Source organism: Bubalus bubalis, chromosome 6, assembly GCF_019923935.1.
Source record: "Bubalus bubalis isolate 160015118507 breed Murrah chromosome 6, NDDB_SH_1, whole genome shotgun sequence".
Taxonomy (NCBI): Eukaryota; Metazoa; Chordata; class Mammalia; order Artiodactyla; family Bovidae; genus Bubalus; species Bubalus bubalis.
Window position 1 is genome coordinate 73,781,933 of NC_059162.1, and position 288,358 is coordinate 74,070,290.

The 288,358-nt window shown below is 38.2% G+C and overlaps 2 protein-coding genes across 10 annotated transcripts; both read left to right on the forward strand.

Moving 5' to 3' along the window:
* The first annotated feature begins 80,836 nt into the window (after positions 1-80,836).
* Positions 80,837-98,932, forward strand: ZRANB2 (zinc finger RANBP2-type containing 2). Of its 3 annotated transcripts, none has more exons than XM_006049421.3 (11): positions 80,837-81,033; positions 83,532-83,584; positions 83,673-83,781; positions 84,858-84,940; positions 89,945-90,021; positions 90,299-90,433; positions 91,614-91,783; positions 93,311-93,397; positions 95,285-95,443; positions 96,504-96,577; positions 97,106-98,932. In XM_006049421.3, the coding sequence occupies exons 1-10, from the start codon at positions 80,978-80,980 to the stop codon at positions 96,535-96,537; spliced, it is 963 nt and encodes a 320-aa protein (XP_006049483.1). In that variant the 5' UTR covers positions 80,837-80,977; the 3' UTR covers positions 96,538-96,577; positions 97,106-98,932. The 3 variants fall into 3 exon arrangements, 2 of the variants coding, with proteins under 2 accessions (XP_006049483.1, XP_006049482.1); XR_326745.3 differs by having other exon boundaries at positions 96,508-96,577; positions 97,106-97,222; XM_006049420.3 differs by lacking the exon at positions 96,504-96,577.
* Positions 98,933-116,549: 17,617 nt separating this feature from the next.
* On the forward strand, positions 116,550-230,884 carry PTGER3 (prostaglandin E receptor 3). 7 transcript variants are annotated; one of them, XM_006049415.3, is made up of 4 exons: positions 116,573-117,773; positions 152,942-153,121; positions 207,379-207,470; positions 210,084-210,225. In XM_006049415.3, exons 1-4 carry the CDS (start codon positions 116,880-116,882, stop codon positions 210,085-210,087), a joined length of 1,170 nt encoding a protein of 389 aa, XP_006049477.1. In that variant the 5' UTR covers positions 116,573-116,879; the 3' UTR covers positions 210,088-210,225. The 7 variants fall into 7 exon arrangements, with proteins under 7 accessions (XP_025144243.1, XP_044800789.1, XP_045022062.1 ...); XM_025288458.2 differs by lacking the exon at positions 152,942-153,121 and having other exon boundaries at positions 116,550-117,773; XM_044944854.1 differs by lacking the exons at positions 207,379-207,470; positions 210,084-210,225 and adding an exon at positions 230,706-230,884 and having other exon boundaries at positions 116,559-117,773.
* Positions 230,885-288,358: the final 57,474 nt, after the last annotated feature.

The window sequence follows — 288,358 nt, forward strand, 5'->3', positions numbered from 1 at the left end:
TTTATTAACTGGGAAACATTAGTAAGTTATTTCATCTCTTGGGTTTTAGATTTTCTTTTCTGTAAAATAGGGTTAATAACATCTGCCTAGTAGAATAATTGTGAAGGCTAACTAGGATAATGTATGTGAAAGTGAAAGTGAAGTAGCTCAGTAGTGTCCGACTCTTTGCAAACCCGTGGACTGTAGCCTACCAGGCTCCTCCCTCCATGGGATTCTCCAGGCAAGAATACTGGAGTGGGTTGCCATTTCCTTCTATGTGAGGTCCTTGCCAAATAACAGGCAGCAGTATTCATTAGTAAACTGCCCTCCTACTTTCCTCATTCAGCGGCTTCTGGGCCTCTGATCCTAGCACAGGGTGCTTCTGATTAATGTGGTGTCCTGGCTCCAGAAAAGTCCATGCTCACATTTCCAAATTCATAGTCTTCCTTTCCCAAGGAATTTAAAGCTTTACAATTCCAAAAGAATTCTCTGTTAATGGCAATGGCAGGAATAAAAGGTTAATTCAGAGAATAACCAGATTCTAACCTAGACTAGGAGCAAGGTCTGGCTTCACCACTAACAGGTAGACAGGCAGGCATAGAAAAAAGGCACCACATTCTACAATCACCATATCCTGCTTTTACACAGCTTTCTCTACTGTCTTCGCATCATAGTCTTACGCATAAGTGAAAGTGAAAAGTGAAAGTATTAGTTGCTCAGTCGTGTTTGACTCTTTCGGACCCCATGGACTGTAGCCCACCAGGCTCCTCTGTCCATGGAATTCTCCAGGCAAGAATATGGATAGTATTGTCATTTCCTTCTCCAGGGGATCTTTCTGACCCAGGGATCAAACCAAGGTCTCCTGCATTGCAGGTAGATTCTTTACCATCTGAGCTACCTCAAAAATAGTGTCAAGCTTTTTCTGAAAGTTTACAGAGTAAACATTCCTATTCAATGGGAAATTGTTGCTATACTTTAAAAATATAGACTCTGACCTGCCAATATTGGCTAAATCTTACTGCAGATTGACACTGTGTGTATATAATCAAATATTTTAACCAGAACTAAGACTTTGTGCATATAGCTTAGTTCACTTAGAGAATTTCAAGATAAATGAACATCTCAGTGGTTAAAAAAAAAGTCAAAAAGATAATAAATACAGTGTTTGCATATAGAAATAACTTCAAAAAGAAAGCTAAGGTTTTGAAATGTAATTCTTTCCTCTAAACTGGGTAAATATTTAATATCTTAATTTGCTTGTCATTGGCTAAACACCTGTGTGATTGTGTGTCTGTATATGTGTGTAACCTCTAGTTAAAAACAGGCCTTTAGTCTGTATAAGAGTTCTAAACAAAATTAATCATCATGGAAGATGGTGAAACAAATACTTTTAGGTTTATTTCCAAATATATCAGTTCTCCTTATAATCTTGCATTTCTCATTTCCACAGCATGTATTCATTCATTAATTCAATAAATATTGTACACTTACTATCTCAGAAACTTAAACAGTTCTCATGATGTTTACACCTTATGAGGAGGGAGAGATTTTTTTTTAAAAGATGTCTAATATGATGTCAAGTAGTAAAATGTGTTAGAAAAAAAAATAAACTATATAAGGTAAGGGTATAAAGAGATCATGGAAGGTCTATTTTAGATAGGGTAACAAGGGGAGATCTTCCTGAGGATGGGGCATCTAACCAGACTTGAGACAAGTGAGAGAGTTCAGTTGGTTATTTGGAGGAAGCCATTACAGTATGCAGGCCAAGAAGCAACAGTTTGAACCAGACATGAAACAACAGACTGGTTCAAAATTGGGAAAGGGGTACGTCAAAGCTGTACATTGTCACCCAGCTTATTTAACTTATTTACAGAGTATATCATGTGAAATGCCAGGCTGGATGAATCATAAACTGGAATCAAGATTGCCAGGAGAAATATCAACAACCTCAGATATGCAGATGGTACCACTCTAATGGCAGAATGGGAAGAGGAACTAAAGAGCCTTTGAGGAGGGTGAAAGAAGAGAGTGAAAAAGCTGGCTTAAAACTCAACGTTCAAAAAACTAAGTCCATGGCTTCCAGTCCCATCACTTAATGGCAAATAGATGGGGAAAAAGTAGAAGCAGGAACAGATTTTATTTTCTTGGGCTCCAAAAACACTGTGGATGGTGACTGCAGCCATGAAATGAAAAGATGCTTACTCCTTGAAAGGAAAGCTATGATAAACCTAGACAGCATATTAAAAAGCAGAGACATCACTTTGCTGACGAAGGTCCATCTACCCAAAGGTATAGTTTTTCCAGTAGTCACATATGGATGTGAGAGTTGGACCACAAAGAAGGCTGAGCACCAAAAAATTTGATGCTTTCTAATTGTGGTAAAGGAGATGATTCTTGAGAGTACCTTGAACTGCAAGGAAATCAAATCAGTCAATCCTAGAGGAAATCAGTCCTGAATATTCACTGGAAGGACTGAAGCTAAAGCTGAAAACTCCAATACTTTGGCCACCTCATGCGAAGAGCTGACTCATTTGAAAAGACCCTGACACTGGTAAAGACTGAGGTCAGAAGGAGAACAGGACCACAGAGGATGAGACGGTTATATGGCATCACTGACTAAATGGACATGAGTTTGAGCAAACTCAAGAATATAGTGAAGGACAGGGAAGCCTGGAGTACTGCCATCCAAAGGGTCGCAAAGAGTCGGATACTACTTAGCAACTGAATGGCAACAAATCATCCTCAGAGGTAACTGAAGTCCTGAAGCTGGAGCATGGTGCTGAGGATCATTCAGGAGCTGTCACTGTTAAGGACGAAACAAGGATATCCTAGCTATCAGCCCCTCCTAGACTCTAGTGGTAAGGAGTCCTCAGCTCTTTCAGAAGGAGTCACCATGGCTTTTGATGCAGAAGAGACCCATACTCCTGGAGGCACAGAGGTATATGTAAAGGAAGGAAGGTAAAAGGTCATCCTGTGGACAGTGGATACTAGAAGGAGGGGACATACACATTAGGAAGTTTTTTAGCTGAGGTCAAATTTTATTAAACTTAAAAATTTTACTGGAAGGCAGTCCTGAACATACAAATTATTATTTAGCTTTTTAATATATTTCCTAATATAGACATCTTTTCATTCCCAATATATCTCTAGGAATTAAAAAAGCCCCTAAATTACTATTCAAGGTTTTAAGTGAAAAAGATGAAAATACCATAAATGTATAAGCTGGAGAGAGTACTATGCCAATTTTTGCATGAAATTTATTTGCAAAAAGCAAATGTCAACTTTAAGATCTCAAAATGGAATATAAGATGATACTACTGTATTTAATTCATAATGGCATTTAAGAATGCTACAATGAGACACATTACAAAATTGCAAATAATTTCAGGTTCTGTACATATGGATGGATCTTCCTAAGGTGTGTAAGTGCTGAGAGTCAATAGGTTAAAACAAATACACTCTACATGACATTAATTCAAGTTAAAAGTTTTAAAACGGAAAGTGCTCTTCCACTAAATGTAATGTTGTTCCCTAACAAACTGCCAAATCATGCCCTTGTCAGGAAAAATAAGCAGAATAACAAAAGATGTGCCCCCAAGTGCCTGAGAGCAAAGTGTAGCATATTAACTAAATCACATCTTTCAAACTGCACTGTTCCTCCCTCCTGCTAGGCAGAATATGTGAGCAGCATCGCTCCACGCCGTTTCTGTAGTCACACAACTCAGCAAAGGTACGATGCTACAACAGGAGGGCTCAGAAGCCTGCACACATGCATAACAAGAGGTCATGCCATCTCTGCTCCTCTGAAGGTACCAGAGATGCCTTCTAAATCTTACAAGATACAACCTGATCTAAGGCCCTGAACTCCTGAGAGTGAGAATTGATGGGATTAAGAAAGAATACAGTGCTAAGACTTCTTGTTCACTCTAATATCAATCATTCAAAAGCATTGTCCTTACATCAAAAGCTCCTGGAGTACATTTCTTCCATTGTCATCATAGGATAGTTCCCTTACTATTTGGTCTTCTTTTTGATTCAAGCTACAAACACACACCTTCCCTAAAGACCCACTACTTCCCCTCCAGTGTGGCAAGACCTCTTCCCCTCCCCCCATAGAAGGCAGATAAAAATGATATCAAAACTGATGTCTGATCTTATTACAGGCATGTTTCCAAAGGAAGTTTCAAACTGCAGAGAGTTTCTCTAAGGAAGAAAGAAAGGAGTTGATTAATATTCATATTTAAGAAGGAAGCCCAGGAAGGAACATTCTGGGTTTTATTTCCAGTAGTGACAAAGCCTTTAGAATGACTCTAGTCCCCTCTAACAGGTCTACAGGAAGATTCATTTTTCTAGTGGCTGAGATCAGCATAAGCATGACCTTCCCTTGAGCCCCAAGCATAGAGAAACAGCTATGAGACCTGGTGAGGAGGGAGGCAGGCATGGGTAATGTGGAAGAATTTATACTAAGTCAGAACACCTATACTCTGGTTCTGTGCTGTGCTTAGTCACTCAGTCATGTCTGACTCTTTGAGACCCCATAGATTGTAGCCTGCCAGGCTCCTCTGTCCATAGGGATTCTCCAGGCAAGAATACTAGAGTGGGTCACCATGCCCTCCTCTAAGTGATCTTCCCAACCCAGGGATTGAACCCAGCTCTCCCATATTGCAGGCGGATTCTTTACCAACTGAGCCACCAGGGAAGCCCAAGAATACTGGAGTGGGTAGCCTATCCCTTCTTCAGGGGATCTGCCCAACCCAGGGACTGAACCAGGGTCTCCTGCATTACAGGTGGATTCTTTACCAGCTGAGCTACGAGGGAAACCCCACTCTGGTTCTACTATTAATCAACTATCTTCATTTGCTTTAATTATTTAATATCTGTTAGTCTCATTTACATTACCGGTAAGGTTAGGATGATAATGCCCAGTTTACAAAGGTGTTATATTGTTATTATTTCCACTCAACAGTTAGTGTCTCTGTTTTAAGTATAAGAACTAAAAAAAATAAAATAAAAAAGACAGGGACCTAGCACTGTAAAGCTTGTACTGTAGCCATAGCAAACATGGAAACAGATAATGGAGTAGCAAGATAATATATCACTTTGATAGATTCTGACAACTGAGTCCAGCTGGACACCATCCTTTATTATCCTATTTAAAAAAAAATCACCACCAGCATGACTACTCAACCAGAACTCATGAAGAAAAGAGATCTGATAAAAATTCTGAGTTTGTTGAGATGAAATCTGAAGTGATGAAGTTTATTCATAATTCATTTAGATAATTTTTTCTGTAATCAAACAAAATGGATTTAAAAGGGAGATTAAGTGGAGTCTTAAGTCAATTGTGAGGCAGGGAGTCCTGTGCGAGTGAATTACTGGGGAAATATTCCGTAGAGAAACCAATGAGGGAAAAGGGGAAGCAGAGTATAGAGGAGAAAGAAGTCAAGTAACAGTTTAGACAAAGTCCCACAGAAAGGGCTACAGCCTACACCTCAGGGTAGAGAGTCCTCTTGTCCCTTGACTGGGACTCCCTCACCATCCAATCACTGGCTAATAGTCTCCCTGGAGGGAGGTAATTCCTAGGCACCTCCAGCTCTCTGAGCTTTTCTGGGAGAAGCAGTCCCAGCAGTCTGAAGGTAGTCCTCTGCAGAATTAGAAGTGCAGGCTGAGGAAACTGAAGGCACACTTATGTGTGGGAAAGGCCAAACAGAAGTGATAAAGGGATATGAGGGTCTCTGGGAGCAACACTGACAGGGTCCAATAGAAGGTTCAACAGAAGTGGATTACTTTTCACACCTGAGAATATGGTCTGAAGTATTACAGTAGTTGTAACTGCAAAGGGACTTCCCAAGTAGTGCTAGTGGTAAAGAATCCACCTGCCAATGTAGGAGACAAAAGGGACTCAGGTTCAATCCCTGGGTTGGGAAGATCCCCTGGAGGAGGACATGGCAACCCACTCCAGTATTCTTGCCTGGAGAATCCCATGGATAGAGGAGCCTGGGGCTACAGTCCATGGGGTTGTAAAGAATCGAACACAACTGAAGTGACTTTACATGAATACACGTATAACTGCAACACATAAATATTATAATAGAGGTATGATTAGAGGATGACCCTGGAAGTTCCAAGTGATTAATTCTGTCTGAGAAGAACGGAAAGATTTTTAACAGACTGCATGATATCTGTGAGAGGTCATCGGATTTATAGGAGTTTCCTGAAAGCTGAATGAGTCTGAGGGTCAAGGTTTCATCTTGTGGGATAGTTGCTTCAGGTGGGGAAAAAAGTCAGAAGTAAAATCATATCTAAAAATTAATGAGAATCAAGTCATAGAATCTAAATGAAATTTTATAAACAAAAGATGGGATCTAAGACAACTATAAGAAGTGTTGGTAGCCAGGAGCCAGATGAAAATCAGACACAAGAGTCCTAGCCTAGCCTGGCTGTTGTGGGTAACATGATGGGTAAGTGGTTAGAGAAGCTTGGTAAGAGCATCCAGAGGTCATGTCAGGGTCAGCTCTTGATGGATATGAAAAGAGCAAATGGCATTAGAGAAAGGGGAAAAGCTTGTGCAAAGTCATAAAGGCCAGAAGTTGCTGTGACTTGAATTTACAGGACGTGGCTGGAAAGAGAGATGAGGCTGGAGAGGTCATATCCAACTAACTTGTCAAAGATCCAAAAGCCATTCTGAAAAAATTTTCACTTTATTCAGGGACCAATTGATTTTTTTTTTCCATTTTAGAAAGATTATTATATATAGGATGAGATGGTTAGATGGCATCACTGACATGATGGACATGAGTTTGAGTAGGCTCCGGGAGTTGGTGACAGACAGGGAAGCCTGACATGCTGCAGTCCATGGGGTCACAAAGAGTTGGACACGACTGAGTGACTGAACTAGTTATATAGAGAATAAATTAGAGTGAACACAGAGATAAACAAATTTGAAAGTTGTTGCAAAAGTCTAGGTGAGAGATAATATCTTGTAATTAATATCATCCCCAAAGATATTTTGTAAATCAGGGAAAGAGCCCAAATAAAAGCATGCCAGGTGTTTCTTAAAATATTTTTATCTCTTTGCGTTTTATTTGTGAATTGGTAACTGCTAAGGGAGAAAGCAGAAAAGCTCATCTTTTTTTTCAAGACTCTGAAAAAGGCTTGATCCTAAAAGTATCTTTTTCCTGAAGGAGAACATTACTAAGACAAACTAGGAACTGGGTTCTTTCTTAGCAAATACAAGGCAGAAATCGAGCTCAAGAACAGGCTCAGGCTGGGGATATTAGAGGAATAACAGTACTGAAATAATTAAAACATCTCAAGCTGCAGAGAATGCTAGCATGAGCTAATTGTACAATATTCAATAAATAACTTTTAGCAACTGCAAATTATTAGTGAGTTTAAAGAGAGTAGAAAATTAACAGCTATCTACAGTTGCTAAACTAATGCAATAATAGTGAGATTAGACATTGGGGCAAGAGTAGAGCACTCTGTAAGGCTAAAATCAAGAGAACTTGGTGCCAGATTGCACATGTGAAATGAGGGAGGTTGTAGAGTCCACCAATAGGTGTAGATATTGGAACTGAAGAACAATTTGAGGAAATTGAGGCAAATGCAAAGTTCAAGGTTGTTCAAAGTTCAAGTTCAAATGCAAAGTTCAGCTTGAAAGTTGGAGGTGACTTGTTGGTGGTTGAAATATGCATACAACTTGGGAGAAAGGTGTCTCTGGAGGTACAGATGTAACATCCACCTCTATTTTTAGATTTATGCAAAGGTCCGTCTAGTCAAGGCTATGGTTTTTCCAGTAGTCATGTATGGATGTAAGAGTTGGACTGTGAAGAAAGCTGAGTGCCAAAGAATTGATGCTTTTGAACTGTGGTGTTGGAGAAGACACTTGGGAGTCCCTTGGACTGCAAGGAGGTCCAATCAGTCCAACCTAAAGGAGATCAGTCCTGGGTGTGCATTGGAAGGACTGATGCTGAAGCTGAAACTCCAATACTTTGGCCACCTCATGCGAAGAGTTGACTCATTGGAAAATACCCTGATGCTGGGAGGGATTGGGGGCATGAGGAGAAGGGGATGACAGAGGATGAGATGGCTGGATGGCATCACCGACTCGATGGACATGAGTTTGAGTGAACTCGGGAGTTGGTGATGGACAGGGAGGCCTGGCGTGCTGGGATTCATGGTGTCACAAACAGTCGGACACGACTGAGCGACTGAACTGAACTGAACTGAATAGATGAGCTCTGGGAATGAGTAAAAGAGAGTTCCAAGGGATAACACCAACATTATAAGAATAGAATGCTGGGAAACTTCAGGGTACCATCCCAATGAAAGAGGAAGATCTAATAAAGGAAATTAAAAAGTGTCCAGAAAGATAGGAAATGAGTAGTATGCTTTAAGCCAAAAGAGGAAAGAATGCCCAGAATGAAAATCCAACCATGACTACCTAGGCCTGATGATGGCCCCACTGCTTACTCACTATGTCATGGGCGAGTAATTTAATCTCTTTGTACCTCAGTTTCCTCGTCCTTCAAGGGCATAAGAGCATCTACTTTATAAAGCTGAGGGGAGGACTAAATGATTTAATATAAGAAAAGTGCTTAGAGCAGGGCCAAGGACAAAACAAATGCTATATAAATGTTAATAAAAAGAACAAAGTGCTACAGAGAAACTACTTTGGATAGTTGATGAATGCCAGAAGAGAGTTAACTGGATTCAACTATTGGAAAGTCAGTTATTGGTAGAAAGTGCTGTTTAAGAAAACACAGTATGTGGTGACCATGATTTTAACAATATTTTCCTACTTGCTCAGAGTTTGTGAACACAAAAGAGAAAATGATGGTAATGACTTTATAAAGAAAAAATAAAAATACCAAAAACTAGATGAAGGGTGAATTTAGCACAGTAAACTAAAGTATGGAATTAACACCCTCATAAATGAAAAAGACACATGGAGCTTTTATTATTAACAATATTAGGTGCCTGAAATCTCACTGGAGTTATTTTAGAAACTCAGATGATCAGATAAATTTATGCTTTGTGTGAATAGTAAGTGACAGAAATTGAAGTGGCGATAAGTCATCTTGAACTTACACATATTTCTTTCTGATTATACATGATGAAGAATACAGCACCAAAGAATACAAATATTTATTTATGACACTAATATGTATAAGTATCATATTGTACAATTTTATGCCCAGGAATTATTCTGTTCATTTCAGTTGCTCAGTCATGTCCAACTCTTTGTAACCTCATGGACTGTAGCACTCCAGGCCTCCCTGTCCATCACCAAATCCCGGAGCTTACTCAAACTCAAGTCCATTGAGTCAGTGATGCCATCCAACCATTTCATCCACTGTCATCCCCTTCTCCTCCCACATTCAATCTTTTCTAGCAACAGGGTCTTTTCAAATGAGTCAGTTTTTGGCATCAAGTGGCAAATCTATTGGAGTTCAGCTTAAGCATCAGTCCTTCCAATGAATATTCAGGACTAATTTCCTTTAGGATGGACTGGTTGGATCTCCTTGCAGTCCAAGGGACTCTCGAGAGTCTTCTCCAACACCACAGTTCAAAAGCATCAATTCTTCGGCACTCAGCTTTCTTTATAGTCCAATTCTCACATCCATACATGACTATTGGAAAAACCATAGCTTTGACTACAAGGACTTTTGTAGGCAAAGTAATGCCTCTGCTTTTTAATATACTGTCTAGGTTGGTCATAAATTTTCTTCCAAGGAGCAAGCATCTTTTAATTTCATGGCTGCAGTTACCATCTGCAGTGGTTTTGGAGCCCCAAAAATTGTCTGTCACTGTTTCCATTGCTTCCCCTTCTATTTGCCATGAACTGATGGGACCAAATGCCATGATAGTAGTTTTCTGAATGTTGAGTTTTAAGCCAACTTTTTCACTCTCATCTTTCACTTTCATCAAAAGGCTGTTTAGTTTCACTTTCTGCCATAAGCATGGTGTCATCTGCATATCTGAGGTTATTGATATTTCTCCTGGCAATCTTGGTTCCAGCTTGTGCTTCATACAGCCTGGCATTTCTCATAATGTACTCTGCATTTAAGTTAAATAAACAGGGTGACAATATACAACCTTGACCTATTCCTTTCCCGATTTAGAACCAGTCTATTGTTCCATGTCCAGTTCTACCGTTGCTTCCTGACCTGCATGAAGATTTCTCAGGAAGGAGGTCAGGTGGTCCAGTATTCCCATCTCTTTAAGAATTTTCCACTCTTTGTTGTGATACACACAGTCAAAGGCTTTGACATAATCAATAAAGCAGAAGCAGATATTTTTCTGGAACTCTCTTGCTTTTTCCATGATCCAACAGATGTTGGCAATTTGATCTCTGGTTCCTCTGCCTTTCCTAAATTCAGCTTGAACATCTGGAAGTTCACAGTTCACATACTGTTGAAGCCTTGCTTGGAGAATTTTGAGCATTTCTTTACTAGCAAGTGAGATGACTGCAATTGTGTGGTAGTTTGAACATTCTTTGGCATTGCCTTTCTTTGGGATTGGAATTAAAACTGACATTTTCCAGTCTGGTGGCTACAGCTGAGTTTTCCAAATTTGCTGGCATATTGAGTGCAGCACTTTCACAGCATCATCTTTTAGGATTTGAAATAGCTCAACTGGAATTCCATCACCTCCACTAGCTTTGTTCATAGTGATGCTTTCTAAGGCCCACTTGACTTCACATTCCAGGATGTCTGGCTCTAGGTCAGTGATCACACCATCGTGATTATCTTGGTCATGAAGATCTTTTTTGTACAGTTCTTCTGTGTATTCTTGCCACCTCTTCTTAATATCTTCTGCTTCTGTTAGGTCCATACCATTTCTGTCCTTTATTGTGCCCATCTTTGCATGAAATGTTCCCTTGGTATCTCTAATTTTCTTGAAGAGATCTATAGTTTTTCCCATTCTATTGTTTTCCTCTATTTCTTTGCATTCATCTCTGAGGAAGGCTTTCTTATCTCTCCTTGCTGGGAATTATTGCTGTCTTTTATATGGGCTTCGCAGATGGCTCAGTGGTCAATATTTTATAATTATTGAGTGTTTATTACATGCCAGACACTACTAAATACAATACATGTATTCATCCATTTAAACTTCACAGAAATCCAATGAGGTTATTATTAAAACCTCCATTTCACATGCAAGAGAGCATGATACAGAGAAATCAAGCAACTTACTTCCAGTTACACATCCAGTAAGTGGCACAACAAAGACTGAATTTAAGCAGGCTGGCTACAGAGCTCATGCTTTTAATCACTTCTCAAATAAGAAGAAGTAAATAAATAATATGGAAAGGAAAAGCCTATACTGCCTTTTAGAAAACTGTAACATTTTACTCTAGATTGAGTTGTATTCCCTGCAATCACATGTTGTTGTTCAGTCGCTAAGTCGTATCTGATCCTTTGTGACTCCATGAACTGCAGCACCCTAGGCTTCACTGTCTTTCACTACCTCCCTGAGTTTGCTCAAACCCATGTCAGAAATGCTATCTAAACATCTCATCCTCTGTCGCCCCTTCTCCTCTTGTCTTCAATCTTTCCCAGCATCAGGGTCTCTTCTAATGAGTCAGTCCTTTGCATCAGGTAGCCAAAGTATTGGAGTTTCAGCTTCAGCATCAGTCCTTCCAATGGATATTCAGGGTTGATTTCCTTTGGGATTGCCTGGTTTGATCTCCTTGCTGTCCAAGGGACTCTCAAGAGTCTTCTCCAGCACCACAGTTTGAAAGCACCTAATTCTTAGATGCTCAGTCTTGGTCCCTCTCTCACATCCATGCATGGCTACTGGAAAAACCATAGTTTTTACTATATGGACCTTTGTCAGCAAAGTGATGTCTCTGCTTTTTAAAAAAATACGCTGTCTAGGTTTGTAACAGTTTTTCTTCCAAGGAGCAAGTGTTTTTAATTTCATGGTTGCAGTCATTATCTGCAATGATTTTGGAATGCAATAAAATAAAATATGTCACTGATTCCACTTTTCCCCCATCTATTTGCCATGAACTGATGGGGCCAGATGCTACTATCTTAGATTTTTGAATGTTGAGTTTCAAGCCAGTTTTTCACTCTCCTCTTTCACCTTCATGAAAGGGTCTTTAGTTCCTCTTGACTTTCCGCCATTAAAGTGGTATCATCTGCATATTTGAGGTTGATATTTCTCCTGGCAATCTTGATTCCAGCCTGTGATTCATCCAGCCCAGCATTTCACATGATGTACTCTCCATGGAGTTGCAAGAGTTGAATACAACTGAGCGACTAAGCACAGCACAGCACACTGTATATAAGTTAAATAAGCAGGGTGACAATACAAAGCCTAAACGTACTTCTTTCTCAACTTTGAAACAGTCCATTGTTTCATGTCTAGTTCTAACTGTTGCTTCTTGTCCTGCATACAGGTTTCTCAAGAGGCAGGTAAGGTGGTCTGGCATTCCCATCTCTTTAAGAATTTTCCATAGCTTGTTGTGATCCACACAGTCGAAGGCTTTAGCGTAGTCAATGAAGCAGAAGTTGTTTGTTTGTTTGTTTAATTCTCTTGCTTTTTCTATAATCCAGTGGATGTCGGCAATTTGATCTCTGGTTCCTTTGCATTTTCTAAATCTAGCTTGTACATCTTGATAGCTTAAACCCAGTACCTCAGAATCTGACTATATTTTGAGATAGGGACTTCAAAGAGGTAACTAAATTAAATGAGGTCCTATGCTGTTGCTGCTAAATCACTTCAGTCGTGTCCGACTCTGTGCAACCCCATAGATGGCAGCCTACCAGGCTCCGCCATCCCTGGGATTCTCCAGGCAAGAACACTGGAATGGGTTGCCATTCCCTTCTCCAATGCAGGAAAGTGAAAAGTGAAAGTGAAGTCGCTCATTCATGTCCAACACTTCATGACGCCATGGACTGCAGCCTACCAGGCTCCTCTGTCCATGGGATTTTCCAGGCAGGAGTACTGGAATGGGTTGCCATTGCCTTCTCCGTGAGGTCCTATGAGTGGACCCTAATTCAATCTGAGTAGTATCTTTGTAAGAAGAGGAAATCTAAAGACCATGTGAGGATTCAGTAGGTAGGCAGCCATCTGCAAGTCAAGGAAAGAGGCCTCAGAAGAAAACCAACCCTACTGACACTCTTGATCTTGGACCTCTAGTCTCCAGAACTGTGCAAAAATTAGTTTACATTATTTAAGCCACCCACTCTGTGGTATTTTGTTATGGCAGCCCTAGCAAACTAAATCACATTCTAAGGTGCATTTTAGTTATCAGAGGTATGTTATTAAAATACATGTTCAGACATTATTTCCTCTAAGAAGTTCCCCTTGGCTTAGCTGAATCTTGTTACACACTTAGCTGTTTTTATAGTGTCCTGTTTACATAAATGTATTCCCCACTGAGCTGGATCCAGGCCTGAACTCTTTATTCATTATCTTTATATCCCTACAAGGCACACAGGTGCCTAGCTTTGTTTATTTTTTTCTTATTTGTGTCTAATATTGCTATCCTTCCTGTAGATTTATTTTTAAGACCAATTCTTTCCTGTTCTCTATTCCTACAGCTGCCATCCAAATCCCTTCATCCAGAGATTATCTCTGACTCACATATATACAGTCCAAGAATTTTATCTTCCCTAAATAAGTGGTAAAAACCTTGCAAAACACAAGTTTTTTAGACAATGCTCAACAAAGATACTACGAAAAAATTGGTGTTCCCTCCCCTTTTTTCAAAAATTTTACTTGACTTTATTTATCTACTTTATTTTTGGCTGCACTGGGTCTTTATTGCTGAGCATGGATTTTCTATAATTGCAGAGATCAGAGACTACTCTTCACTGGGGTGCATGGGCTTCTCATTGCAGCGGCTTCTTCTATTGCACAGCACAGACTCTAGGCACACAGGCTTCCGTAGTTGTGGCTCATGGGCTAAGGTGCTCTGCAGCGTATGGAATCTTCCTAGAGCAGGGATGGAACCCATGTCCCCTGCATTGGCATGTGGATTCTCATCCATTGTACTAACAGGGAAGTTCCCTGGTATTCCACTTTAAAAATACCATGGGTCAGGTTTCTGAGACTCCAGGAATTCTGCAAAAAAGCTATAGGATCACGTCCTAATTAAGTTCTAGGTAAAGAGGACACCATGTGCTTGTTTTTTGCTGGAAGCAGTTACTCAGGATTCTTAGAAACTTCTCTGTTTAGATACATAAACCCAGCTCTGGCTCCCTGAAAGCTCATTCTACTCCCTAACAAAGCTTCTGAAACTTCTTTAAAATTAAATTCATTACCTCTTCGTGCTTTTTGAGGTGAGTGGGAATGATCAAGGCCTCAGTAAATCTTTTTTTTTTTTTTTTCAAAAATAAAATTTTTATTTTTTTGCTAGTTTTATTCTTTTTATTTTTTCCTTACAATAACTTTATAAATCTTGATTTTTACTTTACAATATTGTTTTGATTTTTCCATACATCAACATGCATCCGCCATGGGTGTACACATGTTCCCCATCCTGAACCCCACCTTCCACCTCCCTCCGCATACCATCCCTCTGTCATCCAGTGCACCAGCCCCAAGCTTCCTATATCTTGCATTGAACCTAAAGGAGAAGGAAGGGAGCTTTAGGTTAAAGTAGAACAATTACATCAACGAATTATTGGCCTATTTTAATCATAATTAGAAGTGAGAAGAATGAGGCAGAAGAATTTGAAACCTGTATATTTAGTCACACTAAAGAAATATAATTTTTAAATGTGATGATAGTACTGTTGGAATTTTCATTAATAATTAATAATAGTCTATTTGATCAGACTTGGCTTACAAAGAAACACATCATGAAAACAGCTTCATAGTAAATATGATCCTAATTAATGAAGAAAGGAGGCATTAAAAAAAAAGTGAAATTCATTGAAAGACAAGCCATTTCAATTCATGACATTTTTAAAGATACACTGCCATGATGGAGATGGCAGAAACTTATAATTGGCCTATATCAAGGGAGTTTACATAATAAACACTGTATTTACAGTACAATGTGGCTAAATGGTAAAGAATCTGCCTGCAAAGTAAGAGACTCAGGAGATGCAGGTTCAATTCCTGGGTCAGGAAGATCCCCTGGAGAAGGAAATGGCAACCCACTCCAGTAGTCTTGCCTGGAGAATCCCATGGACAGAGGAGCCTGGTGGACTAAAGTTCATAAGGTCACAAAGAGTTGGACACGACTAAGCATGAGCATGAGCATTGTGATTTATTTGCTATCTAGGTGCTACAAAGCAACATTAGTTTGCCTGTTTTCCTTTTGAAGATTTCAGTGTATGGATAGCTTTGTATATTTTAATTATAAGAAAATAGCAGTTTTGAAACCTATGTGAATTTTGTTCAATTACTGCAAAGCTATACATTGTAAAACTCAGCATGTTTTAAGAATACTCCTACTTCCATATCTTATGAAATTAAATATATATATGCATATTATTTTACAGTGTGTTTGTCATACTCTGAAAATGCTGCAGGTATGAACTACAGATATGATATTAGCACATAGGGTAGACTTCCACCAACTAAGAAGGAAATGATGTCAGTACCTTATTGATGGCAGAGCATATCCGTGCACAGAGCATGGGCTTGCTTGAGAATCAAGACTTGCACTGTATCTCAGCCAGGCTATTGATTCACAGTGACCTTGAGCAAGTCAGTTAGCCTCAGTCCCAGGTTCCTCACCTGTAGCACTGAGATAAGGATATTCTCAAATCATAGGAATGTGTCAGAATTAATGGTTTGTTATGATGGGAATTAGTAGAATAAGGAATTGGCCAGAAAGAAGCTGACAATGAACCGCCCCCAAAGTTTGCCTGTCTTCTGATTTAATCTTTCAGGAGAACCCAGTTTTAAGTATTACAGTGGAATCTAATCAATATATTTGCCATAGAAACTCTAATACTACAAGAAACCTAAGGCCATTAGAATTACTTAGAGATTGAGCAAAGTTAAGTTGAATAAAACTACTATTGTAAGAGACAAAATAACTTTACGAGTCTTAATAGCTTTCAGAAGGGAAGGTCAGAAGAGAAGATAGAGAAAGAGATATATAGATGCATAATTTGGGGGTCTAGGTTCTAACAGAGAAGACTTTCAAAGTGAGAGACTGATTATGATTGGGCAACTCAATTAATAAGAAAACATGATTGATAGACACAGAAAGACAAGAGTTCTGAAGCAAGTCTTCCTAAGTAGGCTCTTGCATAAGCAAGCCCTTTGCCCAGGTGAGACAACAATGTTTCTGATGAAGTTAGAAATTTCCTGAACCAAACAGAAAAGTTACTTACTAGTTTATGAGCCATATAATCCTATTTAAGAACTTTGGCCACCTGATGCAAAGAACTGGCTCCTTGGAAAAGACCCTAATGCTGGGAAATATTGAAGGCAGGAGGAGAAGGGGACAACAGAGTATGAGATGGTTGGATGGCATCACTGACTCAATGGACATGAGTTTGAGCAAGCTCCGGGAGTTGGTGATGAACAGGGAAGCCTGGCATGCTACAGTTCATGATGTCGCAAAGAGTCAGACATGACTGAGTGACTGAATTGAATTGAGCACAAATAGATAAGTAAAGACAGGCATTCTCAAGTCTTGGTCTTGATGGTTAAGCTGTGTGGTTACAGAGGGCAGTAATTGCCACAGAAATTGGCACTAAAAAGTGGGAGTTCTACTGTAGCCAATACCTAAAAATGTGGAGGTGGCTTTGGAACTGCATAAAGGGCAGAGGCTGGATGAGTTTTGAGGTATATACCACAAAAACCCTACATTACATGAATGGATCATTAATAGCGATTATTGTGCTGTTATGAATGGAGTTAGTCTCCTTATAAAAGAGACCACAGAGAGCTCCCTTGGCCCTTCCATCAAACTGAGAACACAGTGAGAAATAGTCATCTATGACTTAGAAAGTGGGCCCTCACCAGACACTGAATCTGTCGGAACTTGATCTTGGATAGACTTCCCAGCCTACAGAAATGTGAAGAATAAGTTTCTGTTGTTTACAAACCACCCAGACTATGGGATTCTGTTATAGCAGCCCCAACATACTAAGACAATCATGTTAAGATGGGCATTCTCAAATCGTGAAACACAGTTAAGCTATGTGGCCACATAGGATCTTAATTGTCACAGTAGAACATATTCTGTTACCTCAATAGGAGTCTCTATGGGGGAAAAAAATGAACACAACTGCTGAAAAAAGAGAGCCACTAAGGAAAGAAAGAAAGGGAAAAGTAGTACTCTGTTTTCCAGTAACAAACCTGGATGGGTCAGGAGCCAAATACAACTGGCCTTTGTCAAAGAAGTATATAATTATTCCCAAGATTGTTATAACATAGATTACAATATGATTTGCAATCATACTAAGAAACACTTAAAACTGAAAGGGAACTAAAATAAGTTACAGGCTTTAACTTATTTATAACTAATATAGGTTGAAAGTCATTCCCATCCATGCAAGAAAAAAAGGTGAACAAATTGAAAATCAACAACTTTTCTTGGATGTTTTATAAAAGAACTGAGGTCTCAGGGCAAGCCACCACTGTGAAACTGAGGGAAGTTGAAAACCCACAGTTTCGTGGATTTTTTCCCACACTGTCCAGAACACAAATTACTAATATCAGAAATGAAATGAGGCATGTAGTGGGATTAAAAAGATAATAATAGAATACCATGAACAACTCTATGCCCACAAATATGATAACTTAGATGAACTGGACTAATTCCTCGATTGACACAAACTATCAAAACTCAGATGAGAAGAATTAGATAATCTGAATAGATTGATCTATATCCATTTAAGGAAACTGAGTGAGTAATTAATCCTTCCAAAAATGAAATTACTAGGACTAGATGAATCTACCAAACATTAAATGAAAGAATAATATCAATTATTTTCAATCCCTTCCAAAAAAAACAGAATCAAATGGAATATCTCTTAACTCATTCTACAAATCCACCACTAAACACTAAAATCAAATAAGGACATTATAAGAGAGGAAAATTATAGATCAGCATCTTTCAGAGATGCAAAAACTCTTGAAAAAATACTAGGAAATCCAATCTAACAATAAATTTTAAAAATTATAAATCATAATCAAGTAAAATTTTTCCAAGTATGCAAAGCTTGGGTCAACATATGAAAACCAGTTTATGTAACCCATTACATCAATAAGCTACAGAAGAAAGAAAAATATGATCATGTCAATTAATGCAGAATAAGTATTTGACATAATCCAACACAAATTTATTTTAAAAATTCTCAGCATAGTAGGAGTAAGGGAGAATTTCCTGAACTTGATGAAGAATACCTGTAAAAAAGCGATAGCTAATACAGCATTTAATGTGGAGAAACTAGACGTTTCCCTCCCTAAGACTGGAACAAAGATAAGTCTGCCTCTTCTTACCATTCATATCAACAATGTTCTTGAAGACCCAGACAGTACAATAGGACGAGAAGAAGGAATAAAAGATGTACAGACTGGGAAAGAAGAAATAAAATTGTCATTGTTCACAAATGACATGGTTGTCTATATTTAAAAAATTACAAAGGATTAACAACAACAAGAAAAGCCTCCTGGAACTAATTCAAGATGGTCATAGCAAGGTTGCAGGATATAAGCTTAATAGACAAAAAGCAATTGCTCTCCTACAGACCAGTAACAATTGGAATTTGAAATTAAAACACAATACATTTACAACACCTCCAAAAATGATAAACTTAAGTAAAAATCCAACTATAAAACTAGATGAAAGAAAGATCTACCTATTATATTTGAATTATTCTCCTCCACTAGGAAAGATGAATACAGTAATGGAAGGGGGAAAGAACTATTTAGTTGAACATCTGTTATATGCCAGATATATAAAGCACTCTTTAGATTATTACTTTTCACAATTATAAAAATCCTATGACATGGATATGACAATTACTGTCATATAGAACAACAATATTCTCTGAGGCTCAGAGAATAGCTTCAAGGGATGAAAAAACCTTATGATAAAGCATCAAGCAGCTTTAACAATCATGTTTCTGAAAAATATTTAATGATATAGTCATGTTATAATGCTAAGTAAAAATAAATTCAAAGATTAGTACTCAAGCCTCTGTATATAATATGAGACGAATTTATTAAAATCACAAATTCTTAAAATAAACGGGAGATTTTGCTCTGTAAAACTGTGAAAAATACATCAAAACAATATGTGGATTAACTGGTGTTCATACACTGATGGTGAGAGTTTAGTCAATTGGTAAACTATTTTTAAAGATCTACTAAATTTATCCATATGCATATTCTAAAGCACCAGCAATCCCATTCTATTTTTTTTTCAACTTTACAATATTGTATTAGTTTTGCCATATATCAACATGAATCCGCCACAGGTATACATATGTTCCCCATCCTGAACCCCCCTCCCTCCTCCCTCCCCGTACCATCCCTCTGGGTCATCCCAGTGCACCAACCCCAAGCATCCAGTATCGTGCATCAAACCTGGACTGGCAACTCATTTCATACATGATATTTTACATGTTTCAATGCCATTCTCCCAAATCATCCCATCCTCTCCCTCTCCCACAGAGTCCAAAAGACTGTTCTATACATCATTGTCTCTTTTGCTGTCTCGTATACAGGGTTATTGTTACCATCTTTCTAAATTCCATATATATGTGTTAGTATACTGTATTGGTGTTTTTCTTTCTGGCTTACTTCACTCTGTATAATAGGTTCCAGGTTCATCCACCTCATTAGAACTGATTAAATGTATTCTTTTTAATTGCTGAGTAATACTCCATTGTATATATGTACCACAGCTTTCTTATCCATTCGTCTGCTGATGGACATCTAGGTTGCTTCCATGTCCTGGCTATTATAAACAGTGCTGTGGTGAACACTGGGGTACACATGTCTCTTCCAATTCTGGTTTCCTCAGTGTGTATGCCCAGCAGTGGGATTGCTGGGTCATAAGGCAGTTCTATTTCCAGTTTTTTAAGGAATCTCCACAGTGTTCTCCATAATGGCTGTACTAGTTTGCATTCCCACCAACAGTGTAAGAGGGTTCCCTTTTCTCCACACCCTCTCCAGCATTTATTGCTTGTAGACTTTTGTTTCACAGCCATTCTGACTGGCGTGAAATGGTATCTCATTGTGGTTTTGATTTGCATTTCTCTGATAATGAGTGATGTTGAGCATCTTTTCATGTGTTTGTTAGCCATCTGTATGTCTTCTTTGGAGAAGTGTCTATTTAGTTCTTTGGTCCATTTTTTGATTGGGTCATTTATTTTTCTGGAATTGAGCTGTAGGAGTTGCTTGTATATTTTTGAGATGAGTTGTTTGTCAGTTGCTTCATTTGCTATTATTTTCTCCCATTCTGAAGGCTGTCTTTTCACCTTGCTTATAGTTTCCTTTGTTGTGCAGAAGCTTTTAAGTTTAATTAGGTCCCATTTGTTTATTTTTGCTTTTATTTCCAATATTCTGGGAGGTGGGTCATAGAGGATCCTGCTGTGATGTATGTCAGAGAGTGTTTTACCTGTGTTCTCCTCTAGGAGTTTTATAGTTTCTGGTCTTACGTTTAGATCTTTAATCCATTTTGAGTTTATTTTTGTGTATGGTGTTAGAAAGTGTTCTAGTTTCATTCTTTTACAAGTGGTTGACCAGTTTTCCCAGCATCACTTGTTAAAGAGATTATCTTTAATCCATTGTATATTCTTGCCTCTTTTGTCAAAGATAAGGTGTCCATAGGTGCGTAGATTTATCTCTGGGCTTTCTGTTTTGTTCCATTGATCTATATTTCTGTCTTTGTGCCAGTACCATACTGTCTTGATGACTGTGGCTTTGCAGTAGAGCCTGAAGTCAGGCAGGTTGATTCCTCCAGTTCCATTCTTCTTTCTCAACAATCCCATTCTTAGGTATTCAGTGTATACCCTACAGATGTACATTCTGTTCATCAAATAATACATATAAGAATTTTAATAGCAACCTTATCCTTAACAACTCAATTCCGGAAATAATTCAACAATAATACACAGTATAATGGATAAATAAATTATGGCATTTCATACAATTTAAAACTATAAAATAATAGCAATGAGTGAACAACAGCTATGTGAAACATGGATGAATTTTGCAAAGATATTTTTGAGCTAAAGGAACTAGATATAATGTAAATAACCCCATACACATAAATTTCAAAAACGGACAATTTAAGCTGTGGTGTTACTGAGTAGAGGGGTTACTACTGAGGGGAGAGCAAAAGACATACTTCTGGAGTGCTAACTAATGTTCTATTTCATTATCTCAGTCATAGTTACATGGGTATATTTACTTTGTGGAAATTCACTGAGTTGTACAACCATGATTCTGCATTTTCTGCAATATTCAATTATTCAAGTAAAAGTTTACTAAAATATTAATTGCAGCTATATTACATAATGAGAAATACATTTTTCATTTGTTTTTATGGCTTTCTGTATTTTCCAAATTATTTATGATAAATATTTTCTGAACAGCTTTATTGAAGCATAACTTACATGGATAGAATCAACTTAGTACAGTTCAATGAAGTTTGGCAAACGTATAAATATGTATAACCACCACCAAACTGAAGATATAGAACACCTTCATCTCCCCAAAATGTCTGTAATATCTTTTTGAAATAAATCCCCTTACCATCCTAGCCTGGTCTGCTTTCTTTTGCTATTGTTTTGCCTTTTCTAAAAATTGCATATAAATGAGATCATATAGTATGAAATTTTTTGTGTCTGGCTTTTTCACTTCATGTGATATTTTCAAGATGGTTCCATGTTATGGTATATATCGGCAGTTCTTTCTTCTACTGAGTAGGATTCCATTGTATGGACATAGCACAATTTATTTATCTATCCAGCAGCTAAAGGACACTTGGGTCATTTTCTTTTTTGCTATTATGGAATCAAGGGACTAAAAGCATTCGAATATATTTCTCTTTCTCTTGGATACCTAACTAGGAACAGAATTTCTCAGCTTGATAAGTATATGTTTAATTTTATAAGAAATTGCCAAACTGTTTTCCAAAACAGCTGTACCACTTTGTATTTCTACCAGCAATGTAAGAGAGCTCAAGCTGTTCCACCTCCTCACTAACACTTAGTATTACTGCCTATTGTCATTTTATGCGGTAGCATCTCATCATGACTTTAATTTGCATTATCCTTATGACTAGCGATGCCGTTTGTATCTATTTCAGTGAAGGTATCTGATTGAATATTTTGCTCATTTTTAATTATATTGTTTGTCTTATTGTTGAGATGTAACACCTCTTTATGTATTCTGGATATGAGTCTTTTGTCAGATACATGTCATTTGTGTTTTCATCTTCCTAATGATGTCTTTCAATGAGCAAAAGGTTTTCATTTTTATAAAGTTCAATTTATCAATTTTTTAATGGTCTGTGCTGTTTGGGCAATGTTTGCATTATAGAGAAAAACATGTCTTTTTAAAAGGAGCTGACAATGACTAAAAGGTTAAAGAGACAGAATTGATCAATCTAACTTGAGGTGATTCAAATCCAAACATTAAAACTATTTGCTTGAACAAAATGGACAGTTTGGAGAAAGAATGGTGTGAATACAAAAAAGGTTGAACAACACTGCTCATAATGTTGTTAATTATAATGCTCACAATCAAATACTAAAAAGGTATTTGATTTAAGGTACAGGGAAAAGATTATGGCATCTGGTCCCATCACTTCATAGCAAACAGATGGAGAAAAGGTGGAAACAGTGACAAATTTTATTTTCTTGGGCTTCAAAATCACTACAGACAGTGACTGGAGCCATGAAATTACATCCATACACCTATGGCTGATTCATGTTGATGTCTGACAGAAAACAACAAAATTCTGTAAAGCAATTATCCTTCAATTAAAAAATACATAAATTTTTAAAAAGTGCTTGCTCCTCAGAAGAAAAGCTATGATGAACCTAGACAGCATATTAAAAAAAAGCAGAGACATCACTGTGGCAACAAAGGTCTGTCTAGTCAAAGCTATTACGGTTTTTCCAGTAGTCATGTATGGATGTGAGAGTTGGACTATAAAGAAGCCTGAGCACTGAAGAATTGGTGCTTTCGAACTGTGGTGCTAGAGAAGACTCTTGAGAGTCCCTTGGACAGAAAGGAGATCAAACCAGTCAATCCTAAAGGAAATCAACCCTGAATATTCATTGGAAGGGAAGGACTGACACTGAAGCTGAAACTCCAATATTTTGGCCACCTGATGCGAAGAGCTGACTCATTGGAAAAGATCCTGAGGCTGGGAAAGATTGAGGGCAGGAGCAGTAGCAGGTAACAGAGGATGAAATACTTGGATGGCATCACCAACTCAATGGACATGAGTCTGAGCAGTCCAGGAGATAGTGAAGGACAGGGAAGCCTGGCATGCTGCAATCCACGGGGTCACAAAGAGTTGGACACGACTTGGCAACTGAGCAACTAGGGGAAAAAATGGATCAATTTTGTAGTAGAAGTTACTATTTTAAGAGAGCTTAGTCTCAGTTTACAGAAATGAAAACAAATATGGTTATCTCTTTTCAAATACTCCTTCAAAACAGAGTGAAATTAAAGAGAGAACCAGCTGTTAATGAATTAAGAATAGTAAAGGGAGAAAAACTCTTTTTCTTAAAGAAAACAGTAGGAAAAATAATACAAAAGACAATCTGGGGAATGGTGTAGCTGAATCATTAAGCCATATTCTGGATAGGAAAGATAGAAAAAGACATGCTTTTAAAATGAAAACACATATTTAATTCTATTATATAATTAGTTTGGACTATATGTGCTAAGTCGCTTCAGTCGTGTCCGACTCTGTGTGACCCCATAGACGGCAGCCCACCAGGCTCCCCCGTCCCTGGGATTCTCCAGGCAAGAACACTGGAGTGGGTTGCCCTTTCCTTCTCCAATGCAGGAAAGTGAAAAAGTGAAAGTGAAGTCGCTCAGTCGTGTCCGACTCTTCGCGACCCCATGGACTGCAGCCTACCAGGCTCCTCCGTCCATGTGAGTTTCCAGGCAAGAGTACTGGAGTGGGGTGCCATTGCCTTCTCCGTTAGACTATATGTGAAATAAGCAAAAATAACTAATTACTATTAGAGGAACATCTTTTTTGAGACGAATATGAATCCTGCCCCATAGAGATTTTATTTTTTATTTTTTTATCAAATTTTTATTGAAGTATAGTTGATATGCTGTTGTGTTAATTTCTGCTGTACAGCAAAGTGATTCCATTATACATATATACGTATTCTTTTTTTAATATATATTTTCTCCATTATGGTGTGTCATAGGATATTGAATATAGTTCTTTGTGTAATATAGTAGGACCTTGTTGTTTATCCATTCTATATATAAAAGCTTATATCTGCTAACCTCAACCTCCCATTTCATCCTTCCCCCCACCTCCTACCCCCTTGGCAACCACCAATCTGTTCTCTGTCTGTGATTCTGCTTCTGTTTCATAGATAGTTCCTTTGTGTCATATTTTAGATTCCATAGATAAGTGATATCATATGGTTTTGGTTTTTCTCCTTCTGAGTTACTTCATTTAGTATGATGATCTCTAGTCGCATCCATGTTGCTGCAAATGGTATTATTTCATTATTTTTATAGCTGAGTAGTATTGCATAGTACATATATACCACATCTCATTTATCCATTCATCCGTTGATGGATATTTAAGTTGTTTCCATGTCTTGGCTATTGTGAATAGTGCTGCAATGAACACAGGGGTGCATGTATCTTTTTGAATCATAGTTATGCCTAGGAGTAGGATTTCTAGATCATATGGTAATTCTATTTTTTTGTTTTCTGAGGAATCTTCATATTGTTTTCCACAGAGGCTGCACCAATTTATTAATACATTCTTATCAACACTGTAGGAGGATTCCCTTTGCTCCACAATCTCTCCAGCATTTGTTATTTGTAGACTTTTTAATGATGGTCATTCTGACCATCATTATGAAGTGGTAATTCATTGTAGTTTTGATTTGCATTTCTCTAATAACTAGCAATGTCAAGCATCTTTTCATTTGAAGAATGAAGTTTAGTTCTTTTGCCTATTTTTTGATTGGGTTATTTTTTGTTGTTGTTGTTGAGTCAGTCACATCAGCTGTATGTATATTTTGGAAATTAAGTCCTTGTTGGTTTGCAAATATTTCCTTCCAGTCTATAAGTTGCTTATTTTTTTTTTTCAATCTATTTTCTTTATGGTTTCCTTTGCTGTGCAAAAGTAAATTTGATTAGGTCTATTTGTTTATTTTTGTTTTTATTTCTATTTCCTTGAAGACTGATCTAAGAAAACATTGGTACAATTTATGTCAGAGAATGTTTTTCCTATGATCTCTTCTAGGAGTTTTATGGTGTTTAAGTCTTTAAGCCATTTTGAGTTTTTTTGTGTGTATGGTGAGAGAGTGTGTTCTGACTTAATTGATTTACATGCAGCTGCAGAACACACCTGTTGTTAATGGGTTTCTCTAATTATACATTGTATTTTTAACACTTATCAGTCAATAAGTTAACATTCCATGTCCTCCAAGACATGTGTAGACAAAGTCACTGGGCCCATCATCACTTTTAATTCCTGTTATAAAATCCAAGAAAATATATTTTTTAAAACCTCTGAAGATTGATAGGCTTTACAGCTAAATTAAAAACAAAATAAGAGGTTGATCTCTTTCCCTAGTATTTCTAGTGTTTTCAGAAGCACTATATTTAATCACAAGCACTAAACTAATTCTCAAAGTTAAAAGATAGACAAGATTTAAAATGAGCTCTCCATTGAAATTGTAACTTCAATATAAAATTAAGGGTTTCCCGCTCCTCAACCAGGCTACTTCATAGGGATAATTTATTCATCTCTAGGAGAAAAATAAATTAATAAGCTTAATGCATATTGTAATGTTACTACTATAGAATGAGTAAATGATAAAAGAAAATGTGTACAAGCTCAATATTTGGTATTTTCAATATAACTGTGATTCAGATAGGGAATGCATTTTTAATGTTGCCTTTTCAATGTATTGAGGTTTTGTTTTTTTTTTTTTTTAAGATAGAAAAGCTTTCCTAAATTAGATTTTCTTTTAATTCTCCAGAATACTAAGGAAACAAGAGAACAACTTGCTTTTGATAAGATCTGTCTTTTAAATGTGACAGAGACCCAATTTGCCCAGCTAACTGGATTAGAGTAATCCTAAATAATTTAGCCTCCATTTACAGTTTGGGCAAGTTCATTATACGTGAACTCGCAGAAACTCCTCTCCTTAAACTCCTTTTGATCAATTAAAGTGCACTTTTAAGTAGGAAATGTACAAAAATCTCCATAGACTGTGGGTCCAAGTATTTTTCCTCATATTTTTATTCATGTCTTCATGCTAAGAAAGGGAACTAAAATGTGCTGAGGTCTAAAATATACACTCTTCAGAAGTAAGTCAGTTTCTTACTAGAAATAAGCATCTCACTAAGATAGAACTTTCTTAAAGGTAGGAATTTTGTGAATTTTGTCTTATTCACCACTATAACCCCAGTTCCTAGAACAGAACCTAGGACACAGGCTAGTTCAATAAAAATGTATCTCTATCTGCCTAGTATATATCAGAAAATTATTAAATACTAATATCCATAAAATATAAAAAAAAGCTCTAGACAAGGTAAATGAAATATATATATGTATATATATACATATATATGTATGTAAAGAAGCTGATACTGCACCTGATGCCAGGTTTTCACCACTTTCAAAATAACAACTTGGTTTACTACATTTAAAAAAAAAATTGGTTTTTTACAATAAGCCAATCACAAGTCATTCTTTTATATAAGTAAATTATTCTCTTCAGCAGGAAATTACTATCATCATTTCAATCAGATGAAAAACTGCTTCTCAAAGAAAGAATAGGTAACTTTCCCAAAATCTCTTCAACTGTTAAGCAATGTTAACTTATTCAAACCAAGGCCTTATAAGCTCCCCAGAACAGAACTGACAGCTGGGTCATATAAACCAAATGTGAATTCAACTGGATCTCAAAGACACATTTCACTGATCCTTCTCTTCATGCCCATTTTTGGCTCCCTACTCTTTGATTGCCTCTTCATGAGACAATAAATCTCTAATACCATTTTATAAAGGGAGAACAGAATGGTAATTCAGCACAGTAGAGTTAATTTTTTAATTATTAATAGTTTAGTCATTTATTTTAGTTACAGCTTAGTATTGTTCTATAAATGTACAAATTTTTTGTCAAACTGGGAAATGCTATATGGTGGAGCACAAAAAAGTGACCACTAATTCTTTGCACCAATACCCACAATGAGATGGTGTCTATTTTCCCACTCCTTGAACCTAGGCTGGACTGTGACTTTTTTTTATTAAGCTCAACAACTTCACATGGTAATGTTAACTGTATCACTCTCTAAAAATGTATTGGTACATCTCCAATCAATAACGTTTGGGTAATAAAAATCATACATCTCTAGTCAATAATTTTCTGAGTTATGAGCCCAGTCCTCAAGAGACCTTGCTTATGCTCACTCTGTAAATGTGAACATATCTTGGTGCTTTATAGAGGATGCAATGTCTTGTAGGGAGAAGAAAAAGCATTGGACACAGGTGAGATCTTGGACTTATGTTCACTCCCAGAAAACACCATAAATAGTAAGATGAGCCATCTTAGAAAGGCCCAGGCTAAGGTGCCAACCACAGAACAAATATCTTTGTTTTAAGGCAAAAAGTTCTGGAAGGTTTGTTATACAATATTAAATAATTTATTCACTCTCTTATAAAGTTTCTTTTGTCTATGGTTACTGCAGATATAATCAGTATTTGTACAACCATTACAGATTTGCCCTACAGAAGTTCTCTTTCACACAATTTCCAACAGAAGAAAAGCAAAATACATCTGATTAATTTATATACAGTATTGTTAACTATATTTCTGACAGTTGAGAATACTGATAGAAACCAAATCCCCCAATTACAGTTTTACAGATCTGATGATTAGAAAAATGTTCTATAGACTGGCTTCTGGCTGCCTATATCCTAAACCTTGTTTTGTTCCACTGCACACATACTTTAGATGCTGGGCACCTTAAGCATATTCATATCAATTTGGCCACACACCTATGAATCATAGCATCAATCAAGTTGGCAGAGTGGGCAACAGGAGTATTTCTAGAAGCTATTCTTATGCCAGAGTGAGGAAACAGTAACTTAAATATATGGGAAGTAATGATGTGGATCACATAAATATATTTCATTACATGAAAACAAAACATATTCTCCACTCAAATTTCCTTAGGCCTCAAACAATGTCTAGGGTCATTCCAAAACCACTCAAAAGAAGGAGAAATGTAATGGAAGAGAAGTCAGAGTGGAAAAAGACAGCAGACTTAATTGATTCCTGTTACATGTCTTGCACAAATTTTACAAAAGTATACAGCTGTTGGGATGAATTGCATTCACTGGAATGATCTTCATCATGGAAGTGACGCTAAAGATTAAGTTTCCTTAGCTTTCTGCTCGATCCACCTCTGATCTTCTCCCTCTTCCTAGCTTCCTTCCTCTGCTCAGTCTCAGAAGCAGCAGTAAATCTTCCTCCCTATGTTTAAGCCCCTTTGGAATATCGCTTTTCTAACCTAAGCACTTCCAATTTATGGTCACATTCATATTTTTTCCTTCTATTTGCTTCACACCCCAGAACTTGCATTTCATGGCAGTGTAAGCCACCAGAAAAGATAATTGCTTGAGTGTGATAATGGTGACTGACAATTTCATCTCCAAACTATTTATCAGTTCACACTCCATGTATCAGGATTCAAGGGAACATGACACCTCTTGTCAAGAAAACAAAAGGATCTTGTGACAGCATTTCAATTGAATTTCTCACCTGGCACTCACCACATTAGCACTCAGTTAAAATAACTCTATTTATTATTCCAAAAAACAGACAAAAATGGATGCTCCAGACAAGGTAAATGAAATTATATACATATACAAAAAAGGTAATACTGCACCTGATTCCAGGTTTTCACCACCTTCAAAATAAACTGTCATGTTTATTATAACTTTTTTTATTTGTTTCTGACAATAAGCCAATCACAGGTCATTCTTTTATACAAGTAAATCATTCTTTTCAGCAGAAAATGACTATCGTGCAGAACGGTAAGCAAAACATGTCAATCTCAAAATTCAAACTAAAGTGTCTCTTAGTTACTTGTAAACCTCAGTGAAAGTGTCGGTGCAAAATTCTAAGTAAACCTTCAATTATCTTGACTCAGTCTTCAGGAGACAGTGGAGCATAGTTGTCAAGGTCATGGGCCAGACTAGGGTATGTTTTCCTCAAAATTCTGCTATGACTAGTGGTAAGATTTAACCAAATTGCTCAAAGTTTCTAAGCCTCAGTTTTCCAGTTTATTAATTGCAGACAATGACACTGCTTTCTTTATAGAGTAGTTCGTGTGGATTAAACGAGCTGATATACATAACTTAGCACATTACATAACTTAGCTCACAAGAAAGAATGATCACTTCTCATTATTTTTCCCATTTATATTTTCTCATTAGAATCATCCTTTTGATCTGAGAAAGAGCACTGAGGAAGGGAACAACAAAAATGAAAAAACAACTCAACCTGTCCTTCTAGGACTGATTCCAGCTTCCTATTTTAACAACCTGCCTAAGTCACTCCAAAGCAAGGGTTTTCTATTGTTCTTCCCTTGGGTGCCACTTTAGTTCTAAAGACATGGCTTCTGTCTCTGCAGTTCCTCACATATATCTTCTGCCAAATATATTTTCTTCATATATATGTTCTTCTAAAAGAATAAGTGCAAAGGCAAAAAATAAATTTAGTCTATCAAGCTGTATTGAAAATGCTACATCAATTTTTGGGAAAGGGAAATACTGAGAAAAAGTACCAAAATAGAGATTTGAAAATAGCTTTCATTTTTTAAAAAGTGCTGGTAAAGCCCTAGTGAAACCTGAATAACGTCCTCCAAACACTAGGCAACTTCATCATCACCAAACATTTACTTTGTGCCTACACAATTCCAAACACTTTGTTGGAACTTCCCTGGTGGTCCAGTGATTAAGACTCCATGCTTCTGCTGTGGAGAGCACAGGTTTGATCCCTGGTTGAGTAACAAAGATCCTGTATGCCATGTGGAGTGGCAAAAAAAATTTAAAAGAAAAGAAAAGAAAACCCTGGTGTGTTGGATACAAAGAGATAAATGACAAGGCACCTGCCCAAATAAGCACATTATCCAGTTGAGAACATGGGGCCAAATCTGAAAAGACACACTATAAAGACTAGAATGAACTTTATATTTTCAACAAAAAAGAATGAATAAGACAGACAGAAAGTGTTTCAACTGATGAGAAGATAAAGCAATTCCAGGGCCATCAGTAAAATTTTCACCCAGCAGGTTTGATAAAGGCTTGCTCTTCACTAAAGCATGAGGACCTGAGACCTTGAACTTCTGAATCATCCACAGTGGCCATTTCAAAGGCTGGCATCAGCAAAATGGTCTTGTTGGGCTCTCTGAGGAATTCTAGGCCTTGTTCACTTCTCCTGTACCCAAAAGCCCACTAAACCCATTGTTGATCAGGATGATCAGGCTCTGGTCTCTAAACTGGATCACAGAGGATTGTTCCTCTGTGATCTGGACTGACCTCAACACTTGACCTTAAAGGTCAAGGTTCCACACTGTGTGAAGTCTTACCCTGCCAGTTCTCTTCCTCCTAAGATGTTATGATGGTAATAAAGGAAGAAAACGATGGCTAACTCTTCCTTCCATTTTCATCTTTCTGCACTCTCTTACTTGATGAAGTAAGGCTAAGCTTAGGACCTGTTCTCTTCAAGGAAAAGCCTGCTCCTCTCTTTCTCCTTTCTCCTTGCTCTTTCTTTTTCTCCTCATCTGCTCTTTCTGTTCCACAAAGCAACTGAATCAGTAGGCTTATTGACAACCCAAGAGGGCCCAGGGAGGGCATATTAAGACACTGGGACAGACTCTGTCTTCAGCTGTCCTTATGTCTTGCACCTTGGCACACTTGGATCTTACTATCTTACCACGTGAGAAAGTACGATCCAAAGGTTAATTGGACATTGTTATAGAAATGGTCAGAACGAGACTTTCAACCTTCTTTACTTCCATGCTACTGAAGCCATTTCAGTATATATAGATGAAGGAACTTTTATGGAGTTCTGGTCAGTTCCCACTTGCTCAGCTTTGAGTTTAGGAGTGAAGTTACAAAGTTGTTGCAAACTGATGTCACTGTGCTCTGCTGGTCAATATATCCTGTACACACACTTTATCTGAGGATTTTTCAGGGAAGAATGACCAAGACTGAGAAGGATTTAGACACTCATGACTCCTCTTGCCAAATGCCATCCAAGTATTATATTGACATCAACTGTTAATAGCATTCATTCCTTTATTCTGAATAGCTCTGCCTAGAAGGCATAAGAACAAGCAAATATTGTATTATATTATGATTATGTCCTCCACTTGACTTTTCAAAACATGAGTGAATATTTGGAGAGCAGAATTGAACTCCTCATATCTCTGACAAGAGGACCACAGGAACCTGAGATACAGACATCCTTCTATTTTCCACAATTACATATTGACAAGTTGAATGGAAATTTCTTCATCTTCTATTTTAGCAACAAAAATAGCCAGATCCACCTGAAAGATCATATTCACTTTACTAGACAAGCTAAAGCCAGGGTTGGGAAGCAGGGAATAGCTAGCTGTTTTTTCTAGTCAGGTGCATCCAAAGTAGAAGAAAAGTGAGAGGAAAGGCATAGCCTGGTGGAAATAGTCCTGCTCTGTCTTAGCTGGCCCTGGGAATCATTTCTGAACTTAATTTTGGCTGTTTTCACAGCAATCTTAAGACTATGAGGAATTTAACATCTCTTGTTCTCAGTTTTTGGCCTTAACTGAAAATCTGAGACAACAGGAAAAATCTCACTTAACAACCTATTAAATTTGTATATGAGCTCCAAATTCTTTAAAATGTCAGCAAAAATAGCAATATACAAGATAAACCCTGAAAATGCCAAAATAATCAATGAAATATCATAATCATTAAAGTTTTCCTCACAGTTGGAAAATTATCAAATCTCTTTGCTACAAGCAGTTCTGATTTTATTCTCAAAGGCCCCTATTAAAAATATGTATATACAATATATTTATAGATGTATATCACACTGAGAGGATGTGCCAGATAGATATGCCTACCCAGAGAAATGATAATATTCACAAGTCAGTTACTGAGTTTCCCTTTAAGCCCTTTGGGCTGGCTATTCATCATTTGGCTCTCAGCATTATTTCCAGGCTTCTAGAATCTCCTCTATCACAGGATGGCTGGGAGCCTTTATGCTATATCTCACAGACTTCCTTGCCAGATGCTTTCCAGTGAGATTCTGCCAATGAAAGTCACTGTTGGGGGACTGAAAGGCAAAAGGGAGAGAAAAATCTGTTTTTTTTTTTTTTTTCCTGCATTAGCAAGTAGGGCAGGGCATGTGCAGGCTCTGGGGTCCTGCTTAGGCAGTACATTTCTACAGCAGTGGCAGAGGTGGTGCCCCATCAGCCTCAGCAGTATGATGCTTCTGGCTCCAGTTCCAGCAACTGCAGCCTCTGAAGCAAGAGGCTGTGGCTCCCAGTGGGGATATGGGCTCCTTGTTGAGTTCAGTCATTAAGTCATATCTGACTCTGTGACCCCATGGACACTATGCATGCCAGGCTTCTGTATCCTTCACTCAGTTCAGTTCGGTTCAGTCACTCAGTCGTGTCTGATTCTTTGCAACCCCATGGACTGCAGCATTCCAGGACTCCCTGTCCATCACCAACTCCTGGAGTTTACTTAAACTCATGTCCATTGAGTCGGTGATGCCATCCAGCCATCTCATCCTCTGTCATCCCCTTCTCCTTCCGCCTTCAATCTTTCCCAGCATCACGGTCTTCACATCAGATGGTTAAAATATTGGAGCTTCAGCTTCAGTCGTTCCAATGAATATTCAGGGTTGATTTCCTTTAGGATTGATTGATTTGATTTACTTGCTGCGCAAGGGACTCTCAAGAGTCTTCTCCAGCATCACAAATTTGAAAGCATCAATTCTTTGGCACTCAGTCTTCTTTATAGACTCCTACTACTGCTACTGCTAAGTCACTTCAGTCATGTCCAACTCTGTGTGACCCCATAGATGGCAGCCCACCAGGCTCCCTTGTCCCTGGGATTCTCCGGGCAAGAACACTGGAGTGGGTTGCCATTTCCTTCTCCAATCCATGAAAGTGAAAAGTGAAAGTCTAGCTGCCTGCAAAGGTTAGTGATAGTTATGGTTGCAGCAAAGCAACAGTAGAACCTCAACAGTCTCCTCAGCATGGAAATCTTGGGCTCTGGGTAACCCCATTTCGTCTGCTGCCCCTCCAGCAGGTAAGTGATAGGTTGGTAACCTCACTTTCCCCTCTTTACTCCTTCAGTCTTTCCAATTTCATTGCCAGTTCCTTACATATTTCCCTAGTTTTCCCAGATAAAAACTTAATAATATACCTTCTTATCTCTTTTAGCACTAATGACTCAAGGGAAAACAGCAAAGATATGTACACAGACACACACACACACAAACACACACATGCACACATATATGCATGCATGCTAAGTCACTTCAGTTGTCCACCTCTTTGAGGCCAAACAGACTACAGACCACCAGACTTCTCTGTTCGTGGGATTCTCTGGCAAGAATACTGGAGTGGATTGCCATGCCCTCCTCAAGGGGATCTTTCCAAACCAGGGATCGAACCCACATCTCTTTCACCTCCCACATTGGCAGGCAGGTTCTTTTACCACTAGCACCTGGAATTCCCATATATACATATGCATACAGTTAATTTTCATATATAGGTATATGCATATTTGATAAATGATGTAAAATTGTACAATTTAAAAATAACTTACAGAGGGCAAAATTAGTAAATCTCTGAAGTGAAAATGTTAATAAGTTACAGAATTAAGGTTAAACTTGATGGATTAAATATATACATTCAATCCCAAAATACCACTAGAATAAGAGTAAATTAAAAAACCAATGTATAAAATCACAAGAACAAATAATATTGAAGAGGGAATGAGACAGGAGGGACAGTAGACAAGATAACTTTGTCTACTAAATTTTGTCTACAATTTTGTCTACAAAAATACAATTTTGTAAGATGGAAAGGCTAGAGAAATCTGATTAGTAGAGCTCAAAAAGGTGAAGCAAAGGATTTAAACAGCAAATCATCAAAAAGGGTCAGGAATGTATTTTTAAAAATCAGAAATCCAAGTAGCTTCAGACTTAAAAATTATAATAAATCAATAGAAATCAACAAAGCAATGTTTTCTAAATTTTTTAGGGAAAGTTATCTGTAACCTAAACCTCTATCCTCAGCTATACTTCAATCAAATGCAAAGATAGCATTAAAATATTCTTGGCATGCAATATCTTTAAAACTTTATCTTATATGCAGTCTTAGTTTAAAAAAAATCCAAAAAATGTGCTTCATCAAGAGTAAGAAATAGAGAACAAGATGGCAGAGGAGTAGGTGGATGTGGAGTACATCTCTTTCCACGGATACATCAGGAATACACCTTCAGACACAGAAGTGCATGCAGAACATCAACTGAGAGCAGACAGAAGTACCTGACCAGTGGAAAAGAATATATAGAACCATGAAAAACTCAGGAGGATGAAGGAACTAGGGGAAAAAAAAACAGGAGTGTTAATAGGACTGGATCTTCTCTTGGCGGGTTTGGGAACTGAAGCATGGCTCCGATGCCCACATTGCAGCAAGTATCTGAGTCAGAGAAGAAACATTTAAGGCTTAGAGTGAAACAGTTGATCTGTGGCAGCCTAAATAAAATGAGAATCAGACAATCTTTGGCACAGCCATACATACCCCAGACAGGAATGCTGGTCCCCTGGAAGGTGCAGCAGCTGGAAGCTGGAGTTTAGGGATTGTGAAATAATCCCAGGGTGAGGGCTGCTGTTGACATTGGAGGGACGGATTGAGGGGATGTGAGGGTGGGGATCATGGTGGGAAATGCTGGTAGAGGAAAGCCAGGCAGCCATGGAAGCAAGGCAATACTGCTGACTGAAGGAAAAATCTACAATCATGATTACTGTACCTAGCAAAGATCTCATTCAAAATTGTTGGAGAAGTTAAAAGCTTTTTAGACAAGCAAAAGTTAAGAGAATTCAGTACCACCAAACTAGCTTTACAACAAATTTTAATGGGACTTATAGAGTCAAGAAATAAAAGAGAAGAAAAAAGATCTACAAAATCAACCCCAAACAATTAAGAAAATGGCAATAGGAACATACATGTCAATAATTACTTTAAATGTAAATAGATTAAATGCTCCAACCAAAAGACACAGACTGGCTGAATGGATACAAAAACAAGACCCATATATATGCTGTCTACAAGAAACCACTTCAGACCTAAAGACACATATAGACCGAAAGTGAGAGGATGGAAAAAATATATTCCATGCAAATGAGAATCAAAATAAAACCTGAGTAGCCATCCTCATATCAGACAAAATAGACCTTAAAATAAAGAAAATTACAAGAGATAAGGAAGGACACCACATAATGATCAAGGGATCAATCCAAGACGAAGACATAACAATTGTAAATATCTATACACCCAACACAGGAGCACCTCAATATATAAGACAAATACTGACAGACAAAAAAGGAGAAATTGACAATAACACAATAATAGGAGACTTTAACACCCCACTCACACCAATGGACAGATCATCAAAATAGAAAATTAATAAGGAAACACAAGTCTTAAATGATACATTAACTGAGATGGATCTCATTGATATCTTCAGGAGATTCCATCCAAATGCAGAAGAATACACCTTTTTTTCAGGTGTACATGGAACATTCTCCAGGATAGACCACGTCTTGGGTCACAAATCAAACCACAGTAAATTTAATAAAATTGAAAGCATATCAAACATCTTCTCTGACCACAATGCTATGAGACTAGATATCAGTTACAAGAAAAAAAAACTATAAGAAAAACAAAGGCATGGAGATTAAAGAACACGTTTCTAAATAACCAACAGGTTACTGAAGAAATAAAAAGGGAAATCAAAAAATTTCTAAAAACAAATGACAATGAAAACATGACAACTCGAAACTTATGGGATGCTGCAAAAGCAGTTCTAAGAGGAAAGTTTATAGCAATACAATCCTGCCTCATAAAATAAGAAAAACATTGAACAGACAACATAACTTTACACCTAAAACAACTGGAAAAAGAAGAACAAAAAAACCCCAAAATTACTGGAAGGAAAGATATCATAAAGATCCAAGCAGAAATAAATGAAAAAAGATGTGAAAGAAACAATAGTAAAGATTAATAAAACTAAAGGCTGGTTCTTTGAGAGATAAAATTGACAAACCTTTAGCCAGACTCATCAATCAATAAAATTAGAAATGAAAAAGGAGAAGTTACGATAGACAATGCTGAAATACAAAGGATTATAAGAGACTATTATGAAAGACTAGGTGGCAAAAATACACAGAACTGTACAAAAAAGATCTTAAGACCAAGATAATCACGATACTGTGATCACTCACCTAGAGCCAGACATCCTGGAATCTGAAGTCAAGTGGGCCTTAGGAAGCATCACTACGAACAAAGCTAGTGGAGGTGATGGAATTCCAGTTGAGCTATTTCAAATCCTGAAAGATGATGCTGTGAAAGCGCTGCTCTCAATATGCCAGCAAATTTGGAAAACTCAGCAGTGGCCACAGGACTGGAAAAGGTCACTTCTGATTCTGATCCCAAAGAAAGGCAATGCCAAAGAATGCTCAAACTACCGCACAATTGCACTCATCTCACACGCTAGTAAAGTAATGCTCAAAATTCTGCAAGCCAGGCTTCAGCAGCACATGAACCTTGAACTTCTAGATGCTCAAACTGGATTTAGAAAAGGCAGAGGAACCAGAGATCAAATTGCCAACATCTTTTGGATCATGGAAAAAGCAAGAGAGTTCCAGAAAAACATCTATGTCTGCTTTATTGACTATGCCAAAGCCTTTGACTGTGTGGCTCACAATAAACTGGAAAATTCTGAAAGAGATGGGAATACCAGACCACCTGATCTGCCTCTTGAGAAACCTACATGCAGGTCAGGAAGCAACAGTTAGAACTGGACATGGAACAACAGACTGGTTCCAAATAGGAAAAGGAGCACACCAAGGCTGTATATTTTCACCCTGCTTATTTAACTTATATGCAGAGCACATCATGAGAAACGCTGGACTGGAAGAAACACAAGCTGGAATCAAGATTGCTGGGAGAAACATCAGTAACCTCATATATGCAGATGACACCACCCTTATGGCAGGAAGTGAAGAGGAACTAAAGAGCCTCTTAATGAAAATGAAAGAGGAAAGTGAAAAAGTTGGCTTAAAGCTCAACATTCAGAAAACTAAAATCATGGCATCTGGTCCCATCACTTCATGACAAATAGATGGGGAAAGAGTGGAAATGGTGTCAGACTTTATTTTTTGGGGCTCCAAAATCACTGCAGATGGTAATTGCAGCCATGAAATTAAGACGCTTACTCCTTGGAAAGAAAGTTATGACCAACCTAAACAGCATATTAAAAAGCAGAGACATTACTTTGCCAACAAAGGTCTGTCTAGTCAAGGCTATGGTTTTTCCAGTGGTCATGTATGAATGTGAGAGTTGGACTATTAAGAAAGCTGAGCATTGAAGAATTGATGCTTTTGAACTGTGGTGTTGGAGAAGACTCTTGAGAGTCCCTGGACTGCAAGGAGATCCAACCAGTCCATCCTAAAGGAGATCAGTCCTGGGTGTTCATTGGAAGGACTGATGCTGAAGCTGAAACTCCAATACTTTGGCCACCTCATGCTAAGAGTTGACTCATTGGAAGGGACCCTGATGCTGGGAGGGATTGGGGGCAGGAGGAGAAGGGGATGACAGAGGATGAGATGGCTGGATGGCATCACTGACTTGATGGACATGAGTTTGGGTAGACTCCGGGAGTTGGTGATGGACAGGGAGGCCTGGCGTGCTGCAATTCATGGGGTCGCAAAGAGTTGGACATGATTGAGCGACTGAACTGAACTGACTGATATGACAATAAAATAGATAACCTGGAAGAAATGGACAGATTCTTAGAAAAGTTCAATCTTCCAAGACTGAACCAGGAAGAAATAGAAATTATGAGCAACCCAATTACAAGCACTGAAATTGAAGTTGTGATCAAAAATCTCCCCAAAAATAAAAGCCCAGGCCAGATGACTTCACAGGAGAAGTCTATCAAACATTTAGAGAAGAGCTAATGCCTATCCTTCTAAAACTCTTACAAAAAGTTTCAGAGGAAAGAACACTTCCAAACTCATTCTATCAGGCCACCATCACCCTGATACCAAAATCAGACAAAGACAACACAAGAAAAGATAACTACACACCAATATCACTGATGAACATAGATGCAAAAATCCTCAGCAAAATTCTAGTGAACAGAATTCAGCAACACATCAAAAGCTTATACACCATGATCAAGTTGGGCTTATCCCAGGGGTGCAAGGATTCTTCAATATATGCAAAGTGATCAATGTGGTACACATTATTAACAAATTGAAAGATAAAACCATAGGATCATCTCAATAGATGCAGAAAAAGCCTTTGACAAAATTCAGCACCCATTTATGATTAAAACTCTTCAAAAATGGGCATAGAAGGAACCTACCTCAACAGAGTAAGGGCCATATATGATAAGCCTACAGCAAACATTATTCTCAATGGTGTAAAACTGAAAGCATTCCCTCTAAGATCAGAAACAAGACAAGGGTGTCCACATTTGCCACTGTTATTCAACATAGTTCTGCAAGTCCTAGCTACAGCAATCAGAAAAGAAAAAGAAATAAAAGGAATCCATATGGGAAAGAAGAAGTAAAGCTCTCACTGTTTGCAGATGACATGACACTGTACATAGAAAACCCTAAAGATAGTATCAGAAAATTACTAGGGCTAATCAGTGAATTTAGCAAAGTTTCAGGAAACAAAATCAATATACAGAAATCACTTGTGTTTCTATATACTAACAATGAAAATCAGAAAGAGAAATTAGAGGATCAATCCCATTCACCACTGTAACAAAAAAGAATAAAATATCTAGGAATAAACTTACCTAAGGAGACAAGAGAACTGTACACAGAAAATTATAAGGCACTGATGAAAGAAATCAAAGACAACATAAACAGATGGAGAGATAGTCTATGTTCCTGGGTAGGAAGAATCAATATTGTGAAAATGACTATACTACCAAACATAATCTACGGATTCAATGTAATCCCTATCAAATTACCAAAGGCATTTTTCACAGAACTAGAATAAAAAATTTCACAATTCATATGGAAACATGAAAGACCCCAAATAGCCAAAGAAGTCTTGAGAAAGAAGAATTGAGCTGGAGGAATCAACCTTCCTGACTTCAGATTATACTACAAAGCTACAGTCATCAAGACAATATGGTACTGGCACAAAACCAGAAATACAGACCAACGCAACAAGATAGAAAGCCCATAATAAACCCATGCACCTAGGGTACCTTATTTTTTTACAAAGAAGGCAAAAATATATAATGGGGCAAAGACAACCTCTTCAATAAATGGTGCTGGGGAAACTGGATAGCTACATGTAAAAGAATGAAATTAGAACACTTCCTAACACCATACACAAAGATAAACTCAAAGTGGATTAAAGACCTAACTGTAAGACCAGAAACTATAAAACCCTTAAGAGGAAAACATAGGCAGAATACTCAACAACATAAATCAAAGCAAGATCCTCTATGATCCACCTCCAGGAGTAATGGAAATAAAAACAAGTGAAAAAGTGGGACCTGATTAAACTTAAAAGCTTTTGCACAGCAAAGGAATCTATAAGCAAGGTGAAAAGACAAACCTCAGAATGGTAGAAAATAATAGCTAATGAAACAACTGACAAAGGATTAATTTCCAAAATATACAAGCAGCTCATACAACTCAATACCAGGAAAACAAACAACCCAATCAAAAAGTGGGGAAAAGACCTAAACAGACATTTCTCCAAAGACATACAGATTGCTAACAAATGCAGGAAAAGATGTTCAGCATCGCTTACTATTAGAGAAATGCAAATCAAAAACACAATGAAATATCACCTCACACCAGTCAGAATAGCCATAATCAAAAAGTCTACAAACAATAAGTGCTGGAAAGGGTGTAGAGAAAAGGGAACGCTCTTGCACTGTTGGTGGGAATGTAAACTGATAAAGCAACTATGGAAGATGATATTGAGATTCCTTAAAAAACTAGGAATAAAACCATCATATGACCCAGCAATCCCACTCCTTGGCATATAACCTGAGGAAACCAAAATTGAAAGAGACACATGTATCTCATTGTTCATTGCAGTACTATTTACAATAGCTAAAACATGGAAGCACCCTAGATGCCCATCACCAGATGAATGGATAAAGAAGTTGTGGTACATATTCACAATGGAATATTACTCGGCCATAAAAAGGAACGCATTTGAGTCAGTTCTGATGAGGTGGGTGAATCTAGAACCTATTATACAGAGTGAAGTGAGTCAGAAATAGAAAGATAAATGTTGCATTCTAACACACATATATGGAATCTAGAAAAATGTTTCTGAAGAATTTATTTACAGGGCAGCAATGGAGAAACAGACATGGAGAATAGACTTACAGACATGGGGAGAGGGGAGGAGAGGCTAAGATGTATGGAAAGAGTAACATGGAAACTTACATTACCATATGTAAAATGGGAATTTGCTGTATGGCTCAGGAAACTCAAACAGAGGCTCTATATCAACCTAGAGGGGTGGGATGGGGAGGGAGATGGGAGGGAAGTTCAAAAGGGAGGGGTATATGTATCAGTTCAGTTCAGTTCAGTTGCTCAGTTGTGTCTGACTCTTTGCAACCCATAAACTGCAGCACGCCAGGCCTCCCTGTCCATCACCAACTCCTGGAGTTTACCCAAACTCATGCCCATTGAGTTGGTGATGCCATCCAACCATCTTATCCCCTGTCGTCCCCTTCTCCTCCTGCCCTCAATCTTTCCCGGCATCAGGGTCTTTTCCAATGAGTCAGCTCTTTGCATCAGGTGGCCAAAGTATTGGAGTTTCTGCTTCAACATCAGTCCTTCCAATGAACACCCAGGACTGATCTTTAGAATGGACTGGTTGGATCTCCTTGCAGTCCAATGGACTCTCAAGAGTCTTCTTCAACACCACAGTTCAAAAGCATCAATTCTTCGGCACTCAGCTTTCTTTATAGTCCAAATCTCACATCCATACATGACCACGGGAAAAACCATAGCCTTGACTAGACGGACCTTTGATGGCAAAGTAATGTCTCTGCTTTTTAATATGCTGTCTAGTTGGTCATAACTTTCCTTCCAAGGAGTAAATGTCTTTTAATTTCATGGCTGCAAGCACCAACTGCAGTGATTTTAGAGCCCAAAGAAAATAAAGTCAGCCACTGTTTCCACTGGTTCCCCATCTATTTCCCATGAAGCAATGGGAGTGGATGCCATGATCTTAGTTTTCTGAATGTTGAGCTTTAAGCCAAATTTTTCATTCTCCTCTTTCACTTTGATCAAGAGGCTCATTAGTTCTTCTTCACTTTCTGCCATAAGGGTGGTGTCATCTGCATATCTGAGGTTATTGATATATGTATACCTATGGCTGATCCATGTTGAGGTTTGACAGAAAACAACAAAATTCTGTAAAGCAATTATCCTTCAATAATAAATAAATTAATTAAAAGATAAAAAAGACAGAAATATACCAAGTAACCAGAAGATACAAAACTCAAGAAACAAGGAATTCAATTTAGGGGAAAGAAGAATGAAAGAAAAGAAAGAAAATTCCCAGCAGTGATAGCCTAGAATGTCAGTTAGGATGCCTGGCCTAGAGAGCAATGAATCCAGATTTGTACAGGAGGGTAGTGGGCTCCAGGAAGAGGGGGCGAGGCATGAGCTTCACTAAAAGCTGTTTCATAGTTCTGTGAGAAAGTTTGGGTCTAACGTAGTCATAGTGATCTAGGTAACAGACCAAATGACATTAAAAAAAAACTTGTGAAAAGGCAAGAAGAAATGTAATCATAATATAACACAAATTTAAACTGTAAGTATGAATGTATCAGAAAACCATGAAATAACTATAGTGGGAGAACAGGAGGAAAATAGGTACATGCATCGAAATTAGCATTGAAGAAGCAGTGTAAAAGATATAATGCTAAACTTTTATAGAAGGAAGCTAACAGATACTGTCAAAAATTTAAAACAAAAATACACAGAACTAGCAATAAAGTACAGAATAAGAAATTGAGAGGTAAATACCAGATCAAACAACCAAAAGAAATGGAAAGTGTCTGCTTGAAGAAAATGAGAAGGGGTTTGCTTATATTTATTTGTTTGCTTTTAGACTTGTAGTACTATTTGGCTTTTAAATTTAAGGGTAAGTATTACTTTGAGAATAATAATTAAATGTCTAAAGAGTAAATAAAATAAACTATAAAGATTTTGGGTAATTTCATATATCTGCAGTACTCTAATCAATAATAAATTGGAACACATGAAAATCAAGCTATATTTCCTTTAATGAAATTAAACATTACCCATTTAATATATTCCTTGTGATCTTTATGCACTACTAATGTACTTTATGATTTTCATAACATGCAAAGATATTAGCCCAAATCAAGTAAAAGTAAACATTCTGATTTGAGTGGATGTCAATTTATTTTGGTTACTAAGGTATTCTGTTAGGTCCTGTTCTGATTTTTATTACTACATAATTAATTTTCTTAACACACAGTGACTTAAAGCAATAATTTTAAGATTCTCTCTCTGAGTTCTGAGGTTCCTGCTCAGTGTCTCTCCTGCAGTCACATGCAGGTGACTAGGGTGGCTGAAGCTAGAATAATTTCAAAGGCTTCCTCACAAAACACATGTGGCAGCTGATTCTGGCCATTGTCTGGGACCTCAAATGAGGCTGTCAGCTGAAACACCTATTCACAGTCGTTCCATGTGTTCTGGCCTCCCCACAACATAAAAGTAGGGTATTAAGAGTTAGCACCCTGAGTGGACAGGCAGAAGCATTATCACCCTTTATGACCCAGCCTCAGAAATCACATGGCATTATTCCCCCATAGTCACAATTCTCCTAAAATCCAGAAGAAGGGAAAATAGATTGCCACTTTTCAAAGGCAGGGGTGTCAATGTCACAACGTAAGAAGAACATGAGGGACGGGGATCTTTTTGCAGCTATTCTGGAATATACAATCCAGCCAAGGTCTCTTTGATCCAGCATAGACAAATCTACATTCACATCATGTTAAATAACCAGCAACTATCTTTAAAAGGAGACATGCTTAGACCAGCAGATTTCAAATTGGGATATGTGTGCTTTGGGGAAAATAATTTTAAGGAAATAATTTCTAGATCCTATGCTTCACATGTACTCTTTCCAAAATTTGATTGCCTGAGAATATTCATGCCAGTTGTTTCAAAAAAGAGAGGTTGAAGCTATCATTTATTTTACCATCTTACAATACTTTGATCCTGAGTGCAAAAATCTCCAGATTTCAAAACAATAGGACAATTCAAAATATTAGTGTTAGTGTTCAAAAAATAAATGACTAATAACTGAATCATAAAATTTGAAACTGGTTTTAAATCTTTGCCTTTAAAAAAACTGAAGGGAGATCTAATTAAAATGACAGCTGGTAGATCATTAAAGATAATTTTTGATGATAGATAACTATATGATTTTGGCATATAACTTGGAGTTCAAACATTTGAGTGACATTGCTAAAACAAAACTCCACTCTTCCCTACTTATTCATGGGTATACAATTTCTCAGATCTTATACCCTTAAAAAAAAACAAAAATAAAGGAGATAGATACTGAGCTTTGTCTCATGCTAACATAATTTGAATTCACTCACATATTTTTATTTAGAACAAAAAATAACCCTTCCATCTGAATAATGGACACACTTCTAATAAACTTCATTTTTATGTTTATTACCTAAAGGAACATTTATTTATGCTGTTTAGGTTAATTTTATATTAAAAAGTGTGATGAAAATCCAATTCAGAAGAAATTTTAACATGGTCACATGGTTACAAATTTTTAATTACTTTTCAAGAAAAAAATGATCACTAAAAGACATTCATATGGAAAGAACTTATGAAAATAGGATTGTGATATGGAAATAGAATTTCAAAGAAAAATAAATGAAGAATTTCTAACTGTTAAAATTAGTTTGTTCAAGTATCTTTATATGGATTGTGGTGGGAATCAAAATCAAAATGGATACATTTCAAAGAATGATGAAATTTTTACATCAGTGTTCACACTTTTTTGTAAGCTATATATTTTACAACTATTTATACTTATGATGAGAAATTTTAGAGGTCAGGAGAAGTTTCTGAGAAGGGATATAAGTTTTCAAAATTTACTTAAGACTGCGAATTTAGAATCATCCAAAATAATATGAAATCTGGTCCTAATTTAAAAGCAAGTATTTTACATAAGAGTTATTTTTGTTTTTAGCTAAAAGAAGGAGCTTCTGAACATTTTCATATCCTGTTTAACTACAGTTGTTTTTAATTGTACATTGTGTACGTAACTGTGAGGTACTTCAGTAGGACAGTAAAAAAAGAAAATCTTATTTCATAAAACCTGGCAAAAAGTGGATAAGATTTAATTTTATTTTTATGTCTAAGACTAATTATTTAGAGTTGAGATTTATGGTTTTACTTAGATTTTTGTACCTACATGAAGGAACATATCTAGAATTAAAAATCTGCAGTTACATGGTCAAGGAATATGAATCAGGTAGAAATATAGAAAAGAATGCTGTCCATTTCTTTTGAAGATTATTGGTGATACATACTGCACATAGGATTTAGAAATTCAGATATTCTCCTGGCTCCCTTTACAGTGCCTCAGTGCCCACAAACAGTAAGTTTCATGTAATCTTAATGATATTATATCTCCCAATGCTCATCATAATACCTGATACAGTACATTGCTCAGTGTCTGTTTGTTGAATTATTGAATGAATTAAAAAAAACTGGGATTCATACACTTAGTGAGTTGGTCAGGAAACCTTTTGCACTTTCAGAAATTTCCTATTAAAATGAAATATATGCTAACTGACATGTCAGACATTGAAATAGAAATATCCTATGATATCACTTATATGTGGAATCTAAAAAAAAATACAAATGAGCATATTTTAAAAAAAGAAACAGACTCACAGATTTAGAAAACAAACTTATGGTTACACTGGGGAAGGGGGAGGAACAGTTAGGGAGCATAGGATTGACGTGTTAGTTCAGTTAGTTCAGTCGCTCAGTCGTGTCCAACTCTTGGCGACACAATGAATTGCTGCACGCAGCCTGTCCATCACCAACTCCAGGAGTTCACTCAAACCCATGTCCACCAAGGCGGTGATGCCATCCAGCCATCTCATACTCTGTCATCTCCTTCTCCTCCTGCCCCCAATCCCTCCCAGCATCAGGGTCTTTTCCAATGAGTCAACTCTGCATGGGGTGGCCAAACTATTGGAGTTTCAGCTTCAGCATCAGTCCTTCCAATGAACACCCAGGACTGATCTCCTTCAGAATGGACTGATTGGATCTCCTTGCAGTCCAAGGGACTCTCAAGAGTCTTCTGGAACACCACAGTTCAAAAGCATCTATTCTTCAGTGCTCAGCTTTCTTCACAGTCCAACTCTCACATTCATACATAACCACTGGAAAAACAATAGCCTTGACTAGACGGACCTTTGTTGGCAAAGTAATATCTCTGCTTTTCAATATGTTATCTAGGTTGGTGATAACTTTCATTCCAAGGAGTAAGCATCTTTTAATTTCATGGCTGCAATCATCATCTGCAGTGATTCTGGAGCCCCAAAAAACAAAGTCTGACACTGTTTCCACTGTTTCCCCATCTATCTGCCATGAAGTAATGGGACCAGATGCCATGATCTTAGTTTCCTGAATGTTGAGCTTTAAGCCAACATTTTCACTCTCCTCTTTCACTTTCATCAACACACTTTTTACTTTCTCTTCTGCCATAAGGGTGGTGTCATCTGCATATCTGAGATGATTGATATTTCTCCCAGCAATCTTGATTCCAGCTTGTGCTTCTTCCAGCCCAGCGTTTCTCATGATGTACTCTGCATATAAGTTAAATAAGCAGGGTGACAATATACAGCCTTGACGTACTCCTTTTCCTATTTGGAACCAGTCTGTTGTTGCATGTCCAGTTCTAACTGTTGCTTCCTGAACTGCATATAGGTTTCTCAAGGGGCAGGTCAGGTGATCTGGTCTGGTATTCCCACCTCATGAAAAATTTCCCACAGTTTATTGTGGTCCACACAGTCAAAGGCTTTGGCATAGTCAATAAAGCAGACATAGATGTTTTTCTGGAACTCTCTTGCTTTTTCAATGATCCAGCGGATGTTGGCAATTTGATCTCTTGTTCCTCTGCCTTTTCTAAAACCAGCTCGAACATCTGGAAGTTCACAGTTCATGTACTGCTGAAGCCTTGTTTGCAGAATTTTGAGCATTACTTTACTAGCGTGTGAGATGAGTGCAATTGTGCGGTAGTTTGAGCATTCTTTGGCATCGCCTTTCATTGGTATTGGAATGAAAACTGACCTTTTCCATTCCTGTGGCCATTGCTGAGTTTTCCAAATTTGCTGGCATATTTTCTGGGATTGACGTGTACACACTGCTATATTTAAAATGGACAAGCAACAAAGAGAGCAACAGTGAGAGATTTTATTTTGTGGGGGAGCTCCAAAATCACTGCAGATGGTGACTGCAGCCATGAAATTAAGACGCTTGCTCCTTGGAAGAAAAGCTATGACCAACCTAGACAGAATATTCAAAAGCAGAGACATTACTTTGCCAACAAAGGTCCATCTAGTCAAGGCTATGGTTTTTCCAGTGGTCATGTATGGATGTGAGAGTTGGACTATAAATAAAGCTTAGCACTGAAGAATTGATGCTTTTGAACTATGCTGTTGGAGAAGACTCTTGAGAGTTCCTTGGACTGCAAAGAGATCAAACCAGTCCATCATAAAGGAAATTGGTCCTGAATACTCATTGGAAGGACTGATGCTGAAGCTGAAACTCTAATACTTTGGCCACCTGATGCAAAGAACTGACTCATTGGAAAAGACCCTGATGCTGGGAAAGATTGAAGGCAGGAGTAGAAGGGGATGACAGAAGATGAGATGGTTGGATGACATCACCGATTCAGTGGACATGAGTTTGACCTAGCTCGGGGAGTTGGTGATGGACAGGGAAGCCTGGCGTGCTACAGTCTGTGGGGTCACAAAGAGTTGGACACGACTGAGTGACTGAACTGACTGAAGCAACAAAGACCTATATCACAGGCAACTCTGATAATTAAGTAAGAACTTAAATGGGAAAAGAATTTTAAAAAGAATAGATACATGTATATGTATAACTGACTCACTTTGCTGTATACCTAAAACTAATACATTGTTAATCAACTATACTATAATATAAAATAAAATGTAAAAAAAAATGGAGTGAAAATTTGAGTTATACCATCTAAACAGTGTTTCCCAAAAGTCACCCCATAGTCTGACCACATCGATGTCACCTGGAGTGTGTTACAAATTTAACTTCCTGTACTCTCACCACATATTACTAAATTATATACTTGAGGGGATGGGGCCTGGGAATCTTCATTTTTAATGGTCTCCCCAGTTGATTGACAGGAAACTGGTGAACCAGTTTTGGAAATGAAAAAAGAAAACAGAGCAGGTTCATTTGGAAAATGAGAAAGCCAGAAATTCAGATAGTCTCGGGACAAAGTAGTCTGGTCAGGGTACCACTGCTGGAAATGAAACAGTGCCAGACATTTGTCACTTTTCTCAATTAAAGGAAGAGAATGACTGTGGGTCTACCATGGGTCCTGTTGGTATCCCATTTAGGGTGGGGTCAGGGCCATGATTAGTAGTTCTGCTAGAATGCATCTGAAGAGAGTATTTCACAAACATAAATCAAATTGCTGCTAAAAATCAGGAAGTTTGTCTAGGCAGCTAAAAAATAAAATGTTAGAAGGCTATACAAAATAGAATGAGGTGCCTTATAAAATAACATGCACCCTGCACTAGACAGCATATTAAAAAGCAGAGACATTACTTTGCCAACAAAGGTCCATCTAGTCAAGGCTACGGTTTTTCCAGTAGTTATGTATGGATGTAAAGAAAGCTGAGCACTGAAAAATTGATGCTTTTTAACTGTGGTGTTGGAGAAGACTCTTGAGAGTCCCTTGGACTGCAAGGAGATCCAACCAGTCCATCTTAAAGGAGATCAGTCCTGGGTGTTCATTGGAGGGACTGATGTTGAAGCTGAAACTCCAATACTTTGGCCACCTGATGCAAAGAGCTGACTCATTGGAAAAGACCCTGATGCTGGGAGGGATTGGGGGCAGGAGGAGAAGGGGACGACAGAGGATGAGATGGTTGGATGGCATCACCGACTCAATGGACATGGATTTGGGTGGACTCCGGTAGTTGGTGATGGACAGGGAGGCCTGGTGTGCTGCGGTTCATGGGGTCGCAAAGAGTTGGACACCACTGAGTGACTGAACTGAACTGAACTGTCAACAGAGAATCAAAGAGTAGAGTGTCATTCAACCTGCACACTACAGAAAGGATCTCTGTATGAAGAGCAGTGAAATAACCTTGATATTTTTTCCTCTCATTCTGAGTCTGTAACTCTGTATTACTAACTGAATTTCAAAATTCTCTAGTTATGTTTTTTGTTTGTTTGTTATTGGGGTATTGTTTCACAATATTGTGCTAGCTTCTGAGGTACAATGAAGTTCAGTTTTTGAAAATTAGACAAACATTGTTTAGAATCCTTTGGAAAATCTAGACAATTGACTACATTTGTAACGTTTTTGCTGTTACCTATTTTAAATCATGGCTAAAACAGAATACTTGGTAAAGTCCATTGTAAGGAGAAATAATCTATAATAATCTGTTTAGCTCTGTGTCCTTTTAGCTAGCTTGACCCTTTTCACTCATCAGGTATCCACTGTTCCATAAAGAAAAGCCTCCGTCATCTTATCCCCTAGCAAGGCCAAATGAGGAAATTGTCAAGGAACCACCTGTTCATTCTGAGAGAGTCAACTTAGGCAGGTTGATAAGGAGTCCAAGCCTAAGGCCCCTTTAAGGAGGATGTGAACATTCTCTTTTTAACATTCTTTTGCCTTAGACACATAGGCCTCGTAGGCAGCAGTATCTCCTGTTCAAGGACATGCTTCTTTTGAGCTCAGAATGTATGTTATGATAGAAGGTCTGGGTAAAACTTCCACAGCCTTGAGCTCTGGGTTAACCTGTTCCTTCTGGATAATCTTGTGCTGATGTCATCCCAGGATGTATGTTATGGAAAGGGTCTGGGAAAAATCTTCACAGCTTTGAATAATTTTTTCTATTCTCAACAGCTAGCAGAAAAGTATATAATGCCCTACTTAAAACTAGCAAGGTAGGTAATCATTCTATCCCTTTCTGATGTCTATGTCAGAAGTTTTTTCTGTCACTATCACTTTAATAAAATCTCTATTACACAAAGCTCTGAGTGACCGAGACTATCTTTGGTCCCGGAGTTAAATCTTCTCCTTCAGAGACCACAGATCTGGTGGAACACTATAAGTTTTCATCTATCAATCCTCAAATGGCTTTTGTTCTTATCCTATATGATTTTTTTGGCTAAAAATTTTTTGGCTCTGCAAATCAAAAGTCCTTTCTTTCCTCTGACTTCTATAGAATTAAAGTTCATATTTGCCAATCCCTTTGGCTCAGAGCATTCTCATAGTCCTGAGTAAGTATTGACCACTCTTTGTAATCCTGGAATCTGGTTAATAAATCCCTTTCCTGAACTTTGTTCATGTTTTCTGGGTCATTCTCTAATCCCCATAGGGGCTGGAAAGTTTAGCTATGTTCATAAATCTGCTTGGATATGGAGATACTCACTGATTAGCATCCAAATAATTAAATAACTGTATACCCCCATCATTTTTCAGGAATTTAAATGTATATGTGTTGAGCTTTCCTAACTCATGTCATTATTCTCTCAGTGATAGAATGGACATGGTACACTGCTCTGTGAAGAATACCTCATTGCCTTTCACAGTTCTCTGAGTTTCATAGTGTTGACTAAAAATACCTTTTCACTAGAAGAGCCTAGAAGAACAGCACTCAAGAGAGTTGTGTTTTCCGTCACATTGATTTCAGTCAGTAGACTCCACTGCATGGTCGAGTTGCATGCTGCTAATAAATCAACAAACATTACATCTGTTTTCACCTGCATTCAGTCTTTTATCTCTGCCCAGTGATGTTTTATGTTAAATTTTAGAAGAGTTACCTTTTCTTTCTTTGCTTTGTTTTGGATTATTTTATTTAATACATTTACCAATGACCAATCTCTTGAAAATCTACACATACTGATGATCTATGTAACATATCTAGGAAAATAATTTTATTTCTTGCAAGAAAAGTATTACATTTGCATTGACTCCGTTCTTAGACTGTGAAAACCAACTTTTTAACAATATGATCAGGCTGAAGTTCATAGCTTTCACTAGTGCCACAAAGAAGTCAAATGTAAAACACTCCTATTATAAAAGTTCACTGGCTGGTCACTGAATTCTGTTCACCCAGGCTGGTGATATTGCTTAAGCCAAACAAACAAAATAAGTAAATAAAAGTAAATCTTATGCCATAACATTAACTCCTGAATATAGGTTGGCTCCAGGTATTAAATTAACCTGATAATTATGAGAATTGCTGATGGTGTCTAATGCTAAAGCACATGTTACAGGTAGTTCTCACTTGGCAAGAATATAGTTCCTGATTAACTGTTGAGGAATAATAGGAAATTTTATAGCTAGATGCAAAAAGTGATAAGGGCAGAGGCAATGCATAAAGGATATTGTACTAGTCAGGGCTTTCCAACCAAACCAATAGTCTACTGAAAAAAAAAAAATAGTCGACAAAAAAAGTACACAGTGTGAGAGTTGTGAGTTGAGTTTTATTTGGGGCAAAACGAGGAATAAAGTCTAAGAGAGAGTGTTTCAGATAGCTCGGAGGAACTAATCCAAAGAAGTAGAGGGGGAAGGTCAGTATGTACATGATTTTGGTGAAGGGGAATATATGCAATTAAGCACACATTTTTGCAGAAAGTTGTTGCTAGTCTTGGGAAGGTTGCTGCTAGTCATGAAGAGCAGATATCTCCACTGATAATTTTAGTGCTTTTCTAGATGTGAAGAGATACAAGAATTTGGGCTCATAAAATCTTCTGCTGAAAATATCTAACTATCTGTCAGCACCCAGAGAACAGAATGCCTCATTCCTTATTTCCACCCTGAACTCCTTTCAGGATGTGTTGAAAGTCAGCAGCTGCTGCAGCTAATGATTTAATTCTTCTAGAGGAAGATGGCAGGTGCCAATTTTTAGTTGGCACAGTAAAACAGTGAGATAAGGAATAGGCTCATGTGATTAGAGAGGTTGAAAAGTCATACCATTTGCAGTTTACACACTGGGGACCCAAGAAGTTTAGTGGTATAAATTCCAACCTGAGTATAAAGGCCTACGAACCAGGAGTGATGATGATCTAAGTTTCAGAGGGCAGGAGAAGATTGATGGCTCAGCTTTAACAGTCAGGCAGAGAGACAGAATTTGCCAGTGCTCCATTTTGTTCTACTCAGACCCTCGATGGGTTGCATGATGTCCAGCCACATTAAGGGAGGGCACTCTTTTTATTCAGTCCATCAGTTTAAATGCTAATCTCTTCCAGAAACACTCTCACAGACACAGCCAAAAGCAATGTTTAACCAGATATCTGGCCATCCTATGGTTCAGTCAAGTTGACACATAAAATTAACCATCACATGCACTGAATCTAGCTTTAGAAGATCTGATTTGAAGTCCTGACTATATCACTACTTATGTCCTTAAGCTTACATTGCTTCATCTGAAAAATGAAAGTAATAACTAGTCACTCACAGGGTGATAAAGTAAGTGGATAGAAATACATGCAAACGTGCCTTGTAAATTTTCGAACACTCTAGAAATATAAGGTACTATTACTTCTGTTTCTTATTAGTGCTACCCAGGAAGCTATCAAGGCCAGGAAAGTATAAATTTAAGACAAAGTTTAAATTTGTCTTAAATTTATATTTTGTCAGGAATTTCCTGGCAGTTCAGTGGTAAGAACTCCTTGCTTTCACTGCTGAGGGCCTGGGTTCAGTGCCTGGTTACAGAACTAAGATCCTAGAAACCAAATGGTGTGGCCAAAACAAAACAAAACAAAAGGCAAAACCTTTATCAAAGTGATTTTACTGCAGGAAACAACATAAACAAGCTTAAAGAGCTATCTATGCTTTTGGATATATTTCTAGATAAAATATTACAAAAAAAATGTTAAAAGAAAGCCTGTACTAAAAGGTTATGCAAAACGAGATCCATTCAATAAGGATTCATACAGATAGGCAAACCCAGCAATGCCTGAACTGTTATCCAAGCAAACTGTCTCAAAAATTAAAATAAGCAATTGGAGTTACTACCTCAATACCAGGACAAGTAAATGTCGTAGGAGTACATATCCTGGAGCACCTATATGTTCTTTGCTATATCCCTGTGAATACTCAATTAAACAAATAATTTATTGTGAAAATGGAATAAGCCATTGCTTATGTCAGTGACAGAAAAGACAGCCACAGAAAAAGAAAGAATAGTGATGGAGATGAGCACACAGAATAGTTCCTCCTTTAAAAGCTGTGTGGACTTAGGCTTCCCAAGTCCCAGACCTGTCATTCTCCTAGCTACTATCATTCCTTACACCAAAGTTGTCAGGTTTCTGAAGAATAGAAAATCTTCCATTGCTTTCTCTAGATACTGAGTGCACTGAGAGAGACACAACTTAACTCTTCTACCTGAGTCTTGATTCTTTCTTCCCTGACAGAGCTAGCTTCTACTGGGAATGCTCTTACACAGCAATGATGAGAAAGGAGAGTTGGAGAAAAAGATTATCACAAATTTGAACTAAGGGTAAAATAGTGAAAATAAATAACAAAATCTATGTTAGAAACAATTTCCCTGGATGAGAATTTTTTCTCCCAAATCTTAAGTTGGTTAAGACTCTACCAGTTTGTCAGTCATTTAAGGCTCAATAATATGATCATCTTTGATCATCTTTGCTTCCTTTATCCCCAAAAGTTATTAACTGCCAAACCTTATTATTTATAAGCACCTCTTTTCTCTTTATTTTTAGCCCCTCTTTTAACATTCTAGTTTGTTTCCAAATTATTTTTATGAAATCATTACAATAGCATCCCAGCTGGGCTAGGCCCCCATATCAAAGCTTTCTCATACTCTAACTTGTGCAGCACTAGATCCAACCAGTCCATCTTAAAGGAGATCAGTCCTGGGTGTTCATTGGAAGGACTAATGTTGAAGCTGAAACTCCAATACTTTGGCCACCTGATGCAAAGAGTTGACTCATTTGAAAAGCCCCTGATTCTGGGAAAGATTGAGGGCAGGAGGAGAAGGGGACGACAGAGGATGAGATGGTTGGATGGCATCACTGACTTAATGGACATGGGTTTGGGTGGACTCTGGGAGTTGGTGATGGACAGGGAGCCCTGGTGTGCTGTGGTTCATGGGGTTGCAAAGAGTTGGACACGACTGAGCGACTGAAGTGAGTGAGTGACCCAATGTATCTCCCCTGTTCACACCACTTTCCAAAGCAAAATCCTTCAGTGGCTCAACAACACATACAAAACCAAGTCCAAACTTCCTAGGTTAAAAATTAAAAGTCTGAAAATGCAATAGGAATACACAGATACTGCTGGTGGAAGTAAATAGGTAGGCTATTTTAGAAAGCTGATTCTCAGAATCTAGTAAAATAGTATGTGCACATGCTGTAACCCCCAAATTCTACACAAACAACAGTCATTATGATAAATAAATTGTGGTGTGAATATCCATATACTGGAATACTTATTTTAAAAAACACAAACTACAAATACATTCAACTGTGTGTATAATCTCATCAATAATACTAAATGAAAGGACTTAGACACAAAATAATAGGTACTATCAAATGACATTTCTATAGAATTCAAAAACATGTAGCATTAGCCTGTGGTGTTAGAAGTCAGTAATGTCTCCTTTAGGGAGAAAGAAGCACAGCATTTGAGAAGGGGCATAAATGGGTCTTTTCGTGTGTTGATAATGTTCTATTTTTGAGATCTGGTTTCTCTGGTGTGTTAACTTTGTAATAATCCACTAAGATGTATATTTATGTTTTATTCATTCCTCTGTACTTTTTAAAAAATATATACATTCCTAGCTTTGCTCTCAAGGTTGGCCACAATCTTCTCCCCATCTGTTTCTCTAATCTTACTGTGTCTCAAAAGCCTCGCTAAATGGTATGCTTCAAATATATCTTAGTCATTTCAGGCCACTATATAAATTGTCATAGACTGAATGGCTTAAATAATATTTATTTCTCACAGGATGGAGGCTGGAAAGTACCTGCAGTTTTGATGTCTGGTGAGGGCTGGCTTCCCGATTTGCAGATAGCCGTCTTTTTACTGTGTTTTCACATGATGGAAAGCAAAGAAAGGAGGAAACCACTTTCATATCTCTTTTTTAAAAGAACACTAATCCCTTAAAAAGACTTCACCCAAGGAGGGGACATATGTACACCTATGGCTGATTCACGTTGATGTTTGAGAGAAAACAACAAAATTCTGTAAAGCAATTATCCTTCAATTAAAAAATAAATAAATTTTCTAAAAAAGACTTTACCCACATGATATAACTACATCCCAAAGGTCCCATCTCTTGATGCGCTCTCATTAAGGATCAGGGTTTCAACATATAATTTTAAGATAAGGCCAGTAAAAAAAAAATCTAGTCCATAACAAACTACACAAATGTATTCACTCATCCCAGAAGAGGTTCTATTTTTATTCTTTTTTTTCTCTCTTTTTTTTAATTTAAATTTATTTATTTTAATTGGAGGCTAATTACTTTACAATACTGTATTGGTTTTGCCATACATCAACATGAATCCGCCACGGGTGTACACGTGATCCCCATCCTGATCCCCCCTCCCCCCTCCCTCCCTGTACCATCCCTCTGAGGTCGTCCCAGTGCACCAGTCCCAAGCATCCTGTATCCTGCTTCGAACCTGGACTGGTGATTCATTTCTTATATGATATTATACATGTTTCAATGCCATTCTCCCAAATCATCCCACCCTCTCCCTCTCCCACAGAGTCCAAAAGACTGTTCTATACATCTGTGTCTCTTTTGATGTCTCCCATACAGGGTTATCGTTACCATCTTTCTAAATTCCTTGTTATTTTGCCCATGTTGTTTCTCACCAGGAATTATCTTTTATATCTCTTCATATCAAAATCCTATCTGCATTGGCATAAGAACAGATGTGCACGCATGCTCAGTCATGTCCAATTCTTTGCTACCCCTTGGACCGTAGCCCTCCAGTCTCTGCTGTCCATGGAATTTTCCAGGCAAGAATTCTGGAATGGATTGCCATTTCCTACTCCAGGGTAAAAACAGACACACAGACCAGATGGAAAAGAATAGAAACCCAGAAATAAACCCACACTTATACAGTCAATTTATAACAAAGGAGCCAAGAATATACAATGGGAAAAGGACAGTCTTGAAGGAAAAGGACACTATTGAAGAATAAATAGTGTTGGGGAAACTTCATAGCCATATTCAAAAAAATGAGACTATACCACTATTTTACACCATACATAAAAATCAATTTAAAATATATTAACAACTTGAGACCATAAAATTTTACTTACGTACTTTAAAACTTCAGCTTCTTTCAATAGGACTTCAAACCATAAAACACCTAGAACATAAGGGATATGATTTTTGCACTGGTCTTGGCAAAGATTTTTTTTTTAATTTAGTTATCAAAAGAAAAGGCAACAAAAGCAAAAATAAGTGGGACTACATTAAGCTAAAAGGCTTCTGCACAGCAAAGGAAACCATAAACAAAATTTAAAGACTATATATAAAGTGGGAAAAAAATAACTGCAAATCATTATGTTTGATAAGAGGTTAACATTCTAAATATATGAAGAATAAATATACCTCAACAGCAATAAAACCAAACAATCTGATTAGAAGAACTAAACAGACATTTTTCCAAAGATGATATACAACTGGCCAACGGGTATATGAAAAGGTACTCAACATTACTACTCATCAGGGAAACACAAATCAAAGCCACAGTGAGGTATCACCTTATACCTGTTAGAATGGCTACTTTCAAAACAACAAGGGATGACAAATCACAGACGTGGAGAAAAGGAAATCCTTGTATACTGTTGGTGAAAATGTAAAGTGGTGCAGCCCCTATAGAAAAAAGTATAGAGATACCTTGAAAATCAAAAATAGAACTATCTTATAAACCAGCAACTCCACTTATATGTCTGAAGGAAAAAAAAAATCACTATCTTAAAAATCACAAAACAATGGAATATTATTCAGCCATGAAAAGAAGGAAATTCTTCCATTTGCAACATGGATGGACATTCAGGGCATTATGCTAAGTGAAATAAGTCAGAGAAAGACTGAATGATCTAACTTATATGTGGAAACTAATATATGGGGGTTTTGCTCAGACTCCAAGCAATTCTCAGACACAAGTTAGGTGTTTTATAATTTAACTTAATTCTGACACTTTCTACCCAAATATAATTTTAGATTCCACGAGTTAAGGGATCAATCCCAGAAGACTGTCCTCCACTCCAGGAGCCAATCACAAACTCAGGTTTGTACCTATGCTTCTGATTAACTGGCTATAAATCAGAGGTTTCCATAGTCCCCTCTTAGGGTTCCATTAATTTGCTAAAACAGACCACAGAACTCAGGGAACTAGTTTACTTGCTAGATTGTAGTTTATTACAAAAGATATTAAAGGATACAAATCATAGCCTCACAAAGGGACATGTAGGGTGAAGCCCTTAAAATTTCTATTGGGGTTTGAAGCCTGAAATGATGGTATGTAGAAGCATTTTGGTTCACTAACCTGGAAGTTCTCCAAACGTCCTCCTTTGGGGTTTAAAAGAGGCTTCATTATATAGGCATGATTAATTGAATCATTGGCCACTGGTGATTGATTCAACCTCCAGCCCTTCCTCAGAAATCAGGGGATGGGATTGAAAGTTCCAATCCTTCATTTAGGTTGGTACCCCTAGTAACTATCCCCACCCACATTTTTAGGGGACTTCCAAAAGTCACCTCATTAACATAAACTCAGCTATGGTTGAAAAAGACTTGTTATGGATAATAAGACACTCATTTCACCTTTATGGCTCTTAAGTGTTTTCAGGAACTGAGGACAAGACACCAGATATTATAACGAGATGTTCCCATTGCTCTTACCACTGAAGAAATTCCAAGGGTTTTGAGAACTGTTAGCCAGAATCATAGACAAAAGCCAAGTATGTATGAGAAATACGTCTGAATGACCAGTTTTATATTTCCTACAAATCACCTCCAACTCCAAAAGAGGACCTAAAATAATCTACATAGTCTATCCATTTGACCACAGTGCTTGGTACAGAGAAAGACAAGAATTAATAGAGCTGATGGAATAATAACAATTATTAAAATAACAAATATTACCCCATTTAACCCCCAAAACACCCCCACTGGGATATCCGCTCTCAAAAAAAAGCAGCAGCTTTGAGAGAAAAGAGAAGCTTTGATTGGATTTAGTATGTAAAAATCCGATAACTGTAACTGCCCTATCCATTAGGCTCACAAAGTCAGCCTGAGAATCGAAGCAACCCAAAGGGGGCTCTTGATAATGTAACATGAACTCTGAATCAAGTTACACATGAAGCCAGGCTTACTTGTGAACTTTTCAGTTGCATGAAAACTCACCTGTGGACTTTTCCCTGTTTTGACTTAAGCCAGTTTGAGTTTTTGTCACTTGGAACAACAAAATTTATAACTGATATAGAAATTGATACCAAAAGAAGGGTGTTGTCAGAGACAAACACTAGAATGTGGAAGAGAATGAATCCAAGTTAAGTACTTGGTAGGAAACAGATCCTTAGTGGACTACATAAATAGGATCGGAGAAGTACATGCAATGCAAGTCTAGCTTTTGACATGTTAGGAAATATTAGCTGGGGCTTCTGGGAAAAAAGAGCATTGATGTTTCACATATATTTGATGGTATTGAAATATGTAAGCCACACTATTACCTATAATACAGTCAGAATTTTTCAGTATTTCAAATCTGTCTAGTCCTTCTAGAATTCTTTAGTGGCAAAAAAACATGACCAACAAGGAATGATTTAGGTTCAGTATGAAAAAAGGAAATCTAAGTAAGTAACCATATGGTTATAGATTATTTAGGTAAAACAACAACTGGTTTTGGTGCTTTCATTAAAAAAAAAAAAAAGTAAACAGACATTCCAGGGAGAAGAATTAAGGAAGCAAAAATTTTACTCAATACTCTTAGTGATTAAAATAATTATTTTAAGGAGTAGACTCCAGGGAATTTATAAAAGTCCTTAATTAAACAACACTTCCCCTTTGAAAAGTTGGATTTCAAAATTTAGGCATGGACTTCCCTGGTGGTATGGTGGATAAGAATCTGCCTGCCAATGTAGGATACACCAGTTTGATCCCTGGTCCAGGAAGATTTCACATGGCACGGAGCAACTAAACCTATGCACCACAACTACTGAGCTGTCACACCTTGAGCCTGAGCTCTGCAATAAGACAAACCACTCCAGTGAAAAGCCTGCACACTGCAACCAAGTGTACACCCACTTGCTGCAGCTAGAGAAAGCCAGTGTACAGTAATGAAGACCCAGAACAGCTAAAAAAATAAAATAAAATTAATTTTAAAAATAAAATAAAATTTAGGCACACACACACACACACACACACATATATATATATGTGTGTGTATGTATATACATACACATGTATGTGTGTATGGGTGTTCACCCATACATATGTATGTGTATATATATGTATATGTATATGTGTGTGTGTATATATGTGTATATATGTATGTGTGTATATATATATATAGCAAGCAACAGTGATTTTTCCCAAACTCCTCAGTAGTCCTGTATGTATAGTGATAAAGCTGGTCATTTTTATTTGGTGATAAGTGTTTCTTAGTCCTAGGGCATTATAATCACATACATGCATGCTAAGTCGCTTCAGTTGTGTCCATCTCTTTGTCATGCTATGTACTGTAACCCTCCAGACTCCTCTGTCCATAGGATTCTCCAGGCAAGAATATTGCAATGGGTTACCATGCCCTCCTCCAGGGGATCTTCCTGATCCAGGAATCGAACCTGTGTTTCCTGTGCCTCCTGCATTGCAGGTGGATTCTTTTACCCCTGAGCCACCAGGGAAGCCCACTTAAAATCACAAACTTTATTATTAAAAAGTTTCAGCTCACCTCAAATACTTTCTGTGCTATTTGGAAAAATTATCTAGGGGAAAATTCACATAAAAGTAAACCCAATTTAACAGAAAACACGACAAATTGTTGATGAAGTGCTTTATAAGTGCATGCGTTTGGCCCAGAGGAAGCATCGGATTGACTCTGGGAGTGGAAGGCAGAGAGAAAGATGCAGTATCTCCTTCTCTGCCTGCTTGTGTTGGATAAATGGATCATTTTATTGTCAGGTTGGCCGAGACTGAATGTCAACATTACACAGGAAGGTCCCAAAGGTATGCAGTACAGGGGAGTCTATTCCAGCTTCCTTCACTTGATACTATTAAATGAGCTCACAGTCTCTGAGATAAAAGTTAAATAAACTGAAGGCAAATAAGTGCCTAGTTTTATAGCAGTAGTTTAAGTTCAAATTCTTAATTTTTTAAGAGTTTATATATACTTCTATGGAAAAACCTTATCTAAAACAACACTCTAACAGATGAAATTTACCAGAGAAAACAAACAATATTTACTTGTGAATTTCTGGACTGATTGGTAAAGTTCTTTCCCCTTTCAATAAGGATAGCAACAAGTCACTTAGAATGTGTGAAAAGTCTAAGCCCTAATAACAAATGGCAATTTAATTTGAAATATCAGAAATACATTCTGTGTTCGTTTAGAAAATTTTGACTAGGGTTACATATAAGGAACATTCATCTACTCACTCCACAAAAATTTATTATCTATATTATATGCCAGAAAACCATGGTTCCTGCCTCTGCAAAAATCTGTTTAGCATAGGAGAAATTTTTGTTGCTCTAAATACCTGTGATTATCATGTGTTCAATAGGTACCACACTTTAAGAAGAACATGATTAAATAATAATCATTCTTATTTAGTAATATTTAGTAATATAATATAATTTTGGGCTTCCCTGATGGCTCAGAGGTTAAAGCATCTGCCTCCAATGCGGGAGACCCGGGTTCGATCCCTGGGTCGGGAAGACCCCCTGGAGAAGGAAATGGTAACCCACTCCAGTATTCTTGCCTGGAGAATCCCATGGATGGAGAAGCCTGGTAGGCTACAGTCCACGGGGTTGCAAAGAGTCGGACACGACTGAGTGACTTCACCTTCACCTTCAATATAATTTCAAAAAAGTTCATATATGTAATCAGTGATCGTATCCAGTATGTTTACCGACTGGTACAGCGAGGTCCCAACAAACCAAAATGTAGGTAGAACAGGATTGATTTTGGAAGAAATCTGTGGTATACACAATCCTAGCCATTATGTTCACATGTATGTGTGGTTTGCAAGTTTCCACAGAACCAAGGGCAAGATCTTAAAATGCAATGATTCCTCCTACCATAACAAAGATGAGGAGAGGGCTAAAAAGAAATCATAATATTGGCAAATATAAGTTGATCATTAATTCATATTTACTATACATGTACCATGTGTCAGAAAGTGTGATTGGCACTTGATCAAGAAGTTTGCAGGCTGCTAAGGAGTAAATATGAAATAAAGAAGATTAAATGGGAACACTGATTGTGGTAGAAGAAAAACTGAAGAAAATGTTTACATGATAGAGAATTTTTTTCATATTTTAGACTGAGCAGAAAGTTGTGGAAAGAGATAGACTGAAAAAAGCAATTAAGAAAGGGCTTAATTATTAGAGCAAAAACTTACACGAGATAGAAGGCATGAGATCATGAGCTTAGGTGAAAGAAAGGAGGAAGAATAACTGAAAGGATGGATGAGAAGTACAAATTAATTTGAAGATGTAGAAGAAGCTAAATATGTCCTAGGATGATGGCAGGAATTGGAAGGAAAGGAACAGGATGATCCAGAAGAAAAAGAATAAATGAACTTCAAGGAGATGTGAAGAAATTTTTCACAGCTATCATAGCTATTTCCTCTGTGAAGTATTCAAAGAAATCTACTAAGAGAAAATAGTGCAGCATTAAGCATAAATGTTATTAACAGTAAAAAAATTACCAGCACAGGGACTGGGCAAGGATATGTCACAATTTGCTAGATAATATTGAAAATCAGTATTTGGAAGTCATAAATGTATAAGGCTGTTGATTGTTTTCCTTATGGTTATATATTTTGATTCAGTATTATTCAATGTCTGGTTCCAGGATCAGAATAAATAGATGGTTAGATTATTCTGGAATTGAGGATTAGAATAATGGAATAACAAGGTCATAAGAGTGTTGATAATTGTGAGTACTGGTGACAGAGTGATTCAGCTGAAGCACTATGGGTGGTCAGTTGGATTGAATAAGGAAATGAAGCCAAAGGAGCTTATTGATCAACAATATACGAAGCCGACAAAGTTGAAGAATCAGTGAGAGGGAAAATCAGCTGCTTCCCTGCATAAAACCTGCAGAAGGGCATTCTGCAGCCTGGAACGTAGAGTTTAATTTACTGCCTGTAACAAGGCTTTCTATAATCATGCCTGCCTAGTCAGTTCGTTTCTCATTCCTTCCCCAAATACTCCAAGGAATCCATGTGTCCTGGCCTACCCAATGATTATGATGCTTTCTGTTTTCAAGTCACTGCCATCCTTCTTGAAGAGCTCCTCTTCTTCTCTTAAATACTCACTCACCTGATGAACTGCCCAGACTTCGAGACTCATCTCAACCATCTTTTCCTTTTTAAAGTTTCCTGTGTTAATCTGTCCCAGAGAAGGCAATGACACCCCACTCCAGTACTCTTGCCTGGAAAATCCCATGGATGGAGGAGCCTGGTAGGCTGTAGTCCATGTAGTTGCTAAGAGTCGGACACAACTGAGCAACTTCACTTTCACTTTTCACTTTCCTGCATTGGAGAAGGAAATGGCAACCCACCCCAGTGTTCTTGCCTGGAGAATCCCAGGGATGGAGGAGCCCGGTGGGCTGCCATCTATGGGATCTCACAGAGTCGGACACGACTGAAGTGACTTAGCAGTGTTAATCTGTGTGCAAAAGATATTTTGCACCAATTATCATCCCATCCCAATATACTCATGCTATTGCTCCAACAAAAAGCCCTTGATTATGAGCACGCCAATAGAATGCTAAGGAATTGGCACTGTGTCAGTTCCAGCTTGGGCTTCCCAATGACACTAGAGGTAAAGAACCCACATGCCAATGCGGGAGACTCAAGAGATGGGGGTTCAATCCCTGGGTCGGAAAGATCCGCTGGAGAAGGGCATGGCAGCCCACTCTGGTATTCTTGCCTGGAGAATCCCATGGACAGAGGAGCCTTGTGGGCTACAGTCCACAGGCTCACAAAGAGTTGGACACAACTGAAGGACTCAGCATGCACACACAGTTCCAGCTTAACCCAACTACCATACTATAAATGTCAGTCTATGCTACATGAAGTATAAGATACCATGCAGAGAAAAAGGCCAATGGAGGAGAGTTGGCATATAGCACCTATACCCCCAGACATGTAAATAATACGTTCCTGACCCTTCCTGCCCATTCTAGCAACCAGTTGAATGTAGGTGGAGCCCAGTCAACCCACAGAATTGTGAGAAATAAATCAGTGCTATTTTAAGCCACTAAATTTGAGGGTTTGATTATGAAATTATAGACTAATTATACATCTTCCATTTTCAAGTTAAGTGCAACTGCTCAAACTTGCCACTGTATCATACTGCGGTACCTAAAATATACCCCTATTATTTTACTTATCACACTAGGATTGCAAGAAATGTTTGCATATCCACTCCCTTCCTATTCTGTGAAATGTGCCAGTGCAAGTGTGTATATAACACACAACATATAACAGATACTCAATACATGATGTGAACTAAGTTGAACCTAAATTGAGTTATTGGGAGGGAGCGAGGGAGAAATGAAAACGCTATGCTTAGTGCCGACGAGTTGGTGCTTTTGAACTGTGGTATTGGAGAAGACTCTTGAGAGTCTCTTGGACTGCAAGGAAATCCAACCAGTCCATCCTAAAGGAAATCAGTCCTGAGTATTCATTGGAAGGACTGAAGTTGAAGCTGAAATTCCAATACTTTGGCCACCTAATGTGAAGAGCTGACTCACTGGAAAAGACCCTGATGCTGAGAGAAATAGAGGGCAGGAGGAAAGGGGGATGACAGAGGATGAGATGGTTGGATGGCATCACTGACTCAATGTAGATGAGTTTGAGCAAACTCCAGGAGTTGGTGATGGACAGGGAGGCCTGGTGAGCTGTGGTCCATGGGATCATGAAGAGCTGGACATGACTGAGCGACTGAACTGAACCAGTCATTGGAATTTTATGGTTAAACATTTCACAAGTGGAGCTGTTTCTGGAAAAATATGGAAACATGTTGGAGGTGAAGTTGGCTCAGATACAATCTAGGAATTGAGGTGAGAGTGGGTGCATCATTGAGGATGTGGACTTGTGACCTAGGATGATGATGGAATTTGTGTGGTGCAAAAGATGGTGATCCTGAATGGGGAGAGATTGTCAATCTCAGAAAAAACAAAGTCTGTGAGTGACAGTTTTTCACAACTATAACAATATTCTTAAAGCTGATGGACAATTAATATGATGAGGGGCCAATCTTCTGCCCAATGTATACTCAAGGGAGAAAAAGTAAATCTCTACTTCATAGACTTATACATATTATTCTGGTTTTCCAATAATCTATTTGAGTGTGTCTTCTCAGTCTCCTCCCCCTGAATCCTTTTGCTCCATAGCCACCGAAAGTTTTCTGCGCAATTCTCTCCCCTACACCTATTCTCTTGGCCATCTGAGTCACTCTTATGACTTCAACCATCACTAAATCTGAGCTTTTTCACCCCAAATCTTTCATGAGCTTCAGCATGGGTATTTCAAATTCTCTCTTGAATATCTCCACTTTCTGGACTTTTTGATGTATCAAAGTCAAGATGTTAAATGGTAAAACTGATTACCTTCTATATTCAAGCCATGATTTTCCTCCTGTATTTCCCAGTCCAGTAAAGGGTTTCACTGCCCATTTGGCCAGTATAGAAAGAAATAGCACAATGTTTAAGAGCTTGGGTTCTGGGATTAACTTGAATCTGTCCTTCATAAATTTACTACCCACATAACTTTGGCAAATTACTTATCTTTTCAAAGCTTCAGTTTCTGTCATCTGTTATAATCCTCAAAAGCTTGTGAAGAGGATTAAATAAATACCTATCCAAACCCTCAAAACTAATTATGCAAACTAGACCTCCTGAAGTCATCCTTAACTTTTTCCTTTCCCCTAGTACCTGACTCTCACAAGCAACTGACCACAAAGCCCTATTAATTCCATTTCTAAAATGTATCTTAATATATGCATTTGTCCATTGTCACTTCCACTGCCCAAGCATACTAAAGCATACTCCAAATGCTCATGACCAATCTAAACTGTCTTTCAGACCAGTGTCAGAGACAGCATTTCAAGAATACAAAGCAGATCACATTATTGCCTTCACTTCAAAATTTAATTGTCCACTTCCTACAAAAGTAATGACAAACTAAGGAAAAAAAAAAACTAATTACAAACACTTTAGAATCTGACGTTTGCCTTCTTTCCCTGAATTACCTTTAGTCTAACTGTACATCATTTTTCACCATTCCTAGATTCTACACTATCATTCTCCAAACATATTCTTCTGTCTTCCCAACATACTTTATTTCCTTCCCACATCCTCAGTCCCCACCTCTCCTCTGAGGATTCTTGCTCCAACTCAAATATGATTTCCTCTGTGTTGTCCTCTCAGAACCCCCAAGGACAGAGATAACTCCCTCATCTGTTTTCCCATTAGACTGCATACAAACCTGTCACAGCCTTGACTGCACTGCTGCTGCTGCTGCTGCTAAGTCGCTTCAGTTGTGTCCGACTCTGTGTGATCCCATCTACGGCAGCCCACCAGACTCCCCTCATTCCTGGGATTCTCCAGGCAAGAACACTGGAGTGGGTTGCCATTTCCTTCTCCAATGCGTGAAAGTGAAAAGTAAAAGTAAAAGTGAAGTCGCTCAGTTGTGTCCGACTCTTAGCGACCCCATGGACTGCAACCTACCAGGCTCCTCCGCCCATGGGATTTTCCAGGCAAGAGTACTGGAGTGGGGTGCCATTGCCTTCTCCGTTGACTGCACTACAATATAGCTATTAATTTATTTGTCTGACTAGCTATACTCTGAGTTCCTCCTCAGAGACAGGAATAGTCAAATATTTATTCTTACATTACCAATGTCTAACATAATTCCTGGAATATACCAGTACATGTGAAATGCTTGATAAATTGTTGAGAATGAATGAGTGAACAAAAAAACTATGTAGCCTGAATGGTGCTGGCTATACATTATTTAAATATGAATTAAATCCAAATAGTTCTGATATACAAAAAGAGAAAATCCTCAAACGTAGGTACTAATTTGAAATACATGCTATGTATTTTTCCCAAATCCAAAATTCTATGATATTACTGTGAACTGAACTAAGCTTTTCTCAGGCATTTAGGATTAGAATTTTTCTGGGACACACAAGTTTGTAGAATGAGATCTAATGAGTTGTTTAGAGTGTATTTCTAATTCTATCATATTACCTTTAACAATTTATATTTTGTGAAGTTTATACTTTGCAATTAAGCAAAATTGAATTATGTGCAATGGCTGATCTTTCAAAATGAGAACACACTGAAGAAAGTGTTTTTTTCCCTAAAATCTTGTCAGTTTGAGTGACATGCAAGTACCCAGCACCAAGCAGCTGTTAGGGAAATCTTATTACTCTGTGTCTGTCACTAGAAAATTGGAATAAACGTTGCAAGACCTACACACTTAAAATGTTATGATGTGTTTTTAAAACTGCTTTCCACAGAAGGTCCTTTATTTTATTAGAAAATTATAAGCAAACAAGTCTTGTTTAATGGCTTTCAAAGTATAAGCACATTTCATGTCAAAATTGTATCACTCTCGACTGCTTACTTGTGTGAGAAATCTGTCAAGCACTGGTGCCCAAGAAAATAGGGTACCATGGCAGAAGACTCTTTGCTGAAGGAAATAAGGTATGCTCAATTAAACCAATACAGCATGTGTAATGGTCTGATTCCATCTTAGGAAGAACTGTCAGCTTTCTGTTCTGGGATCAGAATTTTCCTAATGCCTGAACTTTTTGGTGAATTCTGTGTAACTGGAGGAGGGCATGGCAGCCCACTCCAGTATTCTTGCCTGGAGAATCCCCATAGACAGAGGAGCCTGGCAGGCTACAGGCCATGGGGTCGCAAAGAGTCAGACACGACTGAGCAACTAAGCACAACACAGCGCCTTAACAAGACACAATCTTGAGCTTGTATCTCAGGGAAAGGTGAGCTCTTATTTTTTTTCTCCTTTTAATACTCAAATAGTCTTGGGAATTTTGTCTTTTCTTCCTGATATCCTCTCTGTCTCTACTCCCTTTCCACACTGCTCTTAACTTGTTAAATATTTTAACAATTCAACATGCATGAAGTCATGCTAAGTCACTGCTAAAATTATAGCCAGTTTTTCAGGGGAATCAAAGGTTGGTTGTGGTATTATTTTATTTGAGAGTCATTCTGGTGTGCTTCAGTTTCAAATATCAAAAAATGTGTGCATCAAAATGAACTGGATGCAAATAAAATATGGTGAAATATCCCTGGTGTACTCCAATGTCCCCTTTACAGTCTACGCTATTTGACAAGTTTATACTAATCTGTTTCTATAAGCAGAGATCACAAACAGAACTTTCCCCCCCAAAAAAGATGACAATAAATACTAATATATAACCCTTAAGGATATTTTTCTAGATAGTCTTTAACAAAGATGACTCCTAAACATAAAATAATATTTTATGTTACTAAACTGCCATCTACTGTGCTTGTTCACCCAGTACACAATATCATCTTTTATAGGCTTGCCTTTTTCAATGATTATGTGAATGTATCCCCCAGCTGTTTCTTGACATTCTTTTTTTCCCCTTGTTCTAGCTATGTGTACTTCTTAAAGACCAGGAAAAAAAATTCAACTAATTATAGTCCTACCAAAGCCTTTCACATCATTTAAAACTTAGATTGATTATTCACAGTACCAGGAAGACATGTCAGTTTGAGACAAGAAGAGGTTTAGAGAGGTTTACACTTTGCAGAGTGCCACCTGTCTCCAAAGGGCACAGTCATTAAAAAGCTCCAGGTGCAAGTTGTGGTAGCAAAACAGCATAATGAAGTCCTCTGCCTCTTTGTGCACCTTTTGATTAATAACATTCTCCCCCAGTTCCAGCAGATTGTGCACCAATGCTCGCTGCAAGAAACCTGGGATACCAGTCTACTTTTCTCTCCTTCTCTGAATAGAATAAATGGCCATTTATCTGTGACATAAATCAAAAGAATATACAAAATAAGGTATTTCTGATACAATCTACCTTTATAAGAAAAGACCAATAAGCAAACAGAATGATATTGATTCAATAAACAGCATTAAATAAGTATCACTGATCAAATTCTACCTAATCCTTTCTGTCCTATAACCACACACATAGAAATCTAAATGATATTTATACTGATAACCTGAACGCATTGTAAAACTCCAAGTTGTTTCATGAATCATAAAAGTGGGAAAGAAAACTGGCATTTATCAAATACCTACTATTTACCTTTTCACTAGCACTATCACATATTATCCATATAACAGCCTGGTCAGGTAAACATTGTTATCGTCATTTTCACACTGAGTAGGACTGAGGCTCAGAGAGACAATAAGAACCAACATTTACTTGCAGCTTACAATTTTCCTGGCATTGTGTTTATTAATTTAGAGGTATTGCCTCAATTAATCCTCAGAACCACATTATGGAGTAGGTGCTATCATTATTCTCCTTTTATTAAAGATGACTAAGTGAAGTTAAATAACTTGCCCAAGATCACACAAATAATATGTAGTAACACCAACATCTGAACCTCAGCAAACTGTTTCCCATGCCTGTACTGTCAATCCCAACCTTATACTACTTACAAGTGTGGGACTATATTAATACTTTAATGTTAAGTGAGTTATATTATTGTTTTTGAAAATTAGGAATTATGTTTGGTACACATGGTAACTTTCAAGTAATCAAACTCACCTACTAATAGCTATCAATACGTATTTCTTATTATGCATTTACCATTGAGTATTTTATATGCATCACCTTATTTGAAATTCATGTACATACGTAATATCATTCCCATTTGGCTCTGATAAAACAGATTTGGAGAATAACAATAATGAGAATAATCACAGCAAACATGCGGCATTACTATATGCTAGACACTCTTCTCTCAAAGAGTTTAGAATATAGTACTTATTTAACACTCACAACAACAAAATGATGTATTATTATTCCTATTATACAAATGAGGAAAATAAGAAGCAGCATTTTGACCTTTTCTGGGAAAGTAAAGAATTGGTCCCCTGAGTTTGTTTTTAAACTACCTTTCCCTTGTCCATCCTGGGGCCCTATCAGGTGAAGGAGGAGCAGTCACTGCACCCATCAGTGCAGGGCCTAGTTGTGTTAGCAGAGCAGGAATTCCAATTCCAAAAGCCCATGATTTTAACCACTAACTACTCTAAATGGTGGAACAATTTAAAGTAGTCATTCCTTGTTTATTGCAGCAAATGTTAGAAACATGCCTTAACTATAATAGCATTCATCATAATCAAACATTTTGTTGCATACCAAGTAATATAATTCTGCACATTTGGTAGGGAGTGGGAGGGAATCAAGCCTGTACAATTTCACACTGATCAGCCTTACACATAGTTTCAAAGACAGCAGAAGTAAAATTGTGTTCTACAAATACTGAGCACTAACTATGTCCCAGGTGCTGACATTAAGGAAATAAATAAGATTTATTCACTATCTATAGGGAATTTGGGAGAAATAAAACAAATAAGTAATTACAACATAAAGGGAAAATTGCTAAAATAAAGTTTTGCCTTCTAAGCAAAAGCCAAAGCTACAAGCCACTGTATGTGACCTTGTCACACAGGCCAAAAGAAATTATACACAGGGTACAGCTGGCAAAAGAGCATCCTCCATACTGCATAGGGTAAGATGGTTAAAATATTATTATAACATTGCAATCTTATTTAAAATTTCAATAATATGTATGTATAAACTAGAGGTAGAAATTTGAAATAACTTTATGATATGTATTTTCCTTGTTTCTCATCTGATTTTCACCTCTGAGAACTATTTTCCTAGCAGACTTGTTTGTTCCGGAGCTCCCAGTCCTCCTCCCAATCTAGCCCATACCAAATTCTAGCTATAATACTAGTCAGAATTCCTGTGTTGCAAGTGACAGAGACCCAGTGTAATTTAGCTTAAGCAAAAAGAGAATGTGTTGACTTGGCTTGTGTAACTGGGAAGTCAAGGAAATAGACATGGCTTTAGACAGAACAAAATTCATGGACTCAAATGCTTTATCCACAGTTCACCTTCTCTCTCCATCCTTTACCCCTCCTACCCCCATCCTGACTCCTCATCCTCTACCCCTGCTTTAATTCTTTACATCTATCACTTCTCATCATTTCTCCTTGACTTGTTTTTGTGAGTGTGTTCTCTATATATATTGGCTGTCACACTCCCATTACCAGCTTGGGAACTCAAATGGAGAGAGAATTTTTATCTCCCAATATTCCTAATCAAATCCTAGGTAATAGTTCTTATTGGTCTATACTGATTCATATATTCATTCTTGAACCAATCATCATGATCAGGCCAGCTAACTCAGGACTGGATTATCAAATCAGCCTCACACAGATCAGAGATTTTACCTAGCATCAAGCTTTACTAAAAATTCCAAGAGTACAGGCGATCAAGAGCCAAAGACAAAGCAGAGAAAGGTCTGGGACATCCTTGCCAGGTCCCTTCTATCCACCAGTCCAGAATAACAGACAGGACCTATGTGAATATTTGGAGATTTTTATTTCACAGAATGAAGCATGTAATTTCTAAGATATCTCCATTTTATACCTCAAAGGTACATATAACCAAAGCTATGGTTTTTTCCCAGTAGTCATCTATGGATGTGAGTGCTGAAGAATTTTTGAATTGTGGTGCTGGAGAAGACTCTTGAGAGTCCCTTGGATGGCAAGGAGATCAAACCAATCAATCCTAAAAGAAATCAGTCCTGCAAATTCATTGGAAGGACTGATGCTGAAGTTCCACCTGATGTGAAGAGCCAACTCGTTGGAAAAGACCCTGATGCTGGGAGATTAAAGGCTGGAGGAGAAGGGGACGACACAGGATAAGATGGTTGGATGGCATCACTGACTCAATGGACATGAGCTTGAGCAAGCTCTGGGAGTTGGTGACGGACAGGGAGGCCTGGTGTGCTGCAGTCCAAGGGGGTGCAAAGAGTCGGACACAACTGAGTAACTGAACTGAATTCCCCTTCAGGGGACTGGGTGTCCATCCTGATTGGATGGCCTGGGACGAGAATCCCAAACTATGCTTGGGGTTAAGGGGAGCACCATGATAGACCTTTCCCAAAGAAGCACCTAGAGTATAAGATCACAAAAGGAAAGCACATTAAGCAGATACAAACTGTGACTGCTTTGGTCCACTCTACTATTTGTCCAGATAAGAGACTTTTAAGATTTCTAGCGATGCTACCAACTGCCCTGTTCCTAAACTTTACTTTTCTCTAGTTTCTAGCTGTGAAAAATTCCCCAGTTTTGTCTTATGGCTCACTGAATAAAGACAAAAGAACAAGCAGTGACAGTGAAGAATGGGAACAAGAAAAGCCAATCTCATGGTCTGTGGGAAAGTCAAAGAAATGTCTAATAAGGCCTCATAGGAATCTCACAAAGATTATCTCAGGTAGGTATTTTCCATCCAGTTCTCTTAATATCTTCACATCTATTTGCCTACAGAAATTCTAACATAACAATTGAATTTCTTTAACCTTAGGCAAGGGAAACAAATGCTTGTCCTACTGACCTAATACTCCAGCAAGCATTTTTGTTTGGCTAAAACAGTATTGAATGTCTTTGACTAGTTTGTCACAATCTCTTTCCATTACCTAATGTCTTACCCTGGCCTGCTCTATTCATTTATGCTACTGCCTGGTCTCTGTAAACATTCGAGTTTTTGAGTCATAGTTTAAGGTCTTGACTTCTACTAAACTGAAAATTCCTTTTAAAAGAATGTCAACATAATTGTTTTCAGTTATTTATGTCAGTGTACATGAGTTTCTTGACTGTTTTTATAAAGGAAAAAAAAAAAAAAAACTAGGAGAAAAGGGTTGTGACCAAAGTTAAGACTGAAGGAATAAGGACTGGGCCAGGACTAGGGTTACCCAGACACAAAATTTAAGGAGGCACTCTAAGGTGACATCTCTAGGCTCAGCACCTAAGAAAGAGGGCCTCCTTAAATTTCATGTGCCATGCTTGCCTCATGCTTGCCTCATTCTTGACCCAGTCCTGAAGGGAGACCTTTTAACCATTTTTGGTTTCTGTTACTTGTATTGAAATAACCTTGATGCATTTCCCTTTTTCACCTATGAACTCAAAGAGTTGTTCCACCTAGGAACACTCTTGTATTAGTCACTCAGTAGTGTCTGACTCTTTGCGACCCTATGGACTGTAGCCCACCAGGCTCCTCTGTCCATGGAATTACCCAGGCAAGAATACTGGAGTGGGTTGCCATTCCCTTCTCCAGGGGATCGTCCCCACCCAGGGATGGAAACTTGGTCTCTTGCACTGCAGGCAGATTCTTTACCATCTGAGCTACCAGGGAAGCCCCTAGGAACACTCTTAATACCCTCTAATTATGCCTATATTACACTTACAATACTACTTTCTATCTCTTATACATCTGTATTCACCAGCATTCTCCTTAAAGAAAGAAGCTGTCATATTGTCTTCTTTGCAGCAAAAATAGCTTGCCTTGCTGAGTGAGTGAATAAATGAATGAATGAATATGTTAACATCAAACATCCCATTCCTCCTGTGACATAGAACACCCATAAAGTCCTGTGTCAGCTAAAATATCTTATTTTTGTCATAGATCTATGACAGATTTTAACACATTTTTTATTCTAATTATGATATGATTTCCCCATAAATTTGCATGTAATCTCAGTATTATCCACTATTTTTTTTTTTCCAAAACATGTGGTCTACAAAGTACTGCATTAAATTTGCAACTGACACTTTATACTTGCTTTGCCTTTCAGCCTCAAGCAGGGCTAGCCTCCTTGACCTAATTAGACTTCTCCACTCCCACATGGCTAGTAAATACTATAATTAATTTATAAAGGACTCTGAAACACCAGCTGGAAATAACTTCCTATTAATGGTTTGTAAAGAACAAAAAGAGCATTTAAGTTGCAGGATATTTGTGAAGTGTTTAGAGATGGATACTCACATCTTTTAATCCACTAAATTTCTAGGAATGTCAATTTGTAAAGTGTACTAAGTAAACAATGTTTAATAACTTCATGTCATTTCAGCACATTTAAATTATAGAAAGAAATATGTGTGACAAAAACTTAGAGATGTACACTTGGGGTATATGAAACTTGCATGTCTATGAATAGTCATGCATCTCAAGCACTATAGTAAACTATATTGTTCTTCAAAGACTATGAAAGAGAAAAAGGTGGACAGTCAGTTTAAGGATTTCTCAATGCCTTGAGATAGTGAGTAGTGTAAGTATCATCTGTGGGAATATTTACCTATTCAAGAGCCCAGAATGAGACCAAGGCAGAATTTTTAAGATGGCCCCCAAGATTCTTGCCCTCTGGTACACATACATGACCTATGTTATACCCTCCCCTTGAGTCTGGGCAGGACCTGTTAACATGATGAGATGTCACTCCTTCAATTAGTTTATACTATAGAACATAACCTTCTCAGGTGGCACTAGTGGAAAAGAACCCACCTGCCAATGCAGGAGACATAAAAGACATGGGTTTGATCCCTCGGTTGGGAAGATCCCATGGAGGAGGGCATGGCAACCCACCACAGTATTCTTGCCTGAAGAATCCCATGAACAGAGGATTCGAGCTACAGTCCATGGGGTCACAGAGTCAGACAGGACTGAAGCGACTTGCTGCTGCTAAGTCGCTTCAGTCGTGTCCGACTCTGTGCGACCAAGTAGATGGCAGCCCACCAGGCTCCTCTGTCCATGGGATTCTCCAGGCAAGAACACTGGAGTGGGTTGCCATTTCCTCCTCCAATGCATGAAAGTGAAAAGTGAAAGTGAAGTCACTCAGTCATGTCCAACTCTTAGCGACCCCACGGACTGCAGCCTACCAGGCTCCTCGGTCCATGGGATTTTCCAGGCAAGAGTACTGGAGTGGGGTGCCATTGCCTTCTCCAAGCGACTTAGTACGTATAAAGCAAAGGTGATTGGATCATTTCTGCTATGATTACCTTGTTAGGTAACACTGCAGTTATAGTGCTGGTGTTGGTAATAGTAATACTAGCAGCAGCAGGAAGGGATTGTAGAGAAATTCTCCTGCAGGCTTTGGAGAAGTAATGTTCCACATTGCTGGAGGGCTGTGTGATTAGGACCTGAGGGCAGTCTCTGAGGGAAAACCTGCAGCTGATATCTGGCAAGAAGATAGGGGCCCCAGCCCTCTAGCTACAAGAAACTGAATTTTATCAACAACTTTTTTTCTTGTATTTACTTATTTTTTTTAATTTTATTTTTAAACTTTACAATATTGTATTGGTTTTGCCAAATCAACAACTTGAATGACTACGGAAGATGACCCTGAGCCTCAGATGAAACTACACTCCTAGTCAATACTTTGATTGTGATCGGTGAGATCCTAAGCAAAGAATAATCCATTCCCAGACTTCCTATCTACAGAAACTGACATAATAAAATGTTGCTATAAGCTTCTAAATCTGTAGTAATTTGTTACACAGCATTAGAAAACTAATAGAAGAGCCAAGAGCCACCAAACAAGTGCAAGACCTAGAGCTCCTCAGGGACCTAGCAAACCCCATACACAATGAGGGGGGTATTGCAGGGACCTAGAAGACCCATGCACGGTGAGGGGGGTATTGTTGAGAGACTACTAAAAAGGAGAACCAGAGACTGAGGCTAATAAAGTGCTGGTACAGATTTAGGGTGTCCTGCCCAGAAAGGCCTGCTAACCTGGCCAGTCTCCAGCAGACAACAGAACATTTCAGGGCCTTCATTTCCAGGACCCACACAGGACTGGGTTCTGCCTCTCAGACTCTGCCCAATGGTCCCAGACACCACAGAGGACTTGGAACATTTGGAGGCTCTCCAAAGTGTCTCACACACCTGTCCCCCAGAGGAGCAGGGCTGGATTAATAGTCCTTATTGCTCAGGTCTGATGATGGTAACTGCTTCTGTCTGTCCTGTGAACTAAATAGCAGGGGAAAGAGGTTTGCAAATAGAAAATTATGTGTAAGCAGAGTCAGCAGCAAGAGAGGAGAAAGCATGCTGCTTAGATGTGAGATGACTTCCTTTAGTTTCTTTCTGAATCTGTGCTGTATTCTTGCCTTCCTATCCTATCAAATACCTTCTCTTTATCACATTAACTCCCTTCCTTTTTTTATTTAAGCCATTTTATTTTTATTTTTGTTACTTGCAAGCATACAGAGCTCTAATGCAATATTCAAAGCCAGATTTTTAGTTTTGTAGGTTTGGAGGCTCAAGTTTATTATTTCCTCCAGAACAAATTAGGGCTTCCCTTGTGGCTCAGCTGGTAAAGAATCCACCTGCAATGTGGAAGACCTGGGTTCGATCCTTGGGTTGAGAAGATCCCCTGGAGAAGGGAGAGACTACCCACTCCAGTATTCTGGCCTGGAGAATTCTATGGACTACATACTCCTTGGGGTCACAAAGAGCTGGACACAACTGAGTGACTTTCACTTACTTAGAACAAATCAATCTTTCAGGGATCACCATGTTAAGACGACTCATAAGAAATTAATATGCCCCTCAGAATGTCAATTTATCAATATATAAAAAGCTAAATCTAGAAAGAAGAACTTGTATGGACAATTCACTCTGGGTATTTCACCACGGTAGGTTAAATGCACTCAGGAGAGGAAATTACCAATTAGAGGGTTGTTTGATGAGCATATACAGTTGTTCCTTGGTTTCCTTGGGGTATTGGTTTCTGAACTCTATGCAGATACTAAAATTAGTGGATGCTCAGGTTCAACAGTTGGCCTTCCCAATCTGCAGTTCCACATTCGCAGGTTCAATCAACCTGGGTTACGTATTATTGTGTGTATTTATTGAAAAAAAGTACGTATATAAGTAGATCCCTGCAGTCCAAACCCTTGTTCAAGGGTCTATGACAATTAGAGGAAAGAGAATAGGTCCTATTGATGGACTTTTCTTTCAAAATAGGATAATGGAAATTGCTTCTCTATTCTAGGAATGTTTCTCTTTGAAAAATTAGTTACAGTCCTTGAACATAAATAGCCTTCTCCTCTGGTCATTGCCAGATTTATCCTTATATTTTGTGTACTGTTATCCTAGACTTATCTCAAGCCATTTTTCTGTTGACATGTGATTCTCCCAGAAAAATTTTACTAACTACAGTTGGTTAATTTTTTGGTACTTTAACTACATGTTATTCACCACCCCTAGCATCCATTACCTGAAAAGGGAAAGTGTTAGTCTCTTAGTCATGTCCTACTCTTTGCAGCCCTATGGACCGTTGCCCACCAGGATCTTCTGTCCATGGAATTCTCCAGGCAAAAATACTGGCGAGGGAAATGGGTAGTCATTCCCTTCTCCAGAGATCTTCCTAATCCAGGGATCTATCTGCATTGCAAGTAGATTCTTTAGCATCTATTACCTATGAGCCTTTAATTGAACAGTAACAACCATTGGCACCTGAAGTGAGCTTTCTCACTTAATCCTTTTAGCAATTCTAAAATACTATTAACATCATCTCTAGAGAAAGATAAAGAAACAAAATACAGCTAGTTTAAGTGATTTGCCTAATAAGTAGTAGAGCTGAGATCTGAACCCAAGAAATCTGACTCCAGAGTCACCATATATTACATTTCAAAACCTTTCACAAGGTCCTTATACTTTCTAAATCTTGATTTCTCATCTGTAAACAAAGCTAATAATATCTTTCCTAAAGACTGTTGGGAGTCTAAATGTGATAATTAATGTAAAGCTCTTAGCTCTACATATACCAAATATATAGTAAATAGCTATTATTAAAATAATTCCCTCAGGAATATAGATTAGATTTGTGTTCACCTTAAATCATAAACACAAACCAGGTTTTAGAGTGAGTTAATTCTATTTCCAGGTGGCTGATATAAACAATCACATGCTAATATTTCTAACCTCAAATCCAAATGATGATATTTTATTACTCAATTTCCAATTATGAGTGCCTTTTTGGAGGTTAAAACTACCCACCACTCCATCTTGAAGACTAAACAAAACTCAGCCACAACTTTGTCTAGGGTCACTGCTGCTTCCTGTGACCCAAAGAAGTGGCTTCCACTTTTCACACATCCCCCGATTAAAATTATGGAATTACTTAGATATGAGTATTAAGTTCATAGATTTACTCATTTGTTTAATAAAATCCTTATTCTTCTAAGGAAGACCTACTTGTTTCAAGAGCAAACATTCTATGGCAGCTTGTTAAGTTATAATTCCAGATATTTTATAACACAGGGATTTATATATTATAAATTTTTAAAATTTCGGTCAGTTGAAAAAAACATTGTTTTAATATATTTCAACTGTGACTCATGCAGGGAATTTTAAGATTTGGAACTTCAAAAAGTTATTTTTCATTGTCTCTGAATAGCAATTTTTTCCCCCTGCATGTATCTGAACATGTATGAACAAAATCTGATTTATCTATATTTTAAGAAAATTCTGAGTTTAAAAATGTAAATATCAGAAGTTAACCACTACCACTTCAAACTCTCAGTTAACTGTAGAACTGAGAATATATCTTAACAGCTTTGTAATACTACTTGATATGAGTTACTGCAGATTCAACATCTCAACTGTAAGAAACTTTAATTACCATTAAGGCCAAAAGGCATCCATGTACCAGTCATATTCAGAAACTCACAAGGGGGTCTGTGATCATTCCCTTTGTCTCTAAAGTTAGTATAATATTTTGCAAGCATCTACTGAATGTGAGATAGGTGTGGTGAAATGGGCAAATTTAAGTATTTATTTTTTTATACTTCATTGAAGTTTAAAAACAAAATGCCTAAATCATAAGGGCACACAGCTTTATAAAAACTTTTGAGTTTTTATAAAATGAAGATACTTGTATAACCAGAACCCAACCATGACAAAGAATATGATCAGGATTAACAAAAAGCTCATGTCACGTTCCAGACACTATCTCCTCCCCAATCCCTAGGGTAACCATAATCCTAGATTAGTTTGGCCTGATTTGAAGTCCATGTAAATGGAATTATATAGCATGTGCTAGTTTGTATCTGGCTTTTCCAATTCAATACCGTATTTGTGAGTGACAGTTATACTCTTCAGAGTAATGGCAATTTGTTTATTGTCACTGTGGTGTATAGAATTCCACTGTGTGAACCTGTAACAATTTATTTACCCAGGCTACCATTCACAAGCAAATGGGAACTTCTGGTCTGGGGCTATTATAGTACAGTGATGAACACTATTATATACCTCTTTAGTGAATATACAGGCATTTCTATTGGAAATACACTTGGGAGTGGAATCGCAAGGTCATAGGGTATGAATATGCTAAGATTTAATAGACTCTAACAAACACTTTCCAAAGTAAATGTATCCATAAACACTCTCCAAAGTAAATGTATCCACTGACACTTCCACTAGCAGTGTATAAGAATTCCAGTTGTTTTTCAACACCTTCTCCAACACTTGATGTTGTCTAAATTTTTCATTGTAATAATTCTAATGAAGTGTAGTGGTAATTTCTATTTCCTTGACTTGCAGTGCCAGCCAAAATGGAGTAAGATCATGACAGCCTATCTTTCCTACTAATCACAACTAAAAGTTCAAGGCAAAAAACAAAAGCAACTACCTGAGAACTCTAAAAAAAAGTAAGCAAAAACAGGTAGATTGGGGAGGAAAGTCAAAACTTGGAAAAATGCCTTCTGTGTTTGTTTTTCCTATTTTCTCTTACAGATTTGACTGGAGGTCTGACACCCAGTGATACCGTGGTGGTAGCACAGGAAACAAAAACAGAGAGAAATCCCATATTTCTAGCTAGATGAATGGGGAAAGAGGGCTTCCACGAGCTAAAGTCTGTGGGGGATTATTTGGCTTTTTTTTCTCCTTTTTTCCCTCTGGTCTTGACTGAGAGTTAGGGCCAGGCTTGGGCAGTTAGGACACCAAGAAAAAACGTGTCTTTCTAGACAAGGAAATTGGGAAAGGGCACCTCTGGGAGGGAATTCATCTTTTGTTTTGCTCTTTTCTCTCACCTCTTTGCTCCAGTGTGTGCCCTAGTCAGATGCTGTAGCTATGGCACCAAGCTAAAACTCCAAGAGAAACCTCATATTTCTAGCAAGAAAATGAGACTCTGCAAAACAGAGAGGAACATCAAAACCAGGAAGAGCTGGAGAAGCAAACTCCCTAATTCTTCGTATGAATCTGACTAAGTTCTCTGCTCACACCTTCAACTAAGCACCTGCAGAATAGAAAAAAGCTGCATAGCAAAAGATATGTGAACTACAACTTAAATTACTTCCCAAGTTCCAAAATAATTCCTGAGTGTTGTATGTATAAAACAGATTCAATGTAACACAATAAAGCCTCTGAAAACCAATCTGACATGGAACCAGCACCCACAGGTGAGACTCAACTTAAGATATGAACCAAACTGGATTGATGGCCTCCTAAAAGAAAACAAACAAACAAAAAATCAACAATCCCCAAAGGCTTTAATCAGAACCCAGAGTCTATGCAACAAAATATTCAAAATGTCTTGGATAAAAATCACAATTACTCAATAAACAAAGAACTGGAAAAATAGGGCCAGTTATTAAGGAAAAATAAACAGCTGCCAATAAAGCAATAATTAGAATGCAGCTGAAAATGTTCTCTGAGATACAAGCTGTACTCTAGAAAAATTCTTGCATTTTTGTATCCAAATTTATAACAAAAGTTGAGAAACAGAGGGATAAACTGTCACACGAAGCAACATTACCAATAAATAACAGCAAAATTAAACAAATACAAATACATGCAACAATCTACGACTTTTTAAAAGCATATTGTTGACGAAAAGAAAGCTGCAGACGATTATATAACAATAAACTATCCTTGTAAAGTTCAACCGTTTATTAGCCATAAACTACATTTTTAAAACCAAATGAATAAACCCCAAATACAAGTGAGTATTGGAGAAGGCAATGGCACCCCACTCCAGTACTTTTGCCTGGAAAATCCCATGGACGGAGGAGCCTGGCTGCAGTCCATGGGGTCGCTAGAGTCGGACACGACTGAGCGACTTCACTTTCACTTTTCACTTTCATGCATTGGAGAAGGAAATGGCAACCCACTCCAGTGTTCTTGCCTGGAGAATCCCAGGGACTGGGGAGCCTGGTGGGCTGCCGTCTATGGGGTCGCACAGAGTTGGACACGACTGAAGCGACTTAGCAGCAGCAGCAGCAGTAGCGGCAGCAACAAGTGAGTATTACCTCTGGAGGAAACCAAGGGAATGGAATGGGGAAAAGACAGGTCTTTTAACCATAGTGGCAACCTCCTAGTTCCAAAATTACTGCTCACTTCCCAAGTGTATATTACTTATCTGTTACATCTATTTACGTACCCCAAAACAATATGTTTTAAACGATATCCTATGTGCATGGTGAAAGAACAGAATTCTCGAGACTTTATTAAAAATCACTTTTCCAAAAACAGGAGAAGTCCACTTCACCCCTACCGATTAGCGAAACTCGCCTTTGCCAGCCCCCGAGGGTCATAGTCACTTCCGCCCCACCTCCCTAGTCCCGCCCATCTGAGCGGAAGTACTTTCCTTTCAGGTCCTCCTGCCTGTAGGGGGCTCTCCGAGCCATCTAGTGCCACGAATGCCTCCCGCCTGGGCTGTCCTGGCAGCGCCTGTTAGTTTAGTCCTAGATAATATATTTTCATTGTAACTCTTTCGGCCAGAAAAAAAAAATCTCACAGGCATCTTTTTCTGGACAATAACGTTCAAACCCAATCTAGGCCGAGTGTTCGCACTATCAAACCCTGTCGCAGTGTTGGAAAGGAGTCAGGCGGTGTGAGGACAGCCCCGGAGCGCCAAAAGTCCCCGGCCCGCTCCCTCCTGTGAAGACGTAGCTGCGGGTGGTTGTGGTGGTGGCGGCGTCCAAGATGTCGACCAAGAATTTCAGAGTCAGTGACGGTGACTGGATTTGCCCAGACAAAAAGTGAGTTCGTGAAGGGTCCCGAGTTTGAAGCGGGGTTTGTCGTTGGAGGCTTTCTCGAGTCGATTGAGCATTTTCCGTTTTTACGGTCGCTGATGCCGTCAGCCGAGTGGTGGAGGAGAACTGCCGGATCCCGGGCGGGAAGGAGGCTCTTAGTCTCCTCACGATGGGGTCTTTCAAGAACCTTTCGTTTGATTAAGTCTTCAGCGTCTCCTCGATTATCTCTCTCCGAGACAGCCAGCTGTTTGGGGAGGAGATGGCCGCCCGTTTTCCTCACTCCCCACCCCACCCCCGGCCAGGTTTCTGCGATAAGGAAACCTCCCCCGTGGAGGCCAGCTCGGTGTCGGATCTCCCCCACGTGACTTTTCCCTGCAGAACCTGACTCTTGTTCAGAAAACGTTGCTTTCTTGAACTCATTTGTTTGCTTCACCTAGTTCATTTTGCTGTTTTTCTTTTTTTTTTTTTAATTCAAACTTTCTTTCCGTATTGTGTTTACTTTTTCCTGCCGAACGCTAACCTCCTTTGGTTGCAGGAATTCTGGCTTTTTTTTTTTTTTTTCTTTATTGGTCTTTAATTTCCCCACAAGAATTGAACCTTTCGCCTCTTTAGAACCGAAACATATGAGGTCTGTGTTTTTGCCTGCTCAGCCCTGGAGAATGCCTGCTTCAAAGAAGCACGTGTTTTAGTGGCTCTGCTGAAACCAGTGTCCTTTATTAAATTGTTTAGGAAGATTTTTTATTGGCGGGTGTTTAAGTAGGTGTATTTATTTGGAGATATACAAAAATTATTATGAAAAGTAATTGTCAAAAAAAAAAGAATCCGCATCTCGTGTTCCAATAAAAACTTTTGAATACTTGTCTCTAAGCAAGCCACAGATGGCATATGGAGTGCCTGGTAGTAAAGAGTGAAAACTTTGAAAATTAATTCCAATCCTATTGCTTATGTAACTTTACCTAGGCTATTTTACTTTGCTTAAAAAAACAGAAGATCTCCCTTAAAATGGTACAGCATAGATTGTGTAGAGCAATAAGATGTAGCAATAAAATGAGTATTTACTCATCAATCAATAACTATAAATATTAGTTTTAGAATCAAATGTCAAAGAAGATTAAGGGCTTATTTCCGCAGCATATGTCTTCCATTCATATTTTGAGCAATTTAAATGAAGCCTGGCGGGCTGCAGTCCGTGGGGTCACAAAGAGTCAGACAGGATTGAGCAACTGAACTGAAATGAAGCATCGTGCTTCTTTACATAAAAAGTTGATGTTTCTCGATTACATAAAGATTAAGATTACTTGAAGGGTATCAAGTCAATTTTGAGTAGAACAAACAACTGACTTTTTGTGTTGTTGGTCACTTGTTAGAATAATTTGCTTTTGACAGTGTCATTAATGATATTTAATATTTGAAGGTTTTTCTAAGAGTGCATTTCAATTCAGTTACAAATATATGAACAGACTAACTTCTACAATGTATATAAATCCAGAAGACATGTTCAGAATGTATTTCAAATGCTTATTGGAGTCCTAAAGGATATTCTTTATTTGGGGGGGGGTGAGGGGAATGACCTAGTTAGTGGTGTGCTTCAGTTGAGTGTCTCTTCCATACTTGACATCTTTATTCCATTCTAGTATAATACCTAAAAAAAAAAAAAAAGAAATCAACTTTTTAAAGTTTAAGCTTTACATGTTATTTAGAGCATTTAGCATGCTTTTATGATTTGCAGATGCACTATAAAAACCATGTTCATGAACCCATGTTTTTTGGTTGTTAGTATCATCGTAAAGTTACAATATGTTACTTGATGTGTTGATATTATTGGTTGTAGTTTTCCAACTAGGTTTCAGAGGTTTAATAGATAACCCCAAAACTGAGTTTTCTTTTAATTATTCAACCTCTTTCTATTTTGTCATAATTTTCCTTTGTCTTTTTACCATCCCACCTTCTGTTTCTAACAAGAGGGTAGTATTAAGATCCATGAAGCCATTTCTGACTTACCCATTTTCTCCCCCTTGGTTCACCTTTAGGATTTTGTATTATAAGTCTTAACAAAATTTTGTATAATCTTATTTTCTATATGAAAGTTACTTTGAATCTTTTTGAACTCCCTGGTGCTTCATCAGTAATTGTTCAAGTGGACTCACATCTCACTTAAACTTTGTAAGGGTATCTTGTTGTACTTAATGATGTGTGCCACTTGAGAATACTGAGGCATAGAGATCCTTAAGTGACTTACCAGAATCACGTAATTGGTAATTGAGAGATTGGAGTTTCTTATCCATGACTTGTAACTTCAAATCTTGTATTTTTTCCACCTAAATTGTGAGGGGTTTTTTTGTTTGTTTTTTTTGTAGTTAACATTGACATTAACATGAAAAGAGAAGTAGAAGTTCTGGACCCAGGTATATAGGGAGGACACATTAAAAAACTGTGTAATAGAATCTTTAAAATTACGTAAGTTTAATATGTGTCTCTCTAAGTATTTTTTACTTTATTTTCAGATGTGGAAATGTAAACTTTGCTAGAAGAACTAGCTGTAATAGATGTGGTCGAGGTAAGCACTTAAGGACCTTCTGTTAAGACTGTTTATACAGACCATTTCTTTATTTCCGCAGATTCATACTGCATTTTTCTATTTTCAGAGAAAACAACTGAGGCTAAGATGATGAAAGCAGGGGGCACTGAAATAGGAAAGACACTCGCAGAAAAGAGCCGAGGCTTATTTAGTGCTAATGACTGGCAGTGTAAAACGTATGTGTTTTAAACGATCATCCTGACTTTTTTCCCATAATGTATGTAGCCACTACTTGTTAATACTACCTACTCTTTTTAGTCACATTGGCAAGCCACAGTAGACTTTAAATCAAAGATCTGTTGATTGTTATTCATTCTGTATCTGATATTTAAGTATAAAGAACTTTTAAACTTTATTTTTAATGGTAATGTTAGTTGTTAGTAAGATGAATTATGTATACCAGTAAATCGATCTCAAGATGAGCTAACATTCAAAAAGAGAAGGGTATTTAAAAGAACTAAAAACCTATTTTGTCCTATTTTTGAAAAATCTCAAAAACTTTTAGCCTGTATCATTAGTGTGAAATATATCATGAAATATCTTTTGTCTGTTTGCATAGTAATTTTAGAATCATAAGTTGCATCCTATAGATAATTATTCCTAATTAGGTTTCTTAATATTTCTGATTTTTACGTGCTATATTGATTTTTCCAATATCCATCTTTTCTCTTTAAGCAGATGAATCAAATATGCATGAAAGGACTGAATCAGAAGAGGGTCTTACACAAATTTCTGATCTTAAAAATACTAAATTAGTATTGAATAATTTTCCAGCAACAGATTAAGTCACTGAATTTGGGATCCAGTGCATGAAAAGATTCTGCAGGAGAGAAAAAAATTTTTTTAACTTTTATTTGCAGAGTATAACCTTACTCTTGAGGTGAATTTGGAGACTGGGAAATTAATAGAACATTTCATTTAAAGTGGTATTCCCCGCCTTCCCCCCCACCCCCCCGCAAGACAGCAGAATCTCTGTAAATATAATTTCTCATTGATTTATCATAAAAAGACAGAAGCACTCTTCATACTATATAGCTTTTGCTTCTCTGCTTAAGTAGTTCAGTCTGTTCTAACCATACTCTCTCCTCAGAAAAGGTACATCAGTACATTTCCTTTGTAGCATCCTTTTAGTAAACATTTCTTTATGGTAGTGAGTTCACTCTACTTTTCAGTTTAAATTTTTTAAATATTTTGAAATTTACTATTTGTCTTATGTTATAATCTACTAATTTGATATTTTTCACTTTTAAAGTTGCAGTAATGTGAATTGGGCCAGAAGATCAGAATGTAACATGTGTAATACTCCAAAGTATGCTAAACTGGAAGAAAGAACAGGTAAGAGTCAAACTCATTCCAACTAAATGATTTTAAAACCACTAAACATTGAAGCTAATAATTATATCACTTTATAAGAGCACAGTAAATTAGGATTGTTTATTCTGCTCTTATATTTTTTATCTTAATTTTTTTTTTCTCTCATCCAGAGTCATCTTTTGTATGATAATTTCACAGTTTACAAAGTACAGTACATGAGTACTGTATCCTAATAATTACTCGACATTAGGATAGTTTTAGAAATGCTTTATTCCTCTCTGTCCTTTGATAGTCTAAATGTTTGTTATTAATAATGATAGGATAATTCCATTTTTTTCATTCATTTGATTTCCTAGTATGACAAAAACAAACATGGGGCACCTTTTAAAGTATTTGTCTAAAGTTTAGGCAATAGTTCTAAAAGTTAGCCATGCATTAGAATCATTTGAGAAACTGAAAATCCAGATTCCTAAACAGCTGACAAAGCTCCTTGGTGGTGGGTCCCAAAAATTTGCAGGTGTTTTAGATGGTATTTGGTCACCATTGGTCTAAATAATAACCCATCATTGACTCTGTGTGTTGTCAGTTATTGCATTGTCAGCATTATTAGTCTCAGTCATGTCCAACTCTTTGCGACCCCATGGACTATAGCTGGCCAGGCTCCTCTGTCCATGGAATTCTCCAGGCAAGAATTCTGGAGTGGATTGCCGTTCCTTTCTCCAGTGGGTCTTTCTCATCTAGGGACTAAACCCAGGCCTCTTGCATTGCAGGCAGATTCTTTACTGTCTGAGCCACCACCAGGGAAGCCTCTGTGTTGTCAGTAGTTGGGTGGAAATATTTACCTGATAGAATGTAGTTTCCCATTATCATCAGTTAGAGCAAACACATTATCAGTATACTTCACATCTGATTTTGTCATTCAGCAACTTGTACAGTCAAAGGCTTCCTTCTGTTGATACATTAGTCACCTTATCAGACCTAGACTTAATAAACTACTTCCCTGTTTCCTTCTCCTCCCTGACTTTAGACAGTTGCACTGTCTGTAGATTAAGGCCTTTTAATAAGGCCTTTTTTTCCTTCTCTTACCTCTTTAATGTTTATATTCCCCCCCCTTTTTTTTAAATTAACACACATACACCCCTCTGGTTGGTTATTCTGTTTCCTTTTACATTGTATTTTCGTGGTCACAGAATGTTGGGTTTCTTCTAGGTCCAATTCCTAAGCTCTCTTTTATGCTCTGTTTTCTGGGCATTTTCTTGAAGACCCAAGTTTAAGTAAGCACTGGCACACCATGATAACCAAATTTATGTCTCTAGCTCAGACTTCTTTGACCTGTATATTCAGCTGCCTATTCATCATCACTATGTAAATGTCAAACTCATTATATCTAAACTGAACTCGCGATTTTCCCCGAGGATCTGGCCCTCTTCTAGTGATCTCTTTCTCATGATTGGTACCACCCGCCATATGCTTGTTACATAAACCAGAAACTTGGACATCCTTCTTAATAACTCCTTCATCTCTCTTGTTCCCCCACAAGTCTACTCCATCATTTTCCTAGGCAGAGATGCAACTTTATCTTGCTTTTTGGGAAAAAAAACCAGCTACCTTGTTGTTGTACATATATCCCACACTGCCAGGAGTTCTTTGTTCTAAACTAAAACTCCATTTGTTTAAAACATTTTGTTTTGATTGCTTTTAGGAAAAAGTCCAGAATCTTAACAGTTATAAGAATTGTAATCCCTGGAAGCCTTTTATTTATTCACATTCTCTTTGACCTGTTTTGTGATTCCTCCTTTAAAAGCTTCGCTAATGCAAGAGCTAAAATCTTATCAACTGAAGTTGTCGAAGTTTAATAACCTCACTTTCCTTTACCCATTATCTTTTTTGTGTCCTGACCCTTTACCATTTCCCTTGATATAAGTAGTTGTCTTAGCCTGTCATTGTTGAAGATGTGAACTAATAATACTGTTGCTGTCTAGTTTGTCTTTATTATTTGTTCTCTGCTGATTAATCAAAATATAGATTCTCAGAATTTTCAAAGTAGTGTCTCAGTTCTTCCTTTGAAGCACATGTTACATTCATCCCCTTTTCTCTCTTCACTTCCATTGTCACAACCCTAATTCAGGCCTATTTTAAATCTGATTGATCCTTTACTGATCTTTGCTCACATTTTACATTTTTTGAGACAAATCTTAAGATATAATTTTTATTTTAATACTTGCTAAAAGTCTATAGAGGTTGCTTGTTTCATATAAACTGTATCATAAGTGATGCCAGGACTGTGCTGTTTCCTATACTCAAATATTGAGTATAGAATTGAGGAAATATTTATTGGCCATGATGCAGGGGAATACTTGGTTAAGCAAACTAGAAGTGTAAAGGCAAAAATTAATGAAGTCTTCAAGAGAGCAATGTTTAGGCTAAGCAGTGAAAGTTAGTAGCAAGTTGAGAGATCATTCCAAGCAAAAGCAAACAGCTTATATGAATCAGGCCCTGACACTTGAAAGAATTTAGCATATTGGGTGAATTCCTAGCAGCTCCAGAAGACACTTCAGAAATAGGCAAAGGCCATGTAAATTATAGTAAGAAGTTTTATTTCATTCTAAATATAATGGGAAATAACAATTTTTAATAAGGGATTGACATTTCTAATTTTTAAACATTACTGGTTTATAGAAAAAGAATTAGGGGGTGGGAGTGGCAAGCATCGAAGCAAGAAGACCAATTTTTACAACATTCCCTGAAAGTGTCAAACCAGTAGAGTGAGGGAAACACACATAAACCAGTTATTCCTCTCCCTTGTTATTCAGTGGAGATGATGCTGAAGGCTTTTTTTTTTCTAATGCTATAGCTACTGATTTCCCACATAGAAAGACTTCATGAGGTGTATTTGTTGTATGAACTCACACAACATACCTTAATAATGTATTGCTAGCAGATTATTTAGGTTCTTCTATGACTGTGTGAGAGAACATGAGAATAGCTTTGTGTTTGCTATCACGCTTCCTATGCAAAACTGCCTACCTGTTTGCTTCTTAAATCTTGGTATAAATTCTTTGGCTCCCCATGTTTGCCTTACCATTATTTTACTTTCAGATTACTGATTGGACAAAGAACTCTACTGAAAGCCTATTGATTTTAAATAGTAGTGCTTTAATATGTTTACATTTCCACATACAAATAGTCCAGTTTTTCTGTACTGTTGGCTTACAGCCATCCTATTATATAATTTTTTTTTCCTTTTTTCTTAGGTGAATCATTTTGCGTTAGTTTTTTACCTACTTCAAAGTATTGTGAGGTTTAAGTCTTTACATCTCTTACGTCTCGGGACATACTGCCATGCTATTAAATATGTATCTAGAGTCAAGAAACTATATTGTTGAATTATAATTTTCTACAGCATTTATCTCTCAAATTATCATTGAATATGAGCCTTTTTCTTTTTTTAAATTACTAGTCTTAGTCGCAGCATGCAGGATCTTTGATGTTCATTTTGGCACGCAGGATGCTTTTTAGCTTTTAGTTGCATGGAGGCTTTTAGTTGCAGTATGTAGGATCTAGTTCCCTGACCAGGGACTGAATCTGGGTCCCTGCTTTGGGAACATGGAATCTTAGTCACTAGACCACCAAGGAAATCCCTGAGGTATTTTCTTGAGATGATCATATACCTAATTTTACTTGATTTTTTTTTTCTTTTAATATTTGATACTCTGAAAAACTAGAGCCAGGATTTTACTTAGGAAAAGTTGTTATTGATAATTTAAAACACTTCACTGTTGTGTCATATGCATAGAAATGAGGAAATTCTTGTATATTACAATTGGAGTCTATTTTGTCTGGAACAAGGTAGGAAGAGGAAAAAAGGGATGGTATCAAGTATTCTGAGGATAGACACTGATATTTTGCAGTTTTCACCAGTACAGAGTATGGTGAGGAAAAGAAAGGACACTGCATTAATGTGGGATTTTTTTTAAGTGAGTTAATTTTATTGCCTTATTTTACTGGAACACTTACATCCTCTCTACTAAAAATCTTAGTTTGTGGCTCTTATAAAATGATGAGAGAGTAAGTGATGAGTTTTTTAATGCCTGTGACTGACAGATTTAAAGTTGCAAATCTTAAATTTTTAAAAAATGCTTTTTTTGTCTATAAATTTAACATTTTGCTGATTCATTAAATCCTTAAAACTGGGAAGTACTCTTTGTGTGCTGGTACTGTTCTGAAATATGTGAGATAGTTAGGTTATATTACTCTTAACCACCTCTTTATTTTTTTCAGTGGGAGATATTTTTCAGAAGTTCTTATCCCATTTTCTCTAAAACTCACTCACTTTCTTCTTCCTATCTTTGTTAAGCCTGTCAGAGATCTGTAAGTCTAAATTGTAGATAGTAGTTGTGGCAGTAAATAATAATGGTGTATTGATCTTGATTGGTCTTTATTAGAATATTTTCAGTTGAAAAGTTTACTGGCTGCTTCAGAAAAACTGAGTGACTTTTAACTGTGTATTTAAAACCTATTTTTATGTTTTTTGTTGTGTCATTATATTTGCCTATATAATTATTTTCCAAGCTCTTAACTGTATTTTAGCCCAGCAAAATTTCAGTGTATCAAAAGATTTCAAGCTATTTTTAACTAGTAAACAGTGAAATTTGATTTTTAGTTCTTACTGAGCCCACTTCTCCCAAAAGAATTATGATTAAAACCACAGAGGAAAGTCATTTTAAAACTTGGTTATAGCAGATATTTAAGGAGATGTTGTCCATCCATGTATTCCATGTATTGCTGAAATCATACAGGCAGGACATTTTAAAATTGAGAAGAGCTAAAATTGTAGCCATGGGACTTTTCCAGCTATATCCAACTTTGAGGCTGTTCTCTGTAGTGATACTTTTTTTTTTTTTGAGACCAATAATTTATTAAAGGGATAAACAGATGTCTTTGATTAAGATTTCATTTTTTTTCCTGTTACTTGTAGGCGGTTTTGGTGAATTACCATAACAATTTCTGCTCCCCCCTCCTTAGGATATGGTGGTGGTTTTAATGAAAGAGAAAATGTTGAATACATAGAAAGAGAAGAATCTGATGGTGAATATGATGAGGTAAGATATACATTAGTATGTAGGCTGAATGCAACTTAGAGAAACATGCTAGAAAGTATCATAAATGAAAAAAGAAAATACTAAATGGATCTCATTTTTGTAAGTACACATTAAGTCTTTTACAGCAGCTTATCATTTTGTTGGAAATCATAATTGACTTAAACATAAAATTGACTAAAAAATACATGTTGACACCTAAATATATAAAAGTAATTTCTTAGGAAAAAATATTTTAATACTTTTAGCTAACAGAAATATTTTGAAACTTTTTCTCTAGTTTGGACGTAAGAAAAAAAAGTACAGAGGGAAGGCAGTTGGTCCTGCATCTATTTTAAAGGAAGTTGAAGATAAAGAATCTGAGGGAGAAGAAGAGGATGAGGATGAAGATCTTTCTAAATATAAATTAGATGAGGTAACTTATTTCCTTACCATATTTCCCCTTTGTCTTATTCAAGCTATGGCATATGAATGTCTTTGACAACCTTTGGCTTATGGTGAAGATGTGTTTTACAATGTCATCATTTGTTTCCACAAAAATTTTGATCTGTTTTACCAAGCATTATTCTGACTTGAGATATACAGTAGTGACTGAGACAGAAAATGCTTCTCTTAACTTAAATTGCAGAGAGGAAAAGACATAAACAATATAATTTAAATAGCAATAATATTATGAAGATGCATGATGTGATAGCAGATCATTAGAAGAGCTACTTTCGTTTCAGTGAAAGGGGGATTTCTGAGACCATGAAATTTGTGTTGAGACTTGAGTGATAAGAGTGATACGAAGGAGCCCGTGGTAAGGGCTGGGATCAGAGCATTTTTAGGACAGTGAGAACAGCAAATAAAGTTTCCCATAGTAGGAAACAAGCCAGCAACATCCAAAAAATCATATATGGGGTAGTGTGGTTAGAGTAGAGGGGAGAAGGTAATATGGGGGTCAGCAAACACATCAGGTCTGGTGATGTTTATTCTGTGGGGCCTGAGTATAAAATTTTATGGATGAGTAGATCCAGATTAAGGGTGCTTTGAGGTCTGAGCACAGGAGGTCCTTGAATGCACATAAAACAATATGGAACAAGTTTGAAAAAGAAATGAGATAAAACAATATGAAACAAGTTTGAAAAAGAAACTAATGAGATATATTTATCTGATCTGTGTTTTAGAGATGACTGTCGACATACTGAGATATTGGGGAGGCAGAATGAATTCCCACAGTTAGACTTCCTAAAAGGGTGTCCTAGAGAAAGGAATGAAGTTCTGAACTAAGTCTTAAAGGAGATGCATTTAAGAACTTTTAAGGAAATAAAACTGAAAATTCTTGACAGTTTATATGGTAATACATTGTGTGAAAAAGAAAATGAGTATGACTTTTACATTTACATCTTTGAAATGTCTGAGACAGTCATTCAGTCTCTTTAGCTGAGATCAGGAATGTAGTAGTCAGATTTCAGGTTTGAGAGTGAATTTGTTGAGATGTTAGTGATAAAATGTGTTCATATGAAGATGTCCATTACATAGAACTATTCATCATTCCTAGTAGACAGCATTGATATCTCAAGGTCTAAATATAATTAATTGTGGATTTTTATTAGGATGAGGATGAAGATGATGCTGATCTCTCAAAATATAATCTTGATGCCAGTGAAGAAGAAGATAGTAGTAAAAAGAAATCTAACAGACGAAGTCGCTCAAAGTCTCGGTCTTCACATTCACGATCTTCATCACGCTCATCCTCCCCCTCCAGTTCAAGGTCTAGGTCCAGGTAAACGGGTACAGGTCAAGGGTAACACCAGTCAAAATGTCAGTATCTAACTTCTTTACTTATAAATTTTGTTTTTCTTAACTAAACTTTCCTTTTATTTTGGAGTTTTCATTCAAGTTATCATTTAAAAGATCATTTTTTTCTATCTTAGTGCCGTGAAGTTATTGTCGAGTATTTCAGAAATACAAAATTTTAATATGAAACTTCCTTAGTCCAGTTTATTTATGCCAGTTTACCATGCCTTTTATTAAAATAGACTCTAAAAATTCAATTAAATCATTATTTATAGATAGTTATCAAAAGAGATAGTTTTACATTCAGAAAACTCAAATAAAGTGAAGATTTATATTTCCACTGATGATTTTAAACACTAGTACAGAAATTTTCTAGGCATTAATTGAACTGCTGCTCTTCACAGTGTTTTATTTGGCATAGGTATTCTGAATACAGGAGAAATTTGGCTGTATTCTGTTATCCTAATGCTCATACTTTAGAGCTGTCCAGGAATAAATTAGAGGATTTAATTTGTGTTATACTTGCATATTATTTTGTTAGTAATGTAAAGTTTTAATAAAAAGTCACTGATTGTATAGTCAACAATAAAAATGAAGTTTTAGTTGAGAAAAAGCAACACTTTATGTAAGCAGAATTCCCTTGAAGAACTCCTATTTAGTTAAGTGAAACTATGTGCAATGAATTTCAGCTGTATTTAGGAATAAAATATTAGCTAAGTACTTAGGTAATTTTTGAGTTACTGTAAAGCCTGAAAACTTAAAACAGTGATTATAAAGATACTTTTTAGATAAAAATTAATGTTTTTCTGCAAATTGTTATTTTCAGGAACAAATTAAGTATAAATTAAATTACTAAATGAAATTTTTTTAATTTGTTGACTTTTTAAATGCAAGTGGACCGTATTTCCTGTCATTTTCAAAAATTTCCTAAAAGAGTGACAGGATTATAAGTGTAGTTTCCCTTTAATTCTCAAATCTTTGAGTAGACAGAAAACATACAGGTTAAAAACATACCCATGTCAGTATTAAAGCTTTATGCTAACTAATGACCAAGAAAATAGAAACATTTCAAGTTAAATATAAACTGCCATATTCCTGAATGTGTCAGTCCCTCTCAGGTTACTTTTAAGTATTTGTGAACAAAAAGTATTCAATATTAATAAAGTGATAATGCTGGGCATTTTTATCTGTACAATCTTAAAAGCGTTTTTAAAGAAATCTTGTCAGACTTGGAAAGTTGTTCAAACTCTCTAAGTCGTGTCCAACTCTTTGCAACCCCATGAACTTGGAAAGTAGTTGATTATTTTCAAAAATTATTAATTTAAGTTTTGGCATAATTGTTAATACAGAATAAAAGTTTTAAATGAACCTTAAAATACTGTGTTTTGAAAATATATATCCCAAATAATTATTATATGAAAATTAATCCTAATGCATAGTTTTCTTTCAGTGTTCATATCACAGAGCTTAATTAAATGGTCCTGGAAAAAAATATCCTTCCATGTTGTTCCAGGTCGCGTTCAAGAAGTTCTTCCAGTTCGCAGTCAAGATCTCGTTCCAGTTCCAGAGAACGTTCGAGATCTCGTGGGTCGAAATCAAGGTGAATGAGGTAGCATCTCTCTGTAAAGCAGAGAGAGAAAATATTTAAAGGCTGCAGAAGGCGTTGCTTTTTTTCCTCTTATTTTGCTTCTATTTGTCAATTTTATTTTAGCATTAGAAAACTAATGCACTTGCCTCAGCTTAATTTTCTCACCATGAGATGTCTCCATTGCCAGCAGTGTGCCAAGACATTCCCATGATTGAATTAAGGTGGTTATTTTGCATTGTGCAAGGTTTGCTATTTTTGTGCTAAAATGTGATGAAATGGGAAGATGCAGCCAAGCTTTATCACCAAATGCCTACTCATTAAAGTTATTTTGCAGTAGTAGTTATAGTAAGTATGCAGATGAAAAAGCTTACTTCATGTTTAAAAGGAAGAAAAATAACTGCCTCAACACAGTTTTGCAAGGCAATTATTTCAGTATTTACGGAAGTAATTCTGTAATTTACATCAGATAAAGTGGGTTTTATTTTCACTTCTCTGTAATATAACACAGAATATTATACACAGTGTGTGTAGTATGTAAGAAGTATAGACACTTCTTAAATTCCACAAATTAAGAAGTTGGTTGGTGGTTTAGGTAGGATGTGATCTTGAAGCATTTTTGTTAACTTCAGGTTAACTTCAGGTTGCATTTAGTTAGCACTGCAGAGGGAAAAATAATCTGTAAAGAACCAAGTGAAAAACTAGCTTTTAGTCTCTTAAAGTTTTTTCTAGATTTGGTTAAAATATGCTGCCATTCTTTTTAATTTGTTGATCTATTAAAGACATCTAACAAGAATAAGAAAACAACTAAAATTCCACTTAAGTGGAATTACACTGAAGTGTAGTGTTAGCTAGTTGGTAAAAATAATTGCTTAATAGCTTATTTTAGAGCCAAATCTGTAGCGTTAGAGGGGAACTACAATTTGATACAAGTAAGAAGAAAAGAATGATATACACACTTGTATTAAGTTAATATGATAGAGAGCAAGTTAGATTATTGTTATTATGTATTATCAATGTTTCAGTTGTTTTATTTGAGTGCTGCTTAGGTGAAGATCCTTAGGTCCTAGTTCCTTTGGGAAGCACTTTAAGGTTTACAGAACAGCCTTCATATTCTTTTCAAACATTTTTTCATTGCTTATAACTTTCCAAAGAATTCTCCTTTTGGGCTTTCTGATTTTATTTTAAGCCCAAAGGTGAATTTTTTGGGAAGTTTGAGCTAAATTACTTCAACCAAAATATGTAAATGAAGAAATACTGTATTTAAACATTTGCACATTTACCTCTACCTGAAACATGTGAATGTCAACACTTCATACTTCATGGATAGTAGTCCTTCATAAAAACAAATATTGTTAATCAAGTTTTAAAGTTACTTTATTTTTCTTTGAATGTTTAATGATTTAATAGCTACTGTTTTATGTCATTTTGTCCTCGTATCCTGCTTTTACTAAAGCAACTTAACTAATAAGTTGCTTAATTCCACAACAAACTGTTATTATTTTCTTCAGGAAGTTGTATGATACATATTTTTTCCCCAAATGGAAGGATGTAGTTTCTAGACATTAAGTTAGTTATACAAATGCTTACCTGTTAGTTTTGCTACTTATACTTTAAAATGAAAGCCTTTAAATTTTAGAAAACGAATTTAAGATTCTACTTTAATGCATTAGACTAGTTTTTAATTAAAGTAGTGAGCACTTATCTAGTGGTGAAGTTAAATTAAATAGAATTGATTTCATGGTTGAACCAGAAGTCTTCTGTTGAGTAAGCAGTAAGTATTCTTTCTTATAAAATTTTTATAGCTATAAATTGTTTGTTTATTTTTGGAGCTAGAAACTAAACCATCTGCCTCATTTCTTCTTTTAATGAAATGTTTGATTTGTTTCTCAATCAATGAAGATCCAGCTCCAGGTCCCACAGGGGTTCTTCTTCCCCACGAAAAAGATCTTACTCAAGTTCATCATCATCTCCTGAGAGGAACAGAAAGAGAAGTCGTTCTAGATCTTCTTCATCTGGTGATCGCAAAAAAAGACGAACAAGATCACGGTCACCTGAAAGGTTTGGGTTTCTGTAGAAATAAGAATGGGTGTTCTTAAGTGTGTTTAGTAGATCAACTGAACTTCTTAGTCAAGGATTAGATTTTCATTATCTCCTTTGCTACCCACTTTAAAATCTTCAACTGTGAACTTCAAAAAACAGATTAATTACTTTGTTTACTCTGTGTTTTAATCAGGTTGTTCAAAAAAGTAGATCAAATATTCTCTTCCACTCTCTGATTATTTTATTGTTTAAATTTTTATTTTCATATATAATTATTATAGCCAACTCTCGGTTATTTCTGTCTCTTAAGTTTCTAATTCAGAAGCTGTGTGTTGATGTAATTTAGAGATTGATTTGTATAAGTATTAATTTATGCTATTTTACATTAAATATTAGAAACTGTAGGATTCTAGGGCATCTAATAAGAAAATTAACTATTATAGATAATTGGAAGTCTGTCCTTATTTAAATATGTATAAATACATTTCCACAACAAATTGTTGGTTTTGTTCCCTTTATAAAGAAATTGTTCATATAGCTAATATATTTTTTTATCTTTCAGTCCGAATTCCTTTTTTGTAGAAAGAGATCTTGACTAGATTACTTTACCTGTGTTGGTATTTTTAAAATTTGGAGAGTGTGTCATCTGTCAGCCTTTTCTGCAGCAGACTAGTTATTCAGTTTCATTATTTTTCTGTTTTTTTCCTCAGTGTCTAATTATATAGTCATTTTAATGGCTTCCTTAATAATCTTTGCAAATTTTCATATCCCTTCAGCTTGTGAAAAGTAAGGATTAGATAAAATCTGATTTTTGCTATGTTCAGTGCTAGAGTTACCTCTTCTTGTACATAATGATTGGTTTTGCGTCTTCCCATTTTGAAGTGTAGATATTAAGGTTACACACAGCTAGTTTCATTTCTGTGCATTTATTCCTTTGTTAAAAAAAAAATTACTCCGTACTTTATGAAATTCATTCTGTTGCTTTTTTACCACTTCTTCAAATTTTTATCTTAGCCACATATAATCCCCCTAGTTTGTTGTCATCTAAACTTAATGAACATGTTCTCTATTCCATAAGCCAGGTGATTGGTGAAAATACTAAACAACCCTGAGCCCAGGGCCAACCCCTCGGAACACCACTACTTTACCCAGGTTGATATATTGACTTATTCATACTAGCTGCATGAATATAATCCTGTAACTTAATTGTACAGTCATCTTGTGCGACCTAGATTTCCAAAACATAATTATTTATGGATATATATTTGTATACACAGTCAGAAGCCTTGCTATATCTGTTTTACGTATAGCCTTACCACACTATGTACAGTATATCAGAAAGAACAATTTAGTCACACTGCCATTACCCAGTTTATATGCCTTTGTTGTATTAATCTGTAGTTTTATACAACTTTGCAAGGCTTTCCTTCATTGCCTTAAATAATTGAGAGGTGGCTATATCTTAAGAGATTTTTAAATTATGGTTGCACTGCTACTGGGCTCATATCCAAAGTTAAATACTAGTTAATTTTATGTGTATAAGTTTATATCTTAGATTTTAATTATTCCTTTTACCAGTTTAATGAGGTTTAATTTTTCATATTCTCAAAGTCATATAAAGGAAGTTGATATTCAGCTCCATCTTACCAGATTACCTGTTTTCCCCATTATGTCTTACAGGCACCACAGGTCACCTTCTGGATCATCCCATTCTGGTTCCCGTTCAAGTTCAAAAAAGAAATAATGTATTAAAATTTACATCTTAAAAAAAAAGTCCAATATAATGCATGAAGCATATTTTTTAAGAAGTTGGTGTCTTACTTGGTCAGAAGTGCTAAATCTGCTAGTAGAGGTGCATGCCTTTCATTGCTTTTCAGAAAAATACAGCTGTGTTTATTTGTGATATTAAAAGTAAATAGTATTTTAAGCCATGATGTCCCAAAATAGATGCTTTGTTTGTCATTCATTATTTACATCCATTTGCTTTTTTAAGCTATAACATCTCAGCTATAACAAAGTACTTTGTTTTCTAATTTAAACTCTTGTTTTTCTCATCTCCAAATATGAGCATTATCTAGGCTTATCTGGACTTTGGGCATGGAGGCAAGACTGTGGTAAAGTAGTTGGAAACAATCTGTTTATGTTAATCTGGGGAAAGGACTCAGCCAGTTTGTTAACCTGTGTCAAAGTGATTCTTACTAGAAAAAGTTTAACAGATTGTTAAACTTCTTTATTTTGAAATTCCCTATGTTAAGGGTGCCTTAGAATCATTGTCTCTATCTAGTTTTACTTTTTGCACCACCAAGTTTAATACAGAAAAGTTTTGTGAATTGCAGAGGAGAAAGATGTTAGTTTCTGCCTTTTTGACACAGTGATTTTGAACAAGAATGCCTAGCAGTTCATCTCTACTAATGTGGTTGATGAGAAAAACATACGAAAGTATTTAATGATTTTAGAAGCTTTGTGTGATACCTTTTAAAAATTCAGTTATCACACAATAGGGTAGACAGAATTAAATCCTAGTTAACGAATAAATTGAAGCAAGCTTTTGAAATATATTTCTCTTTGGGTATAAGACCAACAGAGACAAGACATGGTGAATTTAAATGAGCATTTGCTTTGAGGTGTTTAAACACTGCATAAAATTTTCTTCTGAGTAACAAATGCTTATTTCCTCATGACATAAGCAGAAATAATTGCTTCTATTCACTTGAAATTATTTATGGCTTAAAATACTTTCAAGATTTGTTTTATTTCTCAAAACCTGGTCATTTGAGCTCTATTTTGTCTTCTGGTTTTTAAAAAAAGGTTTCTCTTAACAGTATCTTCAGTGACAATGCAAGGTAAGTATATTAAGGAAAATTGACAGATGTGCTTGGGAACTTTTTGTGCATGGGAATCAATACCCACATTTTTTGTTTTTGTTTTTTGTTTGTTTTTCCTTAATATTAATGTCTACTGCAACTGAAAATTAAATGTTTTAAGGTACTTAGTAGACAGATCAAAATTTCATTTGTTCTTTATTTTAAAATGAGTGATTTTTCTCTTCAGTTTATCTAAAGATGAAAGCAAAATAGCTTATGTAGAAATATTTTGATAATATTTTTACAGTGAACTTCCCCTGCTTTTTTTATGTCTTAAATTTTTTTTTGCTACATTTACTGTAGGTTGCACAAGAACTTTTACTCTCTTGTAATTGTGCCTCAGACTTCTTGAAAGTCCACCTTCTAAATTGACCAGATGATCTTCTAGATTCTACATGCTATTGTTGGTTTATTCTTGTGCTTTCTGTATTTAAAACTTTGACTGTACTAATAAGCAAATGCAAGGTTATAAATTTAGCTAATAGTAGTTTACAGACAATTCAATTGATTATGATTTTATTTGGTTTAAGCTGTACTAGTATATTTCGTAAGGAAATGATGCTGTAGACAAATGTAAATAAAGCTTGTGAGTCAAGCATCAAGTGATGTTTGTTAGAAATAAATTAGAATTTTTAAGCTCTGATTTAATGTTCATTTTTAAACTATCTGCTGTCTGGTTTATTACTTTTGATTGTGCATTTTAGACTCCCTGTGTTCACTTACCTTTTATGTAAAGTCACCTGATTTTTATATATGAATGTTTGGTTTAAAACATACCAAAGCCATGATCACTATAACCTTTGTCACTCAGCAATTTTTGAAACAGAGAGTACCCAAACTAGTTGAACACTCTGCACCAAAACATACCTTATTCCATGTGGCAAATTACATGTCAATGTGCTTCTTAGCACTTAACAAGTATCTTTTTTAACTGCTAAGTGTTCTTAAATTTCTATTTAGAATTCTTTTATCTAAACAATATTGAATAGTTGGTATTGGCAACAGATTCCAAGTTCAGAGCAAGCTGTAAGCATAAGACTGTCTAGGCACACGTACCAAGGTAAAACTGATTTTTTTTTTCTCATATCTTCTTGATATTTGGCTTCCACAGCCAGTGCTATTTTAATAGATGCTGGTAAGATAGTATGAAATTTCTCTCTTCTTCCCTAACAATTTTGACATAATTGTTAGATGTTTTGTTTTTTAATAGAAGTAACTTGATAGCTTTCCTAAACTGGAAATAGTTTTATTTTTGGAAAACAATGGAGTTTTGTTTAAAGGCAGTTGAAGGTATGTAATACTGATTTCCTGGCTAATTCTTCCTGTCATCTTTACATACTATTGTATATCATCCCATGTTTTACATACCGAAAGATTACAGTTTAAGAAAATTAAAATTTGCCCAAGGGAATCACAGGAGTGGCTTAATGGGGATTCATCCCCAAGTCTCATGGCAGATATCTGTATTACCTCTAGTAACAACCAAATAACCTGTTTGAGGAGATAAATGTTAAGTCAAAATAGATTTTTTTTTAATCGATTTAGTAAGAAGGTATTAATTTCAGTCTTTTATAAGTAGGTGGATAAGTAGACATGCTATTTTGAAATAACTTAAAATTTACAGAAAAGTTGCAAAGGTTGAACAGAAGGTTCCCACGTACTCCCACCCAGTCTCTACCATCATTAGCATATCACCCTGTGATTTTGTCAAAACTAAGAAACCAACATTGATATGTTACTATTACTTACAGTCCAGATTTTACTTGAATTTCAGTATTTTTCCATTACTCTAATCCAGGGTGCTACATTACACTTCCACTTGTTTCTCATATATCTCCAGTCTCCTCTGGTCTGACAGGTTGTCATTCTTTCCTTGCCTTTGATGACTTAAGAGGAGTACTGACTGGGTATCCTTTAGAATGTCCCTCATTCTGAGTTTGTCTGGTTTTTCTTGTGATTAGACTGAGTAGGAGTTTCAGGGCAGATACCACAGAAGTGCCCTTCTCACAGAAATTGCCTGAAATCACCATTGTAGTTCAGTTTTTTTCTCCTTAATCTACTCCATTCTTTGTCAGCAAGTCACTAAGTGTAGCTCACCTTCAGAGTTGGGATGGGGAAATTCCAGCACCCTGTGGGAAAAGGCTGTCTACGCAGATTTGAATTCACTTGTAGATTTGTCTCCTATTTATTTACACTTGTATGGACTTCTGCATATTTATTCTTCAAGTCATAGTTGAATGCTGTGTTATTTTCTGCTCAAACTTCCAACTTTGGCCATTGAGCGTCCTTTTCAGATTGACTTAACCTTTGACTTGCCTCCGTTCTCTGGTAGATGATGGAGAAAGGGAAGGAAGGAAGAATTGTTGGAGGTTTATCATCAGGTAGGTGAGGGAATAAAATCTAGACCTTGGTGATGGTGATAGCTTTGACCTTAAATAGGAGCCTAGACAGTTAAATATAATATCAGTAAGAATTAATTCAGGTGGCATTAGAGCCAACACAGTTTTGTTTTTTTCCCAGCCACATTGAAGCACACGGATGCTTATAAGAGGGTGTTGTAGCATTGCACATGGTTAAAAGATAAACATGTGATACTAATAGTTTGCAAATGCCTGTATTTAGCAAAGTAAACATACTAGCATAAAATAACAATAACTGGTAACTTATACATAAATGAATAATGAAAATATACATAAGAAGAAGAAAGCTGTATACATTATTCAACTGAATAAGACCTGGATTTGAAACCAAAATGTATGTAGGACAGCCCCTTTCACATAATCTCAATCTAGTGGGGAAATGGTCTTATTTATAGAAGCAATAAAGTCTCTGCTAAAGTGGGAAGAAAATCAGTCTTGTCTGAGTGAAGAGGTAGACTCTAAGGAATTGACTTGAGCAGTCTTGAAAGACAGGTTTACTGATGAATAAGGTGAGCTAATTTGTGAAGCCTCAAGATTTGGTTGTGTTTTAGGAGATCCAAAACACTGGCGTGGTTTAAAACCTTAGAAAAAGAAGGAACCAAGTAATAATGCTGTCAGAAATAAACTGCACCACATTGAAAAGTGCTTGAAAACAGTGATAATTAAAGACCTTAATCGGGCAGTCAGAACAAAGAGTTTTGTACCTACCCACAAATTGAAACATCTGTGACCTGCCTGTTCTCTGTGCCATTATCAGAGACTTGAGTACCTCCAGCCTGAATGTAATATGAAGTGAATGGGTATGATCCCAGTGGTGGATTTGGCATTGATACTTCATTTCTATCTGTACTCTCCTGGAGTCAGAGCCAGATTTGAAATTTTACTTCATGGAACCTGTATGACATTGGACATTTTTATGACTAGCGTATGAGTATACAGCAAATAACTGAATATTACTCCCTACTCGTGGCCTCAGATATTTTGTATGGTAATACTAAAGTATTCCTACTCACCCCTTTCTATAGCACCAGATCCATTAAGCTGCCTACTGTGTGTCTTCTTTTTAAATGTCAGTTTCAACATATCTCAATTCTACCCATGCAATCTGTCCATCAAAACTAGTATATTTCATATTGATAAACAACATTATCAGTAATGTAGGATGGAGGGTCCTCTTAGATTTCTCTTGCCTTCCCACCTCAAATAAATCAGACTTAACTTTGAATCAGAGAAGGCAACGGCAACCTACTCCAGAACTCTTTACTGGAAAATCCCATGGACGGAGAAGCCTGGTAGGCTGCAGTCCATGGGGTCACTAAGCGTCAAACACGACTGAGCAACTTAACTTTGACTTTTCACTTTAATGCATTGGAGAAGGAAATAGCAACCCACTCCAGTGTTCCTGCCTGGAGAATCCCAGGGACAGCGGAGCCTGGTGGGCTGCTGTCTATGGGGTTGCACAGAGTTGGACACGAGTGAAGCAAGTTAGCAGCAGCAGCGGCAACCTTGAATCAATGGTTCTTAACCCTCAAGCCCCCAATGCTCCACTACTGCTACCAGTGTTTTGGTTTATGGGCTAAGATACTGAAGTTGGCTCTTAATGATTATTGGGCCTCCAGCCTGGCATATGCAGACGGTAAAGAATCCACCTGCAGTGCAGGAGACCTGGGTTCAGTCCCTGGGTCAGGAAGATCATCTGGAGAAGGAAATGGAAACCCACTCCCAGTATTCTTGCTTGGAGAATCCCATGAACAGAGGAGCCTAGCAGGCTACAGCCCTTGGGGTTGCAAAGAGTTGGACACAACTGAGCGACCAACACTCACTCACTCCCCCTCTGACATATAGTAGAGGTCTTCCACAGTGTTTGCTAAATGATATTTAACCAAGTAGTTATTCTTTGAGTACTCAGAGTGGTTTTAAGCTGTTTATGTTCATGTAATTTCCTTGTTTAAAATTTTTCCTGTGGTTTTCAGGATTAAACTAAAATCTTTTCTGACTACCACACCTTCCCTTCCCCCTGCTAGTTCCAGCAAACTTGGGCACAAAGCCTATATAGCTATCCCCGTGAGCCATGCTGACTACTTGTGATAAATTTCCATCTGTGCAAGTTTCCTGTGCCCTGTACACATTTCATTACCATCCCTTTTTCCACTTGATCTTCTTGACTCGATTCAAAACACAGAGATGCGCACCCTGACTCCTGAGTTTCCATAGTTCAGGTGAATTTCTTGAAAGTCTTCTACCCAGTATTTCTAGCTCTTTCAGCATTCTGTAGCTAGCACCGTGTTTGACAAAGGAATAAATATAAATATGTTTCTTAAAGAGTTTAGTCAGTTTTTTCCTCCAATACTAATAAATGCTTATTCTTTACTGGAAAACATTTGGTTGCAGGAGTTTTCTTTCTGAAGTTATGATAGCCAGTTAGCAAACTGGACTTTTTTTTTTTTTTTTTTTTTTCAGTTTAATAGTTCCATTTCATCACAAGCTAATAAGGTTTGCATTTACTCATCCAGCTATGCTTCAGTGTGTTATAGAATCTGTAGAAATTGCATGTAAACACTGTTTATTGCCCTCGATGTATGCCAACATAAAAGGGTTAAGTCACTCAGTCACCTCCAACTCTTTGTGACCCCATGGATTGTAGCCTGCCAGGCTCCTTTGTCCTTGAAATTCTCCAGGCAAGGATACTGGAGTGGGTTGCCGTTTCCTTCTCCAGAGCAACTTCTCAACCCAGGGTTTGAACCCAGGTCTCCTGCATTGCAGGTAGATTCTTTACCATCTGATCCAGCAGGGAAGCCCGGTAAAACACCAACTTAGGTTTATGTAAACAGCTAAGAGAAGATTTCCATGGGGTCGCAAGGAGTTGGACACGACTGAGCAACTGAACTGAAGATTGGAAACCAAGCCTTACTGGTATATGTTTTGAAATTCGTTTAGTTTCTTTTTATATTCCTGAGGACAGAAGCACAGAATTATTCTGATCCCAGGGATGGCAGAGCCTGGTGGGCTGCCGTCTATGGGGTCAGTCGCACAGAGTCGGACATGACTGAAGCGACTTAGCAGAAGCAGCAAGAGAATTTTAGTAAGCTATTGGTTTATTCCTAACATGTCTGCAAAAATACCAACCTAAGCAAGTTTGCTTATGAATTGGTAAATTGAATTCCTTTAGAATGTATAACTCTTGGAACTAAGTACATTGGAGTGCGTGATTTGCAAAGCAATGAATTTAAAAATTAGCCTTTGCGTTCTTGTGTAGGAACACAGGTCAAAATGGTTTTGTGTTTATTAAAATGCAGTCATATTTACTTAAAATTTAGAACAGTAAACATAGACTAGTTACAACCGTATTTAATAGGTTTTGAGGCCCTAAAAGCTTTTAATAGAAAATAGCATAAAATATTATCGATTGATAACTACACCATTGAAGTTCATTTTATTGGCAAAGATGATTTGGGCATTTATTATAAGAAATGTAAATTAGGAGTTATTTGCTCTTTAGTGAACTAAAGACCTGAAAAAACATGGAAGTGATGTGGATGACACAAATCTGATGAATTAGTAATTACATTAATCCTCTTAATGACATTATTACCTCTAATTATTCAGATCTGCTGAAAATGTTGCCTTTTCAACGCTTAAATACTTCAAATCAGAATTCTGAGCAGAAAAGATATATTATCTTATTGTAATTTGGATTATGTGGCTATTAGAGCTTAAGAATTTTAATGTGATACTAGTGACCATGATCAGAAAAAGTTAAATATTTGCACCTTTGCAAATGGTGTGGTTGGAATTACAGAATTGCATTGCTGTATATCACACTGTTCTTAATACATAAGAAGCATCAAAAATGAAAGGTCGCAAAGTGTTCTCTTTAATTCTCTACCAGAAATGAAGACCATGTAAGTACTTCTCAGGCTGCATAACCCGGTGCTGCGGCACCTGCATTACTAAAACCCTGCAATAGAAAAAATGCCAGGAGGATATTGGGATATTTCACTTGTAATATTTTCCCCAAATTATGGAAATGAATCTAAAACACTTGATGTAAAATCCTTGAGCTTAAGTGCTGCTCACAAAGCATTCCATATCAAGGTCTAAGCAGAGACATGGAAATTTAAGCAGATCTATTCATAAGCAAGTTGTTGAAAGCCTGTGATAAAGATGAAAGGCAGCCAGAGAAAAAGTCATTTATATAGAAATGATAAGGATGACAGCCAGTACTGTCGGAACAGTGAAAAACAAGATCATGCAGTACCTTTAAAGGTATTTAAAAAAAATCAGCCTACTATTCTATACATACCCGTTCAAATGTATAAACTTTTTAACTTCTCCAAAGCTGAATCTCTAATACAAAAATTAGATTTTTTTTTTGGCAAAAGAAAATTGGTATCAGATGGAAATTGGATCTATACAATAATAGCACAGAAAGTGTTATGTGGTTAAATACAGGTTTGTTTTTTAAGTCACTAAAAGATAATTGTTTAAAGCAAATAGACTGTGAGACTTACGTGCAAGTAAACAGCGGAAGTTGCTCAGGTCAAAATGGGGGCAATGGAAGTGAGCTATTTGTAGGGTTATAAACAAAGTTGTACATATCTTGAAGGTACTTTGATAAGATATATGCTATAAAAGCAACCACCGAACATAACCAGGAGTTACACATAATACACTTAAAAAGGAAAAAAATGGAATCACAAACAATGCAAAAGGAGGCAGAAAAAAGAAACGTGATGGAAAATAGTAGGTTTAAGCCCAACCACTGTTCAAACACTCCCCATAATGAAAGAGACTCACACTAGATAAATGGAGCAAGACCCATATGCTCTTAAATCTAATGTGAACAAAGATACAAATAGGTTAGAAGTGAAAGGGTGGAAATAATGTAGTAAAAACTGAGGAAAGAATAGGAATAAATCACGTATGTCAAAAGCATAATCATAAGCATTTATGCGTGTAATAGTTGAAAACATGAAGCAAAACTTAGAACTGTATGGCAAAAATGGGGAGATCAGTCGACTTGACCAAATTAACACAGAACTCACTAGGAACAAAAAACACTTTCAAATACACTTGGAAGGTTTAAGTATGTGTGCTCTATTTGATTCTGTTTACATGAAGCTTAGTTCAGTTTGGTCACTCAGTCGTGTCCGACTCCTTGCAACCCCATGGACTGCAGCACTCCAGGCTTCCCTGTCCATCACAAACTCCCTGAGCTTGCTCAAACTCCATCAAGTCAGTGATGCCATTCAAACATATCTTCTGTTGTCCCTTTCCGCTTTCAGTCTTGCCCAGCATCAGGGTCTTTTCCCAGTGAGTCAGTTCTTTGCATCAGGTGGCCAAAGTACTGGAGTTTCAGCATCAGTCTTTCCAATGAATATTCAGGACTGATTTCCATTAGGATTGACTGGTTTGATCTTGCAGTCCAAGGGACTCGCAAGAGTCTTCAGCACCACAGTTCAAAAGCATCAGTTCTTCAGCACTCAGCTTTATAGTCCAACTCACATCCATACATTACTACTGGAAAAACCATAGCTTTGGCAGGCCTTTGTTTGCAAAATAATATGCTGTTTAGGTTTGTCATACTTTTATCCCAAGGAGCAAGCATCTTTAAATGGCTGCAGTCACCATCTGTAGTGATTTTGAAGCCCAAGAAAAGAAAGTCTGTCACGGTTTCCATTGTTTCCCCTTCTGTTTGCCATGAACTGATGGAACCAGATGCCATGATCTTTTTTGACTGTTGAGTTTTAAGCCAGCTTTTTCACTCCTCTTTCACTTTCATCAAAAGGCTCTTTAGTCCCTCTTCTTTTTCTGCCGTAAGGGTGGTGTCTGCATATCTGAGGTTATTGATATTTCTCCTGGCAATCTTGATTCCAGCTTGTGCTTCATCTAGCCTGGCTTTTCACATGATGTACTTTGCATATAAGTTAAATAAGCAAGGTGACTATACAGCCTTGATGTACTCCTTTCCCAATTTGAAACCAGTCTGTTTTTCCATATCTGGTTCTAACTATTGCTTTTTGACCTGCATACAGATTTCTCAGGAGGCAGGTAAGGTGGTCTGGTATTCCCATCTCTTTCAGAATTTTCCACAGTTTGTTGTGATCCACACAATCAAAGGCTTTGGAGTAGTCAGTAAAGCAGAAGTAGAAAATTTTTTGGAACTCGTGCTTTTTCTATGATCCAACGGATCTTGGCAATTTGATCTCTAGTTCCTCTGCCTTTTCTAAATCCAGCTTGAAAATCCAACAGTTTTTGGTTAACGTACTGCTGAAGGCTAGCTTAGAGAATTTTGAGCATTAGTTTGCTAGCATGTGGGATGAATGCAATTGTGGGGCAGTTTGAACATTCTTTGAGATTGGAATGAAAACTGACCTTTTCCAGTCTGGTGGCCACTGCTGAGTTTTCCAAATTTGCTGCCATATTGAGTGCAGCATTTTCACACCATCATCTTGTAGGATTTGAAATAGCTCAACTGGAATTCCATCACCTCCACTGGTTTTGTTCATGGTGATGCTTCATAAGGCCCACTTGACTTCACATTCCAGGATGTCTGGCTCTAGGTGAGTGATCACACCATCTTGATTATCTTGGCTGTGAAGATCTTTTTTGTATGGTTCTTCTGTGTATTCTTGCCACCTGTTTTTAATATTTTCTGCTTCTGTTAGATCCACACCATTTGTGTCATCTACTGTGCCCATCTTTGCATGAAATGTTTCCTTGGTATGTCTAATTTTCTTGAAGAGATCTCTAGTCTTTCCCAATCTATTGGTTTTCTCTATTTCTTTGCATTGATCACTGAGGAAGGCTTTCTTATCTCTCCTTGCTATTTGGAACTCTGCATTTAGATAGATAGATCTTTCCTTTTCTCCTTTGCCTTTACTTCTCTTTTCTCAGTTATTTGTAGGGCCTCCTCACGCAACCATTTTGCCTTTTTGCATTTCTTTTTCTGGGGGATTGTCTTGATCATGGCCTCCTCACTGTAACTATACAGTGTTACAAACTCCATCCATAGTTCTTCAGGCACTCTGTCAAATCTAATCCCTTGAATCTATTTGGCACTTCCACTGTATAATCGTAATGGATTTGATTTAGGTCATTTAATGGTCTAGTGGTTTTCCCTACTTTCTTCAATTTAAGTCTGAATTTTGCAATAAGGAGTTAGTGATCTGAGCCAGTCAAAACTATTCACCTAGAAATATAAGTGACTTAGTGGAATAAAGTAAGAGATTACAGAAAAGAATACACCCTTAATATCTTTGGGGGGAATAATTTTATATATATAGAAAACTTGCCAAGATAATAAGAGTTCCTATACCCTTAATATTTGGCATAATTTGCAAGGATACAAGAAACCAATATTCAGACATTACTGTTAACTCCAGATTTCCTTTAATTTCCACCAGTTTACCAGGTATTCTACAGAATACCTGACCATCAGAGTACTTTTCCGGTATCCTGTAGCTGCTAAGTTGCATCAGTTGTGTCCGACTATGTGCGACCCCATAGACGGCAGCTCACCAGGCTCGCCCGTCTCTCTCATTCTCCAGGCAAGAACAATGGAGTGGGTTGCCATTTTCTTCTCCAATGCAGGAAAGTGAAAGTGAAGTCACTCAGTCATGTCCGACTCTTAGCGACCCCATGGACTACAGCCTACCAGGCTCCTCCGTCTATGGGATTTTCCAGGCAAAAGTACTGGAGTGGAGTGCCATTGCCTTCTCCGGGTATCCTGTAGAATGACCTTCATTTGGGGTTTATCTGTTACTTTCTTTTCATGATTAGACTGGGGTTATGGGTTTTAGAAAGGTTACTGTAGGAGTGAAGTGCCTTCCTCATCACATATCAAGAGATATATCCACATAACATTACTGGAGATGTTAACCATCACTTTGTTAAGACAGGGTTTGCCAGATTTCTCCATTATAAAGGTACTAGTATTTTCTTTTTAATACTATATTCTTTGGAAGCACAGGCATACGTTGGAGATATTGCCGGTTCAATTCCAGACCACCACAGTAAACCAGGTATCACAGTAAAGCGACTCACATAAACTTACTGGCTTGCTAGTGCATATAAACACTATGTTTACCCTATACCAAAGTCTATTAAGTGTGTGATATTACATCTAAAAGGACAATATACATACCTTAAGTCTAAAATACTCTTATTTTTAAAAATACTAACCATTTTCTGATGGTGCAGGATTGCCACCAATCATATATCTAAAAATGCAGTATCTGAAACTCAAAGCACAATAAATGCCTGAAAGTCATGAAGTCAAGCATACTCTCAATAAGGGGGACTATGTTTCAGTTCCTGGAGAGGGAAGTATCTACATATATTAAGCAGGTTTGCCTCTTTTTTACTTATTTATTTACTCATTTGTATCAGTATGGGCCTGTGTATATTTACATTTGGATTATATTCAGGATTCCATTATTTATTTTATTGGTCAAATTGTTCCAATTTGCCATTGGGAACTGTTTTACATTGAGTCCTGTGTTTCTTTGACATATCACCATCCTTTTGTCTTTTGAGCAGTCTAATTTTTGATAATACAGATGCTGTAGGCTCATGTCTTCCCTGCCTCAGCCATCAATCAGTCATTTCTCCAAGGAGTTCTGGTGGTTCTTACTGAAGAATGATATTTAGAAAGCAAGATCTAGATTCTAGGCTATATAGAAATTTAGTATATGATAAATGGTATTTAAGAGAAGAATTATGATTTACTTAATAAATAGTGCTAGTTAGCTGTATAATAATCTATCAAAAAAGTTAAACTTCCACCTTATTTGCTAAAAAGTAAAAATTAAATCTGATTAAACATGATTATTAAAGCACTATTTTCCAAAATGTAATGAGTATAGAAATTAAGGAGAAACTTTAACTTTCTTAAGCAATAATCCTAAAAATCATAAAGGGAAAGATGAACATTTTACTGAACAAATTTTCTACATATAGTAATAAACATGACACACAAAAAAACCAAAATGATAGGGTAGGAAAATAAGAAACAGGTGATGGGTATCTAAATATCCAAAGAGCTCCTGCAGATTAATAGCATAATGATAATCCAATGGGCAGTGCACAAAAATCAACGAGGAAGTTAATATACATGTGAAAATGGATTTAACTTTACTAGTTAGGGAGATCCAAACTAACAGTAAAATATATTTTACTCAGATTGTAATTCAGAGCCGGCAAACAGAGCAACAGGAACCCATGTATTGTAAGTGAATGTATCTTTGTATGAGCATAAAGAAAAATCTGACGTCATACACCACAGCCTGTTCATATTGGTTAGTTTGGAAGTAAAATTAAAGACAGGTGTAGAAAATATTAACTTTTAAAAATATATGGGCTTCCCTGGTGGCCCAGTGGTAACGAATCCGCCAATGCAGGAGACAGGTTCAGTCTGTGATCCAGGAAGATCCCACATGCCTCGGGGCAGCTAAGCCTGTGTACCACAACTGCGGTGCCTGTGCTCTAGAGCCTGGGGCCCATGCACTGCAACTGGCGAAGCTCACATGCTCTAGAGCCTGAACGCCGCAACAAGAGAAGCCACCACAGTGAGAAGCCTGCACACAGCAACAAAGACTCAGCACAGCCATATCAATTTTTTAAAATAAAATCTACATGCTATTTAAGCTTTGCTTAGCTTATTTTGTCACAATCAAATTTTAAATGATAAAACCAAGACAATTAAAAACAATAGCAGTAGATTAGGTAAATGATGGCAGTGACCTGAACCAAGAATAGTAGCTGTGGAGATGGAGACAGTGAATGTATATTTTGGAAATAGAATTAATATTACTGGATAATGGGTTGGAAAAGAGAAACAATGGAAAATGAAGAGTCAAGGATGGCCATTTGATTTCTAGCTTGAGTTTGTGGATGGCAGTATTATACATTGCAGTGGGGAAGACTCAGATATAACCAGGAGTGGGGAAGAAAATTTGAAGTTCCGTTTAAACATACTGTGGTGTTACTGGGTTAGCCAAGTGCGATGACAGTCAGTTGGATAATGAGGCTAGAATTCCAGGGGAAATATAGGCTGTGGATACAAATTTGGGATCTATCCTCTCCTAAGGATTTATCATGATAAAAATAAGCCCCACAAATGTACATACCAATAAATATAAGAATGTTATTGTAATTGCTGCTAATAACAAAAAATTACAACCTAAACATTCAGAAAAATTATGCTCCAAACAGTCAAGAAAAAAAAGTTAGATTGTTCCTGGTATTTAAGAAGACTATAAAGAATTTCTATATATAATGACCAAAAGAGATAATCACATTTGTTAAATGTTCAAAAGACAAGAAAAAGCTGTAGGAGTACTTCTAGTAACAATGAGAGGATAAAGAAATCAGAGTTTTTCTCCTATTTTAATTTAGAAGGTTTATAGTCTTAATATTAAATAAATTTACTTAATGTATGAAACTCTGTGTGTGGTGTGACATAAGGATTGTGTTCATTTTTATTTGCATATAGGTATCCAGTTTTCCCAGCACCATTTGTGAAGACTTTACTGAATTACCTTAACACTTCGTTGAAAATTAACTGAATTTGCATTTATGTATGTATGTGTATATGCATATCTTTATATCTATATTTCTGTATATTTATATATCTATATAAACTATATATATATAACTACATATCTATATAGTGTGGGCTTCCCAGGTGGAGCTAGTGGTAAAGAATCTACCTACCAGAGCCAAGGGTTCCATCCCTGGGTTGGGAAGAGTCCCTGGAAAAGGAAATAGCAACCCGTTCCAGTGTTCTTGCCTAGAAAATTCCATGGACAGAGGAGCCTGGTGAGTTATCATGGGGTTGCACAGAGTCGGACATGACTGAGCACACACACACACATCTGTATAACATAAGCATATTATTCCATTGAACTGCATGTATATCATTATGCCAATATCACTGTCCTGCAGATAACAATTATAAAGTCTGGTTAAAAGATTTAAAACAACAACTGTTTAAATTTATTGGAAAGCTTTCAAAAGCACACAGAGCTAGGAGAAAAAAATAATCTCAAAAAAACTGCAACTGACAGGAGTAAGAATTAAGACTTCTGGTCTTTTGGACTGAAATGATATCCAATCTTCATGACTCTCTCATAGGAAATAGTAGTAGAGAAACTGCCCTCACTGGCCAAAAGTGCAAGAGATGGGAGTTCAAGTTTAGAAAAACCACTGAGATTTAAATAGGAGATTCAAATAATGAGAACCACAGAAAGAGTGAACTGGAACTTCTGCCCAAATCTACATTTGACAGCCAAACTATATGTGAATGACAGAATCGCCCTGGAACCTAATTTTAAAAAGCAAGCTGAAGCTTCACAGGCTTGAGATGCCAGGGCACAGCCCCAAACTGACAGAACAGCTAGAAATCAGAAGAGACCCCCGCTATAAGCAAATAAACCAGACAGAATGATCCCCATCACCGAACAACCAACAAATCATATAGGTATGTTGTTGTTCAGTTGGTAAATCATGTCTAACTCTTTGTGACTCCATGGATTGTAGCATGCTAGGCTCCTCTGTCCTTTGCTGTCTCCCAAAGTTTGCTCAAATTCATGTCCATTGAGGCAGTGATGCCATCTAACCATCTCATCCTCTGCTACCCCCTTTTTATTTTGCCTTCAGTCTTTCCAGTTGGCTCTTTGCATTAGATAGGATAGATCAATTCACAAGAAACCAGGCTTAAAAAGCAGTCATGAAGAGACAAGAGATAACAGTAGCTGCCTATCAGAGGAGAGAAAATGTTAGCATTTTGAATCCAGGCACGTTAACTGCTAAAAGGACCACCCCATCAACCACCAAATCAGTAATCTTCAGAAGAAAAATGAAATCCACAGTCACTACAGTATATGAACTTTAATGTCCAGTTTTCAGTTAAAAATTATTAGGCATATAATGAAACAAAAGTTTGGAAAAGAGGCAGTCAATAAAAAGGACTTAGGGTATCAAGATAACTGATTTAGAAAAGACTTAAAGTGTCTATTTTGTTGAACTACTAATTATATTGATTAATGTTTGAGAGCTACATCAACCTTGTGTTCCTGAGATAAATCTTATTTGATCCTGAATACTATATACATTTTTCTACTTTTTCTTCAAAACTGTACATTGTTTCTAAAATTGGGTTTCTTGATTTGCATGACAAATCACAAAAGCCACTGAGTTTAGCATTCTTTCTTCTGTTATTTTGGGTAAAATATCAAGAGTTTCCATTAAAATATAAACTCCATAAATGTAGAAACTTTTGTTTTTCTTGTGTCCTTGACGACTGTATGGTGTCTCACATAGAGTGGGTGCTCACTATTTATTTATTTATTTTTGGCTGCACCATGCAGCATGTGGGATCTTAGTTCCCCCACCAAAAATTGAACCTGCATCCCCTGCATTGGAAGCAAGGAGTCTTAATTACTAGACTGGTAGACAAGTCTCAATACTTATTGAATAAATGACTTGAAAACATTCTGAAGTTAGTAGTTGGCTCTATAGAGTAAGAACTGCAGATATTTTCAGGTAATCAAGGGCTTGATTGTGTGAAACTATTAATTTTTCCAGTTCAGTTAGTCATGTCTGACTCTTTGCTATCCCGTGGACTGCAGCACACCAGGCTTCCTTGTCCATCACCAACTCCCAGAGTTTGCTCAAACTCATGCCCATTGAGTTGGTGACACCATCCAACCATCTCATCCTCTGTTGTCCCCTTCTCCTCCTGCCTTCAATCTTTCCCAGCATCAGGGTCTTTTCCAATGAGTCAGTTCTTCGAATCAGATGGACAAAGTATTGGAGCTTCAGCTTCAGCACCAGTCCTTCCAGTGACTATTCAGGACTGATTTAATTTTTTTTAATTTATGTCTATTTTAAGATTTCCTGATAGAAGTTCAGTAGAAGTATATACAATAAATTCATCAGCACTTGCTAAGTACTGACATATGTCAGGAATTTTAAGATGTAAGATACAATAGGGGATTTAAATTTATGAACTAAAATCACTTCTAGGTATAATATCAGTTAAAAATACATAATGGGTGAATACATGCTTTAATATCTTTTTAAAAGTTTTTGAATATATGGTCTTTCAGTTACCTTACTCTATAACTTTAATCCTCACTGGAATATTGGTTAAACAGACATTCAAAGAAAGACAGAATGACAATAGTTATGTTAGGCCCCTATGAAAAGTATCAGAGGTCCTTAAGCAAAGCATGTATTGTTCAGAAATTATATAGCATGTTATTAACCTTTGGGTCACTAGAGGGCGGTGATGTTTCAGACCAACACAATTCAGAATATTTCTGTTCTGACACCAAGAAGCGTGGATCCGGAGACATTCTGTGCCAGCATTCTATAGTGACACCTCAGATCCTCCAAATTACTTGTTTTCAAGGTGAATAACTACAAAACAAACAACTTAGGATAAGATGAAGCAATAAATACACAGAAAGGAGGAAAGTGTTATACAAAAATTCTGAAATGTAGTACATTTAAGGCATTGGTGGAGGTGAGTTAAGAGAGGGTAACATTAACTGTTTGATACTATATGCCCTTATACTTTTAACTCTTATGTAGTCTAACGTGTACTGCAGTGAGGGTAACAAAAGTTTCAAAGAGGTCAAACATTCATAAATAAAACAATAATTTTTGATGTCACTGTATATTGGCTTTGGGTTTTTTTGATGTATAAATCATGAAAAGGTCTTAAATTTTAAAATATACAGTTACACTAGAGTTTTATTGCTATAACATTAAATTTTGATATGTACTTTCAATCCAATGCTTTGGATAAAACTTGTATCAGAATACCATCAAATATTATTTTACTTTTAAAATGACACTTTAGAAAAACATTTTCACAAATATGAGTTTGAGACTAATTAAAACTAATAAAAGCTTGGGGGAAGATTTAAAAAATGAACCACTTCTCTATTTCTTCTTCATTGTTCTCATTAGACACATGGCATTACAAATAAATTTCAAAAAAGTAAAAGAAAAAAACTAAAACACAAAATGAAATTAGTGATGTGATTAATGCATGTTGTGAAAATAGAGCTTACATTTCCTTTTTGCTTTTTCTCCTTTAAAAACTATATAGCCCTATAATGATTTTTTTTTCAGACTCTCATACAGAGTCAAAACAACAGCATAGAAAGAATGCAAGGGAATATACTCCATTCTCATATCCTACCACTATTTTACATTCAATAAGGAGATCAACTAAGCTGGAAAAGACAAACAACTGAACTGACCCAGTCTTGCTCTGAAAGTCTGAGTAATGGTCTTCATAGGGCTGAGTAAATGGGCTTCCCAACTGGCTCAGCGGGTAAGAATCCGCCTGTAATACAGAAAACGTAGGAGATGCGGCGGGGTCCATCCCTGGAACAGGAAGCTCCCCTGGAGGAGGGCATGGCAACCCGCTGCAGTATTCGTGCCTGGAGAATCCCATGGACAGAGGAGCCTCACAGGTTACAGCCCATAGGGTCGCACAGAGTCGGACACGGGAAACGACTGAGTTGAATGATTAGGTCTAATTTCTTAAATATGAGGAAAAATGAAGTTCGAAAATAATTTTTTAAATCTTTCCATTTCCCCGACAAGATGAAAAGGCAGAAAAACTAGACTGTCCCTAGATTTGAGAACTGCTGGTCTTATCACCTGTTTAGAGTGGTTATGGTGTCTATGTAAAGAAGACTGTGTTTCAGATAAGAAGTTGGAGACTGGAGAATTGCTGAAAGACTTGGGCACATCCTTTAACTTCGGGAGCCTTAGTTACCTCACCTTAAAGGGGGAGTAATAACAGTACTTGGAGGATGTCTGGGAAAAAATGGGGAAATGGTTGTGAAACATAAAATATTGGCTTAGTAAAAGATGTTACTAGGCGATTATGCTCATTTTCACTAAATGGGAAGACCTTCATAACATCTAAATGCAGTTTCTAGTCCTAATTGCATAAGAATGGTCCAGGGTGGAGAAAGATGGCTTATAAGAGTTTGTCTTGTTTCTCTGCCCCACCTCCCCTCACTCAAATAGGCTAGCAGCCTTTGATTTCAATATTTCAGATGTGCTGAAACAGTGAAATAGTGAGTGCCAGCCACCTGCCTCTAGCCCCTTTTGCCCTAGCTAACGTTTTAAAATATTTTTAATGAATATACATATGTATATTTAATGTTAAGGAAGGAGAAGAATTTAGGCGGGTGATGGAAGGGGTTGGTAGTTGGGATTTCTTTATTTTTGAATCTGACAGTCTGATTTTGTCTTCCTGTACCTATTCCCTTAAATCTTACGGCACTATTGGTTTTTCAGTTTCAGTGCGCCCCTGGGGACAGAGCAACCTGGCCTGCTTAAGATCATGCGAGAGTCCCAAAGCAGAAAGGGAAAAATGTTCACGCTTATCTACGTTATCAGGAGTGTGGTTTGCCTAGATTGCTCAGGGTCAGGTAGGTAAGATAACACTTGCCAGGTTTACAAAAGAGCGTCGGGAGGAAGATCCGGTCCTTGAGTGAGCCTCTGTGGATGGAGAAGGAGGAAGGCAAACACCTTGGCAACTTGCCTGAGGTGGGGTAGCCAAGGGAGACCTTTTAGCCCCAGCCTCTCCACGAACTCGCCTCTGGCAGAGAACCTGAAGAGGCGCGGGGCCGCGCGGGGCAGCCTAGCTGGGCGGCCGGTCCCGGCAGGAGCTGGGCCATTTCTAGAGGAGTCCTCCGGTGGCGGAAGGATGTTCGGAGCCCAGGCAGCCAAAGCAGTGATCAAGCCGCAGCGAGAGACAGAGAGGGAGAGAGAGAGGAAGAGGAGAGAGAGAGAGAGGGAGGGAGGGAGGCTCTCGGCTGCCTCTGCATCCTCCTCCCACTGCACTTTGGCCCACGCCCACGGGCGCCCCGCCCCCCTCGGGCTTATAGCCGGCGCCGGGCACCTCCGGACGCCTGGGAGCCGACGGCACGGCTGCCTGCTTGGCCTGGGAGCCCGGGCGCCGCCGCCTTAGTGGCGAAGTGAGGCGGCGGCTGCGCCCCGCATCATGGAGGGCAGCCTAGCTGCGACCCCAGCCCCAGCCCCGGTCGCCACCGACAGCCGCCGCCTCCCGCGCCGAGTCTGCCGGCTCTCGTCGCTGTTCTCAAGGTGCCGTCCCTTCCTCACCTCCAAGGCAATATGAAGGCGACCCGAGACCACGCGAGCGCTCCTTTCTGTACGCGCTTCAACCACTCCGACCAGGGCATCTGGGCGGCCGAGCGCGCCGTTGAGGCGCCAAACAACCTCACGCTGCCCCCGGAACCCAGCGAGGACTGCGGCTCGGTGTCCGTAGCCTTTTCGATGACCATGATGATCACCGGGTTCGTGGGCAACGCGCTGGCCATAACGCTCGTGTCGAAGAGCTACAGGCGCCGGGAGGGCAAGCGCAAGAAGTCGTTCCTGCTGTGCATCGGCTGGCTGGCGCTCACCGACATGGTCGGGCAGCTGCTCACCAGCCCGGTGGTCATCGTCCTCTACCTGTCCCACCAGCGCTGGGAGCAGCTCGACCCGTCGGGAAGGTTGTGCACCTTCTTCGGCCTGACCATGACCGTCTTTGGGCTCTCCTCGCTCTTCATTGCCAGCGCCATGGCCGTCGAGCGGGCTCTGGCCACCCGGGCGCCGCACTGGTACTCAAGCCACATGAAGACCAGCGTCACCCGCGCCGTGCTGCTAGGCGTATGGCTGGCCGTGCTCGCCTTCGCCCTGTTGCCGGTGCTGGGCGTAGGTCAGTATACTATCCAGTGGCCCGGGACTTGGTGCTTCATTAGCACCGGGCCTGGGGGCAACGGGACTAACTCCCGGCAAAACTGGGGCAACGTTTTCTTCGCTTCTGCCTTTGCCATACTGGGGCTCTCGGCGCTGGTGGTCACCTTCGCCTGCAATTTGGCCACCATTAAGGCCCTGGTGTCCCGCTGCAGGGCCAAGGCCACGGCGTCGCAGTCCAGCGCCCAGTGGGGCCGAATCACTACAGAGACGGCCATCCAGCTCATGGGGATCATGTGCGTGCTCTCGGTCTGCTGGTCGCCGTTGCTGGTAGGTAGTTCCAGGGCTTGGGGAGTTCGGGGTGGGCGCGTGCGCGCCGGCGGGCAGTGAAGACTTTGGGAAGTGACAGCACCTGCAGGGGCGTGTCTACAAGCAGAGAACTTTGGAGAGGGCTCTACCTGCGCTGTCTTGGTCTCGGCTTCAGAGCGTAGCTCCTCATTTACTTGCTGAGCACCTTCCAAGTGCAAGGCATCGCATTAGGCTCTGGCTGTGCACGCCTGGAGACCTCAGGGGTGCTCACATTCTAACCTGAGAGAGTAAGAGGATAGCCAGGTGTTCACTGCTGGTGCAGAAACTGGTTTCTCCCGGGAGTACTAGGAGCAGAATAGAATGGCGATGACAACTCTAGCCCGGTACTCTGGGTTTTCTCCTTATTTCAAATACCTCTCGCAAGTTGAATCGATTTTCACTCTGCAGAAGTACTTTACCGGCGGCCCGCTACCCCGCAGACAGGCACAACCTCTGAGCTAGTGCGCGTCCTCCCGCAGCAGCCGCCGCTCGCTTTGCTAGCAAGCAGAAGCGAGGCAGGAGAGTGAAGGGGCGTCTCGCCCTCGGCCAGCCTCCGTCCTTTGAAATTGCGCTGCGCCCTCTAGTAAGTGCTAGAACCCACGGTCATCCCGTGGGCCCCGAGGCCTACTAACTCCCTCGTACCAGCTTTTGCTTGTCCTTGTGATCACTGCACGGGGCTGATGGCAAGGCCCTTCCTGGGATTGGAAGTAGAGGTTTCTGCACTTACCAGCTCCTCATGGGGCCCACAGCCAGGGAGCAAGTGACGTTTCCACATGCTCCTTGTCTAACACCCGTTCTTACATCTTACTTTCCAGGTTTTCTTCCGCGGTCCTTTTAGCTCGACATTTGGTGTAAGTGCTATTTACTAATTCCTGATGAATGGTTGCTTTTTTAGGCCCCCAGCAACCTGGCTCAGTAAATATTCCTGCAAGAGCGATCTGGTCATTGTGACAAGGTTACAACAGATGACATATCAGACCTAGAAATTTATTAGACAGTTGTGAAAAACTCCTTGAATCTATGGCACAGTTTTCAGAAACCACCCACGTATAGGGTTTTTTTTTTTTTTTTTCTTCTTGTTTTAGTTTTTATCTGTATCTTGCAGCTTGCGGAATCCTAGTTCCCCCACTAGGGATCCAACCGGTGTCTCCTGCATTGGAATCTTCATGGCAGGACCATGGAAGTCCGGAGCTTTTCTTTTTTTAATTGTAATAGAATACACATGAAAATTCCTATTAGTTTACATTAACATTGTTGTACACCATGTACAATTTTAAAATCCTTGTACTTTTTAACAGAACCGTGGTTCCTTTTCTCCTCTCACCCCACCCCACCCCCACCACTACTGCATTTGACAACACCGATATTCCAGAATACTCTTGTTTAATTGTGTAGTAAGTATATTTAGAGCAGGAGTCTTGGCTTGGAATGGATCATAGATGGTGACAAGGAGAGTTATGTTGGGACCTCATAGCCCACAAATCTCTGTAAGGTTTCGGTTCTGCATTCCAGAAGCTAGAAGTCAGGCTGATGTCATCACCGTGGTTTATCAAGGCCAGCACCAATTTTAGACATATTTACTTCTACTGTGTGTAGGTAGCCAAATAGAAGAAAAAAAGAATTCTAAATAATAAGCACTTTACTATAATTGATAGTTAATGTAGCTTTAAAGGCAAACAGAGTATTTGAATTTTTCACAACAGTCATTTGGGTCCCACATATTTGAGTTCTATCACACTCTTTATATGTGTGCTCTATATATCCAAGGAAAAAGGTAAATCATATGAATAAAATGCTTACTCATACAGTTAACCAGACTTATAGTTGTTGCTTTCTTTTTAAGTAGAAGAGAAAATAAGCAGTGTGTTTTTTATTTCAAAACTGTGCTTCTAATATGATGGGCACAGTGGCCTTATGAAGACTTTAGATCAGTTCTGAAAACTGAAACCTGGGATCACCAAACTCATTCTTAAGAAACCCTGTATTTGGAATTCATCTTAATTTCAATTAATATTTGCATATAAACTTCATTGGTTTGCAGCATTTTATCAAAGTTTATTGGGTCAGTTCTCATAAAAACATTAAACAAATTCAACATGTGATCAAAGAAGAAATTCGTGGTTTTCAAAATAGATATTTTTTGAACTAAAGGAATTATTCTGTCTTCTGTTTTGTGTACCACTGAAGTTAAATCTCCAAATATCTTCAGAAAGATCTACAATTCAAAGTTGGAATTATTTTAAAGGAAAGAAAATGGCAAAACTGCTCCCTTAATAGTTTAGGGAATTATAAGAATGAAAACACTAGAATTTAGTGAACTGAAGTTTTAGTGTATTAATGCTGAAGTGAGAGGGTTTTTTTTTTAATATGTTTTTCCTAATTATAAAATATAGATTCTCTGTTAGCTTTATAAAAAAATGGGCAAAAGGTACTAATCTAATTATTCAAAATTCTTACTTAAAAGGACTCTGAGTGTATCTTATCTTGGAGGACTAACGTGATGATAATAATGTTCAGTTGTCACTGCTGAAAAACTTAGCAGAGAATAGATACCATAATAAGAAAACATCCCAACTGCTGCAAATTCCTGCTGTGTAAATAGGAGCTGTTGCTCGGTTTATCTGGTTTAAATAGAGGTTTATCTATGGTGCAAACTAAAGCTTTTAAACTTTTTCCTCCAGAAGCTATATAATAGAAAATCTGAAATTAATTGAGAATACAGTGGGAAGTGATGTTACCATTGATAGATGACCTACGCTTCTTAGTCAATATAAAGCATCAAATTCTGTTGAAATCAGTCAATTGGCTCAGCAATGCAATCTGTTTGACTTATTATCATTAGATTTTTTATGAACTAACATCACCAACTTGACATAATAGCCAAGTTTCCAGAAGCAGGAATAACCTGAGGCTGTTGTTCAGAGGAAGCCATGACGACAGTTTGTACTTTTGTACACCTGGCACTCCTCAAACAGGTACAACAGCTACAATACTAATACTGTAAGGAACTAATACTGTAGCCATCTTAAAAATAGTAGACGAAAAGCTATCTGCACTGTGAAAAGAGATAATGAGGAACAGAGTTTCTCATCCACAACTTGGGAACTGTATAAAAGCAGCCTTAGGCACTTTGCCTTTAATCTTGAACCAGCAAATTCCCTGCTCAATAGCCACAGATGTGGGCAGAGATGCTTTAACTCAAGGAGATATTTTTGCAACATAGATGTAGTGTTTTTTAAGTTTAAGGAATCACTGACATTTTTTGACATAGAAAATTTGCCTTAAATGCACTACATGTGAAAAATAGATGCAATAGGTTATTTTACAGAAGTAATGGTGTTTTATAGTGTTATAAAAATAACAATATTAGAATATTGTTAAGAATATTAGAACCAGATTTCTAATTCAAGATATTTGACTCTGAGTTTATTTTTAATCTTTTTTCTGTTGTATTGATTTGTTTGTTTGACTTAGCTAAAAGCCAGCAATTCTAGTGCTAATCATAGTACTGGGGAAATTATATATCCTTTTAAAATGCAAAAGTAGAGCTAATAGATATCTAAGGTCTTTTTCCATGTGTTATGCTCAGTTTCTCTTATTTGGGAGAATCATGGTTTAAAGACACAGAATGAAAAATTTGAGGAGACTTCTTGGTCAATTGTACTTTTGTAAGAATGGGGTTTCCAGTAGTCATGTATGGATGTGAGAGTTGGACTATACAGAAAGGGGGCAGTGCAAAAGAATTGATGCTTTTGAACTGTGGTGTTGGAGAAGACTCTTGAGAGTCCCTTGGAGTGCAAGGAGATCCAACAAGTCAATCCTAAAGGAAATCAGTCCTGAATATTCATTGGAAGGACTGAGGCTGAAGCTGAAACTCCAGTACTTTGGCCACCTGATGAGAACTGACTCATTGGAAAAGACCCTGATGCTGGGAAAGATTGAAGGCAGGAAGAGAAGGGGATGACAGAGGATGAGATGGGTGGCATCACCAACTCGATGGACATGAGTTTGAGCTAGCTCCAGGAGTTGGTGAAGGACAGGGAAGCCTGGTATGCTGCAGTCCATGGGGTCACTAAGAATCAGACACAACTGAGTGACTGAACTAAACTAAAGAGTGGGGGCTTCTGAGTGACTTGGGCTTTTGGGCCCTATATGTAAGGAGATAGCAGATTATCTAAGTGATATATCCAGAAGCAAATATAACTTGAAGATTAATGAGATAAATCAGGGCTTAAAATGTAGGTTTTTGTATCTTGAGTTTATTAAAGAGAGCCAAGAATTAAACAAATTCTTAAGCTATCTTATTTGAAGACATTCAGATGGTCTAGAGTTGTAGCATAAGTGTGACTCATTGGACTTTCTCCTTTGAAAAATCTGTAAAGGTCAATAACTCAATTATGAAAGTTTCCATAGGATCATTTTTCTGGGAATTACACTCAGGAATATGCACTACAGGCATTTGTAACAGAGGATGATCGATGATTTGTCTAGGGGAGCTGAGAGGTGGTAGTGAGAGGTACTGGGTGTCATGTTCAATTTTCAGTCCTTGCCTTGCAGAGCTAGAAAGCAGGGAGAGAAGTTCTCCTTCAAACTCCTCACATACGGGTAGCACTTTTATAGTCCACCAGTGTGGCAATGGCACCCCACTCCAGTACTCTTGCTTGGAAAATACCATGGACAGAGGAGCCTGGTAGGCTGCAGTCCATGGGGTCGCTGAGAGTCGGACATGACTGAGCGGCTTCACTTTCGCTTTCCACTTCCATGCATTGGAGAAGGAAATGGCAACCCACTCCAGTGTTCTTGCCTGGAGAATCCTAGGGATGGGGGAGCCTGGTGGGCTGCCGTCTATGGGGTCGCACAGAGTTGGACACGACTGAAGCGACTTAGCAGCAGCAGCAGCAGTGTTCTACATGCATCTCTTTCACACTTGGAAACTCTTGGAATCTACAACTGTAGCATGTCATATTCTGAATCCCTCTTTTCCCTCAATTCTTTATCATAGAAGTAAGTAAGTAGTTTGTATTTCAATTCCTGCCTTGCTTCTTGAGAATTATTAGATGGCCTCTTAAGTCCTTCTTTTCCCTAGAAAAATTCTAATTTTCAGAGATTAATGAGGGTAACCCAAGAAGGGGCCTTATTTTTCTTGGGGTTCCTCTTATATCTTGTCTCCTGAGTGTACATCAGCATTTAATGGTAAACATAGTAATTCATTCTTACACAGAAATGACAATTGGACACTGTGTGACTTTTTTAAATGAGAGGGATGCACACTCACGCATGTGCGCACACATATGGACACATATACACACACACGGAAATAACACTGTGGAGTAGTAACTCTACTCCCTTTATTTGGAACACTTTGGTCTCCATTTTCCAGCTTTACACCTCACCCCTCAGCCATTCAGGACAGCTGCCAAGCTGTCACTGTCTTGGATTGGCTAAGGTCCCAAGTTAGCAGTGACTTTGTTAGAGGAACCTTCCTTGAGCCTCTTTAGGCTTGGTTGGGTGCTCCAGCTGTTTGGTCCCACAGCACTTACCTTGCAGATCTGGTGTCTTGATCTGAGTCACACTTTACTGAACATTCTGATTAACTGACCTCCTGAGGGCAGATATAGTAACTACCCAGTAAATTGTTCTTTTCCTAGGAACTATCATGATGACCAGCCATACACAATATGTCCGGTATAAGCCTATTGAGTGAATATCTGAGCACATAAATCAGAAGACAGGTTCTTGTCCCAGTGACATAACACAATCCTCTGTGTGACCTTAAACAGCTTGCTTGATATCTTTGTGAACACTTTTCTTTTTTTCCTGTAAAATAGGAATAAAAACACCAACTTATTTCACAAGATTGTAATAAAAAGCAAAATAAATGTATGTGAAAATAGTTGAGACTATTTCTTCCATATTAAGAATACTACTGTGATGTTTTATAGATGACAGTGTTGACTTCTTGTCTTCAGATAGACCTTTCTCCCAGGAAACTGGAGAAAAGAGAGACGTGATGTTTCACAGCTTGATTAGTTAAAATTAACTGGTGGGGAAAGGTGGTGGAGAATGTAACTTTTCAGAAAAAAAATTAAGAAAACAGGCAAATAAATATTGTAAGATAAATATTTGTAAATCTTTGCAAGGTATAGTAATTCATCCCTGCTCCCTGCCTCCGTCACCATCACCATTCTCTCAGCTCTGGGATGCTTTCCCCCTCACAACTGCCAGTTAACTCTCAAAACCTAAAACATGCTGGATTCCACCTCTCCTACCCTTGAACTTGGAGAAGTACCCACCACCTCGTGCTCTGAAGAACTCTGTCTAGAATATGTCCCTTGTCTTTCCAGTCAGGGACTCCATATGCTCAGACCCATCCTCATGTAAATGAGTCGAATTAATTGTGCATTTAGTTGCTATCCTAAGTCAAATCATTCTGCAGATCTCTTAAGGCTAGAGCCTGTGCCTTGGTTGTCCTCATCTCTTCACAGGTGATCCACAGTGTTGGGGCTGCACAGATTCTCCACCACTGACTCACAGTCCAGAACTGAGTTTACATGAGCATGAGAAACACACAGTTGTAAACTGCCTCACAGTTAGTCTAGGTCCGGACAAGGCATTAATATTATTTGTAGTCTGCAAATAACACAAAGTGTAATTTTCCCATCCAGTAGCCCTCCTAGAATTCTCTTTGGCATCATTTATAAGGAGAACATTTCAGCATCTGGTCTGGTCACCTATTCAAAATCAGTATTTTATTTTACTGTTGCTGATTTTTATGATAGGTGTTTGAGGACTATAAACCTAAAAATGAAAGATGGTGGCAGAGATAGAAGAGGAGGCTTGATTTTTCTCACTTTAATTCTGTTGAAAAGAAATTAGGTACTAATTTAGGTAAGAGTCACATCATATAGTGAAGTGAAAGTCACTCAGTCATGTCCAACTCTTTGTGACCCCATGGACTATACAGTCCATAGAATTCTCCAGGCCAGAATACTGTAGTGGGTAGCCTTTCCCTTCTCCAGGGGATGTTCTCAACCCAGGGATCAAACCCAGGTCTCATGCACTGCAGGCAGATTCTTTACCAGCTGAGCCACAAGGGAACCTCAAGAGTCATATCATATAAGTACAGGATAAATTTTACACCAAACAAGATTTTTACAAATCTTGGTAATACAAAGACAGAAGGCCAAGTTGGAGCTGGAAGTATACTTATTTTAAGCAATTTTTTTCGTTAAAAAAAAAAAATATATATATATATATTTGACTGTGCTAGGTCTTAGTTGTGGCATGTGGGATCTAGTTCCCTGAACAGGAATGGAACCTGGCCCCCCTGGATAGGGAGCACAGAGTCTTAGCCACAGGGTCACCAGGGAAGTTTCCTATTTTAAGCAATTATTGATCTAATAAAAATCAAATATAATTTTAAGAACGTACTTTTCACTAATCCTTTATTTCCTTTAAGTAGATTTGATCTTTTTGTTCCTCTTTCTGAATATTCAGTGTGTTATTTTCTATGCTTGAGAACATGCTGCTGTTGGTATGACTCATGAGCATTTGGAAAAAGAAGTATGCTGTTAATGCTGAAAATACTGAAAGAGAGATTCTAAAAAATACGGTGTGTTTTGAAGAATTCACCAGTCCAATAAAGTGGAGCTTTCATTGTGGTCTTGGTATACGAAATTTCCCTGATAACGTTCTACCACTTTGGGTCAAGTAGAGCACACATATCCGCATTTCCCTAATTAATCCAGTGCCTTGGCAGTCAAAGGCACAAACAGCAGTCAGTGATTAAGTGACCTCTGCCTCTGTTTCATAAGAACAAGAGAAAGCTATTGAAGAGCAGATGGGGGCTAGAGAGAGCAAAAGGCACAGAGCCCACGGTTCTCGTCTTGGCTTTTCTACCAAAGGATAAAAGTCATCCTATCTTTCTGGTTTTCCCTTTCCTCGTGAGTAAAATAAAAACACTTATCACTCTAAACTTCTTTTCCGTTCTGACTTCCTGTGGCTCAAAATAGATAAAATCATCCCTTTTAGACATACCATATTAGGTATGTGGGGGGGGGGGAAATACCCAAAAAGTCTTAAGAAGAACCATAGAAATGTATACAAATGAACAGATCATGCATTCTGTTATATAATTATTCTGTAAACATGTATTGAGTGCTTGCTTCGTGTCTGCCTCTCTGGTGATACAGTGATGACAGGGTAAGGTTGAAGATATTGAGCAGTTACCTGGCTCTAAGGGGCAGTCTTCATGTCATGTTCCACATGAAGGACAGTCCTTGTGGAGCCGGGTGCCATCTGTGCTCTACTTGGTAGCCCTGAGTGTAAGCCAAACACACATGCTAGCTTCTTCCATGAAACTTTCAATCTACTAAGGTAGACCCACAGAGAATAAACCATTGATCCAGTAAACAAATGTAACCAGTCTGGTGGGTCATCACCCTGGGTGCCTTCACTGCCACATGGTGCAGCTGCTGCAGGTTGATCTTGTCTGGGCTGAAGAGCGGTGCTGGTCCACTGCCCCCGTGAAGCCCTCATGGAGCATGTCCCTGCCCAGGCTGCAGTGGGTCTGTGCTTGGGCGCCATTGTTAGGAGTCACATTCATTCACACCCTTTAACTTCAGTCATGAAGCTCAGCAGCAATTTTCTGAAGCACAACCACTGTACTAGAATTAAGAACACAGAGAGCGGCTGGCCCCTGGCCACATACTGCCTGGAACCTCCTTCTGGGGTCCTTAGGCTCTGGGTTGTACTCAGATGACTTTCTCACAAGTTTGTCTTTCTCTTCCAGTAAATTTTCTTTTAAGACATTCCATGTCTTCTCCCTCTACTGAATGCAGCCAAAGTTGCTCTCTACTAAGTTTCTTGGCTTCAGATATTGGGAGAGGAGGTTAGATTTCTCTGCCTTTTTTTTCCTCCAGAAAATATGATAAATATGATGGTCTACTTCTTCCCAGGTAACCAGCAATTTATACCGGGGGTGTTGTATGGCTTTCCTTTGTTGTACCACACAACTCTCTGCTATGAAAACCAACTCAGTCAACATTTACCAAAGTGAATGTTTCTTATTTCTGTAATACCTGCTCCAATGTGACTTGCTCTGCCCACCTGAACAGGGAAGAGCGGGGCAGCTTCTGACATCCCCCTACATACATCATGAAAACAATGCATGTGTGTATGAAGTCACTTCAGTTGTGTCTAGCTCTTTGCGACTCTGTGGACTGTAGTCCTCTAGACTCTTCTGCCCATGGAATTTTCTAGGCAAGAATACTGGAGTAGGTTGCCATTTCCTTCTCCAGGGTATCTTCCCAAACCAGGGATCAAACCGGTATCTCTTATGTCACCTGCATTGGCAGGCAGGTTCTTTACCACTGGGAAGCCCACATTAAAACAATGGACGTGTTATAAAGGCAAGAAAAAGGTGCTTTGGCAAAGTGTCAAGGAGGACCTTCTTGTGATGCATTGGTGAATGTGTGGGTGGTTAAAGAGGATCTCCCTAAGAAAACATCATTTATGGGGAATCTTGGAAGTCGGTACATTGAGGAAGAAAGAGCAACTTGTGAAACTCAGTGTAGGAAAGAGCTGAAAGCATTTGAGGAACTTAAAGAGTGCCAGAGGGGTACATTAGCATGAATAAAAGGAACAGTAGCTTTAAGGTAAAGCTAGGAAGGGAGGCAGGGCCAGACCATGCAGAACCTTGTCATTTTTTTGGGGAGTTTATAGATTTTTATCTTAAGTGTCTTGGAAAACAACCAGCTTTGAGTGAGGGAGTGATTTGATCTGCTTTGTGTATTAAGAAGATTCAAGCTGCCTTATGAATTAGAAAAGATATCACAGCCCTTGAGTACTGAGATCAGATGGAGATGTAGAGACATTAATTTAAAAAAAATTTTTTTTCCTTAAATGTTGCTTTAAAAGGAGAGACAAAGCTTGGCATAGAATTGACAGTGGGAGTGGAAGTCTGTGCAGAAGCACAGGGAAAAATTGAGCCAGGTGTGTTAGGATTGGTAAGCAAATATGTTTTTGTTGAAGTATGTTTGAGAATGTCAAGAAATATTATGAGTCAAGTAAGGACTGAGGAGTAAAGAAGGAAGGAGTGCACTGGTAGATTGCCTTGAAGATTAGAAATAAGAATTTGCATTTCATCTTGGGCAAGTTGTATTGCTTGTCTATACTTCTGTTCCATATTTGTAAAAGAAGAGGGTTGACCTTATAAAATTTCTTGATTTATAAAGGGTCATTTAGTAAAATAACTCATCTAATGTTTGATCTATTTCTAGAATATTCTTGGTGAAATTTTCCATTTTGTTTGAATACTTTTACTTATTGGAAATTTATTGCTTTTTAAGGGGCACAAAGAATTTTCTTAGAGTTTCTTTCTCTCTCTCTTTCTCTCCCTTCCTGCCTCCTTCCCTCTCTTTCTTCCTTTCTCTTTTACGGTCAAACATAGTACTAATAATATATGTAAAACACTTAAACACCATATCACACTTAATAAGCACTTAATAACTGGGCTTCCCCAGTAGCTTAGCAGTAAAAGAATCTGCCTGTAATGTAGGAGCTACAGGACACACAGGTTCGTTCCCTGGGTGGGGAAGATCCCCTGGAGGAGGGCATAGCAAACCACTCCGGTATGCTTGCCTGGAGAATCCCATGGACAGAGAAGCCTTGCGGGCTACAGCCTATAGGGTTGCCAAGAGTCAGATACGACTGAAGCAACAAAGCATGTGTGCACACACGCATACTGGTTGAACTGAAGTGTTGCTAATTCTAGTTCTTGGTTTATGTGGAACAATACTAAATTTAATTAGAGATATCTTTTATGTTTCATGGAGAAGGAAATGTTAACCCACTCCAATATCCTTTCCTGGAAAACCCCATGGACAGAGGAGCCTGGCAGGCTACAGTCCATGGGGTCACAAAGAGTCAGATACAGCTGAGCAACTTCACTTTCACTTTCGCGTCACTTTATTTTTAAAGTTATATGACACTATACTTCTCAATTAAGTATCAAGGAGTTCTACTAAATCTTTGTAAATAAACAGTAAAATAATGTGAAATTATCTTGACAACGTCAGGGACAGGAGCCATGATGTATTAATTCATTTAAGTGACACTTACTGTCAGTTGTGTGCAAGACACTGTACTACAACCTGATAGAGCAATGGCACAGTCCTTGTCCTTAAGGAATATGTTGTTTACTGAATGATTTCCTGGAGAAACTTGAGGTTGTGACTCAAAGAAGCAATGTTATTTTTCTTTATCAATTATGAATATAGGAAAAAAAGTTGGGACCATTCAGAATTTATTTACCTACTCATGTGTTCAGTGATTGTTTACTGAGTACCTACTATGTGTCAGACACAGTTCTGGGTGCTGGAAATATAGCAATGAAATAAGCAGACTAGCTTCCTGCTCTCAGCAAACATGCATTCTAGGGGAAGGAGAAAGTCAATAAATTAGATGAGAAGTCAGATTGTGGTAAATACTGTTAAGAAAATAAAGCATGTGATGTGATAGAGGAAGACTGGGAAACTTTTGTAGATGGAAACATCAGAGAAAGGTGCCTCTTAAATGAGAGGTAATATTTAAGCAGATATCTGAGGGAAAGGAAAGAACCAGGTATGAATGATCTCCAGGAAGAATATTCTAGGTCAAGGAAACAGCAAAGGCCCTCACTTGGTAAGCTCAAGGGGTAGAAAGAAGTCCTGTGTGGCTGAAGTGAGGTGGGTGTGGAGAGAGTAAGAGTCTGTGAATTGAGGTAGAGACAGTGTTGGGGCCCAGATTGTGTGAGGCCCTGCGGATGAGTTTTGATACTATTTTAAGAAAACACTAGAAGATTTGAAGCAAGGGGAGTGACATTATTGGATTTATGTCTTTAAAAGATTCTTCTCGAAGCTGTGTGAAGACTGGGTTGCAGAAGGGCCAGAGTGGGAGTAGGGATACCAAGTAGAAGGTATTGAAACTGTCCTGATGGGGAACAATGACAGCTGAGGTGGAGCTGGAGTGGAGAAGTGAATATATTCACACAGAGTGTTTTGGAGATAGACTTTACAAGACCTTCTGCAATTTCTCTAATCCTTGTCCTCTGACTCTGACAGGAAGTAAGGTCCCATCTTCCTCTCTGAGCCTCTGGTAAGGAAATGGCTATCTGTCCACAAATGACTTTCCATCTAGTTCCTTAAGGTGGAAGTGACTACTCCGAGCTAGTAATGGGCAGATTTAGAATTAAGTTCTATCTAATGGGAGCTATTTTTTTGTTCTGAGATGTGAATTGGAATAGTCAGAGAGAAAGGGAAATAAGCAAAGTTTGCTTGTGAAATAGTAGGATGTTATAAGACTCATCATCCCTGAAGAAGATCCAGACCAAGCTAAAGCAAGCTAGTTTAAGGGGGAAAAAGGGAAAGGGGAGGTGAATTTCTTGGTTCATATAAATTGCTGGTGGTGCCAAGAGTGGAGGTGACCCTGTGGAAGACAAAGCCAGGACTCTCTGTATCTTTCACTTTGACTTCTTGCCTGTGTCAGAATCTCCAATTCAGGCTCTGTTTCTAAGGAACTAACCTTGGACATACTCTTGCAGCTCACTGGCCAGGTTCCATGTACTTTTGGTACATAGGTTTATATTTACAGTCTGCATGAAAGGGTTTAATTTTGCTATTTAAAATAATTTTTAAATTAGCTTTATTTCTGGTTGTCCTGGGTCTGTGTTGTTGCACGGGCTTTTCTCTAGTTGTGGTGAGCAGGGACTACTCTCTAGTTGCAGTGCGCAGGCTTCTCATTGTGATGGCTTCTCTTGTCGCAGAACACAGGCTCTAGGGCACATGGGCTCAGAAGTTGCAGCTCTCGGGCTCTAGAGCTCAGACTTAATAGTTGTGGCGCACAGGCTTAGCCACTCCACGTCATGTGGGATCTTCTCTACCCTGATCAGGCATTGAACCCATGTCTCCCGCAATGGCAGGTTGTTTCTCCACCACTGAGCCACCAAGGAAGCCTTAATTTTGCTTTTATAGCAATACAGTATTTCAGTGACTATGAAGCACTGTTTCAACAAAATTTTTCCTCCCTCCCTCCTTTTTCTTTGCTATTTATTTATTTAGCAAATATAAGAAAGAGTTATATGCCACATAAAGTTTCAGGACTCCACTTCATCTTCAAAGACATTGTGAGTTTTGTTAAATTACAATTAAGGATTTAGACTTAGAGAATTGTCCAGAAGTGAGTTGGGTATAGCTTGAGGTTTCCAGTGGGACAGAAGTAGGTATATAAGTTTCTGAAAGCTCACAAATACGCCATCAGCACTACAGAGAGGCAACAAGAAAAGGAAAAAAGAAATTTTTCTTGATTTTCCCATAAAGGATGAATTGCAGTCTGGGTTTAATGCTAATCTGTCAACTTTCGGTATAAACCATTGGATGTACTAATGACTAACATTCTGGGTGGCATATTTTTAATTCATTTAATGGTAATAATTTCCTCAAGTATAGATTAAGGATTTGCCTAGATCCACAAGATAAGTTTCTTAACTTCTTCAATTTTGTTCTATAAAAAATATTAGGGGATGTCTTGATTTTTTTTCCTCTTGCATCTCTTTCTTATTAAATCGTGCTGTAGGTCAACTTCAGGAAGCATGAGAATACCCTCTGACTTCAGAGCTCTAGTCTTCTCCTTCAACTTAATATTTGGTTGCAAACAATAGAGTCTAACACTAAACACAAAGGGCATATGTGAAAAAGGATACTGGGGGCTCACAGTGTCCATAGAAAGCTGGCAGCTTTAGAAGATAGGCAGGACACAGGCTGTTCTAGATGCTGAGCATCAGGCCAAGATCCTACTGCAAAAGAGTTTCTGTTGCTCTTTGTGTCCTGGGAGCAAACCTGACTGCTTTAGCTTGGGTTTTTTGCCTCCTGGCCAAATAAAGATGTTACTAGCAGAAGGATCAGGCAACTGCAGCAACTTGTTTTGAAGTAGGACCTGTTAGTGAGAGGTAAGTGCTAGGATTTCTCTCCCACCTAGAATACATCGGAGAAGGCAATGGCAACCCACTACAGTACTCTTGCCTGGAAAGTCCCATGGATGGAGGAGCCTGGTGGGCTGCAGTCCATGGGGTCGTGAAGAGTCGGACACGACTGAACAACTTCACTTTCACTTTTCTCTTTCATGCATTGGAGAAGGAAATGGCAACCCACTCCAGTATTCTTACCTGGAGAATCCCAGGGACGGGGGAGCCTGGTGGGCTGCCGTCTATGGGGTCGCACAGAGTCAGACACAACTGAAACGACTTAGCAGCAGAATACATAGAAAAAGTTTTTCAAAATTGGGGTATTAATAACAAAAGATGGGGGTTCGTTTTAACATTTAAATCATCCTTAGAAACATTTTGATAGTAAAGTTGTATCTTTTAAGTCCTGTGTGTGTGTGTTCATGTCACTTTTTGAGGAGTTGGAATGGCAGTGAGACTAATGGAGAGGAAGTTGAAAAGATCCACAAAACAAAAGGACATACTTATTGAAAGCCTACTACATGCAGGCACTTGCTGCTGCTGCTGCTAAGTCGCTTCAGTCGTGTCTGACTCTGTGTGACCACATAGACAGTAGCCCACCAGACTCCCCCGTCCCTGGGATTCTCCAGGCAAGAACACTGGAGTGGGTTGCCATTTCCTTCTCCAATGCATGAAAGTGAAAAGTGAAAGTGAAGTCATGTCCGACTCCTAGTGACCCCATGGACTGCAGCTCACCAGGCTCCTCCATCCATGGGAGTCTCCAGGCAAGAGTACTGGAGTGGGGTGCCATTGCCTTCTCCTGCAAGCACTTGAGAATTACTTTATTATCTAATTTAATTGGCACAAGTTTATCAGTTTGGTATTTTTTTATCCCCATCTTTCAGTTGTACAAACTATACTTTAAACAATTGGAAAACTTTCCCCAGTCCTACCCCTAGAAATTAGTAGGTTAGATTTTTTTATGCTGTAATAATCTCTTTCACATTCATTGTCTCTTCTTATTAGCCTACTGGTGGCTCAGATGGTAAAGAATCTGCCTGCAGTGGAGCAGACCTGTATTCAGTCCCTGGGTCAGAAAGATCTCCTAGAGAAGGAAATGGCTACCCACTCCAGTAGTCTTGCCTGGAAATTTCCATGGACAGAGGAGCCTGTCAGGCTACAGTCCATGGGATCGCAAAGAGTCAGACACGACAGGACTGAACAACTAACACACAAAATATTTTCAGGTTACTTCACTGAAAATGTCACACACAAAAAGAACAGATTGATTGAGAGTGGTCAATGATCATGGAAACTGTCTGGGTCACATAATTATAGTGATTAAAGGTTTCCTGCAATATCTTTGTTGATTCATTAATTGATTGCCCTTCTTAAGAGCTTGGGTTTCTAGAGAACATACTGTGAAAATCCCCGTGGAAGTGACAAAAATTTTGATCTATAGCAAACTATTAAAGGATTCCATTCAACACAGCGTCTACAATTTAGGAGGCTTTTTCTATAAAGGGGCAGCATCAATTTCATCCGGTTCCTTCTGTCTCTTCAGATTTAGAAAACTTACATACATTGGGAAAGTTTTACTAGACAAACATTTTTCAGCTAGTACAATTCACAAATATTATTCTTTTTACTAAACTATTTATAAAACAAATAAAACTGTTTATTGAGTTCTCTTTGCTTAGCGGGAAAGTGTTTGACTACAGTCAAAATTAGAAAATTTGTTTTGACAGTTTCAAAACTTCTAGCATAATACAGTGCAATTGGGATTCTTGCAAACCTGCTTTTATCTGTTCCCCACCTCCCCCCGCCCCCCTTATAATTATAGAGAAGAAAAAGAGCCCTACTGAACCTCAGTGTGTTCACAGTGATCCTATAATATGGAATTCAGGCATTTTTCCATCTAGCACTCTCTCACCCAGATTAAAAGGCTTCAGATTCCTTAGTTTAATCCTAAAAATCTTGGATTTGGCCACGTTTACCACTCATTTTCCATTCCTCCCCCAGCATCCCTACTGTTAGTTGTAGAAATCAATCTGTAGTTCCTAGAATAACTTGCAGAATTACACATTTAGAAGTGTGACCTCCATATTGCAAACCTCTCCAGAAACTTCTGCTATTTTGGGGGAAAGTGAAAGTGAAAGTCACTCAGTCGTGTCTGATTCTTTGTGACCCCATGGACTATATACACTCCATGGAATTCTCCAGGCCAGAATACCGGAGTGGGTAGCCTTTCCCTCTCCAGGGGATCTTCCCAACCCAGGTCTCCTGCACTGGTGGGGGGATTCTTTACCAGCTGAGCCACAAGGGAAGCCCCTATTTTAGAGGAGGTATGTGCTAAGTCGCTTCAGTCACGTCAGACTCTTTTTGAACCCATGAACTGTAGCCTGCCAGGCTCCTCTGTCCATGGGATTCTCCAGGCAAGAATACTAAAGTGGGTTGCCATGCCCTTCTCCAGGGGATCTTCCCAACCTAGGGATGGAACCCTTGTCTCATGTCTCCCGCACCGACAGGCAGTTTTTGTTTTTGTTTTTCCATCATATCCTAGATTTATTACAACTGGCCTGCAGGCAAGAGGAGAGAACTATTACATCGACACTTCAGTTCTATGGATACATCTTAAATAGAGGGAGAATTCAACCAAGAATACAGGATAAACTATTCCCAAGCTCCAGGAAGCAGTCCTGTGACTGAGCTGCATTTTTTACAGACAAATAAGGCAGTAGCCCTTCACATCAGTTTTCGGACAGTTTTTATACAATATGCTTCTGTGGTACAGGAGAGAAATAATCAGAGCTCACAATGTAGTTTTTACACTATTGTCACAGTGTGTGAACACTGTACACCCTTTTGTTTTCAAAAGATACATTGTAATAAACTTCTTGCCCTTGAGTTTATAGTTTGTAATAATCTATGATTAATACACTAAAATTGCCTTTTTTATGTGGTCCTCCACATGAGAGAATGGTCAGATCAGCTCCTGGACAGTCAGCACTGTGTTCCTCTCCATCTGCATATGGCAAAGTCACCCCACGAGGAGCCAGACAGAAGGGTGACTGTGGAGATCCCAAGCCCTCCTGCGTCCTCGGGAGCCGTGGGGGCCTGGGTGAGTGGGGGTGGGAGGGCGATAGCTTGGCGTGGTCGGGGCTTCCCCTCCAAGGCTGGGCAGTCTGGGGTTTCGATACCACCGGGGAGAAAACAGGAAGATCAGGCGAGTGGACCAACGCGAGAAACCACTGGTGAATTCTGAAATTGACGGGATGTAACTGTAAACAGCACCATTCTCCCTTAACAGTGTCTGTGACTGTCACCTGGGAGGAGACACAGCCACACTCACCGCTGATGGTTCGGCGCGGCATCCGCTGTGTCTCAGACCTCAGCCGCTTTATGGTCGGGTGGGCATGAGCCGCTCAGGGTGCTGCTGGACACACTTGACCGTCACACTGTCGCTGAACTCCAGGGTGGCCAGTGGGAGACCATGGAGACCCGGCTCACAGGGAAGGGAGGAAGAATACTAAAGTGGGTTGCCATGCCCTTCTCCAGGCAATCTTCCTGACCTAGGGATCTAACCCTTGTCTCATGTCTCCTGCACAGACAGGCGGGTTTATTTTTTACCACTGTGCCACCTGGGAAGCCCATTTTAGAAGACAGAGCTTTTCTAATCCTTGAGACTGATTTAAATGCCCTGCTTCTATACTCCATAGGCATGCACATACCCTTTTCATTTAATTCTGTACAGTTATATTTACAGTTGTCATAATATTTATTATGACAATAAGGATGATTGCCCACAGTAGACAAATGCTTACTTCACAATAGGCACTGAGCTAAGCATTTTGTAGACATAATCTCATTTTCTTCTGTCAACAACTCTACAAGGGTATAGTGTTATCTTTTTTCAGATGTTATCTCTTTTTTGAGATGTGAAGTAACTTTACTAGGGTCACAAAGTTAATGAACAGTGGAGATGACCCTCAAATCCAGATTTGTCTAGCTTTATAGCCTATGTAATGAACTGCTAAATTAAATGGCCTCCCTCTTGTTAATATCCATGTATTTGTCTGATTCACTGTAAACTGCTAAAGAGCAAAGACCTTACCATATTTGTCTATAAATCTTCCTGGCCCATAGCAGCCACTCAATGAATGATTGTGGAATGAGTGAATGAAGAAACGAAGTTGTAGTAAACTGGAGGGGACATGAGATTTAGAATCAGAAAATTGATTTAAATCAGAAAATCATAAGTTTAGCCCTAAGTCTTACATATATTACATGGTTTATAATCTTCACATAAACTTTTCAAAGCAGGAGACATTTATCTTTTTATTTTTTTTTTCTTTGCTGGGTAAGCAACTTGCTTTAAGACCCACAGTTGGTAAATGGTATTGAGCAAATCAAGTCCAAATGTTTTTTATTCCAAAACCACCAAGGAGCTATGGAATGCAGCTTGAGTCTAATGAATGATGGTACTAATTTAAACAGTAAAACTGTGAGCATTATATTAAAAAAAAAAAAATTATGCCTTTCCCTTTATTTGTTAGCTTTTATTGTTTCTACATTGTTGTTAATAATAAAAATTCTTATAAAGACTGAAAACAGTAAGAATGGGAGACACAGCATTGTTTTTGTAAAACAAGAGAGAAATTAATTAGAAGCAGTGGGCAGAAGCAGTGGAAAACAGCTGCTCTAATGCCTAGTATCCAAAGAAGAGAAAAACAAAAAGGATGTTTTGGAAGGTGCCCTGCGGATAACAATTAAACAGTGAGGAATTTTAGCAACAATAGGGAAACAGTAAAACTAACAAAGGCAGGGAGAAACAGTGCTTCAAAAGATGCCAAAAAATTTCAGTATATCAGTGTTGCCCTCAGTTGTTATTAGAGATGGTATAAGGTGGTATTATTAGAGATGATATAATATTCTTCAGAATAAAGAACGTAATTACAAATCTAGGGTTGGGACAGCCTTCAGAGTTGATTAATCCAGAAGCTCAGCACTGTAATCAAGAGAGCTTGCCCCTTCTTACACCGTCTACAGTTTTGGCCTCATCCTATGTGTGGCTTGTTCCCCTCGGGTAGTAGGCTGGTTGCTAGTACATGCTTCTTTGTTCATCTCTTGCAGGACAAAGAAGCTTTGTTTTACTATGGCTCTCTCCTAAAAATGAAGAAACTTTTCCTGGGATGTCCCTGGGAAGCTTCTTCTTAGAACTTATTGCCTAATATGGGGTCATACCATCATCTTTGATCCAGACATTTCCAGCAGCTAGGGATGGGTCAGCCTTGAAGCACTTAGGCGCCAATGAAAATAGGTGTTCTGGTGAGAAGGGGAGATGGGAGAATGGAGAAAGACAAAAATGGACACTGTGGTGATGATATTTCTGCCATTTAATTGAGAGAATACAGGTGGAAGCCCATCAAAATGTATGAGACACTGGACCTGCACTCTCCAATACGGTAGCACTAGCCACTTGGTTATTACACACTTGAAATGTGATCACTCCAAATTGAGATACAATGAAAATGGAAAGCAGAGTCTTTTCATTAGAGTATTTTGAAAAATAAAACATCATTTACAATATAAATATCACATGATATTTGATGATGTTCATCTGCCATCTGTACAGTGCCTGAAAGGAAAGAGTGATTGTTAAGATGTATTTCAAAGCTGCTACATAAACCTTATTGGATTATGGGGTTAAAAAGGGATTTGTGCCTCTACTGGATATGGCAAGTTACCATTCTGTTGTGTGTGATAGCCACATTCTTCCGCACTGGAATTTATGTACTAGTTAGGAGGTGACAGTGAAGGGCTCTTTTATGCTTCATTGTATTGTTCTTAACATCAAAATAATACCCAAAACAATAATAACAAATACTTACATAGTACTTATTATAAGCCAGATTATAATACTGTCTATCTCTATGTCTGTTAACTCAACGACCTGGAAGGTGAGTGAGTTGTAGAAATCAATGTCTTCAGTTCTGCTACTTTGAAACCCAAAAGGATAGTCAGTCACCAGAAATATTTGGTTGTCACTTTTCCCCTTCACAAAAGCCAAGCAGTAAAAGTGCAAGTTAAACCCAGTTAACACAGTTCTCTTTTAAAAGGTTGAGGCATTGGCAGCCAAACTTCTTGTCATAATGAGGAATCATAGAAAGTTCTCCTTAATATCAAGGAAAAAACGATGCTGCTATATGATACTTTACTCCCCTCAAGCTGTGGATCTGGCACTGCACTATTGCTTAGCCCCTATTTATAGTCAACAGAACAAGAGTTAACTGTAAAGAAAGCTGGCAGATTTTCAGAGGGAGTGTTTTGTGTTGGGGAAAAGAAAATAATATAGTGTCAGGAAGTTCCTATGCTAACATAACTAGAAACCTAACATTGGCAGGAAAGTTTGCAAGTAAATTATAAACTGTTATTGATGCATTATCTGTTAGACTCTGAGGGGCGTTTTACATATTTATTATAATATAGGCATAAGATATGGCTTCCCAGGTGGCACTAGTGGTAAAAAACCTGCCTGCCAACGTAGGAGAAGTGTGAGACGCGAGTTCAGTCCCTAGGTTGGGAAGATCCCCTGGAGGAGGGTATGGCAACCCACTCCAGTATTCTTGCCTGGAGAATCCCACGGACAGAGGAGCCTGGGGCTACAGTCTATGGGGTTGTAAAGAGTCTGACACAACTGAAGCAACTTGGCCTGCATGCATATTCTTTTGTGTGTGTATACATATACCACATTTTCTTTATCTATTCATCTGTTGACAAACATAGGTTGCTTTTATGTCTTGGCTATTAAAAATAGTGCTGCAGTGAGTAGGGGCATTCATGTATCTTTTTGAATTGTACTTTTTTCCAGATAAATGCTCAGGAGTAGACTGCAGAATCATATAACTCTATTTTTAATTTTTCTAAGGGAATTCCATACTGTTCTCCATAGTGGCTATCCTAATTTACATTCCCACCAGCAGTGTAGGAGGGGTCCTTTTTATCCACAACCTGTCTAGCATTTATTATTTGTAGGTTGAAAAAAAAATATTTTCTTATTGAAATATAGTTGACATAGAATATTATGTTAGTTTTAGGTGTACTAAAAAATGATTCGACATTTGCATACATCAGTACCATCTGTCCCACACAAAGTTATTACAATATTATTGACCATATTCCTTGTGCTGTATTTTACATCTGCATTACTATGTATTATATAAGTGGAGGTTTGTAACTCTTAATCTCTTTGACGTATTCTGTGCTCCCACCTCCCTCTCTTCTGGCAACTAATTGTTCTCTGTATCTATGAATCTGTTTTCTATTGTTTTTTAGTCTCTATTTCATTTATTTCTGCTCTAATCTTTATTATTCCTTCCCTTCTAATAACTTTGGGTTTTGTTTGTTATTCTTTTTTAGTTCCTTTAAGTGTAAGTTTAGATTGTTTATTTTAGATTTTTTGTTTGTTTGCTTCCAAAGATAGATTTACATCACTATAAACCTCCTTCCTAGAATTATTGTTATTGTGTCCCACAGCTTTTAGATTATTATTTTTCCATTTTCATTTGTCTCCAGGTATTTAATTTCCTGTTTTATGCTTTAGTCACTCATTGGCTCTTGAATAGCATTGTTTAGCCTCCATATGTTTGTGGTTTTTTGCAGCTTTTTCCTATTAGTTGATTTCTAGTCTCATTCTGTGGTCAGCAAAGGTGCTTGATATGATTTCAGTTTTCCTAAATTTATTGAGACTTGTTTTTTGGCCAGCATGGAATCTATCCTGGAAAATTTTCTGTATGCACTTGAAAAAAAATATGTATTTTGCTACTTTTCTCTTGTTACTTTTAAGATTCTCTCCTTATCTTTATTTATTTTTTTTACCATTTAATTATAATGTTTCTTGATGTGGACCTCTTTGGATTCATCTTGTTTGGGACTGTCTGTGCATCTTGGACCTGAATATCTGTTTCTTTACCCCATTTAGAACTGCTTTCAGCTATTATTTCTTTAAATAAGCTCTCTTTATTTTTTTCTCTCACATCCTTTTTGGACCTTTATAGTGTGAACATTCCTCTGTCCATGGAATTCTCCAGGCAAGAATACTGGGGTGAGTTGCCATTCCCTTCTCCAGGGGATTTTCCCAACCCAGGGATAGAACCCAGATCTCCTGTACTGCAGGCAGATTTTTTACCATCTGAGCCACCAGAGAAGTCCAGTGTGAACATTCAGATGCTTGAGTTATCCCATAGATCTCTTTAATTATTCTCATTTTAAAAATTCTTTTTTATGTTCAGCTTGAGTGATTTCCACTTCTCTGCCTTCCAGTCCACTGATCTGTTCCTCTGTATCATCTAATCTGCTACTGATGCCTTCTAGTGTATTTTTTTTTAATTTCAGTTATTATATTCTTCAGCTCTGTTTGATTTTTCTCTGTATTTTCTAACTCTTTGTTAAAACTCTCACTGTGTTTATCCATTCTTCTCCTGAGTTTTGTTGAACATCTTTATGATCATTACCTCAAACTCTTTATTGGGTAGCTTGCTTATCTTTACTTCATTATTTTGTTTATTTTCCCGAGGTTTTGTCTTATTCCTTTACTCGAAATATATTCCCCCATCTCCTCATTTGGACAATTCTCTGTGTTTGCTTGTGAGTATTGAGCAGGTCAGTTACATTTCCTGATCTTGGAGAAGTGGCCTTATGTAGGAGACGTCTTATAGCATCCAGCAGCACACACCCCTCTGCTCACCAGAGCCATATGCTCTAGGGGCACCCTCTCTGTGGGCTCTGTAGGCTCTTCTGTTGTAGGGTTCACTGCCATGGGTGCACTGGTAAGCAGAGCTGGCTCTGACCCAGGTGGCTACTAGTCTGCTGGTGGCAGGACCAGGTCCTGGGGCAGCTGGCTGCAGGGGTCTGAGGTTTGTGGGGAGGGGGTCAGTCAGGGCTAGTGCCAACCCACTGGTGGGGGCAGGTAAGCCCCTGGATTCTAAAATGGCACTTTCAATACCTGTTTCCTTGAGGTAGAATGAGCTCCTCAGAATGACTGTCACCAGAATCTGTCTCCCCAAAAGGTGTCCCAGTTGACTATTCCCTTCTCCAGGAAGCTCTCCAAGATCAGCAAGTGGGCCTGACCCAGGGTTCTTTCAAATTCCTGCCTCTGAGCTGGGTCTTGGGGAGTATGAGATTTTGCTTGCAGTCTTTAAGAGTAGAGTCTCTGTTTTCTATGGCCCCATAGTTCTCCCATATGCAAGTCCTGCTGGCCTTCAAAGCCAAACATCGGGATGCTCATCTTCCCATTGCAGGACTGCTGGGCTGAAGAGCCCTTTGTGGAGCTTGGACCCCTGAATTCTTGGGGAGAACATCTGCCATTGTCATCCTTCTGTTTATGGATCACCTACTTAGGGGTATGGGTTTTGACTATCCTGCATCTCCATCCCTCCAACTCATCTTGTTGTGGTTCCTTCTTTATATCTTCAGTTGTGAAAAATCTTTTCTGCTAGTCTTCAGGTAGTTCTCATAGACAGTGTCTCTGCAAAAGCTGTAATTTTGGTGTGCCTGTTGGAGGATTTAAGCTCAGAATCTTTCTACTCCACCATCTTGGTCACACCTCTGTTTTATTATGAATATTTGCTTCTCCTGTTGATTTTATAGCCCAGATTTCTAGCCTTTTCCGGGTTACTGCTGTAACTATGAATATTCTACTTAAAATCATGAATGATAAGATGTTCTTGTGAAGTGAAAGTTGCTCAGTTGTGTCCAACTCTTTGTGACCCCATGGACTACGTAGTCCATGGAATTCTCTAGGCCAGAATACTGGAGTGGGTAGCCTTTCCATTCTCCGGGGGATCTTCCCAACCCAGGGGTCAAACCTAGGCCTCCCTCATTGCAGGCAGAGTCTTTACCAGTTGAACCACAAGGAAAGATGTGCTTAAAGTCTATTAATAGCTAAATTGAAGCTGTCATCTTGGTTAATCATAATAACAGAAAGAAAAAAAGACCAGAGTCTTGAATAAAGAATAAATATTAGTAAATTTGTGCCTTAGGTGAAAACTCTAGAATCTCTTACCCATGGATGGGTAGGATGAACTCTACTATTATTATTTATTCATTTGCTAATTCAAAACTATTTATAAATCAACAGTGTAATATATTCTGGTCTAGGCTTGTCCTGAGATGTACCTAAAAATATAGGAATGAGTCCTACTCTTGTAACAATTTTCATCTACTAGGAGAGGCTGACAGTTAAGAAATAATATAAAATATGCAGGAGAGATAAAGGTAGTCAAGAATTTGGGGAGTCCATATTATGAATTATCTACCAGGCTTTTCAACAGTATGTGAACCGTGAACTTCCAGATGTTCAAGCCAGATTTAGAAAAGGCAGAGGAACTAGAGATCAAATTGCCAACATCTATTGGATCATCAAAAAAGCAAGAGAATTCCAGGAAAAAATCTACTTCTGCTTTATTGGCTACGCCAAAGCCTTTGACTATGTGGATCACAACAAACTGTGGAAAATTCTTCAAGAGATGGGAATACCAGACCACCTGACCATGCAGGTCAAGAAGCAATAGTTAGAACTGGACATGGAACAGACTTGTTCCAAATAGGGAAAGGAGTATGTCAAGGCTGTATATTGTCACTGTACTTATTTAACTTATATGTAGAGTACATCATGCAAAATGCTGGGCTGGATGAAGCACAAGCTGGAATCAAGATTGCTGGGAGAAATATCACTAACCTCAGATATGCAGATGACACCACCCTTATGGCAAAAAGCAAAGAAGAACTAAAGAGCCTTTTGATGAGAGTGAAAGAGGAGAGTGAAAAAGCTGGCTTAAAACTCAACATTCAGAAAACCAAGATCATGGCATCTGGTCCCATCATTTCATGGCAAATAGATCGGGAAATAATAGAAACAGTAAGAGACTTTATTTTTGGGGGGTATAAAATCACTGCAGATGGTGACTGCAGCCATGAAATTAAAAGATGCTGATTCATTTGAAAAGACCCTGATGCTGGGAAAGATTGAAGGCAGGAGGAAAAGGGGACAACAGAGGATGAGATGGTTGGATGGCATCACCAACTCAAAGGACATGAGTTTGAGTAAGCCCAAGAGTTAGTGATGGACAGAGAAGCCTGGCGTGTTGCAGCCCATGGGGTTGCAAAGAGTCAGACACAACTGAATGACTGAATTAAACTGACCAGGCTTTTGGCGGAAGAAATAGCAGATAAACTGACGTTTCAAATATACACAAAAAATAAGTTGAAATTAGTTAAGAGAGGGGAGTAGGAGTTATAAGACCCAGGATCTACAGTTATAAAAGTTTAGAAGAAAGAAAACTGGCACTTTTGAAGAACTCAAAGAAGTTCAAAGTAATTGAAATATAGATGTGGGAGTAAAAATGGTGAGCATTTAGTCTACAGGGTCCGTGATGATGAGCCTTCAATGTCTACCTTAAAAGGTTTAGACTTTATACTCAGGGCAATGAAAAGCCATTGAAAAGCTTTTTAAGGTAGAGTAACAGTCAAATTTTTATTTCAGGAGCAACCTTGTAAACAGCACAAAGGGGCCCAGAATGGAGTCTAACAAATCATATAATAGACAACTGTAGTAGGTTAGACAGAGATGATGGTTGTCCGACTTTAGGGTCAATGGGAATGAAAATGAAATAAGTGATAGATTAAAAAATATTAGGAACTTATTGGACAATTTGTGATTGAATGTGAATAATATCACTAATGAGATGGAACGGGAGAGAAACAGCTAGAGATGAGAAACAGAGAGAGAGCAGTAAATCAAGATGAACAAAGAATAATTCTTAAGTTTCTGTCTTAGGGAACTGGGTTTACTGAGATAGGGAAGATTGGTGGAGAAGCAGCTTTGAAGAAGATAATGATTTCAGTTTGAACTTGCTGAATTTAACATAAGACATGTAGGCAGAATTGTGCTTTAGGCACCTAAATCAATCAATCTGGAGATTAGAGAAGAGGTACAGCCTATAGTTCATAGATGGGTTTTGAAGTCTTTGAGGTAGAAAAGTTTTCCCAATGAGTTTGTACATAGAGGCTCCTTCCCATATATATGAGATAGAACTAAAAAAAATGCTAACATTTTCAGGATAAATAGAGAAATAGGGGCCATAAAGGAGACTGCAAATGAGCACTCAGAGAGATAAAATTAGGAGGAAAATCAGAACAAATGGCAGCTGGAATGTTTGAAAAATAGAAGCCTGAATGTTAGGCAACCTGAATTTTAGAGAAGAATGTTTCAAGAAAGGCTGTTGAGTGTCCAGGGCATTTCAAAACCTTGCTGGCTGGCTTGGAAACAGCCTTTCCTGAGGATTTATGGGCACTGAGGTCACATTATAGCAGGTTTAGGAATAAACTTGAAGATAAACAGGATAGACAACTTTTTGGAGAATTCAGCTGTAATTTCTGGAACAGTATTTGTAAAGAGATGAGAATTCCACAGAAGGTAAAATGATAATAGGGAAAAGCCAAAAGTTAAATATAAAAGAGGAAGGAGGTAACTGAGAAAATAAGACCTCTGACATTCATGAAGCATAGGATCCAAGGCACAAATAGAGGGTTAGTCTTAGCTAGGAGATAGAGACTTTTCTGTTTGAGCAAGAGGAAAGGAGGAATGGATAGCTGCTGATGCTGATCTTGGTCCTAAGAAGGTGAAAGGCACCTAAAGAGCTTATTTTTTCTGTGATGTGAATTAGGATAGAAGATGTGTAAAATAGAAGATGTGTAGAAAAGTGAGAGACAGAGAGAGGGAGAAAGAGAAAGAGAGAGAGAAATGAGTTAACTAGGGAATGAGATAAGGAGATTGGGGACCAAAAATTCAAAAAGAGAGCCCAATGTGCCCGTACTTACCCAGTGCCCATCCCAAGTACATGATTGTCTATTTGAATCCCTCTGTGAGGTAATGTTGTCTCACAGCATAGGTCTTAAAAAAGAGTGACATTTTGACATGAAACAAAGGAAGAAGTTGTCAGGTTAGAATCTCAGTCATTAGCTTGTGTTGTATACTTAACTATGCACAGGAAGGGACTCTTGTATGCCATGGCTGTACTATCCATGAGTCACAGAGGCCAGCAATGTACAGCCAGACATCATATTCTCTTTAATAACCAAAATACATTTGTCTATTAAATGTCTTGACCCATCATAGAGTCTCAGACTGTACCTATTAGTTGTTAAATTATTCTCACATCAACTACCTAAGAATTCAAGCTAAAATGACCACATGATGGTTCTAGGTTCTAAAGTTTTGCCAGTAAATTATATAATAGGCCATTGTTTATACCTAAGCTTTCAACTTTTTGAATATGAATGCTTATTTTCTTTTTTTTTTTTTTAATTTATTTATTTTTTTTTTTTAATTTTATTTTATTTTTAAACTTTACATAACTGTATTAGATTTGCCAAGCATCAAAATGAATCCACCACAGTTCTAAGTATGAAAATAATACATATGTTGTGGAGAATCTGGAAAACAGAGAAAAATATAAAGAAGAAAATAGAAATGACCCTAATTTCCTACTCCAAGTTAACTATTTCTAATATTTTTCTATATATACACACAGAGTAGTTTTATCCTTTTGGATTATGTTATGTAATAAACATTTGTTTCACTTTTAAATCTTGAACATTTCTTTGTATTATTAATTATTCTTCAAAAACATGATTTTAAATGTTAGCATTGAGATGCTCACTGATATATATTATGCACACTGATAGATGTTCCATAATTTGAACAATATCTTTTTATTGGTCACTTGTTTTTAATTTTCTGTTATATTTATACTGAGGAAAATATCCCTGCCCACAAAACCTAGCCCACACCTCTGATTCCTTCCTTAACCACTTAGCTGCTCTTGTCACTAATACTGTGGTTTTCTGAGTGTAAGACAGTATTAAGATAGAGTATTTGGGGTTTAAAGGAAACTATACTTTGGCACAAAAAAAAAACCTGTCTTAACTCTAAATATTTTTAGATTAATGTTCCTTACACTTTGACAAAGACATATTGTCTAGACTTTCTCTTGACACCTGGGATACAAAAGTTTGAAATACAATAAAGTACCTCTTCTGACATGTATTACAAAGCTAATCCATCATCTATAATCCAAGGAATGAATATTTTTATAGAGCAGATTTTTGCCTTCCTCTTTTTAGTCAGAGTTTGTATTCTTGTTACTGACATTTTTGGACTATTCTTTTTTTTTTTTTTCCTCTGTTTAATTTTATTTTATTTAACTTTACAATATTGTATTGGTTTTGCCATATATCAAAGTGAATCTGCCCCAGGTATACATGTGTTCCCCATCCTGAGCCCTCCTCCCTCCTCCCTCCCCATACCATCCCTCTGGGTCGTCCCAGTGCACCAGCCCCAAGCATCCAATATCGTGCATCAAACCTGGACTAGTGACTCCTTTCATATATCTTTTGGACTCTGTGGGAGAGGAAGAGGGTGGGATGATTTGGGAGAATGGCATTGAAATATGTATAATATCATATATGGACTATTCTAATAGAAAGATAAAAATTTATCTAGACATAACATATGTACCCAGTTATACTGAGCCACACCGATTTTACAATTCATACTAGCTGAGAGGAGAGAGTAATTCCTCGGTACCAAATAATGTGGTGGCAGACTTCAAGCTTCTTTATAATTTTGAGGTCCCTCCTGTGTATTGATTGAATAATAATTATGCATTTTCAAATATTTTTAAGGTGCAAATTTGGAAGTTTTGGGGTTTTTTTTTGAAATGGCTCTATTAGGTAGAATTTTAAGGAAAGCAAACCTATAGATCATGCATTCATTTCCTTGCACTTTTCCCCATAAGCACTCCTGTTCTTTCTCTGAACATCAAAGCATTCTGTTCTGGAAGCCTATGCAATAGTACAATAGCCTAGGGCTGGGGAGAGGTATGCTGTGTAGATTGAAAGTATCAATTATCCTTATCTCATTTTAATTTTCACAACTGCACTACTAGGTGAGAAGATGCTCAGTAAGCATGGATGAATAATGTTTTAGAGAAGAGGATAAATCAAGATCCAAAGTTAGGTAACTGGACCCCAAACTAGAAACAGAATTGAGTCAGATTCATGGCAGGTCTTTATCTCTGATCTGTGTGTTTGCCTAAGTCTGCAACTTCTGTAATATCTCCCCTTAGAGCTTCATGAATCTTGTCCCTTGTCTTCTTATACTGTCTACTTTCTAACTTTGTATTTTTCTTCTCACCTCCATTTCCCAAAAATCACATATGAAGTTTTTCTACAGAAAAGTTTTGTCTTTTGTTCTATACCTTTTACCTTTTGGTTTCTTTTTCTTTTTTTTTTTTTTTCCTCCAAATTAAACCCTTATTCATTTTCCAGCTTTGCCCCAGAATTCATCAGAAAAAATTTAGCCATAGAAGAGTATATGAGAGACCATCCAGTCCAGCCCCAGGGTTTAATATTAAATTTAATAAAGCACAGAGAGTAAGTGACTTGCCTAAAGTCATAAATGCTGGCAGAGCCAGGGTAAGATTTGCTTTTTTTGATTCTTGGCCCATTGTTGTTTTGAAACATTTAATAAAACTGCATAATAGTGAAGATGAAATAATGCCATTCTAGTAACTTTTCTTAATGTGTGTGAACTGTTTATTTCCAGTTTTCAGATTAGATAAGGCTTCTGAAACAGAGTCTAGAATGCTTAGATGATTTGGCAACCTGAGAACAGAGTTGTAATCAGACCAGAAAGACTACAGTTATTTCTTAAATCTACAGTGAAGCTTCCTCCCATGAAAGTCCTTCAAATTATGTAATTAAGTGGTTCAAAGGGCCCAGGCTGGTTTGAGTGTATTATAACAGCACATTTATCACACTGTACAGGGAGTTTCCAGTAAAGCAGGTTTATTCTCCTGTAGCCTGACAACAGAGAATTACAGAAAACAAAGCAGCGTAGATAAAACCGGCTGTAAGGAAAGTTCTTTTACGCACTTATGTTAGGAATAATCTGGAAATCATAAAAACCACATAATAGAGCATAAGGGAAAAATAAAAGTTTTATTCCCTCCCCACAAGTTAATTGTTCTGTATTTTCTTATTTATCATCTTCAGTAGATACATGTAGTCTGTAACCCAAGGCATTTTTGAACCAGGAAATAAAGTACTGAAGGTTTTTAAATGTGTGTTTAAAAATCCTACCAATACAATATTGTAAAATAATTAACCTCCAATTAAAATAAATAAACTTATATTTAAAAAAATCCTACTGCAGTAAAATAAAATCCAAATGCAGAATATTAAAAACGGTCTTCCAAAGGACCCTCTGGAGGTTCAGTGGTTAGGATTCTGTGCTTTCCCTGCTGGAGCTGGTTCAATCTCTGGTGGGGAGCTAAGATACTACAAGCCATGCGGCGTGATTAAAAAAACCCAAAAAACCCAAAGAACAGTTTTCCTTTTAGTGGTAGTGTTTTGTACATTTTGAAGATCATTCTTACTGGGGAAGGGACAAATATTGTTTTTTTCTCTAGGATGAAGAAGAGTAATTGCCTTTGACACTAAGCAGGGATGGAGAATTTAGGGGTTACTGATGTGGTTGTGTTCATTCTTATCATGGTATAAAAAGAACTCTCTCTTCCTGCTGATAACCAGAGGAGAGGCAAGAGGCCTGCCTGGGAGAGTCATATAAAGCCTGGGGAAGATTCAGGCAGAAAAGTAACTGCTCTCTTCAACCAGAGTTGGTCTCACAGCTCTCTTGACCGGATTGTTATATGAGGCCATTTTGAAGGTGTGATTGTGCGGTGTGTTTCTTAAAAAAATAGCTTCTGTGGTGGCCAAGCATCCTGTTTTTGGTTTGTCCCTTGCCCCTAGTAGAATGGGACTAATAGGAATCATTAATCTACCAGAAATCTACATATTGATGTCAGAGTTTTTCTCCTGAAGTCTGATAATCTAAAAAAATATTTGCAAAAATTGTAATCTCTGTTTAGCTCCCTAAATAGAAGGAAGTCTAATATGGGACACTTATAGGACACCAAGGTGTCGACAGGGCTGGATTCCCTGATGGAAGCTCTGAAGGAGTGTCGAAGACTCATTTCCTTGTTATTTTCATGGATGCTAACTTGCATTTGGGCTTCCCTGGTAGCTCAGTGGTAAAGAAGCCACCTGCCAGTGCAGGAGATGTGGATTCGATCCCTGGGTCGGGAAGATCCCATGGAGAAGGAAATAGCAACCCACTCCAGTATTCTTGCCTGGGAAATCCAATGGACAGAGGAGCCTGGAGAGCTATAGTCCATGGGGTCACAAAGAATCAGACACAACTGACTGACTAAATAACAACTTGCATTTATGTTCACAATTACACAAGAAATTAGGGGTTCTATTTTCCATCCCTGCTGCCATTTGGAAATGGTAATATCACACTCACTGCCTCTAATTCCAATTATCTTCATTCTGCACATGTCATGAATTCTGGGAAAAGCTCGAGTGTCTCTCCCCATGTGCCAGCTATTGCTTCCAGGGCTTGGTTTCATAACTTCATAATTGCTGCATTGTCAATAGGAAATTATGGGAAATTACAGTAGATCAACCAATGTTAGGCATATGAAACCTGTATTAGCCTAATGAAATAATTTTAAATTATTAGCTTCATAAAAATTAATTTTAGAATAATCAAGGAGGACTATAAAATGACTGAAATTCCATCTTAATAAGTAATTTTGTGAATTTTCCTGATTATACAAAGTGGGAGAAATTCAATATTTTATTTTGTAAAAGAAAATGAAGATGTAACTTATGTGAATTCTTAAATCATTTTAGATGAGGTTCAGAACACTTCCTGAAAAGTAGTAAATGGCCAAACATATTTAATTATTGGATCCATCTCCCTCTCACCACAGCTGGAAAGGTTCTCAGATTTTAAGGACCCATGTGGTTACATTGAACCTACCCAGATAAATTCAGGAGAATCTCCCCATCTTGAGGCCCTAAACATTAATCACATGTGGGAGGTAGTATTCAGTTCACAGGGCTATGAGCCAGCATCAGAAGATACTAATTTGATTATTCATTTTAAATAAATTTGGTTATAATAATTCATATTTATTAATGAAGAGAATAATCCATTTCCTTTAAACAAAAGACTTTCCTAAATTGTTTGAAATGTTTTTATGCACATAAAAATTTTTAAATATTGAATAATTATTTAATAGTAATAATTCCATTGCCTTCCACAGATCAAAATACATATTTTACATTTAATTGTAATAACAATATAACTTTATATACATGATACTATCTTACATTCTGTTCTTTTCACTTAATTCATATACATATATATAATTATGCAACCACCTGTATTTCATTAAGCTTTATTCCTGATACTAGATATTTATATGTTTGCAGTTTCTTACTAGATTATTCTTCATTGACCATTCACTTATTTGTCCAATTGATTTTTCCTTTTATTGAATAAATCCCTTGGGAAAAGTTTCTTTGAAAGAAATGACAGACTATATGTTTACATATTTTTCTCTTCTTTTTGTTTATAGAGCCATAATTTTGTTCAGATAGTAGGTGTAAATTGGTCAAGGACTGAAGTAAGCCACAGAGAACGGTTTTGGACCCCAGCCTTTTTGGGACCAGGGGCCAGTGTTGTGGAAGACAGTTTTTCCACAGCTGGGGGTGGGGGTAAGGGACGTGAGGTGGGGTTGGGGAAATGAAATGGTGCAGATGATAATGCGAGTGTGGGGAACTGTGAGTGTGGGGAGCCCAGGGGAGCGGCTGGTGAAGCTTGGCTTCCTTGCCCACCGCCTACCTCCTGCTGTGCAGTCTGGTTCCTAAAAGGCCACAGACTGGTGCCCGTCCATGGTCTGGGGGTTGAAAAGTGAAAGTTAGTCACACAGTCATGTCCAACTCTTTGTGATCTCATGGACTATAGCCTGCCAGGCTCCTCTGTCCATGGAATTCTCCAGGCAAGAGTACAGAGTGGGTTGCCAGTTAGGGACCCATATTATAAGCAAAACCTGGACATTTCCATTCCCTTTGCCAGTGATTGTTTTAAGAATTAACCTGTGACTCAACTCTGTCCCTGGTAGGACTTCCCTGGTAGCTCAGATGATAAAGAATCTCCCTGCAATGCAGGAGACCTGGGTTCAATCCCTGGGTCGGGAAGATCCCCTGGAGAAGGGAATGGTTACCTACGCCAGTATTCTTGCCTGGAGAATTCCACAGAGGAGCCTGGCGGGCTACAGTCTTTGGGATCGCCAAGAGTCGGACACGACTGAGCGACTACCACGCACACAACTCTGTCCAGTAAGACCAAGTTGACATTTGTATAGCTGTTGAGGATTTGATCAGAGCTGGGATTTAGGGTGCCGAATTTGTGTCATGCTGACATCTGTATCGGGGTGTCTGTTATTACTATAAATCAGATGAGAGGAAGTGCTAAACTGAGACTGGAAAAAGAGCAAACTGCATTGCAGAGGATGAGGTAAAAGAAGGTTTCACAGGTGACCCTGATGTGTTGAGTCAGGGTGACTGTAAGAAAGTAAGTGCTGTTGCTGTGGATAGTAGGTTTGTGGGTGTTTAGGATGCTCAGGGATGTTTCGAACCCTTCAGTTTTGGATATACGACCTGAGGTCAGACCATCCAAATAAATGTGGGTCTTAAGCGACACTTTTGAGTTCAGTCAAAATATAATGTGAACAACAAATGCATGCCACATATATAATTTTAAATTTTCTACTAGTGTAATATTTTACAAAATGGTTTTAAAAAGTAACAAGAAACAAATGATGCTAAGTTTAATAATGTATTTTAACACACTATATAAAAATATTATCATTTCATTATATAATCATTACATATCCCAACGTCCCAATTTTCTTCAGTCACATTTGAAGTGCTTAATAGCTGTGCATGTCTAGAAAGACCAATTTAGGAGCTGGTAATAAAGTCAGCACCTTTCTTTGCTTGCAAGTGTGAACCTGTTTTGGGGTTGTTCCTGCTTTTTTATTGCTGTTATGAACAATGCTGTAATGAACAGTCATACACACAACCTCAGGTGCAGGAATTCAAGGCAGTGCATTCTTGGGAGTGGGACTTCTGCAAGGTAACAGGTGAGACAGTTTGATTGTCTTCTGAGGTGGCTGCTCCAGCTCAGAGTCCTGGTAGTACTGTGTGCAGGAGTCTATATTGCTCCCCATCCTCGCTAACATTTGGAAAAGTCATGCTTCATTTTTCTCAAACTAGTGAATATAAAATGGTTTCTTTGTCATAACATTCATTTCTCTGATGGACTAATGAGCTTGAATATCTTTTCTGATGTGTATGAATCTTCACTTTTTTCTCTCCTGTGGAAATCACAAATATTTATTCATTCAAATATAAATATATTATGTATATTATAGATGCCATATATTAATATATTCATATATGTGTCATATCTTCATTCACAGATGTTTATTGAACACAACCTGCTAATTATTAGTCTAGGTACTGGGAATGAACTAGTGGGGAAAAAGGTATTGGCCCAGATCCTACCTTCATGGAATTTACATTCTGGTGTATGTGCAGTGACTGGGTAGAGACCCAGAAGGGTAAAATGCTATCTGTAATATGTTAGTGAACCTGGGTTTAAGTCTGACTCAGCTATTTTATGTCATTAAAGCTTGGTTTCTGCAATTATAAAAATGAGATGGCAGTAGTATTTATCTTCTATTATTTATTAAAAGCATATGAAGAACTTGACACAGTATCAGGCAAATTGTAAGGATTCAGAAAATGCTACTGGCCATAATGATAATACTAATAATATGTAACTGCTATTTTCCCCTTTCTTGCATCTATCTTTTCTTAAGTAGTCTTTTTTTTTTTAGTTACAACTGCCAAAGTTTAAGATTACATATGTTTTGCCTGACAAGGACCAAGAGCCAGAGAATATGTATTTTAAAAAAATCAGCCTCATGTTGAATAGGCAAAAATGTGGGAAAATCCAGAGGAATATCTTATATAATTCAGGGCTGTGTTCTGTGAGTATAAATGTTGCTTGAATTAATCATTTTAATCCAACAACCAACTTATTGTAAACTAACCATGTGCAAAGAACCATGTGGGGAGATGCATATGACTTTATTAATCTTTGGAATAATAATATGTCCCTTTTTCTTAGATAATGATGTTGAAAATGATCTTCAATCACACGTCAGTTGAGCACTGCAAGACATACACAGAAAATCAGGATGAGTGCAACTTCTTCTTAATAGCTGTTCGCCTGGCTTCACTGAACCAGATCTTGGATCCCTGGGTTTATCTGCTGCTAAGAAAGATCCTTCTTCAAAAGTTTTGCCAGGTAGCAAATGCTGTCTCCAGCTACTTTAATGATGGACCTAAAGTGCCGACTATCTCACTATCCAATGAAATAACACAGACAGGAGCATGAAAGAGAACACTTAACCAACTTGCATGTTCACAGCTTTTGGCAAAAAATAGCCCTAAATCTTACTGTGAATTTAGGCATCTCTGGCATGCCGCTATTTATGCATTGAAGTAGAATTTTTGATATAAGGCCTAAATGATCTCAGAAGCATAAATATTAATAATCCCCTATGTGCCAAAAGTATTGAAACACAAACAAAGGAAAATAGATTAATAACAGTCTAGTGTTTTGGGGTCTGTCCCATATGTAGCTGAATGTGTGATTATTTGTTAGGTGAAAGCACTTCTTTTGTTTTTATAAATGATCTTGGTCTGTGGTGAGAGCCGTGTAGGGATAGTCAATATTCTAATACACTGAGTACATGGGGAATTCAACACACAGATATTTGAAGACAAGGCAACAGTTTGTTTTTGCTCAAAGGCCTTGGTCTTCTGCTTTCTCTTTTACTCTCTTTCTCTCTGTGTCACTTTTATTCCCCTTAAATTTTTTTAAAATGTTGATTTAGGATGAAAAAATACATAACATATTCACAGTATTCATTGATACTGATGTTACTTAAATGTCATTCAATATGCAAATTAGCTGCTAACCTTACAGAGTCTGTTTTGGTTGGGTTGGTAATTAGGTTTATTCATTATCTGAATGAGTCAGTTAATTCCATTTATTTCAAACATGACAATTTGTGAACATCCAAATTGTTCAATGTTCTTCCTTTAGATTACAGTTTTAATTCCTACAAGCCTGGAGAAGATTCATGAAACTGTACTTGGGAGTCAGTGAAGTGATTTTTTTTCAAAATTCTATTTAAGGATTGATTTGAGCCCTAAATATAGGTACTTTGGCTAATTATTTTCCCTGATTTTTCCATCCAAAGTATTCTCTTCAGTCTTTTGTGTATTTAAATACTAACTCCTATTCTAAGACCAGTAAATATTTTAAAGCTTCCATAAAGACTTTCCATAGTTTAGCCTATTTATAGGGTAAGGAAATTATAATATTGATACCTCACAGCACTTTCTCTGCCCTCTCTTCAAAGTTTCTATCTAAATATTTATTATTAAAATGTATCTCTTATTATGTGCATAAACCTTGACAGCTAAGCTTGATATCTTTTTGGCACAAGTAGGTCACTACATTAAATTTTGAGAATTACACTTAAAAAAATAAAAACAACTCCCCAACAAACACAACAATCTTTCAAATCAGACCTACATAAAATGTTCTTTGTATTCTTTAGAGCATTTGTTTTGCAAACTTACTGTTTCTCATTCAGAGTTTAACTTGCTTTTTCCTTTATTGTTTTCCCAGTTTTAAGAAACTTGAAATTTATTTATACTCCTTTATAGTAACTACCTTTTTGTGTGTGTATTCAGTAGGCATCCAGGGAAGAATTAATTTTAAGAGGTGCAAAATATCTATTAGATTAATATGGTTACTAGGCTAAGTCAATTAGGAGGAATCAATTTAAATGCTCATGTCAAATTGAGTGAGAAGGCAAAATCTGCTGAGAATGCTTATGTAACTCATGGTGGTTTCCACTAGTCTAGGTTTTGGGGAAAAAATGATGACAAATAACCTATACTAAAAGGACATTTAAAAATTTCTCTATACCATAGAATTGAATAATTCCACAAGTCACCTCATGGAGGATGAGACAAAACTATATACTTAAAAAAAAAAAAAAAGTGTACTTAAATGACCTTATAATTAAGAGGCTTTAGGTCCTAGGTTTAGACACATATACAGCATAGATTCGAGTAGTGTGAGCTTGAATGGGTTATTTCTTCCAGCACCTTCCACTTGGGATATAGAAAGTATTCAGTGACTATTTGTTCAGTGAATGGATGAATAATTATCTGCCAAAACCAAGTGCACATCAGTGGGGTCCCACTATATGGTTGAAGTGCTTCGTGACTTTACAGACCATTGAGCTGATAAAGTGAATGAACTCTGCTTGTTTAATTACAGAAATACAAATTTATCTTCAAATGTTCAGCATTATATTGCTTCATAACAAAGTACATCATTTGTATTAATAATTTGAGAAACTACTACTCCCAAGTGATAATTGAGATGACAGTCAAAGAAATATCACTTTTCATCCAACCACAGAAATTCATAAAGACAAAACAACCTAAAACTCATGCTTAACTATGGAATAGTTTCCTGCCCAAGGATATGTGGTAGCTGTGATTGATGGCAGTTTTTGAACAAGCTTGAAAAGGAAGTGGAAAGAAAGAATTACATGAACAGCATATGACGTGTTAGTACATGAAAAACCTGGTAAGAAATGTTAGTCCTAAATGATATTGGCCTTTGGATGATAGTTGAGGTTAGATTTCAGGCTGTTCAGAAGCCCTAAATGTGGTAAGGAAGAAAACATCTAAAGTCACTGCAGAAGAGTATATCGGTTTCCAAGTTTAAGTTCCTTAGTCTTTAAGTTCACTCGAGTATACTTAGTTTTGAGCAGGAAAAAAATGCATGCATAAATTATGACAATCCCCAAACTTCTCAATGCTGGTTTAAAAAAACGGAGGCCTAGGAAACCAAATAAAAAGATGTGAATGCAGTGTAAAATTAGATGTAATATCGACTATTGTAGATTTTACAAAGCTATTCTGATTTTCCATACAGTGAATTTATTCAGCTATGTTGTATCATAGAAGAGAATGATGATATGTCAATCAATAAGAACAGTTTACTTTTCAAATGAAATAAGTATGGTAGATATCTTTAAAATATTTTAAATTGAAGAAATTAAATGTGTTATCCCAGGATTTAGCAAATCTGCCTGAGCTATATACCAAGTCATTTTAAGTAAACATAAGCATTTAATCATGCCAGATTCAAATGATTGACAATTTAAAGCCACACATATATACTGAACACTTATTTATTATATAAAAGACCTCTTGACCATGTTATGGAATAAAATTTTAGAAGCTTATGTAAAAGTCAACTGTAAAAGACCCTGAGAACACACTGGCATTGAGTAATAGACAAACTAAAAACTCTGACCAAACAGTATATTAATAAGGTGGACAATCTGTGGCAGTATTCTTAGATTTTCAAGAATTAGGCCTTTTTTTTTAATACTTTGTATGTTTTTGTTGGTTTTGACCCCAGATTAGTGATCTGTTTTCAGTCTTCCCCATGTCGATAATCATAGCCGTTTTGTATTGGGATTAAGTCAGCTAAGAAAACAGAAAAATCATATTCTTTGAAATGTTAAACACATATATTGCCCATTTATTTTCATATTTTATTCCCAAAGCTTCTTTTGAAATATGCAGGTTACTAGAAAGTGAGTGCGGAGAAGGCAATGGCACCCCACTCCAGTACTCTTGCCTGGAAAATCCCACGGATGGAGGAGCCTGGTAGGCTGCAGTCTATGGGGTCGCTAAGAGTCAGACACAACTAAGCGACTTCACTTTCACTTTTCACTTTCATGCATTGGAGAAAGAAATGGCAACCCACTCCAGTGTTCTTGCCTGGAGAATCCCAGGGACAGGCGAGCCTGGTGAGCTGACGTCTATGGGGTCGCACAGAGTCGGACACGACTGAAGCGACTTAGCAGCAGCAGCAGCAGCAGAAAGTGAGTGACACAGAGAGACTGTAGAGTATTTATTACTGCAAACATATTAAAAGTTTATTGTGGAATAACTGAAGTTTCCATGATTTACCTCTGTAAAAAGTTTAGGTCATCAAGCATGCCATATCTTCACAGCTGCTTGTTTATTTCTGTCTTTGTGATTGTGTATGTCTCAAATCTACTAAAGCTGAGGTCTAAATAAGTGAACAGAATTGTTCAATGAATGAGATTATATCATTTTTTAAATAAAGAGTATTTAATACTGTGGATATATTGATAGAACTGTTTTCTGAGTTGCAATACAATGTTAATAAGAGGTGACATACATCTATGATGTTTCATAATGGAGGTTATGATATAATCTATTTACAAAATTTGAAAATCAAACTAAAACTCACATGCACATTTGTTAAGAATGTGCTGTCAGTTCAAAACTCTAAGACAACTAACAGGTTGTGATTACATATGAATCATGAAACAGAGAATTATAGCAAATTTAAAAATTTGAACTTCATTATACTGGTATCATGTATATGGATACAAATTTACATGTGAAAGTTCATTACCCCTGGATTACTCTCACCCAAAAGGTTTCAATTTTATAATGATTCGTGTTGTAGCCATTAAGTAAAATCTTTCACATGCCTTCCCTGAATGCCTTTTTTGGACTGAGTCCACCTTGAATAAAACTAAAGAAAGTAAAAAGAGCAGTACAGGGTGACTTTGTTCTCACAGTGACAAATGGAAAACTGAAACTATGCACATCTATGAAAGACGTCAGCACTTCTAGAAGTAAGGTGTTTTTTTTTCCCCAAAGGAGGTCAACAATTAGTTTTTAAATCAAATGGAATTATATCTTCAAAACATGCTGCTCTACATTTTCTTTCTCACTCTTCCCTACTCTCTACTCTTTTAAATAATGAAAGAGCACAGAATTTTAATTTTATGGAGTCTCTATTTTATAAATCTTAAGTGAGGATTCTACCTAAAGGCTTGCCATTTGTACAAGTTGGGTTGTAAACCATTACATTATGATACCACAAGCCTACTACATTTTGATTCTATAGAAATGCAGTTCAATCAGGTATATACCATATTTGCTCATATATGGATTACACATTTTTTATTGAGAATGAAAATTATTCTATTTTCAGAAATTTTACATCAATTTGTTTTAAATCATAAACAACTCATATCTACTGAAATGTTAATTTCTTCATAAGAAAGAAGACTGTTTCCCTGGCTCCCTTGCCTCCAGCCTGTTTATCCATTTTCTCATGGAGAGAAAGTAACAGAAATATTTACTATTGGTGAAGCTGGGATTGTTTTTAAGAGAGAGAATGGTTTCACATTTCTAATGTACTAATGTACTAATCTATGAAACAGATCTGAGTCTGTTTTTTAATATCTGCTTTAATGAAATAATTTTATTATGGGAGTAAAGATAAGAAGGAAAGAGATTAACATCAGGTATAATTAGGTTTTCAGGCTTATCAAGCATTTTAGAGATGATAGCACTTCTAAAATTTTTTGATCAGCTCTTAAATTCCTTTGTCAGTTGCTTTACTTTTTTTTTTTCTTCTTTTTTTTTTTTTTTTGGCCTCACCCCGCAGCATGTGGGATCCTAGTTCCCCGACCAGGGATCGAACCCGGGTCCCCTGCATTGGAAGCACGGAGTCTTAACTACTGGACCACCAGGGAAGTCCCTGTCAGTTGCTTTAGAATTAGAATAGTTTGGCTTTTTAATTAAAGTGAATCAGATATCTAGCCAAAAGCTTGCTAATCACCAGACTTTAATATGAAAATAGTTTCTTTCTATGGTTTTCAATTTCTGTAGAAACCAAAGCTGTAATGTTTAGCAGGAGAAAATGCATATGACTTACTGATGGACTTCAACGTTCTTTCACCTTTTGAAAGGACACTTCTATGGAATAGACATGAAGGGTGGGACAGAGAACAAAGACAAAGAAATGAAGGAAAACCTATATATTTCCAACTTGTCAAGATTCTTCATCCTTTTAGGTCATTTCACAGAAGCAAGGAGAGGAAGGGGCCACATTTATCTTCATACACTTGAGCATCAGTAGGACAAAGCGAGGAGTGGCCAGTGTTCTTTTCTGTAAAAGCAAATGTTTAATTCACTCAAGTCATCACTGACTGCCAAACTCTTTTTCTTCCCAAGCCTTGTATATATAGATAGAATATCTTACTTTCTCCATCTTCTTTAACAAAACAGTTTTTTACAGATAGCATAAAGTTGAACATTTCTGTAAGCAAGCAAATTAAAAATAGGCAATGATTATCTTAATCTGTTTACAACAAATGAATATATTATTTTCAATATGTATCTAAGTGAGAATTGAAATCATTGACACTGTAATAAATTATGTAAAGCTCAGTATAGAAATTGTATGTTCCTCCACCTTTCCTACTCAGCATTCCATTCCAGTGGGTTAAATGGGAAGGTATACTTTTGTTATCTTTATGTAAAATTTTTCTAGGAGTTATGTTAAGTATATCTAAACATATCTTCCACTATGTTTGAAAGGATAGTCTTCAATATTGTGGAGACAAAGAATAAAAGACTGAAAAGTACATCAGAATTTTGATGGCATTCAAGTCATAGCTAGTCTGTGTATTTAACAAATAAATGTATGTTATTTATGTTGTGTTTGTCAATGGAAAATAAAGTTGAATGTTCTGAAATGGCCCTGTCTTTCTTTCCTGATGCCAACTCATGTCAGGAATGTTTTACTGATAATTGCACTAAGTATTTTGCTGAAATCCTATTAGATTTGCTTTATCAAAATAATAGCACAATATAATGCAATCAGTTCAGTTCAGTTCAGTCACTCAGTTGTATCCAACTCTTTGAAATCCCAGGACTGTAGCACATCAGGCTTCCCTGTCCATCACTAACTCCTGGAGTTTACTCAAAGTCATGTCCATTGAGTCCGTGATGCCATCCAACCCTCTCATCCTCTGTTGTCCTCTACTCTTCCTGCCTTCAATCTTTCCCAGCATCAGGGTCTTTTCAAATGAGTAAATTCTTCACATCAGGTGGCCAAAGGATTGGAGTTTCAACTTCAACATCAGTCCTTCCAGTGAGTATTCAGGACTGATCTCCTTTAGGACGGACTGGTTGGATCTCTTTGCAGTCCAAGGGACTCTCAAGAGTCTTCTCCAACACCACAGTTTGAAAGCATCATTTCTTTGGCACTCGGCTTTCTTAGAGTCTAACTCTCACATCCATACATGACTGCTGGAAAAACCATAGGTTTGACTAGATGGACCTTTGTCAGCAAAGTAATGTCTCTGCTTTTTATGTGCTATCTAGGTTGGTCATAGCTTTTCTTCCAAGGAGCAAGCATCTTTTAATTTCATGGCTTCAGTCATCATCTGCAGTGATTTTGGAGTCCAAGAAAAGAAAGTCTGTCACTGTTTCCATTGTTTCCGCATCTATTTGCCATGAAGAGATGGGACCGGATGCCATGATCATAGTTTTCTGAATGTTGAGTTTTTAAGCCAGATTTTTCACTCTCCTCTTTCACTTTCATCAAGAGGTTCTTTAGTTCTTCTTCACTTTCTGCCATAAGGGTGGTGTCATCTGCATATCTGAGGTTATTGATATTTCTCCTGGCATTCTTGATTCCCGCTTGTGCTTCATCCAGCCTGGCATTTCAAATGATGCACTCTGCATAGAAGTTAAATAAGCAGGGTGACAATATACAGTCTTGACATACTCCTTTTCCTATTTGGAACCAGTCTGTTTTTCCATGTCTGGTTCTAACTATTGCTTCTTGACCTGGATACAGATTTCTCAGGAGGCAGGTCAGGTGGTCTGGTATTCCCATCTCTTGAAGAATTTTCCACAGTTTGTTGTGATCCACACAGTCAAAGGCTCTGGAGTAGCCAATAAAGTAGAAGTAGATGTTTTTCTGGAAGTCTCTTGCTTTTCCTATGACCCAACAGTTGTTGGCAATTTGATCTCTGGTTCCTCTGCCTTTTCTGAATCCAGCTTGAACATATGGAAGTTCTCGGTTCACATACTATCGAAGACTTGCCTGGAGAATTTGGAGCAATACTTTACTAGCATGTGAGATGAATGCAATTGTGCAGTAGTTTGAACATTCTTTGGCATTGCCTTTCTTTGGGATTGGAATGAAAACTGACCTTTTCCAGTCCTGTGGTCAGCTTTCCAAATTTGTTGACATATTGAGTGCAACACTTTCACAGCATCATCTTTTAGGATTTGAAAGAGCTCAACTGGAATTCCATCACCTCTAATAGGTTTGTTTGTAGTGATGCTTCCTAAGGCCAACTTGACTCAAAATTCAGGATGTGTGGCTCTTAGATGAGTAATCACATCATTGCAGTTATCTGGGTCATGAAGATCTTTTTTGTATAGTTCTGTGTATTCTTGCCACCTCTTCTTAATATCTTCTGTTTCTTTTAGCTCCATACTGTTTCTGTCCTTTATTGTGCCCACCTTTGCATCAAATGTTCCCTTGGTATCTCTAATTTGTTGCCTATTCATGTTGTAATCCAATTTTTTTGCTTTTAGTACAAAAGCACATTTATAAATTATCCTAAATTTAATTCTCCCACTGTGGATTTGCATATAATCTATAGGCAGCCAACAAAAGAACTGTCCTTGTTCGTAGTCAGCTCCTTTAGTAGATTTGTACATGGGTTTTGGTGTAAGCTGACTACTAGTTGAGTTGAGTGTTGAACTACCTCACTACCCTGTTCATGTGTTCATTAAGTTCACTCTACTTTTTCCTTCTTTGGTGAAGGAAGAAGTTCTGTAGAACACAGGCTGCAAAGCCAGGCTTATTAAAAGTAACATGTCAACCTTGCTCTCTTTCCTCTAAGAAAAGGCATTTAGGGAGAGCTCTGACGTAACCCCCCAACTAGATCTTATGATCTCTACAGTCTTTGTCTTGTGGCATTTCAGGTAAACATCATGATGGCTATCTTCTGGTAGGCCAAGAATTTCCACTAAAATGCTGATGATCCTACGTGCCAGGAATAAGACGTTGCTCAGTTTCATGTCCTTGGAGAACAGGCAGTCAGACATCCTTAGATATTTGGCTGCACTGGGTCTATAGTTGCAACATGCAAAATCTTTAGCTGTGGCCTGTAAGCTCTTAGTTGTGGATGTGGGATCTAGTTTCCCAACCAGGGATTGAACCCAGGGTCCATGCACTGGGACTGGAGAGTCTTAGTCACTGGATCACGAGGGCAGTTCCCTAAAACAGTCTTGAGTAAACCTATTTTGAAGGTAGGTACTCAGAATCCAAGCCAGTCCTCCAGCCTTGTTCTTTTCTTTCACATATATTTGCTGTGTACCTAGTGTGCTAAGCATTCTAGTAAGTGCAAAGACACAAGGATTTTAAAATAAACAAACATTGCTTTCAGTGAATTTATACTCTAGTAGGGGAACGGGAAGTAATTTGAACAGAGCTGCTATTGGGGTAAGCCTCTAAGTACTATGTGGGGAAGGTGATGATGAAGTAGGAAATAGTTTCGTGTAGGAGGTGACATTTAATTTGCATTTGGTTCCTGTGTAGCTCAGTCGGTAAAGCATCTGCCTGCAATGCAAGAGACTGGGTTCAATTCTTGGGGTCAGGAAGTTCCCTTGGAGAAGGAAATGGCAACCCACTCCAGTATTTTTGCCTGGAGAATCCCATGGACAGAGGAGCCTGGCATGCTACAGTTCAAGGGGTCACAAGAGTCAGACACGACTTAGTGCTATGTTTGTTTGTTTGTTTGTTTGTTTTGGAGAAAGGTGTTGGTGTTAACCAGGAAGGCGGAGGCACATTTTATTTTATTTTATTTTTAAACTTCACATTTTAGAATATTTTTTCATTCCACTCTGCCCAAAGCAGTACAGTTTGCAAGGCACTCAAACTGATTAAATTCTAGTGGCCCACTAAAAAATGTGGTTCTGAATAGTGCATGCCTCTGTAATCTTGCAGAGTAGGGAAGAGGTCTTAAGACAGGATTTCTGAATCTTGGAACTATTGGCCCACTGGGGCAGAGAATTCTTTGTTGGGGGTACAGTATCCTGTACATTGTAAGCTGTTTAGCAGCTACTTATTGGATGCCAGTAATATTGCCCTAGTTGTGGCAATCAAAAATGTCCCCAGATATGGCCAAATGCACCATAGAGGACGTATTGGCTCATAGTTGAGAGTCTCTGCCTTAGGGCAAGGGCCATGGTCACCAAGAGGAGGCTATGTGTGTGAGGGTTTGCAGGACAAAGTCATCTGTGGGATCTTGGTCCAGACAGGCACCATTCTGGCTTTTCCCAAGGAAGCAAGCACTAGAATGTCAGTTTGTGTCTGAATGCACAAAAATGTGGTGCTACCAGTACAACAATGCCTGGATCACCATGGGCCCTGATCCACTTCCGTAATCACATAAACCTATTCACAAAGGAAGAGGTACAATTTCTTAGAAAGTATCATTTTTCCATTGATGCTCCAATACTTATTTTGTTCTTGATAAGAGGGCCTAGGGTAATATGTCTATCAAAGTGATATCTAAAGACAGTCCATTTCTCCCAGGACCTTAAAAAATATGTTAAGATTCCTCTTAATTCAGTTTACATTTCTAGGTAAGGTACCTTAGCAAGAGAGACTAATTTACCAAATTTTGTCTTTAATGGAATTTCTTCATGTCTGGTCTATCTTACAGAGTTGTAAGAACTTTATTTAATCTGAGATATAATTTTTTATTAAAGAGCAATCAAATTTGGGGCAAATGTCTCCTTATCAGCCTATGCCTTTCTGAGTTTGTGCCAGTCTGCAATATTTCAGGCATGAAGCTATTACCATACATTTTGCTGACAGAGTTCAAGTCCTGTGCTCTATATCTTAAATTTAAGCTCTCAGTTCAGTTCAGTTGCTCAGTCATGTGTGACTCTTTGTAACCCCATGAACCACAGCACACCAGGCCTCCCTGTGCCTCATCAATTCCCAGAGTTCACCCAAACTCATGTCCATTGAGTCAGTGATGCCATCCAACCCTCTCATCCTCTGTCGTCCCCTTCTCCTCCTGCCCTCAATCCCTCCCAGCATCAGGGCCTTTTCCAATGAGTCAGCTCTTCGCATCAGGTGGCCAAAGTATTGGAGTTTCAGCTTCAACATCACTCCTTCCAATGAACACCCAGGACTGATCTCCTTTAAGATGGACTGGTTGGATCTCCTTGCAGTCCAAGGGACTCTCAAGAATCTTTTCCAACACCACAGTTCAAAAGGATCAATTCTTTGGTGTTCAGCTTTCTTTATAGTCCAACTCTCACATCCATACATGACTACTGGAAAAACCATAGCCTTGACTAGGCATACCTTTGTTGACAAAGTAATGTCTTTGCTTTTTAATATGCTGTCTAGGTTGGCCATAACTTTACTTCCAAGGAGTGTCTTTTAATTTCATGGCTGTAGTCACCATCTGCAGTGATCGTGAAGCCCCCCAGAATAAAATCAGCCACTGTTCCCCCATCTATTTGGCATGATGTGATGGGACCAGATGCCATGATCTTAGTTTTCTGAACGTTGAGCTTTAAGCAAACTTTTTCACTCTCCACTTTCACTTTCATCAAGAGGCTCTTCAGTTCTTCACTTTCTGCCATAAGGGTGGTATCATCTGCATATCTGAGGTTATTGATATTTGTCCCAGCAATCTTGATTCCAGCTTGTGTTTCTTTCAGCCCAGCATTTCTCATGATGTACTCTGCATATAAGTTAAATAAGCAGGGTGACAATATACAGCCTTGACGTACTCCTTTTCCTATTTGGAACCAGTCTGTTGTTCCATGTCCAGTTCTAACTGTTGCTTCCTGACCTGCATACAAATTTCTCAGGAGGCAGGTGAGGTGGTCTGGTATTCCCATGTCTTTCAGAATTTTCCACAGTTTATTGTGATCCACACAGTCAAAGGCTTCGCCATAGTCAATAAAGCAGAAATAGATGTTTTTCTGGAACTCTCTTGCTTTTTCCATGATCCATTGAATGTTGGCAATTTCATCTCTGGTTCCTCTGTCTTTTCTAAAACCAGCTTGAACATCTGGAAGTTCACAGTTCACGTATTGCTGAAGCCTGGCTTGAGAATTTGAGCATTACTTTACTAGTGTGTGAGATGAATTCTATTGTGTGGTAGTTTGAGCATTCTTTGGCATTGCCTTTCTTTGGGATTGGAATGAAAACTGTCCTTTTCCAGTCCTGTGGCCACTGCTGAGTTTTCCAAATTTGTTGACATATTGAGTGCAGCACTTTCACAGCATCATCTTTTAGGATTTGAAATAGCTCAACTGGAATTCCATCACCTCCACTAGCTTTATTCATAGTGATGCTTCCTAAGGCCCACTTGACGTCAAATTCCAGGATGTCTGGCTCTAGGTGAGTGATCACACCATCATGGTTATCTGAGTCATGAAGATCTTTTTTGTACAGTTCTTCTGTGTATTCTTGCCACCTCTTCTTAATATCTTCTGCTTCTGTTAAGTCCATACCATTTCTGCGTTTATTGAGCCTATCTTTGCCTGAAATGTTCCCTTGGTAGCTCTAAGTTTCTTGAAGCGATCACTAGTCTTCCCATTCTATTGTTTTCCTCTATTTCTTTACATTGTTCTCTGAGGAAAGCTTTCTTATCTCTCCTTGCTATTCTTTGGAACTCTGCATTCAGATGCTTATATCTTTTCTTGTCTCCTTTACTTTTCAGTTGTCTTCTTTTCACAGCTATTTGTAAGGCCTCTTCAGACGGCCATCTTGCCTTTTTGCATTTCTTTTTCTTGGGGATGGTCTTGATCCCTGTGTCCTGTACAATGTCACTAACCTTGTCCATAGTTCATCAGGCACTCTATCAGATCTAGTCCCTTAAATCTATTTCTCAATTCCACTGTATGATCATAAGGGATTTGATTTGGGTCATTCCTGGATGGCCTAGTGGTTTTCCCCAGTTTCTTCAATTTAAGTCTGAATTTAGCAATAAGCAGTTCATGATCTGAGGCACAGTCAGCTCCTGGTCTTGTTTTTGCTGACTGTATAGAACTTCTCCATCATTGGCTGCAAAGAATATAATCAGTCTGATTTCGTTATCGGCCATCTGGTGATGTCCCTGTGTAGAGTCTTCTCTTGTGTTGTTGGAAGAGGGTGTTTGCCATGACCAGTGTGTTTTCTTGGCAAAACTTGATTAGCCTTTGCTCTGCTTCATTCTGTACTCCAGGGCCAAATTTGCCTGTTACTCCAGGTGTTTCTTGACTTCCTACTTTTGTATTCCAGTCCCCTATAATGAAGAGGACATCATTTTTGGGTATTAGTTTTAAAAGGTCTTGTAGGTCTTCATAGAACCGTTCAACTTCAGCTTCTTCAGTGTTACTGGTTGGGGCATAGACTTGGATTACCATGATATTGAATGGTTTGCCTTGGAAACGAAAGAGATCCTTCTGTCGTTTTTGAGATTGCATCCAAATACTGCTTTTTGGACTCTTTTGTTGACTATGATGGTCATTCCATTTCTTCTAAGGGATTCCTGCCCACAGTAGTAGATATCATGGTCATCTGAGTTAAATTCACCCATAGGTTGCATGAAATAAAAAGTTGAAAAACTTAAACCCTAACTCTGGTCAAAATTAAAATTAACATGAAGGTACTCATTAATCTACTGTAAATTTCTGAGGTAAATTAAGAAAGGACTATGGATAATCAGTGCTTATGCCCAAGATTCTTACGCAATCTTTTTAAAAGAAGGCTTTGAATATTACATATCAGGTTGTTGGAATTCGATTTTGAAAAGAGCATTGGAAGAAAATAATTCTGAAACCATTACCACCACTGAGGCCTTTTAAAATTAGATTTAACTAGAAGTACCCAGTAGAACAGGATTCCCAGGGACACTAGTGATAAAGAACCCACCTGCCAATGCAGAGGTAGTAACTGAGATGTGGGTTCAATCCCTGGGTTGGAAACATCCCATGGAGGAGATCATGGCAACCCACTGTAGTCTTCTTGCCGGGAGAATCCCATGGACAGAGGAACCTGGCAGACTACAGTCCACAGGGTCGCACAGAGTTGGACATTACTGAAGTGACTTAGCACAGCATGCACGCCGAATAGAACACTAGTTCTTAAACACTGTGGGTCAGAGACACCTCTAATAGTCTGGTGAAAGGTTTGGATCTCTTTCTCACAGAAAGTACACAGAATTTCTTTTTTTTATCGTGTCAGAGATTATGCAGTCCTCCTAAATTCTGTCTACAGATGTCCTGGAAATTTATAGACACAGGTTAAGAATTCTTGCTGTGAGAGAATTTTTGTGATTTAAGGAACCTCACAAGTTTCCATGTTTGGTTAGAAAGCTAAAATCCAAAACTGGAGCTAGATCAACATAATTACTTCCCTGTGAATGCCAAAATTCCTTGACATCTCATTGTATGCCCATAACAGTAAATCAACATAATGGGGGGGGGGGTTAGAATTATTAAAAAGAATTGCAATCATTTTAAAAAATTGGCATCATGTGGGGCAAAAAAAATAATATAATCCTAACCAGAAGAGGAGCATTATAGGTTATTTGCCAAAAACAGGTTGAAAAATGAAAGGACCATTATTTAAATAAAGAATTACATCTCTTCCAATGACACATTTGCCTTCCACAGAGCTTATTTTCATTCTGCCTTGTGTTGATCCCACAAGAGAGATTTAAAACCAAGCTATTAAAAAAATCAATTAAAAAAATAACATCCCACCTGAAAAATGAAACCTTGAAAATGGTTAGAATATAATTTCTTATTATTTTCTGTTATATAACTTTATGTTATGATACATATGTGAATAAAAATATATTTACACTTATACAAGTACTACATTTTTGTGTTGCTATTTAGAATGAAAGCAACAAGGAGGACTTATTGATTGAACCTTTCAGTAAAATGTAAGGTATACACTTTCAGACCTTTTTACAAATGTAAAATTAATGATGCTTTAAGCCACTGCTTGAAGCTATTAGTGGAATGCGGTATTGATGTTTATAGTTTGTATTTCACTAAAGGGAAACGTCTGGAACAATTAATGACATTTATCTTTGCATTTTTCTTGCCCCAGTGAGGAAAAAGAAAATGCCACCTTTCAGCACTGAAATATTTATATTTTGGAAACAGCAATTTGATACCAGTGCATCCTACATTCTGGATGTGGTTCCATGAATTGGACAACTGTAGATAGTGTGCATGAAATTGCAAGCTGATTTTCAAAAGTCAGTGGTTTGGAGTCTTAGAAGATCCATAAAAAGCCATTTCAAGAGGAAAAGCAATTATGCTTTGTTACTTACTTTCAACATTCCTTGACTGTTATTTATTTATTCTTTTGCCTAGTGTCTTTAAGAATTGCAGTGACAGAATTTACTGTATTTGAAAAATTTTGAAGAAATAATATTGATTTCTTGCCAAGTTCTAAAGGGGAGCTACTGCCTCAAAAGTTTTGCAATCTTAGTTAGACGTGCATGACTCCTCTCCTTATCACAGACTTTCTCCCACCATGGCCATTTTGAATATTCTTGTTACTATCCCTTCAGCAGAATTATCATTGAAACGTGAAATAATTCATTTACTAATTTAATTAATATTTGATCGCTACTAGGAGATTGTGTGTTTAAAATACTTTAAAGCAGTTTTAGTGGTAAAGAATCTGCCTGCCAATGCAGGAGACAGTAAGAGTTGTGGGTTCTACCCCTGGGTCAGAAAGATCCCCTGGAGGAGGAAATGTCAACCCACTCCAGCATTCTTGCCTGGAGAATCCCATGGACAGAGGTGCTGGATGGGTTGTAGTCCATGGGGTTGCAAAAGAGTCGGATACAACTGAGTGACTGAACACACACTCACACTTCATCCAGACTACCAAATCCTGTATTAGTTATTAGATGATAGATCTCATTTACTTCTTTGAGTGGTTACCAAACCAGTGGTTACCAGCAGGAAGAGGGAAAGGGGGAGGAGGGAAAGGGCAATATAGGAATAGGGGATAAATAAAAGGATTGTGATTATATGAAACAACATACATGAAACTTTTGAAAATTATAAAGTACTATAGAATTTAAAGGGTTTCCTAGGTGGTGCAGTGGTAAAGGGTCTGCCTGTCAATGCGTGAGAAGCAGGAGGTGTGAGTTCTATTCCTGGGTCAGGAAGATGCCCTGAAGCAGGAAATGGCAACCCACTCCAGTGTTCGTGCCTGGAAAATCCCATGGACAGAGGAGCCTGGTGGGCCACAGTCCATGGGGTTGCAAAGAGTTGGACATGACTGAGCAGACAAGCATAGAATTTAAAGACTCTTTCACTCAATAAAAAAGTTTATTATAATACCCACACTCCTTATTCTAACCCTCTCCCCACCACCCTGCTCTCCAAACAACTCCAATACTTTCTGCTTTTTTTCAGCATTTCTTCTGGCATATACTATTATATTTTTAAATAATGTATTTATGTTGCTGTGTCCTGATTCACCAACTTTGGACCTTATAGGTTGATTTTCTATTTTACTGGATTTAACTCTCTCCTCACTAATTGTCCCATTATGGTTATAATGCAATTTTATTAACACAATTCAGTGTTTTCATTTTTATGGCAATGTAAATAACCTTAACTGCAGAATCAGTAGAACCATCATCATGTTTCCTTTCTTGGACATGCTTTTTATTTTCTAGAGTTAAGAACTTACCAAGTTAAATTTGCTTAACTTTCTTTGTGCTAATAACCAAATCTTAACAGCTTTCCAGGTGTTCAAACCTATCAGATAATCTTTACCTCTTTTAGAGTAAAATTTTTTAAAAGTTGCTCCTCAGTTCAGCATATTGCCTCTTTTTTATGATGTACCACATTTCCTGGGGGCTTCCCTTGTGGCTCAGCTGGTAAAGAATTCCCCTGCAATGCAGGAGACCTGGATTTGACCCCTGGGTTGGGAAGATTCCCTGGAAATGGGAAAGGCTACCCACTCCTGTATTCTGGCCTGGGGAATTCCATGGACTGTTTAGTCCATTGGGTCACAAAGAGTTGAATACGCCTGAGCGACTTTCACTTTATTTCCTAGGCACTTCCGAGGTGGCACCAGTGGTAAAGAATCTGCCTGCCAATGCAGGAGATGCAGGTTTGATCCCTGGGTCGGGAAGATCCTGGAGGGGGTCATGGCAACCCACTCCAGTATTCTTGCCTGGAGAATCCCATGGACTGAGGAACCTGGCAGGCTACAGTCCACAGGGTCACACAGAGTTGGACATGATTGAAGCAACCTGGCATGCACACAAGCTGTTTTATAGATCTCACATCTTGGTATTTCTGAAAAATTCACTCATGTGATCACATGTGCTTTTAAAAGGGCTTTTTAATAGAAAAAAATATATATATAAGGAACCAAACTCCTAGAAAAGAAAATGGTCATAAATAAATATGAACACTAATAATAATAATAGTGATAATAATAGTAGTAATAATAATAGTAGAGGCAGATATCATTTTATGAGCACATATATTGTACATGCAGCTTCCCTGGTGGCTCAGCGGTAAAAGAATCCACTTGCAATGCAGGAGATGCGGGTTAGATCCGTGGGTTGGGAAGATCTCCTGGAGGAGGGTATGGGAACCTACTACAGTATTCTTGCCTGGATAATCCAATGGATGGAGGAGCCTGGTGGGCTACAGTCTATAGGGTTGCAGAGTCAGACACAACTGAAGTGACATGTTATTAAATTCCCAAGCCAATGCCACAAAGTAGGTGCTATTATCACCACCTTCCAGATGAGAAGTCTGAGGCTCCAGGAGGGTAAATTACAAGGCCAAGTCCACAGAGTTAATGAAAAGTGTGGCTAGGATTCTTATCTTATTTCAGGTTAGAATATAATTGCCACAAATTCCCTTTGTGAAGAATTTCTACTATAGTTATTTTCTGAAGCATGAAGTTTATCGTGGAGAGATGCTCTAAGGCCCCATGAAAAAAAGGCTTTCACTCTGTTTCGAGGCCTGGGCATTTTCAAGCTGCCAGAAACAATCATGCAAGGTGTTTTTTTTTCAACAGGACAGATTAGATACAGCAAACAAGATTTTCAGCAAAAATATAGTCCTTATGTCAAATCTGGGCGTGTGCACACTGCTGCAAACACTCAGACCCTTCCTTGTTAGATGCGGGCCGCTTCTTTAGTAGATGGTTGCAGAAAAAGAGGGCACTTCCTCTTGCTGCCTTTTTAGCTTTTCCTTTTGCTCAAAGCTAAGAGAGATTATTGATGCTTTTGAACTGTGGTGTTGGACAAGACTCTTGAGAGTCGCTTGGACTGCGAAGTGATCAAACCAGTCAATTCTAAAGGAAATCAGTCCTGAATATTCATTGGAAGGACTGATGCTGAAGCTGAAGCTCCAATACTTTGGCCACCTGATGAGAAGAACTGACTCATTGAAAAAGACCCTAATGCTGGGAAAGACTGAAGGCAGGAGGAGAAGGGGACAACAGAGGATGAGATGGTTGGATGGCATCACTGAATTGATGGACATGAATTTGAGCGAGCTCTGGGAGTTGGTGATGGACAGGGAAGCCTGGCGTCCTGCAGTCCATGGGGTCACAAAGAGTCGGACATAACTGAGCGACTGAACTGAACTGAAGAGATTATAATGATCTGGGCTATTAAATATACATCTCTTTCAGTCCATTTGTTTTTCATTTCTTGTTTGTTTGTTTTTCCTTTCACACTTCCTCTCCTACTTGTAAGGTAACTTAAGATCAGGCTTATTGAGAAAGTGTTTTACTTCCTAATGACAGGATCTCCTTTGAGAATTTGTAAAACTCAGGACAGGCAAGAGGGAGAGCAGAACATTGTCAGCAGTGAAATGATTCCGTTTATCACCTGTTTAATTTTGAAATTTGCTGTACCTTCTTCCTGCAAAATCCAATGCTCTTTCAGAATGGAGCATATTTTAGAAAGGGAAATGCTGTCCCCAGTTTCTGAGTCTTTCTTCCCTTGCTGCTGGCAAGCAAAATCTATTTGGTGTATCTGACATTTTATTCCTTCACCAGTTTTCTTTTCAACTGGCTGCTCTGTTTTCCACAGAACTAGTTAGGCTGATTAAAACAGTGCAGAACATTTTGCTCAAGGGAATAATATCTCGGAAAGATCTTCAAAACTCGAATTCTATGTTAACAAGTGAATTCAAATGGTAACCCATCAATAGCAGTTTAACTTGAGACAACAAAAAAAGATCATTGTATCTTGGAATTTATCTTTGGTCTAGTTTTGCAACAATAGTCAACAATTCTCAGGCATCTCAGGGGTCAATTAACAATTACTCAGGGCAGACTGACATGTCAACCCAATGACATGTATATCTTTATTTAATTTTTTTTTAAATTTTTTACTAACCCAGGAGTTAACTAAACCAGATCAAATGAGTCACTGCTTAGGGCAAATGTTTGAAGGATAAATTCCCTTCTGGCTGCCAACTTTTATGTAATTTGCTTGAGAAATAGAGCCTGAAGATCTTCATAATGGTTTGTGGTTAATAATAACATAATTTTTAAAATAATGTAGTAATTTATGAACCTCATTTCAGAAAAGTAAGTTTTCTTAAGAGAATGGGTTCGGGGGGAAAAAAATGTAATAACAATGAATGATGACATTACTTGAAATTTCTTAATGGGAAACACCATTTTCCATTTCATTGGACAGAGAATGATCTACTCCAACTTAGAGTACTTTTCTCAGTTGTGAGAGACAACCATTTGGAAGGGAGAGTGATATCCTTGGAGAAAGTCAAGAGGCAACTAGGATGCCAAATAAATTAGTAGGAACTTCATTTGGATGTGAAGTGTCATGGTCAGATTACCTTCAGAGGTATGAAAGGATAGGTTTTGGAGTCAGACCTGGATCAAACGTTGGGCTAATAGCTATGGAACCTGAAAGTGATTCCTTAAACTCTGTAAGATTTTTGAATCCTATTATGAAGACTGGGATTTTTTGCACTTACTTTATAAGGTAGCTGTAAAGTAAGCTACATTTGTAAATATTCCAGACATGTGGTGGGTATGATAAATATCCATAAATATGCAGGGGTCATTGTTATTGATGTTATATTAATAGTGGCAATAGTGTTGTAAGAAGGGGGACCCCTTCCAGGGCCCAAAACTGGGCTCTTGTCTAACACTTGGAAATGAATTGTCTGAGGAGACACATGTGCTGACAAAGCAAGAGATTTTATTGGGAAAGGGCACCCGGGTGGAGAGCAGTAGGGTAAGGGAACCCAGGAGAACTGCTCTGCCTTGCGGCTTGCAGTCTTGGGTTTTATGGTGATGGGATTAGTTTCTGGGTGGTTTTGGCCAATCCTTCTAATTCAGAGTCTTTCCTGGTGGCTCACGCATGGCTCAGCCAAGATGGATACTAGCGAGAGGATTCTGGGACGTGGACGGACACGCGGTGTCTCCTTTAGACCTTTCCTGAACTCTTCCGGTTGGTGGTGGCTTATTAGTTCCGTATTCCTTATCGGGATCTCCTGTCATAAAACTACTCATGCAAATGGTTACTATGGTGCCTGGCCAGGGTGGGCGGTTTCAATCAGTGTGCCTCCCCTAACAATAGTAGCCACAGTAACAATATTAATTGCTTGAGGAATTCATAAACCATATTGGGAACGTAGAGAAAGACATCTCAACCTCTGTAGTAATTCCTTAATATTACTGTGGGAAACTTAAACATATAGCATTGTGTTTGAGAGCATGGGCACTGATATTAGACTAAATATGGTGCCACATCCTAGTTCTGTTCATTTCTTAGTAGGCTGACTTTAATCAAGCTAATTAACCTAATCTTTCTAAACCTCAGTTTCTTTTAACTATAAACGAGGATAATAATTTTATCTAAAATTTAACAGATTTATTGCAAACATTCAATGAAACAGTGCATGCAAGTGTTTACCTACTGCCTGGCATATAATCAACACTCAATAAATGGTTATTATTATGCTACTATAAATTATGATCACCAATATTAAAATCAAGCTCAGAAGACTTTAAGTTGGCTCAGTTTCCATCTTAGGCTGAATGTCTTCACAGGAATACACATTTTACTCAAACTTCTTAAGACTTGGGGTAAAAAAAAAAACAACAAAAAACAATGTGGATCAACTCTATGGGAAGTAGAACTAAAAAGAAAAATAAAGAAATTTAACTAAGTTTTCTTTGTGACTTCTAAGTGTATATCTTTGCGAGATAAGGAAATGATTCCAGGGGCACAGAAGGGGTATTTTGTTTGTTTATTTATTTATCTTCCAGTTTTATCAAGATATAATTGACATAGAGCATTGTATTAGTTTGTGCTGTACAATATAATGATTTGATACATAAATATATTGTAAAATGATGACCACAAATAGTCTGGTTAATATTTATCACTTCAAACCATTACAATTTTTTTCTTGTGATAAAAATTTTTAAGATTTACTCCCAGGAACTTTCAAATATAAACATAGTACTGTATAGTCACCAGGCTGTACATTATATCCTCAGAATTTATTTTCTTATAACTAGAGATTTTTACTTTTTGACCAACTTCATGTATTTCCCCAACTCCCCACCCCTACCTCTGGTGGCCATCCATCTGTTTTCTGTTTTCTGAGTTTGGTTTTTTAGATTCTGAATATAATTGAGGTCCTAGAGTATTAGTCTTTCTCCATCTGATTTTCCTTACTTAGCATAATTCCCTCAAGGTCCGTCTGTGTTGTTGTAAATGGCAAGATTTCCTTTTTTATTAGAGTTGAGTGATGTGTATATATATGTATATATATATATATGTGTGTGTGTATATATATATATATGTGTGTGTGTATGTGTATGTATATATGTATGCATGTATATATATGTGTATATAGATACACATATATAGAAGAAAGTTAATATACTCATCTCTTAATAGACAGATTGTTTCCATTCCTTCAGTTCAGTTCAGTCATTCAGTTATGCCTGACTCTTGTGACTCCATGGACTGCAACACACCAGGCTTCCCTGTCCATCACCAACTCCTGGAGCTTACTCAAACTCATGTCCATCAATTCAGTGATGCCATCCAACCATCTCATCCTCTGTTGACCACTTCTCCTCCAACCTGCAATCTTTCCCAGTATCAGGGTCTTTTCCAATGAGTCAGTTCTTCACATCAGGTGGCCAAAGGATTGGAGTTTCAGCTTCAGCATCAGTCCTTCCAATGAATATTTAGGATTGATTTCCTTTAGAATTGACTGGTTGGATTATCTTGCAGTCCAAGAGACTCTCAAGAGTCTTCTCCAACACTACAGTTCAAAAATATCAATTCTTTGGCACTCAGTTTTCTTTATAGTCCAACTCTCACATCCATACGTGACTACTGGAAAAACCATAGCTTTGACTAGATGGACCTTTGTTGGCAAAGTAATGTCTCTGCTTTTTAATATGCTGTCTAGGTTGGTCATAGCTTTTCTTCCAAAGAGCAAGCATCTTTTAATTTCATGGCTGCAGTCATCATCTGCAGTGATTTTGGAGCCCAAGAAAAGAAAGTCTGTCACTGTTTCCATTGTTTCCCCATCTATTTGCTATGAACTGATGGAACCAGATGCCATGATCTTAGTTTTCTGAATGTTGAGCTTTAAGCCAACTTTTTCTGTCTCCTCTTTCACTTTCATCAAGAGGCTCTTTTGTTCTTCTTCACTTTCTGCCATAAGGGTGGTGTCATCTGCATATCTGAGGTTATTGATATTTCTCCCGGTAATCTTGATTCCAGTTTGTGCTTCTTCCAGTTCAGCATTTCGCATGATGTACTCTGCATATAAGTTAAATAAGTAGACTTAATGTACTCATTTCTCAATTTGGAACCAGTCTGTTGTTCCATGTCCAGTTCTAACTGTTTCTTCTTGACCTGGATACAGATTTCTCAGGAGGCAGGTCAGGTGGTCTGATATTCCCATCTCTTTTAGAATTTTCCACAGTTTGTTGTGATCAACATAGTCAAAGGCTTTGGTGTAGCCAATAAAGCAGAAGTAGATGTTTTTCTGGAACTCTCTTGCTTTTTCTAGGATCCAACGGATATTGGCAATTGGATCTCTGGTTCCTCTACCTTTTCTAAATCCAGCCTGAACATCTGGAAGTTCATGGTTCATGTACTGTTGAAGCCTGGCTTGGAGGATTTTGAGCATTACTTTGCTAGTGTGTGAGATGAGTGCAATTGTGTGGTATTTTGAACATTCTTTGGCATTGCCTTTCTTTCGGATTGGAATGAAACTGACCTTTTCCAGTCCTGTGGCCACTGCTGAGTTTTCCAAATTTGCTGGCATATCGAGTGCAGCACTTTTGCAGCATCATCTTTCAGGATTTGAAATAGCTCAGCTGGAATTCCTTCACCTCCACTAGCTTTATTCATAGTGATGCTTCCTAAGGCCCACTTGACGTCAAATTCCAGGGTGTCTGGCTCTAGTTGAGTGATCACACCATCATGGTTACCTGAGTCGTGAAGATGTTTTTTGTACAGTTCTTCTGTGTATTCTTGCCACCTCTTCTTAATATCTTCTGCTTCTGTTAGGTCCATACTATTTCTGTCCTTTATTGTGCCCATCTTTGTGTGAAAAGTTCCCTTGGTAGCTCTAATTTTCTTGAAGAGATCTAGTCTTTCCCATTCTGCCGTTTTCCTCTATTTCTTTGCATTGTTCACTAAGAAAGGCTTTCTTATCTCTCCTTGCTATTCTTTAGAGCTCTGCATTCAAATGGGTATATCTTTCCTTTTCTTCTTGCCTTCAGCTTCCATGCCTTAGGTTTTGTAAATAATGCTGCCATGAACATGGGAGTGCAGATATCTCTTTGGGATGTTGATTTTGTTTCCCTCAGATATATATCTAAAAGTGGAATTACTAGATCACACAGCAAATCTAGCTTTAATTTTTGAGGGATACAAGAAAGTTAATCTGAAAAGTCCTTGTAACAACTGCAAGTGGAACCCAGGAAAAAATAACAAGGCATATAGGCAGAGAGGTTTGTCTCAGGATAGCAACTTTTGTCTAAAAAACAACAAATAGGGTCTGGTGAAATTGTTAATGCTTTCTTGCCACTATCTAATATAGACAAGTATAACACATACCTCTCTCCTCAACTTCTAATCTGTGAAGGACAATGGGGACAATAATTTCTAGTTTATAGGCTGACTGTAAATCCTAGAAGAGATAATGCACGCAAACTACCTGGTATACATGTCAGATTAAATCATTATCAACATCACATTCATCATTTCATGTGCAAAATCCTCATAGATTCACCACAACCAAGTAGAACAATACTTTATTTTGGGGTGACTTAAGATCATTTATTTTTCTTCACTTGTAAATTTTTGGACTGTGATGCATTTGGAATAAAATACAAATAAAAGACATTAAATTATTTTAAATTAGAGTAAAATTAATCTTTTTCCTTTTAGTACTTGGAATGAAGGCAATAACAAATTGGTCCTTAGTGCAACTGTTACTTCCCTGCAATGAATATATCTACAAAGAAAGAAATGAGAATATGACTATTTGTGTTGGATTTTGATAGATTTTCCCTGGAAAAGGAAATGGCAACCCACTCCAGTACTCTTGCCTGAAAAATTCCATGGATGGAGGAGCCTGGTGGGATACAGTTCAAGGGGTCACAAAGAGTCCGACACGACTAAGCGACTTCACTTCACTTGATAGATTTTGATCATTGATTAAGTGAATTATTGCTTGGTTTATTTAACATTCACACATCTTCGTGTGCTGTGTGTGTTTAGTTGCTTAGTCATGGCCGACTCTTTGTGACCCCATGGACTGTAGCCCTCCAGGCTCCTCTGTCCATGGGGATTCTCCAGGCAATAGTACTGGAGTGGGTTGCCATGACCTCCTCCAGGGCATCTTCCCAACCGAGGGATCAAACCCAGGTCTCCCTCATTGCAGGCAGACTCTTAACCATGTGATCCATCAGGGAAGGCCACACATCTTTACTGAGACCCTATATGGGTCAGTGTCTTGGAAGACTAAGGCTTGTCATTTGGACATATCACATTTAAATTCTCTGTTTATTCAAAGTGAAATACCAATTTTCATCCATTACACTTAAGACTTAAAAATGTTTCTCAAAGCTTAAATAGGTTTACTTTTTCTTTTCATTCTAATTAGAATATATATTCATACAGGATTCAAGCAATGAAGAAGAACAAAGACAAAGGACAAATGTCCAATACTACTTCACCACTCAAAGAAAACCATTGTAAATTTGTGTGTGTGTGTGTTAATCAGTATCCTTTCAAATACTTGTCTTTACAAGTTTCTTCTCAAATCTGGCTGCCTCTAAGAACAGTGGTGAGATTCTCTCACATGTTTGAAGGAGTGTGACATAAATGAGAGTCTTATTTCATATTCCCTGTAGGTTGGACTAATATTTACAGGAAGAAACTATAGAAAAAGATTTCGACCTAATCTAAAGAGATGCCAAAGCCATGTGTTCAAAGGTGGAAAGGTCTACCTTAGTAAGTAATGAGTTTCTATTGCTGAAAATCTTCAAGCAAATACCAGGAAACACTAATGATTTCACTGTAGAAAGAGAGGATATGAATACTTTAAGTCTGCTTCCAACTCAGGAGTCTATAATTTTATGCATGAAACCAGTCACAAAATGACCAAAATTTTTGAAAAGATGAGAAAGAAATTTGTCTGAATTTAGCTGTTGAGTCTAGTGCTCTGCTTCTAACCCCATTTGTATGTACTTTATATTCTGCCTCATTCAACACAAGTGACACTTTTGTGACACTAACTGAATCACAGTTGGACCTAATCTCAAAGCCAGCCTTTCAAGTTCTCTGTATTCACTTATAAGTTTACAACATTTTTTGAAAACAAGAATATTACATTAAAAAGGAATTCAAGAAAATGAGAATGTTATATTAAAAACAAGAATGTTATATTAAAAAAAGAGCAACAGCAATTATTTTCCAATTAAATCAGAATATCTAGTGGCCTTATTATCAATGACTTTATTACCTGGAGTATCTCATTATCCTTATTAAATATGAAAACTGCCAAGATTATGAATTTGGTAAAAAAAAGTCAGCTTGTTATCTGATAATTTACTACATGTAATATACATATTTTAGAAGAATAATCTGAGCATGAATAATATTCATCAAATTTTTGGACATTATCAATACTATTTAGTAGGTTTTCTTTTAAGATTAATGATGAAGAAAAAAGAAATATATTTTAAAATTATTCACTTGGTGTTAAAGAATCTTTTAAAATTTAAAATAACTATAAGAAATCAATACAATTACATATTGAGTTTTGTTTCTTAAATCAGAGGAATTATTTCTAAAGAAAACATTTCATTTTCAGAGGGTGGGACAGAATAAGTCATGATTCTAGTTAAGTTAAGCCTAAAAGAAACATATTATTTATTTATTTATGATAATTCTTAACAAGGTTAGAAATCATTACAACTTTCTGGAAACACAGAATCAGACACTGCCATTCTGGCTGAAAGTGTTGAAATTGCTGGCATCATTAATTTCTCCCTGAAGACATCAGGCAGGTTTGTAACATCATCAATGGGAAAGTAGTGGACAGTCTATGGAAAGAATCTGGGGATTCAAAGACATTAGGTTTGCTCCCTGGTTTTTGACTTATTGGCTAAGTGACTGGACAATTTTTTTTTTATCTTGTGCCTGAGCAATTTTTTTTTTTATCTCTTTTTGCCTCTGTTTACTTAAATGTACATTGGAGATAATGACTCACAGCATGGTGAAAGGAAATAGATAATACATCTACAAAGCAGACTAGAACTCAATCACTTACAGCCAGTATTAACAATAACACTACTTGCATTTGCAAAAATGCATTTATGCTGCCTTCAGGAATAATATTAGTTGTAACTGTGATAACAATACGATACTACTAAATATTAATACTTACAGAATTCTTCTGTAATTTCTAAAACATTTAGCATATGTATTGGCATTGACAAAAAAGTTTGTTAGGGTTTTTCATAAGCTGTTATGGAAAAACCTGAATGAACTTTTTGACCAACCCAAATAATTTTATTTGATCAAACTATTAGGTAGATAAAGAAATATTATTATTATTAATACTTTACAGGTAAAAACTAAGACTAGATGGATATAAGCTTGGGTAAGATCCCCTGGAGGAGGAAATGGCACCCCATTCCAGTACTCTTGCCTGGAAAAATCCCATTAGCAGAGGAGTCTGGGGGTTACAGTTCATAGGGTTGCAAAGAGTCAGACATGACTGAACGTGCATGCATGCATAAAATAAATAAGTCATGGGGAGGTAATGTACAGCTTGTTGGCTTTCATTAATAATATGGAATTGTGAATTTGAAAGTTTGCTAAGAGAGTATATCTTAAAAGTTATCATTGGAACTTCCCTGGCAGTCCAGTGTTTAAGACTCTGTGCTTCCAGTGCAGAGGATGCGAGTTCAATCCCTAGTTGGAGTAACTAAGATCCCACATGCCATGGGGCAACTAAGGCCACACACCACATCTAGAGAAAGCCTAAGTGCTGCAACAAAAGAAGAAAAGCTCTCATCACAAGAAAAAAAAAAATCGCTTAACTACATGTGGTGGTGGATGCTAAGTAGACTTATTGTAGTGATTATTTTACAGTATATACAAATATCAAATAATGTTGTACACCTGAAACTAATGTGATCCATTATATCCTAAAAAGAAAGAAGAAAAAAACAGGTGTAGTGTTTAAAGACTTTAGAGTTAAGCTTCAGTTCAACTGTCATCTCCACACTTGCCTCAGATTGAGTTTCTTGCTCTTTCTAAGCCTCAGTTTTCTTATTTGGAGGGGGAGATAGTAGAATGCCCTCAGAAATCTTAAATGTTTTCCCAGTATCCACTGTACAAAGTATGACTGTTTTCACTTATTTAAAGCTCTCGCTAAGCTAGTCCCAGTTCACCTTTCTGGGTTTATCTGGCAACACAGATCCCAGCCTTCTAGGGAATCCTTTCCTCAAATATACTATGCACTTAGACACGATTCTGTTCCTACTATTTTCTTTGCTTGATTGTTATTCTTCTTAAGGGAAAAATTTCTACTCATTCATTAGGGTCTGGCTTAAATGACACCTATTCTAAGAATTCTTTCCCAATGCCTGATTTGAAATCACTGGCTCTTCCTTTGCAGAATCATACCTTGTTTGGGCTTCCCTGGTTGCTCAGGGGTAAAGAATCTGTCTGCCAGTGCAGGAGACATGAATTCAATCCCTGGGGCAGGAATATTCCCCGGAGAAGGAAATGGCAACTAACTCCAGTATTCTTGCCTGGAAAGCCCATAACAGAGGAGCCTGGCGGGCTACAGTCCATGGAGTTGCAAAACAGTCAGACCCAACTTAGCAACTAGACAACAGCAATAATACCTTGTTTATGCCTCTATGGTCATTTCTCTCTGCTTGGCTTGTATTACAGTCAGCTGTGCATGTTTGTAGCTCCCTGACTGGACTGTTAGGTCCTTGAACAAGAGACTACATTTTTTTTTAATCTTAGTGTCTCAGGCCTTTCCATTTCCTTTCCTCACTGTCACCCCACTCTCTAAGCCAGTGAAGGCTTTGAAGTGTAGACACATAGTAGACATAGAAATATCTTTTAGATCAATTTTAATGACCAAAGTGGAAATAGTACAAATCAAAAATGCAAGGATGTTCAAGGAAGGGATTGAAAGTTCTTACCACAGTGCTAGATATACAGTACATGGTATTTTTTTTTTAACATTTATCATTTAATTGGCTATACCGGGTATTAGTTGTGGCATGCAGGATCTTTAGCTTTGGACTGCCAACTCATAGCTGTGGCATGTGGGTTCTAGTTTTCTGAACAGGGATCAAACCCCAGTCCACTGCGTTGGGAGTATGGAATCTTAGCCAAAGAACCACCAGGGAATTTCCTACAGTACATGTTTCAGCAAATATTTGTTAACTACATTAGGGGCTGAAATTGGAAATGATAGTGTTCAAACTTTTGGCATACATGTATTCAGAATGTCCCATATTCTTTCCCAGTAAAAAGTCCCTTGATGCCATCATTGGACACAATATTAAATTGGAGGGACCATTAGTTTCCGCGGGTACAATACTTCTACTTGTGATAAGTTTGTAAGGTGGCATGAAGGCTTCCCTGCTGGCTCAGATGGTAAAGAATCTGCCTGCAGTGCAGCAGACCTGGGTTCCATCTCTGAGTTGGGACAATCCCTTGGAGAGGAGAATGGGTACTCACTCCAGTATTCTTGCCTGGGGAATTCCATGGACAGAGGAGCCTGGTGGGCTACAGCCCATGGGGTCACAAAGAGTCAGACACAACTGAGTGACTAACACTTTCAATTTCAAGAAGGGAAAAACTTGCCTGTGTTGATTCATTTGTAGAATAACCTTAGCTAGGGATTGGGCTGGCTAAGATGCAATCATCCAGTCTGGCAGAGAGAAGACACCTGTGGTTAACAGGATAGTGTGAGGAGCAGAGCAGCCTTTGGCTGCATGGTCTAAATAGCCTGAGCTTTGGATCCTACACGCTTGCTCCTAGCTCTTTCGGCAATACAGCTGTGGAGTCAGAGGCTGATGAAGATGGGAAAAAAACCACTTCCTTTCCAAGAACGGGTAGCTTTTTCAAGAGAAACAAGTTCTGACCACCTCCTTTTGACTTGCAAGGAAGCTAAACTAGGAGTTATCAGCCCAGCTTCAAGGCATTAAGGCTTGGAAATGCTTTTCTGCTTCCTCTCAGGAACACATATCACTAAGACCAGTTTCCCCATCAATTCTATTTCTCACTCACTCCATCTTTCATTCACCCACTCACCTCTCCTGTCTGCCTGTTACTATACTGGGCTGCACAGGGATACCAATTGACCTCAAGGAGTGATGCATGCATGTCTCACACCTCAAAGGCTGAAAAACCCCAAAGCACACCTGAGCAGCCTCCCTAGGTCATTCCTGAAAATCTGCCCTGAGCCTTTCAGACAGAGTACAGATCTTCCACTAACGCGCCTCAACCGTACTCAGGCTTATTAAAGCGCTGCTGCAAAAGGAGAGTTGTGTTGGACGTTTTAGCCTAACTATGCAAAACATAGTTTGCTGCCTAAGACTGGCTCATTTGGCAATACACAGTGAATTTTGGGGGCTTCTCTGGTGGCTCAGATGGTAAAGGACCTGCCTGCAGTGCAGGAGACCTGGATATAATCCCTGGGTTGGGAAGATACTCTGGAGAAGGGAATGGCAACCCACTCCAGTATTCTTGCTTGGAAAACTTCATGGACAGAGGAGCCTGACAGGCTACAGTTCATGGTGTTGCAAAGAGTCAGACACGACTGAGCGACTATTACTTGTAGACTACTTGCAGTGAATTTCTGAGAAAGTGAGGAGTCGTCTCGCTCACCAGAGGTGTGTTCACCTGTGTCCCACCTGTAGGCAGGCACTTGACAAAGCAAACGAAAAACTGAGGGATCTTTTTTGGTCTCTAGAAGACCTTTCCTTTTAAAAGAGACATCATCTGTTATATCTTCTGCTATTTTCAGAAAGAATGCATACCCAAGGTAGGATAATGATACTGAAAAGTAAATTATTTAAAGACAAATGTGTTCCACTGTGTAGAGAGGAAGGATGAGGTTCTTAAGAGACTACCTGCATATCCAGCTCTCAAATCTATGTTTGGAGTTAAAAGAGGAAGAAGTTCAACACTGAGTGGCTAAATATGTTCTTGTATTGAAGTAAGAGGAAAAATGTGGTCAATGAAATTGATTTTTAAATATCTAATGGAATTAATCACAACGAGTTCTGCCCAGTGATGTTGGAGCTATTTATGTTGTGAGTCTTGGATATATTTTGCTATAATATTCAATTCAGTTAAAATGATCATTCATCAAGCACAAGCACAAGATGCCAGTCACTGCGCTAAGTTCTAAGTGCTTAGAAACTGGGTTTCTCATTCCTGTTTCCCTGAGAGAAATTTATAGCATATGGTGAGGCTTTAAATTAATATTTCTTTATTTGCTTGAGCCCTAAAGGAAATCAAATGAAATGATGAAATGCTTACTTGCCCTCTTTTCTAACTTGTGTTGTTTCCACTTGAGAACACTGTAGAGAGGAGGGCATGTTTTGAGATTTTACTGCTGGATGTGTCTACACAATTGTACATAGAATCCAACAACTGGAAGAGGCAGAAGAGATCAGAGAGTCAAGAGGATTTCAACTGGGTTCAACAGAGCCCTATCTATAGGAATGACTCTATGTGTGTGTGTGTGTGTGCGTGTGTGCGTGTAAGACAGAATTAGGAGCAAGGGGTAGTGAGCTGGGTTTTAAACAGTACAAGACCAGCCTGAGCTCAAGATCTCTCTTTTGTCTGTCATGCCTATTAGGCTTCTAATTGGAATTTCATTAAAAAATTGTTCTGCTTCTTTAAAAAAAACAAACAAAAAAACAAAAAACTGCTTCTTCTACACTCTCAAAAGTTATGACACCAAATATGAGGATTTTTTCCCCCCACTAATTTTTCAATACCAGCTGGGTGTCCTACAATTCAATGACTCTAAAGATTTTAAAAAGCTCTCATAATCCTAAAGGACCCATCACAGGATCTAAAATACCAGAATTATTATCTGAGTGCAGAATTATTTCTCTTCACTACTTCAGATTTTCTCTTGACATTTTTATTGGCTGATGGGAGGGGTTTGTCATTATGTTAGATTTTGATTGGCTGCAAAGAAAAATCTAAAATAACAGTGGCTTAAAAAAATCATAAGTATTTCTCTTCTACTCATATAAACTCTGTATGTAGTCAGTCCAGGCATCCTGATCTGGCCACTTCTTGATCATCAGTGATTGATGCTATTTTTAGCTGTCATTCTTGGCGTACTAAATTCATGGCTCAATATGGTTGCTTGAGTTCTAGCCACTGATCTGCATGCCCTTTCCTGCTTTCATATAATTGGCCAGAGTTGAGTCTCACATGGCCACACCTAACTGGACAGAGCTGGAAATGCAGTATTCAAATTTTCTCAGCTAATCATCAGGATTCTATTATAAAGAAGAGGAGAGTAGAAATTAGAAAACAACTGGCAATATCTGCCACAAAGAATGGTTCCTTATTTTATCTACCTTTAAAATTATTTTTTTAATTTTATTTTTGATATAAAATTATTTTAAAATCTGATATTTACTAAAACTTATTTGACATGTAACAAGGTAAAATTTAAGGTGTACATGTTAATTTGCTCCATTTATATATAATGATATGAGTGCCATTGAAGCACTCATTAACACCTCTATCACATTACATAACTATCAAATTTTTTTAGTGGTTGTAATAACTCAGTTCTAGCATCCTGGAAAGTTTGATGATTATGATACAATATGGTTGTCTATATTCACTATACTGTGTATTAGATCTCTAGAGCTTATTTACTACCTGTTGCAAGTTTGTATCCTTAGACATCTCTCCCTCCTCCCCACCATCCCTTGGTAAACCACCATTTTACTCTCTGTTTCCATGAGTTTATCTACTTTAGATTTCACATATAAGTGGTATCATACCATATCTTTCTCTGTCTTATATCTCATTTAACACAATGTCCTTAGGGTCTATCCAAGTTGCAACAAATGGCAGGATGTCTTTCTTTCTCGTGGCTATACTACATAATTTTCTAACTGTCTTTTATTTGTATTGATTATTTTATGTCAAAGAATCTATCAAGTGTCGACCTGAGTATCATACTTATTATATTATTTTACTATATACTGTATTATTATTACATTACTAAGAATAAGAGAAGATGGATATTAAATGATTAACTATATTATGTTGTACTTAAAATTAAGTATCTTGCTTTTAAACTACTTTTATATAAGACCCAGATTCCAAATGGCCAAATTGTGACTAATGGGACTTTAGCCATTTTTCTTTGCTATCATCACTTAGAGAAATAAGAATGTGTTGAGAATTTAGACTTATCATAGCTATTAAATATGTATGACTTATACCACATAATGAATACTGTTTAATTATATACAGCTTATAACATTTTTATTGATGAGTCAAGATTTCCCTTTAATGCCTCTTAGAGTGTCTTACATGTATATGATACATAATCAAAGAGTGCTGAATTGAATTCACTTTCACTGCTCTGTGGAATTTATTTGCCTGATAAAGACTCAACTTCTGTTGGTGTCCAATTAGTCTCAAGACATTGTTACTCTCAGATCCGATCAGTCGCTCAGTCGTGTCCGACTCTTTGCGATCCCATGAATCGCAGCAGCCAGGCCTCCCTGTCCATCACCAACTCCCAGAGTTCACTGAGACTCACGTCCATCGAGTCAGTGATGCCATCCAGCCATCTCATCCTCTGTCGTCCCCTTCTCCTCCTGCCCCCAATCCCTCCCAGCCTCAGAGTCTTTTCCAATGAGTCACCTCTTCGCATGAGGTGGCCAAAGTACTGAAGTTTCAGCTTTAGCATCATTCCTTCCAAAGAAATCCCAGGGCTGATCTCCTTCAGAATGGACTGCTTGGATCTCCTTGCAGTCCAAGGGACTCTCAAGAGTCTCCTCCAACACCATAGTTCAAAAGCGTCACTTCTTCAGCGCTCAGCCTTCTTCACAGTCCAACTCTCACATCCATACATGACCACAGGAAAAACCATAGCCTTGACTAGACAAACCTTTGTTGGCAAATGTCTCTGCTTTTGAATATTGTTACTCTAGCTCTTATTTAATTTGATTGTATTGGATGGTTGTGGTTGCAGTGGTGCATAGAAGAGACTGAAGGGGATCAGGTAAATTCCTAATATGCAAGTGTTTTGCCTCAGACAGTGGCCACACCTGCACCTTCAGGGACTGGGAAATCCTCCATAATACGCCAGTGCATAGAGATCATGCAAATTAGCTCTAAAGTGGATGATAAGGATTAATTTATCACGAAATTCATTCAGTTCAGTTCAGTCGCTCAGTCGTGTCCGACTCTTTGCTACCCCATGGATTGCAGGACACCAGGCCTCCCTGTCCATGACCAACTGCTGGAGTTCACTCAAACTCATGTCCATCGAGTCGGTGATGCCATCTAGCCAACTTATACTCTGTCATCCCCTTCTCCTCCTGCCCCCAATCCCTCCCAGCATCAGAGTCTTTTCCAATGAGTCAACTCTTCACATGAGGTGGCCAAAGTACTGGAGTTTCAGCTTTAGCATCATTCCTTCCAAAGAACACCCAGGACCAATCTCTTTTAGAATGGACTGGTTGGATCTCCTTGCAGTCCAAGGGACTTTCAGGAGTCTTCTCCAACACCACAGTGAAAAAGCATTGGTGAAAAAATGCTTCGGTGAAAAGCATCAGTGAAAAAATTCTTCGGTGCTCAGCTTTCTTTACAGTCCAACTGTCACATCCATACATGACCACTGGAAAAACCATAGCCTTGACTAGACGGACCTTTGTTGGCAAAGTAATGTCTCTACTTTTTAATATACCATCTAGGTTGGTCATAACTTTCCTTCCAAGGAGTAAGTGTCTTTTAATTTAATGGCTGCAATCACCATCTGCAGTGATTTTGGAGCCCAAAAACATAAAGTCGGACACTGTTTCCACTGTTTCCCCATCTATTTCCCATGAAGTGATGAGACCAGATGCCATGATCTTTGTTTTCTGAATGTTGAGCTTTAAGCCAACTTTTTCACCTTCCTCTTTCACTTTCATCAAGAGGCTTTTCAGTTCCTCTTCACTTTCTGCCATTAGAGTGGTGTCATCTGCATATCTGAGGTGATTGATATTTCTCCCAGCAATCTTGATTCCAGCTTGTGCTTCTTCCAGCCCAGCGTTTCTCATTATGTACTCCGCATAGAAGTTAAATAAGCAGGGTGACAATATACAGCCTTGACATACTCCTTTTCCTATTTGGAACCAGTCTGTTGTTCCATGTCCAGTTCTAACTGTTGCTTCCTGACCCACATACAGGTTTCTCAAGAGGCAGGTCAGGTCGTCTGGTATTCCCATCTCTTTCAGAATTTTCCAAAGTTTATTGTGATCCACACAGTCAAAGGCTTTAGCATAGTCAATATAGCAGAAATAGATGTTTTTCTGGAACTCTCTTGCTTTTTCCATGATCCAGCAGATGTTGGCAATTTGATCTCTGGTTCTTCTGCCTTTTCTAAAACCAGCTTGAACATCTGAAAGTTCATGGTTCACGTATTGCTGAAGCCTTGCTTGGAGAATTTTGAGCATTACTAGTATGTGAGATGAGTGCAATTGTGTGGTAGTTTGAGCATTCTTTGGCATTGCCTTTCTTTGGGATTGGAATCAAAACTGACCTTTTCCAGTCCTGTGGCCACTGCTGAGTTTTCCAAATTTGCTGGCATATTGAGTGCAGCACTTTCACAGCATCATCTTTCAGGATTTGAAACAGCTCAACTGGAATTCTATCACCTCCACTAGCTTTGTTCGTAGTGATGCTTTCTAAGGCCCACTTGACTTCACATTCCAGGATGTCTGGCTCTAGGTGAGTGATCACACCATCGTGATTATCTTGGTCATGAAGATCTTTTTTGTACAGTTCTTCTGTGTATTCTTGCCACCTCTTCTTAATATCTTCTGCTTCTGTTAGGTCCCTTTGAGTCCATCTTTGCATGAAATTTTCCCTTGGTATCTCTAATTTTACTGAAATCTATTACTCAGTGCAATTACCATATTTATGATAGTTTTTAATGTTATTTAATCCTTCCCAGCTGTCATTATGATAATATATGATAAGAATGTGTTTGACTATTTTCTTATTATCTGAGCTGTTGCTTAGCTTTGCTGTTATTTACCTTTTAAAAACTAGACATAAAATTGCAATGAGACTCTCTATTGACTATGTGTGATTAGAAGTAATACTACAGAACAACACTTACAATCAATATTAGATTTAATTTGGCTTTTAGATGTATATTCTTGACTTGTTCTGGATTATGATGGGCTTCTTTTATGAGTCAGCTTGGGCACTGTTTCAGCTTCCTCTTGATCTTTGCAATGCATTAAACTGGAAAACACTGTATTTATTTAATGCTATCAGCATGTGTTTGGCTCTTAGAGTCTCTACTTTTATTAAAGGCTAGGGTGATAATTAAACAGGCTACAACTTAGGTATTTTTTTTTTAGAACCAGGACCTGTGTGTGAACAAGCTGCCTCTTTTTCTGACCTCATGACCATGAGGGAAAATAAGCTTTCTTCTTCACACAGATGCCATGTCAGCTAAGGGAAGAATGAGCTGGGAGAAGCCAGTAACTGAGCTATCAGGGAAGCCAATAGGTATTTTTTAAATGTCTTAAAAAATATTCTATACAGAACAGAACTTCCTCACAAGTCAACATTCTCTGCTGGCTGGGTCTGGGAGGTGGGACAGTAGAGAATGGGTTCTTAAACTTACAGTTGAAGGTATGCTGTCCATCTGCTTTCTCAGTTGGCATTAAATCTCAGTCTCTTTGAGAGACATGTTCTTTCTTCATGGCTTCTCCCATCTCCTTCTTCCATTAGCTGACATGGCATCTGTGTGAAGGAGAAAGCTTATATTCCTTCATGGTCATGAGGGCAGAAAAGAGGCAGCTTGTTCACACACAGGTCGTGGTTCTGTCCACTGGGTCCTCTCTACCCTCCTTAGAGTTGACTTTGGTCTTTCCAGTTGCTGGCATCCCCCCTTGATTCAGGGCTGGTGAAGTCTGTGAACTGTTTCCTCAGCACACTTGAACCCTGTGGCCCTGCTTTGCTGACTTGGCCCTATTGTTGTCTCACTGTCACAGCAGACCTTCAAGACTCTGCCACATCCTTCCTCCAGAAACTGTTCAATCCAAAGAACTGCTGTGATGCCAGGGAGTCACTCTGACCCTAAATGTAGCAGTTCCCTGGCAGCCCCCTCTGGAGTTCAGCTTTCCTCTCCCTTCCATGCACCTCAGAGAGATTCTGGGGAGACTTCTTTATCATGTGGGGGCTGAGGGACACTCAGAGAATCATCATGACCTCTTTCTGCCATTCCCTTTCTCCAGAAGTGTCCCTACATGTGTGCCAAGACACGCTCTGAGGCTGTGTCCTCAAAGATTTGTAACCATCCCTTCTTTCTATTTGAGGCTTCTACTCTTTGGTTGGGCTTCCCTGGTGGCTCAGTGGTAAAGAACTTGCCTGCCAATGCAGGAGACGTGTGTTCAATCCCTGGATTGGCAAGATCCCCTGGAGAAGGAAATGGCAACCCACTCCAGTATTCTTGCTTGGGAAATCCCATGGACAGAGGAGCTTGGCAGGCTATAGTCCATGGGGTCCCAGAAGAGTCAGACATGACTTAGTGACTAAAACAACACCACAAGTCTTCAGTCACCCTCCCAGTTCTCGGGGTTGATGGTGAGACAGTTGCGGTAGAAAAGTAAAGATATCTCTCTTCCTTCTTTTCTGTATCATCCCCTCCTCCTAGCACTAGAAGGAATTTTGTCTTCCTCTAAGCCATTTTCTCCTTCTTAAATTGGTCCCATTTGCCTGGAGCTATGATGATGGCTTCCCCAGTGATGCTATAGGTAAAGAATCTACCTGCAAATACAGGAGACACAAGAGACATGGGTTCAGTCCCTTGGTTGGGAAGATCCCCTGGAGAAGGAAATGGCAACTCACTCCAGTATTCTTGACCAGAGAATTCCAAGGACAGGGAAGCCTGGTGGCCTCAGTGCATGGGGTCACAAGGAGTGGGACACCACTGAGCGCGCACACACACATGAATGATGGAAGGTTTTCCATGGCTGTGGGGAGGAGATGGAAAGAAGTACTTTCACTGAGCAAAAAAGAAAAAGGAAAACTTAAGAGGTATTTGACACTTCAAAGAATATTGTTGTTTCATCAAAATACCTTCCCTATTTTTCTGAACTTCACAGCTTCATTTTTTCCCATCCTTGAAATAGCAAGTTTAAAAAATATTTTCCCTTTAAACTGATGAGTAGGTTGTGAGTTTCTAGGCTACCTTTATTCTTTTCTTAGTAATTTTGAATAGTTAAAATAATTTTGTTATTTTGATCAATCTAAATAGTGTTATTATTTAAATGAATTAGCAACATAACAGATAGCTACAATAGCTAAGCCATACAGTGGTGTATATCCAGCAACAACAAGTTTTCATTATTCAACCCAACAATTATGTGCATTAATAGGCCTCTGGCCAGTTCATGGTCTCCATGACAATAAAACCCAGAAGCCCTTAAATTTTTAGGAACCAGGCTCAGATTTAAGTCTGTGTCCATCCAGACTTTATGTCTATACGTACATCCTCCTGGTTCTGAGACCCAGGAAACTCCAGATGTGGAATGAACCAACCAAATTCAATAAATTAGAGAGCAGCAAGGAAGGTATAGGGAAGGGTTAGTTTCTAGTGTACTGTCTTGCTGATGCCCATCAGTTGTTCTTCATTTTTCACAGTTTACCTTAACAGACCTGGGGAGTATATACAAGATAAGGCAGGATGTGAATTTGACCAGGTGTGCTTGGTTATCATGAAGCTTAAAGAAAAAAATCTCTCTATACTATTGGATCAACCAAAAAATCTATTGGCTTCTTCCATAAGATGTTATGGAAAAGCCTGAACAAACTTTTTGGCCAACACAAACTTGTTGACTCTTTGTGAACCCATGGACTGTAGCCTGCCAGGCTCCTCTGTTCATAGGGTTCTCTAAGCAAGAATACGGGAGTGGGCTGTCACGCCCTCCTCCAGGGGATCTTCCCGATTCAAGGATGGAACTTGTGTCTCCTGCATTGCAGGCAGATTCTTTACCCTTTGTGCTATTGGGAAGTCCCCAAATATCCCTAATTCTAGCCAAAAGGAAGGAAGACTGTTGCAGCCCACTCACAAATGATGTTCTCAAAGTGGGAGGCAAGGTGTAAGACTGTAATAATTTTTCTAGCAAGTCTGTATGATTATACACATTGCTGTAAATGTACCTGGTAGAATAACTTGATGGAGGGAAAGTTTCTCCTAAGTTCACACCAGAGACAGATGTATAGTTAAGCTAGTGAAGCTCAGGCCTCAAAATCTTTCAATTCACAGGTCTTTTCCTAGGTCCTGGGCCTAGTTTTACATGTATTTAACTAAAGAAAGCTGTATATTCTTCAGATTCTGCAAGCCTGGATCTAGTTCTATCTGGTGTGGGTCCCAGGTATTCATGAAGAAAGTGGGGTTGACTTAGTTCTTGAAAGAAAATTAAGCTGTGCATATGCCCCAAAAGAATGGGAGTCCATTCAGAATGAGGAGAACTGTAGGGAAAGTGTATAGGGTGAACTGGAGGGCAGTGAGTTGATTAATTAATGGGCAGTATAATTGCTAAATATAGGGATCTGATTACCAAGTCAACTAAGGCGTCTTCAGGGACCAATGTTGTCGTTTAGTTTCTTTGGGATGTAAGCAATGGGGTGCCACTCAGGTTAACTCAAGCAACGGGAGGTTTATTTTAATGGAATGTCATGGCCTGGAGTAGGTAGGCTGAAGTTGGCGGGTGGAGCACTATCCAGAGAATCAACTGTTGAAATAAATGAAAGCCTTTCTAGTCTTCTACCATATCTGGATCTAGCTATTTTCTACCTGTTTGATTGTGTTTCCATTTCCAACTGCCGAGTCTTTCTCTCTCCTGTCAATATAACTTTTTAACTTAATAATTTTTGCTTACTTACCGTATCTGCTTTCTCCTGGTGCTGGTCTTGCTGCTACCTTCCTTATTTTCTCAACATTTCCAAATTCAGATTCTCAAGAGAGCTAATATCTGCTCTGTCAATTCATTGTTCCTTGACTGGCAAGGCAATGTCTTAGGTTTTATGCCTTGTCCAACTGAGTATGCCTGGGATAAATATAATCCTTGTACAAAATATGGTGTCCTGTGGATGCCCCTTCCGTGGTATTGTGTGCTGAAGAACTTCCCTTACAAGGGTCTGTAGGTGCAGCTGGTATAAAGAATCACATGTCTAATGTAGCTGAAATATTGGGTTGGCCAAAAAGTTTGTTCAGGCTTTCCCATAACATCTTATGGAAGAAGCCAATAGATTTTTTGGTTGATCCAATAGTAATAGCTAATACTACCTGAGAGCTTACCTTGTGTCATTGTGTTAGGCTCTGTTCTAAGGACCTCCTATACATTCTTCCTTTTAATCCTACTGATAATATTATGGGCTAGAACTACTACTGTTCCCATTTAACTGAGGAAGCTCAGTTCAGTTCAGTTCAGTTCATTTGCTCAGTCATGTCCAACTATTTGTGACCCCATGAATCACAGCATGCCAGGCCTCCCTGACCATCACCATCTCCCGGAGTTTACCCAAACTATGTCCATCGAGTCAGTGATGCCATCCAGCCATCTCATCCTCTGTCGTCCCCTTCTTCTCCTGCCCCCAATCCCTCCCAGCATCAGGGTCTTTAACAATAAGTCAACTCTTCACATGAGGTGGCCAAAGTATTGGAGTTTCAGCTTCAGCATCAGTCCTTTCAACTGAGGAAACTAATGCCCTGCAAATTCAAGTAACTTGCTCAAGGTCACACAGCTAATAACTAGTGGAACCAGGATTCTAACCAGGTATATATTTTTTTTTCCAATAATGAATTTTTTTTTTTATTGAGGTGTAGTTGATTTACAATGTTGTGCCAATCTCTGCTGTACAGCAAAGTGACTCAGCTATTTTAAAGCTTTTTTAAGCTATTTTTTCCATTATGGTTTATTACAGGACATTGAATAAATCCTCTGTGCTATGTATATTAGGACCTTGTCGTATAACCATTCTAAATGTAATAGCTTGCATCTACCAACCCCAAACTCCCTGTCCACCCCTCTACCTCTCTCTCTCTCTACTTTGGCAACCACAAGTCTGTTTTCTATGTCTATGAGTCTGTTTCTGTTTTAGAATTCACTTTTTTTCTATACCATAGGCTGAATGTGGGATTTTATGAGGGTCGAGTTATAGCAGAGACTAGAGACACAGAAATCAGTTAGGAGACGGTTACAGTGACCCTGTGGGTAAGTAAGTGAAGAGGAGCTAAGAAAGATGCAGTATGGTTAGGGAATAAAGGATTTCTCAAATACATTAAAAATAAAAAACAAAAATCACTTACATTTGGTGATAAGTTGGAATTGGAATTTTGAAATAAGTATTTGAGTAAAATGTCCTCCTAGTGAAAAACAACTATTTATTTTTGTTTGTTTTGTTTGGAAAAGAGATTCAAATTTTCCTAGCAGTGGAAAACTGACTAATTGGCTATTTGAAAGTATAGTATCCAAAGATTTTATCAACTGCTATGGGAGAAACTATTACACTCTTCTCACAGAGAAGTAGTATGCAGTCAAAATTTCTCTGCCCTGAAATAGTCACCATAAAAGGCTCACCAAGTTTTTAGGGTATTTAGAAATTCCTGTAATTCATTTATATAATGTAGGCCAGATTTCTGAAGGGACAACTTTCCCCCTAATTTTCTCTTTTTTGGTAGCATGAAGTAAAATTTCTGGGATGAGGTACAACTTCAGTGTATTTCAACTTCTCAGAGTCTCCTGAGGAGCCAGCTGTGAAAGCAGATGAGCCAGGCGCTGTAACAGGAGTGGGAGGGAGTAGATAGTATTCCAAGAGCCAGAGACTGGAGCAACTATTGCTAGGTGTAGTCTGGAATGCTCCTCTCAGAAGGGATTTTTAACATTTAGCCTTCCTTCCTATACGAGGTTTTTGACTACCAATTATCAGTTTGTAACCCCCCCAAATTGTGGCAAGATCTTAGACTTCTTTGAGGTGGGTAGCTGTTCTGTCTCTCCCACTGCTACTCAGCTCTAACTCAATCTTAGTCCCCAGACAAAATACCCATAATTGCAAACTGTACTTGTGCTTTTCTGACTCTTGTACAGAAAGCCTCTTTTTTCAAGCTTTTCTCCTCCTCCTCTACCAGTTCTTCTTTTCACACCCTACACCTCTTAATTAAACCTCAGTCTCTCCTCCCAAAAAATCACTTTTAATTCTCCCATCTCTGAATTCTTCCATGGTGTGGCTCAGCTGGTAAAGAATCTGCCTGCAATGTGGGAGATCTGGGTTCAATCCCTGGGTTGGGAAGATTCTCTGGAGAAGGGAATGGGCATCTACTCCAGTATTCTGGCCTGGAGAATTCCACGGACTTTTGGACATGGACATGACTGAGCGACTTTCACTTTCACTTCTGAATTTTTGGGGTTTCTACAATCTGTACTATTTTAAGGAAAACAGTGTGAACTATAAGATCTATTTTAAAAAAATATTTTGTTTTAGAAGGAGAAATAGGCAGAACGCCTTTAAAAGATTAGGTTAAAACAGAAGCATTGAAGAGTCACGTAGCCAAGTTTCAGTGTCATAGTTTTGGACTGAAAGGCTGTAAAAACCCGGAAGATGAAGTTCTCCTGCGGAGAAGATGGTCAGACAGTAGAGTCTTCAGTGTATTCTTAGTTGCACCAAGTCTCATGGAGAACATGAGGACCTTTATTAGAAACAGAGGCACTGGAATACCTCTTTCATTTCTTTGAGAAGAAGGCAATGAAGAGAAAGAAAGCTTTGAAGAGTAAGAAGCAAAACTGTTTCTTCTTCTTGATAGCATGGAATCACAGGACCTGTAATAGAAACGATGCCTCTAACGGGGACCAGAAAGTATGTAATGACAGTAGATAATGCAGCAGTGGTGTGCACTTTCTCAGAATGTTGCTGAAGTTTCCATATCTTTATCTCTTATACAGAATAATTAATTGATTCTTGGGAGCAAAGTCCCAGTTTCTAGTCCTGGATATAGCTAGCTCTAGACTTGAGCAAGTTACTTAACTTGTTGAGCTTCCATTTTTTTGTCTATAAAATGGAAATAATATCCACCCATTTTCAGGCACTATGTGTAAAAACACATAGAAGTCATCCATTTAAACATTCAAAAGTAATTAAGTTGCATTGTGGCAGGCTCTGATCTAGTCACTGAGAGTGCATCAGTGAACAAAAACAGAGAGAAATCTCTGTCCTTGTGGAACCACTGACTAGTATAACCAGCAAGGTCATATTTTAGTTTTTCACTCCGCTCAGTTATCCACAAGGCAGGGCTTCCCTGGTGGCTCAGTGGTAAAGAATCTGCCTGGATTATGGGAGAATGGGGTTTGATCCTTGGGTCAGGATGATTCCCTAGAGAAGGAAATGGCAAGCTGCTCCAGTGTTCTCACCTTGGAAATCCCGTGGACAGAGGAGCCTGGTGAGATACAGTCCATGGGGTTGCAAAGAGTCAGACACAACTGAGTACCTGAGCAATCCGTTATCCGCATCTTTCTTTTTTGATAAAACAAGTGTTTGCTGAATAACTGCTATACTCTAGGAGTGTTTACAAGTGAATCAAATATTTAGATTGATTATTGAGGCTTATGATGGAACAGAAATAAGGAATCTGGATTCCGGATAGGACTTTGCTGCAAACTAGCTCTATATTCTTGCCTGGAGAATCCCCATGGACAGAGGAACCTGGTGGCTACAGTCCATGGGGTTGCAAAGAGTCAGACATGACTCAGCAACTAAGCACAGCAGAGCTCTGTGGCTATAAAAAATAACTTTGTCATGTATTTGCTTTGCAGCATTCTAAAAGTAGGAAGTCAAGAAACACCTGGGGTAACAGACAAATTTGGCCTTGGAATATGGAATGAAGCAGGGCAAAGGCTAATAGAGTTTTGCCAAGAGAACACACTAGTCATAGCAAACACCCTCTTCCAACAACACAAGAGAAGACTCTACACATGGACATCACAGATGGTCAACACCGAAATCAGATTGATTATATTCTTTGCAGCCAAAGATGGAGAAGCTCTATACAGTCAGCAAAAACAAGACCAGGAGCTGACTGTGGCTCAGATCATGAACTCCTTATTGCCAGATTCAGACTTAAATTGAAGAAAGTATGGAAAACCACTAGACCATTCAGGTATGACCTAAATCAAATCCCTTATGATTATAAAGTGGAAGTGAGAAATAGATTTAAGGGCCTAAATCTGATAGATAGAGTGCCTGATGAGCTATGGACGGAGGTTCATGACATTGTACAGGAGACAAGGATAAAGACCATCCCCATGGAAAAGAAATGCAAAAAGGCAAAATGGCTGTCTGGGGAGGCCTTACAAATAGCTGTGAAAAGAAGAGAAGAGAAAGCAAAGGAGAAAAGGAAAGATATAAGCATCTGAATGCAGAGTTCCAAAGAACAGCAAGGAGAGATAAGAAAGCCTTCTTCAGCGATCAATGCAAAGAAATAGAGGAAAACAACAGAATGGGAAAGATGAGAGATCTCTTCAAGAAAATTAGAGATGAAACTGGAGCCTATTATACAGAGTGAAGTAAGCCAGAAACAAAAACACCAATAGAGTATACTAACACATATATATGGAATTTAGAAAGATGGTAACAACAACCCTGTATGAGAGACAGCAAAAGGGACACAGATGTATAGAACAGTCTTTTGGACTCTGTGGGAGAGGGAGAGGGTGGGATGATTTGGGAGAAAGGCATTGAAACATGTATAATTTCAAATATGAAACGAATCACCAGTCCAGGCTCGATGCATGATACAGGATGCTTACGGCTGGTGCACTGGGATGACCCACAGGGATGGTATGGGGAGGGAGGTGGGAGGGAGGTTCAGGATGGGGAACATGTGTACACCCATGGCGGATTCATGTTGATGTATAGCAAAACCAATACAATATTGTAAAGTAATTAGCCTCCAATTAAGATAAATAAGTTTATATTTAAAAAAAGAAAATTACAGGTACCAAGGGAACATTTCATGCAAAGATGGGCTCGATAAAAGACAGAAATGGTATAGACCTAACAGAAGAATAAGATATTAAGAAGAAGAATGCAAGAATACACAGAAGAACTGTACAAAAAAGAGCTTCATGACCTAGATAATCACAGTGGTGTGATCACTGACCTAGAGCCAGACATCCTGGAATGTGAAGTCAAGTGGGCCTTAGAAAGCATCACTACGAACAAAGCTAGTGGAGGTGATGGAATTCCAGTTGAGCTGTTTCAAATCCTGAAAGATGATGCTGTGAAAGTGCTGCATTCAATATGCCAGCAAATTTGGAAAACTCAGCAGTGGCCACAGGACTGGAAAAGGTCAGTTTTCATTCCAATCCCCAAAGAAAGGCAATGCCAAAGAATGCTCAAACTACTGCACAATTGCACTCATCTCACACGCTAGTAAAGTAATGCTCAAAATTCTCCAAGCCAGGCTTCAGCAATACGTGAACCATGAACTTTCAGATGTTCAAGCTGGTTTTAGAAAAGGCAGAAGAACCAGAGATCAAATTGCCAACATCCGCTGGATCATGGAAAAAGCAAGAGAGTTTCAGAAAAGCATCTATTTCTGCTTTATTGACTATGCCAAAGCCTTTGACTGTGTGGATCACAATAAACTGTGGAAAATTCTGAAAGAGATGGGAATACCAGACCACCTGACCTGCCTCTTGAGAAACTTGTATGCAGGTCAGGAAGCAGCAGTTAGAACTGGACATGGAACAACAGACTGGTTCCAAATAGGAAAAGGAGTATGTCAAGGCTGTATATTGTCACCCTGCTTATTTAACTTCTATGCGGAGTACATAATGAGAAACGCTGGGCTGGAAGAAGCACAAACTGGAATCAAGATTGCTGGGAGAAATATCAATCGCCTCAGATATGCAGGTGACACCACCCTTATGGCAGAAAGTGAAGAGGAACTAAATGCCTCTTGATGAAAGTGAAAGAGGAAAGTGAAAAAGTTGGCCTAAAGCTCAGCATTCAGAAAACTAAGATTATGGCATCTGGTCTCATCGCTTCATGGGAAACTGATGGGGAAACAGGGGAAACAGTGTCAGACTTTATTTTTTGGGGCTCCAAAAGCACTGCAGATGGTGACTGCAGCCATGAAATTCAAAGACGCTTACTCCTTGGAAGGAAAGTTATGACCAACCTAGATAGCATATTCAAAAGCAGAGACATTACTTTGTCAACAAAGGTCTGTCTAGTCAAGGCTATGTTTTTTCCAGTGGTCATGTATGGATGTGAGAGATGGACTGTGAAGAAGGCTGAGCACTGAACAATTGATGCTTTTTCACTGTGGTGTTGGAGAAGTCTCTTGAGAGTCCCTTGGACTGCAAGGAGATCCAACCAGTCCATTCTGAAGGAGATCAGCCCTGAGATTTCTTTGGAAGGAATGATGCTAAAGCTGAAACTCCAGTACTTTGGCCACCTCATGCGAAGAGTTGACTCATTGGAAAAGACTCTGATGCTGGGAGGGATTGGGGGCAGGAGGAGAAGGGGACGACAGAGGATGAGATGGCTGGATGGCATCACTGACTTGATGGACGTGAGTCTCAGTGAACTCCAGGAGTTGGTAAGGGACAGGGAGGCCTGGCGTGCTGCAATTCATTGGGTCACAAAGAGTCAGACATGACTGAACAACTGAACTGAACTGAAGTGAACTGAAATATATACATATTTTTCCTCCTGGAGTAGGTCAAATTCTGCCCTTACTGACATATGTTTTATTTATTTTTTGACCAGTTAATCCCTTTTTAAACATCATGAAAATACATGCTTTAGATCAGCCCTCATCAGAATTTGTTCATTCCAAATTAGTGAAGTTTCATTATACTGTATAAAAAGAGGGACAACCCTGTAATTATTATATTTTAGTATGTAGCATAGGTGTATCTAGCTCAAGTATTACAATACAGAGATGATATGTGTGTGTGTAAGTTGCTAAGTGTCTCTTTGTGACATCATGCAGTGTAGCCCACCAGGCTCCTCTGTCCATGGTATTCAGGCAAGAATACTTGAGTGAGTTGCCATTCTCTTCGCCAAGGGTTCATTCCATCCCAGGAATTAAACCCAGAACTCCTGGTTGCAGGCAGAGTCTTTACTGTCTGAGCCACCAGGAAGTCCAGCAGAGATGACAGTCAATACAAAAGTTTCCAAGAGACTAGTTTTACTGTCATATGATTGAAATCCAATGGATCAGAAACAGTGTGGGAGTGTAGAGTGTAGCTACCATGTATTCTGGAACCAGACTGTCTGCATTGGAATCTAAGCTTTGCCTCTTAATTACGAGTGATCCTTCCTGGATAAGTTATGTAATCTCTCTGTGGCTAAGTTTCCTCATCTGTCAAGTGGAGATGATAGTAGTGTCAACTTCAAAGAGCAAAATGAATGAGCACTTGTCAGATGTTCAGAATAGTGCCTGACAAAGCAAGATAACTTAATGATTTGGGGTTGTCATTGAGGAGGGAGTTGAAAGGAGAGGAAGTAAGTAGCAGATATATCATGTAGAGAAGCTGGCCATAAAGGGAGCGAGAAATTGGGCCACACTTAGAGAAAGGGGACGGGGCAAACAATCAAGAACAGGCATTTGTGTGTATTTTATTTCCCAAGATAAGGGGAGCCTATGCATATTCAAAGCAGTGGATTAGAGCCAATGAACAGAAGGATGGAAGAGAAAGGGTTAGCCATAGGGACAGTGTGATCTATAACAAGGTCACAGTTAGAGGTGTATGCTTGCTAAGTTGCTTCAGTTACATCCAACTGTTTGCAGCCCTATGAACTGTAGCCTGCCAGGATCCTCTCCCAGTGGGATTCTCCAGACAAGAATACTGGAATGGGTTGCATGTTCTCCTCCAGGGGATCTTCCCAATCCAGAAATCAAACCCTCATTTCTTATGTCTACTTGCATTGACTGGCCAGGTTCTTTACCACTAGTGCCACCTGGGAAACTCAGTTAGAGGTGATGGGAGGTAAATAATTATCAAATAGACTTCTCTGTGTTCCTCTGGAATTCAGTTAGCCCTTCAGTTCAGTTCAGTCACTCAGTCATGTCCGACTCTTTGCAACCCCATGAATTGCAGCACACCAGGCCTCCCTGTCCATCACCAGCTCCTGGAGTTCACCCAAATTCATGTCCATCGAGTTGGTGATGCCATCCAGCCATCTCATCCTCTGTCGTCCCCTTCTCCTCCTGCCCCCAATCCCTCCCAGCATCAGGGCCTTTTCCAATGAGTCAGCTCTTTGTATAAGGTGGCCAAAGTATTGGAGCTTCAGCTTTAACATCAGTCCTTCCAAAGAACACCCAGGACTGATCTCCTTTAGAATGGACTGGTTGGATCTCCTTGAACACAGGCATCAGGCATTCTCAGGCAAAACATAAACAGCCAAGGGCCACCAACAAGCCATGGCAGCAGACCCAACAACTGGACTGTGTTCATGTGTCTGGATTGACCACTTATAAATCAATATTTTTACCACAGTTGCCACAAGAAATTAATTTGGTCCAAGAGTCAAATTCAAAATGAAGGTCAAGCTCTCTCTCTCTCTCTCTCTCTCTCTCACACACACACACACAGAGTCTTCTCTACTTTAACTGGAATCTTTTAAAAACCGTGTAATAAGGCTGAGTAAAAGAACTGCTTTAACTGAAATCTTGTGTTTTATATTCAGAGACAGCACCAGCTTTGCTAGCAACTTCATATTGTACATATTTTTCAATTTGGGAAGAACACACAGAGCTATAAGCTTAGCTGAAACAAGCAGAAAAGGACTTGTTTTGAGCTGGGATGTCTTTGGCAGCATTAAGGACAGCACCTTCATGGCAGTAAGAACTAAGATGTCTTAAAGAGACCCATTAGCACTTTTGCATTCTACAGTATCCCGAAAGACTCTTGCATTGATGTGAATCAAAGTCAATGTGTTAAAGGAGTAAAGCATTAAGTGGAATTAAACATAAAAGAGTTTGGCATTGCCTGACATTGGCATTAAATAGAATTAAATGTAAAAGTTAGTTAGGCATTGCCTGACATTAAGTGTTTCTATCTTTTCTCCCTCCCAGCCAAGGTAATTTCCTTTTAAGTATTTCTTCTCAATATAGATTAAGAAGTTTTATCCCTAGCTAAGGGGATTCCAATAGGAAAAGGAGTACATCAAGGCTGTATATTGTCATCCTGCTTATTTGACTTATATGCAGAGTACATCATAAGAAATGCTGGGCTGGAAGAGGACAAGCTGGAATCAAGATTGCTGGGAGAAATATCAATCACCTCAGATATGCAGATGACACCACCCTTATGGCAGAAAGTGAAGAGGAACTAAAAAGCCTCTTGATGAAGGTGAAAGTGGAGAATGAAAAAGTTGGCTTAAAGCTCAACATTCAGAAAACGAAGATCATGACATCTGGTCCCATCACTTCATGGCAAATAGATGGGGAAACAGTGGAAACAGTGTCAGACTTTATTTTTTTGAGCTCCAAAATCACTGCAGATGATAACTGCAGCCATGAAATTAAAAGACACTTACTCCTTGGAAGGAAAGTTATGACCAACCTAGATAGCATATTCAAAAGCAGAGACATTCCTTTGCCAACAAAGGTCTGTCTAGTCAAGGCTATGGTTTTTCCTGTGGTCATGTATGGATATGAGAGTTGGACTGTGAAGAAAGCTGAGCACTGAAGAATTGATGCTTTTGAAGTGTGGTGTTGGAGAAGACTCTTGAGAGTCCCTTGGACTGCAAGGAGATCCAACCAGTCCATTCTGAAGGAGATCAGCCCTGGGATTTCTTTGGAAGGAATGATGCTAAAGCTGAAACTCCAGTACTTTGGCCACCTCATGTGAAGAGTTGACTCATTGGAAAAGACTCTGAGGCTGGGAGGGATTGCGGGCAGGAGGAGAAGGGGATGACAGAGGATGAGATGGCTGAATGGCATCACTGACTCGATGGATGTAAGTCTGAGTGAGCTCCAGGAGTTGGTGATGGACAGGGAGGCCTGGCGTGCTGCGATTCATGGGGTCACAAAGAGTCGGACATGACTGATAGACAGAACTGAACTGAACTGAATATATGCTTGGTAGAGTATCCCACATTATTACAGCCCTACCCAGAAACTGTCAGATCCCATACACCAGTTCTATACCCATTCACAGCTTCTGCTTGTTTAGCTGCTAACCGTTCATACCTTTACCTCCAGAGGCTCACCCAAAGGCAGAGCCAAAGCAGTGATGAATTATGGTTATGGAGTAGGAAAGCCCAAACCCCTTGTCGAGAGATGGGATGAGCTGTGAAGTGTAATTTATACTCCAGAGTTTCCCAGGGGTTCATATGGAGACTGGAATTACTTAAAATCTCATCACATCATGGCTTCTTCTTCTCTGCCCTACTTCTCCACTCCTTTACTATTTCTCCTGCAGGTACATCCTTAGTAAGTCACATGCATACAAGTCCTTGGCTCAGGGTCTGCTTCTAGGAGTACTCAGCCCAAGACAGTCCTTAATACTCATTCATTCAGTCATTCAAAGAAGTGCACTGTCTAAGTGCTTTTATCCCAGTCCAATGAGTTTGAATGATATAGAGTTGGGTGAAACGTAAGCATGGATATTCAGAACTATTATATGGGATATATAGAGACTACACATTTATACACCAAAAGAAACTTAAAATATGAAAATAGCATCATACCTGATAAAGTGATTTCTACCTAGTAGGTTCTTAGGTGTGCTAAAGATTTGCTTAGTCCTTATAATGTTGTCCATTGAAGAGAGCCAATTATTTGCTTATGTTCATTCACAAACAGTTTTGGAGACCCTCCTATGAATCAGAGAGTGAAAAACTGACACACTCATAAGTACAATATAATGAGATAATTATAATCTCAAATAATGTATAATCTCAAATTATACAATATATATAATTATATAATATATAATGTATAATTTCAAATAATGTGTACAAGGCTATGGAAAAATGGTGGAAGAAATGATAGTTTTCCAAGAAAATGAAAGACTGGATCTTGGAGGGAAAATAGAATTGATTCTGGGCAGAAGTAGAAGCATTTTAGAAAGAGAATAAAAAACTCCATACTAATTAGGTGTGAAAAAGCATTGTCAGATCTCTAGAAGAGTGAGTGGTTTACAAAATTGAATCAAAGGTCACATGAAGAGGAAAGGCAGGAGATAAATCCAGAGATGCAGGTTGGAACCACTCAGTGGTACACCTTAGGTACTTTAGAACTTTATCCTATAGCTATGGGGAACCTTCAAAGATATTTAGAATTTGCCAAGGTTTGCCTTAGAAACAATATGAAGAATGTGTTAGAGAAAACAAAAACTCTAGTCAGAAATACTAGTTAGTTAAAAGCCTTTTACTAGGTTAAAGAAGATGTAATTTCAATGTCCAACTTTTTTATTTTTTAATTGGAAGATAATTGCTTTACAATGTTGTGTTGGTTTCTTCCATACAACAATGCAAATCAGTAATAATTATATTTATTTCCCTCCATCTCGAGCCTCCCTCACCCCTCCCATCCCACCCCTCTAGGTCTTCACAGGACACCAGGCTGGGCTCCCTGTGTTATATAGCAGCTTCCCACTAGGTTACGATGGAATATTACTCAGCCATAAAAACGAATGAATTTGAGTCAGTTGTAGTGAGGTGGATGAACCTAGAGCCTAATTATAAAGAGTAAAGTAAGTCAGAAAGAGAAAATCAAATATCCAACAATTTTTAACCCAGTGAAAATGTGAATTTCATATATTTCAAGCTGATACACTAACCAAGAAGACTGAGGATGAGAATTTGAACAATGACACAAAGACTGAAAAGAAAGGGTGAAATAAAAGAGATGCATAGGAGAGAAAATTGGCATGAAAGGCAAGGGCAGAGTAAGCCACAGAATTAGGTGTGAGAGTGAAGCAAAACTTTCTAATGCAAATGATAGAGTGAATTGTCAAAAATATCTGTAAGAGAGATAGGGTCCACCAGAAGAGTAGTTTAGAGGGTGGCACAGGGAACCATACCATGCTTCAGAATTCTTGGACCTTCACATATTATTTACTTTGCAGTAAACAGTTTCTTCTTTTCCTGCTACTTGGTATTAGACAGGCATGTGGTACCCATATTCCTAAAGTTGTTATTATTGTTCAGTCACTCAGTCATGTCTGACTCTTTGCAACCCCATGGACTGCAGCACACCAGGCCTCCCTGTCCTTCACCAACTCCTAGAGCTTGCTCAAATTCATGTCCATTGAGTCAGTGATGCCATCTAACCATCTCATCCTCTATGATCTCCTTATCCTCCTGCCCTTAATCTTGCCCAGCATCAGGTTCTTTTCTAATGATTCAGTTCTTCACATCAGGTGAAGTACTGGAGCTTCAGCTTTAGCATCAGTCCTTCCAGTGAATATTCAGGGTTGATTTCCTATAGGATTGACTGGTTGGATCTCCTTGCAGTCCAGGGGACTCTCAAGAGTCTTCTCCAACACCACAGTTCAAAAGCATCAATTCTTCGATGCTCAGCCTTCTTTATGGTTCAACTCTTCACATCCATACATGACTACTACATAGCTTTGACTGGGCAGACCTTTGTTGGCAAAGTAATGTCTCTGCTTTTTAATATGCTGTCTATGTTGGTCATAGCTTTTCTTCCAAGGAGCAAGCATCATTTATTTTCATTACTTCAGTCACCGTCTGCAATGATTTTGGAGCCAACTAATAATGCAACTCCAAGTGTATTTATTTAGTTAAAACAGGCCTTGAAAAGAGAACCTAAGCAACATGACAGCAGGAAAAGAAACCTACTTGTCCTCTAGAGAAGGGACCCCATCTAACCAGATGGCTCTTTACCATATAAAGGGTCTTCTCATACAGGGGCTCACAGGGGATTCTGAAAGTCTCAGAGAATGAATAGGAAAGCCTATTTTGTTTTTCTTTGCTGCTCTGACCTTAACTCTAATCACTCTTTCAGAACCACAATGTTTCTATAAAAAGTGCCAACTAAACTTTTCCTGTTTGCACTGAAATAGATATTGGCCAACCCAACATAATTTTCTGTTGCAAGGAAGACGTGACATTTTATTGTCCTTCAAATAACATTGCCTTCCTAAAACAGAAATTATCTATTTGCTTAACGCAATCAAGAACTGGAGAATTACATGTCTGTCTGGACATCTTCTGTAATGTCACGCCACTTGGGATGGGCACGCTATTTAAGATAATCTTAACTATACTTTTGAGAGAAAAAGGACTCTAGGAATCTGATAAAAAAAAGACTAAGGACACATTGAATTAAATTTCTTTAACAATTTCTTATAGGAATTTCATTTCATTCTGCTAGTTCTTGTAAGAGAATTGCTAAGAAATATATAAAAAGGAAATACTTTTTAAGTATATTTTTTATGTATTTTAACTTGGTTGAAATATGTATAGTTCAAAATTTTATTGCATCAAATGAATTTAAGCTATTATTTGGAGATGCTGTGGAGGGATGGGCCTCAGGGCAAATTACACAGCATTGTTCTTTCAGGCCCCAAATATATTTATTGACCATCACCTATGTGACAAGCTGTGTGGTAGCTGCTGGAGACACAGTGATATGCAAAACCAGGCATGGTTCCTGGTTTCATAAAACGTGTGGCCTAGAGATAACACACATTAAACAAATAACCACACATATTACAATTATACATATTACAGACACACTTATTACAAACTACAATGAATTCTTGAAAAGAAAATAGTGGGTATCACATAGTGGGGAACCAGTGCTGGTCAACAGGTTATTCTCTGAAGAAGTAATTTTCAGAGTTGAGACCTGAAGAACAAGAAGTCAGCCAGGTGATGAAGGAATGAAAGAGCACTCCAGGTAGGGAAAGCTTCAAGCACAAATGCCCTGAGGTAGCAGGAGGATGACCCTGTTTGTGGTGTTTGTAGATAGCTAGTGTGACCTGCAATGGCACCCCACTCCAGTACTCTTGCCTGGAAAATCCCATGGATGGAGGAGCCTGGTGGGCTGTAGTCCATGGGGTCACTAAGAGTCAGACACGACTGAGCGACTTCACTTTCACTTTTCACTTTTCACTTTCATGCATTGGAGAAGGAAATGGCAACCCACTCCAGTGTTCTTGCCTGGAGAATCCCAGGGATGGGGGAGCCTGGTGGGCTGCCGTCTATGGGGTCTCAGAGTTGGACACAACTGAAGCGACTTAGCAGCAGCAGCAGCAGTGTGACCTGAGCACAGAGCAGCAAGAAAGTTCAAAAGACAGCTACAGTTGCAGCTAGAGGCCAGATCAGACAGACAAGGTTAAGAACTTCGGTCTTTACCTGAGAGCAACAGGAGGTCACTGAAAGCTGGAGATGGGCAGAATTAGATTTACCTACAAAGATCATTTGAAGTCAACGACCTTTTATTCAGCATGTAACAAATGCTCTAATAACTGCCCTAGGGCTCCTGAAGTAATATTAGCCCTGGTTTCTGATCTCAAGTAATGTCTGATGTGGATGTGTGGGAAGAAAGAGAGGGTGGGTCAAAGCACAGGAGGCAGCAATGAGACAATTGGGGAGATAATATCTAAAACATCTTCATTTATGGAGTCAGAGCTGATGTGAGTTGATGTATGGATTGTGGTTCTGCTCTTCTTTGAAAATGTTCAGGGAAGTGTCATCTGATGAAAGGAATCATAATCAATAATTCTGTCCACTGAAACCCTCTGTCTGTTCACAGATAAGGCACCACACAAACAACTCTGCATCCAGTTCCATCTCTTTACCCCACCAGTGCTCCTCAGCCTTGATGTGGAGTGACCACCTGGAAAGGTGAGATGTAGAACTGTCTGAATTGACAGCATAGCTCTCCCCCATTGCTCTGCTCTGACCTGAGTTCATGTTACAAAGGCAGAAGGTCTCTAAGAATTAAAATGCAAACTAAGCACACATATCTGATGGAGAAGGACTCGATTCCCCAGAGGAGCTGTTGTTGTTTTTACAACTTCATTTACAATTCCTCTGAGAACTTTCTGAGACTGGCTCCAGGATGCTTTTGGAACTGACTAACCTTTTGCGTGGTGAAGAGTCTGCATGTCTGCTCTTTTCTTAGTAAGAGCAGTCTCCCAGGAGAACTTTTAATTTTTTTAAAAAATTGAAGTATAGTTGATTTACATTGTCATATTATTTTCAGGTGTACAGTGCAGTGATTCAGTTATATGTATATATATATATTTATTCTTTTTCAGATTCTTTTCCCCTATAGGTTATTATAAAATACTGAGTATAACAGTAGATCCTCGTGCTTAGTTGCTCAGTAGTGTCTAACTCTGAGACCATTGGACCGTAGCCTGCCAGGTTCCTCTGTCCATGGGATTTTTCAGGCACAAATACTGGAGTGGGTTCCCATTTCCTTCTCCAGGGAATCTTCCTGACCCAAGGAATCGAACCCACATATCCTGTCTCTTGCCATTGTAGGTGGATTCGTTATCTGCTGAGTCATCAGGGAAGCCTTGGTTATCTCTTTTGTATATAGTAGTATGTATATGTTAATCCCATCCTTCCAGAAATATTTTAAAGCTAAGTGACCTCTGTTTTATTTAGACACCAGGACTTGGCATGTTCACCATATGGTTAACACACTCGTACTTGCTCTTTCAATTAGATCTTCTTTGTATAACACATATATTTCAATGAATGAACATTGTAGAAAGCAGAACATTATGCCAAGTGTGATGCATGTTTAGTCAGATTAAATTTCAAGTATTAGTTTCCTCCCTCAAACATTTCCTTTCAATATTCCTGCTAGTGGCTATAGGGTTAATTGAATGGTCATATGTGTATTATCGCATTGTGTGATCGTTTTTGTTTTAATGAGAAAACGTACAAAGTTTTCATTTATTTTCAAAGACTATTCAAATAAGTTGAACTCTTCATTTTTAATGGAAAATCTGCATGTTCACTTTATTTCATCCCCTGGGTACGGCTAGGTACCATAACTCCAGTATAAGTTATAACAAATGTGGACATTCAAGCAGCTCAATTTCTTTAAATATTTTTTCTCCCATGCTTGAGGTAACTGAGAAATAATCACTTCTGCTCTTCAGGGCAAGATTTAAATGTGTTTTGAATAAATACTTTGCAACAATATCCAAAGGATAAGAAAAAGCAGGCTGCTTCTGGAACACACCTCAAAAATCACAAAGCCCGTAAAGTTTTTACTTGACTCACCTTTATGGTCCTCCGTCCTTGCCTTAGATATCTGCATGTAATACACATATTCTGGGCAGTTTTACTATAAACACAGATCCCTTGGAAAATAAACAAAGGGAAAAGAATCGAGATACCCAATTTCCATTTAGTAGGTTTATACTAATCCCATTTTCAATTTTTTAAAGTAAATCTTATTGTACTTACCCTCCTTAATATAAATAAGCCAAGCTCTCTATAGAAACTTTGGAAAATATAGAAAATTTAAAAAGAAAGGCAGCTTACTAAAATTTACTTTCACTACTCAAGAAAAGCCCACCATCATTTTAGTGGATTTCTTTCTCATTATTTCCCTTTGCACTTTCCTTACTTTTACATACATATGATAATATATATTCATTATTGTATCTTGTTTACTTCATTTAACATAAAATAAACATTCCACAGATTATTTACAAATTATTTTAAAGTAATTTTAATATTTATATAATAGTCTATAAAAAGGATACACCATAGTTTATTTAATCATTATCTGTGATCAGATCTGGCACCATGATAAACAGAACTGCATCATTACCCAAAGACTAAAGTTTTTTTAAATATTTGTGATTGTTTTTACTAGAAGTATGCTTTAAGGAATAAATAATATCTAAATTTTTAATAATCTTGAAAGATGCCTATAGTCTGACTGCTTTCCAAAGTATTAGTGATTGAAAATTTCATCAGCAATGTGTGAGTTTTTACTTTGCTTTACTCTAACTAGCACTGTATGTTATCTTAAAACATACACACACAATATTTTGTTGGTTTGATAGGAAAAAAAATTGTATCTCATGGCTCTTTTAATTGGTACTCTTCCTTATATGTTTTTAGAGTATAGTTATATACTGATTAGGGTTTGTTTTTAAGGCAAGATTATTTGACCATTTGATGTATGTACAATTGATATAGCTTTTCAATTTGATTATTCTTCTGGATTACAATCTGGGAAACCAGAAAAATTACTCAGAATAAAGGCATTCATTTAGTATAATTAGATAATCTGGAGACTTTTAGGTGATCCAAAATCCAAAATAATTTACATTGCTTTTATTTATAAAACACAGAAGTAATTACTTCAAACAAGAATGTTTTGATGTCTAAGACATTATATTTCTTACTTACACCTTAATCTTTGCACCATACAAAATGTATCCCTATCCATGCTTATTATATTTTTTCTTTCTATTCCAACAGATAATCAAAGAATGAAGTTGGACTTTTTATTGCAATTGCTGTGCTTGAGTTTGTGTGTTTCTTCCCACCTGCGAAGGAGAATTTTATGTTTTGATTTGGATTATTTCTTCTTTTTCATCTTTAAAAAAATTTTTTTACTGTTTTTTTCTTGTCAGTAATATTCACTGAGACCAAGTTTATTACTGTAATCTATGTCTTTAAGTATTCAGTCAGCTTCTTGGACTGGATACTGAATATTACTTTTAAGAAGTTGGGCAAGATTGCACAGAGGGTGACTGTGAAAAAATGAGAAAAAGAAAACCCCATCTCCCCAGAGTTTCTCCCAGTTTTAAACCTTTATGTGAATCTCAACTGATGTGGCTGTCTTTACATTTTATGGTAGTTTTGATTTTACAATGAATTTGAAAAATCAGTACAAGCTTTTGTCAGTGAAAAGTCAACTTATTGAGAGCGAGAATTCAGTTAACAAGACATAAACTCCACAAGATAGAAAGGATGCCAAATGAAGACAGGAAGATGTCATGACCAAAGATATTTATGTAAAATGTGTAATTAATGTTTTGGAGATGTTGTATTCTTCTGTGCTGAGCTGGGAACTAAAAGTCCTAAATCTGTATTCTGATTATGTATCATTCAGTTACACAGTAGCCAGCTTAATTATCATTTTTCTGTCTTTGAAGAGTGAAAGTTGTGATACAGCTAAAGGTGCTCTTGAAATGTCATAGAAAATAATAATGAAGCTAAATGATTAACTACTGAGTTGGAGCATTTAAAAAAAATCCAGGTATAGCTTCTGATTCACTCCTGCTGCTGCTGCTGCTGCTGCTAAGTTGCTTCAGTCGTGTCCGACTCTGTTCGACCCCAGAGATGGCAGCCCACCAGGCTCCCCCGTCCCTGGGATTCTCCAGGCAAGAACACTGGAGTGGGTGGCCATTTCCTTCTCCAAAGCATGAAAGTGAAAAGAGAAAGTCAAGTCACTCAGTCATGTCCAACTCCTAGCTACCCCATGGACTGCAGCCTACCAGGCTCCTCCATCCATGGGATTTTCCAGGCAAGACTACTGGAGTGGGGTGCTATTGCCTTCTCCAATTTACTCCTAGCAATTCAATATTTCTTACAATTTCTTCTTGGGTGGCATACAAAAGGCAAAATTAATAAGTGATATAGTTATAAACTACCAAGTTTTGTTACTTTTTTATGGGATAAAAGAATCTGGTTTGCGTGAAATAAGAAATTCTGTGGACTTCAAAAAAATACTTTGAGTCATCTACTATTTCTTACCTGATGTGCCCTTGTGTGTGCATGCTCAGTTACTAAATTTTGTCTGACTTTTGTGACCCCATAGATTGTAGCCAACCAGGCTTCTCCATCCACAGAATTTCCCAAGCAATAATTGCCTTTGTGCTGTGCTTAGTCGCTCAGTCATGTCCAACTGTTTGCAACCCCATGAACTGCAGCCCACCAGGCTCCTCTGTCCTTGGGGATTCTCCAGGCAATAATACTGGAATGAGTTGCCATGCCCTCCTCCAACCCAGGGATTGATCTTCCCAACCCAGGGATCGAATCCAGGTCTCCTGCATTGCGGGCAGATTGTTTACTGACTGAGCCACCAGGGAAACCCAAAAATACTGGAGTGGGTAGCCTATCCCTTCTCCAGGGGCTCTTCCTGACCCAGGAATTGAACCAGGGTCTTCTGCATTGCAGGCGGATTCTGCATTGCAGCTGGTAACAGCTGAGCTACCAGGGAAGTCCTACTACCCATAAATTCCACCAACATTTCTTTCCCTTATCTTTCTGTCCCCTTTCTTCCTCCTTCTTTTCCCTCTCCCTATCCACCTAATTCAACACCTATTTATTGTTGTGTGCTATGCCAAGGGCCGTGCTGCCATCTACAAGGATATCCTGGAAAGAGATGATACTGTAGTATCAGCAGTTTGGCAATAGAATCCAACACTGTGACTGTCATTTCTGTCAGTGAAATGAAACCAAAATAGTTGAATCATCGCTTTGGTATGGTTGAACCAGTTGTGAATTATCTCTAAACTGTAATTATTTTCACTCAAACTTGTATTGAAATGGCCTTAGGTAACTAGCATAAAACATGTTGTGCATATCCCTTTATTCAGGTTTAGATTCAACATGTTTTACTGAGCAAGTAGGATTTGCAGGCCATCATAGGGCTGTTTATACTCCTGTTACCTCTGTCTGTCCATCATCCAGCTATGTTTGTCTGTCATCTATTTACTATTTTATTATTACAAAAGAGGGTAAGGTTTACAGAGGGCTTGCCCAATGTCACTTAGCTAATGTAAGATTTCAGATCCAAGTTTAAGCTTTTAGATTCCAGGTTTATTGTTTTCCCTACAGCACAGTACAATGTGAGAAGTGTTGTAATGATATTTCATTTATAAGACAGTGTGATCTAGTAATAAACTCATGGGTTCTGGAATCAAATTTGGATTTAAATCTGGCTGTGCCATTAATTAGCTCTATGAACTTGAGAGAGTTAATTTCATGGAGTCTCAATGAATTAATCTGTAAATTAAAGACTATAATACTTACTGTGAGGTTATTGTGATAAGGTATGTAAAATAAATGCAACACAATAGATACTCAATAAGTATTAACTGTGATTAATTCTTTATCTAGACTTACCTCCAATTGTATAATACAAGTCCTCAATTTCAACTATAAACTGGCTCCCTGACCATGTGGGTTGAAATATCATGGGCAGAACCAACTTCAAATCCCTGGATGTTATTCTTTTTGATTCTAATACCTCATGGTTATTATTTTTGCCCACACAAAACCTACTCATCTCCCGCATGTTTGAATCACATCTTGTCCTTAGCCTTTGGACAGTTTAAGTGCAGAAGCCCCTCGTTACTCACAATTTTAGTTACCAGTGGTCAAACACAGACCAAAAATACTAAATGGAAGATTCCAGAAATAAAATTCATAAGTGTTAAAATTGCGTACCATTCTGAGTAGCTTGATAAAATCTCTTAGGGTCCCACTCTGTTTCACCTGGGATGTGAATCATCCCTTTGTCCAGCATATCCTATTCACTAGTCATGTGGTAGCATACTTAGTTATCAAATCCACCACTGAGGTTTTGCAGGGCTTGTTCTTCAAGCATTTAATATGCTTCACACTTAACAAAGGCTCCAAAGCCCAAGAGTACTGATGCTGGTCATTTGGATATGCCAAAGAGAAGCTGTAAAGTACTTCCTTTAAGTGAAAGTTCTCTGTTTAACAAGAAAAGGAAAAAAAAAAACAACATATGCTGAAGTTGCTAAAAATCTATGTAAAAAGAAGTCTATCTTTGAAATTGTGAAGAAGGAGAAAGAAATTTGTGCCAGTTTTGCTGACACACCTCAAACCGCAAAAGTCACAGCCGCAGTGTGTCATTGGTGCTTGCTAAGGTGGAAAAGGCATTACATTTGTAAATGAGTTATTTAGAGAGAGCAAGGGAGACCACATGCACCAACTTTTATTACAGCATAGTGTTATAATTGTTTTATTTTAGTATTGGTTATCATTATTAATCTCTTACTGTACCTAATCAGTCCTGAGTGTTCTTTGGAAGGAATGATGCTAAAGCTGAAACTCCAGTACTTTGGCCACCTCATGCGAAGAGTTGACTCATTGGAAAGACTCTGATGCTGGGAGGGATTGGGGGCAGGAGGAGAAGGGGACGAAAGAGGATGAGATGGCTGGATGGCATCACTGACTCGATGGATGTGAGTTTGAGTGAACTCCGGGAGTTGGTGATGAACAGGGAGGCCTGGCGTGCTGCGATTCATGGGGTCGCAAAGAGTCAGACACGACTGAGCAATGGAACTGAACTGAATTGAACTGTATCTAATTTATATATTAAAATTTTAAAACAGGTACATATGTACAGAAAAAAGCATAGTATATATATAAGTATTTGTGGGGTTCAATACTATCTGTGGTTTCAAGCATCCACTAGGGTCTTGGACCATATTCTCTAAGAATAAGGGAGGACTATTGTGCCCTTGTTATTTTCTTACCTCTCTCTCTACCTCTGAACCTGTAGTGCTCATTTTAATAATTACTATATTATTCCTTAAATATTTTCATTATGCGTGTCTTTTTCCCTTGACAAAATTCTATTTCATGGTGGACAGGACACTTTTCTTGTATTTTCTTCATGGGTCTCATACCACTAGTATAGTATTTGACACCACAAAAAACGCTTTTATGGTAAACTCTCAGCAAAAGTAACATTCATGGGTGATACTAGCTGTTGTAAGTTTAAATGAATGTGATAGGAAGCCCTTTGTTTCCATGTCATGGTTCACCTTGGGAAATTTCATGTTAAACGTTCTGATTTAAAAATGCTACATCCAGGCAGAATAATCGCATGCAGTTTAATATGATAATGTTTATTAAAACTCTATATGTGAAAGTTTGAAGTAATAGGAAAAACTTGAAAAACAATGATTATTTGGTAAATAAAATTGTATTGGTCATACAATTAAGAATATCTTAGTCCAGTTAGTCTGAAATCTGATGTAGAGACAATATGTATCAGTATAAAGTACTTTTGATACTTCTATCTTTAATCCACAGAAATGTATACATTGCATGCTAAATTCACCTGAGATGATAACCTCTGTAACATATGTTCTCAGATACTCTGGATCATGATTCAGTAACACATACTGATTTTTAACAAGTGTCTTCATCTATATTTTCTTTATTATCCTCAATAAACAAGAGTTCTCATAATCGTGTAATTGAAGACAGAACTAAACTTCAAAATAAAATAAATCTCTTTGGAAATCTGCCAAAAGAACGTTACATGTAGAAAGTAGTGCTTGATCTACAATTTTATCACAATTATAGTCACTATTGTAAAGCTCAATGAAATACGTATACAAAAATGTATACAATATCAATATGCTTTAAAAGTGGGCAGTATAGACCTGATTCTTGACTATGGATCTTCCCGACCCAAGGATCAAGCCCACGTCTCTTAATGTCTCCTGCATTGGCAGGCAGGGTGTTATCACTAGCGCCACCTGGAAAGCCTATAAATTTGTATATGTATCTTACAAGTGGACTATGGTCAACGAAATACATGAAAATTCAAACACTGTTGAATTGATCTACATTTTTAGTGTCTACAAGAATGACTTTCAAAAATTCAATAAATAATGAAAACCAGGTTATAAGAAAACCATATAAGCTACTCAAGAGAACAAAAATGTTTTCAGTCCCTTCAGTACTTGGAAGCACTTTTAAAAGTCTATTGCTAAGATATTCGTAATTATTCAGGCACCTTAAGGATCTGAATAAAATATGCTTAGCTTGATATGCTTTTAATTAATCATTATGAATACCTAAATGTTTAATGGTTGTCTTAAAAATATTTGTGCTTATGTTTTTCATGAATCCAGGCTTTTACTGAATATTTTAATTCAAAATATGTCTAGGTTTACCCCATATATTAAAGTGTTTCTGTTTTATTCACGTTCTAAGATTTCATTTTATTTTCATTATCTGAAGTACTTCATGTAAAAATAATTTGAACAATATGCATTTTTAAGAGTTTTTGTAGCTTTTATTTTTTAAATTCTCAACCATATTGTAAACCCTCTGTGGGAAGGACCTCTGTTTTATATTTCTCTTGTACCTACAGAGCCCAGCACTGTGCTGAACACAAAGAAATTGTTCAATAAAAGCTTAATGGAGAGTCTAAGTGGCCTGACTGCAATCTGTATTAGTAATGCCTGAGACACTTGGTGTGCTTGGTGTGGGGAAGGGTGGCATTTAGTTGACAGTTGATTCTTTATTTACTTTTCCTCTTTGACATTGTGCTCTTTTGGTCAGTCTTTAAATCTGAGCAGTGCAAAGAGTCTTCTTTAGACTTTTTGAAGAAAACAATTGTAAATATTTGTAGAGAATGGGGCAATTGCTGTTAGAAAAAAAAATGAACTAAATAGAAATCTACATATAAAACTAACCTGTCTTTAGTTAGCTAAGTTATTTCTTACCTTGGTATAGGAGCTGAATTTTACTACACTTAGAATTAAATGAAAGTGCTGCTGAAGATATATAGCTTGTGGAATAAGATGGACATAATTTTCACATATGAGGGCAGTAGAAATTTTTCATTTTATGATTTTTGTTGAGCATAGTGTTCTCTTTTTTTTTGAAATAAGCATACCAGAGCTGTAGTAAATGAATAACCATCATTAGTTGATTTCTGAAAGAAAGTTAGTGGCTGCTGATTATGGTTTTTATCAGTTTAGTTAACTGAAATATATTTGAATTTAATTGAAGTATAAAATGAAATAATAAATAATAATAAATATAATAGAAATTCAGGTATACATAGAAAACATGAGAAGTAATAAACACTAAAATACTATGGCATAGGAAGGGCAGAAGAGATTCCACACTAAAAAGCCACAGTGCACTTTAAATTACAGGGTTAAACCAAAAGTAGACTACCAATAGAAATGCAGGATTTAAACAAAAGGATGTAAATTTGTTACAAGACTAGACAAAGTATGATTTAGTAATGCATACTCCATAAATATTAATACTTGCTGATTGTTGTGGTGGTAGTGAGAGAGACTACTGCTTCTGCTGGTAAAGAATAGAAATAGATATTCAAGCAAAATTAAGTAAGTGTAAAACTAAGAAGATTAAGAGAGAGTAGGGAAAATGTGGTAATATATATTTAATAAGGCTGAAAAAAATGGAAAAAAGATTTAATTAACCTTCTTTTTATATAGCTAACCTTCTTTCATGTTCTGTTAATTCTACCAGTATTTCTCAATTCTGTCTTTTCATCATCAATACCATGTTTTAAATCTATGCCTCCATCATTTCCCATCTGAATTACCCCAGTAGCCTCTGTCCTGATTCTGGTCTTAGGCCCATTAGTCACCCTCCACATCTGCTATCAGAGTATGATTGGTGTTAAAGATTGTCTCTCAGGGCATTTGTTCATGAATAGGAGTGCAGTTCTATGGTTGGCCCATAGGTCTAGTAGAATAGGATTACAGAACCCAGTGATTGTGCTACTTTTATCTTGCAACTACTGCCATATTTCAAACCCCATTTGTACCATGTGGGAAAATGACAGACCCTAAAAGGGAATTCAGGGAGATTTGGTGCAGTGTTTCTCAAACTTACCCAATCATACTAACCACTCTAAGTTTATTTTATTAAAATAAAAATGTCAGTCCCTTCCCTGGAGGTTGAGTCTGAAATTCTAGCATGAGACCTAGGATTTTGTATTTTTAAAATAAACTTCTGGATGATTCTTCTCATCAGGCACATGTGACAACATTGATGAAGTCTCGTGTTTCTCAGAGTATATCCCCAGACCAATACATTAGTGTTATTAGGGAATTTATTAGAAATGCAAATTATATGGCCCCATCTGGCCCTGAATCAGAAACCTCAAGCCTGGAGCCCAGTAATCTGTGTTTTAGAAGCCCTCTGGGTGATTCTCATGCATGCTAAAGTTTGAGAACTCCGTATGTCAAATGTGGCCCAGAGAGCAGGAAGTAGGGAGTGTATGTAGTTTAGGAAACTCACCTAACCAAGATTCTCCTATGACTAGGTAAGTCATGACTTCAGTCCTGGTGCTGATTGCTGCTTTTCCCTTGACATCACTCCTTTCATATTTTCTAAAGAGCAGTTTGATTTTGTGGATTCCTTTTTGGTTTCCCAATTGATCAGAGTCATGCCCTTCTCTCTTTCCTGATCACAAATATACTTCATTATTTATTTTCCTATGTGAAATCCTTCTGTTGCTTAACTTTCCCCATAAAAACACTGGCTGACTGCCCATTTGGCTCTAATCATTTATGACTAAGGCTCATACTTTTATCAAAATGTTTTTCAGTGTTAGTATGTACCAGCCAGTTGCTATATATATATTTTTTAAGAAAGGTATAATCAGATAACAAACTGTCTTATTCTCTCTTTTAAGTCTCATCTTTTTTCACCTTTTGGAAAGCCAAGGCGATGCTGAAGGATATTGTCTTCAAAAAAAAAAAAACAAAAACACGTTATTTTGAAGGCTAACTAGGAACACTGCTAATGTGCAAATATTCTCATTGAACATATAAGAACATAGATAAAAAGAGAATCACCAAGGAAACTATTTGCTACCACAACAGTGAAGAAGTTGTATTAGTTTGCTAGGGCTACCATACCAAAGTACCACAGACTGAGCAGCTTAAACATTAGAATTTCTCTCATGGTTCTGGAGGATGGAAGCCCAACATCAAGGAGTTGTAAGGCTTGGTTTCCCCTATGTACAGTGAAGGAGATTCTGATCCATGCTACGCTCCTAATTCCTGGTGGTTTTCTGGCAATCTTTGACATCATTTGACTTATAGACACTTCACCCCACATAGCATTCTCCTTGTGTGTATGTCTCATGTCTAAATTTCTCTGTTTTTAAAAATAAGAATACAAGTCCTATTGGATTACAGGCCCATTCTATTCCAGCAAGACCTCATCCTAACTAATGGCATCTGAAAATGACCCTATTTTCAAATAAGATCACATTGTGAGGCACTAGGGTTTAGGACTTCACCATATGGATTTGACTGGGGCAAGAGGAACAGTTCAACCATAATGGAATGGTTGGTTGATATAGGGAGGAAGTTGTATCTAAACTCCAAGATCACAAGACCTAAATGATGTTGCTTTGGGAATTTAATGGGTTTAGGAACGGAATAAAAATCTCAATGACACATGCCAGCCCTGGCTCCAATTAGGAAAGACAAATCAAAAGTGATCATATTTCTGATACTGAAATATCTGGAAGTTTTCCCCATAAATAAACGGTAAAAAGGTCATAAAACCTGTGGTGGGAAAGACTTTGTGTTTGTACCAGGTTTTAAATGATCAAATTAAAATCAAATTGCTCTATTTATTCCAGGAAGAGTGGGAAGTTTTAAGAATTCTTGCACTTATGGTACCAGCTCAGATTGGTTTCACTGCTTTGAATAGTCACATTTTTACTCTGGTAATTTCCAAATCAGAGAAATATACTCATCAAGATGTTGAAGACTGAAGGGAAACCAGATGTTACTCATTTAAAAGAGGATAATTAAGGATTTACAAAGTCATTTGAATAAGTGGGCATTCAAACAGGTATGAACCCAGAAGGTAATGGTATGTCCAGTGATTGGCTTCTTGAGTCAGGTTGCTTATTTGGGGATTTTTATTTATGATTTCATGCCTGTACACAAACCTTCAAAAGAACATGACAAGCAGTTGTATTTCTGCTTTATCTGTTCATTCAAGTCTCATCTTGGGTTGAGTGCCAATTGTTGACACCACGTCATGTGGGTGCTCTGGACACCTCTGAAAGCTATTCATGATCACATGGAACATTGTTCGGTGTTGATCTAATGGGTTAGATTGACTTAAAGTTGTGCCAGTAACACTCCACTGGCAGTACTTTTTAATTTCATCATTGTATTTATGTACATCCCCAAATAGTTTTAAAAGAAGAAAAACAGTGGTTGAAAAGACATGTACTTATGTTTCTGGGAAGTGATGCAATTGTTTCTGGAAAAATAATGAAACTTTCAGCATATTTCTAGAGTTCTTTTTGTATCAACACTTCTTGCTATGCTTTCATAGTCATGGTGGGAGATTTTGCCAACACCCGGCTATTACTAATCTGGTACAGAGCTGAACAAATCATTTTCTTGAAATGGTTCCTCGGTAAAACCTAATTATAAATGCCCATAATTACTCAGGGTATCTGTCTATATACTAATGATTGTTGGAAATAGAGGGACTGCATGATAGGATTCATTTGACAACACTCATTGTGTACTTAACAATTTCACATTTCACACCCTGAAACTGTACGAGCAACTAAGCCTTTTTTATGGTGGAGATAATTACCCAAACCTGTAGAGGTTCTCCTGTTAGGTGAAGGTGGCAATACCTACCTGAAGTGGCATAATAGCAAAAATTCAGCTAAGACCAGTCCTAGACTGGGTACTGGAAAATTCCTCTGTCTCATAGCCTTGTATTAGATGTCTGGTCAATTGTCTAAAAGATAAATGTAAAATTGGGTATAATGATGAGATTAGTGCTCCGGAAATGAATTTCTGTAACGATTTCACCCAAGAATAAGTAATAATATCAAACCAGACACAAGTCTTTCAAGCAGAAGTTTCTTCTTTAGGAACAAATGACCAATTTCTAGTGATATTATCAAAAGTGTTATTAAAAGGTTTTACAACACTTATGTCTCCACTGGGGAAAGAGGTGAAGGACAGAATAATTCTTGGTTCAGATCAGTCACTCAGCCGTGTCTGACTCTTTGCGACCCCATGAATCGCAGCACGCCAGGCCTCCCTGTCCATCACCAACTCCTGGAGTTACCCAAACTCATGTCCATCGAGTAGGAAATGCCATCCAGCCATCTCATCTCTGTTGTCCCCTTCTCCTCCTGCCCCCAATCCCTCCCAGCATCAGGGTCTTTTCCAATGAGTCAACTCTTCACACGAGGTGGCCAAAGTATTGGAGTTTCAGCTTCAACATCATTCCTTCCAATGAACACCCAGGACTGATCTCCTTTAAGATGGACAGGTTGGATCTCCTTGCAGTCCAAGGGACTCTCAAGAGTCTTCTCCAACACCACAGTTCAAAAGCATCATTTCTTTGGCGTTCAGCCTTCACAGTCCAACTCTCACATCCATACATGACCACTGGAAAAACAATAGCTAGATGGACGTTTGTTGACAAAGTAATGTCTCTGGAAAAACAATAGCTAGATGGACCTTTGTTGGCAAAGTAATGTCTCTGCTTTTTAATGTGCTCTCTAAGTCGGTTATAACTTTCCTTCCAAGGAGTAAATATCTTTTAATTTAATGGCTGCAATCACCATCTGCAGTTATTTTGGAGCCCAGAAAAATAAAGTCTGACACTGTTTCCACTGTTTTCCCATCTATTTGCCATGAAGTGATGGGACCAGATGCCATGATCTTCGTTTTCTGAATGTTGAGCTTTAAGTCAACTTTTTCACTCTTCCCTTTCACTTTCATCAAGAGGCTTTTTGTTCCTCTTCACTTTCTGCCATAAGGGTAGTGTCATTTGCATATCTGAGGTGATTGATATTTCTCCTGGCAATCTTGATTCCAGCTTTTGCTTCTTCCAGCCCAGCGTTTCTCATGATGTACTCTTCATAGAAGTTAAATAAACAGGGTGACTATACAGCCTTGACGTACTCCTTTTCCTATTTGGAACCAGTCTGTTGTTCCATGTCCAGTTCTAACTGTTGCTTCCTGACCTGCATATAGGTTTTTCAAGAGGTAGGTCAAGTGGTCTGGTATTCCCATCTCTTTCAGAATTTTCCACAGGGCCTTCCAATCTCTGTTGATAGAACAGTATCAGGTCATTAAGAGAAAGAAAAGTATCTCCACATAATTTTTTAATTGTTTTTCTTATTAGGGATTTTTCTTTCATTCCTTCCCTTTATCCCTCCCTTCTCTCCTTCCTCCCTTTCTCGCTACCTCCCTACTTCCCTCCCTTCCTGTCTTCCATCTAATACTTCTTAAGTTAATAAAATCTTGACTATGTGTTTCTTGGGAATAGGAATCAGAGAATAGTATGAAACTATATGATACAAAGGGAAAACAAAAATAACATTTTCTAAAAGTTACAAGTATATTAATGCCTTCTATTCACTATATCATATAATACTAACATTCTATGAGATTGTTAATTCAAACTTCCATTTTAGAGATGAAGAACTTTCATTTTAGGCCCATCTCACATTATGACTTAATTACCTTACTTTCCCAACATCTATAACTTCAGATGATCAAACCAGTGTTGAAATCCAGATTTGTCTGGCTACAAATCCTGTGTTTTCATTGTATCTTCCAAGATGTTTCCAGTGTTTAAAATTGAGAAGAGATAGAATATTATAAACTATATTAGCCACTGCTGCTGCTGCTGCTAAGTTGCTTCAGCCGTGTCTGACTCTGTGCGATCCCAGAGACGGCAGCCCACCAGGCTCCCCCATCCCTGGGATTCTCCAGGCAAGAACACTGGAGTGGGTTGCCATTTCCTTCTCCAATGCATGAAAGTGAAAAGTGAAATTGAGGTTGCTCAGTCGTGTCTGACTCTTTGCGACCCCATGGACTGCAGCCTACCAGGCTCCTCTGTCCATGGGATTTTCCAGGCAAGAATACTGAAGTGGGGTGCCATCGCCTTCTTCTATTAGCCACTAGGAAATAGCTATAGTTTCTTAAAGAAATAATGAGACTAAAAAATTTAACATTTTTCTTCATTTCCTTCTCTTTTCATTCACATAGGAAGAAATGGATTTCTCTGAAACCATGAGTATTATTCTTAGCCAGAATACATGGTCATACAGGATACATCACCTTAATTTTATTTTCTAGAGCATATTTATAGTTTTTTTAACCCTCATGTGTCTTCTTTCTGTTTTTCAGTTATTTTATAACTGTAGAAAGCATAATTTCACATTCCCAATCATATGACTAGTGAGAGATACCTGCATTTCATGATGCTGTGCTATTAAAGTCAAGAAATGTTATCAAATTTGCTCATCCAAGACAGGAAAAAAAAAACTATGATAGTGAAAAGGAGAAAGTGTATCACACTTGAAATCAGAGCTAATGGTTTTGGATATATATTCTTCTGCTTCCCATCTATGTGAATTTGGTAAATGATTTAAAAGCTTTACACTTTAGTTCTATCATCTGCCATGATAATCTTAATGCCTTTTTGCAGGATTGCACTGAGCCTTAACGTGGAGATAACACATAAAGGCATTGTACATTTTCAAGTCTTGCAGGCACACAAACACACAGCCCTAATACTGCCAGTCCCTACTTCTGAGCCCGTGGGAGATTCTGCCAAACTATCATGGCAATTTCCCGGCAGATTCTGGACAGTCTCATAAATGGAAGCCTTATCAAAGTTTTCTTTAAAGACTACAGAGGAGACCTACCCAGCTTAGTGGATCTAACAAGCCTGAGGAATCCTCTTTGACATCCTGGGCTTGGGTGAAAGGTACCCCGCTTCCCTTCACCTGAATGCCATGAGATGAATACCATGTTAGGGCTTTGGTCCATTAACTCAAGTTATTTCCTATTAAAATGCAGCTATTTTAATGCATGGTTTAATGAGTGATACAGACTTTTCTGGGAGCAGTTTGTAGTGGAGGGGTTGGAAGAAGGCAAAGAAAGCATTAAGTTACACAGAGAAGAGGGAAGGGCATACTCATGACTAGAAAGAAGTTTGCATGGGGGAGAAGAAAGGGGAAGTGAAGGGATAAGTGAAACCCCCCACCCCCGCCCCATCCATCATTTTTGGATACCCTTCAGATTCAGTCCTACTTACATAGATATTTCCTTTTTGACTGCTAGTCAATTTACCATTGTGCTGTGCTTAGTCGTTCAGTCATGTCTGACACCATGGACTGTAGCCCACCAGGCTCCTCTGTCCATGGAGATTCTCCAGGCAAGAATGCTGGAGTGAGTTGCCATGCCTTCCTCCAGGGGATCTTCCCAACCCAGGGATTGAACCCAGGTCTCCCATGTTGCAGGTGGATTCTTTACCATCTGAGCCACTAGGGAAGCCCTACCCCTCATAAAAATAGCTATTTATATTGAATATCATCTATGGTTTAACATCCTTGTAGGCACTTGACATGTTAAATTGTCATAGAACAACTATGCTACTATCTCTCTTTAACAGCTGAGTAAAAGAAGGCTCAGAGAGTGAGTAAGGTGAGACTGGATTAAAACCAGGTCCATTTCAACCCAAACCTTCTCATTTTCTGCCAACTCTACCGTCTGTCATGCTTCTCTGATTTGGAAATTTGTATTTTCCCTTACATCAAGAACATTAAGGAATTTATGTCAAGGAGATGAGATTGTATAGCAGCAGCAACAACACCAATAAACCTCTAAATCTTAGTGTCTTATAACAATCAAGTTCTTTTGACCTCATACCACATGTCTTCTGAGGGTCAGGTGGGGAGACTTGGCTGCAGGTCCTCCTGCTCGGACACCTGGGCTAACAAAGGCTTCAAACATCACCAGACCCTGCAGTGGGGGAGGGGAGAATTGGATAGTGGCTCCTAACTACTTCTAGAGCAAGGAGTATGCCAAATCAACCCAAGAGGGTGAAGAAATACAAGCCTATCACATACCAAAAAAGAAGAGATGAAAGTACCAGTGAGCAAAATCTCCTCAGTAAATATAGAATAAAAAAAAAAAAAAAAAACTGCTGAAGTACTGAGTTTATTAAGAGCAAGATCCTTTTGAGTTTAGCTTTTGAGCCCAAACCAGCTTGTTTCAAGCTTTATCAATGTGTTGACTTGGTGAGGTGGGAGGTATCAGCAACCAGTCATTTTAAATATGGGCAGAGATGTGTATTTTTAGCAAAGTTGAAAAAACAGGTTGGTCACTCAAATTACCCAATTTAGACTTATGGTAAGAACAGTATATGATTCAGAATTGCTACAGATCTGGAAGAAATATGGGTATTTTAACATTTTGTATTGGTGGAATTTGATGCCCCTTTCAGATGAAATGAAGTTATGGATTTGTGAACTGGAAATCTGTAAACTGTCCAGGTTATCAAAGCATAGTCTAATTCAAAATCATTTGACTGGCAAAGTCTTCTGTTCTCAGAACTCTATAAAACCTACATTGACCCTGCAGTAAAAAAGTGAAAAGTGAGATGCAGTGGAAAGGGTTTTAAAGAAGGCAATGTATTTAACCTCATCCTGAAGTTGCTGTAAGAGTTTGATTTCCTATTCTTTAAGGCTATTTTATCATCTGTTATGTGGGGGATATTAATAAATAAATGTGGCAAGTACTAACACAAAATATATCTCTACCTCTAAAATACATCTTGAAACTGTCTACTTCCTTCCGTCTTTAATACTCCTAATGTAGGAGAAACATCTCTCAGCTGGATTGCCACCGATAACTTCCTAATGGTTTTTCTATTTCTCTTCTTGCCTCCAACTCAGTAGTAAGATCTTTCTTATCCCAGGGCCTTTGCACATGCTACCCACTTCTTTCTGCTGTCCCACTCTTCTTTTTTTTTTCTATTTCCTATTTGGACAGCTCTATTTATTCCTTTGAAATAACAATAAAATCCTTTCTTAAAGCAGTCTTTCTTGATCTTTCTATCTGTTGTTGTTTCCTCTTATTATTTGCTATTTCTGCTCATTTGTATCATTCATGGTGCTGATCCTAACTTGCCTTTGTTTTTGTTTGTTTACTTCCTTGTTTTCTGTACTGAAATGTAACTTTCACCAGTGCAGAGACCGGCTTGTTCTTGTTCAGCCTTGTTGCTGCCAAGTGTAATGCCTGCCACACTGTAGGTATCAAAGAAATATACATATAGGGAAAGAAGGGGTTGTTGTGAAGAGTGAGATAAAGTTCATCCTTAAGTACCTAGGTGGTGCTCAGTAGATATGGTATTCCTTCCTTTTTCTTTACCAAGTGAGTGTGAAAGTCACTCAGTTGTGTCCAACTCTGCGATCCCATGGACTATACAGTCCATGGAATTCTCCAGGCCTGAATACTGGAGTGGGTAGCCTTTCCCTTCTCCAGGGGATCTTCCCAACCCATGGATTGAATCCAGGTCTACCAAGTTGCAGGTGGATTCTTTACCAGCTGAGGCACAAGGGAAGCATGAGAATACTGGAGTGGGTAGCCTATCCCTTCTCCAGAGGATCTTCCCAATCCAGGAATCGAACTGGGATCTCCGGCATTGCAGGCAGATTATTTACCAACTGAGCTATCAGGAGCCCCTGACCCCCCAGTGTTACCCAATCAATCTTCACCTCTTCTAACCTATATGTATACCTCCTGAAGTACACTGGCATGTCTCCCCATCACCTATGAATGTCCTAGAACCCTAACTGAATGCTAATGATACTGAAGTACAGAGAACAGATGAGGTTACTCTTGGCTTTGATACATTTGTCTTTAAACACATCTGTTGTTTTTGTGAATTATGCACTGAAACCGTCATATGACTTCTATGCCAAACTTGGAGATTAGTAATTAGCTAGCAAACATATATTTCTTACTATCTCTTCCTATAGGTGCTATAGTATCTCTCAATTTGTCTTGAGCAGTGGTATTGCAAAATTATTTGAATTTTTATTGCCATTTTTCTCTTATTTAAAACTGATTAAAAATGAAAATATAAATATGCATAAAGTAGTGATTAAAAATTCAGGGTAAGAATACAATTAAGACAAAGGTGAAAATAATTAAGCATGTAATGGATAGTTAACATTTGGATTTTATGAACACATTGAAATTAAAATGATTAATACTGTATTTATAAAGGAAAAGAGTAAATTTAAAGACCAGCATGACATGCTAGAATTTATTATCAGATATTATATCTGAAAAGTGAGGCATAATTATGAAACTTACATCAGTTCAGTTCCCTGTGGGACAGAATTTCATTCTAAAATACATCTCTTGGGACTTCCCTGGAGGTCCAGTAGTTAAGACTTTGCCTTTCAATGTATGGGGTGCTGGTTCAATCCCTGGTTGGAGAACTAAGATCCCACATGCCTCATAGCCAAAAAAAAACAGATTGTAACAAATTGTAAGAAGCAATATTTAACAAAGTAAATAAAGACTTTTTAAAAAGTAACCCACATCAAAAAAAAAAAATCTAAAAAACAAAATACATTTCTTGCATCTTTGGCTTTATTTTATGTTTTCAGTCTGATTTTGTCTGAAAGCACTGATTTACTAATGAAGCATGCTCCTTTTTCTCTCTCAAAGTTGGACCAACTTGCTCCCTCCGTTTACTTTTGAGGAACTTATGACTCAGTGATTTGAAGGAATTAGTCCTACAGGCCCATCTCAATTCTTCTTGATCAGTTGCCTGAATTATTTTAGGCAGAGAGACTAAGTGTTTATTTGCAAGAAACCCTGCATGGTTCCAAACTGATATTCATTTATAAATGGTATCTATTTTGAAGTGGGAAATATTTACCAGTGGACAGCCAACAATTCTAGAGGCACAAGAAGAAAGACCCTCGGGTGTCTTTTACTTTGTTTTCTTCTGGGTTAATCACTTCCTAAGCAATAAAATGTTTACATCAGTGTGTTTCTCCTTTAAGATCCATGAAGGTCAACCCATGGGGACTGCACCTTGTGTTTCTAAAACAACTCTGCTTCAATTAATCAGGCCTAGAAGAATGTTCCTGACTTACTACAAGCTGTCTGTGCTTCTTAACTTTTGCCAGTTTCTGCTGGAATCTGCCTCTGAACCATGACACATTCACTCTTCAGATTTGGTGTGTCCTGCAGTCACTGACATCGGCCATGTTCTTAATATTGCTCTGAATTTGCAGGATGGATTTTGGAATTAAGTCCATATTTCCTAGCATTTAATCCAGAATGAGCCTGTATCTATTTTTCCTTCATTAAAATTACACTCCTCATTGCAGTAGCCTCATTTTAAGTTTTCAATGGATTTGTGAACTGAAAATCTGCAAACAGCTAGAATTTATTACCAGGCATTATGTCTAAAAGGTACAGAAAGCTGTATTGATCAGCACTGCTCTGGAGTACCCAAAGCATCACTTGTCTGTGGTATGTGCATTTCTTAACATATGATAACCTGACCAAAATGCAAGCAGCCCCAACTGGAATACATCAGTGACCATGCAGCAACTCTTTAGCAAGCTAAATCTCAGTACAGATGTTCCTGACATTTTCCTCTTTTCCATTAATGATGCATATCACTGCTTTCCAAACTCTTTCACAATGCTTACAAAATCCATCACGACTTTTACCATTTGTCTAAATTCATCATCCTTCTCTCCCTTGGAATGTACTCTTCTGAACTACTTTACATTTCTTGGCTGCAATTTTAAACATGCCATTCCTTTTGTCTGGAATGTTCTCTTCCCACTCATTCTCTCAAGTGTACTCTGGTGTTGTGGGACACCAGAAGAGGAGGTCCCTTGGACTCTTTGGACAATTTAGAGAAGTGGGGTTAATTTAATGTTGCTTGACTATTCACATCATTCAATACCAGAAAGCAATATAGGACTTAGGGAGAAAGTTGAACTGTATTTTGCACATAGACAATGATAAAATACTTAACTTCTTAAGGGAAGGGATCTTAACTCTAGGGACTTAAACTATTCCAAGTCAATTGTATAGAAACAAACCTTCTGTATCTTTGTCTGTAGGCATGTCCATGCATGTCCACATGTTTGTGTGTGTGTGTGTGAGAGAGAGAGAGAGAGAGACTCCCTCCTCATCACTAAAACTTTTCTCTCAAACCCTTTACCCCACATATGAGGAGATACATGGAGCTCTGTGAATAAGGCATACATTATATCTGAATCTATTCAGATCATGAACTCCCTATTGCCAAATTCGGACTTAAATTGAAGCCACTAGGGGAAACCACTAGACCATTCAGGTATGAACTAAATCAAATCCCTTATGATTATACAAACTGGAAGTGACAAACATATTCAAGGGATAGATCTGATAGACAGAGTGCCTGATGAACTATGGATGGAGGTTCATGACATTGTACAGGAGACAGGGATCAAGACCATTCCCAAGAAAAAGAAATGCAAAAAGGCAAAACAGTTGTCTGGGGAGGCCTTACAAACAGCTGGGAAAAGAAGAGAAGCTAAAGGCAAAGGAGAAAAGAAAAGATATACCCAAATGAATGCAGAGCTCCAAATAATAGCAAGGAGAGATAAGAAAACTGTCCTCAGTGATCAATGCAAGGAAATAGAGGAAAACAATAGAATGGAAAAGACTAGAGATCTCTCCAAGAAAATCAGAGATAACAAGGGAACATTTCATATAAAGATAGGCACAAAAAAGGAGAGAAATGGTATAGACCTAACAGAAACAGAAGATATTAAGAAGAGGTGGCAAGAATACACAGACAAACTATACAAAAAAGATCCTCATGACCCAGTTAATCACGATGGCGTGATCACTCACCTAAAGCCAGACATCCTGGAATGTGAAGTCATGTGGGCCTTAGGAAGCATCGCTATGAACAAAGCTAATGGAGATGTAATTCAAGTTAAGCTATTTCAAATCCTAAAAGACGATGCTGTGAAGGTGCTGTACTCAACATGCCAGCAAATTTGGAAAACTCAGCGGTGGCCACAGGACTGGAAAAGGTCACTTTTCATTCCATTCCCAAAGAAAAGCAATGCCAAAGAATGTTCAAATTGCCACACAATTGCACTCATCTCACATGCTAGCAAAAAAATGCTCAAAATTCTCCAAGCCAGGCTTCAAGAGTACATGAACTGTGAACTTCCAGATGTTCAAGCTGGATTTAGAAAAGGCAGAAGAACCAGAGATCAAATTGCCAATATCCACTGGATCATTGAAAAAGCAAGAGAATTCCAGGAAAACATCTACTTCTGCTTTATTGACTATGCCAAAGCCTTTGACTGTGTGGATCACAACAAACTGGAAAATTATGAAAAAGATGGGAATAACCAGATCACCTTACCTGCCTCCTGAAAAATCTGTATGCAGGTCAAGAAGCAAAAGTTAGAACTGGACATGGAACAACAGAGTGGTTCCAAATTGAGAAAAGAGTACTATTGTCACCCTGCTTATTTAACTTATATGCAGAGTATATCATGTGAAATGCCAGGCTGGATGAAATACAAGCTGGAATCAAGATTGCAGGAGAAATATCAAAAACCTCAGATATACAAATGACACCACCCTTAGGGCAGAAAGTGAAGAGGATCTAAAGAGCCTCTTAATGAAAGTGAAAGAGGAGAGTGGAAAAGTTGACTTAAAACTCAACATTCAGAAAACTAAATCATGGCATCCAGTCCCATCACTTCATGGCAAATAGATTGGGAAGCAAAGGAAACAGTGACAGACTTCATTTTCTTAGGCTCCAAAATCACTTCAGATGGTGACTTCAGCCATGAAATTAAAAGACACTTGCTCCTTGGAAGAAAAGCTATGACCAACTTAGCATATTAAAAAGAAGAGATGTTACTTTGACGACAAAGTTTCATCTAGTCAAAGCTATGGTTTTTCCAGTAGTTATATATGGATGTGAGAGTTGGATTACAAAGAAAGCTGAGCATAGAAGAATTGATGCTTTTGAACTGTGGTGTTGGAGAAGACTGTTGAGAGTTCCTTGTACTGCAAGGAGATCCAACCAGTCAATCATAAATGAAATCAGTCCTGAATATTCATTGGAAGCATTGATGCTGAAGCTGAAACTCCAATACTTTGGTCACCTGATGTGAAGAACTGACTGATCAGAAAAGATCCTGCTGCTGGGAAAGATTGAAGGTGGGAGGAGAAGGGGATGACAGAGGACAAATGGTTGGGTGGCATCACCAACTCAATGGGCCTGAGTTTGAGTAAACTCCGGAAGTTGGTGATGGACAGGGAATCCTGACATGCTGCAGTCCACGTGGTTGCAAAGAGTCAGACATGACTGAGTGACTGAACTGAATTGAACTATTCCAAAATTTAACTCTACCAACACATACTAATACTGGCAGAGCCTTTGAGAAACAGTCTAATTTATCTTTTTTTTTCTTTATGATAGTTATCAATGGAGGAAACATTTTTGAAGGAGAATTATCCACAACAAGAGGAGAATTGTCAGCAGTTGCTCAGCTCCCATCTAGTTCTTGACCATCCTTTAATTAACACCTAACCTTTATCCTGGAAGATGATGCTGTGAAAGTGCTACACTGAATATGCCAGCAAATTTGGAAAACTCAGCAGTGGCCACAGGACTGGAAAAGGTCACTTTTCATTCCAATTCCAAAGAAAGGCGATGCCAAAGAATGCTCAAACTATTGCACAATTGCACTCATCTCACACACTAGTAAAGGAATGCTCAAAATTCTCCAAGCCCAGCTTCAGCAATACGTGAACCATGAACTTCCAGATGTTCAAGCTGGTTTTAGAAAAGGCAGAGGAACCAGAGATCCAATTGCCAACATCCACTGGATCATTGAAAAAGCAAGAGAGTTCCAGAAAAACATCTATTTCTGCTTTATTGACTATGCCAAAGCCTTTGACTATGTGGATCACAATAAACTGTGGAAAATTCTGAAAGAGATGGGAAGATCAGACCACCTGACCTGCCTCTTGAGAAATCTGTATGCAGGTCAAGAAGCAACAGTTAGAACTGGACATGGAACAACAGACTGGTTCCAAATAGGAAAAGGAGTACGTCAAGGCTGTATATTGTCACCCTACTTATTTAACTTATATGCAGAGTACATCAAGAGAAATGCTGGGCTGGAAAAAACACAAGCTGGAATCAAGATTTCTGGGAGAAATATCAATAACCTCAGATATGCAGATGACACCACCCTTATGGCAGAAAGTGAAGAGGATCTAAAAAGCCTCTTGATCAAAGTGAAAGAGAAGAGTGAAAAAGTTGGCCTAAAGCTCAACATTCAGAAAACTAAGATCATGGCATCTGGTCCTATCACTTCATGGCAAATAGATGGGGAAACAGTGGAAACAGTGTCAGACTGTATCTTTTTGGGCTCCAAAATCACTGCATATGGTGACTGTAGCCATGAAATTAAAAGACGCTTACTCCTTGGAAGGAAAGTTATGACCAACTGAGATAGCATATTAAAAAGCAGAGACATTACTTTGCCAACAAAGGTCCGTCTAGTCAAGGCTATGGTTTTTCCAGTGGTCATGTATGGTTGTGAGAGTTGGACTGTGAAGAAAGCTGAGCGCCGAAGTATTGATGCTTTTTCATGTGGTGTTGGAGAAGACTCTTGAGAGTCTTCCAACGAGTCCTTTCTAAAGGAGATCAGTCCTGGGTGTTCACTGGAAGGACTTATGCTAAAGCTGAAACTCCAATACTTTGGCCACCTCATGCAAAGAGTTGACTCATTGGAAAAGACTCTGATGCTGGGAGGGATTTGTGGCAGGAGGAGAAGGGGATGACAGAGATGAGATGGCTGGATGGCATCTCTGACTTGATGGACATGAGTTTGGGTAAACTCCGGGAGTTGGTGATGGACAGTGAGGCCTGGCTTGCTGCAATTTATGGAGTCACAAAGAATCCGATATGACTGAGCAACTGAACTGAACTGAACCTCTATCTGGTTAGCAGCACTTAAAGATGAAGTTGAATTATAGCAAAGAATGCAGAGCACTGTAATACCCCCACTGAAGATACTTCCTGTGTTGAAATATACTAGTACTAATATATTTGAGTGGATATAAATCATGAGCTGGCATCTCATCCACACTGCTTCTTCATTGGCTTTCCCTGGTCTTCCTGTCTCCATCTTTGAGGTAGAGAGACCAGGGGAAAATGTCCCTACAGGAAATGTCTTTACTTTGTGACAAACATACAAGACATTTTTACTCAAGAGGAGAATTGAATCTAATGTGCATATTTCAGACTGGTAAGAAAATGGAGAAAAAACTTAGATTTTATAACATAACTGTAGTTGATATACCATCCTGAACATATAGTTAACTATTCACAAAAATCTCACAAATCCCATTCCCAAGATCAGAATATTCACCCTAGTTTTCTGGCACTTGAATCAAGAATGCATAATCTTGATTAAGCCAAGAATGTGGATCAACTTGAGAAATTACTTACAATTCAAATAAAATGCTGCTGATCATTTTTCTTTCTTTGTTCATGCAAGGCCCATTTCAGAAACAGTATGCTCATCTGTTTCTATATAATTAAAAAATATCTTGTTCAAAAAATGAAGTACATAAGAGAATAATCAGACACACTTGCTAAACTAACTGAAAATGGAACTGTGCCAGTCTCCAGTCTCAGTGATTAGATTATGTCTCTCTTCTTTAAATATCACAAAAATGAGTGTAAATGAGCAGGCAGCTATTTTCAGGTTAACAGAGAAGGCAATGGCACCCCACTCCAGTACTCTTACCTGGAAAATCCCGTGGACGGAGGAGCCTGGTAGGCTGCAGTCCATGAGGTCACTAGGAGTCGGACACGACTGAGCGACTTCACTTTCACTTTTCACTTTCAGGTTAAAGCCAACATATAAAGCTCAAAAATTCATGTTCAGTGTTGCAGGGATTGTTGGTTATATATGACAGTGGTTACTTGGTCCTCCAAGCAGTGAATTGTGATCAGGCTCTTTCTCAAGCATTACAGGAAGTTTTACTGTTCCATTACATTATGTCTTCAGCAGTGATGAAACCCATGATTGTGTTCTCTGGTACTTAGCGTATGTTTTAATTACTATGGATGTTTAAAAACATATTTTGTTTCTTAGGATTCCCAAGCACAAACAATCATGCATCCTACAAAAACAAGGCAAACTATAGCATGTAAAAGTAAACATTTTTAAAACAAATATGCATAGATAAATGAACAAAAGTGTATGGAATGCAACTCCTTCTAAATGATATCATGCTGCTTATTTGAGCTGCAAGTACTCAACACTGATGAAGCCATGCATGATTCCATCAGGTTTGGCAAGTTCCAGCAATGTCACCTGAATCTCAGTCCACAGTAGTGTGAGAACCTGAGCTTGTGTGTTGTCTGATGCAAAAGTTAACTTGGGTTATTTTTCTAGATATATGGAGCCCCTCTTTACTTTTGGAAGGTGATAGAAAGTAAATTTGTTGAGCACCTACTTTATCTTAAACATGGTGTTAGACATATCCACATAGGATATCAACTTTAATTCTAATGATCACCCTAAAAGCTCATATACCTATTTTACCAATGAGGAAACTTAAGTCATACAGCAGATAACTGACTTCCCAATAACATGTCGCTAAGGCTAAGATTTAAACACAGATCTGGATCTCTCAAATTTATTGCTGTTCTAATTTACCATGCTATTTCAGGTCATCAAAGACCTTCTTACATAGTTATCCCTGGAATGACATAAACCTGCCCAAGGACATGCAGGGACAAATCAACAAGGGAAAGTAAAGTGTAGCAGGTCATGAAACATAAGAGCTGTGAGCACCTGATTATGAGTTCCACCTGATTCTGGGAACAAAAACAGTCAGGACCTCAGCCAAATGAGCCAGGGGTCAGATCTGGGCCCCAGTCCCATGGGAAAGAAGAATGTCAAACAGCAAAACTGCAGCAGAAGTCCAGATATGCAGACTGTGCCAGGAGGGTGGACTGTTGGGGAAAATTCACAAATGCTCAGGGCCCACCAGATGCACAAGTTTTACAGCAGCAGACTACTTTCAACACCCACAGACTGACTGTGAGTCCATGCCTGCGATTGTTCAATGGTTTTGTGTGGATTATCTGAATTAAACCTCACCATGGCCATGGAGAGGACTTCCCCAGTGGCTCAGTGGTAAAGAATCCACCTACAAAGCAGGAGGCATAGGATATTCGGGTTCAATCTCTGGGTTGGGAAGATCCCCTGGAAGAAGGCATGGCAAAGCACCCTAGTATTCTTGCCTGGAGAATCCCATGGATAGAAGAGCCTGGCAGGCTGCAGTCCATGGGGTTACAAAAAGTCAGACATGACTGAAGTGACTTAGCATGTATACACATTGCTCTGAAGAAACAAAATCATTTGCCACAGTTTAGCCTGGTCAGCTGAGTAGTGGTAACAAGCATGGACTCTGGAATCAAAGTGCCTGGGCCTGATTTCTGGCTCTCACTGGCTTCGTACTCTCATGCTGGGGAAATTTACTTTTTCTGTATACCTAGTTGATTCATTTGTAAACCAGGAGTGATAATGGTGCTCACCTTTTTGCACTGACTCTAAAAAGCCTCAAACAGTGCCAGGCTTAGTGTGATTGCTAGACAAGTGTTTGTTAAGTAAAGGAGAAGACTGAGTAACTTGTATAAATTCATAAATGTAATTTGTGGTGCAGCTTGGACTCAAGTGCAGATGGCATGAGCCCAGAGCCGAGGACATAGTCAGTGGTATTAACATATACAGGATGGGCACCTTAATACCAAAACCAGACAAAAATTCCACAGAAAAAGAAAAGTACAGGCCAATATCACTGATGGGCATAGATGCGAAAATCCTCAACAAAATTCTAGCAAACATATCCAACAGCATATTAAAAAAACCATACATCATGACCAAGTGGGCTGTATCCCAAGAATGCAAGGATTCTTCAATATTTGCAAATCAATCAATGTGATACACCACATTAACAAATTGAAAGATAAAAACCATATGATCATCTCAATAGATGCAAAGAAAGCCTTTGACAAAATTTAACACCCATTTATGATAAAAACTCTCCAAAAGGCAGGCATAGAAGGAACATAGCTCAACATAATGAAAGCCATATATGATAAACCCACAGCAAACATTGTCCTCAATGGTGAAAAATTGAAAGCATTTCCCCAAAAGTCAGAAACAAGACAAGGGTGCCCACTCTCACCACTACTATTCAACATAGTTTTGGAAGTTTTGGCCACAGCAATCAGAGCAGAAAAAGAAAAAAAAGGAATACAGATTGGAAAAGAAGAAGTAAAACTCTCACTGTTTGCAGATGACATGATCCTCTACATAGAAAACCCTAAAGACACCACCAGAAAATTACTAGAGTTAATCAATGAAGATAGTAAAGTTTCAAGATATAAAATTAATACACAGAAATCCCTTGCATTCCTACACACTAACAATGAGAAAACAGAAAGAGAAATTAAGGAAACAATTCCATTCACCATTGTGATGAAAAGAATAAAATACTTAGGAAAAAATCTACCTAAAGAAACAAAAGACCTATATATAGAAAATTATAAAACACTGATGAAAGAAATCAAAGATGACACAAATAGATGGAGAAATATACCTTGTTCATGGATTGGAAGAATCAATATAGTGAAAATGAGTATACTACCCAAAGCAATCTATAGATTTAATGTAATCCCTATCAAGCTACCAATGGTATTTTTCACAGAACTATAACAAATAATTTCACAATTTGTATGGAAATGCAAAAAACCTCAAATAGGCAAAGCATTCTTGAGAAAGAAGAATGGAACTGGAGGAATCAACCTGCCTGACTTCAGACTATACTACAAAGCTACAGTCATCAAGACTGTATGGCACGGGCACAAAGACAGAAATAGATCCATGGAACAAAATAGAAAGCCCAGAGATAAATCCGTGCACCTATGGACACCTTATCTTTGACAAAGGAGGCAAGAATATACAATGGAGAAAAGGCAATCTCTTTAACAAGTGGTGCTGGAAAAACTGATCAACCACCTGTAATAGAATGAAACTAGAACACTTTCTAACACCATACACAAAAATAAACTCAAAATGGATTAAAGATCTAAACATAACACCAGAAACTATAAAACTCCTAGAGGAAAACATAGGCAAAACACTCTCTGACATAAACCACAGCAAGATCCTCTATGACCTACCTCCCAGAGTAATGGAAGTAAAAGCAAAAATAAACAAATGGGACCTAATTAAACTTAAAAGCTTTTGCACAACGAAGGAAACTATAAGCAAAGTGAAAAGACAGCCTTCAGAATGGGATAAAATAATAGCAAATGAATTAACTGATAAAGAATTAATCTCAAAAATACACAAGCAGTTCATGAAGCTCAGTACCAGAAAAATAAATGACCCAATCAAAAAATGGGCCAAAGAACTAAACAGACATTTCTCCAAAGAAGACAAACAGATGGCTAACAAACACATGGTAAGATGCTCGACATCACTCATTATCAGAGAAATGCAAACCAAAACCACAATGAGATACCATCTCACACTGGCCAGAATAGCCGCTACCTAAAAGTCTACAAACAATAAATGCTGGAGAGGGTGTGGAGAAAAGGGAACCCTCTAACACTGCTGGGAATGCAAACTAGTACAGCAACTATGGAGAACAATGTGGAGATTTCTTTAAAAACTGGAAATAGAACTGCCATACAATCCAGCAATCCCACTGCTGGGCATACACACCAAGAAAACCAGAATTGAAAGACACATGTACCCCATTGTTCATTGCAGCACAGTTTACAATAGCCAGGACATGGAAGCAACTAGATGTCCATCAGCAGATGAATGGTTGAGAAAGCTGTGATCAGATCAGATCAGATCAGTCACTCAGTCATGTCCAACTGTTTGCGACCCCATGAATCGCAGCAGCCAGGCCTCCCTGTCCATCACCAACTCCCGGAGTTCACTCAGACTCATGTCCATCGAGTCAGTGATGCCATCCAGCCATCTCATCCTCTGTCGTCCCCTTCTCCTCCTGCCACCAATCCCTCCCAGAATCAGAGTCTTTTCCAATGAGTCAACTCTTCACATGAGGTGGCCAAAGTACTGGAGTTTCAGCTTTAGCATCATTCCTTCCAAAGAAATCCCAGGGCTGATCTCCTTCAGAATGGACTGGTTGGATCTCCTTGCAGTCCAAGGGACTCTCAGGAGTCTTGTCCAACACCACAGTTCAAAAGCATCCATTCTTCGGCGCTCAGCCTTCTTCACAGTCCAACTCTCACATCCATACATGACCACAGGAAAAACCGTAGCCTTGACTAGACGAACCTTTGTTGGCAAAGTAATGTCTCAAATTTCATATATATGTATTAATATACTATATTGGTGTTTTTCTTTCTGACTTACTTCACTCTGTATAATAGGCTCCAGTTTGAGTCAGTTCTAATGAGGTGGATGAAACTGGAGCCTATTATACAGAGTGAAGTAAGTCTGAAAGAAAAACACCAATATAGTATATTAATGCATATATATGGAATTTAGAAATATGGTAATAATGACCCTATATGCAAGAGAGCAAGAGAGACACAGATATAAAGAACAGACTTTTGGACTCTGTGGGAGAAGGCAAGGGTGGGATAGTTTGAGAGAATAGCATTGAAACATGTATGTTACCATATGTGAAATAGATGGCCAGTCCAAGTTCGACACATGAAACAGGGCACTCAAAGCTAGTGCACTGGCACAACCCAGAAGGATGGGATGGGGAGAGAGGTGGGAGGGGGGCTTGGGATGGGGGACACATGGACACCCATGGCTGAATCATGTCAATGTATGGCAAAAACCACCACCATATTGTAAAGTAATTAGCCTCCAATTAAAATAAATTTTTAAAAATCCAAGGTAAAGAAAAAATATATAGAGAAAGAGGATAGGTTCTGATGGGAACAGTCAGATAGCAGTGTCTGATTATTCAAATGTGGGTCCTCAGCAACTCTACCCATGAAGGTTCTAGGAAAAGCAGACCCCAGTACAATCCTAAGATTACTTCTCAGTTCTCTCTCACCCCATAATTGGCTACTGTCTCCACAGAAATCATGACATATCTGAAAGTCATTTGAGGATCTCCTTTACCTAAGACCCTTTCCAGTGTTGGCTGTATACTTGAAATCTTTATTTTTGCATTACTGAATCCATTCCATCTAAATTCAATAATATTTAGTAGTTTATACCTTCTGAGGTATCAACAACAGTGGACTGTGGATAGAGGTTTCAAGGCAAATATGGACAACAGTAATCCCTTCTCCATGATAGGAAAAGTGCATTTCACACCACACAGTAAGATTTTCAAAGGGCCATTAATTGTGTTTTTCATGGACTTTTATAAATCATATATTTTAAAAGATTAATATAGCTTTTTCTGTGAAGAAGGGATTACTTCTTTGTGAATATTTTCTTTTTAATTTAACATGAAGCGAATAATAGCAATACATAGCCAGATCTATACAGTCTTACCACTGCATGATAATGTAAACTTTGATATAAAAACATTTGAACCTATGTCAAATCAGATTAGATTGTATAAGATCTATTGTTCTGTGACCCCCAAGTTTTTGGACAGCACTCCAATTTCAACTGTTGAAATCCTTTTGTCTGGATTTAATATGCATAGACACATACTTGGTAGGCAGTGACACAGTCTGTATTTGACTGCAGCCGTTCTGCTTCCCAGGTGGCTGAGTAGTAAAGAATCTGCCTGCCAATGCAAGAGATGCAGGAGACGTAGGCTAGGAATATCCCCTGGAAAAGGAAATGGCAACTCACTCCAGTATTCTTGCCTAGAGAATCCCATGGACAGAGTAGTCTGGCAGGCTACATTCCATGGGGTGGCAAAAGAGTCAGACACAACTTAGTGGCTAAACAACATCAATTCTCTAGCAAAGGCCACGTTTCACAGTTCTCAGGGAGAGCAAAATCTCTGAAGTGTTGCTTTTCACAAAACTGCAAGGCTGTAAGGACATTAAGTACAGGATCTGCAGCAGGCTGTTGGGGTGCTTTTTCTTGGATCAGATTTTGTGTCCCACTTCTATTAGTTTCTCCAAGCTACAAGGGTCCATGTTTAGTTTGTTTTCAAGCTAAGAAAACAAGAATTATACAGAGATGCAATAGATAATAGCATGGAAGTTAAGCAAATACTTGGAAGTTAGGAATCCTGGGTTTGAATATAATCTCAGCAACTAGGTAATTACATGACTGTGCTGTGTGCTTAGTCACTCAGTCATGTCTGACTCTTTGCAACCCCATGGACTGTAGCCTGCCAGACTCCTCTATCCATGGGATTCTCCAGGCAAGAATACTGGAGTGGGTTGCCATGCCTTCCAGGGGATTGTCCCAACCCAGCAATCAAACCCAGATGGGTTCTTCACTTGTAATAGTTCTTCAAAGAGTTATTAAAAGGTAAATTAGATAAAGTGAAGCACCAAATACATAGTCAGTACTAAAAAAAAAAAGTCGCTGTTAATATTGTTGTGCTATCTTCACAGTAGTGGAGAATTTAATATTCAATGATATGCCATGCACAGTGTTAGTTCCCTTACATATGTTATCCATAATTTGTATGACAATCACAGCCAGAAACCATAGTTAGATAGACGTATCTCATTATGCTGTGTTAAATGAGTTGGAGAAGAAAGAGTCTAGAGTCATGGTAATCCATCAAGAGACTATCACACTGGTTCAGACGGGAGAGTTCTCATTAAGACAGTGGTAGTGAGACGGGGGAGGAAAACTACTTAGGGCGTGGCATTTGGAGGACAGACATTATAACTGATTGGCCATGGTGGTAAGGAATAGTATAAAATCCACAGATGATAAAGCCCTGATTTGGCAGAATGTTCTATTGAACAGGTAAGGCTGTGAAAAAAAAAAAAAAAAGTATTCCCCCAAATGACACTGCTTTTAGTCCTAAGTCATGCCCAACTCTTTTGCAACCCATGGACTGTAGCCTGCCAGGGTTCTCTGTCCATGGCAATAATACTGGAATGGATTGCCATTTCCTTCTCCAGGGGATCTTCCTGACCCAGGGATCGAACCTGAGTCTCCTGCATTGGCAAGTGGATTCTTTACCACTGAGCTGCCCAGGATGCCCGTCAAAATCACATACTAGGCAACATTTGACTTCTACACTCAGTACCAGCAGTAGAAAATCATGGAATCCAAGAACAAGGAAAGCAAGAGGACCTTACAAGGAACTGAAATGAGGAAATGAAAATTAATTGGGATTACTGATGCCTTTCTCTCTCTAACACTCTATCTTTGTAGCTACACAAAATCTTTTTCTCTGCAAATCTTTTGTATTTGTGATATATCCTGCTCTTTAGTCAGATGTCTCTGTTTCTCCAGGAACAAGACTGTTTCACAATTCTGGAGTTTATACTCTCCTTGGTTTGAGTCACTCAAAAGGGACAAAGATTAACTTCTCTCACTCTTAATTCAAAATTGAGAGGATAGCATCTTACTAGTCAAATGTGGATCTAGTAACAACTTTAGTCCAACCAAATATGGCATGTAGACTATGTTAAACCTACTCCTGCATAAAGGGGTATTTCTTGGGAAAAGGAGGCTATTATAATGCGGATAAAAACAAAAAACAATCCACTTACAACAACCTCACTGACTTACTGAAAGATCTTATCTTTGTCGTAAAATCCATCTTCATCTTCTGCACTTTAGAAAATATGTAAAGGTACAGAAAATTGATCTTTAAGTAGTACTCACACAACAATATAAAAAAATTCAAGGCAAAGCCTCTAATAATGAAATCCAATATCAAAATCAATACTTCCTGTTTAGCACCCTGGGCAGAAATGTCAGGAGGCTAGACAACAAGGAAAACCTCATTGCTTATTTATCAGCAAGCTGCACATTGTGAACAAGAAATTAACTCATTCTAAAGGCCTTTATATTATTTCTTACAAATTTCCAAACAAATTGCAAGAGGTTAATGAAACAGATGAATATATAGAATCATTCCATCAAAAGTTTGCAAACCAGTTAGGGAGACGCACAAGTAAACTGATGACTGTAAAATATTAATAGCTGTGATAAGTGCTAAAACGGCACATGCTCAGAATGCTGCTGGATTTCAGAGGAGCAAACTTCTTGCCTTAAGGAGCATATCAGTCTGCTAGGTCTGCCATAACAAAATACCACAGACTGGGTGACTCTACAGAAATTTATTTTCTCACAGTTCTGGAGGCTAGAAGTCCAAGATCAAGGTGTTGGAAAGTTTGGTTTCTTCTGGCTTCTCTCCTTGGTTTGAGGATGGCCACCTTCTTGCTTTGTCCCCAAGTGATTTTTTTTCTCTTCTTTTTTCTCTGGACTCCAATCCTGGTGCCTCTCTGGGTGAGATTTTTATTTTTTTTTTTCATTTTAACATTTTATTTTTTTTTAATATATATATATTTTTTTACTTTACAATATTGTATTGGTTTTGCCATATATCAACATGCATCCGCCACGGGTGTACATGTGTTCTCCATCCTGAACCCCCCTCCCACCTCCCTCCCCATACCATCCTTCTGGGTCATCCCAGTGCACCAGCCCCAAGCTTCCTGTATCCTGCATCAAACCTGGACTGGCAATTCGTTTCTTATATGATATTATACATGTTTTAATGCCATTCTTCCAAATCATCCCCCCACCCTCCCTCTCCTACAAAGTCCAAAAGACTGTTCTATACATCTGTGTCTCTTTTGCTGTCTCGCATACAGGATTGTCGTTACCATCTTTCTAAATTCCATATATATGCATTAGTATACTGTATTGGTGTTTTTCTTTATGGTTTACTTCACTCTGTAAAATAGGCTCCAGTTTCATCCACCTCATTAGAACTGATTCAAATGTATTCTTTCTAATGGCTGAGCAATACTGCATTGTGTATATGTACCACAGCTTTCTTATCCATTCATCTGCTGATGGACATCTAGGTTGCTTCCATGTCCTGGCTATATAAACAGTGCTGCGATGAACATTGGGGTACATTTCAATTCTGGTTTCCTCGGTGTGTATGCCCAGGAGTGGGATTGCTGGGTTGTATGGCAGTTCTATTTCCAGTTTTTTAAGGAATAAAAAACTCCATAGTGGAGTTCTCCATAGTGGCTGTACTAGTTTGCATTCCCACCAACAGTGTAAGAGGGTTCCCTTCTCTCCACATCCTCTCCAGCATTTATTGCTTGTAGACTTTTGGATCGCAGCCATTCTGACTGGCATGAAATGGTACCTCATTGTGGTTTTGATTTGCATTTCTCTGATAATGAGTGATGTTGAGCATCTTTTCATGTGTTTGTTAGCCATCTGTATGTCTTCTTTGGAGAAATGTCTATTTAGTTCTTTGGCCCATTTTTTGATTGGGCCATTTATTTTTCTGGAATTGAGCTGCAGGAGTTGCTTGTATATTTTTGAGATTAGTTGTTTGTCAGTTGCTTCATTTGCTATTATTTTCTCCCGTTCTGAAGGCTGTCTTTTCACCTTGCTTATAGTTTCTTTTGTTGTGCAGAAGCTTTTAATTTTAATTAGGTCCCATTTGTGCTTTTTTTTTTTAATTAATTTTATTTTATTTTTAAACTTTACATAATTGTATTAGTTTTGCCAAACATCAAAATGAATCCTCCACAGGTATACATGTGTTCCCCACCCTGAACCCTCCTCCCTCCTCCCTCCCCATACCATCCCTCTGGGCCGTCCCAGTGCACTAGCCCTAAGCATCCAGTATCGTGCATCGAACCTGGACTGGCAACTCATTTCATACATGATATTTTACATATTTCAATGCCATTCTCCCAAATCCTCCCACCCTTTCCCTCTCCATTTGTTTATTTTTGCTTTTATTTCCAATATTCTGGGAGGTGGTTCATAGAGGATCCTGCTGTGATGTATGTTGGAGAGTGTTTTGCCTATGTTTTCCTCTAAGATTTTTATAGTTTCTGGTGTTATGTTTAGATCTTTAATCCATTTTGAGTTTATTTGTGTGTATGGTGTTAGAAAGTGTTCTAGTTTCATTCTTTTACAAGTGGTTGACCAGTTTTCCCAGCACAACTTGTTAAAGAGGTTGCCTTTTCTCCACTGTATATTCTTGCCTCCTTTGTCAAAGATAAGGTGTCCATAGGTGCATAGATTTATCTCTGGGCTTTCTATTTTGTTCCATTGATCTATATTTCTGTCTTTGTGCCAGTACCATACTGTCTTGATGACTGTGGCTTTGTAGTAGAGCCTGAAGTCAGGCAGGTTGATTCCTCCAGTTCCATTTTTCTTTCTCAAGATTGCTTTGGCTATTCGAGGTTTTTTGTGGGTGAGATTAGATTAGGGTCAGATTGGATTAAGGCCCACTCTAAAGACCTCCTTTATCCTTAATCATCTCTTTGAAGTCCCTATCTCCATGTGAAGGGTAGGGAGGGGGGATAGTTAGGGAGTTTGGGATGGACATGTGTACACCACTGTATTTAAAATGGCTAACCAACAAGGACTATAGATACCAGTGCTATGTGGCAGCCTGGATGAGAAGGGAGTTTAGGGGAAAATGGATATATGTATGCATATGTATATGGATATATGTATGGATATATGTAATGGAAATGTATGGCTGATCCCTTTGTTGTTCACCCGAAACTATCACGTTATTTGTCAATTAGCTATTGTTGTTCAGTCGCTCAGTCATGTCTGACTCTTTGTGACCCCATGGACTGCAGTACACCAGGCTTTCCTGTTCTTCACAATCTCCCAGAACTTGCTCAAACTCATGTTCATTGAGTTGGTGATGCTATCCAATAATTTCATCTTCTGTTGGCCCTTTATTCTTCTGCCTTCAATCTTTCCCAGCATCAGGGTCTTTTCCAATGAGTCAGCTCCTTGAATCAGGTGGCCAAAGTATTGGAGCTTCAGCTTCAACATCAGTCCTTCCAATGAATGTTCAGGACTGATTTCCTTTCGGATGGACTGGTTGGATCTCCTTGCAGTCCAAGGGAATCTCAAGAGTCTTCTCCAACACCACAGTTCAAAAGCATCAATTCTTTGGCCCTCAGCCTTCCTTTTGGTCCAACTTTTACATCCATACATGACTACGGGAAAAACCATAGCTTTGACTATGGTTGGCAAAGTATTATCTCTGGTTTTTATTACACTGTCTAGATTTGTCATAGCTTTTTTTCCCAAGGAGCAAGTATATTTTAACATCATAGCTGCAATCACCATCTGAAGTGATTTTGAAGCCCAAGAAAATAAAGTCTCTCACTGTTTCCATTGTTTCCCTATCTATTCGTCATGAAGTGATGGGACCAGATGCCATGATCTTTGTTTTTTAATTGTTGAATTTTAAGCCAGCTTTTTCACTCTCCTCTTTTTCCTTCATTAAGAGGCTCTTTAGTTCTTCTTCTCTTTCTGCCCCTAGGGTGGTGTCATCTGCATATCTGAGGTTGTTGATATTTCTCCCACCAACCTTGAATCTGGTGGTGCTTCATCCAGCATGGCATTTTTGCATGCTGTTCTCCGCATATAAGTTAAGTAAGCAGGGTGACAGTATACAGCCTTGAACTACTCCTTTCCTAATTTGGAACCAGTCTGTTGTTCCATGTCTGGTTCTGTTTCTTCTTGACCTGCATACAGGTTTCTCAGGAGGCAGGTACGGTGGTCTGGCATTCCCGTCTCTTTAAGAATTTTCCACAGTTTGCTGTGAACCACACAGTCAAGGGCTTTAGCATAGTCAATGAAGCAAAAGTAGATGTTTTTCTGGAATTCTTTTGCTTTTTCTATGATCCAACAGTTCAGTTCAGTCTCTCAGTTGTGTCCGACTCTTTACGGCCCCGTGGTCTGCAGCACACCAGGCCTCCCTCTCCATCACCAACTCCCAGAGTTCACTCAAACTCATGTCCATTGAGTCAGTGATGCCATCCAACCATCTCATCCTCTGTCATCCCCTCTCCTCCTGCTCCCAATCTTTCCCAGCATCAGGGTCTTTTCCAATGAGTCAGGTCTTCACATCAGGTGGCCAAAGTATTGGAGTTTTGGCTTCAACATCAGTCCTTCCAGTGAACACCCAGGACTGATCTCCTTTAGGATGGACTGGTTGGATCTCCTTGCAGTCCAAGGGACTCTCAAGAGTCTTCTCCAACCACAGTTCAAAAGCATCAATTCTTCAGCACTCAGCTTTCTTTACAGTCCAACTCTTACATCAGTACATGACTACTGGAAAAACCATAGCTTTGACTAGATGGACCTTTGTTGGCAAAGTAATGTCTCTGCTTTTTAATATGCTGTCTAGGTTGGTCATAACTTTCCTTCTGAGGAGTAAGTGTCTTTTAATTTCATGGCTGCAGTCACCATCTGCAGTGATTTTAGAGCCCAAAAAAATAAAGTCTGACACTGTTTCCACTGTTTTCCCATCTATTTCCCATGATGTGATGGGACCAGATGCCATGATCTTAATTTTCTGAATGTTGAGCTTTAAGCCAACTGTTTCACTCTCTGCTTTCACTTTCATCAAGAGGCTTTTTAGTTCTTCTTCACTTTCTGCCATAAGGGTGGTGTCATCTGCATATCTGAGTTTATTGATATTTCTCCCAGCAATCTTGATTCCAGCTTGTACTTCATCCAGCCCAGTCTTTCTCATGATGTACTCTGCATATAAGTTAAATAAACAGAGTGACAATATATAGACTTGACATACTCCTTTTCCTATTTGGAACCAGTCTGTTTTTCCATGTCCAGTTCTAACTGTTGCTTCCTGACCTCCATACAAGTTTCTCAAGAGGCAGGTCACGTGGTCTGGTATTCTCATCTCTTTTAGAATTTTCCACAGTTTATTGTGACCCACATAGTCAAAGGCTTTGGCATAGTCAATAAAGTAGAAATAGATATTTTTCTGGAACTCTCTTGCTTTTTCCATGATCCAGCAGATGTTGGCAATTTGATCTCTGCTTCCTCTGCCTTTTCTAAATCCAGCTTGAACATCTGGAAATTCACAGTTCATATATTGTTAATGTCTGGGTTGGAGAATTTTGACCATTCCTTTACTAGCGTGTGAGATGAGTGCAATTGTGTGGTAGTTTGAGCATTCTTTGGCATTGCCTTTCTTTGGGATTGGAATCAAAACTGACCTTTTCCAGTCCTGTGGCCACTGCCGAGTTTTCCAAATTTGCTGGCATATTGAGTGCAGCACTTTTACAGAATCATCTTTCAGGATTTGAAATAGCTCAACTAGAATTCCATCACCTCTCCTAGCTTTGTTTCTAGTGATGCTTCCTAAGGCCCACTTGACTTCACATTCCAGGATGTCTGGTCTAGGTGAGTGATCACACAATTGTGATTTTCTGAGTCATGAAAATCTTTTTGTATAGTTCTTCTGTGTATTCTTGCCACCTCTTCTTAATATTTTCTGCTTCTATTAGGTCCCTACCATTTCTGTCCTTTATTGAGCCCATCTTTGCATGAAATGTTCCCTTGGTATCTCTAATTTTCTTGAAGAGATCTCGAGTCTTTCCCATTCTATTATTTTCCTCTATTTCTTTGCACTGATCACCGAGGATGGCTTTCTTGTCTCTCCTTGCAGAATTCTTTGGAATTCTGCATTCAAATGGGTATATCTTTCCTTTTCTCCTTTGCTTTTTGCTTCTCTTCTTTTCACAGCTATTTGTAAGGCCTCCTCAGACAGCTATTTTGTTTTTTTGCATTTCTTTTTCTTGGGGATGGTCTTGATCCCTGTCTCCTATACAATGTCATGAACCTCCGTCCATAGTTCATCAGGCACTCTGTCTATCAGATCTAATCTCTTAAATCTATTTTGTCATTTCCACTGTATAATCATAAGGGATTTGATTTAGTTCATACCTGAATGGTCCAGTGGTTTTCCCCAGTTTCTTCAATTTAAGTCTGAATTTGGCAATAGGAGTTCATAATCTGAGCCACAGTTGGCTCCCAGTCTTGTTTTGATCCAACAGATGATGGCAATTTCATCTTTGGTTACTCTTCCTTTCCTAAATCCAGCTTGAACATCTGGAAGTTTTTGGTTTATGTACTGTTGAAGTCTGGCTTGGAGAATTTTGATCATTTCTTTCCTATAGTGTGAAATGAGTGAAGTTGTGTGGTAGCTTGAACATTCTTTGGCATTGCCTTTCTTTGGGATTGGAATGAAAAGTAACATTTTCCAGTTCTGTGCCACTGCTTAGTTTTTCAAATTTGCTGGCATAATCGTCTATACTCCAATACAAAATAAAATGTTTAAAAAGAATAAATTCCCTATCTCCAAATACAGTTACATTCAGAGGTACTAACAGGGATGGCTTCAATATACTAATTTCGGGGAGAGGGGCACAGTTTTCTAGAAGAGTGACGCCTGACTCAGCCTTACAGGATAAGGCAGGAGCAGGTCTAACTTTGCAGGAACGAAGGCATAAAAACAAGAGTGAGCATGGCTTATCTATGGAATTTTAAGTGCTTTGGTGTTGCTGAAGTGTGGGATATGTATGAGAGGATGGAAATTGGTAAAGGATAAATAAAGTTGGAGAGGTAATTAGAGATTAAATTATAAAAGGTTTTGAATTGGAGTGGCCTAAACTATGGTAACAAATATGCTTCAAAATGTAACATTAATAGCTCAAACACAACAGTTTCTTTCTCACTCAAATAACGGTCCAGGGTGAGTGTTACTGACTCACCAGAAGCTCTTTTCTGTACAGTGATTCAGGGGCCAGAATCCCTCCATGTTAAGGCTTTCACCTCTGTGATCAAGTTTGGGTTACTAAGTCAAGCACTTCCTCTTTAGAGCCTGAACCAGTAAGGGGCACACTTCATTCCTGCTGTTGAGCCATTGGTGAGAACTAGCTATATAATCTCCCCTGGTTGCTGGGTTATGGAGCTTATAATATCATATGAGGAGTTGGCTGGATAAGACTTTCAAAAATGTGACTCTATTATGGAAACCATTTTGTTCATAGAAATTGTTGCCATCGGTCTTATAAGTTATACAAAGGAACTTAGGCTTTTATATTGAGAAACAGAGCATAATAATTCTGGGGATTTTTAAGCAAAGATGACAGGATTAAATTTTATTTTTAAAATGGAATTCTGGTAGCATCGTGTAGAAAGAATTTCTGGGACAATATTAGAAATAAAGATATTTACATTGCAGCGGCTGTTCTGGTGACTCTGGCAGGTGGTTCTGAATTAAGGCAGTGCTAGTAGGTGAGGAGAAAATGAAACATTTCAGTGATGTTTCAGAAACAGATGCATCAGGACTCCTGACATTTCTTATAAGATGAGAGGGAGAGGAAATTCTAGGTGTCTTGTGACTGAATGTTATGTTCCTCTTGTGTATTTCTTCTGTACCTGTTCTCACTCCAGCATTCCACTCTCATATCAAATTTTAATAAAGTTAGTTAATCTCTCTTTCCTCATGGATTGCTGGCATGTTGCAGTCCATGGGATCGCAGAGTCAGACATAACTAAGAGACTGAAATGAACTGAACTTTGTGGATTGTAAGCTTCTTGAAGTCCTCCTTGGTGGCAGGGACTATTTTTTTAATCCATGTCTTCTCAGTGTCTAGTACAGTCCCTGAAATAAAGCAGGCACTCAGTTAACATTAGTTGATTAAATAAATGGATACCAGTTCCTCCTTATATAGATGTGATAGGTGTTTCAGTTCAGTTCAGTTCAGTTGCTCAGTTATGTCCAACTCCTTGCGACCCCATGAACCGCAGCACTGCAGGCCTCCTTGTCCATCACCAACTCCCAGAGTCCACCCAAACCCATGTCCATTGAGTCAGTGATGCCATCCAACCATCTCATCCTCTGTCATCCCCTCTCCTCCTGCCCTCAATCTTTCCCAGCATCAGGGTCTTTTCCAATGAGTCAGCTCTTCACATCAGGTGGCCAAAGTACTGGAGTTTCAGCTTCAACATCAGTCCTTCCAATGAACACCCAGGACTGATCTCCTTTAGGATGGACTGGTTGGATCTCCTTGCAGTCCAAGGGACTCTCAAGAGTCTTCTCCAACACCACAATTCAAAAGCATCAATTCTTCAGTGCTCAGCTTTCTTTATAGTCCAACTCTCACATCCATACATGACCACTGGAAAAACCATAGCCTTGACTAGATGGACCTTTGTTGACAAAGTAATGTCTCTGCTTTTCAATATGCTGTTTAAATTTAATGATTATCTGCAAACATCACCTTACCTCAGATAGAATTTTTTTTATTCTATAATTTGTAATTAGTACTTAAAATCTTGCCATTATAGAGACATTCATTTTGGTAAAAATGAATAAGTATATAGGTAAACAAGGAAACTGGAGAAGGCGATGGCACCCCACTCCAGTACTCTTGCCTGGAAAATCCCATGGACGGAGGAGCCTGGTAGGCTGCAGTCCATGGGGTCGCGAAGAGTCGGACACAACTGAGCGACTTCACTTTCACTTTTCACTTTCATGCACTGGAGAAGGAAATGGCCCAGTGTTCTTGCCTGGAGAATCCCAGGGATGGGGGAGCCTAGTGGGCTGCCGTCTCTGGGGTCACACAGAGTCGGACACGACTGAAGAGATTTAGCAGTAGTAGCAAACCAAGAAACAAATAAATATACTTTTAGTAGGAAGTGAGGAAATACACACTTATCTCTGGAAGGAGGAGAGGAAACTGGTTCTTAAAGCCATTTGTTTAAGATTGGTATGAAAGAATAAATACCTGGACTCCTTAAAAACTCAGTTTCTTCACTTCTGCTTTCTTCCAATCTGAGTTATCACCTTTAAATACATGAGGCCTAGATGGACTTTAAATAGGAATAATAACTGGAACATACTAAGACGGCGATCGATACATTTAGTTTTTTGCTTTTACCTTTGTATTAATAGCCAATAGTGTGACTTTAGAAAATTACTAGAAGGACGAAACAACTGACAAATCTGACACCTTGGAAGTCCAAAGAAACAGAGAAAAAAAAGAAAGGGTTCCTTAGGTTCTTTTCTTTGCCAGCATCTGGGAAAACACCAGCAATGTTCTCCCAAGTACCAAGAGTAAAATGTGCAATGATGCACAGAAAACAGCTCTTGCCTCAGAAAGAGATATTGGTTTTTCTTCAGGTTTTCAGTGTGCATTTGAAAATATCTGGAAGTAAAGCATGTCCTGTTCTTTCTTTACTCTGATGGACTAGTCTGAGCTTATCTGAAATGTAACAGCACAAATAACACTGTCCTAAACCCATGAGCAATAAAGAACTCGGGGTATGGCCATTACGCACAGAACATTTATTAGCTGTGCTCTATTGCCTAAAAACTCAATTATGCTGAGAGAAGATATGTGTTGCATTATAAATACCAACTTAAGTTGTTGGAGTCAGGGAACTTACAATATATTTCACACCATATAAGTAATGTTCTTTTAATAGTTTATTGAGAAACATTACATATTTGATCAAAAGCACAGAATTATAGGCATCTTGGGTGGCAATAAAACTATCAGGATGGCGCAAAAAAATTACAGTTTTGCATTGTTGAAATTTGCCATTTGATATTGGAATACATTCTTAAATGTGGTTATGTTATACATCATTTTAATGCACATTTCTCACTTTATGCTTTTTTGCTAATGACTTATTACTTACTGTTATTTTATATACTATGGAAATGATAATAGACAAAAAACAAATTCAAACAGTTTTCTTATTCAAGTTCAAAACAGGTTGTAGAGCAGTGGAGACAACTCACATTTGGCCCAGGAACTGCTAGCGCATGTACAGTGCAGTGGTGGTTCAGTTCAGTACAGTGCAGCCACTCAGTCGTGCCCCACTCTTTGTGACCCCATGAACCGCAGCACACCAGGCCTCCCTGTCCATCACCAACTCCCGGAGTCCACCCAAACCCATGTCCATTGAGTCAGTGATGCCATCCAGCCATCTCATCCTCTGTTGTCCCCTTCTCCTGCCCTCAATCTTTCCCAGCATCAGGGTCTTTTCCAATGAGTCAGCTCTTCTCATCAGGTGGCCAAAGTATTGGAGTTTCAGCTTCAACATCAGTCCTTCCAATGAACACCCAGGACTGATCTCCTTTAGGATGGACTGGTTGGATCTCCTTGCAGTCCAAGGGACTCTCAAGAGTCTTCCCCAACACCACAGTTCAAAAGCATCAATTCTTTGGCGCTCAGCTTTCTTTATAGTCCAACTCTCACATCCATACCTGACTGCTGGAAAAACCATAGCTTTGACTAGATGGACCTTTGTTGACAAAGTAATGTCTCTGCTTTTCAGTATGCTGTCTAGGTTGGTTATAACTTTCCTTCCAAGGAGTAAGCTTTTTTAATGTCATGGCTGCAATCACCATCTGCAGTGATTGGAGCCCAGAAAAATAAAGTCGTCCACTGTTTCCCCATCTATTTGTCATGAAGTGATTGGACTGGATGCCATGGTTTTAGTTTTCTGAATGTTGAGCTTTAAGCCAACTTTTTCACTCCCCGCTTTTACTTTCATCAAGAGGCTCTTTAGTTCTTCACTTTCTGCCATAAGGGTGATGCCATCTGCATATCTGAGGTTATTGATATTTCTCCCGGCAATCTTGATTCCAGCTTGTGCTTCTTCCAGCCCAGCGTTTTTCATGATGTACTCTGCATATAAGTTAAATAAACAGGGTGACAATATACAGCCTTGACGTGCTCCTTTTCCTATTTGGAACCAGTTTGTTGTTCCATGTCCAGTTCTAACTGTTGCTTCCTGACCTGCATACAAATTTCTCAAGAGGCAGGTCAGTGGTCTGGTATTCCCATCTCTTTCAGAATTTTCCACAGTTTATTGTGATCCACACAGTCAAAGGCTTTGGCATGGTCAATAAAGCAGAAATAGATGTTTTTTCTGGAACTCTCTTGCTTTTTCCATGATCCAGCAGATGTTGGCAATTTGATCTCTGGTTCCTTTGCCTTTTCTAAAACCAGCTTGAACATCAGGAAGTTCACGGTTCACATATTGCTGAAGCCTGGCTTGGAGAATTTTGAGCATTACTTTACTAGCGTGTGAGATGAGTACAATTGTGTGGTAGTTTGAGCATTCTTTGGCATTGCCTTTCTTTGGGATTGGAATCAAAACTGACCTTTTCCAGTTCTGTTGCCACTGCTGAGTTTTCCAAATTTGCTGGCATATTGAGTGCAGCACTTTCACAGCATCATCTTTCAGGATTTGGAATAGCTCAACTGAAATTCTATCACCTCCACTAGCTTTGTTCGTAGTGATGCTTTCTAAGGCCCACTTGACTTCACATTCCAGGATGTCTGGCTCTAGATCAGTGATCACACCATCGTGATTATCTTGGGTCGTGAAGATCTTTTTTGTACAGTTCTTCTGTGTATTCTTGCCATCTCTTCTTAATATCTTCTGCTTTTGTTAGGTCCATACCATTTCTGTCCTTTATCGAGCCCATTTTTGCATGAAATGTTCCTTTGGTATCTCTGATTTTCTTGAAGAGATCTCTAGTCTTTCCCATTCTGTTGTTTTCCTCTATTTCTTTGCATTGATCGCTGAAGAAGGCTTTCTTATTTCTTCTTTCTATTCTTTGGAACTCTGCATTCAGATGTTTATATCTTTCCTTTTCTCCTTTGCTTTTCGCTTCTCTTCTTTTCACAGCTATTGTAAGGCCTCCCCAGACAGCCATTTTGCTTTTTTGCATTTCTTTTCCATGGGGATGGTCTTGATCCCTGTCTCCTGTACAATGTCATGAACCTCATTCCATAGCTCATCAGGCACTCTATCTATCAGATCTAGGCCCTTAAATCTATTTCTCACTTCCACGGTATAATCATAAGGGATTTGATTTAGGTCATACCTGAATGGTCTAATGGTCCTCTCTAATTTCTTCAATTTAAGTCTGAATTTGGCAATAAGGAGTTCATGGTCTGAGCCACAGTCAGCTCCTGGTCTTGTTTTTGCTGACTGTATAGAGCTTCTCCATCTTTGGCTGCAAAGAATATAATCAGTCTGATTTCAGTGTTGACCATCTGGTGATGTTCATGTATAGAGTCTTCTCTTGTGTTGTTGGAAGAGGGTGTTTGTTATGACCAGTGCATTTTCTTGGCAAAACTCTATTAGTCTTTGCCCTGCTTCTTTGAGTATTCCAAGGCCAAATTTGCCTGTTACTCCAGGTGTTTCTTGACTTCCTACTTTTGCATTCCAGTCCCCTATAATGAACAGGACATCTTTTTGGGGTATTAGTTCTAAAAGGTCTTGTAGGTCTTCATAGAACCGTTCAACTTCAGCTTCTTCAGCATTACTGGTTGGGGCATAGACTTGGATTACTGTGATATTGAATGGTTTGCCTTGGAAACGAACAGAGATAATTCTGTCGTTTTTGAGATTGTTGTGTGCACTAGAATCTCCTGAAGGGCTTGTCAAAATAAAGACTGCTTGTCTTTACTCCAGAGTTCCAAAGTTCCAACCCCAAAACTTGCATTTTGAGCAAGTCCTCCAAGAGATGTGAATGACAGCTGTCAGGGACCACACTTAGAGAACACTTTGTTGTTGTCATTGTTGTAGTTGCTAATTTGTGTCCAACTCTTTATGACCCCATGGACTGTAGCCCTACAGGTTTCTTTGCCCATGGGATTTCCCAGGCAAGAATATAGGAGTGGGTTGCCATTTCCTTCTCCGGTGGCTCTTCCCCACCCAGGGATGGAACCTGCATCTCCCTCATTGACAACAAGCAAGTTCTTTACCACTGAGCCACCAAGGAAGCCTCTTGAGAACACTTACTTAGAGCCAATTAGTCTAAATTGAACTACCTGGATGAAAATTAGAAGAGGAAGTGAGGAGGTGTTTAAATTTGCTGGTATATTATCAGATCAGATCAGATCAGATCAGTCGCTCAGTCGTGTCCAACTCTTTGCGACCCCGTGAATCACAGCACGCCAGGCCTCCCTGTCCATCACCAACTCCCGGAGTTCACTCAGACTCATGTCCATCGAGTCAGTGATGCCATCCAGCCACTTCATCCTCTGTCGTCCCCTTCTCCTCTTGCCCCCAATCCCTCCCAGCATCAGAGTCTTTTCCAATGAGTCAACTCTTTGCATGAGGTGGCCAAAGTACTGGAGTTTCAGCTTTAACATCACTCCTTCCAAAGAAATCCCAGGGCTGATCTCCGACTTCAGAGTGGACTGGTTGGATCTCCTTGCAGTCCAAGGGACTCTCAAGAGTCTTGTCCAACACCACAGTTCAAAAGCATCAATTCCTTGGCACTCAGCCTTCTTCACAGTCCAACTCTCACATCCATACATGACCACAGGAAAAACCATAGCCTTGACTAGACGAACCTTTGTTGGCAAAGTAATGTCTCTGCTTTTGAATATGCTATCTAGGTTGGTCATAACTTTCCTTCCAAGGAGTAAGCGTCTTTGAATTTCATGGCTGCAGTCACCATCTGCAGTGATTTTGGAGCCCAAAAAAATTAAGTCTGACACTGTTTCCACTGTTTCCCCATCTATTTCCCATGAAGTGATGGGATGCCATGATCTTCGTTTTCTGAATGTTGAGCTTTAAGCCAACTTTTTCACTCTCCACTTTCACTTTCATCAAGAGGCTTTTTAGTTCCTCTTCACTTTCTGCCATAAGGGTGGTGTCATCTGCATATCTGAGGTTATTTATATTTTTCCTGGCAATCTTGATTCCAGCTTGTGCTTCTTCCAGCCCAGCGTTTCTCATGATGTACTCTGCATATAAGTTAAATAACTGTATGCAAAAAAAATCATCTCTAACATCATCTGCAGTGAGAAATTGAAACTAGCTCCCACAGTCTCTTATTAACCATTTCTGCTTTTGATGAACTTGCTCCCAAAGATTTGATTCTTTTCCTCAAGTCTCTTGGATGCTTTATTACACATTACTTTATGATCAAACCATCTTGGTGGGCTCACTTTGGACATAAACGTCTCCATTTATTTTTGGTTTAAAATATAAACCACCTGTAACCTCAGTGATATTTTGTTTAAAATGGTTATGTTTAGATCTGGTGGCCAAAATGTAGCTTAAAGAGCTAAGAAAAGAAAGCTCAGAGCTGCTAGGTTAGAGGAGGTCAATTTGATGAACGAATCTTTTTGACAGCTGACATTATGACTTGTAATAAACTTGACCAATTGTTTCTTGTGGAAAGAAGTTTTATTTCTACTGTTAAAGCTGTTTCTGTCAGAAAAGAGGATCTGGGGAGTATTTTATAAAGCATGCTTGTCATAATTCAAGTGATAAATTATCCTATGTAACTGTCACATTTATATGTTCACATTGATAAAGGCAAATTCTCTGAAATTTGTAATATTCTGTGTATTGCCTTTATTCACATATCAATGGAGACATCTAATTTTCCTTACAGTCGATTCATGAGCATTTTTGTAGTTCAATATTTTTAAAGCAGCTGCTAGGTTAGAGGAGGTCAATTTGATGAACGAATCTTTTTGACAGCTGACATTATGACTTGTAATAAACTTGACCAATTGTTTCTTGTGGAAGGAAGTTTTATTTCTACTGTTAAAGCTGTTTCTGTCAGAAAAGAGGATCTGGGGAGTATTTTATAAAGCATGCTTGTCATAATTCAAGTGATAAATTATCCTATGTAACTGTCACATTTATATGTTCACATTGATAAAGGCAAATTCTCTGAAATTTGTAATATTCTGTGTATTGCCTTTATTCACATATCAATGGAGACATCTAATTTTCCTTACAGTCGATTCATGAGCATTTTTGTAGTTCAATATTTTTAAACCTATGCTGGTTACAGTCAGACCACTTTTGCTGATATGAAAACAAACCAGGGAGAGACTGAGTTTCCCAAACACAAATAGAATTAGTGTGAAGCTACAGAGCTAAAAAATGTAGAAGGTTAAAAGAAGGTCAGCATTGGCAAACTAAATTTACTCAGCACAAGTAGCTGAATTCCTGAAGTGAAACCATTCACTTTGAGAGAAGTGTTATATGTGTGGTATGTCTTCACAATGATGTATATTACTCTTGTTTATACTCAGAGACACATGACTGTGAAAGAAAAAAAAAAGAATGGAATTGAATAGGAAAATTTATTGGTTAACTTTGGTAAAAGTCTCAGCTGAAGTTGCTGGTTGAGATCCTTTTGCCTTGTGGATGGGTTCATGTGTGGTTCATGGGCTCCCCTTTACAGATAATGAAGGATTCAATTTTCTAATTTTTAGCTGTCTTTCTAGATGAACTAGGGTAATAAGATTCTGTTCTTAAGTCACAAAGAAAAGTATGGGTTACTTACTAGACATAATAAGACCCTGAAAGAGAGCCAATAAACATTTTTCCACCCTGGTTCTTAGTCAGAATTGAATTATATCCTATGATAGAGCAATATAGCTATCTAAAATTTGGTAAATTTATAAAGATTTCTGAGCATCAGTTTTCTTCTCTGTGGTAAGGTTGTATTGCTACTTGGTCTGTAGGATTGTCAGGAGAATTACATGAGAATATATGCAAAGAGATTAGCATGGGATGTCAGGTCAAATTTTCAATAAATTGAGCTATTATTATCATTGTATGAAAAATGAGACCTTTGAAGATTTCATTCTCAGTAACCAGAGCCATTCTCTTCTTCCATGTGGTTATTGATTTCAATGCTTAGAGATTCCATTAACTTCTCAGTCAGCTACCATGAAGGATGAGGTCTCAGGGCTTTCCTGGTGGCCCCATTGCCTAAGACTTCATGTTCCCAACACAGGGAACCTGTGACCAGGGTTTGATCCCTGGTCAGGGAACTAGATCCCACATACTGCAATTTAGACCCAATCCAGCTAAATAAATGGATAATTTTTTTTTTTTTTTTTTAAGCAAGACTGTCTCAAGACTGCTTACAGTGTGGTCACCATTTGGGAGATATGGCAGCAAATTAAAAAGTTAATGCTTCCCTAACTTCTGTTACTATTATCCCTTCCAAAATCATTATTTCCAGGGATACCTAAGCCCTGGAAGAAAAAGAATACAGTTAATTTAGCTATTAAAACTGGATGATTGTAACAGTTTTCACTCCCAGTGTTTGCTCAAGGACCAGATCATTGCCCACAGATGAACCAAGTGAAGGGTCTTTGCTTCTCCAATAGTCATTCTCTTCTTTTATGCTCCCAGAACGTGTTTATTTGTCACCTACTATGTGCTACACTGCTGTGCTTAATCGCTCAGTTGTGTCTGACACTTTGCAACCCCATGGACTGTAGCCCGCCAGGCTCTTTGGTCCATGGGGATTGTTCAGGCAAGAATACTGAAGTGGGTAGCCTATCCCTTCTCCAGGGGATCTTCTGGTCCCAGGAATCAAACTGGGGGTCTCCTGCATTGCAGGCAGATTCTTTACCAGCTGAGCTATCAAGGAAGTCCCCAGTTACCAGGGGAGCTATGTGTTGGGTCCAGGCAAATAAAAATGAGTCTGAAATCATGTTTGCCTGAAAAAAAAACCCACATTGCATTATTTAATAATGTATATTTGGGGAAAAAACTATAAATATATATTAGCAAACATCAGGGAGAACCTTTTTTCAGAACACAGCCCTATGTGGGGAAAAAGATAATAGAAGAAGGAATGACTTTTTTCTTACAGGCTGGATGATAGGGTAGATGCAATTAAAATCCAACAAAGTTAATGATACCAGCCACAAATAAAGAAGTAATAAAGTGTGAAGAGAACACAGAGAAGACAGAATTTATTCCTATCTTAGGTGAATCTGCAAGGCTTCACAGTTCCTTCAAAACTGTTGTGGGTCTAAATAGATGAGAATAAATTTGTTTACTCATCAAGCAAGCATTTATCAGGCATTCAGTTTATTTAGCAAACCATCTCTAAGCATCAAGCACTATAGCAAGTATCTGAGATACAGTGAAGTTATAGCTCTGCCCTTATAGCTCTGGCTTACAGGAGCTAACAGTCTGGTCATGGAAGAGACAGACATATAAAAATAATCAAACTATAATAGATTTATTATATTAAAATACAATTAATATATTATGTCATACTGATATGATATAAGATACAATATAATTACTGAGGGAGTTCCTGAGTCTACATTAGATCTACAATTGTGCATGTGTGTCTGTTTATCTGTGGGTCTGTGTATTTGTATATGGAAGGGGAATCAAAGAACTCTTCCTAGAGAAGACATCTGAGTGTTGAAGAAGAGAACTTCAGAAAGCTGTCCAGAGAGGTTGGAGACACAGGAGCACTCCAGGTGAAAAAGGAAGAAAACTGAATTTTCTTTGTTGTTTAGTGGCTAAGTCATATCCAACTCTTTGCAACCACATGGACTGTAATCCTTTAGGCTCCTCTGTCTATGGCATTTCCCAGACAAGAATACTGGAGTGGATTGCCATTTTCTTCTCCAGGAGATCTTCCTGACCCAGGGATTGAACCTGCGTCTCCTGCATTGGTGGGCGGATTATTTACCACTGAGCCACCTGAACCTAGTTTATGAGGAAACTTTAAAAATAAAAAAAAAAAAAGGGGAATGTCAAGAATATAGTGTAAGGAGTAGAGTGAGATCTGGCAGTGGGAATGAGCATTTTCATTATGATTTAGACATGACAGAGAAGAAGCTAAAGCTCAGGTAAGGGCCAGATCATAAAAGGCTTTGTACTAAGCCACCGGGAATAACAATGGCTGCTGAGAGGCTGAGCCTGCCATGAAGGAGTCTGGGTCAACCTGGTGTATCTAGTTCATTTCTGTCACCACTCACTCAGCTAGCTAAATTGGAATATATATATCCTCAATTTCCGGAACTATGAAACCAAAACCTATTGGTATTATTTGAAAAAACTTTGGAAACGTGAAATAACACAGTCTGTAATCATTAGTTTCATCTTTGGATATAGAGGTTGTAATTTATGTCTTAAAATCAAGAGACATATAAGAGTCCTGTGTAGGTGCACACACTTTTTAAAGTGATGAGATGCTATATTTTTTGAGCAATATCTTGGGAGTAGATTCTTCCATCTTGAATCACTTAGAATCTTTATTTGCCTTGTTCTTGGGACATTTAACATCACGCTCATACTCAGTCAATCAGCCGTGTTCGACTCTTTGTGACCCTATGGACTGTAGCCTGCCAAGTTCCTCTGTCCATGGGGTTTTCCCAGCAAGAGTACTGGAATGGGTAGCCATTCATTTACTCATTTAGTTCACTGATATCCATTACTGGTTGAAGCATTATTGCAAATACTTTTTATCCTTCTTTTTTCTGGAGTTTTTGAAGATCAAATAAAGCACTGGAGATAAAACTGCAAGTTAAAAGTATTATTTATTTCTCCATTTAGTTATCAATAACTTGAGCAGTGGAGACAAAAGCCGTCCCTAGTGAACTTGCTGGGAATTTAGTAAAGGATTATCTTTCCACCTGTTTCCCAGTTCACCACTCTGATATAAACACCACTTAGAGAAACCTAGTTTAGGGTGAAAGCAATGTCATTTTGTACAGAGTGATGTGTGTCACAAAGTATTTGATTAACTACGGTGGCCAAAGACAAAGTTAATTATTTGGTCAATATTTTACTAGGTTTTTCAGTTATTACCCATTTTATTTTTAATTACTTTTCCCCATTCTCCTTTTGATGTTATGTTAACATCTACACATCTGATTAAAGATTAAATAATATTTTATCAGAAACCTATACCTGACATCATTCCATAAAAATATATCATTTGCAATAAGAAAGAAAATCTTCAGAAAAAGAATCACACTTTTTTAAAAACCTACATTGAGATGTGACAGCCGGGTGATAGACAAGAACTATTCAGCTTTTACAGTTTGAAGATATGTGGGAAAAATGCCTCTGAGAGTGAATTTCATGAAAAGTACAGAATCAAAGCACAGCTGTGTCTGTTAGTTTTTATTGTTACTTTATTTCATAACTTTGGATTAGTCATTAAAAATGTCAAAGGAGTCATATGTTTTCTGCAACAGAACAGAACACTATATACAAGGCCAATTTGCAAAGCTCCAGTCTGCAACTTTCCTGAAGAATGGAACTCTGAAAAATCTGCGCTCTGGGGACCTTCTCATTTCAAAGCCACTAGCAGGAATTTTGCTTAAATCAAATCTTAGAACTGAACGCTCTAGTGTCTAGGTTGTCACTACGTGTGTTAAAAAAATACAGTATCTGTAAATTCCTAGGATGAACAACAGGCCAATGAAGTAAACTGAACTTCTAAACTCTTCTACTGAGTAGCTGTCTTCTCATTATAATTAATACTAGCTCATTCTAATATTAACAAGTCAAATAATACAGAAACATACGAAGGTAAATATTATAGTTTCTCCAGCTTCCCATTCCTTCCTTCCTTTGGACCACAAATATCTTGTATATATTCCTCCATATCTTTTAAAATATGTCCTATATATTAAGAACCAAAGTTGGATTTTTTTAACGTGGTCAACATGATCTACAATTTGGAATTTCTATAAAATGCAGTGGTTTTCAATCATTTTTACAACAAAATAGTTCTTTTTTTTCCCAATTAAATCTCTCATGAAAATTATGGTACTTCCATGATTAAAGGTTGTTCTCAGCTTAAATGTCACTTAAATGTCTAGTTTTATCCCATCAACTAGATTCATAATAAATACAACACTGTAAGTCAACTATACTTGAACAAAATTTTTAAAAAGTTAAAAAAATTTTTTGAGGGATTTTTGAAGGGGTTTAAAGCTGTAGGTTCCTTGGGGCAAAGTGAATTAACTACCATTCTATTAACAATTTTCTCTTGATATAATAGGGACTATTTATAGTCTTTTTTATGTAAAAAAAAAAAAAAGAGGGGTGGGGCTCCTCTGGTGGCTCAGATGGTAAAGAATCTGCCTGCAATCTTGGAGACCCGAATTCGATCCCTGGGTCAGAAAGATCCCCTGAAGAAGGAATTGGCAACCCATTCCAGTATTCTTGTCTGGAGAATTTCATGGACAGAGGAGCCTGGCAGCTACAGTCCATGGGGTCACAAAGAGTTGGACACAACTGAGCAACCAACACTTTGTATAAAAAAGATATAGACGAGTTTCTTCACTATCAACAAAAAATATTATTAAGCACTGTAACAGCAGAAACTGATATAGTGCCTGGGAGATACAAAATTGCCCAGTATTTGTGGAATGAATAATATGCCTCCGAACATCACAAGTAGCTATAGCATTCTCTGGTGCACAATTTCAAAACCATTAGCTTACTGGACAGGGTTTCCACAAAGGAGTAAGATATCTGGTTTACAGCCTTGAGTTTCACATAACCTCTCTGTATTTCAGTAACAATTTTTATTTCACTTGACTTACCTGGAAACACTTGACATCATTGGCCACTTAGCTTTCCCATTCTTTCCCAGTTCTCCTCTACACTCCAGAAAATTTCTCTAGTGTCCTGCATGGGGGACAATCTCCAGAAATCCAGTATAATCCAGTATAACTCTCTTCGCCTTGTTATTTGACATGATTTTTTTTTTTTTACATGATCTTATCTGCTTCTGTGGTCTTAATAGTTACAGGTGTGTCCGTGGCCTCTGGATCCTTGCTCCAGAGTTTACCATTCACCTGACCTCCAGAAAGCATTTCTAACTGCTGCCAGACCTCACTGTTATATTATTAGATTTTTCAATCTCAGGTATATATCACTATCCTTTCTGTCATCATTCTCCATAATCATGGGTGTATGTGTCTGTGTGTTTACTGTATTCTCCATCTTGGCTTATGACATTGATTGTTGAATCTAGGAAGCTAGCTCATTTTAAATAATCATTGTATCCTTTTACATATCACCAATTCTTGTTAGTTCTACCTGTTCAATAGCTCTCAAACCTATAATTTTTCCCAAAGCCAGTATATTGAGTCAGGACCTCAAGATCTCTCACATAAAATTGTCTATCCACTACGATGTTGATAAAATATTTTTTATTAAAAAAATCAGGAATATAAACATATCATTCCTCTACTTGAAAAAATGTCAGTGACTTCCATTGCCTAATTTAGCAGCCTTTGTATAATCCCAGGGAATACACTTAGCTTCAGGAAGAAAACATTGGGACTTCTCTTTATATTTATTTTTTCTCCTTTGGCAATGTATGATATTTACTAAAGAACATGAGATATATACAAGTTACAGAGTAAAATAATAAAATGGATGCCTATGATTTCATTACTAACTTATGTCCTAGAACATCACCAGAACTGTCTCTGATCCCTAGCTTTCACTTCCCTTCTCCTCCTACTTCCACTGACCCATCTCCATCCAGGCTGAATTTTATTATTTTTTAAATTTCCTGTCTTATTTGTAAGTTTGTGACATATATATTTATTTAGAAGTAATACATTATTTAGTTTGCTCTGTCCTTGAACTTTCAAGAAAGTGGAATCATACTATACTTAGCCTTTGTAGCCCTTTAAACTCATTATTATGTTCTAAAGATTAATTCATGAGGCTGTATTTTATTATTTTTACTGAGGAAAAGTATTCCATTATGAAAACATATTAAAAGTAGTTATTTGTTCATTCTCCTGTTGATGGATATTTGGATTCTTCCAAGTTTAGCTAGTATGGAAAAGTCTACTATGGATAATATTATATATTCTCTGGGAGCACATGTAAAACTTTCAAGGATATACTTTGCAGTGGAATTATTGTATCATAGAAATAGGCAAATGTCTAAAACATAAACTAGTAACAGTTATACAGGTATATATTTTATTTTTAAATGTATTAAAGATATATTAAGAGTCAGTGCCCAAAACATTTTTTTCTTAATAGGAGTAAGTGATAAAAAATGCTTGGAGACCACTAATTTATAGAATAAAATATCACTCCCAGACCTAGTTCCAAATTCCCTCTTTCATTTCCATTTTTCCAAAATAAACCTCTTATGCTCTTGCTGCTATAAACTTCCATTGTATGTATCACTATAATATTACTTATTAAGTTGAATAGTTGTTTATTTCATGTCAGTCTCCTCACCGTGGCTTAATAATAGTCAAGGGCAGAATTATGGTCTCACTCATTTTTGTATCTTTAGTACTTGGAAGTGGTAGGTAGCATGAAGTAAGTAAAAAGTTACATATTTATCAAATAAATGAATTAATGTAAAATGGTAGGAATACCATTTTATATAGCTGAGAAATGAAGCATCATGAGAAAATCCTGTATACTATAGGGAAAAAGCCTTATATAAATTTTGGTATGAGTATTTTGATACTATTTGATCTATAGTGTTTTACAGCCTGAATATCAAAATATGTGTTTTAGTTTAGAATTAATCAGGAAAGCCAACACTCTATTTGTTCCTTATCTTCACCTTAGATGCGTTAGAACCATAGCAGAGCAATGGAAAATTCTCTTCAGTCTCTAACTTATGTTCTCTTTTTCACTATTTCTAGAAAAATAAGATTATATTAGAGCAGAAAGATAACTGGGCTAGGAATCACAGAGACCAAGATTTATCTCAGGTCTGTATTTGTGATTCTACATAAATTGCTCATTTTATTTGATAATCTGCATAATAATTTAAAAGAGTTATTGCTTAGTAGCATGTGTCAGGCAGAGTGATATACACTTTATATAGACTATCTTATTTAATAATAGTTATAAATGTTACCCCATTTTACAGAAGAAGCAAATGAGAAACAGAGGGATTATATAACTTGCTTGAGGTCCTAAGACACAAGTCACAAGTCACTTACCATCTGGAATCTGTTTTCTTTTTAATGATAGTGCTGTTCTGTTTTGCTCTGATTTCTTTCCAGGAGTTTTAAAAGGATCAAATGAGATCATCTATGTGAGAACATTTTATACTTTTTGACACTTTCCTTATTCAACAAATATTTCTTTAGTACTTAGCACATACGGTGTTCTGCAGTACACACACACACATACATGCATACACACACACATGCCCAAAGATGATGAATTATACAGTAAGCAGTTGTTGGAGGGTATTGAAATCTTGGAGAGGAGATACAGAAATCTATAAATGAGAGTAACATAATAGTTCCTACTTTTATGTAGGAGAGACGCCTTCTAAGCCTAATATGTTAAAAGATAGCTGAGTTTTCTAGGTAGATACTGTGTTGAGGGGCATACAAAGAAGTGAAAATCAAGACCAAAGACAAAGGAGGTAAAGCACATGATACCTGGAAAATAATGTTAGTCATTGTGTCAGAAACACAGGATGTGGGGCAGCACGTAGCAGGAGAAAAAGCCAGAAAGAAGGGTAAGATGGAACCGGCATATAAAGGATTCGGGGTTTGAATTATTACAGTGAGCTAATGGGTATTGTGTGTGTGTGTGTGTGTGTGTACGTGCTCACACACGTGCACACACACTCACACACATGCTCAGTCCTGTCCGACTCTTTGCGACCCCCATGGGCTGTAGCCTGCCAGGTTCCTCTGTCCATGGGATTTCCCAGGCAAGAATACCGTAGTGGGTTGCCACGTCCTCCTCCAGGGGATCTTCCCCATCCAGGAATTGGACCTGCATCTCCTGCATCTTCCTGCATTGGCAGGAAGATTCTTTAACACTGAGCTACCTGGGAAGCCTAATGGGTATCACAGAAACAGAAACATTTAACTAGGCAAGTATTGGATTGACTGAAAAGTTTGTACAGGTTTTTCATACCATCTTATGGAACTACTTGAACAAACCTTTTGGCCAACCCAATACTATGCTGTTAACAATAAGAATATCAATAATATGATACTTTTATAACAATAATAATAGATAATATTTATTAAACAATTAATATGTGCCAGTAACTACATTAATGTGTGACTGACTCAACTTTTAGTTTCCGTATGAGACAGATATAGTTTTTCACTCCATTCACTATGCTCTTAGCCTCATTCCCATACTGTCAAAATCGTGGTGACTCCAGAAAGTCAGCACAGTAAGAAATGAGGTGAGACAATCCTACAAATAAGTCTGAGGAGCTAGGAGACCAGCTGGGTTGTTTGTTTTCTGTTTGGGCGGTTGTGGGGTTTTTGCATTGTTTTGTTTTCTGAAATTACATTTATACAGCAAACACATTACTACTTCTTAATTTGTTTAGGATGGCTTGAAGGGAGTCTGGTAGAGATCAGGCGGTCATAGCTTTGCCTTCTAAAGCTTTATCAAGGTGTCAGCACTGGAGAGTGATTTGGAAGAAGATGGTAGATTTACAAGGACATCATTACCAATTGTTAGTACCTGCAGCAGCTAAGCAAAGCTCATGGAGGACACCAAGGGCATTGAAATGGTCACAATAACATGGCTGGCCCTAACGCAGCAAGCTTTCAAGCACGGACAAGCTTATTTATATATGTGCTCTCGTGTCTTGGAATTACTGCTTTGCATGAGAGCAGACACAGGATGCAGTTAGTCATGCCTTTCTCACATGCACCAGGTATCAGCTGGTAGTTTTAACTCCTGACATTTTATTGCTATGCCAAAGTAAACTGCACCTTATGGGCAAATAAGTCCTTGTTTCAGGTAGAAAAATATTCTGCCAGCGAGAAGCCATGCGTTACACATGCACTACAGGGACGTGGGTGTGGTTCTTTTCTGTTGGAACTTCTAGCCTTACAGCCCTCCTTCTTTCTCCACACTTGGAAATAAAGTGTACTGGGTCCTATATTTAATGAATGTCCTTTCTGAAAGGCATGGGGTATTCATCAGAGACCCAGAAACTACCTCCAGGAACAGCCTTCTATGTTCAAATACTTACCTGGTTGGGGAAGAACCTAGAAATTTAGACTATAACTTGAACTTAAAAAGTAGGCAGAGAGACTTTTCTGGTGGTCCAGTGGTTAAGATTCTAGGCTCCCAATGCAGGGGCCTAGGTTTGATCCCTTGTCAGAGAACTAACCCACATGCCACAACTAAGACCTGGCACAGTCAAATAAAAAGAAAAAGAAAAACTAGGTAGTCTACTGCTTGACCTGCACATATATTGGATGGAATAAATAAAACCCCCAGGGGGGTTCCCATATGGCACTAATGGTAAAGAACTCTACTGCCAATGCAGGGAAAGTAAGAGACAAAGGTTCAATCCCTAGGTCAGGAAGATTCCCTAGAGGAGGGCATGGCAATCCACTCCAGTATTATTGCCTGGAGAATCCCATGGAAAAAGGAGCCTGGCAGGCCACAGCCCATAGGGTTGCAAAGAGTTGGATATGACTGAAACAATTTAGCACACACAGATTTGTTAGCAAGGAAATGATGCTCTGGTAATGGACAGCATACTGAGTGCTTGTATAGACCCATAACACCTCTTCCTTTGTACATTCAGAGATGAGCACAGGTTTTTCTGGGTATATTCCTGACTCTGATATGAGACCATAAGCTCCTTGAGGCCAAAGATTTTTCTCTTTTGTTAATTGCTACTACTTAAAACCTGCCTCTTGAGAAATCTGTATGCAAGTCAAGAAGCAACAGTTAGAACCGGACATGGAACAATGGACTGGTTCAAGATTGGGAAAGGAGTACTTCAGAGTTATATATTGTGATCCTGCTTATTTAACTTATATGCAGAGTACATCATGCAAAATGCCCAACTGGATGAAGCACAAACTGGAATCAAGATTGCTGGGAGACATATCAATAACCTCTGATATGCAGATGATACCACCCTTATAGCAGAAACTGAAGAGGAAATAAAGAGTCTTTTGATGAGAGTGAAAGAGCAGAGTGAAAAGGCTGGTTTAAAATTAGACATTCAGAAAATTAAGGTCATGGCATCTGGGCCCATCACTTCATGACAAATAGATGGGGAAACAGTGGAAACAGTGATAGACTTCATTTTCTTGGGCTCCAAAATCACTGCAGATGGTGACTACAGCCATGAAATTAAAAGACACTTACTCTTTGGAAGAAAAGCTATGACCAACCTAGACAGCATATTAAAAGCAGAGACATTATTTTGCCAACAAAAGTCCATCTAGTCAAAGCTATGGTTTTTCCAGTAGTGATGTATGGATGTGAGAGCTGGACCATAAAGAAAGCTGAGTGCTGAAGAATTGATGCTTTTGAACTGTGGTGTTGGAGAAGGCTCTTGAGAGTCTCTTGGACTGCGAGGAGATCCAACCAGTCAATCCTAAAGGAAATCAGTCCTGAATATTCATTAGAAGGACTGATGCTGAAGCCAAAACTCCAATCCTTTGGCCACCTGATGCAAAGAACTGACTCATTAGAAAAGACTCTGATGCTGGGAAAGATTGATGGCAACAGGAGAAGGGGCTGACAGAGAAGAGACGGCTTGATGGCATCACTGACTCAAAGCACATAAGTTTGAGCAAGCTCCGGGAGTTGGGGATGAACAGGGAAGCCTGGCATGCTGCAGGTCATGGGGTCACAAAGAGTCGGACTCAACTGAGTGACTAAACTGACTGACTACTTAGAATAGTACTTAGGACATAAAAAAACTCTTAGTAAATCTTTCTCACTCATTATTAAAAAAAGTCATATGTATACTTATGGCTGATTCACATTATTGCTTGGCTGAAACCAACACAGAATTTTAAAGCAATTATCCTCCAGTTAAAAATAAATTAAAAATAAAAATGTAGTTTTGGATATAAAAAAACATATATTGCGTATTTATCATGTTTATTTACAGTTTAAATGAATAAATGAATGACTGTGTGTATGAATAAAAACCAAATTAAGGACTTTAACCACCACAGGTACGTGTACAGCTAAGTTTTACCAGCTTTTATTATCTACAGCCAGTTTATTTGTAAGAGTCAGCCTTGTATAGAATATGTGTATCATCAACAATACACAAAAGTTGGCAAGATTCTTGATTTTTCCTTTACTGCTTCTTGCCCTTTGACATGTAACCACATTTAATGGTCAGTAATAAAATACACAACGGCTGCCAAATTCAGTGTTCCTGCTTCAGAAGGGAGAACAGAAGCTGACATTTACTTTGCTTCTAGGATGTGCTATGTTCCTTCACAAGTCATTTAATTTAATTCTTAAAATAACTATCTGAAGTGGTGGTGGTATTATCCTTATTTTATATCTATGAAAAAAATCAATGCTTCTTTTCAGACAAAAAAACAGTATTTTTTTCTTTTCCTAGATAATGATTTTTTCATATATTTGTCTTTCCCTCTTGACTAGGGTTGTTAGATAAAACTTTCTTAACCAAGAACAATCTCAATCCTTGGCTTTGTACCTATATCTAAAATCCCCATATTACTTATATTTTGGATGTGGACATCGATACTATAAGTCCACATGCAAACATAATCTGAGAGAAATAAAGTAAACCATAATTAACTACTAACACCTTTGTTTCATTTGGTTTCTGAGATTTCTTTAACACGGAGACCCTAAAAAATAAAAGCCCGGTCAGAATTACTTTGAAGCTCTGCCCAGTCTCAATGAGACTTTGAAATAAGTCCTGAGCAGCTAAATTTCAGAAAGGATAGGAATTTGCTGGGCTTCCCTGGTGGCTCCCATGGTAAAGAATCTGTCTGCAATGCAGGAGACCCAAGTTCGGTCCCTGGGTTGGGAGATCCCCTGGAGAAGGGAATGGCAACCCACTCCAGTATTCTTGCCTGGAAAAACCTATGGACAGAAGAGCCTGGTGGGCTATTAACCATGGGTTTGGAAAGAGTCAGACATGACTGAGTGACTAACACTTTTGAGTAATCTGCCAACCCTCCATTTTTTTTTTCCAGCCCATTAAGAAGACTGTCACTCAAAAAATTAAGTTGACTAAAAGGTTGGAAAGGCAGGGATGATGAGCTTGGATTTGAGTAGAAAAATGGATGCCCTACCACCTTAGTTTCTCCAGAGATTCTTAATCTGTTTCCTGACTATTCACTTTGCATTATGACTTTTTTTTTTTAAACTCACGGCATTTTCTATTACTATAAATAACAGAGAAATAAAAAAAATAATTGTCAGAATTAATCAGGCCCCCAACTCTTAGCCCCAGAGTTTGCCACAACTGATAGAGCCACTGTAAAGAGAAAGATGGTCCCTGTGAGCCAAGCCTGCTCCAGTAAGACTATAACTCTCTTTCATGAAGACAATCTTACTACCTTAGACTTTGTTGTTCAGTCAGTCACTCATGTCTGACACTTTGCAACCCCATGGATTGCAACACACCAAGCTTCCCTGTTGTTCTTCACCATCTCCCAGAGTTTGCTCAAACTCATGTGCATTGAGTCGGTGATGCCATCCAGCCCTTCTGCCTCCAATCTTTCCCAGCATCAGGGTCTTTTCTAATGAGTCAGTTCTACACATCAGGTGGCCAAAGGATTGGAGCTTCAGCTTCATCATCAGTCCCTCCAATGAATATTCGGGGTTGATCTCCTTTAGGATTGACTGGTTTGATTTCTTTGCAGTCCAAGGGACTCCAAGAGACCTTAGGCTGGTGGGACGTAAAACTTTTGGTGAGGTATTTAATGCTGACTTCGCACCTGTGATCACTGGATGTTCACCCTAATCCTCTACAATTCTTTTTATGAAAAAAGACTTGGACTCTGTAAATGGAACTTTCCCTGACTTCTAATTATTTTCCCCTCTACTGCACAGAGTATAAAATAGCATTTCCAATAAATGCAGATCAGTAGGCAATAACCATATCCTAGGTTCATTTTCTTTTATATCCCAGAAAAAGTAAAACTCAAAATTAAAAACAAATTTTTCTTCAATATAAAAAGAAATTTTAAATGCCTAACAGCCTGAATTTTAGTTCCTGTGAATGATATGGTAGCTGAATTGTTTGCTGCCTTAATTGAAATGATATCTAGCCATATAAAAACATTGTACAAGCAGACATACCAGACAGGTGCTTGAAATCTAAATGCATCCTCCCTGGGTAAATATGCTCTGAAAGATATGTTTTCCGCTCTCTGTGTTTACTGACCAACTGTGTTCCCAGATTTCTCAGCTCCTCTCAGTTTACTGGAAGCAAAATGTATTTCTTGATGGGTTCTGAGAATTGGGGAAAAAAAATCAAGGAAAAGACTCTTGATTGTATGAGCCAAAAGACCATCACGTAAATGTACTGACTAGTGAAATTTCCTTTTAAGAAAGGGAAAAACTGGCAAAATTACTCCTTTGTCACCATTTAAGAATTCAAAATCTCTTTGGTTTAGGTTAGTTCCCTGCAGACTAATTATAGGGCAGAGTTGAGGCTGTGGTTCAAATTATCGAAGAAATAAATTTTTATGGTCCTTAGGGGAGTTGGGGAATGGGAAGAAGGATTTAGAAGCCAGGTTTTACAGATGGTCTGCTTGAACAGAATGAAGTGTTATTCCAAATGAGCCCAGAACATAATCCCCAGGTCTGAGCTGTTTGCGATTCTACTTTTTACTGAAAACCAGAACTTCTGTTTATATTTCTGAGTAAGTGTCTAAGAAACTATGCTTGTTTCATCAATATGGAAATTTTAGGCTTAAATGTAATTGTGAATTGTTTTAATTCTTTGCTTCATTTTGCTTGGGCGTTTGTATCCCATGTATCTGGTATGTAGGGAGGTCTACCTAGGTATTAGCTAGCATCATTTGCTTCAGGCACTTCAATACGAAGTGTACCACAGATTGGAAACCTATTTGCTAATGTTCAAAACCTAAGCATAAAGTCAGCATGCTAGTACTGTCAGAAGCCACAGGATCATTTATTCTAATGTTTTCCTGTTCTTGATGAGAAAAGAGAGGCCCCGAGTTTTGAAGGGCCTTGCTCAAAACTATAGCACGAGTTTAAGTACAACCAGCACTGGGGTTGAGACTTCTGATCTCTGGTTCCTATGACCTCAGGTACAAATCATTTACTTAATCAAAGCACCTGAGATGCCCTAGAGAAAAAGTAAGTCCTTGGGAACAAAGTGAACATCTAATTTGAATTTTGACAGAAATTGGCAAGAGGAACAATTGCATTAGAGGCTCTTAACTGCTAGAACATTTGGGGACTCTTAGAACTGTTAAAGTCTGTTCTGACTTTTAGTGATTCGGAAAAGGCAATGGCACCCCACTTCAGTACTTTTGCCTGGAAAATCCCATGGATGGAGGAGCCTAGTAGGCTGTAGTCCATAGGGTCGCTAGACTTGGACACGACTGAGCAACTTCACTTTCACTTTTCACTTTCATGCATTGGAGAAGGAAATGGCAACCCACTCCAGTGTTCTTGCCTGGAGAATCCCAGAGATGGGGAAGCCTGGTGGGCTGCCATCTATGGGGTCGCACAGAGTCGGACACGACTGACACGACTTAGCAGCAGCAGCAGCAAGTGGGCAGAAGCTAATCAGGCTCTGCAAACTATCTAAATGGCTAGTTTGTTTTTAACCACATTCTGTTTTTAATCCGTACACTAGATTTGTATCTTCATCACTTCCTTCTTGGTTATTTTTTAAGAATAATCATCCAAGTTTTATGTAATTCTTAACCAATTTACTTCCTTTCCAAACTCTCCATTCATTCATTTGCTCATTAACAAATTTATCCAACCTGCACTTAGAAATTATCACATGCCAGTACACAAAGATGTATAAGACAGTTTCTCTTCTCACAGTTCATAGCCCAGGGAGGGGAACATAGACTGTAACATAAAATGACAATTCAAAAATCTGATTGAAGTTCATATACCCATGAAAACCATATGCATAATTCTGTGATTTTCTCTAGTAAGGCAATTTACAATATGATTTTATGTAAATGCTTCTTACACTAAGCTTGTGAGGTAGGCAGAATAAACAGAGGTCCCAAGAAGGTTAAAATGTTATCAATAAATCACAGAGACCCTATCTGTCCTGTTCCCACTGTGATCTGTGCGCAAGTTCCGGGCATACACTGAGAGTTCAATAAATATTTTTTTACTGAAATACTGAACATAGCTAGTTAATGTGAAACTGATCATTAAACTCAGGTGTCCAAATCCTGAGACCAGTGTTTATTCTGCTGGATCCATATGCAGCGTCAGCTGTGATCATTCCCTCTCTTTGCTCCTCAGAGCAATGGCTTTCATCTGCATTGAATTCCAATTGCTTGAGAAGAAGCATTCCAATTAATTAATGATTCTGAAACTACTACCTAATATATTAACAAACTTGACAATGGTCTGGTTGAGGCAAAAGATGACTGGTTCTCTAGGTATTGCACCTGAGTAGCTAATTTTGATCAGAGGAGCCATCAGATCACATAAGAGAGATGACCACATTGCTCTCTTGCAGAATGCTAGCCTTGGGAGCCCTGTGGCAAGCTTATGAGAACAGTGCAGAGCCAGAGATGTGACATTTTCTAATGATAAATAACTGGATTTGTTTTTGAAATGCTCATATTCTTCATCATTAAAAGATGGACATTATAAAACTAGTGGTTATTATGATGCCAATGATGACAGTAATGAAGTTAATAATAAAAAGGAAAAGAGCTACCATTTATTTAGACCAAACTACAGTCCAGCAATGTGCCAAATGATTTGCACATGTTATCTCAAACAAGTCCTAACAATTCCATATTATTGATAATATCATCCATTCCAATTCACAGGTAACAGAGGCCTTCATTAAATTCAAATACTCAATAAGTGCAATTCATTCTTAAAAGGATGTGCTGCTCTCTTTTGCTTACAGCCACTTTAATCTATTTCTCTTTACACACACACACACACACACACAATGTTAGAGAAAATACAAGTATATCAGCTGTAGCAAAGGGAAAACCATCAACTGATTAAACAAAATACTGCTGCTGCTGCTGGATGGAGGAGCCTGGTAGGCTGCAGTCCATGGGGTCGCTAGGAGTCAGACTCAAGTGAGTGACTTCACTTTCACTTTTCACTTTCATGCATTGGGGAAGGCAATGGCAACCCACTCCAGTGTTCTTGCCGGGAGAATCCCAGGGATGGGGGAGCCTGCTGGGCTACCATCTCTGGGGTCGCACAGAGTCGGACACGACTGAAGCTACTTAGCAGCAGCAGCAGCAAAGATAAATATAGATCAATGGAACAGAATAGGAATTCAGAACTAGTCCTACACGTATATAATCAATTTACTTTTTTTTTTTATAAAGGTGTTAAAGCAATTCAATGATGAAATTAATCTTTTCAACAATGATGCTGGAACAATTAAATGTGTGTGTGTGTGCTCAGTCACTTAGTTATGTCTGACCCTTTGTGAGCCCGTGAATTGTAGCATACCAGGCTTCCCTGTCCTTCACCATTTCCCAGAGCTTGCTCAAACTCACGTCCACTCAATCAGTGATGCCATCCAGCCATCTCGTCCTCTGCCACTCCTTTCTCCTCCTGCCTTCAATCTTTTCCAGCATCGGGTCTTTTCCATTGATTTAGCTCTTCGCATTAGGTGGCCAAAGTATTGGAGCTTCAGCTTCAGCATCAGTCCTTCCAATGAGTATTCAGGGTTGATTTCCTTTAGGATGGACTGGTGTGATCTCCTTGCTGTCCAAGGGACTCTCGAGAGTCTTCTCCAGCACCACAATTCACAAGCATTGATTCTTCAGCACTCAGGCTTTTTTATTGTCTAGCTCTCCCATCCATACATGGCTACTGGAAAATTCATAGCTTTGGACCTTTGTTGGAAAAGTAATGTCTCTGCTTTTTAATATGCTGTCTAGGTTAGTCATAGCTTTTCTTCCAAGGAGCAAGTGTCTTTTAATTTCATGCCTGCAGTCTCCATCAGAAGTGATTTTGGAGCCCAAGAAAAGAAGGTCTGTCACTGTTTCCATTGTTTCCCCATCTATTTGCCATGAAGTGATGGGACCAGATGCCATGACCTTAGTTTTCTTAATGTTCTGTTTTAAGCCAGCTTTTTCACTCACCTCTTTCTCTCTCATTAAGAGGCTCTTTAGTTCCTCTCTGTTTTCTGCCATAAGGGTGGTGTCATCTGCATATCAGAAGTTATTGACATTTCTCCCCACAATCTTGATTCCAGCTTGTGCTTCATCCAGTTGTGCATTTTGCATGATGTACTCTGCATATAAGTTAAATAAACAGGATGACAATATATGGCCCTGAAGTACTGCTTTCCCAATTTTGAACCAATCTGTTGTTCCACATCCAGTTCTAAGTGTTGCTTCTTGACCTGCATACAGGTTTCTCAGGAGGCAAGTAAGGTGGTCTGATATTCCTATCTCATTAAGAATTTTCCAGTTCATTGTGATCTACACAGTCAAAGGCTTTAGTGTAGTTAATGAAGCAAAACACACTCACTAGAGTGGCTGAAGTAAACACTGATCATACCATATGTTGCTGAGGTTGTAAAACAAGTAGAACTCTCTCTTTCACTATTGATGGGAATGGAAATTAGGACAACAGTTTAACAGTGTCTTCAAAGGTTAAACCTAACACATACTATATGTGTTCTACAGTTATTCTGCTGCCTCTGCTGCTGCTGCTAAGTTGCTTCAGTCATGTCCGACTCTGTGTGACCCCATAGACGGCAACCCACCAGGCTCCCCCGTCCCTGGGATTCTCCAGGCAAGAACACCAGAGTGAGTTGCCAGTTATTCTACTTATAGCTATTTACCCAAGATAAATAAAAGTTTTTCTGTACCCAAGACTTGTATACAAATATTCATAGCAGCTTTGTTTGTAATACTCCAAAGCTAGACTAGAAACAACTCACAAGTGCATAATAGATAAGCAAACTATGGAATACATTTATAAATATAGTAGAATACTACTAATAAAAAGAAAAACTTGATATATGCTAAAACATGAGTAAGTCTCAAAATAATTATAAATGAAACAGTCAGGCAAAAGGTACATACTACATAATAAAATTTGTATAAAATACAAGAAAATGCAAAATGCAATGGCAGGACACAGATTGTTGGTTGATTGAGGATGGTGGTGGTCATAGAGAGATATGTTGTGAAAGGGCATAAAGAAAATTTTGAGAGGGAAGTGTGTGTTCTGTTTCTTGATGGTAAGGTTTCATGGGTGTATCCATATGCTCCTAGTGATCAAATTGCATACATAAATATGTGCAATTTGTTTTATGTTGATCAGAGAAGGCAATGGCACCCCACTCCAGTACTCTTGCCTGGAAAATCCCATGGACGGAGGAGCCTGGTGGGCTGCAGTCCATGGGGTCGCCAAGGGTCGGACACAACTGAGCGACTTCACTTTCACTTTTCACTTTCATGCATTGGAGACGGAAATGGCAACCCACTCCAGTGTTCTTGCCTGGAGAATCCCAGGGATGGGGGAGCCTGGTGGGCTGCTATCTATGGGGTCACACAGAGTCGGACCCGACAGAAATGACTTAGCAGTAGCAGTAGCATACCTCAATGCAACTATAAAAATAAAAAAGAAAAAGAAGTTAAAATAGAAGCCTTCTTCTCTCCTTTGTTTCAAATTGAGTGTAACTATTACATGACTGACATGGAGGCTCAATGGTATCTGGGACTCAGTCTCCTACAGTCTTCTTGCTCTAAAATCCACAACATGCAGCTTTCATCTTATGGTTTAAAAATAGCTGTTCCATCTCATTCTGTTATATCCATATGATAGCCAGTAGCAGAGAGGGGAAAGAAGTGGAAGTAAATCCTTTCTTTTAAGTGCATAAACTAGACTTTGAACACATAGCTTCTGCTAACATCCCGTTGAACTGTGCTGATGCTGCTAAGTCACCTCAGTTGTGCTACATGACCACAATTTACCAAGGGAGACCAGGACATTAGTCTTTTAACTGTGTTATTAGGTACCTAGCTAAAAATCAGTTACCATTACTAAGAGGTAAGATTCTAGAAATCTCTACCCTCCCCAAATATAAACATTTTATATGAGATTTCCCTTGAACCAATTCAATAAATAGGCTATTGATTATGTTACAGTTTGTAAAGGTCACAGATCAGAGACATTCTCTGTTTTTTCTTGTTTTACTGTTATTAGAAGGAAGAGCTAGATACTATATTGAGGAAGAAAGGGATGGTCTCCTGGATTCTATAATCAGAGTTCAAAGCTGTGTGGATGTTGAGAAGATGTGACAATTGCCTATCATTTTATAGCATCTTGTAATTATGTTATCTTCTCAAAAACACCCAAAGTCACTAAAACTTCGAGTTCTTTGATCTATGACCAGCCAGGTCCGCCAATATTTCTTTGAGTCTGCATAATGTACTTATATCTCCATGCACATTAGAGCAATGTTTGATGTTATTATCATCTAATTTCTGAGAAATGACTTTATCCCATCATTATTGAGGACTTTAGAATTATGAAAGTACTAAGAAATTGTATAGCTCTGCTAAAAAAGGTAGGAGTCTCTTTTTCTTCCTGAATATTCATTAATAGAAGATGAAGGCAATCTGTCAAAAGTGAATAATAATGATAAACATTATTCATCTGGGGCCCTTTTATTCACTGTGGAATCAAAAACAAACAAATACAATTTTTATTTCCACTTAAGCTATAATTCTATTTACCCTCTGAGTTTCACAGAGTTTTATTTGATCTAACCTCATTTTAAACTTTAGATAAAATGGTTTTAAAAATTCCATTATATGAGATGCTATCTCCCTCTTTTCCATCCTCTTTACAGTGAGGTCTATTTCTGCCATTCTATATTTTTTGTCTTCCCCAGTTTATTTTTTCTTCTCCTTTCATAGAACACACACTTTCCATTCGAACTTTCATTTGAACATATTTCTAATTCAAAGCTTAATACTAACCATTTTAAGGGAGAGAAGATTAGAATGAAGAGAAGAAAAATGTATCTATAACTGTCACAAGGGTACTACCAGATTTCCAGAATTTAGGGAGAAGACATTCTTTTAAAATAAACATTTCCCTTAGTCCCATGAAACATATGATGCTATCAAAACATGTGCTCTAAATTTTGATTCGGAAAACAAGAATCATCACTGTAGCTTATGGAGAGGGAAATTTATGGGTGACTATAACTGAGTATTAAAGCCAGAAAATAAGTATTAAAAAGGAATAAAATGCCAGTAAAAATTAGATACAGGTGTTTCTAATCTAGGTTGTCTGACTGTCTCTCTATATTTCTAACAGCCTGATATTTTGTTCAAGTTATGTACATTTGAGTTTCAATCTATAATGGTAAATTTTACACCTTTGACATCCTTGTTTTGATGACTTTTGTGATACTAATTTTGACCCTACTCCCAGTACACTGTTTATGACATTTTTTAAAACCCGTGCTTATTTCTTCTATTTTGTAAATGTCACTTCTTTGTGGACATTCTCAGCAGAAAGGAAAGTTGAGGTTCTTTTTTAGAGAAAAAAATTAGATCTAATGGTTTCTAGATACTTGATTTTTCCCTAGGCAAAATGAAAATTCTGATTTTTTAAGGTATTCATTTAAAGTCACAGGCAAACACTTCCAGCCAGCTTCAGCATCCTGGATGTAACTGGTTGGACAGGAGAACATGGGACATGTATTGGGGATGAGCTGACAGATCCCACAACTGTGACCCTATCATCTATCAATGTGGCTTTAGGTAGAACATGTGTCATTTAGAGTTTGGCAGCAGAAAAGGCAAATGAGTTTGTTTTGAACATGGAGATATTCTTTTGGATTAAAATTGCAAACCTTTAATTTCCTAGAAAAGTGCTTTCCTTTCACTGCTTTCAGTTCCTTGCAATTTCAATAAAATTTTGATCATGTGGAAATTGTTATTTATTAGCACTTATTGACAATTATAATAGGTAACAATTACTGAGTGCCTGCTAAAGTGCCAGGCAATATACTAATTTCTTTGTGTGAAATATCTTAAATGATCTTCACGTTAATTCTATGATGCTTGTACTATAATGTGTGCTTATAGTTGGGGACATCGAGCCCATAGTTGATAAGTGGTGATGTGCACAACTCAATTCAATCCTCTGATTCTTAATGGATACATTTCCTTGTAAATGCCCTGCAATAAGATAGGATGAAGAAAATTAATGCTTCTTATAGGCACCCTTCATTAACTTGAGATATATTCCTTTTTCTTCCTTGTAATACCCTACACGACATACATTCAAAGACATTTTTTAAAAACTACAGTAAAAACGTCCTTGTCAAGTTAACTGTTGATAAGCCTGAATATTTTATTTCACTTGTGAATTGATGTATCTTCAGGCCATCTGATCTCAGTCTCTTCCTAGCTTCATTTCCTGCCACCTCCACACATCAAACTGTGTGCAATTATGCCACATCCTGTGAGCTCTCACATTCCTGGACCTTCAATGCTTCCACCAGGAGTGACGTTCTTCTGCATTTAGCCATCCATTAGGATCTTTTGTGGGCCCCTCTGAGACTCCTCCAGGCAGAGTGAATTTCTGCTGTAATTCCATGTCAATTTATATATATCTCGACTGTACAGTATTTTCAGTATCACTTATGTTAAATAATGAAACAGTAAAAAAAATAATGGTTTATGATGTAAGGTATGTCTCCCTCTCATGCTTGAATTGCAGGCCTCTCCTAGGCCAGCAACTATTCCCATGATAGTTACACACTGAAACATACATGCACACATAGCTTTGGGTTTTGCATAATTAAAAGCCTAAGAAGTACAGTATTCTGAATCTTGCTTTCCTCACTTGACAATATGCTAAACTTCTTTCTATATTAGCATATAAGCCTTATTATTTTTAATGGCTCTAAATATTTTAATATGGCACACCATAATTTATTTACCCATCCTCTTATAATGGACATTTGAACTGTTTCTAGGTCTTCCAAACAATGCTGCAATAAGTACACTTGCTTGTGTAATTCTAAAGAAACAAAATGGATACAAGAATGATACTTGAAATCAGATTTCCTGGGTTTGAACCCTGGCTCTAAACTAATAGCTCTTACGGTTTTGTTTGTTTTGTTTTTTAATTTTTGGTTGTTCTAGGTCTTTGTTGCTATGTGTGGGCTTTCTCTAATGTGGCGAGCAGGGGCTACTGTTCTCTGCAGTGCACAGGCTTCTCGCTGAAGTGGCTTCTTTTGTAGAGCAAGGACTCTAGGCGAACGGACTTCAATAGTTGCAGCATATGGGCTCACTAGTTGTGGCACACTGGCTTTGTTGCTTAGCGGCATGTGGAATCTTCCCAGACCAGGGATCGAACCTGTGTCCCCCTGCACTGGCAGGCAGATTCTTATCCACTATATCGCCAAGGAAGTCTAGCTCTTACAGACTTAGTCAAATTATTTAACCTCTGTATGCTCCAATTTCCTTGTGTAAAATGGGGGTTTAACAGTAATTTCATAAGATTTTTCTGAGGATTAAGTGAGTTGTGACACAGAAAGAGCTTTAATGTGAAGTATATGGTAAGCACTTGATGATACTTACTGCTATTAACATAAAATCATATGTCTTTGGGCACTTGTGTGAGTATATCACTAAGATAAATTCCTGTGGGTGGAATTACTGATACTTGACTTTTATATTTTTATAGCTATCCATCTTAATTGGGTTCCTTTAGAAGCAGACCCTACAACCGAGATCTAAATACAATACACCACTTTGACAGTGAAGAAAAATCCAAATGGAGTGGGAAAATGAAACAGGAAGAAAAGGTAGTTAATAAAACGTACCTGGAGCTCAGTCCTGCTGAGGAAACGCAGAAGCAGTATTTACACAAGCTTCAGAGTTATCTTAAGGGAACCGGGTGCTTGGAGCACTAACTTTTGTCTTGCCCAGTCCATCACTGTCTGAGGGCCCTTGTATGATCCCTCGAACAGTAGCTTCTAAAAGCAGAGTGGTGGGAAGGCTCTGCCTTGGTTCTGCCAATAATGAGATCGTCTGGAGATAATTTTAAAAGAGTAACAAAACTTGACTAAAAATAATTCTGATTTTTATCATCATAATGTGCTGGGAATTCTCTACAACCTTAGTTATAAATAACTCCTCCCCTCAGGGGGACTCCCCACCTTGCTGCCCTGTATTCCACTGCCTGGGAGGTATTAATTCCTCAACACTACTAGCCTATTTCACAGGAACGTAAAGTGGGTTTTATTGGCCAGTGAAAGAAAGAAATGCAGGTGCTGGCAGTTGGAGGCCTGACCAGTATGAACCAAAGGGCAGGGGAGAGATGATATGGTCACAATACCAACAGCATCCGCTGCAGTCAAACCTGCCCCACTCTGACCATCTACACAAGTTCATGACCATTTGTAGTACTTGAAGTTTTGCTCAGAGCGGTGATAATTTTTCCTCACTACTGTCTTTCATGACCACCCCTTAGTAGAACTGTGCTGCATAAGTGGTCGGTCTATTTTCAGCTCATATGATTTACTGAGCCAACCTCCCCATGACTCAGACCTGGGTTTTATTGTCCTCTGACAACTGGTTTATAAGAACTCTCTGTGAAGTCATAGGTGTGACCTGAGAGAGAGACATTCATTTAACAAGTTAAGAAACATGGAGGACTAGGCTGCCAGCTTATGTGATTTAGTTGTTTCCTCTGCACATGCTTACGCCTGATTGGAAGTGAACTAGCATGAGGGGTTACTGCTGCGCCTGTCCAACCCAGTGACTTGGAGGATCTGACGGTAGCCATCTCCTGTCAGTCACTTGAGGTCCCATAATCAGCCCGGTTTCTGCTAGGTCCATTAGGAAACCAAGAGCTATTTTCGAAGTGTTACTGGCTTTCATACTATATCCTGATTGATAGTTGAGCCTTTCATTTCTTTCACTCAGCATACCTATGACACTAATAGTGAAGTGAAGTGAAGTGAAGTGAAGTCGCTCAGTCGTGTCCGACTCTTAGCAACCCCATGGACTGTAGCCCACCAGGTTCCTCCATCCATGGGATTTTCCAGGCAAGAGTACTAGAGTGGGGTGCCATTGCCCAGCCAAATCCAGTCTCCTTACAATTCCCATTATCCCCTTACCTCCTGAAGTCTAGAAAAATTGTACCAGTCAGTGAATGCCCTTCATCCCATATCCCAACCAATATCAGCAGGCAATGATGGCATTTGGAAATCAGGCCAGCAAATGCTGAAATTTAGTCATGGAGATACAGGCAGGGAGCCAACATCTTCCCATATAATATTACTAAATTATCTTCCAGAGAAGGCACTTCATTTTACATTTCCACTACCAAAATGCAAGGCAACTGTTTTTATCCGTGGTGACTCGGATGCTTTAGAATCTGCCAGCAATGCAGGAGACCTGGGTTTGATCATTGGGTCAGGAAGATCCCCTGGAGAAGGGAATGGCTACCCACTCCAATATTCTTGCCTGGAGAAACCCATGGACAGAGGAGCCTGGTGGGCTACAGTCCATGGGGTCACAAAGAGTTGGACACGACTGGGTGACTAACACACATCTTTTCAATGTATTATCAAATATCAAAGCCTAATCTGATAGGCTTTTAAAAACAGTTTTATTTTAAAATTAAAAAAAAGTTTTTAAATTTTAAAATAGTTTTCTTCCCTTTTTATTAAACTTTTTGTTTTATATTGTAACATAGTTGATTAACAATGTTGTGTTAGTTTCAGGTTTATAGCTAAATGATTCACTTATACATATATATGTATCTATTCTTTTTTTCGAGTTTGAGCAAACTCCAGGAGATGGTAAAGGACAGGGAAGCCTGGAGTGCTGCAGTCCATGGGGCTGCAAATAGCTGGACACGACTTAGCAACTGAATAGCAAATTCTTTTTCCATTTAGGTTGTTAGGTAATATTGAGCCGAGTTCCCTGTGCATTATAGCAGGTCTTTGTTGGTTATCTATTTTAACTATAACAATGTGTACATGTGAGCCCCAAACTCCCTACCTATTTATTCCCTGTAACTCTTCCTTCTGTCTGTAAATCTGTTTTTGTTTTGTAAATGATTTCATTTGCATCATTTTTTTAGATTCCATATATAAGCAATATCACATGATATTTCTCTTTTTCTGACTTACGTCACTCAGTTTGACAATCTCTAGGTCTATCCATATTGCTGCAAAGGGCATTATTTCACTCTTTTTAATGGCTGAGTAATATTCCATTGTACGTATGCACCACATCTTCTTCATCCATTCATTTGTCAACACAACAGACATTTAGGTTATTTCCGTGTTCTGGCTATTGTAAATAGTGCTACAAATAACACTGGAGTGCATGTATCTTTTCAGACCAGGTTTTTCTCTAGGTACATACCCAGGAGTTGGGTTGCAGGGTCACATGGTAGGTCTATTTTCAGTTTTTTAAGGAACCTCCAATACTTCATTGTTTTATGTGCATTTCTTTCTTGTGAAATTACATCTGTTTTCACACATATGAAAACCAGTGATGTCTTTCACTATGAAAAAATCCACCGGGGGTCCCTTTTTTACATGCTTTGCCATTTTTTTCTATCTTGTTGATCTTTTTTCTAATGATTTATCAAAATTCTCTCTGTACTAAGGAAATTAGCCTCTATCAAATGGCTAGCAAATTCTTTCTCATTTTTATATTTATACTCTTTTGTTATTTATATTATTTTTTGTTTTCTTGAAAAAGTTTTTATATAGCTATGTGTTTTAATCTTTTCTTTAATGCTTCTAGCTTCTTGTTTATAAAGATTTCCCTGTTACTAAAATTATAAAACAACTCTCCTCTGTTATTCTTTACTTATTTTAATTGTTATATTTTAATTATTTATGTTCTTATCTCCTTTGCTAGACTTTAACATCCTGGAAAGCACATTTCCAGGACATAGAAAACATTAAATTAACAATGACTTTCTCCCTTCCTTTCTATATTCTTTTCTTTCTATTGTACATATTTTTCTAACCTCAATATCTATCAAAGTACCTGGTCTATAGTAAGTGCTCAATCAATTCTTTTCTAAATTTATTTTTAATTGGAGGATAACTGCTTTACAATAGTTGTGGGCCTTTGCTCCACAACAGAATGTGAATCAGTCATAAGTACACATGTGTCTCTCCCTCTTGAATCTTCAGGCCCTCCACCCCATCCCACCGCTCCAGGTTGTCATAGAGCACCAGGTTGAGCTCCCTGTGTTATAGAGCAACTTCCCATTACCTATTTTACATATGGTAATGTACATGTTTCAGTGTTATCTTCTCAATTCATCCCACCCTCTCCTTTTCCCACTGTGTCCAAAGTCTGTTCTCTATGTCTGCATCTCTATTCCTACCTGTAAATAGGTTCATCAGTACCATTTTTCTAGATTCCATATATACATGTTAATATACAAAATTTGTTTTTCTCTTTCTGACTTACTTCCCTCTGTGTAACAGGCTCTAGGTTCAACCACCTCATAGAACTGAGTCAATGCATTCCTTTTTATGGCTGAGTAAGATTCCGTTGTATATATTTACCACAACTTCTTCATCCATTCATCTGTCGATGGACATCTAGGTTGCTTCTATGTCCTAGCTATTGTAAATAGTGCTGCTATGAACATAAGTGTTTTTCAGCTATGGTTTTCTTAGGGTATATGCCCAGGAGTGGGACTGATGGGTCATATGGTAGTTTTATTCCTAATTTTCAGAATGAGAGAAAACAATTGCAGATTAAACAAAGGATTTGTCTCCAAAATGTACAAGCAACTCATTCATGCAGCTCAATTCAAGAAAAACAACCTCTTTCTGAGATTCAACTGCTCTAACTTTTCCTACTAGAGGATGAAAATGAAAATGCACTTTGGACCCTGAAATGCCTTGCAGTGTGAAGATTTTCTGTAACTACAATAACAACAAAAGCCATGACTATCACCCTATTGTTACAAATTTCTGAACAGCCTTTCTATTGGTAAGCAGAGTGACATTAGGTCATTACAGGTGACCTAACATTCAATGACCATAAATGTCCTTGGCAGTAAAAGTGCTGTCTGGTGACTCTAATCTAATCCAACTTGCTAATCACAGAAAACACCTGGTACTTTTCTAGGTCATTGATTAATGAGGAAACACTTGGTTTACAGTTAATGTGAACTCTTAGAGTTCCTTGGAATCTATTTTTTTTACAAGAAGCCTGCTCTGTATGCTGTTTGCTTTTACTGCTGTGCAGACATAAGATAAGGGACTTCCCTGGTGGCTCAGATGGTAAAGAATCTGCCAGCAATGCAGGCAACCTAGGTTCAATCTCTGGGTTAGGAAGATTCTCTGGAGAAGGGAATAACAACTCACTCTAGTATTCCTCCCTGGAGAATCCCATGGACAGAGGAGCCTGGTGGGCTACAGTCCATGGGGTCACCCATTGCAAACAGAAGGACACATCTGAGTAACTAACATTTTCACTTTCAGACATAACACAAAAAACCGCATCTTTAAACGACTTCTCTTCAAACTGAGAAAGTGCAACTTGGGAATAATTTTTGGAAATTCATGTCAGGTGTTCAATGTAACCCCCTCCTTCCTTCTCTTGGTTTTCCATCAATTTTATTGATACAAAAGGAAAGGGAGAAATCAAACTAAGCTAAACTGACCGAACATGTTAAAAGCATTTGTACACACCTTTCATTCAATTCTTTCAGAGATAAGTATTATTATACCTATTTTTAAATTGAAGAAACAGAAATTTGGAGAGATTAAAAAATTTATAAAATAGCAACTTAGAAAACAATTATACAAAATTTAAGCTCCAGAACCATATGACCACAAAGCTCACATTTCTCCACTCCAACAGGCAGCATGTGTAAGAATAATTTTGATATTTGGCAAAACTAATACAGTTATGTAAAGTTTAAAAATAAAAAAAAATTTAAAAAAAAGAATAATTTAAGACAATTTTAAAAAATAATGATCCTTGAGGCCCACTTTAAGAGATTCTAATTTTAAAATTCTGTGGAAGAATATAGACATCAGCAAGTTTTAAAAGTTCCCCAGGAGATGCTATTGTGCAATCTGGTCTGGACCAGAGCACTATTCTGCTTTCACTTTCATAAATATCCCAGACATTTATACAGTGGTCTTATAGTTCTCAAAGTTTGTTTGTTTTAATCCATAGTTCATTTCATCATTAAACCAACTCAGTTAGGGATTATCATGCCCATGAACTAGGAGAAAAGATGCAAAAAATTTTAATCTTAATATTATAATCAGGAACAGAAATCCAATAAAATTTGAAGAGGGTCACCCTAATGTTTTTCTCTTACTTAGAATCTCCTTATCTTGGGACTTCCCTGGAGGTTCGGTGGTTAAGACTCCATGCTTCCAGTGCAGAGGGTGCGGGTTCCATCCCTCATTAGGGAACTAAGACCCCACATGTCTATATGCCACGTGGTATGGGGGAAAAATGGAGAGTCTCTTAATCTTGCTCCCCTTTGGATCTTTCCTTTCTTTCCCTCCTCCAACAGTCTAGTCCTCAGCCCAGGACTCCAAGAGCTATTAATACTTGGGTACTATTTGAAGCTCTCAGCTCTGTGTGCATGGGAGGGAGAGGTCATGATGGAGGATGGTGATTTATTACTGAAAAAACATAGGTTAGTAGTAAAAAGAGTTGAGGGTAGAAGTCTGACACCTTAAGAAAGTGATTTTATTTTTTTTTTGAAGCTCAGGCTCAACAACGAAATAGGGAAAATAATAGTAATTATTTAGAACGAAAATAAGATAGGGCTTCCCGGGTGGCTCAGTGGTAAAGAATCCATCCGCCAAAGCAGGAGTTGAGGATTTGACCTGTGGGCCAGGAAGATCCTTTAGAGAAGGAAACGGAAACCTGCTCCAGTAATTCTTGCCTGGGAAATCCAATGGACAGTAAAGCTGGGAGGCGGCGGCTACAGTTCATGGGGTTGCAAAAAGAGTCAGCCACAACTTAGCAACTAAATAGCAACAACAAAATAAGATAATTATATAAAAGGGATTTGTAGAATGAAAGGAATAATTCTTATTCTTCATTGCCATTTTATTTGTCATGATTGATTGGTTTTGAAGTGTTGTATTAGTGTCCCAGGGTTACTATAACAAATTATTACAATCATGGTAATTCAAGACTGCATAAAATTCTTCTCTCTCAGTTCTGGAGACTAGAGTTTGAAGTTAAGGTGTCAGCGGGGCCAACTCCTCTCTGAAGGCTCTAGGAAAGAATCCTCTCTCAGCTGCTGGTGGCTGTTCACCTTGCTTGATGTTCTCTGGCTTGTAGCCACATTACTCTAGACGCTGCTGTGTCTTCCCATCACCATCTCCTCTGTGTCTGTCTCAAATATCCCTCTCCTCTCTTCTTATGAGGATATCTGTCATTGGATTTAGGACCCACACTGATAATACATGATAATCTCTTCATCTTAAAATCCTTAACTTAATGATATATGCAAATAACCTTTTCCTAAATAAGGTAGCATATACAGGTTTCAGGAATTAGGACATTTTTGAGGGTAGAGGGACACCATTCAAATCACTTTTAAACCAGATATTAAAAGTACTTCATTTTCCTTTAACTCAATATGTCACCCTCTGATTCATTAACTGTCATTACCAATATGTGAATTCCAAATTCTTTTCATGGTATATTAATTCCACAAGTCAGCCCTGCCTCATTTCCCAAATAACTACACAGAACTTTCTACCGTTTCGCAGATATCCTCACATTTTGCTACCTCTGTGCCTTTCTGTGTGCCATTTCTGCTGCATACCTTCCTTTTCTGGACTTCATCGCTTTTTTTCATCCTCTTTTGTTAAATCTTTTTTTTTTAATTCTTTTTTAAGAGTTTATTTATAAATGGAGGATAATTACTTTACAATATTGTTCTGATTTCTGGCACTTATCAACCTGTCAGCCACAGGTATACATATATCCCCTCCGTCTCGAAACTCCCTCCCACTCTAACCACCCCCTAGGTTGTCATCAAAGAAGACTTCTCTTTCCAAAGCTGCTAGATTCTTGGCTTCCTACTTTTGATTCTAGCATATACTGCAGGCTGACCTTTGCTATTGTAGTTGAGCACTTACTGGCTTTCCCACTAGACAGAGCTTCAGTTTTATTACATCCTTGGGGTACAGATGGTGACTCATTCATCTTTGTACTACCCCCGTGTGAAGCCCAGAACCAGGCACCTGGTAGGTCCTCTACCGAGCTTGGTGACCACAGGGAATGACCGACAGCTCTTCTCCTAGGTTCCCCCAGTCCAGCCCCTACTGAGCAGCTGCAATAAGAGCCCTGAAGTCTCATTCTCTTTTCAGTGGAATGAATTCTACTGACACATTTGTCTTATTCTCTATATTTGGACATTTAAAAATTATTATTTAGAAAGGTTGACTTGGGTCCTTCTTTTTTTCTCACTTGGTAGTTTATTTTGTGGTGATTAACTTCTATCTCTTCTAAGGTTTTCTTCTATGAAAGTATTTTTTGTTTGATGAAAAGTCTGTAGCTTTACTATTAGTGATGACTGATATCTTACATCACGCTACTTTAGTAAACGCTTTGCACGATGAAGGGGAAAGCCTATATAGAGACTGTGTGAGTCTTGCTTCTCTCCTCAGTTCTTAACCCTGTGCTTTGATTTAGGTTTTGTCTTTTTGAAGTTCAACATATGTGTTTTTCTGTTTACTTTCCCTCATTCCTTCATTCCTCCCTTTTCAGTCTTAGATTCATACTTCAAAATTAAGCTTGGGGAAAAATAAACAGAAGATTGAATGTTATCCATGCTGTATGCTGTGGGTGTATGCTTCCCTGCATGATTTCTTAAAAGATTTTTTAAGTGAACACTTCTCAGATCCTCCTAGACAGAATAGCCATACTCACTTAAGTACTGGACTGGAAATCCTAAATCCTTTGAAGGAAAGACACTGTCTGTTGTCCATCTCTATAACCTAGATGCCAATACAGTGCCTGGCACATAATAAATAGTCAAAGAAAGTTTGATAAATCAATGAATGTGAGTGCCTGTCTTGGGAACTGGCCAAACATCAGAAGACAATGGATGCTTCTGATTTCACCTCCCTACTAAAATACCCACTCAATTTTGTGATGGTATTTAATTGAAATCATCTGTCCTTTTTTCAACAAAATATCTGGAGCAGCCCAAGCAAACGCTTAGTTGAAACCAATGCATTTCACAATTCTTGTTTTGCGTGAAATGCTTCCATATGATAGCAATATTGATGATCTATGCATTTTCTTAAGCTCTCCCAATCCTACTTTGGGAATTTAAAGTCTATAAATCTATGGGGATTTGAGTAACAAAATAGAAG

Coding starts and splice junctions, on each gene's coding strand:
- ZRANB2 (XM_006049420.3), top strand. CDS start 80,978: ATGTCGACCAAGAATTTCAGAGTCAGTGACGGTGACTGGATTTGCCCA. Junction 81,034..83,531: donor TGGATTTGCCCAGACAAAAA/GTGAGTTCGTGA, acceptor CTTTATTTTCAG/ATGTGGAAATGTAAACTTTG. Junction 84,941..89,944: donor TAAACTGGAAGAAAGAACAG/GTAAGAGTCAAA, acceptor CCCCCTCCTTAG/GATATGGTGGTGGTTTTAAT.
- PTGER3 (XM_044944854.1), top strand. CDS start 116,880: ATGAAGGCGACCCGAGACCACGCGAGCGCTCCTTTCTGTACGCGCTTC. Junction 117,774..152,941: donor TCTGCTGGTCGCCGTTGCTG/GTAGGTAGTTCC, acceptor CCTTTTTCTTAG/ATAATGATGTTGAAAATGAT. Junction 153,122..230,705: donor TTCTTCAAAAGTTTTGCCAG/GTAGCAAATGCT, acceptor TCTTTATGATAG/TTATCAATGGAGGAAACATT.